Consider the following 238532-nt stretch of genomic DNA (forward strand, 5'->3'; position numbering starts at 1 on the left):
GGGAACCCTGGGCCTTCACATCATTGCCTCCAGAGATGGGCACACAGGGAAAGTAAACTACTTGTGATGACTGTTGGGCCAGACTGAAGAGTTATGCGTAAGTAATTCATCTGCGTTCTAAGGCTGACTCTGGTTTTCTAATACTATTCTGGAAAGAACTACTAAATGTTTTTTGGTTAGCAAAAGCCTTCATACATTGTTTCCTACCCTCTGCTACTAGAGGGCCAGAGCTAAGCCTGAAAGCAAACCCACCTTTACTATCTAATAGAATTACTAATACTGCATTACCATTTTACCGGTAGGGAGACTGAGGTTCAGTATGTTAACTATTGCTCAAGGTTACACAGCTTGGCAGAACTTTGACACCAAAGCCCAAAGCTTCAAATCAAAGGGCTTTGGTGATCACCTAGATCCCCTCCAGATGGGTAGTCATTGTGGACCCAAGCCTGGCCTTGTTCTCGAAGGTAGGGCGAGAGGAGGAGCTTCCACAATCTCCTAGACCCCCGCACTGCAGTACAGCACAGAGGGTTTCTGGTTGCCATGCTTGGGATGGGTGGTCTTCCAGGGTGAGAAATGGCCTAAGTTACAAAAAAGAAAAAAACTACTCTGTGGCTATTAAGTTCTTGGTGGCAACGTTCATAAATTTTGTTTTTTGTTGCTGTTGTTTCTTTCATGCAACACATTGTTTCTCTAAAAACCTCTGGGCTCACTAGCCAAGTCATGTGCTTTAATGAAACTGAAAATAAATGAGCTAATTCGTAATTTTTGGCCTGCTTTTGTCTTTCCTCTCTCTGGGACAACAACCTTGCTGATACGCTGGTGCAAACACATATACACAAAGGAGCCCTGCCAGCAGGTCCAGAGAGAACACGGCAGCCAACAGGGAAGGGGCAGGCTCCCCGACCTGGCACCCCGGGTGCTTCTGGGTCCTCTCCTGGAGGGAGGCAATGCTCCCATGAGTCACCAAACGGGCAAAGTAACTCTTCTGAGGCTATCATGACGTCCTCTGAGAAGCACTGTTACCCGGGTCCTAAAACTAAAGTTGTGTTTGAATCCCTGCTCTACTTCTTCTGGCCCAGTGAAGTCAAGAATATGGCCACACTCAAGGCTACTCTATACTTATTTACTTTGTTATTCATTTATATTTACACCTCTCGAGATTCGCAGCCTTGGAATGTCAAACTTCATGTCTAATTATGATGAAAATAACTTAGCTTGGGCACAATAATCACTAAACCAAAGTGATAACGTGTCCTTTTCTCTTCCACACTCCCTCGCATTATGCCCGCGGCGGCACACTATTACAGCAGCGGCTCCTGCTGTTGGCACAGGGCCCAGGCCCAGACCTTGGGTCTCAGAGCAGGCTCCCATTTGGGCGTGGCTGCTGAATGGTGGTGGGCATCTCTGTGCAATATGGGAACAATTCACCTACTTTGCAAAAACACTGCAATGCTAAAAGATAGCATGCAATAAGTGGTTCTTTTGGTTGAAGAAAAACCATTTGTATTCAATTTAAGAAACGAATCATCTAAGATTTTACCTTAAGAATTAGTCTAAAGAAGAACTGATTAAGTCTTTCTACTAAACATGGAAATATTATAAGGAAACAGAACCAAAAACATATTCAGTATTTTTATTTAAATTTTTAGCAATTTACATACCTCTCCACCCTTTCTTTTAAGTTAGTGTGACAATTTCCATAATAAACTACTAAAAGAGAAGCTTTGGTCAAAAATGGAATGAAATAGCAAAAACAAAAACCAAAAAAACAAACAAACAAAAACCAAAATACAAACAAAACCCAATCACTGCTGCTTTGAAAAATCCAACACTTTCACCAATTATATTCAAACAAAACCACACGAACAACATTTGCGCGATACGTGTCTTCAGTGTTTCCTTGCGGCTGGCTCTCCTCACCATCATGCAAATGGGGGAGCTGCCGGGGCAGTTTGTCAGTTTGTCATGCTGGATCTGGGCGGCTCACTCAGCTTCACATTATCCGGAGGCCCTGGATGGAAGACTCTAAGGTCTTGAAAATGGAGGGAAGAACACTAATGGTTACTGAGGACTGTGTATCCTGGCATTTCCCCCACAGCGCCACACTACTCCCCTTCCTCTCCTTGGCTGAGGTGCAGGCCCCTGTGCTCCCGGTACCGAGACACGCTCTCCCAGGACTCTGCCCAGAGTCTCTCCAGGACTGCTGGCCCTTCTAGGCCAGGTGTTCCCATCTCCACTACCCCAGCCCACAGGTTCTGGGCACACTTCTCTGTGATCCTGGGCACATACCTCCTTATCTGTGTCACTGGCCCTTACTGATGAGGGCCACCTGTGCACACGTCCCTTGCCTCTTCACCACACTCTAGATGCCCTAATGGCAGGTACTTCTATGTTTGTGTAGGCCACACAGCAGTTAGCCTGCTGTGCCACACAGCAGGTGCTCAAAGGTGGATGGATTGAAGAGAAAACTGCACTGGGACTTGGCAGCTCATACAAGTGCAAAAAGAGAGAAAAAGACATGGCCTGAGAGATCAAAGGATAAAGGGCATGCCTGTACCCACCCGGGTGGTGCTAACTTCAGATGCCCAGGACTTAAAGCATATGAAGATTAAAAAAAGGGGTGGGGAGGATACTTTTATTATTATTATTTAAAAAATATATTTCTTTATTGATTTCAGAGAGGAAGGGAGAGGGAGAGAGAGATAGAAACATCAATGATGACAGAGAATCATGGATCAGCTGCCTCCTGCACGCCCCCTACTGGGGATGGAGCCCACAACCCAGGCATATGCCCTTGACCGGAATAGAACCTGGGACCCTTCAGTCGGCATGCCAACGCTCTATCCACTGATCCAAACCAGTGAGGGCAGGGGAGGATACTTTTAGAGAAAGATAGTTTGTTTCTTCAGAATATTCTGGAGGCTTTTCCATATTATGTATTTGACTCAAGGAGGGGAAAAAACATCATGGGAATGTACAACGGCAAAATTCGATAAAGCTGGAGTATACAGAGTCCTTAGATTTGTCACTACGCCTTCCATCAGGCCTCCTGAATCTCTCTCTGTCCAGAGCCTCCTGGCCACAACCCCTGCCACAGCTGGAGTCCATATCCTCATCACCTGTTCACTGGACTCAAAAGCCTCTGCCCCAAGCTCTCGTTGCCTAGGCCACCCACGCCTTACAGCCTGGTGTGTTTCTACATCGGTTCTGGAATAGCTTTTAGTTGTCTGTAGACAAAGCCCAGCTTTCTCTCCCTGACCATGCCAAGTTCTTTTCTCTAGTTCCATCTTCTGCGTCTGTAGGACTCACACCACAGTCCACACCACTGGCAGTGCCTTGAATATAGTGTGCACCCCCTTTGCCCCCAACCATTCCTGAATCCCACTGCATCTAGGGATGCAGCTCTTCCCTGCAGTGCCGGCAGTCCATGCGTCCCCCTAAACTCCTCGATGTAAAAACAGAGGCACTGGCTTCTCTTTTGGAGCTCCGATTAATCCCCTGGCCCTCTGCTCTCTCCCACCAGACAAGCACTTCAGGGGCTCCTTCATCTCAATATCCTCAGTACCCAGCACCATGCCTGGCACCCAGAGGACACTTAGTAAATGTTTATTAGACTAATTAGGGTAAACCATACAAATATATCTATGTAGCTAAATTTAGATGGGTACCCAACACAGGGCCTGCTACACAAACAGCACTCAACTTTTCCTCAATGAATAGATGGACATCTAGAAAGAAGTATATATTCCAAATCATTGGGAAAGTGTGGTTTCCTGCTAATGACCTTTAGGTTTTAAAGACGACTTCAGTGTAATATCTTACATTTCTGATCTGCATTGGCTTTGATATTTTGTTTCAAAAAATGAGAAACATTTTTCTCATAGGAAGTTTTAACACAAACAGGATTTGTTCTGAAAGGCAGAAAATACCTTGAAATCCCAAATTGTCATGGCTCCATCGATGCCAGTAGTGCAAAATTTGCGACAATCTTGCTTGTCCACCTCATAAATAGATACTTGACTGAAAAAAAAACAAAAACAAGAGATTGTAAGGTATGCAGTAGAAGTGAGCCCCAACCTTCCTAATAGTATAAGGGCATTGCAAGGAAACTGTCTGTCAACTCCTGAATATCACGTTGTCTATTAATATTAGGCTGCAGCAATCTGACTCAGAAAATATGAAAATGCACCATATTTCCAGATGGCCAGAAGAAAAAAGACTGATGTGAGGGAAAGAGTAAGAACCCACATTAATTAGTGTGTGGAGAAACAAGACAATCCAGGCCACACAGCATGCAAACTGCCCAGTAGCAGGGTGTGGCCAGGACCACAGCCATGACTGAAACAGAAACTAATTTAAACAAACAAACAAACAAGCAAAGAGAGGCAGGATGAAGCATGACTGAAATCCAATCAAAACAAAAATCCCTGATGACTCTGACAACCAGGGCACGTGAGCCAAGAGCTCCCCGTCATTTAAAATGAACCCTTATAAACGTCAGCAAGTCAGACACCCCACAAAATCCCAACCTCGCAAAACAGGGGAACACAAACCAAACAACTTGTCTCAGCCTACTTATCTGAAAAACTTCCAAGAAAATCAATTCTGTAGCTCAGACAATATTTTCCTTTATCCTCTGAAATGACTAGAATATTACCTCTGGGGAAGGGGATGGCAAATGGTACATACTACCAGTGAGCTAAGAATGGATTTTACCATTTTAAATGGTTGGAAAAAACCCCAAAACTATTATTTCATGATGTGAAAATTATGTGAAATTAAAATTCCAGTGTCCATAACATTTTACTGAAATACAGCTATGCTCATTTATTTACGTATTGCCCATGGCAGCTTTTGTACCACAACAGAAGAGTTGAGTAGTTGTGACAGAGACCATATAGCCCCTAAGAGTCTAAAATATATACTATCTGATCCCTTACAGAAAAAGTTTGCTTAATATCTGCAAATAAAAGTAAACATGTCAATCTGCAAGGGTCTGTCATTTTTTTTAAACTAAAAGTCTCAAAGAAGCAAAGAGGGTTGCTTCTCTCCTGATACACAGTCTGCAGAGAAGCTTAAGAAAAATTCACAAGAAATAACTTTGAAAGTCATTCAAGACAGAGAAACTTGAAAAGTGTGAAGAAAGTTTTGCTGTGCCTTCAAGTTACACCTTTCAATAGAGCACAAACATTTTCAGCCTATTTTAAGCCCAGTGGTCCCTTTCACTCAACATGATGAAAAGCACAACTTAGCCCTGGCCAGTGTTGCTCAGTGGGTTGGGCTGCACTGTTCGTCCCCACCAGCTCACAATCCACAGCAGGATCTGCACTCCGCATGTGGGATGCCTTGTACCATCTACACCTTGAAGGACAGGATGACGAGGCGGGTGTAGTTCACTTTTAGGCCCTGGCTACAGGTAGCATTGAGGAACTCAGATCCAGGGGCCCCAGGGGGCTGGGTGGCACTTACGTGATGCTATTCTGGTGCAGAGTCTCCAAGGCTGTATTGCGGTCCTCAGTTGTGGCCCTCTTGTCCATGTTGCGGAAGCGTTCCATGGCAGACATGTTGCGTTGGATGCTCTGTTTTGGAATGTCTAGCTTGGAGACGAAAGTCAAGGAGCCGCGGTCATCATAGTTAAAGAGCATTGGGCAGCAGTCATGGCCCTGAAACAAGATATTAGTCAGGCCTGGAGGGTACACTATCTACCTACCAACCACTCAGAGAATGTTCACCACCGGCATCTCTTATTCCTAAAGGCTTGCTCTGTTTCTTTTCTTTTTTAAAATATATTTGATTTTTTACAGAGAGGAAGGGCGAGGGATAGAGAGTTAGAAACATCTATGAGAAAGAAACATTGATTAGCTGCCTCCTGCACACCCCACACTGGGTATGTGCCCGCAAACAAGGTACATGCCCTTGACCGGAATCGAACCTGGGACCCTTGAGTCCGCAGGATGACGCTGTAGCCATTGAGCCAAACCGGTTAGGGCTAGCTCTGTTTCTTTTAAAAGGCTGTTCTACTTTGTGCTAGTGCACAGTCACAGAGCACGCATTGCTCCTGTTCTGGAGAATTATATACAGTGTATTACAAGGAAAGATGAAGAGAAATACTCACAGCGGCTACAACGCTATTCTCTGAGACAAATGACACACTCAGGAGGGGCAGGAACTCTGTTTTCAGAGTTGAGACCCTGAACACAAGAACACTTGTTAAAAGGAGATACAAGGAACCACTCAGTTTCTTTATGGATACAGAAGATGACAAAGGACCCATTCTCACAGGGGCTTTGGCAGTATAAACAACCACTTATGTTTAAAGGAGCCCCATGACCTGGCCTTTCAGGAATCTCAAGCATGAAATGGCCCTGAGATAACCTGTAGAAACTGAGGCCTTCCGCTCTCTTTAGCCTATGCTCTACTCCCTTCTAAGTCTACCTACCCCACCCCCTCTCCAACTCATGACAAACTGGTCTACAGCTTGGTCCCCAGAAAGCCCTTGTTCTTTCCCATCTCTGCCTTTGCTCCCACACCCCTTTACCAAATGCTCTCTCTGCTCCTCTTGCTTATCCAAAGTCCACCCGTGTTTGAAGCTCAGCTCTGATTGATCACCTCCATGAAGCTTTCCTGGAGCACATCAGCCTAAAGTGGCTTCCCCTTTCTCTGATCTCCTAAAGTTCTTCGTGTCACTCACGACTGAACACCTTATTTTGCTATTTTCTCCTTGCCTGTGCTCACTAGGGGCTCCTAGAGGGCTGGGACCACTAACAGTTAGTAAAGCCTATTCTCTTTCCTCCACCTGGGTTAGGAGCTAGGGCTACTGTAAGTATCTATATATATGTATAGAAATCTTCCAGAAGGCTATATCATTTATAATAGGGAAGGACATTAAAAAACCCCATAAAGTTTAAAAATACAAAAATATCCTTTTTGAAATACCAATTTGTTGTCACCATGTGGCAGAGGGAGCCAGAGTCACCTGATGTGACTGACTGCCAGCATACAGATTAAGTCAGGAAACCTTTAAAGGTGCGTTACCTCTGGCTGCCAATGGGAAAGGATGCACTTAGGAAAGGATATTCTTCCTTTAACATATGAACAAATATGAATTCTGATGTCTAACAAGATGCCTAATGCTCTCTTTAGAGAGCTGAGCAGGCAAAAATGAGTCATTGTGATTTGAGTTCTTCCAGCATACACCAAAGGAACTGGCTTCAAGGTTTTAATATTACTGAACGAAGTCCCAAATTAATGGAGTCATTGTTCACTGACTACACAGAGCAAGAATACATCCTCTATTTAATTTAAGGCTGGTGTGTGACATTTACATGTTGTAAGGAACTCGTAGTAACAGACTAAACTGGCTATTTGAAGGAACTCTTATCAGTAGCAAACCAGGAAGGTTCTTCAAAGGAATCACTATCAGCACTTTCATTAAGAAGTGTTTCTGGAAGTGAAACTCTTTAAATTTTAACTCTTTAAAATTTCCCCAAGTGAACAATCTAAATGTGTGCCTGTGATTTAAAGGCTGCCTTGCAGTTCTCAGACAGATTTTTATGCATGCGTCCTACATAAGCACCCAGAGAAGGGCAGCCTTAGCCAACTGAGAAATCCCACCCCATGTCCTAACTCAAAACAGAAGGCAAATACTCACTGCACGCTTTTTGAGGCATCAGCAACGGACACAGTGCTGTCATGGCTGACCCAGGCCAGTCGACTCCCACTGGCGGAGAAGCTAACGCCATGCACCCAGCCACCAGTACCACTGCCACCAAACTCTGACATCAGCTGACCAAAAGGCATCTTGCTGCCCCAGGGGGTACTGGCTGGCTTTTCATCCACTTCTTTAATGTATGCAGAAAACACTCTGCAGTTTAAGGGGCAGGGGGAGAAGGAAAAAGTAAATGATAATATATGTATACTAAAGGCCTGGTGCACGAATTTGTGTACTGGTAGGGTCCCTCAGCCTGGCCTGCTCCCTCTTGCAATCCAGGACCCCTTGGGAATGTAGTAGTGGGGCCGAGGGCTGTACCACTCCAGCTCATCCCAGCCCCACTGTGCCTGCCCGGCCGCTGGGTAGCATGTTGCCATGGAGGTGGAAGAAGCTCACGCAGCTGTAGCTGCACTTGCCAGCTGTGAGCCCGGCGTCTGGTGCCCTTCTGTCAGCTGAGCGGCGCTCGCGCTGTGGGAGCGCACTGACCACCAGGGGGAAGCTCCTGTGTTTAGCGTCTGCCCCCTGGTGGTCAGTGTGTATCATAGCAACCGATCCACTGGTCGTTCGGTTACGTAGGCTTTTAAATATATAGACAGAAATAGGCTACAGTCTGAAGCTACTAGGTGTCTCAGAATGCAGAGTAAAATATGATGGGGCAAATTAACCTGCAGAAAACTCTTAAGACACAGAATGGTTCTAGGCTGCCTACAGGTCAATCCATAATCAACTAATGATCACAGAGTGCCGCTCTAGGAGTGCCGTTCTGAAATAATGGACACAGAAGCTCTTCCCTCCTGAAGTGTACCTTCTGGGGGAGGATTGTGCTGTCCCACACTCCCTTGCCCATGGGAGATCTGGCTAAATGAGCACAGCATTGTTTCTTGTCTACTTTACCCTCATTCTCAACACAGTATTCCAAGAAGCCCACACAGTCAAATGGTAGGAGAAAGGAAACTATTTGCCACCCTACAATAAACCCTAGCATGAACTCACTTAAGAAAGGGACATCTAAAGTGAAAGCTGAGGGAGGCCATGGGAAGAGCAGGCCGGCTTTCCCTAGCACTGTCAGGCAGAGGGCTGTGCTCACTGTACCCTCCAGGCCCACTGTCCAGCCTTTGTGGCAGGTATTGTCCGGGATGAAGGTGGGTCCTTTATAGCCTGCTATCATCAGTCTCTTTCTCTAATTCCTTGAGGTGGGAAACAAAAGGGATAAAGAACAGCTAGGAATCTATCCTTTTACTTCCTTTTGCCCTCCAATGCTGTACCTACTTTGTAAAGCTTCTCTTCAAAAACTCCTGAACCTAAAGACTCCCTAAATGACCTAGAATATTTCCCTCCAAAATGACAATGGCAGTAGCAGCTCTGGAAGAGTCAGGGCACCAGAGAGGGGAAGGGCACAGTGAGCTGTCTGTCAGTTAGATGATGTTCCTTAGCATCACTGTGCTTTAGATCAGCATCACAGTGGCTACTGCTTTAGTCATCTGAGTCCAGGAAAGAACGGGTGGTTCTCAGCTGCGCCAACTGCAGTGTGGGAACGGAACAGATCCATACCCAAAGGAGCACAAGCCAAAGCAAAGTTTATTTCTAGAATTATTATTAACAAAAGCATTGTAACCTATTTTCACAACCAGATTTTTAGTATGGCCTGATGATCCAGGTGGTATGATCAGTAACACTTAGCTCCACCCTCTAAGGGAGCTAAAATGACTCTGGGTAACATCACAAAAACAAAACTAAATATGAAAAATTCTAGAGAATATCTATGTATTTTTACTCTTACATTGGTTCTTTTTTTTTTTTTTTCAGTCTATAGTGAGTTTCTTTCTGGGCCAACAGTTCTTTTGAGTCCCGATTTCTATGTCCAACAGTTGTTTATGTGTACATTTACATTGGTTCTTAAGTACAAGAACCAATATTTTTCCAAAAAGTACCTTGACACTACTGAATCCCCCTCTCATAGTCAAACTGTCACACACATATTTACTAGTAAGAAAAAAATAAAAAGACCCAAAAAACAAACAAAAAAACACCCTTGGGTATTCTTTAAGCTCCCCCTCCCCACCATATTTTTATTTATTTCAGAAAGGAAGGGAGAGGGAGAGAGAGACAGTAATATCAATGATGAGAGAGAATCATTGATCAGCTGCCTCCTGCATGTCCCACACTAGGGATCGAGCTCACAAGCCGGGCATGTGCCCTGACCAGGAATTAAACCGTAACCTCCTGGTGCATAGGTCGACAGTCAAACACTGAGCCACACCAGCCAGGCTCCCTTGGGTATTCTTGGATATAAATCACTAGTTAGGTTTTCTGGAAATTCTCCACATACCCTATCAAAAAAAAGATGCATCCCATCTCCCAATCCACCGCATAGTCAACATAAAGCAACATTTATTTGCTTTCCTTCTAGCTAAAGGGAAAAAAAGCCTGTTGATAAAGAACAACTTTAAAAAAAGCAATTACTTGTACAATCCTTAAAGGAGTTTTCCAAGTAGCTGTGTTTCTTCTAGCCTCATACTAATAACAAAAAGCTTTAACTGAAAAGGAATAACACAATAATAGCTCAGCAGTACACTGTTCAGCTATGTTTTGTTGATCTTAGTTCACTCTGGAATTTGCAGTCTGCTGCCTGGGTATAAAATGAGAAGTGATACTGTAGTTGAGGGAGGGGGAGAGGAGAAGAACACTTCCCCCATTCCGAACCATGGGTGTTCTGCCTAAGGAAAACCTCCCTCTCCCCACCCTTTCATCTTCCTTCTCCCATACTTCAAAGTCCACTTCTTTCTCCTTTGTTGATTTATGCACTTGCTTTTTAGTCCCTTTTCTAGACCACAAGCTCCTTTCATCGGAATCCCTTATGGTACCTAGCATAGTACCTTACAAAAAGGGACCTTAAAAATATTTGTTGAAAGGTGACTGATGAACAACAACTCAAGTCTGTCTACCAATTCTCATTTGTTCCCACCTGCATTTGAAATCACATGATCCTGCTGCCAGCAAAACATTGTTGGGATGCCAATCCAAGCTGAGGACCGTGGAGCGAATTGGCTTTTTAATGTGCTTGCTTACCCACCTACAAAAGGAGAAAAACTATTTTAGTTTATCCATAAACCAAATGACTTACAAATATGTCCATCGAAAACATCAATGCATGGTTCTTATGTGGTGGCTACCAGGTTTCCTGCCAGAGAGAGGTTGCATTTCTAAAAGAAGAGAGGAGGAGAGAAAGAACCACAGATTGTCCTTTCCATTTTCCTGTCTTAGGTTTTGACATTCTCATCAGGTCAACTGGTTCTGAACTTCTCGGGCTACCAGGGGATTCTCTTTAGTAAGTATATTTATGGATGAACTCTGGTAGTGCCCCATGGAGTTTCAGATTATGTCTGACTTTAACCTTTGAAATAAAAATGGAGGTTTGAAATTACTTGAATTTTTATTATAAATATTCAGTGACTTGTTATTTCATTTTAGGTTAAGTTTGGGTTGTAAGATAGCTTAATTTCCTTTCCAAGTTTCCAATGCTAAGTAAGTTTCCTGAAGCTTCAAATTCTTTTTAACTTTTTTTCAGTGAAAATTTAATCATGAAATCAGCAGAAACTCTTATTGGAGATTAGACTCTAATTGTCTAGCTTCACTTAAAGAGTTTATTTATGTCTAAAATCAGTCATGATTCTGGCATAATTTCTGCCCTTAAACTGCTGCTTAAAAACCAATCATGCTCTGTTCAACATGAGAGGCTTGATATTGTGCCAAATGTCTTTCGTTGAAAGCTAATTGTTTTTCTATACAATCTTTTTCTTAGGAACCTGTCTGAAAAATTTCATTCTGAAAAATAGACAATATTCTACTTGTTTAATATAGTTATTTTAAATTAGAGGCTTAAAGGTTGTTTTAAAGTACTCATATCATACCAATAAAATATTGTTTTATAGCTGAGAAACTCCCCCGAACATACAGCTTGTTCAAATGACACTTTGTACTAGAGTAAAGCCCAATTTACCTATATCTGAGACTATTTTTTAATGAATAAAAATGTGAACAATCACTGACATCGAGGAATACCTAGAAAGAAAAATTGTTTCTTACATATGTATTATAGTGAGCATTCTAAATGTTTTTTAGCAGGCAACATTTTGTTAGCCTTAATTTTACACATGTTTGAAGGAAAAATGCATGTCTAAATGCATAATTCAATCTTGCTGCAAATTCAGACTTTCTTTTCAAAGAATAAAAATTTCGAGGTTTTACTAAATTACAAAGTGTAATATGATAATCCCTTCCTTTCACTGTTTCAGCAGAAAGCAAACAGTAGGAACACAAAGAGTAATGTGTACTCTGCTATTTGTAGTGCAAATACACACGGCCAGTTTCCTACTAAATGACAATTCCAGGTCGAAGAGTAGTTATTCCTTCCTGAATATATGTCAGGTAGAGCAGAGTTGTTTTCTTATCAAAATAAGAAGGAAGGAATAGTTAAAGTAAATTACTTAGCCATAAAATAAACCTCTGCATTTTGACTGGCTTAGCAACAAGTGATTTATAAAAAAAGTACAACAGGCTGATTATATATCCAAGATCCTGACCAATTTTTACTTCAATGGCTTAAACAAGTAAAGCATTATACCAAGGCATAGATTTGGTTAGCAAATAAACTTTAAAGAAAGGAGAACATTGTTATCTGTAAGAATCCTAGAAATTTAAGTGGATAGAGATAAGAGGAAAAATAATTATTTCCCAGGATACTGGGAATCTTTCAAATTTATAATTTATATATCAGAGTAAGAAAACAGCTATTTGGATAGTACAGAGTCAGAAGAATAGTAATAGCTTATAGATAGAACAAACAGGTTAGGAGATCAGGACATGGAAACCACAGCTCTAGATTAATGTGAGAAAGATGTGAGATTTGACTCAATGTGCACATAGGAATGAAAAACGTGCAGAGAATGGAAAATTCAGAGGAAAAAAACCTTCAGATGAAGAAAAACTGAAGCAATAGTTAAGCCTTAACCCAGTGTCTCAAGAAGTCACCAAGAACATAGTGTTTCAAATGTATGATTCAGAAGTAAAAAAAACTCAGATGTTGCTCACCAGTCATTTTCAGACTCAAAGTAACAAACAGAAATGAGTCTTGCTCCACTTCCCACAGCAAATTTGTTCTCTAGTGGGGACCACTTGACAAAAGTGGCTGCACGGTTAATTCTCAGGATCACCAGGGTTGGCTTCCAGACACCATCTTTCTGACTCCAGACATAGGCATTGCGGTCTGCCCCGCAAGTGACGATGCGGTCGCTCTTGGGGGCCCAGTCGATACCTGCAAGTGAGACGTGGCATCATCTCCTTTGCTTAAGCCAATGACAACTGACATGGCACAGGCAGGTGGCCATTGGTATGGTGGGGACAGATGTGGTCCTGATCACCACATCACAAAGGCAAGGATGTTTCTCCACAAAGTTCTGTAACTCGGGATCCTCCATGAGGCCAGGTAGAACAGAGCTGTTTTCATAATTGCAGAGGTTACAAAACTAAGCAGGGACATTCTTTCCACCCATTCACAGGTTTCTAAAGATATCTGGTCTGAAGTCCTTTATCTTCCCTCTTAAGATTTTTTGGCCTGAAAATCTTTATTTTTTATTTGTTTTTATTGTTAATCCTCACCTGAGGATATTTGCCCCCACCCCCCTATTAATTTTTAGAGAGTGGAAGGGAAGGGGAGAGACAGAGTCTTTATCTTTTGGAGATACAAACTGAAATATGAAATGATACAATGTCTGGGATGTGCCTCAAAATAGTACAGGAAGAGAGTTGAGAACAAGACAGTCTGTGTGTTGGTAACTGTTGAATCTGGGTGAGGAGTATACAAGGGGCTCATTACATTATTGTCTATTTTTGTTATCTGTTTAAAACTGTCCATTGTAAAATGTCTTTTGTGTGTGTGTGTGTGTTTTAAAAGATAGCAATTAAACAGTTAACACAAAAGAATAAACTCAGATAAAACACACCAGGACTCTGATATCCCTTTGATGTTTGCTATACTCTTTCTCTGCAGCACTGACTAGTCTTTTCTTCTAGAAAGCTTCAGAAGATGAATTTTATTTTTCTGTAGTTACTACCTTTCTGAGAAAATATGTTTGATCCTTGGTCTTCTGCCACAGAGTTATACTTAGATTTTTCCAACAACAGTTTTTTAAGACTTAAAAAAAATCATTTGAGCATTTGGACAGAAAACAGGCCCAAGTTCAAAGGATTCCAAAAAAGAAGCAGGGGAGAAAAAGGACACAACTAAATATTTCACTTTTTTGGCTATCTCTCTGGTCTTTCATCTTAGCCCTTTCTCATGTAAAAGTATTTCCTAATGCAAAATTTCCGATTTAAAATTTTTGAATGTTATTATTTTTAGCCCATAAGGCCACTGGCAAAGGGACTTAGAGAAAATAGGCCAAACCTAATAGAAATAACATTGTGGGAAAGCAATAGCAACAAAAATAGAAATTATGTCTTTGGTGCTGGTTCGGTAATATATAGTCGGTCAGATCAGGGTGCTCACTAGCATTATATACAAATCCTGGTAAAAGCAAAAAGGGATGGTCACAAGTTTTTGCTGTAGAACACAATGTAAAGAGTGCAGAAAATCAAAACATGTTATGTTTTTCTCTGATTTGGGGGAAGGAGATCTTTAAGCTAATCAGTATGTTAGGGGATTAGAAGCAAAATTTCAGGGTCCGAATTTAATAAAAAGTCACCATCAGTCCCCTGGCTGCCCACTTAAGTGCAAATACAACTGAGAGGAGAGGAAACCCAAGACTGCAGTGAGAAATTTTTAAATGAAAAGTTATGAAGAATAAATTGAAAAAAATTTTTTAATTAATTTCAGAGAGGAAGGGAAAGGGAGATATAGAAACATCAATGATGAGAATCATTGATCAGTTGCCTCCTGCATGCCCCACAGTGGGTATGGGAAAATAAGCACTCTCATACAAGGCTGGTGGGATGAAGGCTATCTGAGGATACCCAGCAAAGTTGAAGATGTATCTATTCCTGTGATACAACAAGTCTACCATATATGAATATCACACATGTACAAAGAGCTCTGCACAAGAATGCTCGATTTAGCACTTCAATGTAATAAGGAAAAACGGGCAACATAAATGTCCTTTGATGGAGGAAAGAGAAAATAAATGAGGTAGGAAATGCCAAACAGCTGTTAAAAGGAACAAACTTGACTTAGATTCACTAACATAGAACTCAGAAACAATGTGGAATGCAAAAGCAAGCTGCAAGAGATGTATGATATAATGTCATTTTGGCAGCCCCTGAAAAATACTAGCCAACAGTACTAGAGATTGCTTATGAATATATATATATACATGTATGTAAAAGTGTTAAAAATGGACTAGGACAACGTCATACTAAATTACAGACTGCCTTCTGAGGGACAGGAACAGAACTGGTGGTGAGAGGGGACTTTACCATTATCTAGAATAATATTCCTTGTTATTAAATATTTGATTCCTAAGCTTTCTGGCACAGGAAAAAAAGACATTTATCTTTCCTGTTGTTAACTCTGGGTGGTAGGTATACGGATGTTTGTTATATTACTCTTTGTCTTTTTCAGTATTTGGAATGTCTTCCTTGCCCCCAGAACAATATGCAGGAAACGTTTGGAAGACACTGCGCTCCCGCAGCAGTTGGAAATTCAGTTTGGCTTACGTTTTCACACAGCTGACATGCTGTCTAGTTTTCACTTTCACGTCTCATCTCCTAATCTAAGCTCCTCAGTCCTCATAGTAGGTTCAGTTTTCCATAACACTAGTTGAGTGTACCAACTGAGCTAAAACAAGCACTTAATAATTGAGATCAGTGTGGCTCAGTTGGTTGGAGCATCGTCCTGTACACTGAAAGGTGACAGGTTCAATTCCTAGTCAGGGCACATATGGATGCTTCTCTCTCGCATTGATCTTTCTCTCTCTCTCTCCCTCCCACCCTCTCTCTAAAATCAATAAAAAAAATTGAGATCACTATTATGCTATTTTCTGAAAATTTCTAAAGAAAACTCAGTAAATGCTACACAACTTTGAATATTATGGCTGACTTACTTTATTAGGCTCTTTATTTTAATGAAAGAGTGCTAAATTTGAAAATACTGTACTAAGTTCATGGTTATCTTCTTTTACCTGTGATGTGTCCATTGTGCTCCTTGAGTTCATGAGCTTTCACCCACTGGCTCCCGTTCTTTTTATAGATGTGGACTTCATGATTATTGGGGCTAAGGGCAATCTCTGGAGAAAAAAGTCAATAGTTAACACTTGAACTTGAAACTGTCACACAAAAAAGGGATATGTTACAGTTGGGATTTAAAAAGTAGAGTGAAGCCTGACCAGGATGGCTCAGTGGTTGAGCATCGACCTACGAACCAGGAGGTCTCAGTTCAATTCCCAGTCAAGGCACATGCCTGGGTTTTGGGCTCAAACCCCAATAGGGGGCATGCAGGAGGTAGCCAATCAATGATTCTCTCTCATCATTGATGTTTCTATCTCTTTCCCTCTTCCTTTCTCTCTGAAATCAATAAAAATATATTAAAAAGAAAGAAAAACTAAACTTAAACATTCACTTTATCAGAGACATATACAACTGTCAAAGATTCTAACCAGTAAGAAATAAATGATGTTGCTATACTTAGCTGATATATAGTTGACCCTTGAACAACACAGATTTGAACTGCGCAGGTCCAATTATATGTACTCCGCGCCCCCCCCCCCCCCCCCCCGCAATAAATACAGTGGCCCTCTGTATCCATGTGATTCACCCATGGACTCAATTGTCTGCTGATAGAAAACATTCTTTTCCATCTGCAGTTGGGAATCTGTGGATGTGGAGGGCAGACTGTATGCCACTTTATATAAGGGACTTTAGCATCCTTGAATTTTAGTATCCAAGGGAGATATTGAGGCCCTCGCATACGAAGGGTTAACTATAGTTATGTTTTTGGGGAGTCAAAACTTATACATGAATTTTCAACTGCATGGGGGAACAGGGGAAGGGTCAGTGCCCAAAACCTTGCATTGTTCAAGAGGCAATTATAATTTTAGCCTGAAGTAAGATATTTGACATTTTAGCTCACCTGTACAACATTATTAGTAATAAATATTTAATTTCTGTTAGACTTTCTGAAATGCTGAAAATAGTGCAGAGGCTCTTATTACTGCTATCATAGACCCATGTTGGAACCATCATGGTTTATAAAAAAACCCAAAAACTTGATTCTGCTGGTAAACTATATCAAAGTTTTCCTTTAAATAAAGCCATTATAAACCACAAAATAAAATTATGTTTTTAAGGGAAATCTCTTGTACCAATCCAAAATAATAAGAACATACATATCGCCCTAGCTCAGTGGTCGGCAAACTGCAGCTTGTGAGCCACATGCGGCTCTTTGGCCCCTTGAGTGTGGCTCTTCCACAAAATACCACATGCGGGCGCACACGTACAGTGCGATTGAAACTTCGTGGCCCATGCGCAGAAGTTGGTTTTCGGCTCTCAAAAGAAATTTCAATCGTTGTACTGTTGATATTTGGCTCTGTTGACTAATGAGTTTGCTGACCACTGCCCTAGCTGGTTTGGCTCAGTGGATAGAGAGCCGGCCTGTGGATTTAATAGTCCTGGGTTCGATTCTAGTCAAGGGCACATGTCTGGGTTGCAGGCTTGATCCCCAGTAGGGGGCATGCAGGAGGCAGCTGATCAATGATTCTCATCATTAATGTTTCTATTTCTCTCTCCCTCTCCCTTCTTCTCTGAAATCAATAAAAATATATTTTAAAAAATCCTAATTTTAATTTTTTTTTTAATTTTTTTTTTTATTGATTTTTTTACAGAGAGGAAGGGAGAGAGATAGAGAGTTAGAAACATCGATGGGAGAGAAACATCGATCAGCTGCCTCCTGCACACCCCCCACTGGGGATGTGCCCGCAACCAAGCTACATGCCCTTGACCGGAATCGAACCTGGGACCTTTCAGTCCGCAGGCCGACGCTCTATCCACTGAGCCAAACCGGTTTCGGCAAAAAAAATCCTAATTTTAATTTTAAGGAGTCAAATTTTTTAATGGATCAACTATAATGTGAAAAAACAAAATAAGTTTTAAAAAATCATCACATAGATATGAATATTCTTTTTTTTTTTTTCAGAGAGGAAGGGAGAAGGAGAGATAGAAACATCAATGAATGGTGAGAGAGAATCACTGATTGGCTGTCTCCTGCACGCCCCCTACTGGGGATCGAGCCCCAAACCTGGGCATGTGCCCTTGACCAGAATCGAACCCAGGACCCTTCAGTCCTCAGGCTGACGCTCTATCCACTGAGCCAAACCAGGTAGGGCTAAAATTAGGATCTTTGACCAAAATGTTAGGTCAATCTTTTAATAGTTTTCCCATCTATTATGTCACCTATCCTCAACTCCTTAGGAAAGCTACAACTGTTTTGCAGATAAATTGTGGAACTAGGTAAATATTTAGCTCTAAAATCGTAAGACTTTCAATGCTTTCTGGAAAAGCTATATATTTCTCTAAATTTCTAGGAACTTCAAAAGCCAAATCTAAGGTTAAACCTGAAAAATGTTATAAATTTCAAATTATAATTTGGCATAATAAAAAGTTTGACTTAATATATTGAATTTATAAAGTAGTTTAAATGAGTTCAATAACAATTTGCATTTTTATTAAAAACTAGAGGTCTGGTGCATGAAATTCATGCACTGAGGTGGGGGGGAGGTGGTCTCTCAGCCCGGCCTGCACCCTCTTGCAGTCTGGGACCCCTCGGGGGATGTCTGCCTGCTGGCAGAACGGGCCTAAGCTGGCAATCGGACATCCCTCTTGCAGTCCGGGACCTCTCGCTCCTTACCGCCCACCTGCTCGCTGCTCCTTAGTGCTCCCGCCACTGTTGCTGCACTCCCCAATTGTGAGCCCGGCTTCTGGCTGATCAGCGCTCCCCCTGTGGGTGCACACTCACCACCAGGGGGCAGCTCCTGTGTTGAGCGTCTGCCCCCTGGTGGTCAGTGTGCATCATAACAACTGGTCGTTCTGCCTTAACGGGTGCTTAGGCTTTTATTATATAGACTAGCGTTCCCGTTGCAGGAAAAATCCTGCAATAGGGTTTCCTGCTGCACTCTACCCCGCCCTGCCTGCTCTCCTCCCTTGTCCCCCGGCCCGCCTTCTCCGCCAGCCCGCCCCACTCTCCTCCCTTCTCCCCCGGCCCCGCCTCCGCTCCTCCCTTGTCCCCCGGTCCACCTTCTCCGCCAGCCCGCCCCGCTCTCCTTCCTTCTCCCCCAGCCCGCCTCTGCTCCTCCCTTGTCCACCGGCCCGCCTTCTCCGCCAGCCCGCCCTGCTCTCCTTCCTTCGCCCCCGGCCTCGCCTCCGCTCCTCCCTTCTCCTCCCCCCGGCTTGCTTGCTTCTCCGCAGCTTTGCTTCCTTCTGCAGCTCTTGGCTTCTTTCTATGCTGTCTTGATATGCAAATTAGCCACCATCTTTGGTGGGGTAATTTGCATACACATCCTGATTGGTTGGTGGGCGTGGCTGGGACATAGCGAAGGTGCGGTCAATTTGCATATTTGTCTTTTATTAGGTAGGATAATTGGAAATACTCCAAAAAATTATTTTTAGATAGGAAAGTGGAGACAGAAGATATAGGAAACTCAATTATGAAGCTTTGGATTCACCATCCTACATGATACATATTTTCAAATACTCAATATAGAGGCTCATATTTAGGTTTTCACCCAACAATAACCAAGAGTGTACTGTTTATGTACCAAGGATTTATTTAAAAATAAGAGTGAGCCCTGGTTGGTGTAACTCCTTCGACCCGAGCACCCAAGTGTCATGGGTTCGATTCCAGGTCAAGGGCATGCACCTGGGTTGCAGGTTCAATCACTGGCCCCGTTGGAGTGTGAGGGGGAGGCAACCAATCAATGTATCACTTTCACATCTCTCTCTTTCTTCCTTCCCCTGCCCTACCTTCCACTCTCTTTCTCAAAAAAAAAAAAAAAAAAAAAAATCAAGTAAAAAATATCCTCGGTAAAGATTCTCCCCCCCCCCCCTCTCTCTCTTTCTTTCTCTCTCTCTCTCTCTCACACACACACACACACACACACACACACACACACACGCAAAATAAGAGTGAACCATGTCTGAATGGCTTTTGAAAAGATAGTGAATTTATAGATTCAAAGAAATCTCTATAAAATTCTAGCTGGCTTCTTTGTAGGAATTAATAAGCTGATCCTAAAATTCATATGGAAACGCAAGGGACCCAGAAGAGCCAAAACAATCTTGAGAAAGAAGTACAAAATTGAAATTTACACTTCCCAGTTTTAGCATGTATTACACAAAGCTCTAGGAAGCAAGACAGTGTGGTCCTAGCACTAGAATAAACATAAAGCTCAATGGAACAAAATCGAGAGTCCAATAAATTTACATTCAATTGACTATTGACAAGGGTGCCAACATAATTGCATGCAGAGAGAAGAGTCTTCAACAAATGGTGCTGGGACAACTGGCTATCCACATGCAAGAGGATAAATGAAGCTGTACAAAAATTAACTCAAAATGGGTCCAAAACTTAAATATAAGTGCTAAAACTATGAGACTCTTAGGAAACATAGGTATACATCTTTGTGACCTCAAATTAGGCAATGGTTTATTAGCTATACAGCAAATACATAAGCAATAAAAGAAAAATAAATTGGAGATTTTAAAAATGAAAAACTATTGTGCTTTAAAGAACACCATCAAGCCGAAACCGGTTTGGCTCGGTGGATAGAGCGTCGGTCTGTGGACTGAAGGGTCCCAGGTTCGATTCCGGTCAAGGGCATGTACATTGGTTGCGGGCACGTCCCCAGTGGGGGATGTGCAGGAGGCAGCTGGTCGATGTTTCTCTCTCATTGACGTTTCTAACTCTCTATCCCTCTCCCTTCCTCTCTGTAAAAAATCAATAAAATATATTAAAAAAAAAAAAAGAAAAACAAAAAAAAAGAACACCATCAAAAAAGTGAAAAGACATCCTACAGAATGGGAGATTTTACAAATCATATACCTGATAAAGGCTTGTATCCAGATTATATAAAGAACTCTTACAACTCAACAATAATAAGAAAATCCAATTTAAAAAATGGGGAAAGGATCTGAATATACATTTCTCCGAAGGAGATATACAAAAAGCCAATAAGTGGGCATACTCCTTTCTACCCACTAGGATAATAGTGGGTATAGGGCTGTAATAAAAAACACAGATAATAACATGTGTTGATGAGGATGTAGAGAAAATGGAACCTTCATATACTGCTAATGAGAATATAAATTGGTGTGGCCACTTTGGAAAATCGTCTGGCAGTTTCTCAAAGTGTTCAACTACCATATGACCTGGCAATTCAACTCCTAGGTATACACTCAAGAGAAGTGAAAACATATGTCCACATAAAAACTTGTATGTGAATGTTCACAGCAGCAATAGTCACAACAGCTAAAAAGTGGAAACAAGCCAAATATCCACCAACAAATAAACTAAATGAGGTATGTCTATACAATATAAAAAGGAATGAAGCTGATACGTGCTACAAGATGGATAAACCTTGAAAACATTGTGCTCAGTGAAAGAAGCAGATGTAAAAAGCCACAAATTGTATGATTTCACTTATAAAAAAATATCCAGAATAGGCAAATCCATGGAGACAGAAAGTAGATTAGTAGTTGCATACAACTGGAAGTTTTGAGGAAAACTGGAAGTGACTGCTAATGGGTATAGAGCTTCTTTTTGGAGTGATGAAAATATTCTAAAATTAGATAGTGATGACTGTTGCATAACTCTGTGAATATACTAAAATCATTAAATTGTATACTTTAAAAGGATGAATTTTATGTTATGTGAACTCTATCTTAATAAAGCTATTATTTTTTAAAAAGAGTGAATATAATTCAATTTTTAAAATAACTCATGGGCCTAACACTACACTTCTGTTTCTAGGTTTTTTTTTGTTCATTCTCTTTGTCATATTATCTGTCACTCTGCTTGCTATACTATGCCTACTTCTAAGAGTCTTCTCCATGCCTTTCTAGTTTGCTAGAGCTAGAAACTCAAGCTTGTTTTGAATAATACTAGAGGTCCTGTGCACGAATTTGTACACAGGTGGGGTCCGGCCAGCCCGCCCTGATGGGGGCCATTGGGGCCAGGGCAGCAGGGGGGAGGGGATGCAGGAGGTTGGTCAAATGGCCCCATGCCTGATTAGGGTGGGGGTGGGACAATTGGGAGCAGGGCTGGCCAGGGGGAGGGGCCACGGGCAGTTGGAGGGAGCCAATTGGGGCCCTGATTGGGCCGGTTGGCCACCGCAGTGCATGTCATAGTGACCAGTTGTCCGGTCGCTTGGCTTTTATATATGTAGATAGTAAATACAAGTTAGTACTGCCCTTCGTACCTCAGGAATAAACCATATGTCTCTGAAACAGCTTATATCTAGGTTCTAGAATTCTGACTAAATGCTGGGTGAGTGTGGTATTATGGCACAACCATTCCAAACAATGGATTTTAATATGTCTTTGATATAAACTGTCCTCTAGTGCAACGATTGCCAACCTTTTGGACTTCACAGACCACCAGTTGGCGACCGCTGCTCTAGTGGTATAGTAAAAGAAGTGGACAAGGAGCCAGAAGGCTTGGGTGCTAGCAAGGGCATGCACCTGGGTTGCAGGTTCAATCACCGGCCCCGTCAGAGCATGAGGGGGAGGCAACCAATCAATGTATCTCTTTCACATATCTCTCTTTCTTCCTCCCCCTGCCATAACCTTAACTTGGTGTGTAACCACTGGAAAGTCCAAAACTTTAGGCCTCTATATCTGCAAACCGAAGGACTGACCCAGTTCCCTTCTGAACCTATATCTGTCCTTTTCACATGTGACAATGATATATATGATCACTAAAAATGCCTACATCTAAAAGTATCAAAGGTACCAAAATAAAGGCACAAAGTTAATAGCATACTTACGGGTACGATCCCTGTTCCAGGCATGACAGGTGATTGGCTCTAGTAAAAACTGATGCAGGGACATTATTACTAGTGGTTTCAAAGGATAGAAAGCTGCAAGGACAACAACAAAAAAAGCATTTAAAATGACAGGCAACCAATATTTAAATTGTCTGGGGATTTTGAAATGTTTGGGAATAAATAAAACATTATTCTCTCATTAAAAAAGAATCTCAATGTCAAAACTTAATCATTTAAACACAATTAGTATTGTAACCACTAATATACAATTTATTCTGTCAAGGGTCATCAAGGGACTTTAAAACCATGGGTTAAAGATTGTTGGGGTACAGGATATTCAGACAGTCTCAAGTGATCATCCTACAGATTACTTACTAATTACAAAGAGAAAAACATGCTTTTTCAACTAAAAAAAAATCTGGCAGTCACCACCTTAACTGAATGATCACACTTAGTATCATAAATAGTGAACCAATATAATCTGAGGACCTCCTGATGGGAGGCAACATGAAGTGCACATCATCTATATCATAAAAAGTCTGTGGTCGTCACGCCATCACACTGTAATGACCGATCAGCAGGAGGCTGAATGTGTGGGGTGGGCGGGGCGCCGTGCACAGCAGGGTGGGTGGAGACTTGACTCTGGAGGACTTGACCCAAGGCTCAGGCGGGTGTCTGGGTCCCGCCTCCCGCATCATCATCCACGGGACTCTTTCTGGGTCCCACCGAGCCGTGGGACTCTGGGTTCTGGGTCTTGCGTGATTTCACGCACTGGGCCCCTAGTCATTTATAAGTAGTGACCACTTAATGTATCATCCAGACCAGAATACTTTTAAGAGAGCAAAAAGGGCCCAGCCAGCGTCGCTCAGTGGTTGAGCATCTACCTATGAACTAGGAGGTCATGGTTCAATTCCAGGTCAGGGCAGATGCCTCGGTTTCGGGTTTCATCTCCAGTGTGGGGTGTGCAGGTGGCAGCCGATCAATGACTTTCTCATCATTGATGTTTTCATCTCTCTCTCTCCCTCTCTCTCTCTTCCTCTCTGAAATAAATAAAAATATATTTAAAAAAAGAGAGAGCAAAAAGGGGCACTATTAATAATTATGCTGTGATAACAGGTCACAGGACTATCCTGGAGTAACCTGGTAATATGGCCAACCTAGCTATAAAGTATTTATGCAAAGTATATTTACTCTAAATCTAATAAAGATCCAGACTCAATTTCCAGTTTATAGAAAATAAAAAGAATTATTAAAGAACATAAAAGGGAAATAAACAGTGAAAACCAGAGTGTGTGTCATATTATAAAACAACTGGTCTGGACTATTAAAAAAAGACAAGTTGGGGTGAGGACTATTTTAGATTAAAAGAGCTATGAAAATCAAAGTTGATATGTGAAACTTGATTGTAATCTGTATTTTTAAAATAGCCATAAAAGACATTTTGTATAATAGAGTAAATTTGAATTTGGGCTACATATTATGTAACAATACAGAATTATTTTCAATTTCTTAACTATAATGGTTTGCCCTCAGGTAGGATAATGTCCTAACTCTTAGATGATAAAGATGATGAAGTGTGATGATATTTTCTGTAACTTATTTTCAATCCTTCAGTACATGTAGATATATAAAGAGCAAATGTGGCAAAATGTTAACAACAGGTGAATCCAGGCTAAGAGTATGCAAATATTTGTTATATTACTTTTTAACTTTTTATTGTAACTAAATGAAAAGCAGGAATCTGTGAAATATCACTAAATTAAAAACCAAATAAAATTATCTATTTTATAGGCACCCAAATCTAGATCCACTGAAGCAGCAACCATTACCTGAAATACGAGAAATTTTTTCAAAAAACCACCCCATTTTATAATTTCTAAGAGGCACTCTCACAACACTCTGAAGTTTCAATACACTTTTAAGTACAAGTCAAATTAACCTAGGATGGAGACTGAAATGTGAAATAGGAATTCTGATGTAAGCAGAAAATAAATGCAAGGGCTAAGAAGGTTGTGAACAATCAAAGTTCAGCAGACAAAGCAGAAGTTAATTTCAGTGGAAAGCAGAAAAAATGTCTCTGCTAATTGTTGTAAAGGAACCCAAAGGTCAAAAAGAGATAAGTGTACCCTTAAATAAAACATTTGATATCTTGAACTGACAGAGAAATGTTAGTGTTTCACCTTTTATTCCGAGGGAGAAGATGGTTAGAACATTAATTTTTTACTTTTGCATGTTCTAGAAAGCAAATTGCAATTCACAAATACAGAAAAAGCCTCTAGTAGGAAATTAAAACAATTTTAAAAAATTCAAATGAGACTGCTAATTTTTTTTAAAAATAAATGTTCATCTCTCTCTCTCCCAATTTTTTATTTTTATTTTTTGATGGTCTTGTTTCCCACAAAGCTTAAAAAAAAAAAATGTTTAGCCCTGGCCAGATGATTGGAGCGCTGTCCAGTGTACCAAAAGGTTTCGGGTTCGGTTCCTGGTCAGGGCACAAATCTAGGTTGCAGGTTGGATCACTAGTTGGGGCACAGAGAGGCGACAACCAATCGATGCTTCTCTCTCTCATTCCCTGTTTCTAAAATCAATGAACATATCCTTGAGTGAGGATAAAACAAAACAAAACACCTTTCTGACTCACTGCATGATTCTCTTTATCTCTGTCATCAGCTGTGACCCATCACAACAGGTTTTACTCACAGTTACTTAAAATAACATGTAGTGTTACAAATATCTCCTGAATTAAAAGCACTTTAGTTTACAGCTACACTTTATAAGGTAATTTGTTAAGTAAATCAAAATTGGTCTTCAAATTAATAATTTAATGTGAAATCTATGTGCAACAAAAGCACATATTTCATGTATAGTTAAAAAAGAACAGTTGCAGACAAAGGCTTTCTCATTCTTCAATTCATTTTGAAAGTAATGTAGCAAAGCCTTCAAAAGAGGTAAACATTTACACAATGGCATAATTACTTCTAATATTGCATTTCTATTTTGATATTATTATTCAAGAGCCATTTTTGGACACACACTCAGACCTGTAATTCTTTTATAATCATGTGGCTATTTTAAGTCAGTAAGCCAAGAAAACAGCCATGTTTGTCAAATTTATAAGGCACTCAGTACACTCAGCCTGTATTCATGAAACTCAGTGAATGGAGAATAATAATAGCTTGAATCTTGTACCAAGAAAAAGATAACTCCTGTCATAGGGTGATAATTATAATTTCTAAACTGTGATTAGTATTTAAGTGAAATTTCAAAACCTTTGTCTTCATGAGGGTAGAGAGGAGAAAAAGGGACAGACAAGAAGGTGGTGACATTAAATTTAATAAGCTCCTACTGATGACCTTTTATTGTCTAGCTCTAAGATGATTTATAGTATAATATGATTCCAGGAATTCTCCCTCCCTTCAGACTCCTTTATTTATCACTTTGAGTAGAGTCATTCTGATGTTTGGTTAGCCATGGGCTCTGGAGCCAAGGGAACATGAGTTTGAATCCTGCTGTTGACACATACAAGCTATGAGACCTTAGTATCTTTAAATCTTATTTATTTTTTATCTGTAAAATGCACATATCACTGACATCCCAAGGCTGTTGGTAGGAGGATTAAATGAAATAACATGTGAAAGCATGTAGTACAGTACAAAGCCTAACTCAAAACAGATGCTCAATAAGTTAATTCCCTTTCTCCCGTGGACCCAAGGCTTTTGAACCATCCCAAGAAGTACACACCAGTTAGGATCCTCTGAACTTGGCCCTGGAGCTTGAAAGTATTTGTACAGTGGAAATTTCGTTCCCTGTTTAGAGTCAGTTTTCAAGATTATGATTCATCTAGTTTCTAATTGCTCTCATTACCCAACCCAGCAATACCAGGTACTCCAACAAGGTCACCACACCCTCCACACATTCAGAGACAGGTTCCAATTTCCGGCACCAGCCTCACCAGCTGAGCATTTTGAACTTCTTTATGCAGAATTTGTTTTAGCATAGGATTAGTCAACTAGATTGGAATACTGCCCCTCTCCCTCCAAGCAGGAGTTTTAATTTTTCCAAGGTGAAACCCCTCCTTAAATTGTGATAAGGAGATGAACTGACACCAGAAATTCTCTGAGTACTTTGTGATAGGAAGGAGCCAGTTACACCCACTTCCTAGCAGGGCAAAAACACCGTCTGCTTTCCTCTCTTTTGTTTTTATATACATAACCAAAAGGTTAGATAAAACTGATGAAAGAGGACAGAAGTAGGATAATTTAGGCGATGACTTGAGGTACATAAAAACAGGGTCTAAAGTTGCAGTATGAGAACAGATGGCTTCATAACCAGAGTCTAAGTCACAATTTAAGTGCCTACTAGGCTCCCGGCAGTGTAAGTACCAGGTTGGGGCCAGAAATATCAGTCAATTTGACACTTTTCTGGACCTCAAGTGAGGCGTGAGGGAGGTTAGGAGGAAGGGAAGATAAATATGCAAAGAATGCCCAGAAGCAGTAATAATAGCTAATATTTACTGAGCACCTACTCTGGGCCAGAAACTATTCTAAGCAATTTATATAAATAAACTCACTTGATTCGCCACAAAGCCCTAAGAATGTTGTTACTGCAGATGAGGAAACAGGGACTCCGAGAAGCAATCTTCCCACGGTCATCCAACCGAGTGGTGGTGCCGGGATTACAATTTTGACAGTCGGACTGGAGGGTGGGAATGTGACAGGTGCTGCTACATCAAAGGTTGCATGGAGCCAATATGTGCAATTCTGAGTTAGGGGACAGCGGCACTCAAGAGGGGGAATCTTAAGGAACCCGGGGAAAAGGTTTTCCTAGAATTTAGACGGGTCTCCAATAACTGAAGGACTGAGGGCTGCGCTAGATAGAAGCCAAATGTCCCACGAGCGCCCACCGTGTGCTAAAGAAAGAAACGAACGGTCCCTCGTGACACACCGATTGGAGGGAGATTATTCCACTTCCATTACAGTTTTACAGACTGTGATAAACGGCCACAATAAAGGTGCAAACAGGGCGATGGAAGCGCAGGGGAAGGAGCCGTTAACTCTGGCACTGGAGGACGCTCGGAGCGCGAACATTTCGGGAGGAACGATCTTTACGGAGGCCCACGAGCTCCGCAGGTCCCACGGAAAGCGGGGATCCCCCCGCCCCTCCGGAGGCCGGGCTGGGAGCCCTGGCCCGCCCTCCGGGCCCCGCGGCCTAAACCCTCGCCTCCTCGTCCCCGCGGGTTCAAGTGCGCTGCGAGGCCAGGTAAATGGAGGCTCCCAGGGTCAGAAGCGCGCTCCTACTGCCCCTTACCTGGGGTCGGGGCAGTCCGGACCGGCTCGGAGCGGAGAATTCGCGGACTCTGGTCAGTCGACGCGAACAGGCTCCGGCGGGCGCTGGCGGAGGACCGGGGCCCAGTGGGAGCGGCTGACAGTTACCGGAAACTGTCACAGCGCCTGCGCAGAGCGGCCGCGCGGGCAGCCCGCGCATGCGCAAGGCTCGGGCGTGAGGCTAGTTCCCAGGCGGGTGCGGCGGGGGAAGATGCCGCGTCTGAGGCTCGGCGTTGGCCCTTCTGAAGCGGAGTCACAAACCGGCTGGAATGTGGTGACGAAGAAGCGTAGGTGTCTTACTCCTTTCCTAGAAAATTCTTCATACTTGTGAACCGGAAGTGTGGATCCTTGGCTGTTTCACAGGAGCATTTGTCAGTAAATGAATTACTGAGAATTGGGGCCTTTCCAGCCACAGGGACTCTAGGAACGACTATGTTTTTCTCCCTTCAGAGAGCCTCCCCTCAGAGCCACTTTCCTCTGTGGAAAGCCCCCGAGTTCCGTCCTGGGTTAGAATCACTTGCTCCCTGCCCCCTAGATGGCGCCACAGGACGCGGGAGTTGGGGGAATTCCCAATTCCCCCATTGAAGACAGTGCTTCCTTTGCAGATGCTTCCTTAACTTGTGAAGGAAAAGGGGATTACTTGGCAGGCTTGGCAAGCTCAGTGACAGAAAGTGACCACACAGGATGGTCTACTAATAAATTCCTAACTGGGTAGGTCACGGTGGATAGTCATGTCCCAGTCCTATAGCTTCCTTAGCAAAGGTCCATCTTTAAGTGAGCCCTGCCCATTGTTCTTATGCAGCTAAGACAAATAACTTTGAAATGTCAGAGTAATTTTCTTCTTCAGACATCTGGAAAGCCCAACCTGCAGCACCAGAACACGAGACCACAAAACTCCCTGTTATTTTGTTGCCTGCACACCATATCTGTGTACTATAATTATCCTCTACCCATCCATGTAAAAGACGTCTGTGCTTTCCCATTTTGTTTTTAATCCAATCTTAGACGTTTCCCTCCTTTGCTTTCCCTGCTTTGATTTCTCCTGCTTCCTTGATGTACCACCGGTGGATTTCATGTAACCTTCCTTTGATTCTAAATGTATAAAATCAGCTGCAAAACGGCCATTCTCCAGAGCATTTTCTCAATTCGTCGAGATTCTGTTTCTAGGCATGTTTTCAAAATTTTGTCTCACATTCATATAAAAGTTTTCTATAGGTTTAGACATGCTTTTGTTGACATACAAATACCCTGAATTTCTAGCTGGACTTGTTGCCCTTGAACTCAGAAATGTAGGAGCAGCACTTCTTCCTCCGGGTCACTGCAAGTTGCTAACCTGCTACCTATTGTGTTCCTTTTAGTAGTTTATGAGTTTGACCCTAATGCTTGGTTGTAAGGAGATGTTCACAAAAGTGACTTGTCAGTTTCCCAATCTCAGAGTCTCAGTATGTTCTCTGGGATTAGTTAATTCAGTTGATCATGGAGCACTAATGCACTGGAAGTAACGGATTTTACTTTGTTCCATGGCTACAAAGTCTTTGGTTATAGAAAGATTGAGGACAGATTGAGAGTGGAACAAACATTTTAACTAATTACCCACTCCCAGAAACATCTTTGCAAAGGAAGGACAGCACATGGAAGCAAGGATTCCTATGTCTGCAAGTTAAATGAACCAATTGGAAGTATGAAGAGTTGGTACCCAGAGTCAAAATACCAACAGTGTTTTATTTAGAGCCCACCTCTTTACAAAGGATAGTTCTTTCTTTGAAGGAGTTTATAATTGGGTAGATGAAATTAACACAAATCAATGATATCAGATTCTTTGTAATACATGACAAGAAAAGAAATAGCCTCAGAACATTAATGAGACATTTAATTTTAATCTCTGGTTCTATCTTTTTTTTTTCTCACAGCAATGGTTTATTTTTTAATTCCAATTTACATTCCATATTATTTTATATTAGTTTCAGAGGTACAACATCGTGGTTAGACACTTATATTCTTTTTAAAAAAATAAATCTTTATTGTTCAGATTATTACAGTTGTTCCTCTCCCCCCCCCACCCCATAGCTCCTCTCTACCCGGTTCCCACCTCACCCTCTGCCCTTACCCACCCCCCCCCCCCCCGCCACTGTCCTCATCCATAGGTGTATGATTTTTGTCCAGTCTCTTCCCGCACCCCCACACTCCTTTCCCCCTGAGAATTGTCAGTCCACTCCCTTTCTATGCCCCTGATTCTATTATATTCACCAGTTTATTCTGTTCATCAGATTTTTTATTCACTTGATTTTTAGATTCACTTGTTGATAGATATGTATTTTTTGTTCATAATTTTTATCTTTACCTTTTTCTTCTTCTTCCTCTTCTTAAAGAATACCTTTCAGCATTTCGTATAATACTGGTTTGGTGGTGATGAACTCCTTTAGCTTTTTCTTTTCTGTGAAGCTCTTTATCTGACCTTCAATTCTGAATGATAGCTTTGCTGGGTAGAGTAATTTTGGTTGTAGGTTCTTGTTATTCATCACTTTGAATATTTCTTGCCACTCCCTTCTGGCCTGCATAGTTTCTGTTGAGAAATCAGCTGACATTTGTATGGGTGCTCCCTTGTAGGTAACTAACTGTTTTCTCTTGCTGCTTTTAATATTCTCTCTTTGTCTTTTGCTCTTGGCATTTTAATTATGATGTGTCTTGGTGTGGTCCTCGTTGGGTTCCTTTGGTTTGGGGTTCTGTGTGCTTCCTGGACTTGTAAGTCTATTTCTTTCACCAGGTTGGGGAAGTTTTATGTCACTATTTCTTCAAATAGGTTTTCAGTATCTTGCTCTCTCTCTTCTTCTGGGACTCCCATAATTCTTATGTTGGTACTCTTGAAGTTGTCCCAGAGGCTTCTTACACTATCTTCAACTTTTTGGATTCCTTTTGCTTTTCCGGAGGAGTGTTTTTTGCTTCTTGGTATTCCAAATCTTTGACTTGATTCTTGCAATCCTCTAGTCTGCTTTTAGGTCTCTGTATGATATTTTTTTATTTCAGTCAGTGTATGCTTAATTTCTAGTTGATCCCTTTTCATATCCTTGAAGGTCTCGTTTAATTTATCGGCCTTTTCTAAGAAATTCTTGAAAAACCTTATAACGTGGTTTTGAACTCTATATTCAGTCTTTTGCTTTCCTCCATTTCTTTCAATTGTGGCCTGCCTCTTTGTCTCCGCATTTTAGCTGCTTCCCTGAGTTGATGGATTTGCTTTGTGTGTTAGGTGTCCTAGCAGGGGCCCAGTGGCTCAGCCTCCCCAGTTACCTGTGGTGGACCCCTGTTGGTGCACCCCTTTGTGGGCTGTATGTGCAGTCTTGTTGTAGTTAAGCCTTGCTTGTTGTTGGTATCCCTGGGGGGAGTTGATCTCCAAGCCAGTTGGCTGTGAAGATCAGCAGTGTCTCCACTGGGAGGGCTTCTGTGCTCAGCTTGGATGGGGCGGAGTCTCAGGGTGGTGCAGACAAGCTTTGGTTTCCCTTCAGCCCCGCCCTAAGAGGGCCCTGTTCTCTGTGTCCCGCAACAATGGCTGCGTGCACCTCTGAGAGAAGGCTGCTCTCGAGTTTTTCCCGCTGCCAGACAGACCAGTTTCTCTCCGACTGGAGCTGGATATCAGTGCAGTCGGGAGGTTTTGTTTTTCTCCCGAACGAGAAGGCTAGCCACAGGGAGGGCTTCTGTGCTCAGCTAGGGTGGGGCGGAGTATCAGGGTGGCGCAGACAAGCTTTGATTTCCCGTCAGCCCCGCCCTAAGAGGGCCCTGTTCTCCGTGTCCCGCAACAATGGCTGCGTACCTCTGAGAGAAGGCTGCCCTCGAGCTTCACCTGCTGCCAGACAGTCTAGCCTCTCCCCGACCGGAGCTGGATATCAGTGCAGTTGGGAGGTTTTGTTTTCCTCCCTAATGAGAATGCCTGCCATGCGCCTCCTGCCCGCCCTCTCCGCGCGCCGCGAGCAAGCCAGCCGCGTATTCAGCTGCTCGCCCTTTCCGTGCTCACGGATCTCTGCACCTCCACAGCTCCTGAGGCTCAGCGTCCTTTTCTCTTTTTTTCTGGTTGTAGAACTTCCTCTCAGCCAGCTTTCTGGTGGTTCTGGACGATGTCCGCTCTGTTTTCCAGTTGTAGTTCCAAAATTGTTGTGGTAGGCAACAATTAGGTGTTCACCTTATGCCGCCATCTTGGTTTCTCTAGGGCTGGTGTTTTTAAATGTACCTGTAATTTGTTTTAATTGGGTATGGTAAGACAAATAGACATGGAAATGATTGTCATGAAGAAAGAAGTTTTTTGAAATTTATTTTTTATTTTTTAAAATATATTTTATTGATTTTTTACAGAGAGGAAGGGAGAGGGAGAGAGAGTTAGAAACATTGATGAGAGAGAAACATCAATCAGCTGCCTCCTGTACACTCCCTACTGGGGATGTGCCCGCAATCAAGGTACATGCCCTTGACTGGAATTGAACCTGGGACCCTTGAGTCCACAGGCCGACATTCTATCCACTGAGCCAAACCAGCCAGGACAAGAAAGAAGTTTTTATATTCACAACATCCCTAGAAACAGGAGACATAGCATGGCATGTGTATGGTAAATGGGAACATGGGCCCCTTCCCATGCTCCAACTCCCCCTCCCACCCTGTGGGAAATATAGTGAAGGCCATCTGTAAGTGGACTGAGAACCTGGCCAGCAACTTGGTCTAAGAAAGGCTAAAGAGAAAGTGCTTCTAGATGTGAGCCTGGATTGTAAACAGGTAGTGTTTTGAACTCACACAGGCACGTGCCCCTTCCCCTGCATGCCCTGTTTTTCTCTGTTTTCTGTACTGTATAAAACCTGTGTTGGGAAAGTCTGGGTGGTGGCAAAACAGTAGCACCCCCTCCTCACCGCCTGCCTCTTCTGTAAGCCCATCAGCAGGTTGGATGGCACTTAGTGGGACAACTTCACCAGTGGTAGCCAGTGCAACAGTAAACCTCACCAGTTGGCTGTCATCAGTGTGTGTACGTAAGTCCTAATAAACTCATATCTTTCACAGCCACTCCTCCAGGTTATTTCTTTGGAATCCACAAACAACTCACTGAGGTTTTCTGGGACCTCAGCACATTGCATATAACAGCATGCCTCTTAGGGCAACATGGCAAAGCACAGGGTTCATCAAGAGGCAGAAAGAATGAGGGGAAAACATGGGCATGAACCTTTACTGTGGTTTTTATGGGAAGGAATGGGTGAGACAGGTTATGCAGGTTTAGGATTTGGCTAGTTTGAATAATTTCAGTGGGCTCTTGTGACATAGAGGCTGTGGCCTTGTGTGAGTAGGGCAGGGGAATATTGACTCCTAGAGTATAAGAGCTAGATAGAAGAGGTGGCTCAGAGTATGAACTCTGGTTTGGGTTGGTCTGTGTATAAAAGCTGTTTGCTTCTCTAAGAACTGGCTAGCTTTGATAGAGGCAGTGTGTCCTTAGTCAGGGAGGCCCCAGATGCTGGAGCATCAAGAATATCCTTCTTATCTAATAAAAGAGTAATATGCAAATTGACTGTCACACCAAGACACAAGATGGCCGCCCCCATGTGGTCAAAGATAGCTGCCCCCCTGTGGACACAAGATGGCCACCACAAGATGGCCTACAGGGGAGGGCAGTTGTGGGAAGTTAGGGGTGACCAGGCCAGCAGAGGAGGGCAGTTGGGGGTGACCAGGCCGGCAGAGGAGGGCAGTTGGGGGAGACCAGGCCAGCAAGGGAGGGCAGTTGAGGGGGACCCAGGCCTGCAGGGGAGGGCAGTTGGGGGGGAACAGGCCTGCAGGGGAGAGCAGTTGGAGGGACCAGGCCTGAGTAAAGGGCAGTTGGGGGGGGACCAGGCCTGCAGTGGAGGACAGTTGGGGGGACCAGGCCTGCAGTGGAGGACATTTGGGGGGGACCCAGGCCTGCAGGGGAGGGCAGTTTTGGGCGATCAGGCCAGCAGGGAGGGCAGTTAGGGGTGACCAGGCCAGCAGAGGAGGGCAGTTGGGGGAGACCAGGTCAGCAGGGGAGGGCAGTTGGGGGGGACCAGGGCTGCAGAGGAGGGCAGTTGGGGGGAGCAGGCCTGCAGGGGAGAGCAGTTGGGGTGGACCAGGCCTGCAGGGGAGGGAAGTTGGGGGGGACCAGGCCTGCAGTGGAGGACAGTTGGGGGGACCCAGGCCTGCAGGGGAGGGCAGTTGGGAGCCAGCAGTCCTGGATTGTGAGAGGGATGTCCGACCACCTGTTTAGGCCCGATCCCACTGGGCCTAAACGGGCGGTCAGACATCCCTCAAGGGGTCCCAGATTGGAGAGGGTGCAGGCTGGGCTGAGGGACACCCCCCCCCCCATGCACGAATTTTGTGCACCGGGCCTCTAGTAGAAAATAAGAAAATATAATTAATACAGTATTTAGCATTTTTGAAAGCTAGCCCAAAACATTTAGCAAAGTCATTTAAATGGTCTTTGCTCCATTTCCTGAAACATGGTGCCCGTGCCCTGATTTCAATTATTGTGGATACTAACTAATAATATTTTTAAGACTATTGATTATATCATTTTAGACCTTTAGGCTATTCTGAAATTATATGTCCTTAGGCAAAAACAGCATATGTGATTAAGTGATGTCCATTTTTTAATAAATACTGGGTTAGAAACCTCACCTCATCTCATGCTACAAAGAATTTGTAGCTCTGTTTTTAACTGGTTTTGGGAAAGTCACTGAGTTGTTTACATCTCCTTCCTGCCACCCTCCTCAAGTGAATTCTGTGTGTGTGTGTGTGTGTGTGTGTGTGTGTGTGTGTGTGTGTGTGTACTACAGAGTTGACCATCCTCCAGGAAACAATGAAGAAGTCTTAAAACCTCATGGAATGCCCCTTGCATTTTTCCAGCTAGAGGCCTGCTGCTGTCAGCCCAGCCAAGCCTCCCTTGGAAGGTCAAGTGTTGAAGTCCCTTGGAATGCTAGAAGAAAATTTGGCAAAAGTCCAAGTGTCAAGGACAATAGGCTCTATGCCAAGTTATCTTGTTTAAACTTCATATTCCTATGAGACAGATGCTGTTATTATTCCCCATTTAATAGTTGAGAAAACAGGAGGTAAGCTAGGTTAAATTGCCCAAAGTCATACTGCTGGTGAATACTAAATCAAAATAATGTCAAAATAGAAGGAAACATATTCTTGTTTAAGAGTAGGTGGGACTTTTGAGCCATGCTTATCAGTAAAAACTGTAATGGGCTGCCTTTTTTTGGCTGGCAGGATTCAGGTAAAAATTGAATAACCATTTTTTTCAGAGATGTTATGGAGGGGATTCTCCAACTGCTTGAGAGTTGGATTGGACAGCCTCTCAATATCCCTTGATAATTTTAAGATTCTGTGAGTTGGTGTTCACACCAAAAAATTCACACACAGCATCTGGAGACTCTACCACCAGAGGGCAGTGTCTTCACACTTGGTCCATTTTCACAGAAGGAATCAAACCTGGTTTCCTCTGGAGCTGCTTAAGAGCACCACGTTTAGAACCATTACAAGGGTGATATGGGCCTATGTGAAGATGGAGCGGGAACTACCAAGGGGATATTACTATCCATTCTTCTATCAGCTTAAATAATGATTTCTGTCTGCCAATGAATTGGAGAGTTGTCAGACTGCTAATAGTCAAAGGGAAGACACCATTTCCAGAAAGCCGAGGAAAGGTGCGTTCTAGGGGCTGTGAACTGGCAAGGAGCCCTCATAGTGTTGCCCCTGCTACCCCTGCACTCTGAAGACTAGGAAAGTGAAGAGAGGAAAGGATTGAGTAGTGTTAGAAGGTGACAGCAGAAACCCTGTCATACTTGGAATGGTTGAAAGACCCAGGAATATTCAGCCTGGAGAAGAGAAAACCTGGAGGACTGTCTTCCATTAAGGTTGTTCTGCAGGGTCCTGGGTATCAAAACCAGGGTTAGCAAGGGGATACTGCCACGGGGCAGATCTCAGCTTGATTTAAGGAAGAACTTTCTGGTAAAGTCTGGAAGGACTACCTTGGGAGGCCACTCGTTCTCCATCATTCAGTCACAGTGTGTCTATTTTAGGCCTGATCTCTCTAGTTGCTGAGGAATATAGCAGTGAGTAAAACAAAACAATCTGCCCTTAGGGAGCTGACCTACCTGTGTCGGAACATATTCTAGAAGATGCTGAGGTGGATCATTTGGAAGCCTCATATATCAGCCAGGATGGATCTTACCATCCCTTCAGTGGATTCCATAACTTCCTGAACTTTATGAAACCTAGATTGGCTTCATATCTCTGAGACTACCCTCTCAAAATTTGCAAAGAACATCACTAAGACTGCATAGTTTTTATGGTTTCAATAGAAACAAGCCTGTGAATTATGATATAGGGACACAACAGAACTCTGATATATTGTAAAAATTGCCTTTGGATTTGGAAGTCTTAGAAAAATAAAAATTCTTCACTTAAAAACAACCTCCAGTCAGTCTACTTTTCATATTTCTTTTATTTAAGCTGCATTGGGACAAGACATTAACATTTTCCATGTGATGAATTATTTCTAGAGAACAGCCAGGTCACACAGATTTACATATTCCATCCTTGACATGAACATGTAGGATCTCAACTGAAACAGACCCACTGTTACTTTTTTCCAAGTGCTTACACATCTTGATACAGTCTTAGGGAAGCCATGCTAATTTTAATTCCTCTAATTATTGGTATTTATATCCCAAACCCACTTCCCTCCACAGCTATCTTTATTCTTTAGCACCTGTCTCTTTCTGGCTTGCACTTTCCTTTGCACAGCAAACATTCTCAGGAAGACCCAGTTTTCATTTTCATATATTTTTTCCTCTCAATGGTCTGCTGTTGAGATCTGTATCACCCTAGAGGACAAAAGAGAGAGAGGTTGAGAAAATCCTTGTGGGCCAGAGCTGAAGTTCTGACATCTTTGCCCCTTCTTGCTAGAAAAATGCCTGGGCTGGTTCTACACAGGCTTCCTTCCTCATAATGGACACCATTGGGTTATATCTGGCTCATTCTGTGTAAGGCTGTGGTGGTTTAGATAAACCTTCCTTGGGCTTAGCATGCTCAAGCAGGCCTGAATTCCACACAGGCCACTGAGAGGACCAGAGTGTGGTTCCCTGGAATACAATGCTCCCCATGAGCTTGCCTGTGTTGTCACATGAGGGGCCAAGGGGCTTGTTTTTCTGTTGTGATGTGTTTTCCCAAGAAAGAAAAACTCATTACATCCCACAAATGGATTTTAAAATTAACAAGATTTCCTTATGGAGATTGTGGGATACTTGCACTCAACAGGGCCTTTCGCAGCCTCACCCATGCCTATCCTGCTAGCTTCATCTCCCTCCCTGTCCATCACTCTTGCCTCATCATGAGCCCCTCTTCTCCAGTCATGATGTACCCTTGTGTGAATCCCACCTCTGCACTTTCACATGTGTTGAACCTTCTATCTGGAGTTCCCTTCTTTCATTCTCTACCTGGTGTGGCAGCAATTTATTCTTTTTATTTTTTATTATATATTTTTTTCATTTTCATTTATTTTGATATCAGAAACTAATACTCTTATAAAATATGCTGATCATGTCCATGGATGTTATACAGTCTCAATTGCTATAAAAATTTCTAAAAATGTCCTCTTAGTTTCTGTACTTCTGTTATCTTGGAAGGTAAACAGGCACCATCCTTGAGTGGCACTGCTCTAGATTCTTGTACAGGTTACATCCAGTGTGGAGCTGTTCCACCCAGCCACTCTAGGTTAAATCAGTCACTCATTCCCTGTGATCCCTTCCCAGGAGAGGCAAACACCACATCACAGTTTATTTGCTCACAGCCTTGTGTTGATGTGTGTGTCTACCTCTCCACTGGATTCTGAGCTCCACAAGGGAGGATGGTCTTTCCTACTCATCTCTATATTCCATAGTACAGGCCTAGCCCATATTCAGAGCTTGATAAATATTTGTGGGACTTAATATAATGCCATTTGGAAAACTAAACTCTGTGGGGTCTTGACTCAGTGTTGACTCATGAGCTAGTTTGCTTAAGACATGTCATGGCTACAGATGGCATATCTGCTCCTATGACCAACAGGGAAAATGGGATAAGAGAGTGAGGATGGATCAAGACATGGATAACAGACCCCAGGGCTCCCAGCCTTATAACCTCTGCATGCTGTTGGCACAGTGATGTGGAGAGAGACCAATCGGACTAGGGCCAGCAGACCCCAGGAATAAACAGTCACCAAGCCAAGGCAGGGGATATGCTTTCTGAGGTGTCTAATTCTGGAGGCTAACACTTAGCAGGTAGAAGGAGCTGAAATGCCTCCTGAGTCTGGATGGTGCAGGAAACCCATCTGGTATCTTCTTTTGGATCTACCTGCACGGTTGATGAGTTCTGGTCATTCCTCCCTTTGGAATAGGGGCTGCTCCCCAGTTCTGCAGGTACCTTTAATTTTGGGGTGAAGTATAAGGATGCCCATGATGAACACCCATTAAATTCTCAATTTAGAACCATAGCATAATAAAACGTTTATAAATTTGTCTCCTGTATTCTTTTTAATTGGTTTTGAATTAAGAAAAATAAGAAAGGGCTATTTTAAATTGTCTCTCTAAAATTCCACCTGCCCTCAGGCTCAAGAAATGGTACTACAATGATTATTATTTCCTTAATGCTAGTTATCGAAATTCAACCAGTATTGATGAGATCCTCAAGAAGAATGATACTGTGGGGGATGTGGAAGCTGAATACACGTTGCCTATAAGCTTGCAATTGTCCCTATGGTTGTCCAGTGAAAACAAGCTTGTACTCAGCACCTATTTTCCAGGCTTAGTATTAAGTAACATCAGACATGGAACCTGCTTTCAATGAGTTTTCACTCAGATGGGGACACATCATGACTACCAGCACCTGTGATATAGGTAAATAGCATCACAGCTGAGAGCTTTCAGATTCGAGAGAGAGAGTGTTGCAGCTAAAGGGACAGGGGAAGCTTTGGGGTTCCCATTGTGTGAGATTAGGGCATGACAGTGTGGAAGCCAGGAAACATAGAAGTCTGAAAAAGCAAAGCAGGAACAGAAGCAGGAAAGGTGAACTTGGAGCATGGCTGTCGAGAGTGGTATCTACACTCACCGGCTGTGAACTGGGACATGGAGAACATCACTCCTCAGAAAGGGTTTTGGAGGAGCCTGTCTTGGACACCTGGATGATCTCAACAGAGGTGATGCCTTTGCCGGCTACACGGTGTCTGGTGCGCAGCTTGTTCAGAGCAGTCTCTGCCATACCAGCCCGCTCCTCAGCATCATCCAGCTCATGTACTGTTTTCCTGTAGCGAGCAAAGGTCTGGTTGGCCTGCTCCTCCTGCAGCAAAGACACAGTGGAAAGTGGGATGTGAACCTGGCTTGTTCTGGTTAAATGTGTTCTGTTATCTGTTCCGCATTGTCATCTAAGAGTGTAATTGTTCTATAATGCTTTTACAAAACACAGCAGTCCTGGGTCAGGGTCATCCTCCAGCTTACCACGGACAACTATCTCAACACTTTTAGATAATTCTTTTTGGCCTTGACATCCATATTTCTAAATAAAATGTGCTCTGTTGCTGCTTTTATAATTTTTGGTTTTAGGCATTAGTTATTGGGGTCCCACTTGGAAGTTGTGGATTTAGTTCTTCCCCTAGCCCCCACCACACATTTCCCATCCCCTTGTCTTCCCAGTAAAGACGTAGTTGTTTTATTTAGACCATATTTACTATATGCCTGGCCTTTATTGAGCCTTTGGGGAATGGCTTTGAGTAGGTTAGTGGCTGATAAATTCAATATGGTGGCCCCAGAACTGGCAGCAAATGATAGCAGAGTCAAATATCTATGTCTTGGATGATGGTGGTAAGTGGACATGTGGTGTAGGATTGAGACTTGAAGCCACTATTTGCTAACCATCTGACTTTGACTTTAACATAAATATCCCATACTGGGCTGTTTACTCACTTGTGAAATGGACTAAAAATACCAGATTTCCTGCCTTGCATCAGGAGAATCAAATAAGGGTGGGTCCTTGTGTTTAACAGTATGACCAGGAAAGAGAGGTTATCCTGGCAGAGGCCACAGGGTCAGCAGAAGAAGGATAAAGGAAGCTAAGACCTTTCCTGATTTTAGAGCACACCCTTCAGTGGGTACTTCACCCAACACAGGTGTTCTTAGAGGATAAGTTTGGTTTTTACATATTCTTATTGCCAGTGTGTAGTGTCCAGTCCACTTCTCACATGATAGTGGGGGTGAAGTGCCATAGACATAAGACTCATGGGAGTCATCTTTTGGCCAATACTTTATTCCTTTCCTGCAGTTAATTCTAATCAAGGCTTGAGACCTGGGCTGGGAAGAAAGGGAGAATTAGGGATGTGTGGTGAGCACCTACCGCCTCTTCAATCTGCCGCTTGTAGACCTTCATCTTGTTCTGTAGCTTCTCCACCAGCTCCTGCATGCGCTGATTGGTCTTGTGGTCCTCCTCTGTCTGGAAGACCAGCTCTTTGAGGCGACGCTCATTCTTCCGTAGAGTCTTGACTGTCTCCACATGCCGTTTCTGCTCGCCATCCAGTTCTGTCTCTAGTTCCTTGATCTGAGGAAGGAGGAGAGGAATGTGGCTGAGGAAGTGTATGTTTTTGAACTTCAGAGCTCAGTGACCTTGGACAGGGATGTCATGGCTACAGTGTCCACTTCCTACCCAGAGGTGAACAGGTGAGCCCTGGATAGGAGGGGTCAGGCCCTTTGTAAACTGGTTACTTTTCCCAGAGCCTCAAGTTTCCTCCTCTGAGAAATGGGAGAGGCAGGGATCAGAAAAGGTGACCAAACCTCCTGGGCCCTTCCAGCTTCAACATTCCAGGAAGTAAAGGCTTATTTTAGGTAAGCAGTAAGAGAGGAATAATATTGGAAACTGAGCCTGGGAACAAAGAGGACGAATATATTGGAAACTGCTCTGCTTGGGGGCTAAGGAAATTCTGGGGGAAGATGACAGGGAGAGGAAGTGGAGAGGAGACCTTTGTATAAATAAATTAGAGCTGTTGCCTCAATATCCCTTTCTTTCCCAGCTCTGGAATAACCTCATCAAATGCTGGGCATGCTTTTGGGGAAAGGACCTCCTCCCTCCTCCAGCCTGGCCGTATCTGTCTCCTAGCCCAGCTCAGTGTTGCCCTCACCCTGGTTTCCAGCTTCATGATTGTGCGCTTCCCTCCTTTCAGAGCCAGCTGCTCAGCTTCCTCCATCTTGGCCTGCAAGTCTTTGATGGTGATCTCATAGTTCTTCTTGATCTTCTCCAGGTGCATGCAGTGGTCCTGCTCCTGCCGGAGCTCTTCTGCCATGCGGGCAGCCTGTGGGAGACCAGGAGAAGAGCATGAGCTGGGGCTGGGTCTGCATCCAGGCTCACGGTGCCTTTGAGAGGTGAGGAACCTTGTCTCCCAGTCTCTCGGAAGCCAAGTGATTGACTTGAGGAACCTCACTAACACACTGCGGGGGTTTGATGGAAGGGGGCTCCAGGCTCCCATGTCCTTCCAAGTGCAAGGGGAGCAGGCAGGGCCATGCACTCATAGCCAGGCCTTCCAGTCCTGTGGACTCCACCAGCCTGGTGCTCTCCAGCCAAACTCTTTGCTGTATCATCCAAGAGGGGCATAGCACAGAGGGTGGAAAAGCACAGATCTAGAGTAGGAAGGTGAAGTTCTGTACCCAGCCCCTGTGTGACCTTTGGTAAGTCGTTTTACCCACTCTTCTTACATTCATTACACAAATATTCATGGAGGACCTACTGTGTGCTATGTCTGGGTCTATGCTCTTGAGACATACCACCAAATTAGACCAACAATGTTCCTGAGCTCCTGGCATTTCCATCAAGTGTGAGAAAAGAAAATCTGTATTTTCTCAGCCCTAAAGTGGGATACATAGTATCTACACTCAAGGTCCATGTGAACACCCAAAGGGATACTGGGATAAAAATACTTGGCAGCACATCTTGCCAACATCCACCCCTGAGCCCCTGATCACAGCACCCATTTTCCTTCCACTAACCCTCCCTTCAAGGCTGGTTTGATGTTCCTCTTTGCCAAAAAGCCTGCCAAGATGAGTCCACATCGATGGCTCCTTTGATCTGTGCCCCCAGGCTGCACTCTCTAATCTCTCACATGATCATGTGTAGCTTGTAAGTGTTCCTCCAGACTCTGGTCTCCTCAGAGCTGGGACCATATCCCTCTGGCAGGGTGCCAGGACTCCATAGTGACTCGAGGAGAGGTGCTGGCCTTCCCTGCCTAGGGTAGCCGGGTCCTCAGCAGGTGGCCTGGCCTGGGGTGCCCCGCCCCCTCCCACCGGCAGCAGGCAGTGCACACACTTACGTCAGTCATGGCTTTCTTGGCCCTCTCATCAGCTGAGCGGAACTCACTGATGAGCTCCTCGTGCTCGTTGGAGATGCGCTGGACATCTGATTCCAACTTGCGCTTGACCACCAGGAGGCTTTGGTTCTGGAGGAGGAAATGAAAGAATTGCTGTGAGACAGGAGTCTGCACAGCCCTTTTGTTTCCAGGAAAGAAAATGACCCTCTCCTAGACATGCTTGTCAGACACCCTAATAGGAAATGGCTCTAGGACCCTGCTTGGAGTGAGGGTCTTTCCTCTGTATTCTTCTCTGGATTTTAGAGCAGAATTTGCCTCATGAGGAACCCAGGAATAACATCATTTAGGCCTGAGGAGGGTGGCAGCTCTAGAAAAATTCTGAACTCAGAGCTTGGAAAACCCAGTTCAAGGTTGGGTACTTCCACCTAGAGATGGATAAATTCCTTACCTCTAGGCGTTTGGCCTTCTAGTCTCCAAATGGGATAACCCCTATATGTCCCATGTACATTTTTTCTTTTGGTAAATTCACATGAGATGATGAGTAAGTAGTAAGCCATGCCAGTAAAGGACTGCACTGTGAACAGTAAGCAGTACTGGTGTTTCCATTAGTAGCAGACAGAACTCCCAATGTTGACCATGGTTAAACCACAAAAGTCTTTGGCCCATTTTTTTCTTCATTTATAAAAATGAAAGTCAAACTTTGGAATATTCTAGATCACTCCCAGTTCTGAAGTTCTAGCCTCAGCTACACTTGTTTAAAATTGGCTTAATACTTAGACTTTTCTGCGGAGTTTCTAAAAGTTTAGATTTCTGGGGTTCTATCATGGATCCACTGGATCAGAATCTCCAGGGGAGTCTCTGGGAGCCTGTCTTTAAAAGCTGTACACAACAGTGTACATGTGGTTAACACACTGTGCTGTGCATGAAACATGGCTAAGATGGTACATTTTATGATTATGATTATTATTATTACCATAACAACAACAACAAAGTTCTGCTGGTGAGTTTCGAGGACTTGAGGAATGAGGACATTAGCTGCCTCTGAATTCTGAGGGGAGCTCACAGGTCTGGGCACCATTCTGGACTTGCCCTGGCATCCTGAGTATGAGTTTCCATGGCACTTCCCAGGGAGCCACCATCCTACCTGGACGTTGACCTCGTTGTGTCGCTCTGTGATCTCCACCACCTCTTGTTCCAGCAGCTTGCGGGAGCGCTCGCTGCCCTCCAAGGCTGAGCGCACCTCCTCCAGCTCCGTTTGCAGCAGGCTCAGCCGCCTCTCCTGCAGGTTGTACTGCTCCCGTAGCTCCTCGTGCTGCCTGGCATCCTCATCCATCTGGACCTGCAGATCCTGGGGGACAAGAAGACACAATCTGAGCTCATCTCTTTGAGCTGGCCAGGACTAAGGGTGCTCTGATCTTCACAGACCTGACTCAGGAGGGAGCTGGGGTGGAAATGGGGAAATGGAGTCACAGCCTGGTGTTTACAGCAGGGCCTCTCAAGAGGCCTTCCTCAATGAGCTTTGACAGTTATACCCCCACTGGCTAATCCCTCTCTTGCCCTGTCTTGTTATTTCTCCATAGCACTTACCATTTTTTTATACTACAGTTTTATTTATTTGTTGCTTATTGTCTACATGCAGAGATATTTGTTGTTTCATCCATTCTCCTACCCCTAGCACTTAATACAGAGCCTGGACAAAGCAGGTCTCCAATAAACACATGTTGAATGCATGGATCCAGCTATACATGCTTTAAAGACCAACCTGATGATGAAGAGTGATAAAGGAGGACTTCAACTCTATTTGTGTTTATTTCTTAAGGTGGGTGAGTAGTGGATACATGGGTGTTTATATTCTTTATTTTTCTATGTCTGAAATAATTTATAATAAGTAAAAAAAGGTTTTAAAAATTAAGACAGGTCCAACTTCCTGTTTCCCTCCTTTCCCCTCTTATTCCAGTGGTCCTGGATATGGACGATGGTAGTTGGGACCTCTTATTTATTTATTTTAATAATTTCAGAGAGGCAGGGAGAGGGGAAGAGAAATAGAAACATTAATGATGAGAAAGAATCATTGATTGGCTGCCTCTTGCACTCCCCACACTGGGGATCGAGCCCTCAACCCGGGCATGTATCCTGACTGGAAATCGAACCTGGGACCCTTCAGTCCGCAGGCCGATGCTCTATCCATGGAGCCGTACCAGCTGGGCGGGACCTCTCATTTATAGTCTCCAAGTCTACTGCTCCCTGGAATGCCAGCCACCCCATGTTCTCACTCTCTTGTCTTTATCCTAGCTGAAGACATGCATGAAGTTAGTTTTCTGTAAGCCTGTAGGCTTGGGGTTGGCTTGCTTTGTGATTAGTTCTTTCCCCTCCCAGGTCACTACCTTGAGTTGCTGTTGTAGCCTTTTCAGGGTCTTCACAAGTTCACTGTTGTTCTTGTTGGCATGGTCCAGCTGGATTTCCATTTCATTCAGGTCAGTCTCCATCTTCTTCTTCAGGCGAAGTGCCTCTGCCCGACCCTTGGCTTCTGCCTCCAGGCTGGTCTGCAAAGACTCAATGGCCCGCTGGTGGTTCTTCCTACAAGGCCAAGCAGAGAAGGCCTTGACGTACTGGACAAGCACATTCAGTCTGTGCTAAACCTCCCTAGATAAGAGACTTCTGAGCATCAACATGAGTATAGCCACCATGTTAAGAAATTAAATTCTCTTTCCTTAAAGTATTTAAGTGAGGGAGCTTTGGAAAAAGGAATGGAAGGTGAAAGTTTAACACATGTCTTTTGTGATATTGATTCATTTAACATGAAAAACAGTCCTGCAAGAAAACTGAGGTTCCAAGATGGTGAAAAACATGCCAAAAGTCATCCATTTAGCCCACAATGAATTGCATTCAAACCTAGATGCTGAGGTCCAGTTTTATTTATTACAAAATAGGAGTTTTTATTATACAAGTTAGATATATACTTATCTTCAAAACAATTCATTGATTGCTCTTAATATATATATTAATTATATTGTAATCAACAAAATAAACATTTCCATAAAGCCCTCATATAAGCTGTATTAATCTCCTTTTATAGGAGGGGACCAGAGGAATTAATTTAAATGTTAAAAAAATGTTTCATTGAGGCAAATAAATGATTAGCATGTAAAGATCCTGTCCACATTATGCTCACCTCTGCTTCCCCCCTGAACACCCACTATGTGCAGGCATGTTGCTGGATTTGCAGCACTTTAAGGTGTATTCAATTTGCAGATATGGGCAAGGATATCATGACATTCTCAAAAGTGAACAAAATCGGAACTCATTTTGGCTTAAAAATAAATACAAGCAAAAACGTTGGAAAAAAATTAAAGATCTAAATAAATGGAAAGACATTTATGTTTACGGATTTAATATTGTTAAAGTGGGATTAAATGCAATCTAGTCACAAACAACCACACATTGTATGATTCCATTTATATGAAATGTTCAGAATAGGCAAATTAAAAACAAACAAACAGAAAGTAGATTAGTTGTTGCCTAGGGCTGGGGCTGGTGGTAGTGGTGGGGGTGAAATGGGGTTTGACTACTAAAGTAAATGGTATTTCTTTGGGGGTGTGATTAAATTGTAGTGATAGTTGCACAACTAAAAACCATTGAATTTTCCCCTTAACAAGGGTAAATTGTATGGTATGTGAATTATATCTTAATAAAGCTGTTGCGCACACACACACACACACACACACACACACACACACACACACAGTGGCATAGCTAGAAATTTAGGGTGAGGGTCAGGTTTAGCCTACTGGCTATAGAGTCATTAGCTTCTCTTCACAACATGCTTTCATATCTATAATTTAATTTAATCTTTTCCACATCTCAGAGAGAGGTGATTAGGAAGCTGTCATCTTCTCATCTGTTAGCTGGGAGAATTGCATCACAGGTAGTTTTTTCTAATTCTTTATTGTGGCAAAATATACATCAGATGAAATTTACTATCTAACCATTTTTAAGCATACAGTTCAGTGGTATTAAATACATTCATGATGTTGTGCTACCATCTATCTCCATAACTCTTTTCATATTATAAAAAACTCTATACCCATTAAATAATAACCCCCATTTCTTCCTTCCCCACAGTCCCTTGCAAATACCATTCTACTTTCTGTCTCTATAATTTTGAGTACTCTAAATACTTCATAGAAGTAGAATCATACAATATTTGTCCTTTTATAACTGGCTTATTTCACTTAGCATAATGTTCTCAAGGTTTATCTATGTTTTATCATGTGTCAGAACTTCCTTCCTTTTTAAGGTTAAATAATTTTCCATTGTATGTATATATCACATTTTGTTTATCCATTTGTCAATGGACATTTGGATTATTTCCATGTTTTAGCTATTAAGAATAATGCTGCTATGAATACAGATATACAAATATCTCTTTTAGAACCTGCTTCAAATTCTTTTGGGTATATATCCAGAAGTGAAAATGCTAGATTATATAGTAATTCTATTTAAAAATTTTTGAGGACTCTCCATACTGTTTTCCATAGCAGCTGTACCATTTTATATTCCCACAACAGTGTAAAAGGGTTTCAAATTCTCTACATCATCATCAACACTTGCTATTTTCTGTTTTTTTTAAATAGTTGCCCTTGTATTGGGTGTGAAGTAGTGTCTAATTACAGTTTTGACTTGCACTTCCCTAATAAATAGTGATATGGAGCATCTTTTCATACGTTTATTGGCCATTTGTATATCTTCTTTGGAGAAATGTCTATTCAAGTCTTTTGTCCATTTTTTGATTGGATTATTATTTCATGGGGTTTTGTGATGAATCATTGAAGTAAGACATTTCAAAGTGTTTGTTAACCACAGAGTACCCCATCTGTATGAAGTACTACCATTATTACCATTCAACAGATGTGGAAACTGAGGTTCAGAGAGGTTAATCTAATTTGCCCAAGATCACATGACTAGTAGGTGGCAGAGACCCAGATTTCTGAACTCTGCTCCATCATACTATCAGTCAGCCTTTCATCCTGTCAGCCCCATACCTCGTAGCTTCAAATTCTTCCTCTTTCTCATGAATTCTCCGGTCAATGTCAGCTTTAACCTGAGCCAGTTCCAGCTGAATTCGAATCACCTTGCTTTCTTCAACCTGCCAGGAATGTAAATGTCAGTCTTTCTGTCTAAGCAGGTTTGCAGACCCTTGCCAAGTGTTCAGCCCCCAAAGAGACAGCCACGAGGTTACCTCCAGGGAAGACTCAGCTTCCTCTAGGGCCACTTGGAGTTCGTCCTTCTCAATCTCTAATTTTTTCTTCAACTTCTGCAGCTCATGCACACTCCGTCCTCCCTCGCCCAGCTGATCAATCAGTTCTTTTATCTCCTCTGAGAAAAATAATATTCTTGTTAATAAGGTGCCTGAGGACTACCAGCTTCCCAGGATCATGGCATGTGGCATAGATATTCCTCCACTGGGGCCAGAAGCAGGCACTCCTAGCCTCATTGTATCAAAAGAGAAGCAATACACTCCAAGTCATGGATTTGTGGAGCATCAGGGCTTGAGTGGATCCAAGCTCCTCTTTTTATAGATGAGGGTCTGAAGCCCAGAGAAGAGTAAGCAAGCACAGAGTAGCTTTAGGGCCAGTGCCCAGAACTCTAGGGGCTGTCAGTTCTATATGCAAGGCCTTCCCTTCTGGAGACACCCCCCCCCCCCCAAAGCACCCCCCAGGCCTCAAATTCCAGCCCGAAACTCTTATATGTAAGGAATAAGTATACATATGTATATTACTTACATGACAGATGTAAGGGCTAAAATAAAATCTACTGAGCCTTTATTTGTGCCAGCTCTTCTACTAAGTGAAGACTTGACACATTTTATTGTATTTCATTAGCACAACAACCTTACAAGGAAGGCAGTATTATTTCCCTATCTTATAGATGAGGAAATGGAGACACAGATAGTTAAAGTAACTCACTTGCCTGAAGTTATATTACTGAGTGCTCGAGTGCTTCTACAAAACTCTTGCCCGACAGTCAACAAACATTTATTGTGCACCTACTGTGTGCCAGTTGCTTAAACCCATGATGTGCCTGGGAGAAAGAGGGCTCTGGCTGTGTCTTTGTCCCTGCAGGCCCACCTGCCTGCCCTTGACTCACCCTGCAGGGTCTTGTTCTCCTTCTTCACTGACTCAAGGTGCTCGATGGACTCCTCGTAGGCGGTCTTGATCTTGAAGCTCTCTGTCATGTACATGCGGCACTCCTTCTGTGAGCTGTCCACCTCCACCTGCAGCTCCTCGCACTTCTGCTGCCACTCAGCCAGCATCTTGTCAAAGACCCGTTGCTTCTTGTCCAGGGCGGCAGCTGCAGCATTGGCCTAGGGAGAGATGGGGATGGTCTCTGACTTTCCTGCCCCTTTCCCCTCCTGCTGCCCCCTCCCTTCCTTTCCTCTCCTTCCCCAGTGACTCTGGTGACCACAGACTTCTTGGGGATTGGGATATAATTCAACATTTATGGCACAAGCACAGGCTTAGGGAGTCAGGAAAGAGCTACATTCTAGTTCTAAAACTTCTGCTACTAGATGTGTGACCTTGGGCAGTCTACCTGACTTCCTAGGCTAGAATTTTCTCAAATGTAAAATGAGGAATCTGGGCCACAACATCCTTCCCAGATTTATGACATTCACCCAATTCCCCATAATGTATTTCTCTATAATGTATTAATATATGTTATACATCCATTGTCCAACTCAGACATGGGCTTGGTATTATTTTTCTGTGAATCAAAGCTGATTATTCTTAGACATTATTTTTTCATAGATTTTCATCTTTTTCATAACTCTCTGGTAACTATATATTTGCTGCTGTGCAATACCAGATTTTGTAAATTTCTGCGTTATTTCCTAATTTGGGAGTAGCAAAACCTTTTTGGGTTTTAGGACGATTTTCTGAAGCCTTTCTCATGGATGTGACCTTCTGCCCTCACAGCTGGCATGAAGCAATGGTCCTGTCTAGACCACGACCAGGTTGATATGGAAAGGCAGTGGATCTTATTTAATTCGGCTGAAGACTGGCAAATCAGCCTGAACCCCAAAGATGCAAAGAGGAATATTTAGCCACACAAACTCTGTGGGACATGGTTTTTATGAGAGAATAGGGAACAGGGATAATATGTTACATGGCTTCCTGGGACTAAGTTTTATCCTTGTCATGGGTCTATTTAAATAGTGGCTCATTGAGTGTTAAGATCTAGAATTATGAGTATATATAAACACATATTCAAGCAGGAGCCTGTTTTCAGTGGGCCTGTATATAGACCCTGTGTTTCATCCTCATCGGCCACTGTTTCTTCCTGTTCACCCCAGACATATGACAGTCTCATCCCGCTCTCTGTGGGCCCTTAGACCTGGCAAATAGGCAGCCTTTGAGCCTTTGACCTTCTGACCTTTTCCAAGTCAATGGTGAGGTCCTCGACTTCTGCCTGGAGTCTCTGTTTATTCTTTTCAAGGGAGGCAGCCCGGGCCTGGGCGGCTTCAGCTGTCTCTTCCGCTTCCTGGAGCCTGGCAGCCAGTTTCCTCCTACGGATGAGGGCAAGAGGGGTTATCAAGGAATCATAGGAGCCCACAGGCAGGGGGCCCGGGAGTGTGGTGCTGAGCTCTAGGGTGACATGGACAAGATGAAGCAATCACTTCCATTCTTTAATTCAACAAGTATTTGTTTCTATTCTGTGCCAAGTATTGTTCTAGGCATTAGGGAAGCAGCAGTAAACAAAACGGACTAAGATCTCTGCCCTCATGGAAGGTCTGTTCTAGGCGGGACAGACAATATACAACATATAGACATAGCACTACGGAGAAAATAAAGCAGGGAAGGGGACACATGAGCAAAGGCCTCAGAGAGGGTGGGTGAGGGCCCCGTGGGTGTCTGGGGTGGAAATTCCAGGCAGAGAAAGGTGAGGGATGAGATTTAGGTTTAGCTGGGAGTGAGAGCAGGCAGTTGCTGGCTGCTCCTGGATAGCTCACAGTAGAAAATAGAAAAGGGCTGGGGGCAGGAGGTGGGAGTTACAGGAAGGCAATTTAGGCTCAATCTTTGAAGATCTTTAGATAAAAGATTTGTGTCAGCTGGAAGGCACAGTGGTTACTGCTATCCTGTCACCACAAATTCCAGTGAGTGGAAGGCACAGTAAGGAGGCACAGGGCTCACATGCAGGGCTTCCCTGGGTGGGCGGGCCCATGGCACCCAAGCAGCCTCTGATGCAAGAGGCCAGTTCAGAGCCACATCTATGTGTCCCCTTTTATTTCCTCAGGCCCTTCAAGCAGAGTGTCCACTTCTCTAGTTTGTGAATGAGGACTCGAGGACATTTACCACAGAGCTGGGGAAAGGCAGAGTGGAAACCTTAGCCACGGGGTGTGGTCTGTGTACTGCCAGCATCACAGAGAGGCTCCACCCCAGACACACCAGGCCTGTGGAGGCTTCCTAAGCACTTCAGAGGCAGAGGAGCCGCCTGGAGGGGGAGCCCCTGCTCCTGACTTCCCTGTCTGACCTAGCACTTAAGGCGGAGGATGAGGTAAGAGAGCCCTTGATGATGGAACCTGAAAGCTGGCGGTGAGTGGGTTCCCCTGTCTAGACACTCATCCCTCCTTTAGAGGAACCTGCAAACTGCCTTCTTCTGGTCTCAGCTGTGGCTGATGGTGGTGAGATCCCTAGGGCCCACCCACCCGCTTGGCCTTCCCGGCTCTCCTGCCATAGTTGAGCTCACTTGGTCTCCTCCAGCTCCTCAGTCCTTTGGATGGCATCAGTCTCATACTTGGTCCTCCAGGTGGTCACCTCGGTGTTGAGTTTGGACACTAGGCGCTGCAGCTCTGTCTTGCCTCCCTGCTCCTCCTCCAGCTGTTCCTTCAGCAAGTCCAGGTCGTGCTTGGTGTTGGCGAGACTCACCACAGCTGTGCTGCGAGACTGTGGAGACCACACGAGCCTGTCAGAGGCCCGCTGGTCTCTCCACGGCCCAACAGTGCAGCAAGTAAAGGGGAAAAAATACCACCAGGGTTTATTTTCCTTTTTTTTTTTCCAATTACTGTCCACAAGATACATATTTTCACTTAGTCATAGTTAACTTTTTTACTTATTAGTGGGTCAAATATTTTTCATGCTCCTTCTACATTTTCATAAGCTATAACTTTCTTCAAGGAGGCTACTCTGTCATCCACACCCCAGCCCCAAACGAACCTTGGACTCCTCATCCAGCTGCCTCTTGTAATCGTCCACCTGTGATGTCAGCGATGTCTTTATCCTCAGGATTTGATTGAGTCGGCTCTGGGATTCTTCATATTCACGGCTCAGCTCACTATTTTCAGCTGGGTGAGAACGAAATGGGAGAAGTATTGGATGAAGAACTGGCTCTTCAGCCAGATCCTGAGCTCCCTCGGGGCATTGCTCCCAAAGCCGCGACTGCGTTGGAATGGGGAGCACAGTGACCACCGCACCAGCCACCCAAATTAAGTCATCCCAGGGATGGAGCAAGTGCCCAAGAGCTGCCAGCCTCCAAGTGACTTGCCTGGGGCAAAGGGCTTTATTCAAATAACAAAGCCCTGACCCTTGGCAGGAGATACAGCAAAGGAGTTTGGAGAAGACAGCGGGGCAGAGTGTTTACTTTGTAAACTGTATTTGTCACGGTCCCAGAACCTACTACATTCCTGTCACGTGTGGACTGATTGCTGGACCGGAGGACAGAAGGAAATGCATGAATCAGAGGAAGACCAGGCTTCTGGTTCTGCTCTGTAAGTCATTAGTTTTGTCACCTCATCTCACTGAGCTTCACTTTTTTCACCTGTCAAATGGGGATATTGATTTTAAAAAGTATTACAGGACGTGGGAATAAGGTCAAAGGATGCCTGCAGGTTCTCTGGTGTCACACTGGAGCTTGTCTAACCCAAGGGGTGTTAACTTCTCTCAGGGAGTGCAACTTTGTTTGACTTACTGTTTACTCCGGTTAGAGCCCAGCCTCTGCAAAGTTAGGTGTTAAACTGGATAGTAATAAGTTCCAAATTATTCAAGTCTTAGAGATGCAAAGGATTTCTTCTGATAGAAAAACAAAAACAGCCCTGGCTGGTGTGGCTTAATTGGTTGAGTCTTGTCCTGTGCACTTAACAGTTGTCTGTTCATTCCTGGTCAGGGCACTGGATTGTGGGCTTGATCCCGGGTAGGGGGTGCACAGGAGGCAGCTGGTTGATGTAGCACTTCTATATCAATGTTTCTCTCTCCCTCTCCCTTCCTCTCTGTCTAAAAATCAACTTTAAAAATCTTAAAAAAGAAAATAAGAAAAACCAAAACCAAACTCAGAGGTTGCAGTGCTGTTGTCCTGTAGGACAGTAACCAGTTTTGTATCTAACTTAGCAGATTTCCTTGAGCACTCCTTTTCCCACTGACTATGTAAATCTCACCCCGCATGTTCTTCAAAGGCAGCTTTACCATTTTTCTGGTTCCCTGATTAGGACACATGTTCACTTTATGTTAGTATGTGGGTCATGTTTTAAAATGTTTAAAAAGTGTCAGTATGACTGCCCCCCCTGCTGATCTCACAGGGTGAGAGAACTAATATGAAAATACTTTGAATAGTGTTCTCCATTTTACACTATAAAAATGTGACTTGGGACATTCCGAGGGTAAAATAAAATCTCCTTGTCTCATCACAGGGGATGCGAATTTTCCAAAGCCAAGAAAGCTCTGAGGAGAGGACCTAGGTACTCTTTCAGTTTCCCTGCGAATCCTCTTCCATTCCATATACTGTTTTTTAGGAAGCTGCAGGGAAGAATGAGCTCACCTTGGAGGCGTGTCCTGATGGCATTGATTTCTGCCTGGTTTCTCTCCAGCTCAGCCACTTTGGCGTTGGCTTCTGCTAAGCTGTCTTCCAGCTTTCGGACATGGGCCTCGGCATTCATCTGCCCAGGAACAGTGCATTCAGTGGGGGAAATGCGGCCAGGCTGCATGTACTAGGGGAACCCAGGCCAGGCCTTCCCTTCCTTCCACCTGGGTTCCCCTAGTGTAGGCTCCCAGGTTTCCAACTCCTTGAGGATCTCTCTATATAAAAGCCTAATATGCAAATTATCCCCTTGGGAGTTTGACCAGGAGACCGGGAGTTTGATCACTCACTATGATGTGTGCTGACCACCAGGGGGTGGCACAGAATGAAGGAAGGCCCCGGCAGCAGCTGGCAGCCGGGAAAGAGAGGCCCCGGCCGGCAGCCAGAAGGGTCCGATTGGCCCTGATCGCTGGCCAGGCCTAGGGACCCTACCCATGCATGAATTTCATGCACTGGGCCTCTAGTATAGTCATATTAATGTAATGATGAGCTTAATAGCACACATTTATTGCCAGGGACTTTTGTAGCCTTCACAAAAGTGCTTTGAGGCAGGGATTATTATTATCCCCATTTTCTATATGAGGAAACTGAGGCATAGTTATGTAGCTTGGCCAAGGTTATATACACAGTTGGTGGGGTCTGTGAAAGGTTCACCTCGGTTTCCTTCACAACATCTAGAACAGGTGGGGAGCCTTTTTTCTGCCAAGGGCCATTTGGATATTTATAATATTACTAGAGGCCCGGTGCATGAAATTTGTGCACTTGGGGGGGGGGTCCCTCAGTCTAGCCTGCACTCTCTCGCAGTCTGGGAGCCCCGGGGGGAGTGGGCCTAAGCCGTCAGTCGGACATCCTTAGTGCTGCTGCGGAGGCAGCAGAGGCTCCCGCCACCGCCGCTGTGCTCACCAGCATGAGCCTGGCTTCTGGCTGAGTGTCTGCCCCCTGCGTTGAGTGTCTGCCCCCTGGTGGTCAGTGCATGTCATAGAGACCGGTTGTTCTGCTGTTCGGTTGATTTGCATATTAGCCTTTTATTATATAGGATTTGCTTATTATAACTCACTTAATATAAATTTATGTTGCTATGAAAAATGCTCTTAGATTTATTGAATTTTGAGTGCCACCTCTGGTTGTCTTGGAAGGGCTAGACCAAATGATTTCATGGGCCTTATATGGCCCGTGGGCCAGACATTCCCCACCTCTGATCTAGACCTTGACTCAAGCCTGCTGGGGGCTCAGGGAATATTTGTGTAAGAGCTAATGCCGGGGCACCTCCCATGGTTCTGGGAGGGGACTTTCCTCACCTTGGACTTCTGCACATTCTCCATGCTGGCATTGAGGTCGTCGATCTCGGCCTTCATGACCTGCTTGTCCTTCTCCAGCTTGGACTTGACCCTCTGCAGGTTCTCCACGTGCTCTGTCAACTCAGCCATGGAATCTGTGTGTTTCTTGCGCAGGGTGGAGGCCGTTGCCTCACTCTGCAAGGCTGCCTCCTCCAGCTCCCGCCGCAGTTTCAGCAGCTCGGCCTCCCGCTTGCGATTCTGCTCAATCTGGGGGTAGAGGAGAAGCAGGGCTTAGCAGGACTGGCTGGCATTGGTCTCCTTGGGGTGGACACTGCTCACCTGCTCAGTGGTCCTTTGATATTCCTGTACCCCACTAATGAGATGCCCTGATTGAAATATGAATCCTAAGCCTCTGGGTGGGTTGCCTATAGGGTTTGTTTAGATAGTGTTGTGTGTTGAATTATGTTTCCCTCAAAGATATGTTTAAATCTTAACCCTGATACTTGATTTGACCTTATTTGGGAATAGGGTCTTTGTAGATGTACGCAAGTTAAAATGTCATATTGGATTAGGATGGGCCCTAATCTCTAATTACTGGTTGTCTTTATAAGAGGAGGGAAATTTGGACCAGAGAGACACACAAGATAAAGGCCATGAGAGAGGCAGAGTGGACCATTAGCAAGAAACAGCTATTAGCAAGAAACAGCAAAGATTGTCTGCCAATCATGAGGAGCTAGGAGAGAGGCCTGGAACAGATTCTTTCTCAGAGCCTTCAGAAGGAACCCACCAGGCAGCCCCTATCTATAGCTCTTGCTCTAATGGCCCCCTGTTATTCTCTTAACTCCCTGCAGTGCTAGAGATAGTCCCTTTGTTAATGCCCCTCATTCAAACCATCTGGGATGATTTTGTTTTCTGCCAGGATCCAACCCCAGCTGGACACCTGCTTCAGTTCAGCTCCACAAGGAGCAGACTGTGGCCAGAATGATGAAGCCACAGGACATGGAGTCCGGGGGCCACCGGAAAGGATATCCAGCCTTCCAGTGATAAGAGATGCCATTCATGCTCTCTGCTCTGGTCCAGGGTCCACATTTGCAAGAGTGCTGACTTCATGAAATTATGAGAGTATCATGTGGCTTCTGGTAGTCTCCATGATGCCTGCATGTGAGTTAGAGGAAGACACATTCCACCCTAGGAGGCATGGCTCAGATTCCAGCCCCCATTCACCTCTCAGTGGGGTGCTCTTGGAGTGTGTAACCTGGTCTATATTTTCTGTATTGTGGTGCTTTGACATCTGGGGCTTTGCTGACTCCAAAAAGATGGCCTCTCTCAGGTTTAGCTAATTCCTAGAGATAGCAAACAACTCAATTTCAATCACAACCAACCAATCTAGAGTCTCCCCACCCCCCAATTCCTTCTTTCATGTGGCTCTCACACTCTCAGCTACTATCCACTTACCAGAATTACCCATGGCCAAGTACTAGACAACTAGGGATGGCCCCTATGCCCCAGAGCCCTCCAAAATGATCCGAACTAGCCAATCTAAGCCTGCTCCCGTGCCTTCCTCAGAAACCATAACAAAGGCTCTAGCTCACAATTCCCCTTCCCTCTGCCCCCTGAATGACCCTGGTGCTTCCATGTGTGGCTCTGCCTGGCATGCCCCCTCCTTTAGGGAACTGTAGCAAACTACAGTTGACCCTTGAACAATGCAGGTTTGAACTATGTGGGTCTATTGAACTGTGGTCAATTGAAAAAAAAAAAGTGTGTATAAATATACCCATGCGGTTCAAATCTGTGTTGTTCAAGGGTCACTGTACCTCTTCAATGGCAATCTTCTCCTCATCTTTTGGCCTTACTGTACCTCAAAGTTTTTTTTATTTATTAATACACTGTATTTTATTTTTTAATTTACTTTATTTTTTAATTTCTTTATTGGTTATGGTATCACATAATTGTCCTCATCCCCCTATTCCCATCCCGAACCCCTCCCCACGTATGCTCCTACCCCCCTGTTGTCCATGACAACTGGTTAGGCTTATATGGATGCATACAAGTCCTTTGGTTGATCTCTCCCCCTTTCCCCCACCCTCCCCTGCCTTCCCTCTGAGGTTTGACAGTCTGGTTGATGCTTCCCTGTCGCGGGGTCTGTTTTTTGTTCTTCAGCTTATGTTGTTCATTATTTCCCTTAGATGCGAATACACTGTATTTTAGAATACCCGCCCTCTGCATGCAATCCAAATCCTGCTTCTATTAGTGCCACTAAGGAGCCCCAGAAGGAAGTGGACCGAATCAGCCTCTCTCTTGCCTACTTTTTTTTAATTTTAATTTTTATTACTAATCAGTTTCTCTTCATGGTAGCCCCAGGAATTCAGCAAAAACTAGGTGGTCTTTATCCCACTGTTTATCATCCACTGTTTATCATCCCTATAGGCAGGCAGGATTGGGGTTCCCAGGTTCCCCGAGGATGGTACCTGAGCAGATGTGGCTCCCCCAGCCTCTTCCAGCCTGTCGCTGAGGTCTTCAAGGTCCCGGGACAGGTCACTGCGTTGTTTCTCCACCTGGGGTGAGAGTGAATGACACTGACTGAAGCCATCCATGAGTCCCTCTTTCCACATGGTGTTTGTGAGGCCAGAGCCTGCACTTGGGGAGCTCTGCACTCTGCCTGCCACCACACATGCTCAGTGAAGGATGCTGTCTGTCCTTCTCCTTGCACTGGGTGGGCCTTATTGCCCATCCTGCCCGCCCCCCCACCCCCAGCCCAGTTTGGCTGAATCTGGAGTTTAGGCGTCTTATGATTTATTTCCCATCATCTTTATTGCTTCATTTCCTGTAGGATCCCTGCCCTCAACCCTCCCTCCACTCTTTGCTCTTCCTTTTACACCTTAGTTCCTGTGCAGGTAGGTGCTATTTCATTGCCTTGGCCTGAAATTCCTCCCTGCCTCAGCCTGTTGAATTCAGTCTTTGAATTCCTAAGCTAATGTTGCCTCTACAACCTGTCCCAGGCAGAGCTAGCCTTCTCTCCTTGGTTTCATACCACAAGCAGCATCTTTGCATCTTACATGATATTTAATGTCCACGTGTTACACAGTGCCTGGCACACAGTAGGTGCTCAAGAAACAATGAGGCCTTTCAACTGGAAACCTGTCCTCCTCTCTGTTTCTGCTTATGGTTGGATTGTAGCTGGCATTTGGCCCTTTGACTCAAGAAAGGTAAGAGAAGTATGTCGTTTACCTTGGCTCTCATTGCTCTCTCAGCTTCCAGTTCTTCCTCTAGTTCCTCGATTCGGGCCTAGCAGAAAAGTAAGCAGAAGAAGAGGGTTGAGGGGGATTATCTTAATTCTGTGGGAAACTTACCCAGTTAGCGTTTTAGAATGGAGGTAATGGGGAAGAGTATTATGCTAAGGAAAATAAGCCAGTCAGAGAAAGACAAATACCATATGATCTCACTTATATGTGGAACCTAATGAACAACAACAAAATAAATCTATATATGTAAAAGCCTAAGCGACCATTATGACTGAACGACCGGTCGCTATGACCTGCACTGACTACCAGCTCAATGCAAGAGCTGCCTCCTGGTGGTCAGTGTGCTCCCACAACCAACCTCCTGTGGCCGGCCAACTCCCCTCCCCTATCCCCCCCACCCCGCTGGCCCACCCCAATCGGCTCTGATCGGGGCAGAGCCAGCCAGCCAACCTCCCATAGCCCCTCCCCTGGGTTGGCCTCCCATGGTCCCTACCCCCGACTTGCCTGGCCCCAATTGGGGCAGGCCAGCTGGCCAACCCCCTACGGTCCCTCCCTCTGGCCAGCATGCCCTGATGGCCCTGATCGGGACTGGGCGAGATAGCCCAGATGGCCCGATCGCCAGCCAGACCGAGGGACCCCACCCGTGCATGAATTTGTGCACCAGGCCTCTAGTAAATAAATACATAAATAAGGAGGTAATGGACGGGAGCTAAATGTCAAAAGCAGAGGGGACCAATGGCCCTGAGGCAGGAGGGAGGCTGGGATATGTGAGTGCCCTCACAGAGCTAGCATGGCTGGCCAGCATGGTTGTGGTGGTGGTGGGGAGAGTGGATGATGAGGTCAGTGAGGAAGCAGGGGCTAGATTGTAGAGGGCATTTTAACCACTGTAAGGACTTTGAATTTAACCCTCAGTGAGGCGAACATGTGTCGCCTCCAAGGACTCTGTGGCAATCTTGCTCCTCAGGAAAACTTAGTAGCCAATCAGCTGCTGTGAGAAAAGGGTGCAGGGAAGTGCATCTTAAAAGGCAGGTTCAGTCTTCTCAGTCCTGGACATACCTGGTGTTCTTTTAGTTTCCGTTGCAGTGTGGAATTCAGAGACTGCTCATCCTCATACTTAGAGTTGACAGAATTGATTTCCATATCCCTCCTGCAAAAGAAGGTTTGACCTCCTGAGGAAAAGCTCTGAGGGTAGACCAGTAAGCTGACCAGAGAATAGAGACTGGGCTGCCAGACGAGGCCTTAAACCTGCTGAAAAATACGTGCTCCCAACCCCCTGGCCTTCGGGGATGACAGCCCAGAAGGACTCACTCTACAGAATCTATTCCACTGGCTTTTCATTCACTTACTCTTTCACTCATGCATTTATTAATTTAATATATGTTTATTGAGTACCTACTATGTACCAGACATCATTTGGGGTTCTAGGGACACATCAATGAACAAGCCAGACAGAAATGACTGCTCTGGTGAACTTTAAATTCTAGGGGCTACAGAATCACGTTAATGCTTTGCCTTTTTAGAGAAAATTTCCTCCAAAAGCTTTAAACAAAAGGCTGTCTCCTTCTGATGTGTGAGTTCTATGTGTCAGGAAGCCACATATGAAAACTAAGATGATAGAACGAGTAGATGAGGAGGATGGGCAAGGCCACATGCACCTTCTGGGTGTGCCACAGAAGAAATGTGCTGAGATGCAGATTTTGCTGCATATGCCCCTCATAGCAGTCTGAGGTACTTTAAAACTGCCTTAGAAACATATACTTCAAAGATGTAATGTCCAAATTCTACTCCTTTTTCCTTATCTTTTTTTCCTTTTTTCCCCCCTTTTTCCTTATCTTACTCCTTATCTCCATTACCTCAGCCTTTTACTTAGTTCAAGCTTATGCCTGGACTATTGCAGTAGCCTTCCAATTAGTTTTTTCCTACTCTATCTTTCCTCCATGTTATTGCCAGAGTGATATTGATAAATTACTCTCTCAACTTGTGATCTTTGAGAGCCCAGTTTATACGTTTCTATAAACTTTCTGCCCTCAGATACATGTATTGCTTAATACAAGTCTCATTTTCATCATCCAACAGGCCATGTCTGATGCTGGGAGCTCCCTGTAGACAGGGCAGCACCTACTCCTTTCTCCCTATAGCCTCCATGGTGGGCACACGGCCTGGTACATAGGAGGTGCTGGTGACAGGCATGGATACATGTGAATCCCTCAGCACAGTGCCTGGAGCCTGGGACCATCTAGAAAGTGGTAGATATTGCTAATATTATTACGAAGACATGAATGACTGCATTGGCGTACTTTTTCACCACCTCCTCAAGATCTAGCTTGGATCGCTCCATCTCATTGAGATTGTCAATGGTCATCTTCAGGTCACTCTCAGCTTTCCGACGAGCCTTTTCCACCTCTGCCCGGATTTTCTTTTCTTGTTCCCAGTTATCCTCCAGCTGTAGAGAAAGTAGAGGAGGGGTGAGTCTCAGTCCAGAACACAATAAGAAACCAGACTGGGCCTGGTTCCTTAGCTGTGGCATCAGAAGAGCCCTCACTTCCCTGGGTGCTTTAAAACTGGGGGATGTGTCAGTCCAGTGCCAAAAATGTATCTGAGGACCCTGTCCTTGAGTGTAGAATTGGCCAGCTGTGGGCATTACCTCATGGATCTGGGTGTTGAGCTTGCTGTTGCTCTTTGTCAGGTGGTTCACCTTGTCCTCCTCAGCTTGCAGATCATCGAGGGTTTTCTGGAAGGAAAGATACACATGTGTGTTCCACAATGTACGCAGGAGCAGCTGGTCAGACCTGGTTTTCTGCCATCACTTCTGAGCTGAGTTGAGTTGACTGCCGTGAATAGCTACTGAGTGCCTGCACCTGGGTGCTAGGTGAGGCCGGGGCAGACCTGAGCACCCGTCAGCAGCAGGTAAGCCCTCGGGTCAGTAGGGGGGCTCTGGTTCTCCACAGGCATGTGGGAATCTGTGGGGGGCTTTTGGTTGTCACAATTATTGGGGGCCACACTGTCACTTAGTGTGTAGTTCCAGGGATGCTGGACCTCTTTGCCTTGCTCTGGACAATCTGGCACCATGAAGAATAAGTCTGTTGTCCACATGCTTGATGTCCCACCCAGACTCTCATGTAAATAAAACAACCATTTATCCTTTTCTGAACCTAGAACCCACCACAACTCTACATATAACTCAAATACTTTTTTAATTTAGTATACACTGCATTTTAAAAGAATGATCTACCATGAACATTGAGAGATGATTTATGAAAATCTCCCCGGGAGTTATTCAGCGTTTTGTTGAATTGCAGCAGTGATAGCCGCCACACTTTGCTATCTGGGTCGCCAACACACCCTCTGGTGCCCATCTGTAGCCGTTGTAGACAGGCCCAGGCAGACAGCCCACTGCTCACAATATCTGCTAGTCCATCTGCTTTACCTTTTACACATGGACAGCTCTATTATTTATTATAAATTACTTTCCATTTATTTCTCCTTTATATTGAAGAGTGCTCTATTGATATTTTTATTTCAGGATAGTAAGAGAGCCTTCCAAAATAGTCAGTCCTCATTATTTGTGGATTATCTACCTGCCAAGTTACCTACTTGCTAAAATTATTTGTAATCCCCAAATCAATACTCATGGTGCTTTCATGGTCACCCACAGATATGAGTGGAATGGTGAAAAATTTGAGTCACCTGGGGTTTTTCAGCTGAGATCAAATGAGATGATGCCTTGCATTCTTGTTTCATCTCATACTGCAAACCAGTGTCCTTTTCACAGTCTATTTAGTGTCACGTTTTTATATTTTTGTTGGTGATTTCACTGTTTAAAATGGTACCCACACACAGTGCTGTCTAGTGTTCCTAAGCACAAGAAAGCTTTGATGTTTCTTACAGAGGAAATTGTGTATTAGATAAGCTTCATTCAGGCATGAGATAGAGTGCTGTTGACCAAGGGTTCAATGTTAAGGAATCAACAATATGTACTAAAAAGGCACTTTTAAACACATTTAATTAAATTAACATAATTGATCATAATCATATGTATTATGTATTGATTGGTTGACAAAATATTATGATCAAAGGCTTACAGAAACCTAACCCTAAATTTCCCCTAGGAGCAGAGTTTTAGTTTTTGCTATTTCAGTGTGTGTGATGATTTTATAGAACATAACTACCTTGAATAATGAGAATTGGCTGTATTTGTTATAAAAAGTGGCTCTGGGTATTTGATATAGTTGAGTCACAGTCGAAGGGGAGGTATTTTCAGAGGCAGCTCAGGGGACATGCTGTGGATTCAGGTTTTAACAGACACAGGGATGAAGGTCCATTGTCTGGTTCTGAGCTTCAACTCACTCTTTGCACCTTTGTTTCCAGAGCTAGGAGGTGCCCTGTGCTGGAGGCTGGTGAGAGCTGGCTCTGTATTTATTAGCTTGAGCCTGTAATAATTGGGTGGGTCTGCCTGGGACCTCAAGACCTCATGTCTGTTGTTGCAGCAATGCATCAGAATTCACTGGTACTTTAGAACTCAAGGACCCTTCCCTATGCCCCACCTCATTTTATGACTCTGGGGATCACACCTCCCAGTGTGCCTGGGGCCATCCTGACTTTTGTCTGTTGTCCCCATTTTACTCTGAAAGCTGTCCTAGTTTGGGTGATAAATTATATGGTTGTCCTACTTATAACAGACCTAGAAGGAAGGCATCAAGATGTGACCATGCTCACTTCACTGATGAGGGAATTGAGATTTAGGGAGATTCTGTGAGTTTCCTGAGGGTCCCTAGCTAAAAGGTGACAAATCTGAGGTCTGCCTGCTCTGCCAAGGGGAGAAGTGGGCAGTGCTCACCTGGTGCAGCTCCTCCAGGGCCCTCTTCTCTTTCTGGAGCTTGGCGATGGAGTCTTCTCTGAGTGAGAGGTCCCCAGTCAGGGTGCGGACCTTGTGATCTAGGGCCTGGAAACCCGGGTGTGAGAGAGACAGATCTTTAAGGCTGGGAACACCTCTGGTGGGAGGAGAGGAGGCACTTGTTTTGAGAGAGGGTCCTTTATTTGGCTGTACTCTAGAGTCACCTGGGAGCCTGAGAAATACCATACCCAGGTCACACCTCAGTCACCCAAGTCAGAATCTTGGGGATAAGGGAAGCAGTGAGAACCACCAATTCGGGCCTTTGCTACTCAAAGCCTGGTCCTTGGATATTAGCTGTGGCATTGGCCGAAAATGTGTTGGAAACATAGATCCTGGTCCCTGCCAGACTGCCAGCCCAGAATCTGCATCTTATCAGGATCCTGATGGTTTGGGTGCACATCAGAGCTGCAGAGGCGTGGGTTTGGTCATGTCTACCTTTCCCTGCTCATGGACCCCGTACACCTACAAGGTACGAAGGGGGTCTTGGGGCCAAGGGCCAACAAGATGGTATCAGGAGCCAGGGGCTCCCCCTGGAGCCACTTGGAGGGGCATCAATTGCTTGTTTGAGCAGCTATAAGTGGCCCCACTCTTCTGATAGGGTTGCCTCTTCTGGGAAGGGAGGAAGAGTGGACATGATGCTGCAGGACATTCTGTGAGGGGCCAGGGATGCTGAGGCTAAGTGGGCAGCAGGCTAATGCAGATGCCTGGAATCCCAGGCTTGAGGAGAACCAGTCAGGTCTGAGTCTGGATGGCACCGTGATGGGAAGAGCGCTTAGTCCCCTTAGGCAGCAGCTCTAACAGAACTTTCTGTAACAATGGACGTGTGTTCTCAGTTTGTTTTGTCCAACACGGTAGCACTGGCTACATGTGGCTATTGAGCACTCAAAATGGGGCTAGGTTGACTGAGGAACCATATTTTAAATTGCATTTAATTAAGTTAACATAACTCCATTTGGTCCAGCTGGGTGGCTCAGTTGGTTGGAGTGTCATCCTGTACACAAACAGGTTGCGTATTCGATTCCCAGTTAGGGTACATTCCTAGGTTGCAGGTTCAATCTCTGGTTGGGGTGTGTGTCAGAGGCAACTGATCAATATTTCTCTCTCGCATTAATGTTTACTTTTTTCTCTCTCTCCTTTCCTCCTTCTCTAAAATCAATAAATATATCCTCATGTGAGGCTTTAAAAAAATATCCCCATGTAGTTGGTGGGTAGGCTCCTGGTATGGCCCCTTCAGGGTGAGCGAGCTGGGATTCCTTGACCCTGAGAGGAGCGTGGTTGTGCGCAAGGCCACCTCACCTGCTTCTCCTTCTCTGTCTTAGCCAGGGTGGTCTCAAGGCCCTCCAGGTCACGCTTCAGGTCACTAAGCTCCCCCTCCAGCTTTCGCTTGGTGGCACTCAGGGAGGCAGCTGTGCCCTCCTCTTCTTCCAGCCGCTCCCTCATGTCCCCGATCTGGCTCTCCAGCTCCATTTTGGTCTTCATCATCTGGGTCAGGCGCTCCTCCGCATCCATTAGGTTATCTTGTTCCTAATGGAAAAAAGAGCCCCAGTCAAAATTAGGGGTCCAGGCACCCACAGGGGACCAAGATGGTGGGCAGTCCTCGGGCTGACAGGACGTCTCCCCACCGCCCCCCCCCCCAAATGTGTTCTGAGGTTGGACAGGGGCTGGGCTAGCTCCAAGCTCCTTTGCGATGTGCACAACAAAGTGTAGTCTAGGAATGTGGGCCCCAGATCAGTTGTAGCACCTGAGAGTTAGTCCGGATGCTAAATCTCAGGCCCCAGGTGAGACCTGCTACATCTGAATCTGCATTTTAATGAGATCCCAGGTGATCAGATGCACCATAAGGTTTTATCAGAGGTGAAGCTGTCAAAAGTCACACAGGCAATAAGTGGAAGAGGAGGGACAACCTGGGGATCCACTGGGGTCTCCCCAAGATGGGGTCAGTGGTATAAGACAACAACTGGTCACAGAGGCAGAAGATTGGCCCAGTGGGGTGACTTTTATTCATGACATAACTTTACTGAAATTCAGATCTTTGTCTGCAAAATAAGGGAAACAACACCATGAGGCGTAAAGCGATGGAGCTCATGAGGTGCTTCTGTAAATGGAAGATTCTTTTATTACTGTGGTCTCACTCAGGCCCAGTGTTCCCAAACATAAAATAAGGTTCGAGGCTTGAGAAACTCTTTAGGGATGTTAAGATGATGTGAAGAAACTATGCTAAGCAGGAAGGACCCAAGATAGAATTGAACCCTTCGCAGTTGTGGGTTTTCTACTGATGAGCTTGGGACCTTGATGAAGTCTCTAATTGTTGGTCAAAGTGAGTTTTCTACCCTGTAAGATACATGGGAAAATTGGGTATCTTAAGGGGTGTTTTTGAGGGTCAAATCAGAGAAGGATCCTTGGTAAACCAGGAGGGTCACAGCAGTGACTGCAGTCATTAATTTGGAATTCAGGGAGGGGGGCATTGAGTCAGGCACCCATGGAAACTAGGTCATTTGTTCTTCCTGCTGTGCTTGCACTTGACAGGCAAGGAACAGTAGGCAAAGAGGGCAAGTTCCCAAGGTCCTACAGCAGACCCAGGCTCACTTTGGGGGCTTCTCCCACCACATCTTGTCTGGACAACCCTCGCAGGGCCAGCATATCTGTGTGTGCTGAGGGCAAGTAAGACTTTGATAGAGACATTTTGGTATTTGGGTCAAGGATGACATTACAATGAAGAAAAGAGAAGGCTGGAGGCACACAACTCTCAGGAAGCTTATCCTCCCCTCCGTCTAGGGCCTGACTCATGGCAACCCTCGAGGTCTGGACAGTTGCCAAAGCCCCAGCTCCTGTCCCTCCCTCAGGGCCCCACGTACGGCCTGCAGTTGGATTTTGAGGTCGTTCTTCTCCTGGCTGAGTGTGGCCACCTTCTCCTCCATATCCTTGACCTTGGTTAGCAGCTCTTGTGTCTTGGACATGGCATTCCTCAGCTCCTCCTCTTTGGCCTTCATCTCTTCCTCTTGCCGGGCCACATTCAGGAGTGGCTTGACCTGAGTAATATCATAGAGTGTTAGGGAGATGGGCTTTGCCAGGGGACTGAGAGACGGAATATATGGCTGGGTCTCATATTCCCACTGGGGTGGAAAGCAACTCTTGCTGCAGCTGTGAGGAAGAGCCCTTTTCCATAGAGACCAAAGCATGTCTGGCCTCTACAGAGAAGGCCCATCCTTCTTAAGATCAATCCTCAGGGTGCTCTTTGATCCCAGGAGACACAAAGTTAGATGGTCTTCAGTATCTAGCTGCACCCAGTGTTTACACCAGTTTTGTAAATTGTGTGTGCTTGGAGCCCTGGCTATATCCACAACTTGGCACCCCCTTGCTTTTCTTCCTTATTGTGTGCTCTATCTATCTATCTATCTATCTATCTATCTATCTATCTATCATCTATCTATCTATCTATCTATCTATCTATCTATCTATCATCTATCTATTCTCTCCCTATCTCCATCTCTCTGTTTTATTTTGTTTTTATCTTTTTATGTCTCTCTGTCTCTCTTGTGTCTGCTCTCCAAAGTGGCAAAGTTCACATAACCAGGTTATGTAGGCACTATGACTTGCAGCTGTCACACTTTTTTTCAGTGAAAATATGTTTTTCTCTGCTGACTCATCCTACCTGGCTTAGTTAAATAAGATTAGCATTTAGTCAATATACTAAGAGTAAAGGATTTTTATTTTGTAGTATGTTTTTACTCATTGGAATAGCACTTTTCCCTGAATGTTTAATTAGTAAAGTTTTACTTTATAGTAAAGAACAGGGAAGCTTCCAGTCTCTGTCTCCTTGTCATCTGTGATCACTGTGTCCTGTTGAAAGACCCTAAGAGCTGTTGGTCTGGGACTTCCTAAATGGTAATCTGTACACAAAGATGACAGGTGAGATGGATTCCAGCAATGCATCGAAACCCTTTGATTTTTATTGTTACATAGTTTCTTTAAAATAATTATCTATACTAATAAAGGGTAATATGCAAATTGGTCACGACGCCCTTACAGTAACAACTGAATAGCAGGCTGTGGGGGGTGACCAGGCCGGCAGGGGGATTAGCGAGGGATGACCAAATGACTGACCAGCAGGCTGCGTGGGGCGACCAGTCCAGCAGGGAGGTTAGCGAGGGACAACCAAACGACTGACCAACAGGCTGAGTGGGGCAACCAGGCCAGCAGGGGGGGGGCAGTGAGGGGCCACCAGGTCGGCAGAGGAGGACAGTGATGGGCAATTAGGCCGGCAGGGGTGGGGGCAGTGAGGGGTGGCCAGGCCGGTGGGGAGAAGCCAATTGGGGGCGACCAGACCAGCAGGGGGGCAGTTGGGGGCGACCAGGCTGGCGGGGGGGGGGGGGCAGTTAGGGGCAACCAAGCCAGCAGAGAGGGGCAGTTAGGGGCAATCAGGCTGGCAGGCAGAGGCAGTTAGGGGCGATCAGGCAGGCAGGCAGGTGAGCAGTTAGGAGCCAGCAATCTTGGATTGTGAGAAGGATGTCCCCCGAGGTGTTCCAGATTAGAGAGGGTGCAGGCTGGGCTAAGGGGACTTCCCCCCAGCCGTGCATGAATTTTGTGCACTGGGCGTCTAGTTAATAACGTAATTTTGAAAAAAAAATTTAAAAATGAAAAAGAACTTGTCAAATTCATAATTTTATGGATGCTATTTGCTTAGGATGAGATTAGAGCAGGTTAAGGAAATGAAGTTTCCTTTTAAAATAACTTTTCAAGATAAAAACAGTGAGTTGATATAAAGGAAAAAGCTCAGTCATTGAACAGGTGGGAACGTGTCAGTGATGATGAACTTTGAGAATGCTCATCTAGGACCCTCTGCAATGGCCTGTGTGTGGGCACATTTGGGAATGCGGAACTTACTATTCTGCATTCAGAATTTGTGGTCAGCACCAATTGTTTGAAAGCACCTTTTCTACAGGAGGGAAAAGAAGCGTCTGTGTGTGCTATGGGGGGCTCTCAGCCACCCGAGATGACCTGGAACCTGGCCTAATTCTCCACAAGGCTGCCCCTTGAGACCAGCATTCTCCTGTCTGCTGAGTGTGGCAGCCCCGCACCTGGCTCCTCTGGTGCCCAGTGGTGTGTTCCCTCTCCATGGGGGCCCCAGGTGTGATGTCATAACCTGGTGTGATTCAACCTGCATGCAGTAGGATGGTTCATGGTCTCCTGCATTGGCTGAGGATGGCCTGGCTGCTTGGGGCACCAGCAGCCTCATCACCTGGCTGACTCACACTGCCCTCACTGCTCTCTTGGATGAATCTGGGAAATGAGATGTCAGATCTCATGATTTCCTGAGGCCACCCCGGTTCTGAAGCCAAGGACTTCACTAAGGGAGTTGAAGATGTCTCAACCCCAGGGGTGGGGCACTGATAACCAAGCCCACTTTCTGCAGCAGAGTGCGGGGCTCCTCTCCACTCTAAGTGTATTTTATTTTTAGGGATGAGATGAAAGGTGGGAAGACACTATGATTTTTCTGAGGGAGAAATTAGCTCCTGTCTGGAAGGAGGCTAGACTCCTCTGTCTCCAAGGCACTCTCATTTTTAGACTGTCCCTGCAGCATCCATGGCTTTCCACCCCCAAGAGGCACCTCTTTCTAACTAGAACTGAGGCCCCCGGCCCACAGATAGCAGCAATTCCGGCTGGCCTAGCCCTCAGCCCTCACCTTGTTGTAGAGCTTCCACCAGCCCCAGAAACGCAGCTCTAAGAACTTGCGAGTGTTCCGCTGGATGACTTTCAGGCCAATTCTGCAAAAGAGAATTCAGGGTTGCATGGGTTAACATGCAGGTGTCAGGACCTGGCCTCCCAGATGGAACTATTCCTGTCAGACAGCATAAGGCTGAGACAGACTACTCATTTCTTCCTGCATTTTTCTTCCTTTTCCTCACCAGAAATCACCGATTGGTCTCTAACCCCATATATCAGCAGTCTTTAAAATCCACCTTTTCTTGTCCCTTGCACTTTAATTTGACTGACTTTTACCAGTGACTTCCTGTTGCATCAAAGTCTTGGGCTGGCTTGGGTTGCCATCCGATCACTTAGCTCCTAATCAATGTCCCTGCCTTTAGCTGGGGTCATAGAGGGCCTGATGCTGGATATCCGGAGTTCATTACTGTTATTATTTATCCATTGCTATTATTATTACTAATTCTATGACCACAAATTGCCAGTCACAAGTCAAGCAGGGCAGCCTGAGATATTTTCTAATTACTGTTTTAGGGAGTTGACTAAAAAACAGGATTCTGAGGGCAGGGATTTGGAATGAGGATTTCTGGGATCTAATCCTGACTCTGCATGAACCTGGCCCAGTTCCTTAACCCCTCTGACCTCAGTTTCCACATCTATAAAATGGCGGTACTGGCCCTCCCACTTCCCTCTTACAGCATCATCATCATATGGAGCAAGTAAGGGGATGGCTGTGAAGTAGCTTATACACTGTAGGGAGAAGGGTTTATGTTAGGTGGTCCCTGTTATGAGTTCAATTGTGTCTCTTTCAAAAGGTATGTTGAAGTCCTAATCCCCAGTGCCTGTGAATATGACCTTATCTGGAAATAGGTCTTAGCAGATGTAAAATTACTGGCGGTCAGATGAGTTATACTGGAATAGAGTGGGACCCTAATCCAAGACAACTGCATCCTTATAAAAAGGAGGAAGATTTGAAGACAGACACAGAGAAGAAGGCCATATGAAGACAGAGGCAGAGATTGGAATGAGGCCAACAAATGCCTGGGGCTACCAGGACTGAAAGAGGCAAGAAAGATTCCTCCTCTAGAGCCTTCAGAGGGAGCATGGACTTCCAACACCTTGATTTCAGACTGTTGACCTCCACAACTATGAGAAAATAAGTTTCTGTTGTTTTAAGACACCCAGTGTGTGGGGCTTTGTTATGGCAGCCTTGGGAGACTAATATAGCCCCCAACAGGGTTCTATGGTCCAGCAAAGACATTGGCACCTCACTGCACTGTGTCACTAATGGAGCTGACCACTGTGTGTGTGGTGGGGCTCCTGGGCATTTTGTAAGGATGGGTGTGGCTTCAGTGGTCCTGCCCCATTGGTGTTCGTGCATGCTACCTTCGTTCCAGCATCTTCTTGAACTCAACCCTCATGAGGAAACCCCGGAGCCGACACTGTAACATCGTCATGATCTTGGCTAGACGTTCATCTCGCATGTCCTCAAGCTTGGCCAGGATGCCTGCTCGGAAGAATACCTAGAGGAAAGACACACTTATCTGAAAATAGCCCAGCTGTCACCAACAGCAGCAACTTGGGAGTGGAGGTTAAAATCAAAGCACCAGAGATTCAGAAGGGTCTTTATAAGAGTTAAGAGACACAGTCTGGTGCTGGTATTTGAGGCCCCTCAGAATCATCTGGCCCCAGCCTGGACATCTCCAATAGCAGGGCAAGTTCCTCTTGCCCTTGGATTCTCCTATAGGCTCCAGCCCTGGTCTTGCACTTACTAGCTGGGTCACATTGGACATGTCTCCTCACATCTTATGGCCTCAGTTCCTTATCTGTGAAGTTGATCCCTCCCTTAGATGGTTGTTATAAGGATTAAATAACAGGCAGAAAAGTCCCCTTGTAACTATGAAGCTCTGAGTAAGGTGTGAGATCCTTATAATCCCCACTGCTGTGATTGCTTGGAAGCCAGGGTGTCAAGGGGCCTCTTTTTTTTTTTTTTTTTTTTTACCACCATGCAAAGCAGCCTGGATAGTCATGATCCCATGGAAATCTGGGAGTGGGAAGAGGGGATAGTGATCAGCTGGGGGTGGGGGGTGGGAGGTTGACTTTCCAGAAAGGAGACAGAGTTGTACTAAGGCTGCACAATTTCAGGCATCCAGCTCTTGTGTGTCAGTGAGACTCATCCCCAGGAAAACTAGCAAAATGCAAACTTTGGTCACAAGATAACATTCACCCTTCCCCTCACGGCACCTTTAGGACCTCTGATAAAACAGGTGTTGGCAAGGATGTGGATCAAGGAAAAGGTGTGTTGGTTCAATAGTTTTGGAAAATGGTTTGGCATTCTCTCACTCTACAATAGGCAACTGTCCTCCTCAGCATATATCTCAACCCTGGCTGTACCTGGAGGCTTTGGAAAGATGTGGATGCCTGGGTATAGGTGATTTCAAACAATTTCTGGGGTAGGGCTCAGGCATTGGTGTTTTTAAACCCCCCCAGATAATTGTAATGTGCAGTCAAGGTTGAGAATTTGTTCTAGAGAAAAATCCTACATATTGACCCATGGATAAGGATGTATACAGTAGTATTGAAAAGATAGTTGTAGTGTGACCACCTGAGGCAGTATGACATGGCAGTGACAGTGACTGGGTGTCGAGTACCAACTAACAAGGATGAATCTTAGAAACATGATTAAGTGATAAAAGCATGCCACAGAAAAATATATCAACTATGATACGTTCATGGAGCTCAAACCAGGCAAAACTTGGGGCCATATGTGTATGTTATAAAACTATTTTTATAAAGGCAATGGGATGGTTAACTTTCAGGACAAGCATTACTCATAGGGGTGGGGAAGAAGGAGAGGAAAGAGATACAAAGATTAAGTTCTGGGTTTTGAAGTGGGCTTATGAGTGATCGCTTTATTAGTAACATCTTTTTGTCCTTTCAATAGGACATGATAGAAACTTCTAGAAGGACAGAAGGAGCCAGTCTTTTGGCCTCAGCCTTCTTTGGATGTCCATGTGACTTTGGCCAAGTCACTCTTCTTTGGGGGGGACCATGGTCTCTTTTCCCTCCCAATGGGAGTGTAGGACCCTAAGTCCTCCCAGATCTGAGAGTCCGTGATTCTATATGTGGGGGGAGGGGGTAGAGCCCCCCAACAAAATCCTTTATGTGGATGCTATGGACACTGACAGGAAAATAATAGAAAAGAATACTCCCTTCTGTCCGTCCCCCGCCCCCCGCCAAAAAAGAACACCCAGGGAACTAAACATCATAGGGTAAAATATTTGATATTTCAAAATTAATTGGCACTGAAGTTTGGTCTTTGAGGGGCAGTGGAGCATGTGGCTGGAAAGTGGGGCCCACATGGGCCAAATTGGGGACAAAGTCATAGTTTATAGGCAGAATCACCCTGTTCTCTGTTCTGCCCCAGCCACCAGAGCCTGCCTGGCCCTCAGAGCAAAGCTGTTCACAGCAGCCCTGGGCCTTTACCTGGACCTGAGGTGCCCAGTGCAACCCTTGAACAATAGCAAGATGCAATCTGTTTGCTCATATGGTAGCTGCCATAGTGGTGATGTCATCCCCGTTTTTCTAGGTCACATGACCTGCAGTCATAGGGCCTGAGGCCTGCGCTATCCTGCCTAGTTCTATGACATTGGACATGTCACCTCGCCCCACCCTCAGGCTTTCTTATGTTTTCCACCTGTTAAAGGTGGGGTGGGGGAAGGAGCTTGTCTTCGAGGTTCTCTCCAGCTCAAGTATTTAATGATTCTGTAACAAAACCTGGAGTGTTCCTGTAAGTAAAATTAGTTACCCCTAGCACATATTAATTGGGAAGGAGGCCAAAGCTAACAGTTCTGGTAGATGCTAGAGTAGTGTTACAATTCTGCTAATACCCATTGCTGCAAAGCAAGCTCCAGGGAGCTTAGGACACCTGTTCTGTTTATTGGTTTAACCCTAGAGCTGAGAATCATGGCTGGTACACAGGACATTCCATGAGAATTTGCTGAGTGACCAGATGTGTTGACTGCACATGCATGCTGGAGCCTTCACGTGCATTGAGCCACACCAGGCCTGTGGAAAAGCTGTACCCATGAAACCGGAGAGGCAAGTGACCTGCTCCAGGCTACACAAGAGGCAGGCTATGAGCCTGACCCTCTTGACTGTGAAGCCAGTGCTCCTCCCATGTCACGCTGGCTGTCACGTTGGGGTGCAGTCTGACCAGGTAGCTATAGATGGACACTGTGCACTGTCAACCTGGCTGGCCTTAACAATCCTGACAGTACTCTGTGAGACCAGGAAGTGAGACCAACAAAGGACAGCCCAGGTCCCGTGAGTCGGGATCAGGTGGCTGCCCCATCTGAGTCAACCCAGAATTATCTGCCAGCTCAGGGCTGGGGCTGTTGGTGTGCGTGGGCTAGGATTATGGTGTTTAACCTAAAGACCCAAACCACACTTGTACTGCCATGCTCTGGTCAAATCCAGGACCTTGATTCTGATGGGCTCCTTTTATTTTTAGAAATCGGGGGTCACACAATCCTAAGAAATATCCTACCATTTATTGAGTAGCATTCTGTCTGATTTCATGTATGTTACTTTTAGTCACCCCAAAGTCCCATGAAGCTGACCTTATGAGCCCTGCTTTTTCAAAGGAGGAAACTGAGGGTCTCATTAGCCAAGAGGCTTGTATAAGACAGGCAACTGGCCAGTGGTGGAGCTGGAATTCACACCTTGAAGCTCACCTTCTTAAAAAAGGCGGAGTGTTATAGGGAGGGTGCACCACCGGAAGACCCTACCTTGGTATGTCCAATTTTGTATTCATTTACATCCAGGTCAATGGACCCAAGCAGCAGCTCTGAGGCCTTCTTGTTGTCTACGAATCCCTGAGGAATCACGTTGGGGTTCAGCACTTGGTACCTGTCAGGAGAGGGTAACAACAGTCATGCAGTCAGTGTCACCTCCAATCTGGCAGCATGAAAGCTTGTCCATGCAGTTATCCCTTGATCTATGGCATGGCCCTTGAGTCAGGGGATAGATTTCTTTTACAGATGCCACAGCAGGTAGATAGATGTGCCTGACAGGAGACTTTGGGGACTAAATGTCAGTATGGGTTGAGGTTTCAGGGGGGAGGTGTTTGTAGAAATGAAGACACCAAACTTTTTCTTTTCTTCCAGGCATAGGAGAACTGCTTATTTTTCCTGACCTGCAAGCAGCCCCTTTTGTAATCTTGGATAAGTTCTCCCCCAATTAGGGACTTCAGATGACTTGGACAAGATGACCTCAGATGACCCTTCTTACTCCATCAATCTGTGGTCACATGTTCTAGCAAGAAGAGAGGGAGTAGAAGTAAAATAATCCAAAGATGGGGTCTTGGTTTGGGTTTAGACCCTGAGACCAGGATTCAAGTGCAAGTAGTTAATTGGGAAGTGGCAGAGTTGGGAAGTGGGGTGGGAAGCAAATAAAAGGCATGCTATCAAGCCAGTTATTACAGCAGGCAACTGGATCTTAATCCTGCTGGGGACACTAGGAGCATTGGTGAGTTGGAACCTGCTCCTGCTGGCTCATAAGAGTGAATAGTGTGCATCTCTTCCCAACTCCACATTCAGTGGTGCCACATTGATAGCTTGAAATCAGCTGTGGTGGGAGTATTTACACCATGGAAACAGGCAGACACTACAAATCAGGATTTCTGTTTAAAAAACAACAAAAAACTTGGAGAGCCCATTGTTAAACATTTACCAGCATGTTGCTATCTGATCTGACAGCCAATATAGGACACACCTCAGAATTACCCCATCAGAAGGGTGAGAGGGCTGAAATATTTATACACCAATGGCCCTTACTCATTGGTTGGAAGGCTGCCCCTAGGGAGGCATTAATTCCTGATACTTTCAGCCTGCCAAGTAGCAAAGTAGGCCTCATAAGCCAGAGAAAGCCCTCAGCAAAGAAATGCAGGTGATGGCAGTTGAAACTTGGGCCAATGTATACTGAAGTAGGAATAGTGAGGCACCATATGTCTTCATACCCATAGTGTCTGTGACAATGGGATTATATTTGTCAATAGTCAATCCCTGGAAATTGTCAAAGTTTCTGGAACATACCACTCACCTCTGTTTGAACTCTGGGTATTGCAGCCTGTTTGGGAAGCCCTTCCTGCAAATACGGATACCTTCCAGGACTCCATTGCAAGCCAGCTGGTGCATGATTAGGTGGGCATCCACCACGCCTGCCAAGAGGGAGGGCACAGGATGGGGAGTCACTACTCTATGGTGGGACAGGCCACTTGCCACTTAAGAAGACTGAAATGAGTATCCACATCATCAACCCCAGTCTCCTCCTATCACTGCCCAGAGGTCCCTGTTCCCCACAATTCAGCAAAGTCCCAAAGGCTCTCTTGAGTGTGACTTCTGTCTGGGTGGACACCACTCTGCTGTACAAAGCAGCTAGAACACAATTTTTGGATTATCCATTGTTGGGGATTCTTTCATGCCCCATTTAGCCCCAATTATTCCTGGTTATTGAACTTAATTTGGAGCAGACACCAAATTCACAGATCCTGAGAACTTTCAGCAGGGATACACATCCCCATGATATACCTGATTGCTTGTACTCATTGGGTACAATACAGCGGACAAAATGAGGGGCAGTGCTATGGAGGGTGGTCATCAGCTTGTTCAATTGCTCCTGGGGATGGAGGAAAAATTAAAATGAAGAGTGAGTAAATTTGGCACTGGTGTTGCAGGACACCTACACTCAGGAGAGGTATTTATTTAGTTTAATTAATTAAATTAAAATTAAAATCCAGTTCTTTCAATCACAGCATCCACTTTCAAGTACTCACTAGCTACATATGGATAATGGCTACCATATTGGACATCATATTGGAAAGAAGAGAACATTTCTGTCATTGTGTAATGTGCTGTTGGTTAGCAGTGTTCTCGGAGGTCCAGTGACTTGCCTAAGGTGACATGATTTACAAGAAGCAGGGCCTCTTCTGATTCAGCACTGGGTCATTTACTCCTTTTACTACCAAGAAAATCTTGGTAGTAAAAGGAGCCACAGTGCCTGTGTGTGGACCAAACCCTGTCCATTGTTAACCTCCCTACTAAACAATTCCTCCTCCTCTGCTTGGATCCTCCAGTGAGGTGACCCATTCTGCCTTAGGACAGCTGATTCTTGGGAAATATTAAAATCTTTCTCTGTGTAACATCTCCTCATTGGCTGCACTTCTGCACTTTAGAACATGTTTCCAGTAATGCCCAAACTTTGTGGGAGAAGTCATGCTAACTAACTGTAGGGCACAAGAGCTGCTTAGCCATTGATATCTCCACTTGTTATGTTGGGCAAGTCCCATTATTCTCTGGGTTTCAGTCTGAAACTATACTGGACCTCTCTGAGGCTCTTTTCTGCTCTACTGTCCTGTGGTTCTGTGACCCCTTCAGAAGGAAACAGACTCCTCAAATGCAAGAGGCAACCATAGTCATAGAAATGAAATAATCCTGTCCTTGGTTGTGAGGTGGCAACCATACCACCATACCATTGAAAGGGGGGGAGTGTAGGTGCACTGAATGTAAGGTGGACTCTGGGGCAGCCCCTACTTACCCTGTAGAAGTTGGAGACTGTCATGAAGGAGGAACCTCTCTTCTGCTTCTTACTTCCAGCTGAGAAAGAGAGACAATACGTTTCACATCAGCACCCAGTATGGGAGGCTGTCTCAAGAATATGCATTCTCTGGCTTTAAAAATTTTTTGGGACTAGTTAAGGTGGGGTCCTCCCATCAGAAAAATGAGATCTACAAGGGAGTGGGCCAATGGCTGACTGTGACATAATTGACAAAAGAAGTACTGTGTTCCATGGAGAGTGTGTAGCCCTTGGTGGTTTAGGGCTGGCACAAGGGGACAAACTATTCCCATCACCTGGGGAAGAGGAAGAGCACACAATCTGAAGAATTGCATGTTGGTGGTGAAAACATCTCTGAGTCAAAGGAGATTTGCAGTTCTTGCCCCACTGAGTGACAGCCCAATTGGGCAGCTATCACCCAGAATGTTCCCCTATGGGCCACACAACCTGGACTGGGCTGGAGGTAAGGCTGGGCTTGTCATTTGCCTCAGACAAAGGCAAGCAGGGAGCAGAAAATAAGCACAGAGCTTCTGGGCATCAACTTTTCCAAAGCAGTATTGTTCCACCTACAGGTGATATGGACTGGATGATTGATTCAGTTGATGGAAGCTCTCAGGTTGCATCTGCATCCCTCTATGGTAGTATCCTCCATGGCCTACCTTAAGCAACATGCCATCCATCCATCCATCCATCCACCCACCCACCCGTCCGTTCATCCATCCATCCATCCATCCATCCATCCATCCATCCATCCATCCAGAGTTGAATGAAAAAGTTTTTTTTTTCCTTTCCTTTTGGTCACAAAGGGGCATAAACATAGGGAGACTGGACACAACAAGGGTTCAGCCATACCTGGGGCCTCCTCTTCTTTGAAGAGAAGGGCCAGGATTGCCATTGTCGATTTCTGGAACAAGCCCACCACTGTTTCATTCAGGGGGTCTTTGTTCTTCTCTAGCCAGCCTGTGATGTTGTAACCCACCTGGAAAGGGGAAAATTCCAGTAATTATATTTCTACCTATAACTCTACCTACTCTCAGTTCCCAAGACCAATCTCCCATCTCCTGGTACTTCCATTCTTGTCCCAATGACTCCCTGGAGTCTTGGGATATCCCACATAGAGGTCCCATCATCTGCTTTCTTGGGCATTTGCAGTTTACCTGTCTAGGGCACCCAACCTCTGGCCTTTGCCTACAAACCAGGACTCCCAGCTGCTCTGTGCTGGGCTGTGACCTTATCTTGCATGTCTTGCTTTGCTGGCCACATTGAGCCTTCCTGACCACTGGATCTTCTTCTACTCAGGTGATAGGATATTACTGTCAGTGACTGGCCTCCCTGTGAGGGCATTTGGTCTGTCCTTGCTGAGGAGCACATATACCCTGGGCCCGTGGTCGGCAAACTGCGGCTTGCGAGCCACATGCAGCTCTTTGGCCCCTTGAGTGTGGCTCTTCCACAAAATACCACGGCCTGGCTGAGTCTATTTTGAAGAATTGGCGTTAGAAGAAGTTGAAGTTTAAAAAATTTGACTCTCAAATTTCAATCGTTGTACTGTTGATATTTGGCTCTGTTGACTAATAAGTTTGCCGAACACTGCCCTGAGCCATTGCCTGGTGGAATGGGGGGCGGGAGGCTTCACTTATTCATTTCTGGGGGCTCCATTGTGTCCAGGTCATTGGAAATCCATGAATTTCTATTTTCCATTTGCCATGTGGCACCAGCAACAGAGGCAAAGAGGAAGGAGGCTTTCAGATCCTTCCATTGAGTACTGAGAAACAAGGGAGCAGACGAGAACCCCAAAGTTTGGGTTTCTTATGTCCTATAGAGCATAGATGTTTGTCATCTCCAGGCTTTATTTTAGAGCCTTCTTGGAAGTGCAGAGTCCCCATTTGACTTTGAATATTGCTTCTCATTTCAGTGTGGGAGATGGGTGGAACACTGCAATTCAGCCTCAAGCCTGCTGTTTGCTCTAGATATTGGCACCATTCATTTTGTGAGTAATTGACATTGTTATGGTTAATGAGATTATAAACTCTTGGTCCCAATGCCCAATCCAACAGCAGCTTTCCTGGTGGCTCTGGTGCTAAGGCTACTGTTTCCTGCAATTAAACCCAAGGAGGGTCAACAAACTCTAGTGGTAACAAGAACATTGGCATTTATGGCAATACTTAAATCCCAAGGGAGCCAAAGATTCTTATAAACTGGGTGGACAAATGTTGTCTCCCCTATGAATTATTCAAATAGAACCTGAGTCCTGCTTGCACTTAGTTTCCCCCTTCTCTGAGGACTGGTTTGTCATGAGTGGAAAGCCACTTCAGAGATGTTACCTTGTTGGTTTGGCAGCCACAGGCTGTCAGAGGGATGAGTTAATCATTTAGGAAATGATTAATGGGCTCATGGAATTTTTAAAAAAGTGTTCTCATTTCTGACCAAGACTGAAGTTCACCTGTCAAACCAATCATACATAATGGTGTGGCCCTGGCAGTTCTGAGGGTAAAAAACTGTTGGTCACTCCCTAGTAGGCATCCTAGGCTGGATATCTTTTGAATTCTCAGATGAAGTGATGAAGTGTGAACTAGAGTTTATGTCAGTGAACTGGTCACCCTGTTTTATCATGGGTGTACTAGTTGGAGGCAGGAAGCCTCAGGGAGGGTGTGTCAGGACCTATAATAGGAAGAAGAAACAGCAGCCAGTAGGTGGCCACAGGATAATACTCACAGTGCCTGCATAGTGGACGAGCTCAAAGTGGGCCTCAGGCCCTTTGCCCTTTCCTCCCTTGGGTTTGAGGAAGTTGTTGGACTTGCCCAGGTGGTTGTCATATAGGGCTGCCTTGAATGTGGCATCGGTGGCCTTGGGGAACACACACTGCTCCTCCAAGATGGAGAAGATGCCCATGGGCTAGAAGAGAAGAGGAATGGACAGTGTTAGAGGAGGCCACAGAATCACAAAGGGGACACTTTGGTGTTGGCCTGGGGTTGGTGGGAGGGGTGCCTCACACACCCTGTGGCCAGGAAGCAGAGCTCTGGGAATGATGCCTGGCACTTCATGGTCTGGTCTTCGAATGCCATGGCCATTTAAACTTGAAAGAGGCTAGAATTCATGTAGTCCAGGAGAAGAGAAGACAAGTCTGAAGGAAGCAGGTAGCTCCCCAGAGTTAACCCCATCCATACAGTGGTGCTAGGTAGTTTGGCCCTCAGAAAAAGGGTGAAATCAGTAACACCTGACCTCTCTGTGTTTAATTTATCTGCTTTTATTTACTCCTCCTCAATGACATTCCTGACTACCCACGGGCCTCATGTTGTTCTAGGTCTCTGCTTACACAAAAAAGGGGTGCTCATAAATGTTATTGGTGCCTTAATATCCCCCATGCTATGGGAAGTCTGGATTTTTAAAGAAGACTTCTGGAAGAGGGCAATGCTTAACCCCAAAGCTCAAGCGTGAGAACATTCTAGGCTCTGTGACAGCTGGACAGGGAGATATTTGCAGGTGTTGGGGGTGGATGAATCATGCATGCAGCCTGATTTTGGAGACTCTGTTTTCCTGGAGGGTTAAAGCTGAGCCCACATCGGAGACCCCTGGTTATCTTTAAAAATATATATTTTTATTGATTTCAGAGCAGAAGGGAGAGGGAGATAGAAACATCAATGATGATAAAGAATTGATCATTGCTGCCTCCTGCATGCCCCCCACTGGGGATTGAGCCTGCAACCAAGGCATGTGCCCTGACCAGGAATTGAACCATGACCTCCTGGTTCATAGATTGACGCTCAACCACTGAGCCACACTGACTGGGCACCGCTGGCTATCTTGATGATAGATTCTCTATGGTGGGCTTAAGGATGAGCCTAAGAGACAAGATAAGTTCTTTCTTTTTTAATTTTTTAACTTTTCACTTTGATATAATTTTAGGCTTGCAAAAATAATGTAAAGCATTTCTATATACCCTTCATCCAACTTCTCCAAATGTTAACATTTGGAGTTACTCTGTACAATAATGAAAACCATGAAATTAACATTGGTGTAATACTACGAACAGACTTTGTTCAAATTTCATCTATTTCATTAATGTCCTTTTTCTATCCCTTTTCCGAATTTAATCAAACAATATCTATTCTTGAACTAGGCCATTTGCTAAACCACCAAAATCCCTATCGTGTGATTACAGGAGAGACTATTAGATTGCCTGGGTTAGAGCCCAACTTCTCCACTCATAGGTGGTATGACCTTGAACAAGTGACTTCCCTTCTCTGTGCCTCAATGTTCCCCTATGTGAAATGGTTATAATAATTTATTCCCCACATATGGTAGCTTGTGATGATCCAATGAGTTAAGGCATGCAACAGCCCAACTAACCATGGTTACTATAGTCACTGATATACCCATTTTGTTAGAGGTCAGAATCAAGCATGTCAAACTTGCAGGTCAGACCAACCAAAGTCATCAGCAGTATTGCTGACTGCCCTGAATCCAGGTTCTGTCTCCCTGCAGACCACAGTGAAATTTCCTCCTGATGTGAACTCTGGTCCTGGTCTCTCTCTAAGCCACTCCTTTGAGGAGCAGGTTACCTTTTCCAGGAGGTCGATGCAGGCCTGCAGGTCGAGGCCAAAGTCTATGAAGACCCATTCGATGCCTTCCCTCTTGTACTCCTCCTGCTCCAGCACAAACATGTGGTGGTTGAAGAACTGTTGCAGCTTCTCGTTGGTGAAGTTGATGCACAGCTGCTCGAAGCTGTTGAACTGTGTCAGGAGGACAAAAAAGAGGGGTCTCAGCCCAGACCCTGACAGAGCCTTTCCCAGGACCAAATGATAAGTCATAAGCAGAGCTAAAATCTGCCAAGGGCCAATCCATGTTGGGCACTGTCCCAAGTGCCTTAACACGGATCACCTTGTCAGTGGCTCCATCAGCCTTGTGAGAAGCCCTTCTCCCTTACCCTCCCTACAAAGAATGAAACAGCTTGAGCATGTGCCCCTGGCCACACAGTACTGCCAGGACCAAAACATAGGCAGTCAGACTCTGGCCTGTGTAGTTAACAAAAATGTTTGTGGAAAGAACCATTTTCTTTCCAGGGATGGAAATTATTTGAGATGTTTTTATAGATCTGATCCCTGTTCTGCCTTTGGACAGTTCTCTCTCTGGTAGTTTATCTCATTCCTCATCTGTAGAATGAAGGGATTTGAGGAATTTATAAGCATTTTTTAAAAAAGCCAGAGACTACTTTCTCTGAATGAAACCCTATGCTGAAGCCTCATATGAAAAACAAGTTTAAGTAGAGGTGCCATTGAAATCACAGAGCAATATGCATGCATCAGACGCTGGGCTAAGCTGCATCTGCTCAAAAACCTTACAAGGCAAGAATGGTTGGTGTTCCCATTTATAGACAGGGAAACAGAGGCACACAGTTTGGAAATGGCCAAGCTGAGATTTGATTTCTGTTTGTTCATTGCACACACTCTGCTATTGGCACAGGGTGTCCTCTTTCTTCCCTAGTCCATTCCTGATGACTGTCAATGGCTGGCCAGGACTCTAGGGAGCACAGTTTAGACACTCTAAGACTCTTTCTACCTATGAAATTAGCTTATTCTATTGTAGACAGCAGCCAGATTACCCTTTTAGAACCTGAAAGAAATTGGGCTAAACTGTTTTTAAAAAAAATCCATCTGTGGCTAGTAGAAATCTTAGAATAATAGGATAGCAGAGCTGAAATGAGCCTTAGAGATCATCTCCTCCAGCCTGTTCATTTTAGAGTTGAGAAAACTGAGCCTCAGAGAGGGGTAGACACTCTCCTAAAGCAACACAAGTTGATGGACAATCTGAGTTCAGAATCAGTCTACTGACCCTTAAACATGCGGCTTCCAATTATAGAGGCAAAATCTTCCTGACCCATAATACTAGTCTTATGATGACAATTGAGTCTCATTTCTGTGGGCAAGAAGTGGGAGGCCACTAATGTGTTGGTAAATCAGCTCTCTCGTTCTCTCTCTCTCTCTCTCTCTCTCTCTCTCTCTCTCTCTCTAAAAAAACAACAAACACACACACACACACACACAAAAACAAAACAAAAAAAAAAAACACACACACACACACAAAACACACCACACACAAGCAAACCTGATTTGTAGTGTTGGCCAATTTCCATGGTATAAATATACCAGGGCCATATATCAACATGATGTCAACTGGCTCACAAAATTCCAGAAAATTTAATAATCAGCCCTTGTGAGCCAGTACAGGCTGGCTCCAGCACACCTCTCATTCTATCCATTATCATTCTTTATGACTAGGCAAATGAAGACGAACCATTCTGGAGGCCAAAAGTTGGAGACCCAGGAGCAAACTGAAATTGACCCATTCCAGGTCCAAGGTGAGATGGTGGTGAAAAGAAGCTTATAAAGGGAGGATGGCCACCCCAAAGCAGAAATAAAAGGCAAAGCCAGGCACACCTCAAAGATCTCAAAGCCGGCAATGTCCAGCACCCCGATGAAAAACTGCCTCTGCATCTTGGTGTCCAAGGTCTTGTTGATCCTGACCACCAACCACTTGAACATCTTGTCGTAGACAGCCTTGCCCAGCGCCCCGATGGAGTTGTTGCATTGTTCCAGGTTCTGGCCCTTTTGCACAAACTCGTTGCCTACTTTGACCCGAGGCCTGGTGATGCCCTTCTGGAGTTCCCCGGAATTAAGACCCATGAGATGGGCGACTTTGTCAGCCACTGAGCAGGGATGGAAAAAAAACACACCAACACAGGTGAGTGAAAGAAGGATGGTGCCATGACATGGAGAAACTTAATATGGTCTATTTTGTGATAGGAGATGAGGGGAGGGTGGAGGAGACCGATGTTGCCAATGAGAAAACAGAGGTCTGAGGTGGTTTCCACAATCCCTCAAGGTCAAGTGGCAAAGCAGAGTATAGAAACCAAAATCATGTCTCCGATTCTCTGTCATTTCTCTCTGAGAATATAATTGCCTTGACATACAAGGAACATTCTTGGTTTACAGCATGTCTCTGAAATGGCATGAATCCCTGGAGAGCAGCGAACCCTGCCGCTGGCTGCCTCCTGTCTGAGTGGCCCCAGTTCAACACCTACCCTCGGTGGTGTCCACTTCAGCTTGCTCCTCTCTGGGCTTCTGCTTGAACTTCATGTTGCCAAAGTGCATGATGCCCCCAGTCAGCTTATAAACGCTAAGCTTCTCCTCGGCGCTGAAGCCCAACACATCAAAGGCAACCTGCAAGGCCACAGGGAGGAGAAAGCCGAGAACCTCCTGGTTTCTCATTCCAGAATGAAGGCCACAACTCTGCCACCCTTGGACTCTAGAGGTCAGGCACACCCTGCTCAGAGAGGCCTGTTTTTCTTCAAGGAGCCCAGACTATTTGTTTAACCTCTCTGGCCTCTGCAAAATGGAACGTCCAGCAGGACTGAAAACAGAAAACGAATGGGTGGAGTACATGGCCCCCTGAAGCCCCTATGGAATTCAGGTTTAATACTGCAAAGAGAAACTGCTTGCTATGACAGGCTTGGGGGGAATGCTAACTGCATCCCAGAAATCTCCAGGGAAGCATCTGGGTTGCTGCCTGACAATTCTTAGGGGGACCTCCATCCCAATTCTGATGGTAGTGCATGCAGGCTCCCAAAATTTCTGTCTTGGTTCTCTTTGTCTTTCCCGAGCCACACCCGCCCACTTACATCTGTGATCAGCAGCTCCTCCCCGTCGTCCATGTTTTCTACCGAGGTGACGCCCTGGCTTATCCAGTTGTACTCCTTAGGGTTGGGGACCAGCAGCAAAGTCTCTGCCAAGAGCAGAAAAGTAAATTAACAGCTTGGTGACACTTGCTTTCTTCTCTTTCATTTGTAACCAATATCTCCAAATGCCTCTCATGTGCCGGGCATGAGGGGTGACAGAGCTGAATAAGAGATGATCCCTTTCCTCTGGAATCACCTTCAGAGTCATGGAGGGACTTGAACAGGGTCACATGAGGAGCTTGAGAGTGGAAAGTGTATCTCAGGGACTTGGTTGGGTCCTTTGTCACTTGACCCTGTTTCTGGCACCTAGTGTGCACTCAGTAGATATTTTTGGAATAAGTGAATTCATATTTTTCACCTTCCTCTTTCCTGCAAAGAGCAGGTCAGACTCTAAGGCAGAAGGTAACACATGATTGCAGTGGGCAGTAATAATCACTTCATATTGGGACGTTGTTGTTTTCACAAATATCTTTACTTTTATTTTTCTTCAAATGTGTGTCCCTGTTGGTCTTTGTTTTTTCACTTTTGGAAGAGACATGAGTGCAAGAAACACTTGTCCTTTCTTTCATCTTTACTTTCAAGAGAAACTACAGCTCAAGAATGAAGATAGGCATCAGGGCATGGCGGAGAGTGTGGTAAACAGGAGAGCCTAAGCTCCATCCAAAGGGGCCATCACCATTCAACCTTCCTGATTAGTCCCACAAAAGAGAGCAGGCCCATGGCTACCAGATCTTCTGCTATTCCAGGAAAACTAGGAAATTGGGTTTTTATGTGAAGTCTCCCAAAATCAAAATGCCATCCATTAATTAAAAGTGCACTGTATTGAACAAATAAAGCCCACCTGGGGGTGGGGGTGGTGTCCAGTGCCTTAGTCTCTGGCTGGGTCAGGAGGTGTGTATATGGAAGATTGAGTCTTCATTCCTCTCCTCCCCCTGCTTTTACATCCTGTGCAGGTCTACCAAGGACAGTTGAGGCTGTTGGTGCCTGCCCAAGGGCATCCAGCTGAGTGGATGAGTGCATTCTGCCTGCTGAGCAGTGCACTTAATGTCAGCTGTGCCCCCCCCCCCCCCCCCCCCCCCCCGCCCAGAGAATAGCCTGTTGTTATTGCACAGACAAGCACTGGCAGGGCTAACTGTGGTCTTTGGCTGACCTCTCTGCTGCTGTCTGAGTGTCGAGCCCAGAGGCAGCAGGTCTAAGACACAAGAAGTCTAAAGCTCCACATCTCAGCCATGAGTTTCAAAGCCCCATCTGTGAAATGAGTTAAGCCTCATAAGGCTGTTGTGAAGATGAGATGTGAGTGGAATCTTAAGAAAATTTCCTGTAATCTACTCACATAATTTTAAAGTAAAGGGATTTGGGCAGAACCGTGGGCTCCGCACATGGAAATTTGTTTCGTTATTGAAAAAAAGGGAAACGTGAGTTAAGGAGAAGGCAGACAGACATAAAGATCTTTACCAATAAGGTCAGGCTTCTTGTTAGAGAGAATCTGGTAGAAAATGTGGTAGCCCCTCTCAGCTGATTGCTGTGAGATGACCCGAGATTTCTCTAAGAGATCTGGAAAAGAATAAGCAAAATGCCTGTAAGTTTCCCCCACTTCTGCCTGGAGTGCAGGGTTCCTCTCCATAAAGCCCAGTGCCATCGCCAGTCATGGGCTCATTCTTCCCTCTCCCCCAGACACACAACACAGCCTCAGGGGGCCTGACTGCTGGTGGAGGCCAGACAGGCTGGGCATGAGGCAGGCTACGCTCAGGAGGGCCCCACACTTGATGTAATGTTCCGGGAAGAACCTTCCGAAAGGGCCTGACTCACAGCTCTCGATGTCAGCTCCAGCCAGTTTGCCTGTAGTTCCAAAGTGGATCCGGATGAACTTGCCCTGAGCAGGGAGGGGAGAGGCGGATTGTGAGGGAGGGTGTAGTTCTAGAGCAACACGTGGCCCAGGTTTGGCCGCAGCCACTCAGTGACAGCCCCCTGAATTCAGAGGGTACTTGGGGAATGTAACTGGGCCAGACGTGGCTGTGGTCTGAGTTGTGGATGTCCCATGCAGATGGGCAGAGGAGGTGGATGGGTTTTGGAGCTCCATCTTGGGTCTGTGGGGTAGCCTGTAGATTTGGGGTGGGGATTCACAGCCTCCAGATATTGCAAATCTCTGGCTCCTCTGTCTGACTTCATAGCCCCAACATCACTGTGTTCCCAAGTTTCTGCGTTCAAGCCCCTTGATTTGTGTACTGATATGGGCTCTGTTTGATATAGACCCTGACTGATAAAAGTCTCTGAGAAGATGATGTGACTTGCTTAATCCCATTGGTGTGTTTAAACCAGCCCCAATTTACTTACCTGGAATGGGGTGAGGATACCTGTCCCACCACCCCCAGGGCCCACAGTTGCCGCTGCTCACACTTACAAAGCGAGAGGAGTTGTTGTTCCTGGTGGTCTTGGCGTTCCCAAAAGCCTCCAGCACGGGGTTGGCCTGGATGATTTGATCCTCCAAGGACCCCTGCCCCGGAGAGAAACACCAGGTGGGTTGGCCTGTCCTGGGGCTACTGCCTGAGGACTCAGGGCTTTCACATGACAGTGGCTTGTGTGTCAGGAATCAGGATGGAAACAGGTTTGGGAGGCTGGGAAATTGGGGTTGGAGGGGACCTGGAAGGAGGGCCACTGCCTGATGGCTACCCCCTGCAGCCCCTGATATTGGAGGGGCACTGGCAGATGCTAGGCCTTGAATCTTTGCTGTTGTTTCCTCACTGCTCTTGGTGGAGAGACCCCTGAGTGACCTGAGCACCCTTCCCTGGCATCTCTGGTGTCTCTCTCTCAACCTTCCTTTTCTTGTCAGCTTTTGACAGCCACCACTGACACAGCTAATGCTCTTTGTGCCCCAGGGCCTGTGTGTAAGATGTGGCCTAGGCAGCAGAATCCATCCTGTGTGAGGAGACCCGGGTCTGCAGCCACCTTCTCCCTGTGTGACCCCACCCAAGTCTCTTCTCTCCAAGCCTCAGTCTTCTTATCTGTAAAATGGGCCTAACCCCCAGAGCAGGCACTATGTGTGACAGCCTGCCCAGGCCACCCTTACCTTGCCATCCGAGGACTGTTTGCCAGTTCCTCCAATATTGGCAAAGTACTGGATGACTTTCTTCGTGTTCTCAGTCTTGCCAGCACCAGATTCTCCACTGTGGGTGGAAACGGGAGCAGACAAGTGAAGCACATAGAGGGGAGTAGCAGCAGAGAAGTAGAGCAATAAAAGGTGCAGGCTGAGCGTGATCACATTTCACACTTTAGCTGTGACAGACAGGTGGGGGGCTTAGGGACACGGAGGCTCCCCTTGCTAGTCCTGCTAAGCCTACTTGCTGTCTACAGATTTCTATACAAGGTCCCACCAGTTAATTTAAGAAGGCTTAATTACACGTATAAGACACAGACCTAATTATATATATATATTTACGGAGGGACAGAAGGGACACTTACGTGATTAGCATAGACTGATTTTCACGATCTGCAGGGAAGAAAACAGCAATTGGAAGATGTAATTAAGGAAACTTAGAAACTTAGACATTTGGCATCATCTTTGCCACCCACCCTGCATCCCACCCGACTTGGAGAGTGGCCATAGAAGCCAGGTGAGTCGGAAAACCCAGCATCCTGTGGGGTCCATGGTGACATGCCTGCCTCTGCATCAAACATCCTCGCAGAAAGGGCCAAGAATTGACCAGCCACCCTGGTGCTTCTACCAGCACCATCCCCAAAAGCTATCCAGTCATAAAAAATAATAAAGAGAAATGATAATAAAAATTACTTCTGGGTCTCTGTACTGTATGGCAGAGACCATACAACGAATGGTTAAATTTTGACTTGAGTTCTGGGCAAGTTACTTAACTTGGCAACCTGGCTTTTGTGATGCTTAAATGAGATAGGGCGTGAAGTAGGGCTGGTGCTTAGCAGATGCCCAGTGCACTCACTGAGCACTGGTACCTAGTGTTAATATCACATACGGTTGCAGCTCAACATTTAGCAAAGAACTTCAACAAGTGGTTCAGGTTGAGCTTGGGTAGCATGTGGCTCTAATGCATCTGGAGCAACAATAGCAAAGAGTATCTCACCCACCACAAGAGCCCCAACAGGCCCCACCCCACGCACCCATGAGCATGTCATGGTAGGCATTGTCCGAGATGGAGAAGAGGTGGGGTGGCATCTCTGTGCGTTTCTTGCCCTTGTACATGTTGGCCACCCGGGACCCGTAGATGGGCAGCCACCGGTAGGGGTTGACTGTCACGCAGAATAAGCCCGAGTAGGTCTGGTGGGAGGGAAGGAAGATGGTTAGTTGGCCCTTCCCTCTACTGCCCCCTTCTCTCTGAGCCCCAGCCTGTCATAGAGCAGCCTGGCTGGAGGTCCTCTCTGGGGGCAAAATCTATGCCTGAGTCTTTATTCAGTAAGCAAAACAAGTTTTCTCTTTAATATATATTTGTTTTCTTTTCTTTTGGTTTAATTATTTGAATAGATAACACAGGCACTGTATGGACAAATATGCAGCAAAACGTTCTCCCAACTGCTTAGTGCCCACCTCCTCTTCCCACAAGTACTTTCTAATACCCACTCCCAAGGTTTCTGATGCATATAAAGACAGATGTCTCACATTCTTATGTCCCACCTTGTTTTTAAAACTGAAGATAGTATTTTACAATATTGTTTTATATCTTGCTTTCTACACTTAATATATCTCGTAGAATTTTCCATGAGAGTCCACAGTGAGATTTCTGGGGTATTTTACAGCCATGGAGTGCTCACTGTGTGGGTTTGATCTATTTATTTTTATTTTATTTCAAAATTAAATTTATTGGGATGACATTGGTTAATATGATCATACAGGTTTCAGGTGTGGGTTTCTATGTTACAAGATCTGTATATTGCACTGTGTGCCTACCACCTAAAGTCAAATCTCCCATCACCATATATTAGGTCCCCATCACCCCCAACCACTTCCCTCTAGCAAACACCATACTGCTGAGACATCAGCTTCTTTTTTCATCCCAAGGCAATTTTGTAAGAAAATCATCCCGTTAAAAAAAATTAGAAAAACCAATGAGATAGTAAAATAAATGAACTGAAAGGAGAATAAGTGAGGGCAAGCAATAGCCAAATCCATGACTACCCATCCATGGCTTCCAAACTTTTTCTTCTCTTTGCTGGACACTCATATTGACCTGATGTCCCCACTCTGTGCCTCTTTACAGTTCAACTTTAAGACCTTCCACTTTGGTCCAAGTGGGAATACTGCTCCCCCCAGCCCCCCCAACCCCCGCCCACCTACCAACCCCAGTTTCTCCTTAGCATAGCTGTGATATGTTGAATTTTAAAAGGAATCTTATTAAGAGTTGAAAGTATGATGCACAGTGTCTCATCCTAGGACTCCAGCCATTGAATCACTCTTTCAAGCACGATCTCAGTGTGTGTGTGTGTGTGTGTGTGTGTGTGTGTGTGTGTGTGTAGGGGGGTGGGGGGGTGGGGAGGAGGGAGGATGGCAGATATTAGCCTGCAAATCTGTTTTGGTCATAATGAAAAAGAGAGGTTCCCCACCCTCTCTCACAGGAGGGACCTGAGAGGGAAGCTTTTGGGGTTGTGGAGTCCTTGCCTGTCAGTGTTGTTCAACCAGCACCTGAGGTACCTTAAAAGGAGACTCCTTGCCCTGACCCTCCACAGAGCCTATGACATGGCCACCCATGGAGAGCAAGGGCTTGGCATCAGAGTGACTCTGATCTAAGCCCCAGCCCTGAGCTTAGCCATCAAGTCCACACAGACATCCCCAGCCCAAACTCCAGGCTCAGTCAAGGAGAATGTGGTTCTTTCCAGACCTGAGGTCCAATGATGCCATCACTAGTCTCCAGGCCCAGCAAATATCCCCAAGAGCTTTCTAGAGATCTTTCAGCATGGCCTGGGGATTTGAATCTGGACTAAAGTAGTGTTGAAGTAGGTTGAGAGAAGGAAGCATGCAGCAGCCATCTTGGTTGTCACCACAAATCCTGAGGGGCCTCTGACCTTGAAGGCAGGTCCCACCTCACCTGTTCCTACCAGATATGCATCTTTCTGTTTTAGTAAAGACATCTAAAGGGGCAAATACCAAAACTCCCTTACATCTCATGTTTCAGGAAATCATACTTCTGTTTTAGGAGTTCCAAGATGGTCAAGGGACTGATGGTAACCCACTTTGCACATCCTAGCATAGTGCACAATGTTTGTAGAATGAATGCTTGGATGGATGGATAGAAAGAAGGAAGAAAAAGGAGAAAGAAAGGAAAAAGGAAAGAAGGAAGATAAACGCATGGTTGGCTAGATAGACAGGGAGGGACTTCTAATCAAGTCATATAAAGTCACTAGGGGGAAAACAATGTTTTTATTGGAGAGTTTGCAAGGGTGGGGTCGGGAAGAAGACTTTAGGGTGACAGCTTCAGCAAAAGGTATTTCAACTGCCTGTGGAGATGGTGCCCATCACTGAGGTGTTGAAAGCTTGGAGTGGAAGTCCTACTGTGTCAAAAACATGGTCCCTGTGCCCTCATCTGAGTCATAATGTACATTGGTTGCTGGGAAATGTAGGGTAGTTGCTCCCTCCCGTCAGGAGGGGGGCAGAAGATCTGCAGTGCCCACTTCCTTCTCACCCCAGCCCCAGGCACTCACATAGATCCTCATGTTGGTGTAGCGTTGGCGCAGATTGTCCAGGACACTGGCCTCATTCAAGAAGGTCATGTCCGCCATGTCGCTGGCCTGGTAGAATTTGGGCGGGTTCATCTGCTGGACATCATCCTTCTTCACAGTGACAGTCTGCGGGGAGATGTCAAGACATAGCAGCACATGAATTAAGGACCAGTACTGTCACAGCCACAGCAGCATCTGGCACAGTTACCGCACACAGATGGGTGTCCTGGAAGGAGCTGCAGTCAGGAGTCCAGTGGGCCGAATTCCTGGTCCAACCATGCCCCACTCTGCAACTTGGGGTGGGGAGGGACTTCTGAGGCGATATGAGCCCTAACTGCCTCCCATCTGAAGTAGGGATGACAATAGCCCCCATGGCTGGTTTCTGGAAGAATTTATATGAACGTAAATGGGATCATGGAGAAATACCATGTAAGCTATGGATTTCCCTCCCTACATTCACAGCATCTCAGGCCTATGCTTCTCTTCCCACCAAATCCATCCTGGCAGCTGATCAGAGCTTTCTCATTGATCCCAGGGACACATTGCAATTGCAGAGATGTGACTCTTGCTCTCTGCCTTGGGAATTAGTGAGGGTGTCTAAATAGCAATGAACTTTTTCATAATAAAAAGACATTCCCCTTGAAAGTAAGCAAGCAAACAAGATAAAGAAAAAGAAGACAACAATGAGTGTTTTGCAGTAGCTGTACAGCATTAAGAATCGAAGCTCCTGTGCATGGTAGGCAATTCCTGTCCCCCTTCTGCACCCCAGTTTTTCATCAGTAGATGAAAACTAGCACCCACCTCTTAAGTTTTATCATCTGGGACCAGAAAAAAAAAATCTTTGAGTTGCCTATATCCTGAGATGTGAGGCTTGAACATACACTTTAATTTTTGGGACTTTTAATAATTTATGAGTCCAATAGGCAGGTAATTTGAAATCTTGACAGTTTTGGGAAGTCCACCCAATGATGATCACCACCCTTAGTAAGTCAAGCTGGGTCCAAAGTGGGGCCTTTGGGCCCCCACTCTTATGGTTCATCATTTCTTACAACACTGCCATGCTCTGCCCTTCTGAAAAGTGGGTTCCTTTTGAGAATTAGGCTTGATTTTCATGTTCAAATCCACTTTAATTTGGGTACAGCCTCATCTCTCTCTTGTCACTTCCCTGGAAAGAGGCTATGAAGTAAAGCTCAGCTATTGCAAAATCTCATCAAGGAAGGCCTCTGGCTTTATGCATGAAATTAACTAAGGACTGGCCTCACATTTCTCTTTTGCAGCCCACCATGGAGAGATGGCATGGTGACGTAAAGGGGACACAGGTGTTTGAGCCAGATGCTCTAGCTTTGAATCTGAGTTCATCATTGTGACTATGGGCAAAGGGTAAAGTCTACTTGATCCTACTGCAAACTAGGACCAATAAATCATATAATAAGGTTATTGAAAGGATTAAATAAAATATTCAGTGCCTCACCAGGAGTCTATAGCAGATAGGGATTTAATAAAACAAACTTTCTATTCACCTTCTCAAGCCATCCCTCACAGTCAGTGTGGACTAGCAGAGACTGGGAAAACATCTATATGAGGGGAAAAAAACTCTGATTTGTACCATTTGTTAATTCCTCTGGTGAAAATACTTCCACCATGCCTGACATCAAGCTACCAAAGGTTTAACAACTGGCTGCAAACCCTGAATGTTTAACATCGAGTCCTCACAAGCCAGGACAAGCCAGCTCAAGCACACCACCACCAGGCAGCAAGGGGCTCAGGAGCTGAAGAGCTCTCCCAGGTTGGCCAGAGTGGTCCGAGCCCTGTCTCACATTCCTCGTGCCATCATGGGCCCATAGTGCAACCACTGACGGGTAGGATGCTCACTCTCACTCTTAGGAACAGATTCCACATGAGAGCTGTTTGGGACTTTAAAGATGAGCAGCTCTCATGATAATCTTATACACATTTCTGTTTCAGAGCATATAAAGTACTTTCCCATGTCCTATCACGTTGGAATCTCTATTGTGAGAGAACCAAAGCTCAGAGAGGAAAAGTGTCTTTCTCAGGGCCACACAGCTTGAGTATCGTTGAGTCTGAACTTGAACCCAGCACCTGGGACTCAGAGGCATCTGCTCTTCTTGCCACTCTGACTCTTGAGCAGAAGCATGGACAACAGAGCCTGAGTGTCTGCCACTTCCAAAGCTCGGTTTCATCCTGGAGATTCCTCTCCACTCACCTGGTTGGTGACCGTCTTCACGGTGACTTGGTCGCCCTGTTCAGACTGGATCTCTCCAGCGACGAAGCCTTCCTTCTCGTCTTTGACCCAGCAGGACCTCTTGATATCATAGGGCTTGCTCATGGCTTCGATCCTCTCCTTTTCAGGAGGTGCCAGGAAGGGCATCGGGTCCACATCGTCCCCGCATTCGCCTTTGTATCCACCAGGCATTGCGGCTTGGCTGAGGGAGGAGCAAGAAGGAACCAAGGATGGGAACCAGGACTTCCGTAGGTGCTGTAGGGGAGAGAAAGCAAGAACAGCTTGTCAAGACTTACGTATGGGCTAAGGCGAATGCCTGAGAGAGGCAGGGGGTCCTAATAACTTAAAATAAGCTAGTAACTCCTCGGAGTTGTGTACCCCCCAACCACAAAGCATTTCTGCATCTTTTATTGATATACCCCTCACATTAAGGCCCTGAGGTCAGGCTGGATCATTTTATGGAGAAGAAGACAAGGACCAGGAGAGGTTAAAGCAAGGACTTTAACCATGAAATAGCACCGGAATACAATTACCACTTGTTTTTCACCTTCCCTTAAGGCAGTGGTTCTCAACCTTCCTAATGCCGCGACCCTTTAATACAGTTCCTCATGTTGTGGTGACCCCCAACCATAAAATTATTTTCGTTGCTACTTCATAACTGTAATTTTGCTACTGTTATGAATCGTAATGTAAATATCTGTGTTTTCCGATGGTCTTAGGTGACCCCTGACAGCGGTTCTCAACCTGTGGGTCTCAACTCCTTTCACAGGGGTCGCCTAAGACCATTGGAAAACACAGATATTTACATTACGATTCATAACAGTAGCAAAATTACAGTTATGAAATAGCAACGAAAATAATTTTATGGTTGGGGGTCACCACAACATGAGGAACTGTATTAAAGGGTCGCGGCATTAGGAAGGTTGAGAACCACTGCCTTAAGGGATGAACAGAGGCCACAAGCCATGGTAATACTAGAATTACAGTGGCTTGTCCCCAGCAGAAATCACAGCTCTTCTCCTTTTATTTTAGTGTGGTTGCAGGCATCTCAAAATAGTGTTTACCCTCTTCTCAAACTTCGAAATTACGTACTTATTAGACCCTCAGTTGGAGGTTTTTTGTTAAACCTGCTAACAAAGAAGTACACTTTTAATTACTATATCACAAATTGACTTTTAACATTTCGATAGCTGTATTTTAATACCATCGGTTTTCTTTGTGTCTCTATGACTCCGCCGTCACCAACCTTTTGGACCTCATGGACCACCAGTGGTCGTGGACCACCGGTTGGCGACCGCTGCAGTCTATGTAGTTTATTTTATTCATTTAAAAACACTAATCTGATCAGAGGTCCGTAGGCTTTACTAGACCCGGATACAAATAATTGCCCAGGTTCACTGATTATCTTTCTCAAGATGAGGCCAGCCTGGGCTTCTTAACCCAGAAGTTTCACCAGACCACAAGGAAGGAGGAGAACCGGGGACTCACAGGGGCAGGGAGGGAAGTCAGGGCATCCCAGGTTGTCTTGGGAGTGAAGAAACTTCTTGAAGTTTTGGGGAAGGTGTGTTCTGAGCCCCTTTGCCAGCAGTGCTATTCTAGAGGCCACGGGGCCAGGCTTTACCTTTAAACAACTCAGGGGGACCTGGAGGATCTCACTGCTGTGCCCCTGGCCCCTGCTGGAATTGGGCTGCCCTTGGGAGAGCGCCAGCTTTTCCTGGGAGGGGTCCTGGGAAAAGAGGCTGAGCCAGGACAGGCAAGCAGAGGAGGCAAAGCCAGACACGTTCTCCTCTTCCCCCTCCCTGTGGGGTCCAGCTTAGAGTTCTGGCTGGCGCCTGGGTTCCCCAGCCCTGGAGTTGGTCCATTTCATAGAAACTACAAATGACAAGAGGACAGTGGGGGTCTTGTGTCATCTGGTGATATCTGTAGTCCCATTGGATAAAATGGTTTAAATTCAGTTAATAAAATATATAGGGTCATCAAGAAAACAAATGGCATTAAACTATAATTGACAAAATATTAAACATGCATATGATGGTAATACATATGCTTCTTTACTAGCACATCAAATAACACAATCTAACAGCAGCTCTAATAACCACTGTTCTGAAGCAACAATGGAAATTAACAACATTTTGAGCTTTTTGCAGTATTTGTAACAGGATATGAAAATATCAGTGACTTCCATTGCTGGCAAAGTTACAGGTACTGCTAATAAGAATGTGACTTGTTGCCCGTGTTGAAAGAGGAGGACATTTTACATTTCGGTGAAAGGCAGGGAACATCACGATGGGATTGTTTTCCCATGGAAGATCCCGAGCCTAGGGTAAAAGTCCTGTCCTGAGTCCTGTCCCGAGGAGCACTGGGCTGGGAGTCCTTGGTTCCTGCCAATAGCTTTGAGCAGTCTTCACCCGGCATCCAGGAGACTGTGTCTCACTCAGCTGCACCACAAGTCACCTTGGAGCTCAGTGGCCTTCTTGGGCCTCTCCCACCCCCTTTACAGAAGATATGATTGCTCAACATAAACCTCCTTTTGTCATTTGTTGTCCCTGCCAGCTCAGTTGCATTGTTTTTTTTTTTTTTTTTTCTGTCTCATTTTCCTGGTTCTGTTTGACATAGATGGAAGTCAACAGGAAGATGAGACCAAAATCCACAGGAACAGAAAATGCAAGTATCAGCCAGGTCGGATTAAAAAGCATTAGACTTGTCATTAAAACAAAACAACTGCTTCTGAGAGCTGGGTTCCTTTTTAATTGTTCTAGTCGGGGAGGAAGGGCCCGGAATTCTCCTTGGTTTATTCCAACATGGCTGCTTGTACTTCTTTAATGGTAGTTTTGCTGTGAACCACCAGCTAAGGTGTTATTGCTGTTGTCCTGGCCTGGTGGCCTGGGGCACAGACTCCTGGGACCAGGCGTCCCCGAGGGCTGTACAGGCCTCTGACACCAGGTTCCGCCCCTCTCAGTGGCCACCAGCCTCCTTCTCAGGTATGACCCTAACTCTAAGAACCCCCTGCATCCAAATCACTCCTGTACGCCCCTCTCCCCCAAAGGCTCTTTCCAGGAATCTTGGATAAACAAGACCCATTTTTAAAATTCAAGAACCACAACACATATAAACATTGAGCTCATTGAATGCAACAGCTAAAAGGGTCTTCAGGGGAAGAGATGCAGTACAAAGTACGGGAAAGACAGGGCTGGGATTGAAACCAGCATGGACCCAGCACCCCTCCATGCCTCCCCGCTTCCCCAAGGATGGTGCAGGGAAGTAAGGCTGATCTGGGTTTGAACCCCAGATGCTCCTGCCTCATTGTGGAATGCAGCACACGTCCCACAGGCCCAGGTCCCTCGGAACATTGAGTGAGATGCCCACTCTGCAGCCCCTGGGTCAGGCATGTGCTTAAGAAATGCTCACCCCCTGCTCCTGCTTGCTCATCTCTCTTCATTACATCTACTTACCTCAAGCGGCTCCTCCAGGAACCCCCGCCCCCTCCCCTTCTCCCGCCACATCCCCTATGGTACCCACCTGAGACCACACTGGAAGAGACTGGGTGCCCAGCAGAGCCTGGCCATTCCTTTTTATACCTGCCCAACAGGTCTGAGCCAGCAAAACCTTAAAAAAGAAAAGAAGCCCTCAGGGCTCCAGTGGGTCAGCTGGCCTCACCTTCCAGGGCATGACTGGACTTTCCCAGGTCCCTCAGGGGGGATCAGTGAATGCCCTTATTCTAGGACATTTGCCTTCCTCCCATTGCCCCTCTGGGGAAACTGATGACCTCAGCCCAGGGGTGCAGGCTGTGGGCAGAAATAGAACAGCCAGCTAATGAGTTTTCCTCTTAAAGCTGTAATTGCCCTCATAGAGGGGGCTAACTAAGGAGGAAGACCCAGGTAGACTCATCCAAAGCCTTTGGCATGGATGAGCCCAGAGAGCCAATTGGTGATTACTTTGCCCCTTTCACATGCTCAGGCTGGAAGGCCCGGGTAAGCTTGGACTTCACTCATCTAGTCACGACCGTGGCCCTCCTGCAGCCCACCATGGCCCGCAGAGGTCACGTGGCATCATGGTGCAGTGTCAGCTCTGAGTCCTAAAGCCGGCTTTGTTTTGTTGTATTTTATTTATTTATTTTCATTTCAAACAAATTTATGTCCTTGCTTCATGAAAAACAACACTCTAGCAGCAGTGCAGCCAGTATACAATCACAATGCTGCAGAACATTTAAGCATGAGCTTTTAAAAAATTGCAGGGCACACAATGGGATGGCAAACTTATGAGAGTTCAACAATGCAGGAATCATGTGTGGTTCCCACCATGGGGTTATTATTAGCTGAGCAGGACATTCATGGTGTTAATTATAACTGAATGGAGACATTTTGAGCTAAGACTGGATATTTTCATGTACTTGTTTTGGTAAACTGCAACTAACTTCAAAAATCCCAGTAGCCCCCTAAATCAACATTCGGTGCTTCTGGTTTAGATTGTTAAGGAAACTTATGTTAAGTTAGTGACACTGATCTGAATTGTAAATCGAGCTTTGAATTCAAAATGCTTCCCTTGCATTTTGTGGCCTTGAGGAAGTCCTTGCCCTCTCTGGGCTTGCCTTTCCCATCTGTAAAATGGGATGAAAGGACTGATTCCTTTGTGCCCTTATCAAGCTGGGGGATGGCCTCTGGGTCTGCAGGGAGAAACTGCTTGGGGGACTTTCTTCCTGGCACCTGCCATCATTCCTATCTCCACCTCCAGGTCCTTAATTCACTTTTTTTTTAAATTGAGAAAAAACATAACAAAATTAACAATTTTAAGCACATAACTCAATGGCATTTAGTATAATCACAATGTTGTGCAACTACCACCTCTATCTAGTTTCAAAAGACTTTCATCAGCCCCAAAGGAAACCTACTATCCATTAAACAGTTTCTTCCCTCACCCCTGGCAACCAAAAATCTGTTTTCTGTCTCTATGATTTTACCTATTCTTGGAATTTCATATGAATGGAATCATACAACATCTGACCTTTTATGCCTGGCTCTTTCATTTAGTATAATGTTTCCAAAATTCATCCATGTTGTAGCTGTAAATGGGAACAATAGTGGTACTTACCAAATAGGCTAGTTAGGCATTACATGAGTTCATATATGTAAAGTGCCTAGCATCTATTAGATGATCAATAAATATTTGTTGAATGACTGAAAGCCAGAGCTCTGTGATGGGAACAATGACTCCAAGCACACTACTCTGTTCAGGTGGTAGTTGAGATGGAAATTATTCTTGGTATCTACATCCAGAAACCCCTGGACTTGGCATTCATACACAGAGGGCTGGGCTCTGCCCCCAAATAGCTGGCTTAGGAAATAGGCCTGCTGGACTTTATGTGTATGTCAATCTGTCTCTGCCCCCCGCTCCCCCGCTTCTTCCTTCCTTGCCCCAGTTCCTTGAATTCTATACCCAGTTCTTTATAAGACCCTAGCAAAGATTTTCAATTAACTAGAAACTTTCTCTACCTTTGAGGGTTTTGCAGTGTTGCCTCGAGGCCCCTGGTGGGGAAACACTGTGCTGAGTGCTATAATGGGAGATGGACTGGGGCGGGTGGAGGTAAAGGTGGAGGGGTGGCGCCATAATCAATCCGGTCCTCTCGGTTCCTCCTGCCAGCCTGAGGACCCCCACACTCAGTGCCTTTGGAGAGTCCGCAAGTACCAGGCCCAGGCCCAGAACCTTGGATGGAACCGAGTTCTCAGTCAAGTTACCCTGCCCAGACTCAGGGCCAGGAAACCAAAGCTACAGATTGCTGTGTGCCAGGCCCTGAGCTCGAACCAGCTGCCCTTCCCATGAAGCAGAGCGCCAGCTGTGAAAGGACCACAGGGCGGCTCCCCAGCCCGGGGGAGCTCCTGCTGCTGGACGCCCCGCCCTTCACTGGGCAGCCACAGGGCAGGCCCCGCACCAGGTCCCACTACTTGTGAGGCTCGTCAGGATGGTGAGGGCTATGTGTGGGGGACTTGGTCTTCTCTCCTTGCTTAAAATGCTAAGCATGGCCTTGTCTAATTGGATACTAAGTGTTGGCTTCTAGAACATTCTTAGAACTCAGAAATCTCCCAAGTGGAAGTTCCTTGGTTTTGAGTCTCTGTTCTGACCTTGGGCAAGTCCCTTAAACTCCTTGAGCCTCATTTCCCCCCACTATAAAATGGTAATAACAACAACAATAACAACCACTAACCCCACAGAATTGAACTGATCAAGTGAGATTATGGACTTGAAAATACTTTTTAAAGTTTTGACTAGTCACCATCAACTAATGATATCAAGTATCTTTTCACATGCTTATTTGCCACCCACATATCCTCCTTGGTGAAATGTCTGTTCAGTTTTTTGGGCCCATTTAAAAAAAATCATCAGGTACTTTGTTTTCTTATTAATTTTTGAGAGTTCCTTATATATCCTAGATACAAGCTATTGTTAGAGATGTACTTTGTAAATATTTTCTCCTAGTCCGTGGCTTGTCTTGAAAATGCTCTTAAGTGGTAATATGCTGACTACATGTTAAGGGTCTCCCCAAGTGACTCAGCACGGAGACCCCAAGAAATTTCACCTCCATCTACGTGTGCTTATCTCCTGGGCTGCTTCCCTGGCCCATTCTGGGCTCCTCTGAGCGAGGCCTAAGGTTGGAGCTGTGAGTTCTGATAACTTGGCTCAGGGCTGGTGGTGGGAGGGGAGGGAACATAATCTGAAAATATTTCTCAGGCCTGGGTGTCCCTCAGCTGGTTTCTGCAGGTGTCTGCAGGGTCGTGTCCTCAGAGCCTGATCCTGGGGCCCCCAGGGGAGCATCTCATTGCTGCCTCTGACCGTCCAGCTCCACATTGCACATAGTTTGGATGTGTGGGTTATTGTTAGGCTGCTGGACGGATCAGGCTGGACCCAGGCCTCCAGGTCATTCAGGCTCTGGAACCCTCTGACCTGAAGAAGTGCATCTGAGACAAGCCTGGCTTCTGGCCTCTGCCTCCACCTTGTGCCCGGAGCAGCCCCTCACCAGGCACTCCCACCCCAGGCTCCTGCTTCAGCTCCTTGGGGGAGCTTTTCAGAAGCCCAAGGTGGTCCTTCCTTCCTCTCTCTCCCCTCTCTCTCGGAGCTGGCTTTCCATGGAAGGGAGCAGAAGGGGAAATTCGGCAGGAAACTGCTATTGAGGGGGTCAAACAAATTGTGAGAATGAAAAGTCGGAAACAACCTAAATGTCCATCCATGGCTCATAAAGTGAAATGTAAATAAAGGCAAACAAAGCTACATGGATATTTTTAAAACTAGAAATTCACATTCCTTGATGTGGAGCAAGGCCTATAGCACACTGTTGGGTTTTAAAAAATGGCCCCTTTGTGACAGATGCACCAAGAGCTTCTCTGAAAGGATGTTCATCCAGGCGACCATGCCCAGTAGGTCTGGTGGTGGGATTTTAGGTGATTTTTTTGGTTAAATCCCTTTTTTAAAGATATCACTATTGCCTGAAGCTTTTTTTTTTAATTTTTAATCCTCATCCAAGGATATGCTTTATTGTGTTTTTGTTTGTTTGTTTTAGAGAGAGAGAGAGAGAGAGAGAGAGAGGAAGGAGAGGGAGAAAGAGAGAAGGAAACATTGATGTGAGAGAAACATCGATCAGTTGCCTCCTGACAAGGGATTGAACCCACAACTTGGGTATGTGCCCTGACCGGGAATCAAACCATGACCTTTGGTGTATGGGGCGATGCGCCAACCAACTGAGCAACACCAGCCAGAGCCTGACGTTTTTTCAATGAGAAGAACCATTTTTAGGTCCTGAAATCATTTTTTTTTTTTTTTTTTTTTAGGAAAAAAGGAAACAAATGTACGTTGAATGTGTCCCAGGAGGCTCCCTTCAGTTTTTCACCCCAGGGTGGTGGGTGGAGGGGTCCTTCCTGGCATGTTCTGGAAGCTGCATTCCCAGCTGTTGTTTACCGCCTTGGAGGAAGGAGGGATCAGTGCCCTCCCAGGAGTGTTTTGGGATGAAGTCTTGGCAGGTGAAAGACAGTTCACAGTGTGCTCCTTGAAGACCAAACATGGACACGGAGCCTGAGCCCAGAAATAGCCGCTTCCTCCAGGGACCCTTGGAATTCTGCAGGGTCACCTCAAGGGCGGAGAGCCTGAGCAGCCGCTGGCGGAAGCTTCCTCAGAGGCTCTGAAATGGAGATGGGGACGGGGACAGGCTCCTCTGAACACATGCTCTGGAATTGGGCCAGAGGCAAGGTGAGACCTAGACAAGGAGTTCGCCAAACTCAGCCCAGTTTGAAGTCTCAGATTCCAAGCAAACTTGGAGATTTCCTAATTAATCATGAATTCTATGGGGTCTCAGAAATATTGTGGTGAAGACTGCTGAAGGATTTCTCCAGCCGCATTTCTTTCTTTTTCATACTGCATTTAGATGTATATCTCAATTTGATATTACTTGGCACTAAAGTGCAGTTTTTTATTTTATTTTGAAAATATCTACAAATCTTTCCAACTTGCATCTCTTCCTCCCCAGCATCATTCCTCTTGACCAAGAAATACTTACTCTTATTTTTCCAAAGGAGAGAGTCTCTTTACTTTCAGTGAATCAATCTCCCAAGGACAAATAAAGCCCAGTGTTTGAAGAGTTCAGGTGGATTCAAACCCCAACTCAGCGGGGTAATCTTTCATTCATTTATCCATCCCATCCTTCCATCAATCATACATTATCCATTCATACATCTGTCCATTCATCTGCCTATCATCCACTCATCCATCCCTTCATCATCCATCACCTATTCTTCCATCTGGTTGTCCATCCAGTCATCCACCATCATCGCCTATCCATTCATTCATTCACCCATCCCCATCCATAAAGCACATATTTATGATGCTCCCTCTGGGGTCAGGGAGCCAGCTGGAGTGAACCTTGACCTTATTCTTGTGTACTCTATGAAGACAGCACGTCCCCCCAAGGAGCCATTGCAGAAAGGGGAGCATCATAATGGACACACAGTGTTATCTTTGAATACCCACCTCTCTTCCTTATCTGGGATAATAACATCTATTTCACCAGGTTGGTACACAAGTGAGCTGTGAACAGTGGACAAAAAGGCCCTGTGTGATGATTAGAGCCTAGGTGCCCAATGACAGCTGTGAGTTCCGAGTTCCTTGGCAGCAGGAACCCTGCCTGGTTCACTCCTGAACCTCGCAGAGGCCAGCAGAGATTAGGTGCCCAGTAGCTTCTCCTGGTTAGAGCCTTGTCCATGGCCCAGCTCCTGAGGTCACATGGTATCAGGAGAAAGCCAGACATGACTGTGGATTCTGGGTACAATTTGTGATTCTGCTGTTCAGAGGTCCAACGAGGAGAACATTCTATAGACCGCTCCCACATCCCCAGAACAAAAGCTCTTAAGATAACCAGATGGAAGAAAACCTCGGGAGTGATGGGAGTGAACTGGCCCACAAAACAGAATGACACTTTTGGGATATAACTCCTGCATTGAGGGGTTCGGGTTCTGATTTTACCAGAGAGCCCCCAGACCTGGTAAATAATCAGCCTTCAGTTTCCCTTGCTGTCCTTTCACCTGCCTTTTTTCCCCCCTTAATATCTCTTTTCCTCCTCATCTCCTGGTTCTTGGCTAAGAGTCTAAAATTAGCTCCTTAAGGGTCAGCAACTGGGAAGTTCAAGTCCCCCAGATCCCAGGGACTTTCTGACACGTGTGAGCACACACAGACAGACACACACAAACACACAGACACACAGACCCACACCACCACAAACTCCCACACACAGAGGCCAAAGGTTGACAGCTGTATTTGCCAGGAGCCAGTGGATTCCCAAAGACTTAGCTCAAGCATGAAACCTTCCTTGAATCCCCTGAGGAACTGTGAAATCAACTCTCTGATTCTGGGGTTCTTTAAAAAAAACACCTTTTAACATTAATTATATAACAAATAGGCACCTATAATAATAAAACCATAATATGCAAATCGACTAAATGGCCAAACAATGGAACGACTGTCCAGACGACCTTCCGGATGACCTTCCGGACGAAGCCGGCAGGGCTGCAAGGGCCGAGGCAACCGGGGCTGTGAAGGCCTACTCTTGCACGAATTTCGTGCATCGGGCCTCTAGTTTATAAATAACCAGGGATGTACCAAGTTGGGGGGTGGTGGGAGCAGTTGGTCAGGGATATGGGCAATGAGGGAGTGCATTGATTGTAGGAAATTAAAAAAAAAAGAAAGAAAACTGAGCAGAAATTTGTCTGCTTTTTAAACGTCCTGCACTGGCCATTATAAATGATAGCAATGACAAATACTGGCCCCTGCCAGGGGGACCACTCCACCTACCCTATACCTTGTGCTTGCCACTGTAAATACAGTAGTAATGATGCTACAAAAACAACGCAAACATGCTCTTGTTTTATAGACAGTAATCGAAGGAAGGGAATCCTGATACACGCTATACAACATGGATTGAGGTCATTATACAACGTGAAATAAGCCAGTCACAAAAGGTCACATTTTGTATGATTTCACTTATATGAGGTACATGGAGTCGTCAAATTCATAGAGACAGAAAGTAGTGGTGGGTTCCAGGAGCTGGGGGATGTGGGGGTGGGGAGTTAGTGTTTAGTGGGCACAGAGTAGGTTTTACAAGATGAAAGAGTTCTGTAGATGGGTGGTGATGCTGGTTGCACAATAATATGAATGCACTTAATGCCACTGAACTGTACACTCAAAAAATGGTAAATTTTATGTGTATTTTACCACATAGAAAAAAAGTCAGGCGTGATCCCAGCACAGGGATTGAGTAGAGCATTGAGGCAAAAACGGGGCCACACAGACCTGGCCTTTCCCCATCATGCAACATTGGGCAAGTCATATCGATGTTGGCAGCCTCCGTTTCCCACTCTGTGAAATGGGATTGGTAATTCCTACCACAGCATCAGAGGAGTCAAAGTGGCCTAAACAAACCAGGCAACAAACCCATCCATGTGATTCAAGCACAGGAATTTAATGTAAGAGTTTGTGGGAAAGGTATGTAGGGAAGTGCTGCTGGGCCAGTGGCCCCCAGGGATCAGCTGGAGCAGAGGTTGGGAAGGCGAGGAGCAGCGCTCAGTGGAGGGTAGGGCTGATGGAGGAGCAGATGGGAGAGGGGAGGCCAACATCAGGATCCCAGTCTGGGTGGACAGTGTGGCCCTTACGTGCGACTGGGGCGTAGGAGTAGCGGAGAAATGCAGCGACTTCCATCTGAGGACTCGGAGTCCATCCAAAGTGCTTTTCCATGACCTTTATGTGGCAGCTGTGGCTGTGGTGGTGAGCTGGTTAGATTTATTCACAGGACACTGGCTGGATGCTTGGTTTGGGAAGGGCGTGAGTACTGCCCACCTAGGAACATCCTGGGTGATGGGGGAGGGTCACCGCAACACAGCGGGGGCAAGGGGGGCCTGGCTGTGGTGCCAGCATGCCCTCTATGCATTCAACAAATGTGACGAGCAAGGACTCCTCCTGGGAGTAGAGCAGGAACAAACCCCTGCCCTCTCGGAGCCTACGTTCTCTGCCGCTGGGGGTGGGGCAGTGGGAGTTGGAAAATATGCAAGTAAATGTACTGCCTTTCACATGTTAACAAGTGCTGCTGGGGACAACAATAACATGAAGAAACTCAGATGGGAATACAGGATTGGGGTGAAGTTCCGTTTTAGATGGGGTGGCCAGGAATTATCTCTAAAAGCGGAGACTGAAGGGAGAGGGAGGCCCAGGGAAGCGCAGGTGCACAGGCCCTGAGGCCGGTGTGCGCCTGATGTGCGTGAGGCCAGGGAAGAGGCCGAGGCGGCTGGAGCAGGTGAGTGGCGGGAGTGAGATAGAAAGGAACAGAACTGGGGAGAGGCAGAGCAGGAAGGGCCTCATAGGGGATGATGGGGATGTTGGGGAGCACTGGGGAGTGTGAGCAGCAAAGTGGTATAACGGCCCAGTGGTCGGCAAACTGCGGCTCGCGAGCCACATGCGGCTCTTTGGCCCCTTGAGCGTGGCTCTTCCACAAAATACCACGGCCTGGGCGAGTCTATTTTGAAGAAGTGGCATTAGAAGAAGTTTAAGTTTAAAAAATTTGGCTCTCAAAAGAGATTTCAATCGTTGTCCTGTTGATATTTGGCTCTGTTGACTAATGAGTTTGCCGACCACTGGTATAACCTGACTTAAGTGTTTCAAGGAGCCTCCAGCTGGATGTGGGGAAAATCCTGAAGGGGCACGAGCTAAAGCAGGGCTAGCTAGCTGTGACAGGTGAGAGGATGCTGTTGGGCCTGGGTCCCAGGTGGAGGTGGAGAGGTGTGGCCAGAACAGGGCGGCCTGGGGTAACCCCTCCAGAGCCTCGGATCCTGCAGAGGTCAGGTCTCCATGAGTCATCCTGAAACCCCCTCTTCTGACGCCACCACTCACCGCCCACCTCGGTTTGAAAACGTAGCATCCGTTTATGCGTCTCTTTCGTTGTCACCCACCACCACCTCCAATGGTCACTGCGTCCTGCACAGCTCTGAACCCACTGGTCTTTGCTGAACCCCACCTCGTCCTTCAGGCACCTGGGCGTGAGGGTGCTATCCCGAACTCAACGCTTCACCCACTCAGAGCCCGACTTCTTCACACCCCTCACCTGCTATAGCCAGAGCGTCCTGGGGTCACGCCCTCCTCCCTCCTCTCAGTAATCCACACCGATGGCCACCTCCTGCCTGCTCCTCCTCCGTGCAGCCCTCCCCGGGAAGGACTTCCCCTCCACCTCCCCAAGGCTACACTAAATATCCCAAGATGACAAAATGCTGATTTTGTTGGGTGTGGTTGTGGTATTTTGGTTCTAGTTTTTAAAATCTTTCTATTTGTGGGTGAAATAATATGATGTCTGAGATTTCCTTTAAAACATACCAACAAAAAACAGTAAGTGCAAGGTGAAAAAGGTGGGGGGAGAAGAAAGAAGACGGTGTTAGTAGTTGTTGGACCGTGGCGACCAGTACTGAGATTCGTTGGTGTCTTTCTCTCTACTTTCATGGACTTGGGACTTGGCCCTAATAAAAAAGTAAACAGGCGCACCACCAGCTGAGGCCTGTGGCTCCCTGCTGCCCTCAGGACAGGTGCAGACGCTCTCAGAGGCTGAGTGAGGAGGCGTGCAGCTCACCAGCACTGTTCAGAATTTCTGGCGTATCTACCTCTGTATATAAAATGCCAGCGACCGGAGCGCTATAACCACCGGAATGACCACCAGAATGACTGATTGCTATGATGCCCACTGCAGCCATCGAACCCGAAGATCGTGGGTGGGGCTGGTGGCCAACCTCCTGCAGCCCCTCCCCCGACCCGACCCCACCCCAGCTGGGCCCCCCACCCCAATTAGGGGCAGGTCCAGCAGGCCAACCGCCTGTGGCCCCTCCCCCTGGTTGGCCCCACCACCCAGATCGGCCCACGGCCCCTCCCCCCAGCCAGCTCCCATCCTGATCAGCCTCCCCACTCTGATCAGGGGGCAGGGCCGGCCAGCCAACCACCCATGGCCCCTCTCCTTGGCCGCTGGCCCCCAATCAGTCCCCCCTCCCACCCCATTTGGGAGCAGGGCCGGCCGGCCCACCACCTACAGCCCCTCCCCACAGCCAGCCCCACCCCTGATCAGCCCCCCCACCCCAATTGGGGATGGGGCCCACTGGCCAATCGCTGGCACCCCTCCCCCCCTGGCCAGCCCGGCCCTGTTTGGGCCCCAATCGGAGAGGGCTAGCCAGCCAACCTCCTGCCATCTCCTCCTCCCAACAGGCCCGGCTCTGATCTGCCCCGATCAGGGCCAGGCCGCTGGACCCCACCCATACACGATTTTGTGCACTGGGCCTCTAGGATGATAATAAAAAGCAAACAGACTTGTAGTCAATTTTGTCATCGGTTTAAATCTCCCTACAGACAGTGCCCTCCCCTTACTGCCTGGACCAGAGTGGACAGCTCCCACTGTCCCCTCCTCTGCCCACCAGCCTATCTTTGCCCTGGCACCTGACTCCATCTGGCAATCTGAAGGGCCTCTGTTTCCAGGGGAACATGCAATGCCTTTTCCTATGCTCTTCCCTCTGCCTGGAGTATCCTCCTCAGTGCTAATCCTGCTTTTCCTGAGGACTTGGCCCTGGTATCACCTCCTCCAGGAAGCCCTCCCTGACCGCCCCACCCTGTGCTATTGCTGTCCTGTTTCCACTCTGCTGAGAGGGCCCATCTCTGCTCCTGAAGGGAGTGCGAGGACCAGGTCATCTCGTTCACTGTTGCATGTCAGGGCCTGGCACACAGTGGGAACTCAATACATATTTGTTGAATAAATACAGGAAATTTTGTTTTTATTTCCATTTCAATACGAAGGAGACCTATTCTCACCACCACCCAACTGTCTTGCCTGCCTTAAGAATAAGCTTTTATTAACTGTTCAACAGCAGTTTTAAGCTTAATACTCCATTTTAGGATGAAGCCTCTCAATTAGCCAGATCCCAGAGGCCCAGAATGCAAACCCTTCCTGGAGGGAGATCCCTCGCCCCTCACCCCTCGCCCCTCACCCCTCGCCCCTCGCCTTGATAGTCCATCTGAATGTCTCAAAAGGCTGCAGCTGCAGAGCCTGAAGGTACGTGGTGCCTCTGAGGCTCTGGCTTGGGGACATGAGAATCACCTGCGGACCTGGGCCTCCCCCTGGACCAACTCAGCCTCTGGGCTTGGCCCAGGTGCAGGTGTTTGGAGCTCCCCACGTGACTCCAGTGGTCGTCCAGGGCTAAGGACTATTGGCTGGTCAGACACCAGCCCTTTAGGGAAGGGCCAAATGCCTGAAAACTCTTGCACCTTCCAGGGGCATTAAAGGCTGACCCTAGCGCTGGAGGCCATGGCTCCCTGACCGGTGAGTGAGAATCGGGGTGGCCTGTTCCTGTGCGTGAGGGTGTGTGTGTATGTGGCGGCGGGGCGGGGGAGGGTTGAGGAAGGGGGGGCTCCTGGTGTGGCTGTGTCCTCCCCTAGCTCTCCATCTGGTATTGACCGGACACCTTGCCTTGTTTGGGCAGTGACCACAGAGCTGTCTGGGGGCCGGGTGAGGCTCCCGAAAGCCAGGTCTGTTAGGAGTGGGGGCTCCCAGACGGCCTGGGCCTGGTCTCTCCTGTTGAACTCTGCCTCAGTTTACAGAAACTGTGCTCAGTGGCCCTCGGCTTGTCTCCAGGATGGGTAAGGAGGGTGTAGTACACGCTGGGTGTCTCCGTTTGCCCTGCAGAACCCAGTTGGAGGGTGTGTGGAGCTGTGTGACCACACAGCAGCCTGTGGATCTGGGCGCCCCGTGCCTTGGCTGGGTTCCCGCTCCCTGAACTATGCCTCCGGCCATTCTCACCTGTGCGGCTTGTCCACTGGATTCTGCGCCCTCCACAAAGCCTGGCCCCCTGCCTCCTTCCTTGCTGTGACACCGGCCTCCCCTCTGGGCCAGCATGAGCCTGGAGAGAGGCCTGGCTGCGTGCCCCCTGCATCAGACGTGTTGTGTGGATCTATCTTATCCATGTTGGTAAAACCCTTTGGGGAGCCAAAGAATGCCAAGGGGGCCCCGTTCCTGGGGCCTGCTACTCCTCCCCTTCCTGGGGAACCCCTCTCCCCCTGCCCAGCCAGCTTGCTGACCTGTGCACCTTGGAGCAGAGTTCTGCTCCATTTTCCCTGGGGAATAAGCCTCACTCACTCCAACTCCATGTGTAGTTGATTTAGCTTAGAACAAACCCTACTTCGTTTGAAGAAGTGACCGTTAGTGATGTAGGTCTGAACATACTAACATCAAAGGATGTCCACAGTATAGCTGTAGTGAGAAACGTGTCCCCAAACCATGCATCAAGCGCCTCTTCTGTAGCCAGCCCCCGCACAGGAGCAGAGCGGCTGGGGTGTGTGGCAGGTGCTGTGAGGTTACTTGGAGGAGGAGGGGGGTTGTTGGGAGTTAATGCTCAACACGCTTATGAAGAGCTTAATTTTCTTAAGCTGCGTGTGTTAATGTTAAATCAGGAAAATACTGCTCTAGGAAAGCCAACTCTTGGATGCTGAGCTATGTCTTAATTTAACAGTTCTTAGTTCATGAAAGATGCTGAAAGTCAAAGATTGGCTGGACCTGGAAAAACAGAAGGAAAACAACATGGCCCGTGATGCCCCGGCCAGAGTGAGTGACTCAGGGCCATTAGCAGGGTCTGGCCAGGGGCCCTGGCCTGGGCCTCTCCCGCCGGACACCAGGGCAGGGCTCTCAGTGAGTGGGAACCAGCAGAGCCGGCGTGAGCCTGTGTGTGTGCGTGCGCATGCGTGCGTGTGCAATAAAGCCCCTCAGTTGGTGATGTTTGTGTAAAGGACCAGTTGGGCTTTTTCTGGATCAAACTCAGAGAAGCCACTGGTAAAGGATGACGGTGGCCTGCTCTCCTGGGTGCTACAAATAGCAACGCGAGAGGAAGGAAGCACTCTGAGCTGTGACTAGAGAAGCCTGTGAAAGCCAGGTTTGTTTTGCAGCTGGCTTTGCAGACTGTTGCCCAATGAGGTGGTTTGGCCAAGCCTGTGGCTTTCAAACTGCTCCTTCAGGACGCCTCAGGGAGCGGGGAGGACCCTGTCCCATCTGAAGTGAGCTCTCTCTGCTTATGCCATCAGGGGCCTTCCATTTGGTATTGGATTTGAAGGAAGGTGGTTGCTCTCTAAACCCCAGGATCCACTTCCAAGGTTCCTTTATGGCTATATTTTGGGGGTGTGGCAGAAGGCTGAATGGTTCCCATGGCAACAGTTCTAGAACTAGACAACTACCTTGTGTCTCCTCAGAAGCAAAAGTACTTTCTCCCCTGGTACCAAACCAGCCTCTTATGCACAAGCAGGCCGTCTCATGAACTGAGCTGGTTGGGCCGCTTACCGTGGGTGGAACAGTAATGAGGTGGCAGCACGCAGCCGAGTGTTTCCCAGGTGGCCTCTAGTGTTTCCATTGCCTAAAGCGTGTGCTTCCCTAGCTTCCCTCACCCCATGTGTTAAGTGTCACTCATGGTGGTGACTTGGTGTTCTCCTAATCAGATCTTGTTACAGCTTGTTGGTGGCAACGCTTAGTGATCCCAAGCATGGACACATGAGTCAGCTCTAGACCCAAGTCCTGGTTCTGATATGTATAACAGCTGTGGGAACTCTGGGTCTCGGTGGGCAATGATGTCGGAAAGAGCTTCCCCACCTGCAAAATGGAGGTCACTCTACCTTACTATTAATGTTGCTTCATTTAACCCTAAATGCCTAATATTCTTGTCACGTAGTCAACGTGTCTTGGTCATTGCTTCCTGAAATAGGCCCATAATAATAGCTTATCCCAGACTTATAAAATACCTTAAGACTTACCTCTTAAGATATGGGATATATTCTATAGCTTCTCATTTAAATATAAATCTCAGAATCCAATTGATAGTCATCTTTTTTAAAAAATTCTTTATTGTTGAAAGTATTACATGCTAGAGGCCTGGCACATGAAATTAGTGCACTCAGGAGGGGGGTGTCCCTCAGTCCGGCCTGTGCCCTCTCGCAGTCCAGGAGCCCTTGGGGGATGTCCAACTAATGGCTTAGGCCCGCTCCCCATGGGACCATCAGTCAGACATCCTTAGTGCCACTGCAGAGGTTGGAGAAGCTCTTGTCACTGCTGCTGTGCTCGCCAGCTGTGAGCTGGCTTTTGGCTGAGCAGCGCTCCCCCTGTGGGAGTGCACTGACCACCAGGGGGCAGCTCCTGTTGAGCGTCTGCCCCCTGGTGGTCAGTGTGTGTCATAGTGACTGGTCGTTCTGCCATTAGGTCGATTTGCATATTAGCCTTTTATGCCTGTGGGATAGGGCTGAAACTGGCTCTCTGACATCCCCTGAGGGGTCCTGGATTGTGAGAGGGTGCATGTCAGGCCAAAGGACACCACTGGTGCATAATCGAGGCCAGAGAGGGATGTGGGAGGTTGGCCAGCTGGGGAGAGACTGCGGGAGGGCTCCAGGGCATGTCCAACCCATCTCACTCAGTCCCTATCAGTCGGACCCCAGCAGCAAGCTAACCTACCGGTCAGAGAGTCTTCCCCCTGGTGGTCAGTGCACGTCATAGTGAACAGTTGAGTGGCCTTAGCCTATCATTAGCATATTATGCTTTGATTGGTTGAATGGACAACCAGATGACCAGACACTTAGCATATTAGGCTTTTATTATATAGGATGTTCCTTTTTTTTTCTCCCATTGACCTCTTCTAGCCTGCCCCTGCCCCCCACCCCAGGCCTCCACTACCTTAATTGTCTGTCTGTGGGTTATGCATATATGCATACAAGTTCTTTGGTTGATCTCTTCCCACCCACCCACCCCTGCCTTCCCTCTGAGATTCAACAGTCTGTTCATGCTTCTATATCTCTGGATCTATTTTGTTCAACTGTTTATTTTGTTCATTAGATTCCACATATGAGTGAGATCATGTGATACTTGTCTTTCTCTGACTGGCTTATTTCACTTAGCATATGACTCTCCAGGTCCCTCCATGCTGTCCCAAAGGGTAAGAGATCCTTCTCTTTTACAGCTGCATATTATTCGGTGGTATAAATGTACCACAGCTTTTTATCCACTCAGCTACTGATGGGCACTTAGGCTGTTTCCAGATCTTAGCAATTGAAAATTGTGCTGCTATGAACATAGCGGTGCATACATTGTTTCTGATTGGTTTTGGGGGTCCCTTAGCATATATTCCTAAAAGTGGGATCACTGGGTCAAATGGCAGTTACATATTTAATTTTTTTGAGGAAACTCCATATTTTTCATTATGGTTGCACCAGTCTGCATTCCCACCAGCAGTGTACTAGGGTTCCCTTTTGTCCACATCCTTGGCCAACAATTGTTGTTTGTTGTTTTATTGATGATAGCCATTCTGACAGGTGTGAGGTGCTATTTCATTCTGATTTTAATTTGCATTTCTCTGATGATTAATGAGGTTGAGCATATTTTCATATGTCTATTGGCCATCTGCATGTCCTCTTTGGAGAAGTGTCTACTGTTTTTTGGTATTGAGTTGTATGAGCTCTTTATAAATTTATGCCTTATCAGATGAATCATTGGTGAATGTATTTTAACATTCAGTGAGTTGTCTTTTCATTTTGTTGATGTTTTCTTTTGCTGTGCAAAAACTTTTAGTTTGATATAGTTATATTTGTTTATTTTTTATTTTATTTTCCTTTCCTGAGAAGATATATCAGAAAAACAATTACTAAGAGAAATATCTGAGATTATACTGCCTATTTTTTCTTATAGGAATTTTATAGTTTCAAGTCTTATATGTAAGTCTTTAATTCATTTTGAGTTTATTCTTGTACATAGGGTAAGAAGGTGGTCAAGTTTCATTTTTTTGCATTTATGTGTCCAGTTTTTCCAACACCATTTATTTTTATTTATTTATTTATTTATTTATTTATTTATTTATTTATTTTTAAATATATTCTATTGATTCTTTACAGAGAGGAAGGGAGAGGGATAGAGAGCTAGAAACATTGATGAGAAACATCAATCATCTGCCTCCGGCACACTCACCACCGGGTATGTGCCTGCAACCAAGGTACATGCCCTTGACTGGAATCGAACCTGGGACCCTTGAGTCCGCAGGCCGATGCTCTATCCACTGAGCCAAACCAGTTAGGGCCCAACACCATTTATTAATTATAATTAGACTGTCTTTATATGTGCTTGCCTCTTTTTGAAAATATTAATTCACCATATAGCTGTGGGTTTATTTCTGTTCTGTTCCATTGATCTATATGTCTGCTCTTATGCCATTACTATGCTGTTTTGATTACTATGGCCTTGTAGCATAGTGTGATATCAGGTAGTGTGATTCCTCCAACTTTGTTTTTCCTCAAGATTTCTGTGGCTATTCAGGGTCTTTTGTGGAGAAACCAGAAGTATCTTAATACATTTTAGCTTCCTTCTAATTAATACTTAAAAAAGTATTCAACCTAAAACTCATTTATCTATAAAAGTTAGACCATTTCCCCAGGACGCTCAATGCTGTCAAGTCTGTGAGTTTTGCTTGATATAAAGAGAAAAGGGTTGTTTTCAATTTCATTCTCCCTTAATCTGGTGTCCAAGTAAAACTCTTGGGACTGGATCAAGACTTGAAGGACACATGGACTGATTCCCTAACCGTTAAAATAGTCAGGGATGTCTGGGCATGGGCTCTCCCTTCAAGTCCCCAGTCTCTCTTGGATCCCCACATTGGAAGGCTCAGGCCTGCTCCTCAGGAACTAGTCAGCACCAATGAAGTTGTGCTCAGACTCGGGGCAATGGGATGCTGAGAATCCTGGCCTGCCCAGGGTGTACATGACCTTCATTTACTTTGGGAGGAAGATTGACTATTTTTCTGGGTGTGGTATAGTAGGAGTAAGAGGAGGAGGTAAAACCAGCTGATACTATTTACTAGCTGTGTGATCTTAACTTCTCTGGCTTGTTGCATCTGTAAAAGTGAAATCAGATGCTTTACACATGTTCTAAAAGCTGAATGTGGTGACAGCCTGACTGCCTAGCTCTTAAGTGCCCCAGGTCTTCCTTTTAAACACTAGATGAGGTGGCAACAGTGGACAGCCATCAGCCTGGAGCTGAAGAAGGCCAAGAAATATGAGCAGGCCTGAAAGAGAGGAAATACTACCAACCTCTCCTTGGACCCAGCTTCTGAAAAACTGACCAAAGGGTTACATCTGGAACATAGCAATTAGAACAGCTGTGTATAAAATACAGCCTTAGTTTCTCTGGCTGGAAAATGTTTAATGGATTCAGAACTTGCAAGCTCTAATTGATGGTCTTTAGGGAAAAGAGATCTTGGCTTGAACTAAACTGATGTTGTCAGAAAGCTATGGGTTGTTATTTTTGTTTCTGTGAGTCTGGGATCTATGTTCTAATGGAGAGAAACGCTGCTTCTAATTGAAAACTCACTTGCTACCGCTCAGCTCTAAGTAGGAAATGAGGGGTCATAAAGGTTATATCTCAGTAGAGGCATCTAGTCACTCAGCCTGTAAAATCTTCTCTAGGATTTGAATGCTACCCTCCGTCTTCCCTTCTCCATCCACCCAAACTCACTAAATGCAGATCTTGGTTTGACTTCCAGGCCAATACTGTTTTTGTGAATCCTTTCCAGAGTGCCCTGACTAGGAGGTTTCCTTTCTTAGAACTCCAGTAGCTTTTCTACATGACTTTAATGATCCACCCCTTGTCCCGCCTTAACTATCCATGTGCATCAATGCACCCTGTGAGGTTTAGGGCTTTTAGAGACCAGAGGTTGATTGAATCTGGGCAAGTGGATTTGATGATGTGTTACCGGCTATTGTATAGAGGTACTGTAATCATTCTTTGAATTGCCATAGGATTCTGAAGCGTGTCTCTCCGTAGCTTCATTTGTCTAGAATAGTCCCTAAGATTCACCCCACCAAAGAAAGATGAAACTATGAAACTAAAGAGTTGTTTTTTTATCCTACACTAGAGACCCGGTGCACGGATTCATGCACCAGGAGGGTCCCTCAGCATGGCCTGCACCCTCTCGCAATCCAGAACCCCTCGGGGGATGTCAGACTGCCATTTTCAGCCCGATCCCTGCAGACCCTCCCTTTCCCCCTCCCTTCTGAGATTCATCAGTCTGTTCCATATTTCCATGCCTGTGCGTTGAGCATCTGCCCCCTGGTGGTCAGTGGGCGTCATAGCTACCAGTCGAATGGTTGAATGGTCGAACAGTTGAACAGTCGAATGGTTGTTTAGGCTTTTATATATATATAGACTAGCATGACTTTAAAAAAAGTATAGTTCACATGTCACAGAATTCACTTTTTTAAAGTATATAATCAGTAGTTTTTAGTATATTCATAAGGTTGTGCCACCATTACCACTATCTAATTTCAGAACATATTCATCACCTCAAATAGAAATCCTAAACCCGTTAAGCAGTCACTCTTTAGTCCTCCTTCCCCCTCTCTTCTGGTAGTCACAAATCTACTTTGTCTCTATAGATTTACCTATTCTGAATATTTCATATAAATGGAATCATTCAATATGTGGCCTTTTGTGTCTGGCTTCTTTCACTCACAGCATAATGTTTTCAAGGTTCATTCATGTTGTAGCATGTATCATTACTTCATTTCTTTTGTGGCTGAATGACATTTCATTGTATGGATGTACCACTTTTTGTTTATTCATTCATTAGTTGGTGGACATTTGGGTTGTTTCCACTTTTTGGCTATCTATATATATAAAAGGCTAATATGCTAAGTGTCCCTTCGACCGTCCAACCAGTCGTTATGACACACACTGACCACCAGGGGGAAGACGCTCAATGCAGAAGCTGCCGTGACATGCACTGGCCATTTACAGAGAAACGGCACCATGGACCTGGCATTGACAAAGCAACACTTGGCTTCCCCCAAGTGGGACGCAGACCCTGCCACCACCCCAGAGCGACAGCCCACCAAACCGCAGCTGACACTGCCAAGACCCCATAGTGCAAAATGTGGCCCACAGCCCAGCCCAACCCTAAAACGGTTGCTGTGGGTGCTGGGTAATGACGTCACATAGCAACGCCCCACTTCCTCTCCCTAGTGACTAGCCTCCTTGGAGTTTCTTCAGCCCAGGAAAACGACTTGCTTTATAGCCAGGTGCAAACATTTTACACTTTAACCAAATGTCTGTGAAGCATTTTCCCATGCCTTATCTCATTTGATCCTCACAGAAGTCCTGGAGTAGGTAGATAGGAAACTCGGTAGAATCCTATTTTCTTTTCATTAGCCGGAAAATGGAGATTTAGAAAGCTTAGAAACTTGACCCGACTGAAAAGAAGTAAGAAATGGTGGGCCTTGAAAATGACTTCAGGTTTTCTCACTGCGCAGAATACTAGGTGTACTGGTTAATAATTCAGATTTTGTAATAAAAGAAAACACAATAATTTCAAGAGAAACATCAAAAGTGCTTTATTCAAAGTAATGTCCATCACTAGCTACACATTTCCCCCATCTTGCAGGTAATTTGTGAATACCATCCCAATAGAACTTTTCTTGTTTTGAGGCAAACCATTCAGAGACCCAATTTTCCACTTCTTCGTATGCTTTGAAGTGCTGCTCAGAAAGTGCGTGTGCCATAGATCGGAACAAGTGGTAATCTGAAGGAGCAAGGTCTGATGAATACAGTGGGTGGGTTAATACTTCCCAGGCAAGATCTTTTAAGGTGTCTTTAACTGTCTTTGAAGTATGTGATGGTGCATCATCATGAAGCAAAATTACTTTGCCATGTCTTCTGGCACATGCTCGTCATTTTATGATCAAAGCATGGTTCAAATTGATTATTTGTTGTTGGTAGCGATCAGTATTAATGGTTTCACCTGGTTTTAGAAGCTCATAATACACCACACCTTCCTGATCCCACCAAACGCAGAGCATTGTCTTCTTTCCGAAGCCATTTGGCCTTGCAGTTGATGTTGATGGTTGACCTGGATCAACCCATGATTTTGTGCATTTGGGATTCTCAAAATAAGTCCACTTTTCATCACCAGTCACAATTCGATGCCAAAAGACTTTGTTTTGTGCCATTGAAACAACATTTTACTGATGACTTTTCAGTTTTCCATTTGTCTTTCATTCAGTTGATGTGGCACCCATTTTCCTTCCTTTAAAATCTTTCCCTTTGCTTATAAATGATCAGAAATTATTTGCTGAGCAACGTTTAATCTTTCTGCAAGTTGTTTTTGAGTTTGACATGCATCTTCATCCAATAATGCTTCTAATAGTTGGTCTTCAAACTTTTTCAGTTAACCTGGATGTTCTTTGTCTTTCACATAAAAATAATCACTTTTAAAGCATTTAAACCAGCGTTCACAAATATTTTGAGTTGGAGCATGTTCACCATAAGCTTCCTGAAGTATGCAATAACTTTTTCTTCAAAACAAAGTTATGAATTAAAACTTCCCGCAAATGCTTTTTTTTTGCATGAAATTCGACATTTTTAAGTGTAAAAATATCCATGATGTTAACACCTTCAGCAAATTTGACATATGAAGTTTTTTAAAAAAAATATTTTATTGATTTTTTACAGAGAGGAAGGGAGAGGGATAGAAAGTTAGAAACATCGATGAGAGCGAAACATCAATCAGCTGCCTCCTGCACACCTCCCACTGGGGATGTGCCTGCAACCAAGGTACATGCCCTTGACCGGAATCGAACCTGGGACCTTTCAGTCTGAAGGCCGACACTCTATCCACTGAGCCAAACCGGTCAGGGCGACATATGAAGTTTTGAAGCTTGCTGTCAATACAACAAAATAGCATGCATATCAAGTCACATATATATCAACATATGTGTAACTCCATCTATTGAAAAAAAATCTGCATTAGTAACTGGTACACCCAGTATAGTCAAACACTGCTGCAGTTAAATATTTTACCCTTCGTTCTCCCTGTGTGATCTACAATAATAATCTGGTTTGTGTTGATATTTACTGCTGTGTTGCTGACAGTTACTTGGAAGAGAAGTTGGGGTGCTTCACTGGGCTGGAAAAAGTTTAGGTAAATCAGAAAGCAGGTCTAATTAATCAAGTTTATTCTATATATATAAAAGGCTAAGTTGACTTGCGCATGCATGATACATATAAAGCTCTCGCTGGTGCCAATTGCATGCGTGTTTCCATCTGTCATTGTCGATTGTGAATTTGGTTGACACTTCCATTATAGAGAAAGGGCGAATAGCGATATTAAAATATTTCTTCTAATTTCCTTTCAATGTACACGAATCCATGCACTGGGCCATTAGTTCTGAATAATGCTACTGTAAACATTCATATACAGGTTTTTATATGGACATGTTTTAAATTCTCTTGAGTATATATCTAGGAGTGGAATTGCTGCGTCATATGGTAACTCTATGTTGAACTCTTTGAGGAACTGCCTGTGGTAAGCTGAATAATGGCCCCCCAAATGTCTCTGTCTCCTAGAACCTGTGCATTTTACCTTATATGACAAAAGGGTCTTTGTAGATGGTAACTAAGAAAAAGATCCTGAAATGGGGAGGTTATCCAGGGTCATTTAGATGGGCCCAATGTAATCACATCAACCCTTATAACAGGAAGGATAAAGGACAAGTCAGAGCAGGTGATATGACAGAAGCAGAAGGTAGTGTGCTGCACTTTGAAAATTGAGGGAAAGGTCACAAGTCAAGGAACACAGGTGGCTCCACTAGAAGCTGAAAAAGGCAAGGATTCTCAACTCAGAGCCCCCAGGAGGCACCAGCCCTTACAACACCTTGACTTTAGTCCAGTGAAACTGATTATGAACTTCTGACCTCCAGATCTATAAGGGAATAGGTATGTGTTGTTCTGAGCCACTAAATGTGTGGTAATTTTTTACAGTAGCAACTGGAAACAAATAGGCTGCCAGACTGTTTTATCAAACAGCTGACATTCTTATAAGACTTGCTATTGTCCATTTTTGGATTATAGCCATCTACTAGTAGTGGGTGCAAAGGCCAATGTTGTTGTATTTTGATATATTTTCTAATGACTAATTATGATGAACATTTTTTGTATGAGCTTATTGGCTATTTGTATATCTTTATTGGAGAAATGTTTATTTAAACCCATTGCCCATTTTAAAAATTCAAGTAATTTGTCATTTTATTGTCAAATTGTAAGAGTTCTATATATATTGTGGGTACTAGATTGTTATCAGATATGATTTGGCAAATATTTTCTCCCATTCTATGTGTTGTCTTTTCACTTCTTGATAGCAACCTAAAAGAACAAAGTTTTAAATTTCGACAGGCGGGGATACTCACCACTATACTAACGAGTACGAGTCATAAGTTTTAAATTTTGAAACAGTCCAATATATTTACTTTTTTTCCTTTGGTTGCTTGTGCATTAAGTATTATATCTAATAATCCATTGCCTAATCTAAGATCATAAAGAGTTACCCTGTGTTTTCTTCTAAGAGTTTTATAGTCTTGCCCTGGCTGGTTTGCTCAGTGGTTAAAGTGTCGGTCCGTGGACTGAAGGGTCCCGGGTTCGATTCTGGTCAAGGGCACATACCTCAGTTGCAGGCTCTATTCGTCAGCCCCAGTCGGGATGCATGAGGGAGGCAACCAATCAATGTGTCTCTCTCTCATGATGTTTCTCTCTCTCCATCTTTCTCCTTCCTCTCCCTTCCACTCTGAAAAATCAATGGAAAAAAAAAAAAATCCTTGGGTGAGGATTAGCAACAAAAACAAACAAAAAGAATTTTATAGTTTTAGCTCTTATTTCAGGTTATTTATCTATTTTGAGTTAAATTTTGTAAATGGTGAGTAGAGGTCCAATTTTATAGTTTTGTATGTGGATGTCCAGTTAGCCCAGCATCATTCGTTGAAAAGACTATTTTCTCTCCATTAGCCCTTGTCAAACATCAGTTGACCAAAATTGTAGGGCTTATTTGTGGACTATGAATTCTCTTCCTTCAATCTGTGTTTATCTTTATCCCAGCACAACATAGACTTGATTACTGTAGCTTTGTAGTAGGTTTTGAAATTGGGAAGTGTGAGTCTTCCAAATTTATTCTTCTTTTTCAAGATTATTTTGGCTAGTTGGGATCTTTTGCATTTCCATATGAATTTGAGAATAGGTTTGTCAATTTAATAAAGGAAGCTTATATTTTAATGGAGATTGCATTAATTCTGTAGATTGATTTATGGATTATTGCCATTTTAAACAATGTTAAGTCTCCCAATTCATGAATGTTGGATGTTTTTCATTTTATTAGGTCCTCTCTAAATTAAAAAAAATTTTTTTTAAATTGATTTCAGAGCGGATGGGAAAGGGAAAGAGAGAAACATCAATGATGAGAGAGAATCATTGATCAGCTGCCTCCTGCACACGCCCTACTGAGGATTGAGCCTGCAATCTGGGCATGTGCCCTTTACTGGAATCAAACCCTAGACCCTTCAGTCCACAGGCCGATGCTCTATCCATTGAGCCAAACCGGCTAGGACAGGTCCTTTCTAAATTTATTGTTTTCAGCATATGTATTACACTTTTGCTAAATGGATTCCTAAATATTTTATTTTTTGGATGGTATTATAAATGAAAATGTTTTCTCAAATTCAATTTTGGATGGTTTATTGCTAATTGTATTTCTATACAATTGATTTTTGTATATTAATCCTGCAAACTAGCTGAACCTTATTAGCTCTCATTTTTGTGTGTGTAGATTTCCTTAGGATTTTCTATATCTAAGATCATGCCATCTGCAAATAGAGATGGTTTTCTTTCTTTCCAATCTGAATGCTTCTTATTTTTTTCTTGCCTAATTAACCTATCTAGAACTTTCTGTACTATGCTGAACAAAAGTGATAAGAATGTACATTCTTGTCTTGTTCCTGTTCTTAGGGGAAAGCTTTCAGTTTTTTACCATCAAATATGATGCTAGCTATGTGGTTTTTTTTTTTTTTTTGTAGATGCCTTTATCAGGTTAAGAAAGTCCCCTTTTATTATAAGTTTATTGAATGTTTCTTTTTATCATGGAAATGTGAATTTTGTCAAATGCTTTTCCAATATTTGTTGAGATGATTTTATTAATTTTATCCCTCTATATTGATTTTATTAATATTGTATACTAATTTTGACTTTCATATGTCGAACCACCCTTGTATTCCTGGGTTAAATGCCAATTGGTCATGATGTGTAATCCTGTTCATATGTTGATGCATTTTGTTTCCTAGAATTTGTTAAGGACTTTTGCATACATATTCACGAGGGATATTGTCTTGAAGCATCCATCTTATATAAAAATGCTGTTTGAAATTTAAACCCTGCTTGCTTAAATAATAAGGAAAATAAGACTACTCCCACTTCAGAGAGGCCATTAAACCTTCCCCGGACAAAATTATCAGTGCTGGCACCAGGCCAAGCCTTTGGTTGAGGTCTCAAGGCCCCAGCACATAGGGGCTCTTTAAGAACTTGCAAAAGGGGCCGGAAACACCCCGTATTTGGGAGACAAAGAAGGTAAAAACATATAAATAGGGAAAGTTCCTCCATGTTGGGGCCCAGAATTTGAGAGACATTTTCCTCTGGACCCGCACGTAATAAATGTAACTCCATCTCTCTAAGGGTTGCTTGGTTCTTCTCTGGTTTTCTATAACAGTCTGTCCCCCCTTTTTTTGTATTGTCTTTGTCTGGTTTGGTATCAAGGTAATACTAGACTTATAGAATGAGCTAGAAAGTTTCCTCCTACTCCTGAAACTAATATAATATTGAATGTCAATTGTAATCAGAAAAAAAATTTCCCTCCTCTTTTATTTTTGGAAGAATTTGTAAAGAATTACTGCCCGGCCCTAGCTGGTTTGGCTTAGTGGATAAAGTGTCAGCCCACGGACTGAAGGGTCCCAGGTTCGATTCAGATCAATGGGACGTACCTCAGTTGCAGGTTCAATTCCCAGCTCTGGTTGGGACGCATGCGGAAGGCAAGCAAATCGATGTGTCCCTCTCACATTGATGTTTCTCTCTCTGTCTCTTCCCCTTCCTTCCACTCTCTATAAAAAAAATTAAATATGTTTTAAAAAGAAATAAGCCATATATATATATATATATATATATATATATATATATATATATATAATTTTTTATTATATATATATAATTTTTTTAAAGGAATTGCTGCCTGGCTGGTGTGGCTCAATGGTTGAGCATTGACCCATGAACTAAGAGTTCGATTCCTGGTCAGGGCACATGGTGGGGTTGCGACTCAATCCCGAGTAGGGGCATGCAGGAGGTAGCTGATCAGTGATTCTCTCTCATCATTGATGTTTTTATTTCTCTCTCTTCCTTTCTCTGAAATCAATGAAACCATATTGGAAAAAAAGAGAACTGCTATTAATTTTTCTTTAAATGTCTGGGAAAATTTACCAGTGAAACCATTCAGGCCTTGGCTTTTCTTTTAAAAATTCAATCTCTTGTTATAGGTTTATTAATATTTTCTATTTATTTTTTGAGTCATTTTTGGTAGTTTGTGTGTTTCTAGGAATTTGTCCTTTCTTAGATTATTTAATTTGTTGGCATACTTCATCTAGTCTCTAATCCTTTTTGTTTCTGTAAGCTTAGTAGTAATGCCCCCACTTTCATTCCTATTTTAATACCTTTAGTCTTCTCTTTTTCTGTGTTAGCCTAGGTAAATATTCGTCATTTTTGTTGATCGTTGGAACTAATTTTTGGTTTCATTGATTTCCCCCTCTATTTTTCCATTCTCTGTTTCGTTTATTTCTACTCTAGAATTTAATATTTCCTTTCTTCTCCTTGTTTTGGGTTTACTTTGCTCTTATTTTTCTAGTTTTTTTTAAGGTATAATGTTAGATTATGACTTTGAGATATTTCTACTTTTCTAATATATGCATTTATGGCTTTATGTTTCCCTCTAAGCTCTGCTTAAGCTTCATCTCATGTTTTGGTATGCTGTGTTTTTGTTTCATTCATCTCTAAGTATTTTCTAATTTCCCTTATGATTTCTTCTTTGAACCATTAGTTATTTAGGAGTGTGTTATTTAATTTCTACAAATTTGTGAATTTCCAAAATTTTCTTCTCTTATTAGTTTCTAATTTTATTCCATTGTGTTTGAAAAACATACTTTGCATGCATATGCCTCTATTCCTCCACTACTGTCAATCTTCATTTGTGTTAAATGGGTATTTTCTAGTTTAGTATTTTAATTTCCTTGTTTCTTTTACTATATACTTTTTTAAAAAAAGACATCAACTTCTGCAGGGGAGGGCAGTTAGTGGTGACCGGGCCGGCAGAGGAGGGAAGTTGGGGGCAAACAGGCTGGCAGGGGAGCAGTTAGGCATCAATCAGGCTGGCAGTGGAGTGGTTAGGGGGTGATCAGGCTGGCAGGCAGAAGTGGTTAGGGGCAATCAGAAAGGCAGGCAGGCGAGCAGTTGGGAGCCAGCAGTCCTGGATTGTGAGAGGGATGTCCAACTGCCCGTTTAGGCCCGATTCCACTGGGATCGGGCCTAAACAGGCAGTCGGACATCCCTGGAGGGGTCCCAGATTGGAGAGGGTACAGGCTGGGCTGAGGGACACCCCCCCCTCCATGCACGAATTTTGTGCACCGGGCCTCTAGTTATAAATAACTAGAGGCCCGGTGCACAAATTCATGCACAGGTAGGGTCTGGCCGGCCTGCCCCAAGGGCCGGGAGGTTGGATGGGGGTGGGAGGGCCTTAGCAAGGAAACAGAAACCACCAGGAGGGTCTGCAAACAGGCCCTGAGCTCCCTCTGGCCAGGCGGACTCAGAGTGTCTCTGTGTGTACATTAGACACAGCCCGGCACTCGCCTTTGTCTGTTGGTCAAATCCAATTGCATTGAAAAACTTGTTCCCCTTCTTCTCTTTGGGCCCTTACAACAAATACAGGCCAATTGGAAGACGTGGGCTCCAGCGACAGAGCCAGGCCCCACAATCACCCAGAATTTAGGCCCAAGACAACTGGGAAGCAATCTCCACAGAACAGAACACACTGTTTTAGAGTCTTTATTCTCCCCTAAAATGTGCCCAGCTGCTCCTCTTTAGCCGGGATAGTCTGAACTAAGGAACCAAAGACCAAGTTTCCTTTGAGGTGGGATCCACCAGAGCCGGCTGGTGGCAAGGCCCACACAGGCGCTGCCTTCCTCCCAAGCTTGGTGTGCTCTGAGACGGTCCGTTTCTGGTGGTGCTGGGCCCTGGGCTGCTGGTCGGGTGGGTGGCAGGTCCACAGGGTTTCTCTCTGCCGTCCTCCTGGCCTCCCTAGCAGTACCCTCTGGCCCGGTGCGCCAGGAGGCTGTTGCTAGAGCCGGGACTCGGAGAGCGAAGGAGCTGGCCTGCCCCGAGAGGGACCTGCAGGTGGCCAGGCTGCGCCCCCGACCCCGCTTCTCAGTCTCGCTCAGGTGGATCAGGCCAAAGCCTGCTGCTGCCCAAGACTGGCCATGTGGGGAGGGTTGCAGCAGGGAGAGGGGCACCCTGACCTGTCAGCCTTGGTGACGATCATCTCGGTGCCCAGCTGATTAAATTCATCCCACAGAGCCTTCATTTCAAGCTGCACACTCACGCTGGCCACCTTCACGTTCTTTTTTACCGGCGCCTTGGCGGCGGCTGCGCAACTGACCCTGGGGCCCTCGGGCTCGGCAGTGGCGCTGGTGGTGGCCCCTGCGTCCAGCGCTTCGTAGCCACCGGTCATTCCGGTTGTTCTGCCATAAGGGTCGCTGGGCTTTTATTATATAGACTAGCGGCCCATTGCAGGAATATTCCTGCAAGAATAGGGCTTCCTGCAGCCTGAGTGAAGCTCCCACCCATCTCCGCTGCCTCGCTCCTTCCTGTCTCCGCTGCCTCGCTCCCTCCCTCCCGTCTCTGCTGCCTCGCTCACTCCCTTCTCCCCTGCCTGCTTCCCTCTTTTCTCCGCCACCCTGCTTGCTTCTCTGCAGCTTTGCTCCCTTCTGCAGTGCTTGGCTTCCTTCTCCACTGTCTTCAGTCTTCGCTCTGAGCCTGGATATGCAAGTTAACCGCCATCTTGGTTGGGTTAATTTGCATATCGCTCTTGATTGGCTGGTGGGAATGGCTTGTGGGTGTAGCAGAGTGATGGTTAATTTGCATATTACTCTTTTATTAGATGGGATGCTGCAGTGAACATAGGGATGCATACATCTTCAAATTAGTGTTTTAGATTTCTTTAGCTACATACCCACAAGTGCAATTGTTGGGTCACAAGGTAGTTCTATTTTTAACTTTTTAAGGAACTGCCATACTGTTTCCTCTAGTGGCTGTACTATTTTACAATCCCATCAACAATGCATAAGGTTTCCCTTTTCCTTCACATCCTTGCCAATACTTGTTTGTTGATTTATTGATAATGCCATTCTGACAGGTATGAGGTGATATTTCATTGTGGTTTTAGTATGCATTTCTTTGAAGATTAGTGATATTGAGCATCTTTTCATATGTCTATTGGCCTTCTGTATGTCCTCTTTGGAGAAGTGTCTATTCAGGTCCTATGTGCATTTAAAAAAAAAAATGGATTGTTGTGGTTTTTTTTTTTTGGTGTTGTATGAGTTCTTTATAAACTTTGGATATTAACCCTTTATAAGATGTATCATTGGCGAATATGTTCTCCCATTCAGTGGGTTGTCTTTTCACTTTGTTGATGGTTTCCTTTGCTGTACAAAAACTTTTAGTTTGATATAGTTCCATTTGTTTATTTTTTTTCTTTGGTTTCCCTTGCCTGAAGAGACATATCCATAAAAACTATTGCTAAGAGTAAAGTCAAAGTGTTTACTGCCTATATTTTTTTTCTAGGAGTTTTATATTTTCAGGTCTTATATTTAAGTCTTTAATCCAGTTTGAGTTTATTTTTGTATATGGTATAAAAAAGTGGTCTAGTTTCATTTTTTTTTGCATGTATGTGTCCAATTTTCCCAAAACCACTTATCAAAGAGACTGTTTTTACCCCATTGTATATTCTTTGTCATAGGTTAGTTGACTATAATAGTGTGGGTTTATTTTTGGGCTTTCTATTCTGTTCCATTAATTTGTTTTTATGCTGGTACCATGCTGCTTTGATTGCTATAGCCTTGTAGTATAGTTTGATATCAGGTAGTGGATACCTCCAGCTTTGCCCTTTTTTCTCAAGAATGATTGGCTATTTGGGGTCATTTGTGGTTCCATATAAATTTTAGGGCTTTTTGTGAAAAATGCCATTAGTATTTTGATAGGGATTGCATTAAATCTATAGATTGTTTTAGGTAGAATGGACATTTTAGTGATGTTAAGTCTTCCAATCCAGGGGCATGGTATATTTTTCATTTATTTGTATCAACTTCAGTTTCTTTCTTAAATGTCTTATAGTTTTCTGAATATAGTACGTTTACCTCTTTGATTAAATTTATTCCTTGGTAACTTATTATTTTTTGATGCAATTTTATCTTTTTTTGGTTGTTAATTTTTTTTTTTTAATCCTCATCTGAGGATATTTTTATCCCATTGAGTTTTCAGAGAGTGTGGAAGAGAGGGAAAGACAGAAACATTGATGTGAGAGAAACACATTGATTGGTTGCCTCCTGCAAGAGCCCCAACCAGGGCCCGGGCCGAGGAGGACCTTGCAACCAAAGTAGGTGCTCTTTTTTAATTAATTAATTAATTAATTTTTATATTTTGTTTAAATTTCTTTATTGATTAAGGTATCACATATTTGTCCTCATCCCCCCTTCCCATCCCACACCCCTCCCCACGCTTGCCCTCACCCCCCTGTTGTCCTTAACCACTGGTTAGGCTCATATGCATGCATACAAGTCCTTTGGTTGATCTCTCCCCTTTATCCCCACCCTCCTCTACCCTCCCTCTAAGGCCCAGCAGTCTGATCCATGCCTCCTTGTTTCTGGGTCTGTTCTTGTTCATCAGTCTATGTTGTTTATCATTTCCCCTAGATGAGTGAGATCATGTGCTACTAGAAATACACTTATAAGAACCAAAAATGAGACAAGCAATAATGGTTATGCTGAAAGGCAAATGAATAAGTCTGTAGTGAGTTTCTTTCTGGGCCAACAGTTCTTTTGAGACCCAATTTCAATGTCAAACAGTTCCTTATGTGTACATGTCAGCAATGATATTTCAGTTCTGGATGGTGGACAAATGGTGGTAATGCAGTTCCGACCCTCTCTGGTTTGGTCCTGGGCAACCTGCAGTGACGCACAGCTGCTAACTGCTAGTATGGCAAGGCGACGTAAGCGTCTTCTATCTCTAGACTGCTTCTCTTCTGTCTTCATGGCTGGAGTAGTCCTGTCGATTCCTCTCTGTTGCCGGAATCCACATGGTCTTGGAATTGTTTTCTGAAAATATACAAACATATTCTCGACCAAAAGTTAATAAAGGGATATTTTCTATAAAATTGACTTGGGATCCTTTTTCATTTTTTGCCCAAATGATTTTCCTCTGGCTTGTTTTGACACCTTGTGTGTTTTTCATGATGTCTTGCTTTTAGCCTTACAATTAATTTTCTAAAGTACAAATTTTCTAGATGTAATTTACTTACAGGGTATTTTTCCTTACATGATATTCTTCTACTATTCCCCCCTTTTTTGATTTAAATATTAGGAGGCTTTTGAAAATTTTATAATGTAGTCTTGATAGCTTTTAAATTTTAATTTTTAGCACTATAATATTACTGCTTTAGGTTCATTACATGTTATGCAATTTTATCATGAGATGAACTACCAATAAAAATTTAGTTAACACTTTAGGAACTGCTTTTTGTCCAGTACAATTAATTTTTCTAGAATATTCGCTTGTTTCAATTAGCCAATTTAAATTAGCCTGAAAACTTGACTACTATATTACTCTAACAACAATATTATTTTACCCTGTAAATATTAGTGGAAAGGATTATTTGCCTTCTTGAGTAGGCCCTGAGCATTCCTGGTGGTAGGCTGGATTTAGATATCATAAACCCACTTCCCCACACCATGGGTACAAGACAACTCAAACAATTCTTGTTGTAGTGAGAGGGCAGCTGCTGTCGGCCAAGTCTCTGTCGGTCACCTGGGTCCTGATCTGAGCTGGGCATGGGAAGCACGAAGCAGCCATGGGGGCAGGAGACCTCCCTCAGAAGGGGCTAGGGTTCAGGCCCCTGCAATGTTGGGGGGGGGGGCGGTGAGGGTCTGTGCCCCACCTCTGTTGATCCCCAAATTCTCTCCTGATGGCCGCTCTGCGACTGTGCCTGTCTTAGGTTGTTCCTTCCTTGAGGAATCTTACCCGTCTCTGGCTAACCAGCCATCCTCCGGGGCCAAGCAGGGTGACGTGAGGTTCAGTTTTGTCTCCTTGGTAGCCTATGCCCCCGTGGCCTCCATGCCCAGCACCTGCCTTGGGATCCCCTCGCCTGTTGGCGGGGCCCCAGCACTGATCATATATTTTGGGGAACCCAGGTTTCTTCTCCAGGGAGGGTCCAGATCGCCCCACTGGGCGACAGACAGATCCATGGTACCAGTCATCACGAGGCTTCAACCTCAACATGAACAGAAAGCTTAGGCAACAGCTGTAAGCAATTGGATTGTGAGAAGAGGGTCCCTCTTGGCCAAAAGGGCAAGAGGGACCAATGAATGCTCAGGTGCCTTCCCAGGAGGCCCTTTACACAATAGAAGAGATTAAATCCTTACATGTCCTTTTGAAATTGCTGCCAGACATTCAAAGAATTAGTTTGTAAGTTTGCTTGGGATAATTGTATATTATGCTGTTGTAATTCTAAAATATCAAGAGATGTGTTACCTTTGTCTCAAAGCACCAAAAAGATGATTTTTTTTATTGATCCCCAAGGGTGGGAGGTACTATTATAAGTAATGGGGGTAATCCAAATTTGGGAAAAATTTTAACGATATTGTAGAATAATATCATGTAAGGATATTCTTTGCTCTAGGCCATGGCAATTCCCTTTCAAACTGGCTGTCCATTCCTTTTTGTATAGACAAGGTCTTAGTTACATTTTCTGCCCCTCTCCCGGGGGCAAGTAGTGATAGTAGTGACACCCTTTCTTTGGTGTCCCAAAGTAGGTGCTCTTGACCAGAATCAAACCTGGGACCCTTCAGTCTGCAGGCAGACACTAACCACTGAACCAAACCAGCTAGGGCTTTGATGCAATTTTAAATGGGATTTAAAAAAATTTCTCTTACTGATGTATAAAAATGCAACCAATTTCTTAATATTAATTTTGTATCTTGCTTTGCTGAATTCATTGATTAATTTTAATAATTTTTGGTGGAATCTTGCTTACATTTATTCCTATGTGTGTGTATGTGTGTGTGTGTGTGTGTGTGTGTGTGTGTGTGTGTGTGTATATATATTTTTTTTTAATATATTGATTTTTTACAGAGAAGAAGGGAGAGGGAGAGAGAGTTAGAAACATCGATGAGAGAGAAACATCTATCAGCTGCCTCCTGCACACCCCCTACTGGGGATGTGCCTGCAACCAAGGTACATGCCCTTGACCGGAATCGAACCTGGGACCCTTGAGTCTGCAGGCCAATGCTCTATCCACTGAGGCAAACCAGTTAGGGCTCCTACGTATATTTTTTGATGTAACTGTAAATGGGATTGTTTTCTTAATTTTTTTTTTTACACACACATCAGTTTATTGGAGACTTAATCACATACAAGTTTATTGTGTTTATGTACATCATTTAACTTAATCCCCACAATAGCTCTGAGAGAAGAGTGTTATACCCATCTCATAAATAGGAAGCGGAGGGTTAAAGATTTGTACTCAGAGATATCTGAGAGTGAATTTAATGCTTGTTTTAAAATTTTTTATTTTTAATTATAGTTTATATTCAGTATTTTGTAGTAGTTTCAGGTGTATAGCATAGTGGTTAGACAGTCAGATACTTTGCAAAGTGACCCCCCCCCCCCAATATTTCAAATACCAACATGGTACCCTACATAATATTACAATATTATTGACTATATTCCCTTTGCTGCACTTTATATCCTGTGACTATTTTGTAATTACCAATTTGTACTTTTTAATTTCTTTATCTTTTCCACCCAGTTCCCTGAACCTCTAACTCCCAACCCTCTGGTAAACATCAATCTGTTCTCTGTGTCTTATTTTTTATTTTTATCCTCACCCAAGGATATTTTTCCATTGATTGTTAGAGAGAGTGGAAGAGAGAGGGAAAGACAGAAAGAAATACTGATGTGAGAGAAACACATTGATTGGTTGCCTCCTGCATGAGCTCCGACCAGGGCCCAGGCCAGAGAGGACCCTGCAACCGAGGTTATGTGCCCTTGACTGGAATCGAACCCGGGACCCTTCAGTCCACAGGCAGACAAACTGACTAGCACAATTTTTAAAAAAAATTTTGTTGATTTGAGAAGGATAGGTATTAATTCTCTTTGCTTTGTAAAACCCACCTATGAAGCCATCTAGCCCAGTAGTTTTGTTTGTTGGGAGTTGTTACTAATTTGATTTTTGTTACCAGTTATTGGTCTGTTTAGACTTTTTGTTTATATCTGATTCAGTCTTGGGAGATTATGCATTTCTAGGAATCTATGCATTTCTTACAGGTTGTCCAATTTGTTGGCATGTAATTTTTCATAGTATTTCCTGGCGAGTCTTAGTACTTTTTTGGTGTTGGTTGATACTTCTCTTTCATTTCTGATTTTATTTAGTTGGGTCTTCTGTTTTTCTTGATGAGTCTGGGTCAAGGCTTTGTAAGTTTTGTTTATATTTTCAAAGAACCAGCTCTTGGTTTTATTGATTATTTTCTATTATTTTTTAAGTCTCTATTTTATTTCCACTCTTATAATTATTATTTTCTTCCTTCTACTTGCTTTGGGCTTTATTCTTTTTATTCTAGCTTCTTAGGTGTAAGGTTAGATTGTTTATTTAAGATTTTGGTTGTTTTATCATGTAGGCTTGTATTGCTCTGAATTTCCTTAGAATTTCTTTGGCTGTGTCCCATAGATTTTGGGTTGTGCTTCATAATTTTTTTCTTGTAATTAATTTGTATTTCCATACCATTGTAATTGGAGAAGATACTTGATATGATTTCAATCTTCTTAAATTTATTGAGATATTTTGTGACATAAGATGTGATCTGTCCTGGATAATGTTCTATGTGCACTTGAAAAGAATGTATATTTTGATTCTTTGGGGTGAAATAACAATATCAATTAATTTCATTTGGTCTAATGTGTCATTTAAAGCCACTGTTTCCTTGTTTATTTTCTGTCTGGATGATTTATCCATTGATGTCAATGGGGTGGTACAGTCTCCTACTATTATTGTCTTCCTTTCTGTCTGTCAATATTTGCTTTGCATATTTAGGTGCTTCTAAATTGGGTGTGTAGATGTTTGCAAGAGTTGTATCCTCTTGGTGAATGGGTCCCTTTACTATGAAATTCCCTTCTTTTTCTCTTGTTACAACTTTTGTTTTAAAGTCTATTTTGTCTGATATAACTATTGCTATCCCAGCTCTTATCATTTTCATGAAATATCTTTTTCCCTCCCTTTACTTTCAGATTGTGTGTGTCTTTTGATCTGAACTGAATCTCTTAGAGATAGCATATGTAGGGGTCTTGTTTTTTTAAAAAATATATATTTTATTGATTTTTTTACAGAGAGGGAGAGGAATAGAAAGTTAGAAACATCGATGAGAGAGAAACATCAATCAGCTGCCTCCTACACACCTCCCACTGGGGTTGTGCCTGCAACCAAGGTACATGCCCCGGACCAGAATCAAACCTGGGACCTCTCAGTCCGCAGGCCGACGCTCTATCCACTGAGCCAAACCGGTTAGGGGAAGGGGTCTTGTTTTCTTATCCATTCAGCCACGCTTTTGATTGGAATAATTAGTACATTTACATTTAAAGGAATAATTGATAGGTATGTAGTTATTGCCATTTTATTTTATTTTTTTCTGATTGTTTTTGTAGTTCTCTGTTCATTTCTTATTCTCTTGTTCTCTTGCGTGTTGATGTCTTTCTATAGTTTTGTGTTTTGATTCCTTTGCTTTTGTTTTTTGTATATCTTATAGATTTTTGGTTTTTGGTTATCATGTGCTTGCTTCATATATACCAATCTATGTTGATAGTAGTCAAATTTTTAAAAATATATTTTTATTGATTTCGGAGAGGAAGGGAGAGGGAGAGAGAGACAGAAAAATCAATGATGGAAAGAATCATTGCTTGGCTGCTTCCTGTATGTCCCACACTGGGGATCCCTGGAGATCAAGCCTGCAAGCCGGGCATGTATATTGACTGGGAATTGAACCGTGACCTCCTGGTTCATATGTTGATGCTCAACCAATGAGCCATGCTCGCCAGGCAATAGCAGTCAATTTTAAATTGATGGTCTCTGAAATCCAGACACATTCTAAGCTCACTACAATATTTACTCACCCCTTTCACATTTATGCTTTTGTCGTTATGTTTGACCTCTTTTGTGTGTGTGTTTTGTGTGTAACTTAAACTTATTGTTGTAATTACACACAATCTTTCTATTTTTGTCTTTTAACCTTTGTACTAACTTTATAGTTGTTTGATCCACTGCTTTTACGGTTTTCCTTAGTGAGATTTTTTCTATATATTTTTGTTCATATTTTGTTCTCCTTTTCTATTTAAAAAAGTCCCTTTAACATTTCTGGTAACACTGATTTAGTGGTAATGAAGTCCTTTAACTTTTTCTTGTCTGGAAAACTTGTTATCTCTCCTTCAATTCTAAATGATAGCCTTACTGTGTAGAGTAATTTTGATTGTAGGTTTTTTCTTTCATCACTGAATATTTTTCTGCCATTCTCTTGTTGCCTGAAAAGTTTCTGTTGAAAAATCAGCCAATAACTTTATATGAGCTCCCTTGTACATAACTAACTTCTTTCCTCTTGCTACTTTTAAGATTCTCTTTTTGTCTTTAACTTTTGACATTTAAATTATGATGTATCTTGGTGTGGGCCTCTTTGGGTTTATCTTGTTTGGGACTCTCTGTGCTTTCTGAACTTGTATATATATCTATTTCCTTTGACTGGTTAGTGAAGTTTTCAGTCATTATTTCTTCAAATATGTTTTTAATCCCTTTCTCCCTACCATTTCCTTCTGAGACCACTTTGATGCAAATGTTGGTACACTTGATGTTGCCCCAGTGGTCCCTTAATTGCATTAAAAATTTAGCATAGTCTATTTTGTCTGGCATAAATATTCCTATGCCAGCTTTTTTGTTGTTTCCATTGTTATGAAGTATTGTTTTACATCCCTTTACTTTCAGTCTGTGTATGTCTTTTGACCTGAAGTGAGTCTCTTAGAGACAGCATATGTAAGGGTCTTGTTTTGTTATTCATTCAGTCTCTGCATAACTTTTGGTTGGAGCATTTAATCCACTTGCATTTAAAATAATTGTTGATAGATAAGTATTTATTGCCATTTTATTCACATTTTTAATCTTTTTTCTTCTTTGAAAAGAAGACCCTTTAACATTTCTTGTAATACTGGTTTGGTGGTGATGAACTCCTTTAGCTTTTTTTTGTCTGGGAAGCACTTTATCTGTCCTATAATTATAAATGATAGCTTTGCTGGGTAATTTCAATTGTAGGTCCTTGCTTTTTATCATTTATATTTCTTGCTGATACATTCTGGCCTGCAAAGTTTCTGTTGAGAAATCAGCTAATAGTTATCTACAAGGGAGCTCCCATAAGACTAACTGTTCTTGAGATTTAGATATTTTTCTTGAATAAACTCTTTTTGGTTTAAATAAGACAAATTGCTGCAAGCCTTTGGTTAGTTTCTAGAGTTCTGAAAGAGTTGATTCTGACTGTTTATCAGCTTTCTTGTTGCTTTTATAGAGGACAGAATTTTTGCAGGTCTATATTATGCCATTTTTTTTGCTGTTATTTACAAGCATGTCTTTACTGCATAAAATAAAATGGTGCTGGGGATCTAAATGATGTTAGGAATTACCTCTCATGCAGGGTGTATGCATATGTGAGATCTATGAGACCACCAGATGTTCTTTCCTCCCATAATAGTATAGACCAGCATGAAGATTGGGACATGCTGTCCAAGCCAGCCTGTTCTAATCAGATAGATGGCTAGACTAGATGACTTTCATGGTTCCTTTTTGCAGAGACTCTGACCTGAATGTTTATCTTCTTGCAGATCAGTCTCATTTTGCAAGAAATAATCAATGGTACAAATGCCTCAGATCCAGACCCATGTTCCAGGCCATCCAGGAAGCCAGGCATTGCCAAACAGATTTCTTTTATTTACAGGTTCATAGCTGGAAATGAGCTCCAGTGGCCTATTTGTTTTTTTGGCAGTGGCAAAATGCCCACACAATATAAGAAAAGGCTAGTTCATTCAAAAGTGAGACTAAATGTCTCCTCTACAATGTCCTTAAGAACTTAAGATTAGCCTCATGTATTTGGGACCAATGCTCTAGTCCCTGTGTCGCCCAGAAAAGCACACGCTGAGGAGTTCGTGTTGCATGGTTGGAAGCTCCCAGATTCCTGCCTCAATATAAATACAATGCTTTCTGGTGAAAAACTCAATTGGGCCTCTCAGGATTATGACAAATTAAGTTCAGCCCAATGTTAGCAATTTCAGGTTCAGAGACGGCAGAAACAAACAGTACGATTAGACCTCCAAAGACTTCAGATATTGGGGTTAACAAACACAGGATATAAAATAAGTATATTTTACTTTTTAAAATTTATCTTTATTGTTGAAAGTATTACAAATGTCCCCTTTGCTTTTTTTGATTTTCCCATTGACCCCCCTCTACCCTGCACACACCCCTCCCAGACCTTCACCACTCTATCATCTGTGTCCATGGGCTATGCATATAAATTCACTGGTTAATCACTCCTCACCCACTTCCCAATCCCCTGCCTTCCCTCTGAAATTCATCAGTCTGTTCCATGCTTCTCTGTCTCTGGATCTGTTTTTGTTCATCAGTTTATGTTGTTCATTAAATTCCACATATGAGTGAGATCATGTGATACTTACCTTTCTCTGACTGGATTATTTCACTTAGCATGATGCTCTCCAGCTCCATCCATGCTGTTGCAAATGGTGAGAGTTTTCTTTTTTACAGCCGCATAATATTCCATTGTTTAAATATACCACAGCTTTTTAATCCCCTCATCTGCTGATGGGCAATTGGGCTGTTTCCAAATCTTGGCTATTGTAAATTGTGCTGCTGTGAACATAGGGGTGCATATATTCTTTGTAGTTGGTGTTTCTTGTTTCTTAGGATATATTCCTAGAAGTGGGATCACTGGGCCACAACAAGAACCTGTACCATACCCTTGTGAAAAACATGAAACAAATGTCCATTCTTTTCCAGCACCAAGACAGAGAGGCTCTCTCAAGGTACCTGCTGGGCCCTGTATTACCTCACCAATGGCTGCAACAAGTGCAGAAGCCAACTGGTTGACATGGAGATCCTGCCCAGGCCAGTTGAGCACTTGGAATGTGTCCCAGGTCCTGTCTGTCTCTATATGGGCCTTCAGGTTAGAGTTTGTCATTTCACTTTAGCAATTTCTGTCCTTTCCCACCCCCAGGTCTTCCACAGTCATCTCTAATCCTTTATCTGGAACAAAGCTTGTCATCTGCATTTCCCTGGTCCCTGCTACTCTGTAGCCACACATTTGAATCCATTTTGATCCAAAATTCTAGTGGGTATTAAAAAATGTACTTTTTCTCAATCTGATAACTAGAAATTATAGAATAGCACCAAATTAGAACTGCTTACAATCCCTCTAACCAGTGAACTATTCTTTTGTGGCCTTTCCTTCTAGTGGTCTATGTTGTAGACATAAACAAGTTGGCTTATACAGTGTGTGTGTATTAATGTTAAGCTCATTGTAACATTTGAGTGTCTTACTCAAATCTAAAAGAAAATTCCCTCTTATTCCCTCCCTCGTTTGTTCCCTAAGACCCCTGCAGATATAGTTGAAAAGTAAGTGAAATCAATATCAAGTACTTTCCTATGTTATGGAACATTTCACTTATATGATATACTTGTTGAAACTGTAGTTTAAAATGTGGGTGCCTTTTTTACTTCTATGCTTAATACTGCATATTATACAATCTTAGTGGTTGTTTATTCTAAAATTAGCATAGTATCCCTCAGATGTCAAGGTGGGTTTGGGGATAGTAGTTGGGGCATGGATGGTGTGAAGAGAATACAAGAAGTTGCTTATTCTGGGGGGCTGGGCCCAAAATGTGGGTCCTCTACAATGTCCTTAAGAACTTAAGATTAGCCTCATGTATTTGGGACCAATGCTCTAGTCCCTGTGTCGCCCAGAAAAGCACACGCTGAGGCTATGATTTGCTTGTAGCACTATCTCCACCTCTCACGTGAATAGCAGACATGTAACATAATAGGATAGGAACATTCTAGAACTGTTGATGGGCTGCCACTACAGTGCAGAGAAACCAAAATAAATCCACATTCAGCCCTCCTAGGACAGCTGTCTTGAGCCCAAATGTAAACCCATTCTGGGGACCTTTAGTGTTATTGAGAGGAGGTTTGTGAATATACCAACAAATGCCATCGGGATCTCATTAGCTTCAATTAAATAGACACTAAATTCAATAGACATTATTATATTATAAACTCTACAATTTATCAGTTTTCCCAATGTAAGGCTATAAAAGGGACGGCATAATTTCTTGATAAATGTATCTTTTTACTTTCTATTCCACTTGAGCCAGAACTATTGTGAGGCTGGCAATACATTTAAGCTATAATAATACCGTGGATGTGCTGAATTAATAAAAGTCATGGATGTAATAATTGTTCACAGGCTTCCAGAGAGCCATCAGCATAGCATGACTAATGTTTGGGAGGGCACAGATCTTGGTGTGTTTGTCACCTTCCACTCTGATAAACTTGCACCATTTTGTTACACTTCTAGCCTTGTTCTTCCACACCCTCTCTCCCCCCATTGTGGGGAAAATTGTCACGGGACCAGATCACCGCCACTGATGCAGGCATGCTGTTCCAGCTCCTGATATACCCAAAGTCTTCCATCCACAAGACAGCCCGGGGCCCTGGTTTGTGCAAGAAGACCCAGGGAAAATACCCCAAACTGAAAGGCTGAAGAGAGAGGCTGGCCACTGCAGCCTGGTAAGTAATGGGGCTTATTAAGGGAAACGTACATACAAAGTGTGTTTTGGGCAGCTGCAAGATGAAATTGGTTCCTGCCAAGCATCATAGAGATCCAAGGGATTGTCATGGATACTACCAGGTAGAGAAAATATCTTGACATGCTTCACCAGGTCAGGACAACAACAGCTTATTCCAGGAACTGGCACACAGGAGGAGGCCAGGGAGAGGTGCTGATTTATGTTTGTCTGATCATAACTGCTATTCATTCTGTCTCTAAGGAGGGTCTGTGAAAAGCAACCTCTGCTCTGGCCCAGGTCCAGCTTTGGGACGGAGAGCGATCATATCATAAAACAGTCTCCTTCACATCCACCCCCTTGGGACTGGCTCTTACAATCTCACTTGTCCCTCTCTGCCGCCAGGTGCTCCGAGTGGTCAGCAAGGGGCTTCAGTAGCAGGGAAGTAGCTTGCTTAGTCGCCAATTGACCATATTGGAGACACAATCTGCTTCAACAGTACAGACAGAGACAGAAAAGAGAAAAATTAAAAGAAGCAGTCCAGGTATTAGTAACATTTCCCCCCATCATGACTTCTAGGCCCAAAACCAGTGATTTAGTAGCTCACCTAGGCTTGGGGTCAGATCACTTAAAGCATTTGAGTTTTCATTATGTGCTAACAGAGAAGCAATATTAGCAGACTTATCTTACCTAATAATAGACAAACATGTAAATTGACCGTACCTCCGCTATGCCACCAGCCAATCAGGAGTGATATGCAAATTAACCCAACAAAGATGGAGGTTAGTTTGCATACTCAGCCACTGAATGACAGGGGCGGGACGCTTGTGTCATCACCATGGCGACGACACAGGCGTTCTGCCTTACCCCCGGTCTCTCAGGGCCTCTGGCAGCGTGGGAAAAAGGGGCCGGAGTGGAAAGAGGTGGCTCCGGGGCCTGAGCAGAAAGGCGGTGCCAGCAGCCAGGGAAAGGAAAGCCCATTCTAGCACGAATCTTCGTGCATCGGGCTTCTAGTATGGTATAAAAACACAACATTCAGTTTGGATGTGGCACAGGAACACTAGAAATAAATCTAAGATCAGAAAGCTAAATATTTAGTAGGGTCATAATTTTATTTGTACCATAATCTTAGATGTTAACATGGCTGCAGCCATGGAAATCTGGCCAAGGGAAGTGATTTTTTTTCTGGTGTGAGCCAGGTAGGTAAGGGGAAGTATAGGTTAGGCCAGGGCCCTTACCTTCTCTCCTCTTTTAATGTTGCATGAACTGGTCTACATATAGCATGTTTCCATGGGTCCCACCAGAGACTGAGCAGTTCTTCCCATGCAGGAGCATGAAGCACCTGACCCATCCCAGTGGGAAGTCCCTTTACAGATTCCAGTAAGTGTCTCCGTTAGGATTTGGTGCCTTGATAGTGTGTTGGCCCATGGCAAACATCGGGTCTATTGCTACATCCTTTGTTTTCTACACCTTTTCCCTGCTGGGTGCCTCTGGCTGAGTTCCCAGCCTGACATGTGGAGCAGTGCGCCCCACAGGGTCGTTATTAAATGTATTAATGTTTGGGAAAGCACGTCTGTCCACCCGGCCCAAGTAGGTTTTCCACTTCATAACTTTGCTGTTTGAGGACACCCTTTTCCATTGTACCAACCCAGTTGCCTGTGTGTTATATAGGAATGGAATCTGCATTCAGTAACTCTATTGACCAGTCACTATATTTTAAAGGCAGCACTATGATGTCCACTCTTCTGGTGTACCCAGTCTACAGGGTCAACTGACAGGTCAGTTGCTAATGCATGTATTTTTGCCAAGTCATCTGCCTCCTGGAGGTACAGACACCTTCTGGACAGGGACATGGAAAACAAGGTCTGCCTCAGACTCTTGCAAGTGAGTCCAAATACATTTCTACATCTACCGTCTCCATAAATGCTTGTTCATAATTATTCACTCCTCTGTGTCTACTGTCTAAGCCATAACCCAACTGGCAGTATACAGGATCAGTGGCCAAGGTTCAGGTATGATCACCAACCAGCCAGCTCTTAAAGCAGCCCAGGTCGTGTCAGTGGATGGTTGGGCTGAAACTGCCATCCGGGTAGCTGGGTTACCCCAGCTGAGCCGTTGGTGTACCAGGTCCCAGCTGGAAGTTTTCCTATTCTTTTTGCAGGTTGCAGCGGTTGACACAGGGATGGGAGCAGCAGTATTTGGAGGGTAGTACGCTTATGCTGTAGGAATACTCGCCATTTGGTCAGCATAGGAGTCTGAGCTGTGGCAGATGCAGGTCAGTGAACATGTTGTCAGTCCAGTTCTTTTTTTTTTTTTTTAAATATATTTTATTGATTTTTTACAGAGAGGAAGAGAGAGTTAGAAACATCGATCAGCTGCCTCCTGCACACCCCCCACTGGGGATGTGCCCGCCAGCAAGGTACATGCCCTTGACCGGAATCGAACCTGGGACCTTTCAGTCCGCAGGCCGACGCTCTATCCACTGAGCCAAACCGGTTTCGGCATCAGTCCAGTTCTTGATGGGAAGGGAAGTTCTTCTGTAACTGGCTGCTCTTTGGTAAGAGGCTCCGCCTGTGTTAGCGCTATCTATACACGGCCAGGAATTGCAGTTCTAGTGAGTGTAACTGATTTCTGCCCCCTTCCACAATAGGGAACAAAATCCAAGGGATAGTCTCTTTTTTTGCCATAATGCCCAGCCCATGCCTTCCTGGGTGACTGAAATATCTGATTCAAATGTCAACCCCACCTGGGGAATTCCAAGGGCTTTAATCTATTTGACCAGCATTTTCACAGGCAGCCTGTTTGGCTCCCCAGCCCCATATATGGCCCTTTTAAACCAGGTGATAGAATGGCTGAAGGTATTATGCTGAATGGGGTATAAATATTCACCAGTACCCCCAAATTCCCACAGAAGCCGGTACCTCTTTCGCATTTTGTGGTAATGATAGGCTTGTAGTTTGTCTGTGACCGACTCAGGGACAATGTGGGTCTTACCTGAACATATGACTCCCAAGAACGTTAGTGTGGTGCCTGGACCTTGAATTTCCTGCCCATCCTCACTGTTGTAGGTGGTTCAGCGAGGCCGCAAGGTGTTCTGCAGCAGAGGCAAATCTTCATAGGTTAACATGTCCTCAATGTAATGAGCCCACAATCAGAGGCTGGGAGGGAAAACAAGTCCCAAGCCACCATCCCTTGGCATGTGGTGGGGCTATGTAAATAGCCTTAAGGTATACCCCAAGTGGGAAACATTTTCTCAGTTTGTCACTGTGAAGGCAATAGCCTTAGCCTATTTTCTGGCAGGGGAGAGCGTCAACCCTTCCAGAAAATGTACACCGAACAGCAAGAGTGTACTGATAACCCATACTGAGTGGCAGTTGAATGAAGTCCAGCTTAAATGCCCTTTGGTACATGAAAGAATGCCAAAACTGAGAAAATGAGGTTTGCCAGGGCCCTGGAAGAAGCAAGCAGCCGTCTTGGGGTTCTCAGGCCCTGTCTATTCATTTAAGGTACAACCATTGTTTACCCATCTTAGTTTCCCTGATCCAGGAGCAGACCGCGGCCACGTTACAAGGACGTCTGGACAGCAAAAGTCTGGCAGTGAGGGGTTGTTTGTACAGAAGGAGAATAGGCTTCATTTTGTTGCTGATGCCTTTTCATGAAAGTGAACTAGAGCATTCTGAATACAAAAGGCTAACTTTTCCTATGGAAAGGATTCAGTTTTCTTAAGTAATCAAAGGCCTGATTAAGACCACATAAAACCCAGGAAGTTATTCTGATAGAATCTTTGTTTTCTAGGCAGAAAACTTTTTACAATATCTTATCAGGAGCAGACCCACAGTCCAAAAAACTTCATCCTTTTAACAGAAAGAGGAACAAACTCTAAATCTGCACCAGCTTACTTTTGATATTTAAACCATTTACAAAATTAAATCCATTTTTAATCTTAGCCAGCTTGATCACACATTAAAAATGTTCCCCAAAGTTTTCTTTTCACAAACCTTCTACAATTATTGCTAAAGGTTTCATCTAAAAACCTTTTTATTTGACACAAGTCTATATTTAATTTATTAGTTCTGAACAATTTTGGTTAGGTTATGCACAAAAACTTCATGAGATTTTTTTTTTCTGATAGCTCTATAGACAAGTCCAAATTATAGGAATACTTCAATGAAATATTAACACAGTATTAATGATTTCTAGTTGCTCTGCTAATGTTTCCTTTCTCCTTTCCACTTTTCTCTCAAAGAACAGTGAAAAAACTTTAAATATTGTGTGATATTTTTGTCTTTATAGGAGGAAAAGTTATCTTAAACTGCTTTAGAGGATTCCATGAAGAGTAAGTTTTTCTTTTTTGATATATCTGACTTTGTTATTTCTCCTTCTGAGGAAAAGAACAGCTTTTAGCTTGGTTTCCTGATTACTTAACTAAAATCTCACAGCAAAAGCTTTGTATGTAATATGGTGAAAATAAGGGAAGTGCTGAATGTCAGCACTAAGTACTATGAGTTGATGAAGAATGTTAATAATGGGTGATGAATATGATACTATCATATAGTAGTTTCATTATGTTTCCTGATACTGACACCTATGTATCCTTAAGTATATTTTATTTATACTATATCTCAATTGAAAAAGGACTTGAAGTTTTAAATTGTCTTGACACATTAAAATACTATATAATAAAAGGCTAATATGCAAATCGACTGAACAGTGGAACAATCAGTCGCTATGACACACACTGACCACCAGGGGAGTGCCGCTCAGCCAGAAGCTGGACTCACGGCTGGCGGGCACAGCAGCGCTGGTGCTAAGGATGTCCGACTGCCGGAGCGGGCTTAAGCCATCAGTCAGACATCACTTGAGGGCTCCCTGACTGCAAGAGGGCGCAGGCCAGGCTTAGGGACCGCCCCTCCCCCCCCCCCCCCCCCCCCCGCCACCAAGTGCAAGAGTTTCGTGCACCAGACAGACCTCTAGTATTTTATAATGTTAGCAGTCCATTATTTTATGATTAACTCCTGCTTTGAAACACTAGAAAGAAGGGGAGAGAAAAGGAATGTTCTCACTTATTCATATCCCATATTGAAGAAGTAAAAGACTGTACCAACAGAGTGAAGCTATGAAAAAAGAGATCTAACAGTAACCTGAAATAGCACTAATTAAAATTGGAACTCTGTATACAGGGGAATTGTTAAATTTTATGCCCACTGAAATAGCAAAATAATTATACCTTAGTTACAAAAATAAAGAATGCCTTATTTTTATCATATTTTACAACATCCTATAAAAAAGATGAATAGCTGCAATAAAATGCATTAGGCAAATGTGGCTCTAGTACTTGCTTCGAATGCCAGCTGGATCTGTAATTACATTTTTGGGGAGATGAAGACTTGAATGGTTTCATAGAATGTGGTATGTAATATTACCTGCCAGCAGTGCTATTTATAGACACTCTTAATTAACAAGGATGTGTCAATATATTTAATCTATAATTTTAAAGTATATTAATAAAACACATTAAAGATTTATATCCTTAAATATAAAATAACTTTTTATTAAGTAGTAGGATATCTATCCTTATATTAGATATCCTTATGAAAGGAGATAGATATACAACATCTAAACTCACCCAATGATACGTTTTTATTTTTTTTAGAGAGAGGAAGGCAGAGAGAAACATCGATCAGTTGCCTCTTGTACACACCACAACAAGAGATGGAACCTGCAGCCTTTTGGTGTATGGGACAACGCTCCAACCAACTGAGCCACGCAGCCAGGCACTTTATACATCATTTTTTAATGTAAGATTTGATTTTTATCACATTGCCTTTAACCAAAAATAGAAGCCAGTTCCTGAGAAATAAATCACAGGTTAGAGGTTAGAGAAGAGTTTTAAAAATAGTTTAATCAGTAGTTCTGTTCTTTCTCTTATTAGCATAGATACTGAACAAATTTACTTGCCATTTAAATCTATAATTGAGAGACAAGAAAGCATTTTGGCAGGTGAAAAAGGACAATCAATTGAAAATTAGACGCAAGAGAAATCCCTTCAAAGCCAACATGCTAAATTTTCATATCGTTCAAGATTGTGAGTCTCAGATCTGCGTTAAAGGCCAAAAGATGATACTGATTTGCAACTGCCAAGCTATGTCTAAGGAAGTCACTTTTAAAGGAGAATGACAGTGAAAGCAATTTTAGGGGTCACCCTCCTCTGGTGTATTTGAAAAGGGAAGTGGGTTAGTCTCACACTCTCCAGTTATCCCCATAACCGCTCCCCACCACCCCCTCTGCTGTCAGCTCTGTGCACTGTCCCCTTGACAGACAGAGTTCAAAGGAAAGCCAAGCTGGCTGTCCTGGACACTGTGCCGTGTCGGCCAGCTGACCTCAGCGGAAGGGGAAGTTGACGATGCTGCCCCTTCTCTCTCACCTGAACTTTATTCTCAACATATTGAAACCTCCACTTTACTGAAAAATCAGGAATATCTACAATGTATTGTGTGTAGGAGGGAGGCGATATTGAAACCTCCACTTTACTGAAAAATCAGGAATATCTACAATGTATTGTGTGTAGGAGGGAGGCGATATCTTTAAAACTGTATGCTAAATGTGACATTTTTGGGAGTGAAAAGGAAAAGCAATTATGGAAAACTCCCCTTCCTAGCTTTTACCTTTCTGACAGAGGGAACTTCTGTTCCTCATCTTTCCTGTGCAAGTCGCCACCCCGCTTCAAGAGGTTCTGGTTCCTGAACCTCCAGAGGAACTTCCGGCCTGGGAATCTGGCTTTCTCCTCAAGCCCTGTAAGTCACCCACCCCCCTAATTTGATTCCTGAGTATAGAATAATACCACCACCTCAGTGGGAGTCAGCAGGAGACTGTAGCTAGGAAGTGGCCTGGTGCTCAGGACCCCCTACCCCTGTGAGATGTGCTTTCTTAGCCTTTCAAAAAAAAAAAAATTTACACTCACACACAGTTCTCAGTTCTCATAAGGTGAATGTAACACGTTTTTCCATAAATGAAACATTTTCCCAATGAGTACAGTAAATCATATTGTTAAACTCAGTAAGGTCAGTTCTCTTTGTTCAAACTTCTTTTCTCCAGACAATGCTCCGAGCATTGGTTTTCAGTGCCACTTGGGACCCCTGGAGGTTCATCAGGCCAAGCTGTTGTAAGGTAAGCACTGAGATGTTATTGCCCTTGCTACTGTCATTCTTTTACGAGTGCACAGTGAAATTCTCCAGAGCCTCTCTTGCCATCATCATCCTGACAGCGAATGGAATATATGCTTGTGGACCCTGTGTCTTCTAAAATCTTCCAAAGTAAGCTCTTTGGGGTCCTTTTTTTACACTCTTAAAAGTTAATAAGGTCCTGAGACCTAACTTTTGACAACCCCTCAAAACCATAGATTGGTCCACCCCCGACAGACGCTCTTCAGGTACATCACAAACACTGGGAGTTTTACAGTTACAGCTCGTCCTTGCCTTGAGCATATTGAATACCTGGCCGGATGTCCTTCCCCATAAAACGTTCTAAACAGAGGCTAGCAGTGCAGTTTCCCTTTAGCCCAGAACTGGGATTTTTATTTTCTCCTACCTCCAAAGTTGCGATTTTCTTCCCCCAGGAGGCATCTATATCTAAACATTGTGTGTAGTTTCAGAATAAATAAACATACATATATTATATAGAAAGTCTTATTGTTAAAACTGATCATTCTTAGATTTTATATATAGGTAATCGAGGAATTTCTGTAGATGTTATGCCATTTCTGTAATAGATAAGCATTTACACTCTACAAAACGATAGCAGGTCTAAGGACATATATAGCCCTTTAATTTACTAGAGAAGAAAAGTTAAACCAAAGAAAGCTGTTTTTAAAAATTCCAGAATGAGCTTTAACAGGTTAACGACTAAGAAACTATCAGAGCTGTCATTTGCTGTGAAGTTTGAGAGCAAACAACCAGTCACCACTGACCATTCAATTATAGCTTAATAGTCAGTGCAAACTTTTGCTTTTTAGTTTTGAATTTTTATTGGATTCCTTGTCTTTTATCTACCTTAAAAACAGCAGGAAGGGAAAAAAGCCGAACTTATCAATAGGCTAAAATTTGTCTGTAAAGTTGATTTCTGGTATTTCTATTCTATATGGCTTCTGTGGGTCCTATTACTTACTTAGAAAGCACTTCTCTTCTTAACTACAGGACCTACCTATTATTTTATCCCAGATCCCCAGAGGCAAAGCATAGCTTAAGAACTCATAAAACCCAGCTTCTTACTCACATGCTCTTTACCACTTTGAAAGTTACTTCCTCATGCCAGATATACTGCTAAATGTGGTTCACAACCAAAAAAATAATAGGTCAATTACAAAAAGACTTAGGGTATTTATCTGTTGTTTTTCTTAGGACATAACATCTATAAAGGAAAAAAAGATCATGAATATTAGAAATAAACATTTAAAACTACAAAAAATGTTACCCAGATAAATGTAAAATACTTTTCATGTTACCCTCAAATACCTTGCTTTAGTTAAAAGTCATTATCCCTGCAGTGCAATAGATCCAAAGAACACAAAACTGATCGTCCAATATTGTTCACATGATATAGCTAGAAACATATCTAAGTCTCTTAAATCATGTCTGCGTGCCCAATGAGAGGGAGGGAATGACAGAGAGTGAGTTAGTTTTAGGAGTAGGAAAACAGTGAAGCAATTGGCTAGCTATGCTTTTTAGATCTAGTCTTTGAAGTTCCAAGATAATAAACAAAACAGACTAGACAGAGCCTATTCTCTAAGCTGAGTAAGAGAACAAAATAATCCCAATGTTACAACAAAGAAAATAGCTGCTGAAGTTAGATATTATTTATTCCTCTTACAGCAGCATTAGGTAATGAAAGTTTATATAGATGAATAAACCATTCATTTTGGAAAGAAAAGCATACATTACATCAAAATCTAACACAGAAAAATACAGGTCTTTCATATCCTTAGGGAACATATTTTTCCTAACTGCATGTTAACTGCTAGGCTTTATGGTCTTTTTCAATGAGGTTGTCTTTTCTAAATAGCACCATTAGTGGGAACCTAAGAAGTCCTAAAACAATCTCTGTTTCCTATAGATTAATGTCATATTAGTAAATCTCAGAGAATACAAGTTATTTGGCCCATTCACTCAATGCTATTAATACAGGCCCCAATTAATCCAAATATGTGTATTTTCCCTACTTACTCCCATTTTCCAGTCTCTGCCTTTGCTCATGCCATTCTTAGTACCTATAATCTCTTTCACAATCATCTTTTCACACCGTGGTTCTGGGGTTGCCTGTTGCTAAAACCCAGTTTAGAGACTACCCTAAGGTTTGTCTTAAAAAAAAAAATTTTTTTTTTATGGATTCCAGAGATGGAGAGAGAGAGAGAAACATCAATGATGAAAGAGAATCATTGATTGGCTGCCTCCTGTACATCCCTTACTGGGGATTGAACCTGTAACCCAGGCATATGCGCTTGACGGGAATCGAACCTGGAATCCTTCAGTCCGCAGGCCAACACTCTGCGCTGAGCCAATCCGGCTAGGGCAGTTTTGTCCTTTTAGATCAGAATAGTACAGCAGTGAATAGGTGGGGATCCTGGAGTCAGACATCTTGATCAACTAGGAATAGTTATGGGCAAGTGAATCTTTCTTTACACAGTTTCCTCTCTAGTAAGTGAGATTGGAGAAACTACCACAGGGTTATTGTGAGGGAGGCATCGATCGGACTGTCGGGCCTCAGAGGGAGGGTTGGGGAGGGTGGGGGTAAAGGGGAGAGATCAACCAAAGGACTTGTGTGCAAGCATATGAGCCTAACCAGCGGTTAAGGGCAACAGGGGTGTGGGGGCATGTGTGGGGAGGGGTGTGGGATGGGGATGGGGGGATGAGGACAAATATGTGACACCTTAATCAATAAATAAATAAAAAATAACGTATGCAAAGCAGTAGGCTGCTGACTGACTCGTGCACAGTGGGCCCGCTGTCATGTTCTAAAAGTGAAAACAATTGCGTCCTCTCCTGGCTCCAATTGCACTTTCTGTTCTTCTTTACCAATCTCTCTCCACCTTGGGTTAACATACACTCACATTATGTCTTCTCTAAGGACAGGATAAAAAAACGCTCATTTTTTATCTTCTATAGCCTTTGTATACTATAATAATGGGAAAGCTAGCATTTATTAAACACAAAGCACATGCCAGAAAAGTGAGCTTTTTATATGCATCATCTCGTTTAATTTCCATAACCACCCTATGTAGCAAGTAACATGAGTCACCCCCACTTTACCGTTGAAGAAATGGGTTTAGAGAGGTTAAGGAACTTGCTAAATGTTCCATAGTTCATGGGGATTTTCTGATTCTACATCCCAAACTCTTAACAACCATGTTACACTGAATGACCATAATAGTCACTGTAAAGATGCGGTGGGCACATCATAAATAACCACTACCTTGGAGAGTCATGTCTGACAGTTTTTCCTGTGAAGAGTGAAATTAACAATGGAGTTTAAAGAATTGTGTCATGGAGTCACAGAGGGGGCCTGGAGTATAGCTAATCCATACTGCTGCTGTATAGAGCGTGGCCCATGGACCAGCAGCTCAGCACCCCTGGAGGCCAGCTGGAAATGCAGAATAACCTTGGGCCCCACCCCAGAGACTCTGAATCACTATCTGCATCTGAGTAAGATCTCAGTTTAAGAATCATTTTTTTTTTAAGAATCATTTTTTTTTTTTTTTTGTAGAGGCCTCAATTCTCCATGAATTGAAGAATAGAAAAAGGAAAATTAGACTCAGGAGAATTTTCTTTCTAAAGGTAAGTGTTAAGAGATCATGGAATAAAATATGGAAGGAATGTGTAAGAGTGCCTTTCCAATAAGTTATTTTTAAATGATAAGTGCTAGTCTAAGAAACCTCAACTAGGAAAAAAGGGTCTTAGTTCCCGAGTATATGGAAGATTATAATTAGTTGTAGAACATAAGTTTTCTGAAAGTAGAGTCTTTATCTCATTTATTGTTGTATTCTCAAAGCAAAGAAGAGAACCTTGTACATAGTAGGGACACAACAGATATACCTATGTTGAATGAATAAATGTATGCGCTATCTCATTTATTGTTGTATTCTCAAAGCAAAGAAGAGAACCTTGTACATAGTAGGGACACAACAGATATACCTATGTTGAATAAATAAATGTATGCGCTTAAGATTCTCAGGGCAATTCAAGTACAGTATAGGTATCCTCTAAAAAGTAGAATTGGGGACAGGAACCACTTCTAGGTTCTCAAACTTTAGAGAAGTGATTTGTCTTATGTGTTCTAATATGAAAGAGATTTCCTGCCATTAAGGAGGACACAAAAAGGTGAAGAGAACATAATGTTAATACCGAAATATGCCTTATATAAGAGACAATTATGTATTACATAATGGAAAGAAAAATGATCTTTTCTTTATATGTTCCATTTTCTTGTTTTAGTAAACTCCTGGGCTTAATAAAATCCGAATTTTGTTCTTCGAACATTGCCTCAGAAGTTTGCTAGGGACAAGATGATTAATTCGGGACCGATTTCTGGACACCAGGGAGCACAGCTCAACAGGCCAATAACAAAGCCAGATTTCTTAACACTTACTTTTAGCTCAGTTTAAGAGAACAGCTGCTTTCATTCCAGTATCTACTCATCATGATGAACCAACTCTTGCAGTGCGTCAGATCCTCTTTCGGCATTAAGCTTCAAGGCCAGAGACACACTCCTGACAATATTGGGAAGTAAAACAGTAAATCTGTGTCTGGTCAAGTCACAGACAGGCTTTGTCTCATTGATTACTGGATAACCAAGATTTCTTTACCAGCCTTAAGTATCGATAATATCGGATTCATTTACCAATTTCACTGTCAGAATGTTACAAAGGCTGCTGAGGTTTAACTCCCTTGCATTCACGAAAGAAGGAGTAACCTATCCTGAAGTGTTGGAACAAAAATGTTCCATTGTAAATAGAAATTTTGAAATGCTTTTAGCTAAAGAACTGAAATTAAAGCAGGACAACTTTTATCATAGTCCCACAAAGCCACCTATAATTCATGACTATAGCAAATTTTTATTATTTCTTTGGGTTTCTTATAGATACAACTTTCTTTCTAAGGAAGGTAAGATAATTCTAGAATTTTTTGGTTAGTTTTACCATTACGACAAAAGTAAAATATATAAGAAAAAGAAAAGTTATTTTGTAAGAATTTAATGCTAGCAGGGACAAGGTTCCTCACAAACGTTCCGGGCCGTGTCCTGGTGGTGCCTACCTCTGAAAGCCATCTGCTTGCCGCTCAGATGACTCTCGTGGGTGACCCCAGGGCTGTATTTCCTTGACAAGGAAAAGTGAAAATATCTGCAGGGGAATGAAACAGTATTTCAATCTACCAACCAAAGTAATTCCAAAGGGTTGATGGATGACAGATAAAAAATGTCAAGTGTTCCCAAAATTAAATAGTTCAGTCATAAGTCATTCAACTCAGGCAAGAGCAAAAACAACAGTGCTTGTCCTAACAGCCACCAAAAAGAAAGGACACATTCCAGCCGCAGCGACAATATTGCTTTCTCCGGCAATCCCTAACAGCGACACGTTTGAGAGCACAGGGAGGACAAAATAGAAATATCTGTCTTTCATGGGTGGAACCCCATGACATATTTCCAAAGAGAGAGCTCATGCGGAGAGGAAAACCAGGCCAAAGCATAAAACCAGAACTGCATCTTTCAACAGAAAATTCCCTGACATACCTATTAACGATTAGAGCACCGAGCACAGCAGCCGCCTTTGGCTGAAATAGACGAAGTCATTGCAAAGGCAGGGGGGTGGGATTTTCTTCGCATGATGCACACACCAAGAAAACAAAAGACCTTACAGAGGCCCAAGGTAATAGATGTCAGTTTCATCATCCAGATCTGAGTCCCTGTGCACATGGACCAAAAGCTGCTGGAGGCTACGGACTTAAAAGTCCAAGATGTCACATAACCTTTTGTCTGTTCTTTTTTCGGAACTAGCGTTTTGATTGAAAAATAATACTGTCACTGGCATATTCCTCTAAAGTGTTGTGTGTTTGTGTGAATATATATTTGATCTGTTTTTCTCCACAGATGAAAGCATACTTTATATATGCATAGGCACTGTTCTGAACCTGATCTCTTTTTGCTAAAAATATACTTTGAAAATATTTCTCTGTTAACTCACAAACATCGGCCTCACCGGAAAGGACTAAATAGTATTACATTGCTTGAAGTCCCATAATTGATCCCACCAGCCATTAACAGTAAAAATGCTTTTACAATGAAACACAAGGCAGGGGCCCTCTTTCTGGGGCTGTACCTATATGAACATATCTTTGGATAATTTTGTAATACTGAATTTCTGGTCAAAATGTGTGTTCCTAATTTTGATAGAACTCAAATTTGTTAGCTAATCCACCATTAAAACTTTGAGGATGTCTTTTTATACCCTCACCCACAATATATGTGGATCTTTGGTGAATCTGATAGGTGAAATGGCATTTCATTTTTGTTTTAATTTTCAAACCATTAATATCCATTTTTAGTGCCATTTATATTTAAATGTGAATTAGGATTGTTTATCTTTCATTGATTTGTAGAAGCTCATTATATTCCACATTTCATCAAATCTAAGACATCATTAATTGTAACAAAAAAAATCTGTCCTTTAAGTTAAGAAACAGTGCTTTTTTTTAATCAACTATAATTTTTAATTTGAATATCTTAAATAATCCTTTTACACTTAAGTCGGCAGATGTTTTTGTCATGTTTCACTCTCTAACATATAGACAGGAACTAAACCACATTTCTCCAATGTCTGACTCTTCAGAATCCTTGCAACAGAGTCCTCCGTGTTCATGGTTTTCCATATAACGGTGTCTTCTGTGCAATCAGAGGGCTGGTATTGAAGTATTTCTTTTAATCAGTTCCTCAAAGAACTAAAAGCCTCCAGGGCTGGGCTAGTAAGCTGACATTTAATGTTGTTGACATTAAATAGAGCTAGCCTGCTCTGGACTCCAGCTGCAGGCATGTTGCTAAAGGAGTCTCATACCCCAACCTCCCCTCCCCTCCTCTCCCTTCCCCTTCTCCTCTCACAGCCTTCTGTTTCTATAGATGACACTTGGAAGCTTCTGGACACCCTCATTCCAGAGATGCTGAAATGAGGTGAAGACGTGAATACAATGAACACAATTCTCAACAAGAAAACGGGACTTTGCATTAGGGGTTGTAAATATCTTTCTCAGGCTGGTACTTTATTTTGACTAATATTTTTATCATCGAGAACGTTTACATTTTCATGTGGTCAAATGTATCATTTTTTAAATGTATGGAGTATGCATTTTGTGCCTGGAGCTTCCCCATAATAATATTATAGAAAAAAAGTCCATACTTCCCAAGGAACAGTTTGTTGTTTGTTTTACTTTTAAATTTGTTATCTTATAGGACATAGGGTATGTGTATGTTGTGTGTTCAGTAGAATGTCTGAGGTAGAATTTCAGCTTTTTCTCAACTACACAGGTTTTCCACTATCATCATATACTACTAAATTTTCACATCTGTGTTGGTTTATTTTATAATTTAGCTTCCTTTCTTTTATACACTGATCTATGTATATTCTCAGAAAGTGTAATACAATGATCTCCTGTAGTGAAACTTGATGAAATATAAATCTTACAGTAATATAAGTGGGCTTTCAATTCTCCTTTTTCTTAAGTTTTCTGCCTTTTCTGAGTGTTTTTCTCGTTAGTTGAAGTTACAATCACTTTATTCTCTTTGTCACAATATTGAATTTACATGATTTAGAGCGTTGCAGTCTCTAGAACACCAATTTACTGTCTAAAAACAATGAACTCATTATACTTATTAAAATATCATTCTGTTTCTAAACTTTCAAATACATAAGTCCTGTTCATTTATATTGTTAAATTTATATCTCACTATCTTACTAGTTTATTGCTGTTGTGAATAGGTTTTATCTAACATTTTCTAACTAGTTATAATTAACATATAAAGAAGCTGTCAATTTTGTAAACATGCTGATTACTCCAAATTCTTCTTAGTTTTAATATTTTTTCCAGATCATTCTGTCTCCAAAGCCTATACTCTATTACACTCTTCTGCACCCACATCAAATGCCTGCTCTCATAGGTGTTTCCTCCTGGAATCTCTCTTCTCCAGTCTTCTCCAGGTGAGCTTTAATTTAAGTAGCCACCCGGCTGTGCATTCCCTTTCATTGCCTATCTCTGGCCTTCTGTATTACACCTGTTTGCTCTTGTTTATAGGTGGTCTGCAACTTTAAACATTACATGTCTTGTATTCCCAGCACCTAGTAAAGTGTGCAGTCTATTGAATGTGATCAATAAATACCTGCAAATGAAACAAAACAAAAAAACTACCACAAAGAATAGAAATTCATTTTTAAGAGTCCTGGGTTCTATATATTTGCATTTTATTAGTGGTTAGTACACTTCCCTGCACATAATAAATACTCAATAAAGGTGAACTACTGGCTCACTACACTCCTTATACTTTTAAATATGCCGGTGCATATAGATGCTACTTCTTTTAAAATAATCCTTGAAGTTGTAAGGTTTCTCTTGGACTTCTCTCTAGCCCATGGTCATGCAAAGACAAGCAACAGTTATGCACAGGAATGTATTCAGAGGCTAAAGCTACTTTTCCTCAGACCCAACAAACGTAGGGTTTTGGCATCCCACACCACATGAAAATGAAATAGAATTGAAAAGTCAAAACACAGTTGGACATATGAACAATGGGAAATCATTGACCATATGAGTATCATACTTTTGAGGTCCAACATGATGACCACCACTGTTGCTAGTAAGAAAACATCTTAAAATAAATGCCTGGATAACAAGAGGGGAAAAGGAGAATTGACATCTGCATTTACCCAGAATTCTACACTTCTCTTGATTTCACAATCATTCTGTTTCTACCTTTAAAACAACACAAGTAAGAACAGTTATTATCCCGACTTTACTTACAATGTTATTTAAACACTCTGAGACAAAATTATTTTTGCAAAATGATGAGGCCAACAAGTAACATAACTGGCACTAGGAGTCAAGTTTTCTGAATCACAATCCAATATTCTGACATATTTGAATATTGCTGTACTTGCAACCAATTTTTTATTCACAATTGCTTGTTTTATGATCTGAGGGTATGCTTGTTTTATGATCTGAGGGTATATTTGTTAAACAGTACTACCACCTGCTGGTAAGTTTTCCAATAATTTACATTATAGCAAATCCTAAAATGGCAAAATAACAATAATAATAAATTGGTTATTTTTTTTTATCTACTACATTCTCTAGAACATCCTGTTGTATCCTTTATAAAGTAGTCAAATGAATCTTGTAAGATTAAATGTCCAAACATTTTGTTTCTCAAGAATTTATAATCACATTAATTTTCTAGAATGTGTATATTTGGAATAACATTTTACTGAACTTTTATACAATATAACATCAAATTTGGTGCCTACCAATAATATAAAACAGTAATCCCCAATTTTGTGTGCACAGAGGACTCATCTGATGAGGTTACTTAAAACCAGACATTTCTAGGTGTCAAGATTAATTTTGTGTGTCAGCTCGAGTGGGCCATGGAGTACCCAGATAAACATTGTTCCTAGGTGTGTCTGTGAGGTTGTTCCCAGGTGACGTTAGCATTTGAATCAGAAGACTCAGTAGACTGGCCTCCCAGAAATGGTTGGGCATCACTAAGCCACGGAGGACCTGAACAGAACAAAAGGCTGGAGGAGGAGGAATTCCCTCCCTGCTTTCCTGCTTCACTGATTGAGCTGGGACACCTCATCTCATTTTCTCATTTTTCCTGTTTTAGAACTGGGATTCACACCAGAGGCTCCCCTACTTCTCAAGCATAGAAACGCTTACTGAATTATACCATTGGCTTTCCTGGGCCTCCAGCTTATGGATCCTGAGACTTCTCAGCCTCCATAATAATGTGACCAATTCCTATTGGATACATACATGAGCACACACACATTTTTTTCTCTCCTTATTAGGTAACAAGAGATACATGATTTTATAGTATAGTATTTTAGTACTGTCAATTTAACATCATAGTATTGAGGCAGGATAGAAAGAATTAGGGAAAACCCCTGACAAGTGGAATGAGGAAGTAGGAGTGGACATCACCAGGCCAATAAACCTCTAGGTCCTTTCATCAGAGCCCCCACCTCCACGCATGATCATGATCGTAGGGAAAACAGCTCTGGCAGGAAACCCCTGCAGTGGTCACAGAAGTCAACAACAACAAGGACTGGCGAACACCGGATCAATCCAAGATGGAGGAAAAATTGACCAGAGACTGACCCCAAAGCTCATTATACCATCATTATAATGAAAACTGACACCACACATAGAAGGAAGGTCAAGGGATGCAAATGCCATTACACTCCTGGGAAGACCATATTAGGGACAAGACCCCTCCCAACTAGAAAGCAGTCAGAATTTGGCACCACAAAATTCAGAAACAAAGCATCCTTGGAAACACATGAAACCCCAAGAACTGACTGACCCCACAAGCAACTCACCAGATCGCTCACATCCACCTGGATGTATACTTTCACTGTCACAGTGGTGCCCTGTGAGACTTGTAACCAGGGGGGCAGCAGGTGACTCAGCCTCTGATCTTGTTGCCAGGAACCTGAGTCCCAGCCTGCTTTTCTTTACCCGAATAAAACTTGCTTTCACTCTCACACTTGTTCTTGAATTCTTTCCTGTTTGAATCAAGAGCCCCAGCATGAAGTTATGGGATATCATGGAGAAGAGTAAACATAACTTAAGGACTTCAACTCTTCTGGGGAAGAATGTAGTGCATTTTTGTTGGATGATTGGCAGAATTATGACCACGTTGTTTTGGTGATGAAGTGTGGTTTAAGATGTGGATGGGTACCAAGTTGACAAGAGGTGAACTTGTGATGGTTAATTTTCTGTCAACTTGAGTGAGCCATGGGTGTTTAGGTTAACATTATTTCTGGGAGTGGCTGTGAGAATGTTTCCAGATGAAACCAGCAGTCAGTAAAGTAGAGTTCCTGCCCCAGTGTGGGTGGGCATCATCCAATCTGTTGAACAAAAAGTAGGGGAAGGAGGAATTGGCCCCATTTCCTACCTCACTGATTGAGCTGGGACATTGCATCTCATCTAATCTAATCTCTGCTCCTCAGACTGGGATTTACAGCATCAGCTGCTCTGGTTCTCAGGCCTTCAGACTCCAACTAAATTATACCACAAGCGTTCCTGGTTCTCTAGCTTGCAGGTGGTATATTGGAGGCAGAAAAGTCCCACATAGTTATGTAAGCAAATTTCTCATAAATTTCCACATATATACATACATTCCCTCCCCTCACCCCCACTTACATATCATATTTGTTTTGTTTCTCTGGAGTACCTCAACACACTAGATTTCTCTCCCGAACATTCTCATTATATCATTCCCGATACATTCAAGAAAAAAAAGTGTTATTTTTAATGAGCACCCCAAGTGATTCTCATGATGAAGAAAGCTGCAAAGCTCTGACTTTGCAGAAGATTTATCCTGTCTCTACCCATAGTTGGTTCTGATCAAGGTCAAAGAACCTTTCTAAAACAGTTCTTGAGAAGAGAAATATGGGGACTGTAGAATCCAAAAACTAGATATTCTCTAAGAAATTTCCACTGTGGACATCATCTTTCCAAAATAAAAACATTTGAAAAAATTGATCTGTGAAGACAAACCCATATGTGGTAACTGAATTTTCACAAATGTGATAGTTAGAAAAACTTGTTTTGGTAGTCAGCAATGTTGTACTTCCAATTAATTATCCCACTGTACCACGAAAGAATTGTCAAAAAATTAACTTTACAAAATAAAGGAAAAGAAGGAAAAAAAATTGTCAATATCAGTGAGATTAGAAAGTAAGAAAGTAATTTTGAACTAGATGTTTTGTCATAATCCTTTACTTACTCAGAGTCTAATTGAACAATGTCACAGCAGAAAGATAAAAATCAGGAGAAACTTAAGAGATTCTTGGCTGTAACTGCATTCGCTTGCGGCCGCCAGATGCTGAAGTCTAATTACAAAATTAGTGAAAAATAAGCCTTATTTGGGGAGCGTTGGGCACGTAAATAAACGACATTAGAAGGAAATAGAGGCTGGTTTAGGACACACTGACCTGAGACAAACCATTAGCTGCCTTACAGACCCATTCTCCATCCCATCATTCGCTTGTAAAACCAATGCTGGCATCCGACAAGTGAAACCGTTTATGGCTCATTAAAATAAAGGACGAGAATGAAGAAGCGCAATGAATCCTGCTCCCCAATGCTTTATCCTCAGACTCACCAGCGTTTAGTATCACATGGAGAGCTAAATGTTCCATGTGGCAAACAGATTGTCCGGGAATGGCCTGCTTAGAACTGAGGTAGCTGGTCAGCAATCAGCTTTGCCAGCTCATGTGCAAGAGTTTTTCATTCATAGGCATGCCTTCATCTGGTCATTAATAAGTCTTCCCCCTCATCCTCCCTTACGTTGCACATCTCCAGCTGATGTATGACTTCAAAGCTGCCCTTCAGTCTAGCCAGGTTTTACCTATGAAAGAATGTGAAACCGGATCTGAAAGTCTCACACAGCAGTCATTTTTCCTGGTGACTGAACTGCTCTGGCCAAAGTGACAACAGAGCGTAGCCTGCTTTGAAACCTGGCTGTGTTCCAACTAGAACATCCAACTGCCGTCTGAACGGGTGTGGTTCCTTGGGTGCATACCACCAAACTCAGAGGAGTTAATTTTATTGATTGGTTCTAAGTACTAAAATGTAAAACAACCCCACAAAACAACAACAACAACACACCACTCCATTTGAACCACAGAAGAAAAGCAAGCTCTGTTCTAAACCCAGTGAATAAGTCTGCATTGTAACAAGAGCCCCACATGGTTTGAATGCACATTAAAGTTTAAGAACCACAGTGTTAGGATAAAAGTCCAACTCCTTCCATGGTTCACAAGGCCCTTCATGAAGTCGCCTCACTTACTTTTCCTGCTTCTCTTAACAATCCCCACCCGTCCAGCCTATAAAGATGCCCTGAGGTCTCTTCCAACTAGATTTTCCGATGTCTGTGCTTTTCCTGAACCCTCTTTCCCACACCACACCCAGCCACTCACAATGTTACACTTTGTTCTCTGTCAAGGATAGTTCTTCATCCCTCTCTTGTTTCTTTCATCTATAAATAATTTCTACTTCTTAGTACAGAGGAAGACTTTACACTCCAAGTGAACATTTGCATTTTAAAAATGCTGTTGTTCTCCATATAGCTGCTATGTAGATACTAGGAGATCAGTGTCAATAAACCAAGTAGGTAATTATAGAAGCCTGGACAGAGATTGTGCAGTGAAGGTGGGGAGGATAGAATACATTTGAATGATATTAAAGAGGCAAGGTTGATGAAACGGGTTATGAACTGAACTGTAACCTCATTGGCTGAAATTTTAATACCTTACTATCTCATTATATCCAACCCATCGTTGAAGAAATTATAAAAATAGAGTATCATCTTCGCTGGCCAGTGCTAACAAGGAGGACATGCTCAGGTAGAGCATGAAAACTGTGAAGCCCGAAAGCCAGGTGAGTTCTAGTGCAGCGTCTCGTAGGCACTCCTGTAGCTGGAGATGCATTCAGGCCCGAAGGCCCAGCTCAGGGAGCTGAATATAACAGTGGCCAAGGAAATTGGAGTTAATGGGGGTCAGAAAGCTATTATGACCTTTGTTCTCAGTCCTCAACTGAAATCTGTCTTAAAAAAAAAACCAAGTCTGTAAGTACTTGGAAAAAGGTTCAGTGGGAAGCACATTGTCTCTAATGCTCAGAGAAGAATTCTGCCTAAGCCAACTCGAAAAAACTGTACCAAAAAAAAAAAAAAAGCCTTAAGCTGGGTTGGCTCAGTGGATAGAGCGTCAGCCTGCAAACTGAAGGGTCCCGGGTTCAATTCCGGTCAAGGGCACATGCCTGGGTTTTGGGCTCAATCCCCAGTAGGGGACGTGCAGGAGGCAGCTGATCAATGATTCTCTCTCATCGATGTTTCCATCTCTCTCACCCTCTCTCTTACTCTCTGAAATCAATAAAAATATATTTTTAAAAATAGGGCAAAAGTGTCCCAGAAACCACACTCTGACAGCTGTGCACATGTGATCCGGGAGGACTTAGTCTCCCCAAGGGAACCTGTGGGCAAGAGAATCCAGGTGAATACAGAGGTTTATGAGATAAAGTGCTGCAGAACCACGTGATGTGGAACACAAGGCTGAAACTTTTTCTGGTGTTTATAAGAAGCTCGTTGGCAAGGTTGTTAATTTTAAATTCCTAGAGTTTTAGTTGTAAACAAAAATGACTAAATAAAATACCATTCACCAAAAATTTTTTTAAAAAAAAGTAAATTTCATCGTCTAATTTCAAAGCCATCCTGGAAATGAGAGGAGCTTCTCCCAGGGTAATGAGTAAAGTCCCGACGAGCTAAAGCGTAGTCAACCTATATGGGCTCTTCTTCCTGAAGGCACCACCACGGTCTGGGTCTGGTTACCTGACCTCCTTATTACCTAAGAGAGAGACTCGCAAATGTTTTGATTAGCGTGTACCTCATTATGCTTTTTTGTTTTTATATTGTCAAGAAAATATCATAACACCTCCTTAATACCATGTACATTCAGCACAGATCAAAAGCAAACTTTGGAGATAAGGACCAAGCTCTAAAGTAAGGTGACTTCAGACCTACCCTAAAATGAAAACCAAGTCCTAAGAGATCAGCGAGGAAGAAATAACTTGAAGATTGACTATACAAATAAGAGGGGCTTGAGAAACACCCTGGACTTCCCAGAGAGTCTCTCTAACAAAGCATAAAATCAAACCTACACAAGTCCAATGTGATCAGTTAGTAACGTAACTCCTTGATAAAACACAATTCAGAGGTTGTACAATGTTTTTTTAAATAATGTGCAACATGAAAAAGTACTAGATATATAAAAACTAAAATATTGTTATGCATATTAAAGTAAAAAGCAATCAATAGAAACCAACCCTAAAATGGTCAAATTGGTGAATTTAGCAGACAAAAATTTAACACAGATATTATAAATATGTTCAAAGAACTAAAGGGAAACTGTTACAGTGGATGAACAGATAAGGAATATGAGCTGAAAAGTGAAAATTATAAAACTAGCAAGGAAAATTCTATTCTGTCCATGAATGATTAAATATGACAGGAATTTCACTTCCTCCAGTAGAAAACTCAACAAAATAGATTACACAACTGATTTCAGATATTGTGTAACAGACAGGAAGTAACTATTATCCCTTAGAAAAGGGAAACAAAGTAGGCCACGTAATTGCCAGAGGCGTTTCTTTATCACACCACAGAGAGGGGCAACCCTATCAATCTGTCATTTTTTGAGTATAATCATAAAAGTGTAATATGGTAATTAGACCAGATGTCCTTCCAGACGACCTTCTGGATGAAGCCGGGGCTGCGAGGGAAGCCCGGGTTCCGGGTGCCAGAGGAAGGAAGGCCTACTGTTGCACGAATTTCGTGCTTCGGGCCTCTAGTACATACAGAAAAGAGGATGCAGGGAGACAAGAACAACTAGATTCAGTAGGGCAGAGTAGTGGGATAAAGGAAGCTGCAGAGACAGACAGACATACAGAATGGGTCCTTCAAATATTTGGCTGATACTGATCTGCATATGTATGAGAGAAATTACCCAAGACGAGAAAAGAAAAACTATGGGAAGCAGTAGGTCAGACAATTCCTACAATTCACAAGGGCTAGGGATAACTTATGATTCCATTAGCCAGGGTTTAAAGACTCTATGATGCATTGGATAGTCCACAGATGGGTATGAACTTATGGGTGGGGCTCTCTTGAAGTAGGCCCACTAAATAATCTTAAAATCAAGCCTCAAGAGTCTAAAATTAATATGACACTAACTCCAACATTCTTTAAAGGAATACAATTCAATTCAGCCCTCAAAAATACCAGCAACCAAAATAACCAGACAAGCAAGGAAGCAGGAAATACTATCTGTACCGATAGAGAAATCATCCAGAGAAGCAGACCATAAAGTGGCAGAAGTTATTGATGTAGCAATAAAGAGGTTTAAAAGGCTATGGTAAAGATTATAAATATTCAAGTATGTCAAGGAAAACTGGACATAAATTAGGGAAATGGAAGATAACATGCAAATCAAACTCTAGAGATGAAGAATACAGTATTTGAAATAAAAATATAATACCTGAGATTAAGAAAAGATTATAAGATAGTGAAGAAAGTATCAGTGAATAAAGAAAATAAAGATAGGAGGTAAAACTGTTCTTATTCTCAAATGACATGTTTGTCTACATAGAAAATCCTAAGAAAGCCACTGAAATTAACGAATAAATTTAAGCAAGGTTTATGGGATATAAGATAAATACTAGTATACTATATATTAGCTACAAAATTAGGAAATAATTTTAAAAATCCAAAAGATAAGATGCAAAAGCATAAAAATATTAGGAATAAATTTAATGGAAAATATCTAAGAACTGTACACTACAACACTACAAAACACTATTCAGATAAATTAAAGATCTTAATAAATAGGGAAATAAAAATGTTTGTTGATTGGAAGACTAAGTTTTGTTAAGATGTCAAGTCTCCTCAGATTAATTATGGATTTAATGCAGTCCTAAACTAAATCCCAGAAAACATACACATATAGATCAATGGAGCAGAATTGAGAGTTCAGAAATAGATATATCAGTACATGAATGTCTGGTCAATTGTTTTTTGACATTGGTACCAAATAATCCAAAAGGGAAAGTTTTTCAACAAACTGTGCTGAAATAACTAGATATTCATTAAAAAACCCCCAAACCTTGGCTTCTACCTCAAATTTCATAGCAAACACAAACCTTAATTTGAATTGGATAGAGACCAAACAAAGTTGAAACCATAAAAATTTTGGAATCAGATACTTGGATCAGTGGTACCAAAGACTTCTTAAACAAGATAAAAAAAAATCACTAACTATAAAATACAAAAAAAGGTCAATTTGATTTCATCAAGATAAAAACCTTCAACTCTTCAAAAACACCATTAAGAAAGCCATGTTGAACTAGGAAAAAAAATATTTATAAGCTATATTTCAAAAGGATTTTGCATCCAGAATACATAAAGTACCCTTACAACTCAAAAATAGAAAAACAACCCAACTATTTAAAATGGGCAAAAGACTTATGTAGACTCTTCACCAAATATATATATATATATATATATATATATATATATATATATATATATATATAATATATATATCTATACACACACACACACATATATATATGTATATATGAATACAAATGGATATGAAAGGTGTTCAACACTACTAGTCATCAGGAAAATATAAATTAAAACCTCAATGATATGCCACGAAATATCACCAGAAAGGCTAAAATTATTAATACTGATCATATCGAGTTTTGGAGAGAATGTAAAGCAACTCTGAAATTTCAAACTTTGCTCTTGGGGATGTAGAATTAATAAACCACTTTGAAAAGTCACTTGCTGGTTTCTTTTTAAATATATATTTATATGACCCAGAAATACCATTCATAGCTACTTATTCAAAATAAATAAAAACATGACCACACCAAGAGCTATACACAAATAGAGAAAGAGCGGGTGAATAGATAAATGAACTGTGAAATTCAGATAAATACTAGTCAGTAATAAAACCAAACAAGACATTAAACTATGACACATGCAAAAACATGGATGAGTTAAAAACTATGCTAGGAAAAAGAAGCCAGCTATGAAACAGCATATACTGTATAACTCCAGTTATATGAAGTTCCAGAACTGACAGTATTAGATTAGTGGCTGCATAATGGTGGGGGTGGGGAGGAGGACTGACTGCAAAGGGGATTGTGGGAACTTGCAGGAGGTGATGGAAATGATGGTCTTGATGATGGTTACAGAGGTTATATACATTAAAAACAACAACACATACAATGCAATTACTCAATAAAGTTTGTTTGAAATAAACTCTTCTTATTTTACTGCAAATCAGTGAAAACCTGTACAAATGGCACCAGCCTTCTTGGCCAACTTGGGGAGGCATCCATTTGCAAAAAGGTAAAATTAAATGATTAGTCAGAAAGAGCAGTTATTTTGTTGAGTAGCTACACTTTTCCTTTCAATATGTTATTTCACTTAGATTGCTCTGATGTAGGAATTTACTAATTCCTAATAAATTAACAATACTATTAAAAAAGAAAAGAAATATTAGCCGTGTTGATCATACGGCTTGCATTGATACCCAATGAGCTGATCTCATAGTCAGCAAGGCCACTGCTATGGTCTGAAAGTTTGTGCCCCCAAATTCTTGTGTTGAAAGCCTAACCTCCAATGTGATGGTAGTAGGAGGTGATTAGGTCATAAGGGGAGGGCCCTTATGAATGGAATTAGTGCCCTTAAAAAGGCCAAAGAAAGCTTCCTTGCCCCTTCCGCCCTGGGAGCAAGGCGGGCCCTCACCTGACACGATATCTGCTGCTGCCATAACCTTGGACCTCCCAGCCTCCAGAATTGTGAGAAGCGTTTGTTATAAGCCACCCAGTTTATGGTATTTTTGTTGTAGCGGCCAGGATGGACAGAAACAGCCACAGACCTGCTAATCACTTGGTTTCCGGTTAGGTGAATCTTAGCCATCTTCATTTTGCCAGCTGTCAGTGAAACTGATGCTTGGAAACACACTGATTTAGAGCAGCAACAAGCAACAGTTCTAAAATAAATACATCTTTTTAAGGTTTGACCAGAGGGTAAAATCTCTTTATAGATTATACATATTATAGTGTCTCTTTACAGATTATACATATTATAGTTTAAAATAGTACATTCTTGACCATTGTATTTTTAGGAGCATCATTTAAAGTACCCCTATATTTTCATTAGAATAGCAAAATATAAACTAAGTATTTTAATAACTCATGTTCCCAGAGTGCATTTTAAATATGTATTCCTAGGCAAATTTGAAATAAAAAATTACATCACAAATAAGAATAATGATGCATTTTAAGGAAAAAAATCGCATTATTCTTATTTATTTATTTATTCAACAACTATTTGTTGAATACCTACAATGTTCTAGGCACTATTGTGGATGCCTGGGATTTATCAATGAAAAAGACAGATAAAGATCTCTATCTACATGGAATGTAAATTCCAACAAGGAGAGGAAGAAGTGAAGAATAAACACGAGTGGTGAGCTACCTAATGTCAGAGGTTAATAAGTGCCTTGGGGGGAAAATGAAAGAAAAAGTAAACCAGAGTGAGAGCCAGCCTGCCAGACCTGGGAGTGTGAAATCCTCACCCCCAATCATGAGTGTATGTATTTCCCAGCACACCAATATTTTAATGAAACGATTTATGGTGCAAAACAGACCCTATGTTAAGAATGCAAGATTGATAGTGCTCTCTGGCCCAATGTTTCATATAGAAGAAATGTTCCTTTGAATTGCCCATTTTTTGGAATTCCAGTTCGAATTAAGTTGCATTGATTTCTTCATAACGTAAGTAGTTATAAGAACAGCTCAATTAAGAAGTTATAGGACATCTTTAACTTTTATTTTTTGGTGCATCTTTTTTTTAGGTAAAACAGTTGAGTTAAAATTTAACCACCATTTATTTCTCTGCTCAAGAAACCAGAAAATTATAAGATATTTCCAGTACAAGGTTAAAAGTAAAATCTTAACCTTGTACTGGGAATATTATTACAATTTATAATCATGATTTATGAGTACACATCTTCTGATTTATGACTTATCTGACAGCACATTAGTTAATTATGGGCAATTTAGAATGCTCAATAGGTATAGAAATCTAATACCTTAAAACAGCACTCAGTAATTTTTTTATCACAAAACTGAGTAGACTTTGAAGTAGCTCAGGCAAAGCTATCCCTGCTTCAAGGTTAGGAGTGGCTCATTGACCCAGAACAGCCAAGACCAGCGTGTGTATGCATGCTCCCTGGTATAATATTGTGTGTCCAAAGTCAGCTTCAGCTGCCAGACAAGAGGCCCATTCCCTCGGCGAAGAAGAAGCGGTTGTGACTAAAAGTGAGGATTCAGTAGAATGCTCCCACTGTAAACTTAGGGCCAGAGGGCACCTGACAGACAGACTGCAGAGGAAAAACAAACCATGCCTCCGCATTTTCTGCTCTCCACAGCCCAGAGCAGTCAGATGGTTCCAAGGTAGCTTTAGCACCAGTGATTAAAAAGCCAAAACCAAACCAAAACAAAAAACACCCCAAATTTAGAGTTGTCACAATGCGTGAAAAGACAGTAGTCTTATAAAAATTTTTTTAAAAAATATTTTATTCATTTTCTACAGAGAGGAAGAGAGGGGGATAGAGAGCTAGAAACATCGATGGGAGAGAAACATCCATCAGCTGCCTCTTGCACACCTCCTACTGGGGATGTGCCTGCAACCAAGGTACATGCCCTTGACTGGAATCGAACCTGGGACCCTTGAGTCCGCAGGCCGACGCTCTATCCACTGAGCCAAACCGGTTTCGGCGTCTTATAAAAATTTTTTTATTAAACTTCCCAAAATTTAATAATAGAAACATTGGGGAGAACAAAACTATTAGATAGAATCCACAGGACATAAAAAAAGCTAGAAGCTTGGCATCTCCACAAATAACCAGCTGAAAACGTGGCCTCCTCCCCCGCTTTGCTGCACCCACACCCGCCCCACTCCCTCCAGGTCTTCATGCTTGTTTACTTAGTTTTAAATTTTCCCTCTTTGCACCTGTAATTAATAACAGGAATGGGAGTGAAGAGGCCACCAGGGGAGCAGAAGACGGAAGTGTAACAGGGCAGAAAGTTTGTGTAGCTGGCAAACTCAGGGTGTGCCTTTTAGAGTAATTAACAAAATGACATCCTTTTTGAGATCTTGGTCACAGGACACACCCATGTTCATCACTCTTCTGTCACTTTAACTTCACAGTAAATGCATGTGAGATTAACTTGTCAACTCAAGTTAAAAATCTAAGTGCTTTTGTCAAAATCATGAATTTTAATTATCTTCATGTTCAAGACTCCTTTAAAGATATATGATGTACTCTTGGCTGACTGGCAAAGGCATTCATTGCCCACAACGTACGAAAAGCTTAAGATCTATCTTACCCTCTACCCCCTGTGTCCAGCTTAGCAAGGAACTGCTGATGTACAAATTTAGTTCTTTAGAATTAATTGTACAGGGCAGGAAACCTAGAATGGAAACAAGACTAGAAGTTGGTTGGGTGGATGAAGACAAGAGAAATGTCTCCTTTTCCACCTCCCCAAGCTAGAGATGGCTACTAAGGGAGGGTACACATTTTGTTCAAATGCGGGCTGCTGGTAGCTTTGGGTATCACTACAAATGGAATTAATAGAATCTCTCTCATTGTTTCCATGGAAATTTGTACCTCTACAGAGTACTTCTCTTTTGCCTCCAAGTTAGTTCTTATTTCTTCTACTAAACTCTAAGCAGCTTAACCTCAAGGATAATATTAAATCACCCTTGGGGCTCTTGCCATCAACATTGCTTTGCACATGGAAATCAGTAAATAAGTGCCCATTGAACAAAAATGCTTAGTTATGTGACCCAGACCCAAGTAGTCCTCCAATCATCAAGTGTTCCCATACTGCGTTTAAAAGGCTGATGCTAATACCAGTTGTTTCATTATAAAAAAGTAGTTTTAGCATCCTGCCTTAATATCATTAGACACCAAACTTACAGCACTTAAATGTTCTAAAACTCCATGAAACATATAAGACTCTCTTGACTTAAGTACATGGTCTGCAGAGGTCATACTAAAATTGTATTGATCACTAGTAGTACCCTAAGTGTATTCTTCTCAAATGTGCATGCATATTCCTTCTTTTAAAAGACTTACACATGAAGAGACACAGACAAGCTTTATGTTTAATTAGTCGCTTCATTTTACTGAAGGCGAATTTAAAATACAGAGATTAGAAATTGAATTATATGGGCTTCTACTCTATGTAAACAAAATCCCAGTCACTGGAATGAACTGCATCAGGCATATAAAGGCATATATTCTCTTTAGTTGAAACAGGTCTTCCTACTTACCCAACATCAGGAGAATGTTTAAATGACAATCCAAAGTTTCAAGCTTTTATTTTTTAAAAATTTATTTATTGATTAAGGTATTACATATGAGTCCTTATCCCCCCATTGCCCCCAACCCCCCCACTCATGCCCTCAACCCCTGTTACCTGTGTCCATTGGTTAGGCTTATATGCATGCATACAAGTCCTTTGGCTGATCTCTCCCCCTTACCTTCCCTCTGAGGTTTGATGGTCTGATCGATGCTTCTCTGTCTCTGGATCTGTTTTTGTTCATCAGTTTATGTTGTTCATTATATTCCACAAATGAGTGAGATCAAGTGATATTTATCTTTCTCTGACTGGCTTATTTCACTTAGCATAATGCTCTCCAGTTCCATCCATGCTGTTGCAAATGGTAAGAATTCCTTCTTTTTTTACAGCAGCATAGGATTCCATTGTGTAGATGTACCACAGGTTTTTAATCCACTCATCTGCTGATGGGCACCTAGGCTGTTTCCAAATCTTAGCTATGGTGAATTGTGCTGCTATGAACATAGGGGTGCATATATTCTTTCTGATTGGTATTTCTAGTTTCTTGGGATATATTCCTAGAAGTGGGATCACTGGGTCAAATGGGAGTTCCATTTTTAGTTTTTTGAGGAAACGCCATACTGTTCTCCACAGTGGCTGCACCAGTCTGCATTCCCACCAGCAGTGCACGAGGGTTCCTTTTTCTCCGCATCCTCACCAGCACTTGTCGTTTGTTGATTTGTTGATGATAGCCATTCTGACAGGTGTGAGATGGTACCGCATTGTCGTTTTGATTTGCATCTCTTGGATGATTAGTGACTTTGAGCATGTTTTCATGTGCCTCTTGGCCTTCCTTCTGTCTTCTTTCGAAAAGTATCTATTAATTCCGTTGCCCATTTTTTAATTGGGTTATCTTCCTTTTGTTAAGTTGTATGAGTTCCCTGTATATGTTGGAGATTAAACTCTTATCGGTGATAACATTGGCAAATATGTTCTCCCATGCAGTAAGCTTTCTTGTTGTTTTGTTGATGGTTTATTTTGCTGTGCAAAAGCTTTTTATTTTGATGTACTCCCATTTGTTTATTTTTTCCTTAGTTTCCATTGCCGTAGGAGCAGTATCAGTGAAGAAATTGCTTCAGCATATGTCTGAGATTTTGCTGCCTGTGGATTCCTCTAGTATTTTTATGGTTTCCCGTCTTATGTTTAAGTCCTTTAACCATTTTGCGTTTATTTTTGTGTATGGTGTAAGTTGGTGGTCTAGTTTAATTTTTTTGCATGTATCTGTCCAATTTTCCCAACACCATTTATTGAAGAGACTGTCTTGACTCCATTGTATGTTCTTGACTCCTTTGTCAAATATTAATTGAGCACAGTGGTTTGAGTCGATTTTTGGGTTCTGATTGATGCTTCTCTCTGAACCTGTTTTTGTTCATCAGTTTATGTTGTTCATTATATTCTACAAATGAGTGAGATCATGTGATATTTATCTTTCTCTGACTGCCTTATTTTGCTTAGCATAATGCTCTCCATTGGTCTATATGTCTGTTCTTGTGCCAATACTAGGCTGTTTTGAGAACAGTGGCTTTGTAATACAGCTTGATATCTGGTATTGAGATCCCTCCTACTTTGTTCTTCTTTCTCAGGATTGCTATAGCTATTTGGGGTCTTTTTTTATTCCAGATGAATTTTTGGAGAGTTCATTCTAGGTCTGTGAAATATGCTTTTGGTATTTTAATGAGGAGTGCATTGAATCTATAGATTGCTTTGGGTTGTATGGACTTTTTAATGATGTTGATTCTACCAATCCATGAACATGGTATGTTCTTTCATTTGTCTTCCTCTATCTGTTTTTTCAGTGTCCTGTGGTTTTCCAAGTACAGGTCTTTTACCTCCTTAGTTAAGTTTATTCCTAGGTATCTGAACATAGATGCCAAAATCCTCAACAAAATTTTAGCAAATTGGATCCAGCATTACATCAGAAAGATCATACACCATGACCAAGTAGGATTTATCTGGGGGATGCAAGGATGGTACAATACCCGCAAATCAATAAACGTGATACATCACATAAACAAATTGAGAGATAAAAATCACATAGTCATATCAATTGATGCAGAAAAAGCATTTGACAAAATCCAACACCCTTTCTTGATAAAAACCCTCAGCAAAATGGGAATAGAAGGATCATACCTCAACATAATAAAAGCCCTACATGACAAACCCACAGCCAATATCATACTCAATGGGCAAAAACTAAAACTATTTCACCTAAGAACAGGAATGAGACAAGGATGCACACTTTCACCACTCCTGTTCAACATAGTACTGGAAGTGCTAGCCATTGCAATCAGACAAGAAGAAGAAATAAAAGATATCCAAATGGGAAAAGAAGATGTAAAACTGTCATTATCCGCAGATGACATGATACTGGACATAGAAAACCCTAAAGACTCCATCAAAAAATTATTAGACTTAATAAATGAATTCGGCAATGTAGCAGGATACAAAATTAATGCCAAGAAATCTATGGCATTTTTATACACCAATAGTGAATTTATGGAAAGAGAGATTAAAAAAACAATCCCATTTACCATCACACCAAAAAAATTGAGAAACTAAGTTTTTAAAGAAAAACACTTTCTTTTAAAAATCATTTTGCTAGGAGGTTCATTTTCTATTTCCATTCTCCTCTTGCCAATGTTTGGCCCTGTCTTTTCATTAATCAATGATGAATTTAAATGGTTTTGGTAAATGCAATCTACCAGGAAAACAAGTGACTTTATAAGTCAATTCAATAGAATCGAGAGAGAGAGAGAGAGAGAGAGAGACAGAGAGAGAGAGAGAGAGAGAGAGAGAGAGAGAGAGAGAGAGAGAGAGAGAGAGAGAGAGAGAGAGAGAGAGGCGTAATGTGAGAAAGCAGTGATGGTAATCTTTGCTTTCAGAATCCAGAATCCAGTTAACAAGTTGCTACTGGCTATGGCTCATATAAAGTGGAGAATGGGAAGACATTTTAATACATAACTGGCACAAAGATAGGTTTTCAAAAATTGAAAAGTTAAAACCAACAGCAGACACATTTTTAGGAGAATCAGGTCTAGAACAGGGTCTCTTCGGGATCACTGTCAGTTACAGTTTTATTTACTATTTGCATGTACAGACAGACAGAGTAGATGTCTCTGGACAGTGAAATATCAAACGGGTGAGGGGAGTGCTGTAAAGGCTATAGGGACTGACAGAAATGCCCCAGGGGAGGTCAAGTTAAGGTGTATGGTAATGTATTTAGAGGGAAGGGACTCCACTATAAAGCCCATCATCAATCATAATCCAGGATAGGGCATTTCTATGGTTCCTGACACCTGAACCCAACACAGAACTGTGGTCATAAAAGTTATGAAGGAGGCACACTTGGAAGGAAAAGAACAAGGACTGTCACAGCCCCTGGCCTGTGCCTTATACAATGCTTTAAAGAAAGGAACTATTTTTATAAGCTGTCATAGAATTATAGACTTTTCCCCTAAAGCAATAACTATTGAAAAAATGTTGAAATACCAAAGTTCTACATATAGATATTTTTGTTGGTATTCTCATAACGTATTAAGGAAATCCATGCATTTTGGCGCTTCAACTTATTTCCTGAGACTAACAGCAAGGACAATGACCAAGACTTCCCTCAACAGTCCTCTGGTGTCTGACAGAGACAGAGCCCACATCTAGATGGAAATGATTCATTTAGTTCACCCAAATGCTGGAAATACATAAAGGAACCTTTAGAGGTTGTTGAACCTTTTCTTTGGTTAACTGTCTGTAAAAGTTTAAAATAAATGTTGATGTTTGTGATGGAAGTCCTTTATTTCTCCTTATACACTTTTTTGTATATTTAAAAATGTAGTAAGAAAAATATTTCCCCTTAAGAGTCACCTTTCCTCCATCAACCAAATAAAGAGAAAACATGTCTGGCCTATTTGAGATAAGCCAGGGTGCATCCCTGCTGTTTCAGGGTAATTTAATTATGCAATGATTCATCGGGTTCTTATTCAGTCAGAGAATTATAAAAATGAAATCAACACTGTGGATAAGTTATGGCAAGGGGCAGGATTTGGAAAGTTATCTTGCTGTCTTCCCTCCTGGCCCCGAAGCCTAGCATTCTGCATGTTGTCAGGAATCACTCACCAGTGAGAATGATGAATTTTCAAGACGAGGTGATGCAACACTGGAATGCACTCAGTTTACCTCTGCCTGTTGGCATCCTTCTGTGTCTGCTTATGGTTTTTATGACTGAGAAGGTTATTATTTATTTTTTCAGAGAAGGTTATTTTAAAGTCAGAAGACAGTTTTAGAAATGCTATGGCCTGGAAATGCATGAAGTCATTCTCAGATTACTCCATGAGGTAGACACCAGTAATCATCTTGATTGGGTCCTGGCTGAGGCACAAATTTTAAGTAACTCTCCTAAAGCGATGCACCAGACAGGTCCAGAGCCAAGTCTGAAACCCAAGACTCTGACTCCACAACCTCTGCCATGAAGAAACCCTGCCTGTGCGAACATTGGCTCTCGGTGGGCAAAACAGCGGAAGCACTGTGGCAGCCTGAGGCCCACAAGCTAGCCTGAGACGGGCAGGGAAAACTTGTGATTTAAGGGAGCTCCTTGATTTTAGCTCAAACCTGTACACATATGCCTTGCTTGACTTCCCTCCTCAATCCTGAAACAATAAAGGAACACAGAAATGAATACACTTGTAAGAGTGGAGAGATTGGGAAGTGGTCATTCGGGAACTAGAAACGAATCATTTTCTGGAAGTCTGAAAGTACAGCATTTTTTGAAAATGTCTTTTTGTTCAACATTGTTTTGTTATAATGTTAAAGAAATGCTGTAGGAACTTAACGTGTTTACCTCCATGAGCCTAGGGGACAATTGGTTTCATTACGTGTCATTTCACTAAACTCATAGAACCTACAGACGACATTGAGGGAGGACTCACTGTACATGGGAATCTGTTCATGAGAAAGAAAGACCAGGAGGAAACCAAGATGCTGGTGAAAGCCGAACTCCCCAGTAGAACCCTGGAACCCACTGAGCTCAGTGACAGAGGATAGGTGTGAAAGGAGCAAAATAAAATAGGAGTCTCTCTATAGAGAAATACAAACACCATATGGTTTCATTTATGTGTGGAATCTAAAGAATAAAACAAATGAACCAAAACCCCAGAAACACAGTAGTAGATATGGAGAACAACTGATGGCTGCCAGAATGGAGGGGGAGGGGGGGAGGAGCTTCGTGAAAAAGGTGAAGGGATAAGAAGTACAAATTGGTAGTTACAGAACAAACTCGTGAATGTAAAGTACAGCGCAGGGAATCCTATCTAATAAAAGGGTAGTATGCAAATTAACCCTCACTCCGTCACAAAGATGGTGGCGCCCATAGCCACAAAATGGCTGCGCCCAGTCCTCTCAGCCCCGCCAGAGTCCCCCAGTCCCAGGGGGGCGGCCGCTGAGAGCGGGCAGTGTGAGTGTTCTGCGCCCGGCCATGGATGGGCCTCTGGGCCGCGGGCACAGAGCAGCCAGGCCCCGCAGAGAGCTACTGGTGCACGGATTCGTGCACAGGGCTACTAGTATTGCAGTAACTATGTATGGTGCGAGGTGGTACTAGACTTATCAGGGGATTACTGTCTTATATAAATGTCTAACCACTATGGTGTGCACCTGAAACTAATATAAAATAATATTGTATGTCAACTGTAATGTAAAAATTAAAAAAAGGAGTTTCTCTATAGAGTGAACACACGACCAAACATGCCTTCCACCCCCGCCACCAACACATGCACACACAGTGCTTACCTCTCCCCACCATAAAACGCACTTAACCTTTTCTAAACAAACTACAAAGAGCTGCTTAGAGAAAGCCACAGTTCCTGTGTGGGTGTGGGTATCCCAGCAGTCCTCATTCTAGAACTGAGAGAACTCCTAATTCCCTAGGCAGTGCTCTGCCTCCAACCACAGAGCTCATCAGTCAACAAGGCTGACTCAACGGGAAAAAAAGGAGAGACAGGGAGATCCCAACCAGCCTTCTCATTCAGGGGAGGCTACTAGGAGAGAAAAGCACATGTTCACAGACAACAGAAGAAACCCATAGAAAGTACTTGGTATAATCAGTTTTTTTATTCTTAAATTTGAGCAAACAATCACTGATTACTGGCCATAGGAAGATCATCAGCAGCAAAGAAAAACACACACGAGGTTAACAGATAAAACTGATCTTTTAAATATGTTTTTATTGGTTTTTAAAAAAGTTTTTTAGAATATAAAGATGTTTATTTAAATTTCATCATACTGTTATAAGCTATTACTGGGAACAGTCATAAGTATAATTTTGTTCCTTTAAAACACATGACCGTTTTTGAGGACACAGAAAGAGGCCCTGAGGTCTGGCACTTTTTGGCAATATTATTTGCATGAAAAGTCATGATGCCGAGATGTAGCTGATCTTCCACAAAGAAGAGGGAAAATGTTCTCATTGTTGAGAGTTCTTATTGAAGCTATTAATGTTTAAATGTAGGAATTACATCTCTTAGCACCAGAGAAAGTGACATATGTTTAAAAAGCCCCGAAGAGGATAACCAGCAAATGCAATAATGGACATGAGACGCTGCATCTCCTGTCTCATCCTGATCCGACCCTGGTCTCTGGACAGGAGGTGTGAACTCCGGGGGGGGGGGGGGGGGGTATGGTGGCTAAAAATGAGCAGCAGGTTGTCCAGAGGCAGCCAAGCAAAGGCAGAGTCGCCGAGACAGTCCACACTCCCAGGGACTGTAGTATCTTGATAGTATCGGCAGCCTGTTACTGTCAAGGCCCCAGCCTACGATGCCAACTATGACCCAGCAGGTGAGGGTCCCAGGGCGAGCACAGTGATGGGCTTGCTGGCCGTGGCCTTGGACGGGGCAGGGGACGGGGCTGGTGCTGGGGCTGTGGTTGATGCAGCTTTTGTGCTCAGAACTTCATCCTGGGGCCACAAAACTTGTTTAAGCCACTTCCTGCAGTCTCCAGGTGAGGTCCTAACAAGGAGGTCGGTCACAGCTCTGTCACTCGCCATGTTTTGTTTAACAGTCTGCCTTCACCATGCAACCCTGCCCAGTTTCCATTCTTTGAGTCAAAGCGGAGCGATATCTGTGCATCCGTCGCAAACTCCCAGGATGCGCTGGTGCGTGCATCGGTTCCTGCTTACACATCATGCTGCCCTGTAGGGAGGGAGGGCCGCTGGTTGCAATAATCTCTGCTTTAATGTCAAGCAGGATCTTCTTGAGCTCTTCCATTACGTATTTCAGAGTGTCTCTCTGTTGATTCCAGGCCTGTGTGGCATTCATCTCCAGGACACTGATGAGTTTGACCTTCTGGCTGCTACAGGTACAATGAAGAACTGTGTTTCCATTGACCTGGCCTTGACTTTCACACCATGGTTGTCCATTAGGAGTGACGGTGAATTTATAGCCGAGAGAAGAGAGCACGGCGTGGAGCAGCCGGTTCCCAAAGTAGAAGCAAGAGCAAGAAGACGGGGCTGAGTCCTACAGACCTCTCCATCTCGACCCAAAGCAGGAATGCACACGCCAGCCGTGAGCCGGCTGCGCCCGCCCCTCGCCACGCCTGGGCTGCGGGTCGGGATGTCCTCTGGTAGATGAATAAACTGTGGTACATCCAGACAATGGAATGTTACTCAACGCTACACACACACACACACACACACACACACACACACACACACACACACACACACACAGTGAGCTATCAAGCCCTGGAAATTACATGGATGAATCTTAAATGCATATTACTAAGTAAAAGAAGCCAATATGAAGGCATACACTGTATGACTCCAACTATATGACATTCTAGAAAAGGCAAAACTATGGGGACAATAAAAAGACCAGTGGTTGCCAAGGGTCAGGAAGCGTGCACTGGGGTGGGTGTAGGGTCTGGGGGAGGATGAAGGAGCAGAGCACAGAGGGTTTTGGGGTTGTGAAAATATGTTGTATGACATTATAATGATGGATGAATGTAATTTAATATTTTTTCCAAACCCATACAATGTGCAGCACCAAGAGGGAACCTTAAGGTACACTACGAACTTTGGGCAATGATGATGTGTCAATGTAAGTTTGTCCTTGGTTTAAAAAAAAAGAAGAGGTATCATTGCGGTAAGTGATGTTGATAATGGGGGAAGACTAGGCAGTGGGTATATGGGAAATCTCTGCATTGCCCTCTCAATTTTTTGATAAACCAAAGCTCCTCTAAAAAATAGTCTTAAAAGTAACATTTCTAGGAAACAGAAAAAGTTATGAAAAGAGACTAAGGAATGGTAACTCAAGTATAAGAATAATAGAAAGAATGAGTCTTATGTACCTCAATTTTATGGATCACACATGCTTAAACCTTGCCTTGTGATATGTTGGGTTTAAAAGTTCCCTAATATGTGGTCAAACATTGGAGCAAATAATCAAATATAACCCTTCTCTAAGTATCTTTAAAATAATAGAAATTCCTTTTTGTCCTCAGTGGTTTAAAAGTGGCTCTACTTTCTTGGGTAAACACCACAGAGACTCTTATCCTGTATGTGTGTAAGCCTGTTGTTCAAATTTCTACCATTTGGTTTAAAAATCTGGAAAAAAAAATGTTTTGCCGATATTTTGCTAAATTCACCCTAAAACACCGTATCAATTCACCGTTGCCTTGTAAATTGGCCCCCAAACACAGAGGGCGGGAAGTGGCTGAAGAAAGAGGCAGACCACTCCAGATTGGTAGGTGGCAGTTCTGATAAGCAAGGGAACTTAGTATGAGACCAGTACATCTCCACGCCCACCTGCCAGAACCTTAGAAATACTATATATGTGGAGGCCTTACCTGGGTTCAGTCCAGATGGTCTCCACACCTTACTCTCTCCAGGTTACATCCTTGAAACAGCTTGGGCGATGGGAACTGTTGGCGGAACGTAATTTGCGAGGAGAGGGGAGGAGTGAGGAGCCTTGGATGGCCCCAGTCCAGCTCTAGGGTCATCTGGCGGTCAGTCCCCTCAACATTTCCTCCAACACATACTTGCTGTTCCTAAAGCTGCCTTGCTGGCAGTTTAGATGGAAAACTCCCCCTTTATTTCCCAGGTTTCAATCAGAGGGCATCTCCTTCTGTCAACTGGAAACGGCATCCGTGACCTGCTGGTTGTACATTTGTGATCCTTCACAGAAGTGCAGTTTTGTCCATTGCGCACATGTCCCGGGTGAAATTATTCCAGACACCTGTTTACTGGCTACTGACGACCTTATATAGGAACACAGTTTGTTTTAGTAACACAGTGGCCCAGGAAGGGAGGCAGGAGAGCGGGGTTTTGGCTCCAGCGTGGCACCTGTGTGTGACAACTTGGACAAGACACCCAACTCCTTAAATCTTTGCTTCCTCAACAGTAAAATGAGAGTATTGACTCAATATTCTTCCTAATTTAGTCTAAAAGCCATGGAAATATTTTCAACATGAAGGGTGAAACATGATCTTCTTTGGTATATGTCTGGGTATAACAATGTAATTAGCTTGTGCTCCACCATTCACATAAAACAAATTCTTAGGCACTGTGACGAAAGAATGTCTGTTCTGCCTCATTGCAGCTGGAAGTCCTCATATTTTAGAAGGGAAACTGCAAAGCCTTTCTTGCTTCTCAAGTTAGCTAGCCTCCTGGACTTTTTCCCCCACTAAGACTTGCGATCCAACACCTTATCTTTTGGAGGAAAAGAGAACATATTACATGAAGGTGAGAATTAGCCTCACTTAAGAACCTCTTTTGAATGCTTTGGGCTATAATTTGGAAATTTTTTCCCCTTTTCATTCTTCCACTTAAAATTTTAAAAACCATGTCAACCGGTTAGTTTTTTTATTCACAAAAACAACAATAAAAGTATTAAAACAGTGATAGTTTGAGATTATACTCTCAAACTTTAAAATGCCAGGACAACAAATTCCAGAATGTTAAAGCCTATTACTAGTAATTTTAACTATTAGGAATACATATGTTCATTTAAAAAAAAATCCTCACCCAAGGATATTTTTTCATTGGTTTTTAGAGAGAGTGGAAGAGAGAGGGAAAGAGAGAAATATCGATGTGAGAGAAACACATCAATTGGTTGCTTCCTGCATGTGCCCTGACCAGCGCCCGGGCTGGGGAAGAGCCTGCAATCGAGGTACCTGCCCTTGGCCAGAATCGAACCCGGGACCCTATGGTCTGCAGGCTGATGCTCTATCCACTGAGCCAAACCAGCTAGGGCATATGTTCACTCTTATCCATTTTTTTTTGTCAGTTGATTTGGTTTAATTGTAAATAAAACTCCTCAAGTTTTAGAACCAGACTGAAGTTCACTTTATTTTTTCAAAGATTAGACAGTAGATCCAAACATCCTATATAATAAAAGCCTAATATGCAAATTGCTCAACCGGGAGTTTGACTGCTCGCTATGATGTACGCTGACCACCAAGGGCGGCGTGGAACATGGTGGGCGTCGGTGACGCGGTGCTGGCAGTGGGTGGCAGTGGAGGTGCTGCTGGCCCCGACCAGAGTGGGACCAGGGTGAGATGGTGGAGCAGGTGAGCAGGCGGCGCCAGGCCAAGGTGGGTGTGAGCAGGAGCCTGATTGCCCTCCTGATCAATTGCCCTGCAAATGGGTAGCAGTGGCAAGGGGGTACTTGGCTCCCAGGCACTGAGGGAGACTGGTGGGGGTGGGGAGGGCCCAGCCCCATTGATCACCCCACAGGTGGGATGGTGGAGCAGGTGAGGGGGTGTGCTAGGCCACGGCAGGGGACCAGGCAGGGCTGAAGGGCTTTGAGGCTGGGGGTGTGAGCTGGGTCTGCGAGCTTGGAGGCGCAAGCTGGGGCCCGATCCTCACAAGCCACCCTGAGGGACCCCACCAGTGCACGAATTCGTGCACCGGGCCTCTAGTTTCCAATAAAAGCAACCTTAACAACAGTTCAGGTTAGAGACCCAGGAACATTGCACACTCAACAAGAAGTAACACCAGAAAGAGCAAAAGAGAAAACGCTTCTATTATGACAAACCTATGTTCTTGAATGAGTCACAGCTTCTCTAACCCTCATTTTTTTCTCATCTGTCAAATGGGAATATCATTAAATTCTATGCACACAGAGTTGGGGGGATAAAATGTGAACTCGAAACTACTAGTGAGAAGGCCAACCCCTATTTTGTAAAACTGCTATTTGAAATTCTCTGCTTTTTAGGTGGTCCCTTGTTCTGTGAGTCAACTCTATTATTTTTAGATGGGCCCTTATTCTGTAAATTAACTTGGCTTTGTGGCTTACTTGAATAATGAGGAAGATAAGCTTGGCTGTCTGACCTTGCACGCCTCTTTGCTGCTGTCCCTAGATACCCCACCCCCATGCCAGGTGTCTCTTAGTTATCTGTGCTCAAGGTTACAGGCTTCCAGCGAGATATCTACCAAGCATGCACAGGGCTCTTTTGAAAACTTGCAAAAGGGAGGAAGCGCCAAACAAAAACATTAGAAAAATATAAAAAGAGAAAGCTTCCTCCATGTCTTTGCTCCGAATTTGAGAAATCTTTCTCTGAGCCCGCCGGCGTAATAAGCAGTGTGACTCCATTCCTCTGGGCGTTGCTTACTTTTCCTCCGGTCTTCTGTAACATTAGAATTGGTTATACTCTATAGAAATGTAAGGGTTGTAGTGAAAGCATGCAATTAAGGGCTGGGATGAGAATAAATGACATAGTTTTGCTCCTAATTACAGAGCAAATCATCGTTCCATCTGGGGCTCAGATTCCTCTGGAAAAGAGGGGCTACACCAAACAATATGTGATTTCTCTGTCAACTATAGCATTTTCTGACTGAATAACTGCACGCTGGGTAAATAAGTTAATAAGCGTGTGAGCCTGGCTGAAGCGACTGTCCTGGTCTCACATAACCTGCCAGGGGCAGCACTAATCCAGTGCGTTTCCCACCCCGCATTCCAGGACCTCCCAAAGGAATCAATGAACACCTATCGAGGGAGGGCCTGCAACATGCCAAACATGCTAAGCTCTGAATTAAAAACATACACAGAGTATGTAAAAGTGGCTTATCTCTTCCATTGCTCTCTCTTCAATAGAAACTTTCAAAATAAAAACAAAACTCTTTGAGGAACAAACATCACAAAGTACATTTCAGTGCACCAATATCTGAGGCGTTTACAAAAGGAATCTCCAGTGTTTCATTAGTTAGCGCAGCTCTTTTCTTGCCTTTTTCACCTGAACCATAGTTTCAACATGATATGTATGTCTCCGTTGCCCCAAGTCTCCAGGATACGAGACACACACTCTTCTTGCACAATAATTTAAATAGTCCATGCAAAACTCATTACTTGAAAGTAATCTCCACTTTATAGCAATTTACAGAAAATATGGCAATATGTTCATCCTCTCTAATAAAATGGTAATATGCAAATTAACCATCACTCCGCTACATAAGCCACACCCACCACCCAAGCCACGCCCACCAGCCAATCAGGGCGAGTATGCAAATTAACCCCAATCCAAGATGGCTACAGCCACAGAGAGCAAGGTTTCCCAGGTAACAGAGGAAGCCAAGCTTTCCATAGCCGTTGCAGGCCTAAGCCTCCACTCAAGCTACAAAGTTTCAATTATAGAAGGTAAACAAATTCAAACAAATGGCGGCAGAATGGAGCTTGAGAGAGCAGGCCAGGGTTGCCGGCGGCAACAGGAGAAGCAAAGCTTTCCGCACACCCTGGCGGGGCTCACCCACTTAAGGCTACAAAGTTTCAATTGTAGAAGGTGAATTAACTGCCATAGAAATGGCTGCCACCCCAGAGGGAACAGCAGGCTTGGCTCCACTCCAGGCTACAAAGTTTCAATTGTAGAAGGAAAATAAATTCCAGATACCAGGGCCTCCTCTTGGGTCGCCAGGGTGCATGGCTGGCCTGCAAACCACCACAGGCCCCTCGCTCAGGCTGCTCCATGCCCCAAGGGAACCCGACCCTGATCCGGGACATCCTTCAGGGCAAACCAGCTGGCCCCCACCCCTGTACCAGGCCTCTATCCTATCTAATAAAAGAGTAATATACAGATTGATCATCACTGCAACACACAATATAGCTGCCCCCATGTGGTCAAAGATCCTGCCCCCATGTGGACACAAGATGGCCACCACAAGATGGCCAGCAGGAGAGGGCAGTTGGGAGGCACCCGGCCTGCAAGGGAGGGCAGTTGAGAGGGACCAGGTTTGCAAGGGAGGGCAGTTGGAGGTGATCAACCCTGCAGGAGAGGGCAGTTAGGGGTGACCAGGCTGGCAGAGGAGGGAAGTTGGGGGGCAAACAGGCTGGCAGGGGAGCAGTTAAGCATCAACCAGGCTGGCAGCGGAGTGGTTAGGGGGTGATCAGGCTGGCAGGCAGAAGCGGTTAGGGGCAATCAGGAAGGCAGGCAGGCGAGCAGTTGGGAGCCAGCAGTCCTGGATTGTGAGAGGGATGTCCGACTGCCCGTTTAGGATCGGGCCTAAACGGGCAGTCGGACATCCCTCTAGGAGTCCCAGATTGGAGAGGGTACAGGCTTGGCTGAGGGACAACCCCCCGCCGTGCACGAATTTCGTGCACCGGGCTTCTAGTATATACATAATTATCTATTCATATGAATTTACATAAATCCCTATTCATGTGTTTAATTTGCTTTAAGAAACTGTAAAGGGAAAATGAAAGTAACATGTACTCAGAGACACATTTTAGTGTCCATTGATGATGAAGATGGCATTTTCATAACTACCATATTATGAAAAGACTAAGGAAGGAAGAACAAAGGTCAGAGTGATTTCTCTGAGGGAAGAAATAGTCTTGGGATTTTGATTTCAAGGGAAACCCCTTTGCTGCCCAGAAATATTTTCTGAATGTTCGCAAATATTCATCATCCTTCCTGAATAGCACAAAACCTTCCATCCTCAAAGTGCCAAAGTCCCAGGAAGAGGTAAAACACCTGCTTCTATTTGTGAGTTACTATTAGCAGCTAAGAAAGGCAGGTTTGTGAACACGAAGCAGAGAGCTCAGCTCGCCCAGGCCCCGGGGCCAGAGGAGGGCAGAGATGGACACCTTCCCAGGTAGAGCAGAATCAGGAAGCAGAGACGAGAGAGCACCTTGGTCTGCTTCCAATATTAGCTCATGACCATGCTTGTAGTATCCCTGTTTAAGCAGATATTAAAATGTACCTTAAACTGGCAACGAAGGATCGTCAGAATTTGCATATCTGTTTAGAATCCGTAAACTGAGAATTTTTCATTTTTATGTGTTCATTTTGATGCTGGAAGCAAGAAAAATTTGTTTTGCTAATTGCAAAGCCAAAAAGTATCCTTTGCAGTGAAACCTCCACTTGGAAGGCATTTTCGGGGAATGATGTTTCAGTTCCTCAGGGTAGCGTCTGTCAGAGGTTTTGGAAGCCTATTAAGTCTGAAAGATCACCCCCAACCCCGCCCCACCCGAGCATGGATGGCTCACGTTTGAGCACCATGACTAAGCAGGAAAACCTACAAAGGAAACAACTTCATGCTGGAGCTGACTTAGCCATTTCCAGTCAGCCCGAATCTATTAGCACAAGTAGGCCTTCAAGAAATGCTCAGCGTATGATTGTGCAGGGAACTTAGAGAGCCTTTACAGAAATGGGGTCTCTCTCTGAGCACGAAGCTAAAGGGAAATGTCTCCTTGCAGACAACAAGTTAGCACCCTAAAGCTTTCTGGGCCATCCTTCAAGCCCTAGGGCACTGATTCTCAGTGTTTTCTGATATTCAACCACTGCCATCGGAACCACATGAGATAATTTGATAAAAATACCAATGGTCAAATTTATGCCTTCACAAAGAACACAAATAAGTAGTTTAAGATCCACTTAGGAACTTATATCAAGTAGCACTAGTATATGCTTCTTGTTAGCTAAATGTAGTAGGCATGCTAATTCAAAAAGTAACTTTTACTTATAAATTTACATTTTTATAAACAATAAGTAATGAGTCTTCATTTTTCAAAACTTGACTCAGTTTTTCTATATTTGAGGGTACTGGGCCTTTAAGCTTCTCAGTTACCAAATAAACAATATCCCCTCAAAGCTTGGGGGAACTTTAAGGCCTTGATGGGGCCTGGTTAGGGAGACACTGCAGCCCGCTGAACAGATGGCAGCTGGGAGGGTAAGTTTGCATCTCGCTATCTCCTCTGAAAAGGAAATTGGGTGAGGTAACTTCCCAGGTTAAATTTACTGGGAAACTCTCTGATTTCTAATTAAGCATTCACAATCTCTCAATGTACCTAGATTTAGTACAATGAACACAAAAGATACATGTCTTTCCACAAGCAAGAAGGAAAACCAGGGAAAAACACGAAGCACCTGTCATGAAAACGGACTCCTAAAGGACTGTTGGAAATACCTCCATAAGAGATCTAGTATTTTCATTTTCTTCAAACGGTTTCTAGATGATAGGATCCATGTTTAGAAATGAAATCTGAGATACACCAGAGTGTAAGCTCGACAAAGGCAGGGACTTTCTTTACTTTTCTGTAAACGAAGACGTATGTGGAAGATAACTAAGAAAACCTAAGAGCTGAGCCGCTGAGTATTAAGCCAGGTTGAGCCTTATTCCCATAGTGTGCCCCAAGGGGGCGCCAAAGAGCCTCTAGCGCAGGTGTTCTGTGCCAAGCATCCACCTAAGCTCCTACGGATCTTTCCAGCCCCCTGGGCCAGAGCATTTGAACATGTTATTTCTCTTAGACAAGCTTTATCTCTATTTATATTCAAAAGTGCCCTCTAAACGTTAGCTTTTATTTTAACTTCTGCTATGACGGGATGATTGGAAGCCACTGTAGCATGTGACAGATAAATTAACCCGTTAAACTTGAATAAAAACCTGTTGGCCACTATGACCCAAGCATCTTAGTATGAATCTTAAAGTACATTGGATTGCTTGCTCATACACGATTTAGCTTTCCGGCATACCCCACAAAACAATAAACTGAATTGCTCAGATTGTCTGGGGGTCGGGGGAGACCTTCATTTTCACATTAATGGGGAACATTTGGCTTACTGGAGATACTTCTGGTTCTTTATGGTAAGCCACGCCATATGCATAGGGAAAGGTAGTTATTTGATATCTTTATGATTAAAAGCAATGCAACTAGTTCATTAAAAAAACTGCTTTAATTTGGGTAGAAGTCAAAGAAAGGGGAGCCGAAGTTCTGATATACCCCATTTAAGATGAATGTCTTCTGTCAGGAGGAGCCCTGCCCTGTCGGATTAGGCTTTGAGAAGTACTGACAGGTGACACTGTGCTAAGCGTTTTATAAACACTACACGAAGTTCTCTCATAAGTAACAGAAGAGATGTTATCTCCTTTCTCCAGCTGGAGAAACAGGAGCAATCTGATGTATCCCAGGTGATCTCTAAGTCCCCTCAGGCAAGATACCTGCTTGACTGAGCCACTCCTGTAGTTTCTTACTGGCCTGTGTCTGGGGGACTGGAGCATGGATTCTGCCCTTCGCCTCAGCCGAGGCATCGGAGTTCTATGAAAACACAGCGAGTGTGGTTGCATCCAGGCATCCCAGTTCTTTGGAAAGGTCCCCAGATGACTTTGCTGTGTAGACAGACTGAAAACCAGGGAGTGAAGGACCGCCTGTTTACAAAGAGGGCAGACTAACTCTTAAACCCATCTTCACAAGTAGCAGTTGAGGAGTTAATTAGCACAAGTAATCAAAATATTCAGACCTAGATATAATTGCTTACTTAGTTTTGGTAGTAGGCAAAATCCTCCCAGAGCCTTTTAAAATATGAATTATCAGACTTTTTTTTTTTTAAAAAAAATTATCTTTATTGTTTAAAGTATTACATATTCCCCTCCACCCCCCATCGGACCTCTCCACCTCGCACCAGCCCCTCCCAGGCCTTCACCACACAACTGTCTGTGTCCATGGGCTATGCATACGTGCATATAAGTTCCCCGGTTAATCTCTCTCCACCCTCCAACCCCTGCCTTCCCCCTGAGATTGCTCAGCCGGTTCCATGCTTCTGTGTCTCTGGATCTATTTTGTTCATCAGTTCACTCTTTTGTTCATCAGTTTATTTTGCTCATTAGATGCCACAGATGAGATCATGTGGTACCTACCTTTCTCTATCAGACAACTTCATAGTAGAGATATTTATTGGGCGAAGACAAGTTCGTAGAACTACAAAACGAAGAAAACTGAACTAAGGCAGTTAGTTGTTTTCAACCCTGTGGCATATTAGACTCACTTTGGGACAGTTTTTAAGGAGGCTGATGCCAGGATTCACCACAGATCAATTAAATCAGACTCTTCCAGGACAGGCTGGGATATGGGGACGTTTTGGAAACACTCTGGTGATTTTAATGTGTAACTGTGGTTAAGACCCACTGTCCTAAGCCTGAAAAGGGAGGTTCAACCTGTTACTTGGTAATTATCAGGCAATGCTTTAACCTGTGTAGGAATCACCTGGGAATGCTGTTAAACTGCAGGGTCTGGCTCGGTAGTCCTGGGGTGGGGTTTGAGAATCTGCATTTGCCACGGGCACGATGGTGATGATGTGAGGGGCACATTGAGTAGCAAGGCTTCAGGGCCTGGTCCTCGGACTTGGCTGCACCTCGGAATCTCCTGGGTCCACGGGAGATTCAGATTTCATTGGTGTGGGGTGTGGTTTTAAAAATTCCCCAAGTGATTGTAATTTGCATCAAAATTTGAGGAGAGAGAGAGAACCAATAAACCTGAATGAGGAGGAATTAGAAGAGTACCATGTGCAGGGGATGAGCTGCATCGACAATCAGGTTTCGTGGCCTAGAGACAGTATCAGAAAGGTCTGGCTTTTTATTTTTTCTAGAAGATTTGGAAGCTATGCCACCACTGGGTCTGCGTTCCATTGTGGTAGCAACCAGGTGGCACTAAGTAGGGCCCGCCCCTGTAGAAGGTGCATGCACTTCCCCATGTGCCCGGCCTACCTGTCCCAGGCCATTTACTTGTGTTACCTGTCTCGCCCTGAGAGCAATCGCGTTCAAGAGCTCTGGGCTACGCAATGCCTACTGCACCTTGACCCCAGGTCACTTGGTGCAACTGGCAACACCCCATCAGAGCTGCCTTTCCTCAAGAGTGACTGTCCATGCGATGAATAACTAGCCTCCTCAACAGAATTTGTAGACATTGCCCTGGTGCATGTAGTAAAGAGACGTCTTTGCCCACAGCTGACATTTAGGAATATTGGTGGGGGAGCCCCTACACCAGAGTGGCCATTCCAACTCCCAGCTCCAGGCACTCCCCCTCTGTGTGGGAGGACCACAGGAACCACCTGACGAGGTAATGAGACTCAGATCACAGACATAGAGCACCTATCAAAGTGCCCGGCTCAGAGTAAGTGCCCAGTCTGTGTCAAGCTGCCATCATTACCCATTTTGTACGTATGCCCTTCGCCTGTTCCTAGGAGCTGGGACCAGAGCACACTGGGCAGCAATTTTGGACAAGCAGACGCTACCCTCCTTCAAGAGACTGTAACCTTGGAACACAATTTCCTATCCTATTAAAGCAGCAGCCAGAAATTTCCTATCCTGTTAAAGAAGAAGCCAGGACATGTTTTGTGTATTAACCCAAACCATCCAACCACCAAACAAATAAGTCCTCCCAGAAAGAATTAAAATGAAAGGCTCTGGATTTAAAAAGCTCTAAACCATCTGGGGAGAATTTGTCATCTGCATCCCCTAATTGTGTCCAGCCCCTCATATCTGCACTGATCACGTCGTGTGCCCTTTGTTTTGTCTCTCACTCCACCGACTTCCTTCGGAAACAACTCTCTCCTCTGTAGACAATGCCCAGTGGGGAGGCTCACAGCTAGGTAATCAATAAAGCAGTGCTGAAAGAACGAACAAATAAACCCACACGTACTCATCCCAGAGGACTCTTGCTAGCTAAGGCTTGCTTGTATCATATTTATGTGGTAAAGTACTTCAAGACCCGTGGTGCTGTCTGTTGGTGACAGATAGCTTTTGTTGGATGATGTTACTATAAATAAACCTCTGCACCTGGACTTACAATGTTCCGCATTCCAATTAGCTCACATAGAATTTGTGTACAATCCAAATTTTAATAATGATAATAGAATGATTGATTTCTTCCAGAAATGTGCTTCGCTATTTTGCAAGTTAATATAGACTGAAGTAATTTAACACCTTGCCTTCCTAAGTATCTTTCATTTATATCTTTATTAATTCATTCAATAGAGAAGTTTTTTAAAGGGTCAAGAGGAGATGCTAAACCAATTTTGAGAAGCTTCGACCAACCAAGCTGATCTAAACAATGTACTATTTAGCAAATTTGTACTCATAGAGTTTATTCCAACATCTAAAATAAAAATCTATGAAATGCATTTCAAAAGACAAAGCAATGAGCTCTCCTTCATTTGTTCTTGAAAACAAACTCACCTATCTCAAACAATGCAGTCAATCTAAAATGTCTCTAAGTAATCTAGACATTCCATAGAGATAATTTTTTAAAATGCTCACAACACCCTTATGCCTTATCCAATCATTGGGTTTTTTATGGTTATCAAAGAAAAAGAAAGTGAGGTAATCGTTATGCATTCATAATTGTGTTTGCATTTTCTAAGATATATTTCTCTTTAATTTATATAGGGCATCCTTGATCGAACAACTACAATGATTCATTTTCTCTTCTATAGAACCCATTTAGCACTTGAGGGCCATCAGTCACACTCTGTATTTGTGTTGCTTGGTTATGAGAAAATTCTGAGGCTCAATTTTTAGCCATAGGCAACCTGTAAATCGGTTTTCAGAAAAGTGTAACCTTAAATTACGGTTTTCAGAAAAGTGTAACCTGTAGTATCTAGAAGAGGAAGGGGTAGATAACTTTTGTCATCTCATCCAAGTCCATTTCCTGTACGAACCTAGAGCTCTCTCAGAAAGGCTTCAGGGCTGCTGCAGAGAGAGCGGGACACGGACCAGGGCCCTGCCAGACTGCCCTCTCACTGCAGGACACTGCGCCGGTCTGTCGGGAGGTGTAGTACCCTCTTGGAGTTTCTTGCACTCCTACATGTCTTGCTGGGTGTGCCACGTCTTCAAGGCCCTGAACACTTCCACCCAGGCCATTTCGCAGTGTTATTTATGCAGTTGGTAACCTTGAGAAATGAAATTTGCCCCAATTGTCAAAGTAATTAAGAATGGAGCCAGGTCTGTTATTTCAATGCTTTCAATTACACAATGCATCACAATAGCCCCTGAGAGGAAGGGAAAGGGAGAGAGAGAGAGAAACATTGATGAGAAAGAACCATTGATTGGCTGTCTCCTGCACACCCCTACTGGGGATCGAGCCTGCACACTGGGGAGGTGCCCAGATCAGGAATTGAACTGGTGACCTTTTGGTGCAGGGGACAATGCTCAACCAACTCAGCCACATCAGCCATTTCTTTTTTTTAAATGGCCCCAACCATTTAAATTTTTTTTTTACAAGAAATCTATGTTTACATTAGCATGTGGTACACACACACACACACACACTGTGTTATATATAAACATGCTGTCTACCTTCAGGAATGAATTGCTGAAATCCAATATTGGCTTCATGGGATACAGCGTATTTAAATTTTGCAAGATTGTACAAAAGAATAAAGCACTTACTTATTGGCATACAAACAATACAACCTAAAGGGACCAATATATGGGTAGCGGCTAACAATTTACACCCACGTTCTTCATTTGTGTTTCATGTTTTTTATTTTAGGGTTTTAATTTCTTGGGGAAAAAATCCACATTTCCAACAATTCATAAATCATCACATTTTTAGCTGGGGCTGCCAAACCATCTATTTTGAAAGCACAATATTCATTTTCCAGAAGCCCAGTTCAAAGCTGCATGTATTCAATATATGTTAACAATGAGTACTTGCGTATTAACTATAGGTTCTAAGACACATCACCTTTCATTTCTTGCATTTACTGTCTGGAGGGACAATTTAACAAGGAAGCAGCTGCAAGAACAATGAACAAATCCAAAGCCAAGTGACTTTTAGAGTTGAGAAGTAAAATACACTGTGCAGCTAACAATTATATTAAGAAATGACAGGTGTGTTCCAAGTTGACTATTTTCTGCAATGAAAAACACAAAAAGCTAACCTTACAATAAATAAAAAGCTCTACTAACAATAAACTACAGGACATATTTTCCCTGCCTACCCCACTTTCCTGGAAACAGATTAATAGGAGCTAATTGGAATTTAAAATAGACTTATTTTATCCTCTTAATGGCATCCCACTTATCTCTTTCCCCCTTTTCTTCATATAAACATGACTGCAAGTTAAAAAAAATACAACCCCAAAGAGCAAGCACATTAGTTTTCTATTACTCTATTATAACAAGGATACACTTTGTGGCTTAAAACAAGAGAAATGCATTTGCTCACGGTTCTGGAGGTCAGAGGTCCAGGCATGAAATCAAGGTGTCAGCCGCATTGCGTTCTTACCTGGGGCTCTGAGGGAAATCTGCTTCCAAACTCACTCAGGTTGGTTGTTGAATTCAGTTCCTTGTGATTGTGCAACTGGGTCCCTGTTTCCTTGCTGGCTGCCCCATCCTCAGCCTCAGACGCCCCTCAGCCGCGTTGAGGCCTCCTCCCTGGACGCCCTCCCACATCCTGAATCCCATTTGCCTGGAGGAGCCCAGTCCCTTTTAAGAGCTCACCTGATTGGCTCAAGACCACAAAGGCCCTCTCCTTATCTAAAGGTGATTTGAGATCTAACCCCCTACAGCTGCACTGAGGTTAGGGTTAATTGGGAGAAGGTGTGTAGACCACAGTGGGAACCCTGACAGCCATTTCAGAATTCTGTTTCCAGAAGCACGCAAATCCGGATTATAATCTCTCCAACGGCAATTCATAGGCTATTTTATTGGACCACCGTTTTGGATTTGTCTCTCTTCTAAAAATAAACTTCCTTGGTAAGAGGTCTGCTTGTTCAGGCTTAATAGATAAAAGCAACATGGAAATAAGAATTCTAAAAGCCAATTGCAATTATTTTAAAAATCTATTTCTATCACACCTAAGTAATTGATATATCTTGTGGTAGCCTGATGATTATTCAGTTCTTTTTAATCAAGGTTAAACAGTGACAATAATGCTCAATGAAGTAGAAGAGGCATTAACGATGTGGGAATACTGATATATAGTTATTTGACAATGAAAATGATAGTTTTCGTATTATCAGCCATTCTCCTGAAGTAGTTAGAAAACCATCCGAAAATAAGTAAGACTGGATTGAAGATTGTGGCACAGGAACAGCCGTGAGCACCAGGAATATCCCATTAGCTTTGCTAATGTAAAACAGAGGACTGTTTTATAGATTGTAAAACGTATCCTTTTTTTTGCCCTCCCCCCTTCCACTACAGAAAGTACAGGTCCATGTGTTAAGTAACCTGGTTCTCCTCAAACTGTCTTGAACCACCTGTGCAATTTTAGAATCAGAGTGTCTGTGGGCCTCACTAGCCGAATCTGTGAAATAAAACCATGTTAGAATTTTACAGCTGCAATGGACCTTTGAAATCATGATCTTTGAAATTCTACCCAGCCCTAAAGTCATCATTACCCAAATATTAACTTTTAAAGAGGGAAACTATCCCACCTTATTAGAGCAATGTGGTATTTGAATGGATATAACAGGGTACTTACTGGGTTTCCTGGTTAGAATATGTTATCACTTTCAATTTTAGATTAAGTGTCTGCAGATGTGTTAGCATTTCAATAAATGAAGTGTCTGGATCCTGGCTCCTAACCCCCTTGCAGTTCCATACACTATACCCGTGGTCGGCAAACTGTGGCTCGCGAGCCACGTGCGGCTCTTTGGCCCCTTGAGTGTGGCTCTTTCACAAAATACCACGGCCTGGGGGAGTCTATTTTGAAGAAGTGGCATTAGAAGAAGTTTAAGTTTAAAAAATTTGGCTCTCAAAAGAAATTTCAATCGTTGTCCTGTTGATATTTGGCTCTGTTGACTAATGAGTTTGCCGACCACTGCACTATACTATCCTTTTGTTCATGTTTTCAAGTTCTCTATATACATCAGTTAATAGAATCTTATTATCCTACAAAATTATAGACACTTCCAAATTCGAAGTCTAATGTATTAAAATCAATTCAGTTTTCCTATAATAATAAGGCCTTGACATCCTGCTTTTGCATAATCTGCAAAAAGAGAAGGGAGAAGGCAGAATTCCCAATTATGTTACTCTGCACTTTAATACTGAATTGACATCCTGAATCTTAATTCAATTCACATTAACTGGGAGGTCATGGTATATCAGGTTTTGTACCATGATATACTGGTACAAAAAGCTGCCCAAAAATCTTTTTATCCTGACCACATAGCACAATATTTAGAACTTACTAGGTTCTCACAATAGATTCCCAGAATGAGTGTAGACAATGCACAGGTCCTGCTTTCAAGGAACTTACAATCCACTGGGAAAGATGGATTTTAGCCCAGGGAGACCCATTTCAGTCTTTGAACCTGCAGAACTGTAAGATAATAAGTGTGTGTTGTTTTAAGCCACTAAGTTTGTGGTAATCTGGCATGGTGGCCACAGGAAGCTAGGCAGGGTCACAGACTTGGTTTCAGCTCCGAAAAGCTTCGTGGTGGCGGCATTTCATGAAAAATGAAGGGCCTGGAGCTGTGAAGGGACACGGGTGCTGTTAGTCAAATCGTTGCTACTCAGTGTGGTCCCTTCTGAGCAGCACTGGTGGGAGCGGGTTCGACCCAGACCTCCTGAGCCAGAGTCAGCATTTTAGCAAGATCCCCAAGTGATTTGCATTCATATTGAAGTTTGAAAAGCACTACATTAAATTTATTAAAAACTACTTTAAAATGTGGAGAAATCTTTGATTCTTCTTTTTCACACACAAGGTTGCTGAAAAGAAAAAACTGAAACACACCCACAAGAAGACCTGTGAGGTGGCTGTCTGTTACCACTGACAAGACAAACATTCCGACTGCTCCTGAATCATGAACGCCCTTCAGCAAAATCTATGTACCCCTGCCTGCAAAGGATTTTCCTCCTTTGAAAATTCTCAGAATTATAAATGGCAACATTTATAACTTATATAATATATTCTACCTTTAAATAAGTATTAGAATGCCTGGAATAGTACTCAAAGAGCTGTGTTGTGGGGGACACAATAATTTCATTCACATAATACATTTTCTTTAATTACTTTAATATAAAAGACAGCAATGTTCCATAGTTCACATAATACTTAAAAAAAGTTTTAAAACCCTCTACTAAGTATTTAACGAAAATAAATTTATCGAAGGATAGCAATGACTACAAAATTAATACTACCAAATCGTTACTGGTACCTATATAAGTGGAGGGTAGGTGGAGAAAATATCAAACAAAAATATGGACATTTGAAAACTACATTTTATCCAGCCTTTAACTTTTTGCTAAATCTTATGCATATTAGAAGATATATTCGATATTTTTGTAAAGATAGTCAGCTAAGGTAATATCTCAAAGATTTAAAAACAGCCCTCCAGTAATTACATGACATTGCAAATCATCCCATCTGTTTACAAAAATTAAAACAATGACCCAACGAGTCTTGCTAGGAAAAGACTCAATTAAAAAAAGAGAACATTAACAGAGAATTAGTGATGGTGACCAGAATAAGAAAATTAGCATAAACATGAAGGATATATAATTACCCAACCTAATTCCGTCTGGTTAGATGAATGCAACTCAGTCAGTAAACTGACTGCATTATGAGGGGAAGGGGTTCCATGAATCAGAGACCTGCTTTTAAATCTCAGATAAGAATCTTATTTCAATCAATTTGTAAAGTAAAAGCACTGAGTCCACATTAAAGTCTTCACATATGTGATACAATAATACAAAAGTCAAACTACTGTCAATACAGCTTGTTTTTGCAGGGCACCATATAAGAAAACTTCACGAGTGTGCACTCTTGAGCTATGATCAATGTATACAGTATAGACAAAACAGGCACCTCTATTATAATTTTTTAAAAATAAATAAGAGCACATGAAGAAGAAAAAAAGAAGATAAGCAGCACCTGAAGCCTTTGACATTTGTAACTAAATGCTGGTACCCAAATGTTAGACCATTTTTACTAAGTTTTACTAAGAGGCGCAAAAAAGGAGCCAATATTTGACTTAACGTTTTAATTCTAGTAGAGACAAGAGCTTGTCCGGTCACAGCCCTGTCGCCTGATGGTGGGTGGCACACCAGTCCTTCCAAGGTCCTAGACTTTGGAGAGCAGACCCGACTCTGGAGCACTCGCCTTAATGAGATTCTGGACTTCCTTGAATTTTGGATGGTCCTTATCAGCCACCAGCTGTAGCAGAACAGCCTCGCTGGTAGTCACTATGATCCCAGTTCGAGCAAGACGCTTTAAAAAGAAGAAAGATAAAGACAAATGAAGACAGAAGCATGAGCATAAACACCAGGTTAAAACAGCAAAAAGGATGCTGGGACACAGTAATTAGTATTCTCTATGAAATCCAAGGTCCTTAGCTATACTATCAAATTCAGTGACGGGGACAGACTTCTAACTAACCACACCACAAACCCACTGTGATTATTCTCGATATTGGTACTATGGGCTAGAAACAAGTAAAAGAAAACAGCCAATGTTTTTCCAAGGATAGATGGGAAATCAAGGCTAATGGCTGTAAAACAATGATTCTCATTTACCTTTTCTGTCCACAAACATGTGATGTATAGCATGTGTGTCCTCCCACTAAGTAAGAAACAACATGTGGTGGAAGAGCCTCAGGTTTCGTTTAAGAATGTGCCCCTTGCCCTAGCTGGTTTGGCTCAGTGGATAGAGCGTTGGCCTGGGGACTGAAGGGTCCCGGGTTCAATTCCAGTCAAGGGCACATGCACGGGTTGTGGGCTCGATCTCCAGTGGGGAGTGTGCAGGAGGCAGCCAATCAATGATTCTCTCTCATCATTGATGTTTTAATCTCTCCCTCCTTCTCCCTTCCTCTCTGAAATCAACAAAAATATATTAAAAAAAAAAAAAAGAATGTGCCCCTGGATGACAATGGACCCACCACCTCTGCCACCATCGTTAACATGTTGGAAACACATTAACTACAGCATAAAAGTTAAGATTGTATAATTTCACTGACAGGTCAAAGAGTTCTTGCCAAATTGCTCCAGTGGAATCATGGTAAAGAACTAAGGACAGAAATGTAAGGAGGGGAAAGAGGGAGAGAGTGGAAGAAGGGGGAAGAGAAAAGAGGGAGGGAGGGAGGAAGGCAAACAGGGGAAAGTGGAGGGAATGACAGGGGAGAAGGGGGAAGGGAAAAGGGAGGTAAGAAGAGAATTCTGAAGTAGAGATTCATTTTTTGGATGTATTTGTTATCCGAAACCCTAGGCAAACAAACAAACAAAAAACTAAACAAACAGCAAAACAATGGACCAACTGTTATCCCCAGAAACATCTGATATAAGAACCATGGAAGATGAGGTGGTGAGAAAAATTTCTAGGCATGTCAGAGGAAAAGGCCCAGGTCAGTCTCTCATTGGAAAGGAGTTGCTCATTAGATTCCACATATGAGCGACTCCTGGGAATCTAATGAACATAAATTGATGAACAAAAATAGATTTGAAGACACAGAAGCACCGAACAGACTGTCAAACCTCAGAGGGAAGGCAGGAGAGGGTGGGGGGTGGGGAGAGATCAACCAACAAACTTGTTATGAATATATGAATATGCATGTATTCACAATCCAGGAACACAGACAGTAGGGTGGTGAAGGCCTGGGCTGGGGGGCGGGGGCAGGCTGGGAGAGGTCAATGGGGGGGGGGGGCGTAAAGAGGACATACGTAATATTTTCAACAATAAAGATTAAATATAATAATCGACAATAATAAAAGTGTAATATGCTAATTGGACCGGATAACCTTCCCAACTAAGCTGAGGTGGCGGGGACTGAGGCAGAGGCGGCTGCCGTGGCGGGCGGGGGCCAAGGCAGAGGCGGTGGGGGACCAAGCCCCTTGCACAGATTTGGTGCATCAGGCCTCTAGTGATAAATAAATGAAAGAAGGAAGGAAGGGAGGGAGGAAGGAAGGAAGGGAGGGAGGGAGGGAGGGAGGGAGGGAGGGAGGGAGGGAGGGAGGGAGGGAGGAAGGAAGGAGTCGCTTGAATAGCCAGACAGCCCTGTGTAGCGAAAGTAAATCCTCCTTCAGATGGCGATGGATCCGCAGGCCCTACCTTCCCACTGGCACACTCCTGCTCTTTACCCCCAAAGATGTAGGAGGAAGTATAGCCACAGCCTGCTTATGAGAGAACAGGTTTGGGCCTCGAGAGCCAGGACAGAGGGCGTGCGGAGCAGAGGACCAGAACTCTCAGGACACGAAAAGACAGCAGGGAAGAATGGAGGAAAGAGGAAGCACAAAGCAAGGTGCTGGTGCCCCTCATGTTGGGATAAATACCAGAAGGTGAGTTACCTCCGAGTATTTTCAACACTTCTGGAAATTACTTTCCTCCTCCTTGCTTTTCAGTCCACTAACATCTCAAAACCTGCAGAAATCTCCAAGGACTGTGTGCCTGCTTCAGACAGAAGGGCAGGGAGTAAATGTAGGACTTAGCTGCAGCCCAGCTGTATGTCCAGGCATTCAAACCCCGCTGGTGCCCTCACCCGCTGGCCGTCCTGCCTGTCTTACTGCTCACTGTTGCATCAGTGGACTTTCAAATTCAGCCTGAATCTGAATCACACACATTCAATGTCAGTGGAGGTGCTTTAGAAAATCCAAAATGCCAACCAAAGTGAGCTGTCACTCATCCTTCTAGTTCCTCAGTGAGGCAGGAAGGACAGAAAGCTGTTCCCAGGTCCAAGGAAGAAATCTGCTGACCCGGGAAGAAGCCAGCTTTCCCGAGTGCTCTGCTCACCCGAGCCTGGTCCCCTCAATAGCCTTCAGAGATGCTGAGAGTCGGTCACAGTGGTGGGGTAGGCCGGGAGGCTCCAGGCACAGAAACACACTAAAACCTGTACGATATTACAAGACTGACATATGGCCACTACTGATTGGATTCAAAAATAATCAAGCCAAGAACCTGTGCAGGGGACGGTGTGACTGGTAGACCTGCGCACGGTACCTGCCCAACCCCAACCTGAAAGCAGGGAGGGAGCCACAGCAGCTCTTCCAGACCCTGGCAGGCTCCTCTCACCACCCCGAGCTACAGGACACCTACAGTGCTGGCCCCAAACCCACTTTCGTTCCTGGCTTTAGAAGGGCAATGAAAACCCCAGCTGTTTTGACTACACACGGGTACGTGATAATAGGTTTCCGACGTGCTTCCCTTACACTTGCAATATCAGTCCAACCAGGCCAAAGGAGAGGAATGATTAAGTCTGACCCACAAACCGAAAAATGCAAGAGCACAAACCCATGATGGCTTTAAGAGAGGACAGGGGTGTGGGGGGTGTGGGAAGCAAATCCATTAAATTTCCAAGCAACACTAACGACTCCCCAGAAGCACAAGGACATCAACTTCAAGAGAGTGCTTTATTCTATTTTATTCTGCACTTACTCTACCAGTATTAGTTGAAAGCAACAATGCCTGCTAGATGGTAGGCGCTCAAAGAGTTTTGCTGAGTAAAGCTCACAGCACAGATCCTGGCACAGAAATTCCAGTAATGGTAACTATAAACTTTATTGGTATCATGACCTTGACAGGCAATATGGGTGGTCTCAGGAATTATCTTCAGAAGTTGTTTTCTAAAGGAACCAAGAAGAAGGGGAGCTGGCAGATTGCTATTTACTAACTTTCGGGTCATAAAATAGAAGAGAAAATGTAACATTTCTCTCAATAATTTAGGGACAAACTAAAACAGTTCCACAGCGAATTCAGACTAAGCAGAAAACGGAAATGTGGGATGGCTCCCCTATTACCGTCTGACCTGATTCTGTTTTCCCTTTCAACCTCAACACTTTAACTCAATGCTGGTTGCTTCAGGCTCTTCCGAATCCACCCTAGACTATATTCTCTTCTTCCCTCCTAAGAACTTCTCAGGACTAGTCCCTTCTGGGTCTTGCAAGCTAATACATGCTTATACATTTCTGATAAGACTAAACTCATGAAGACAACAAATAATAACAATAAAAATAAAAGCAGTAGCTATCATTTGTGATTACAACTACCAATACATTATCTTATTTAATCCTCCCCAAATCCTCCCATGTAGTGAATATTACTTCCATTTCACTAGTGAGCAATCTGAGGCATAGATATTAGATAACTTGTCTAAGGACACAAATTTACAAAATGCCAGAACCTGCATTCACACCCTTATTAACCCTCCACGGTGTGGACCCCTAGTCACTGAGATCACAGGCTACCTCTCAAGGAATGAGGTTCCGATGATAAAAAGCTAAGTTTTCATTTTGAGTCTTGTGAGAAGACAGAATTGCCAACAATAACAATCTTCTGTAATAAATGCTGTAATAAAGACATGTCTAAAAAACTTACATGACTGTAGAACAAACGTCCTTGAACTATCTTTATAAACAAAGAAGATTTGTGTTCCTTGTATGCTTTTAGTTTTCACTTCCTTGGAAACACTTCAAGTTCTAGACCTCAGCACTACCAGAAAGATAAATTATCCACAGAGGAGCAGAGCTGCTTGCTGGGACAGCGAGGATCTGGCAGTGGAAGTGATAAACTCCATTATTAAAATCTGAAATGTGGAAGTTGATTAACTCCTGGTTGTAAAAACAGCTTAAAGATCTTTGCTGAGATGGGAAAAAGCAACACTTAGTACCTTAAGTACCAGAGAACCCAACAGTCCAAATGGACTTAAAAATATTTAAACGAAACTAATAAAACAGTTTCCACCCATAATCCCAAAACAGGACTCACCGCGGCAGGAACAAAACAGAGAAGGGATGGCTAACCAGGGCCTTAAACAAATGCTGCTCCCCACCTGCTCCCCACCAGCCCTCCCCACTGACTCTTCTGCTTTCCACCTCGGATTCTTCCTCATCTCCCCCACCTCACCATCCCAGGGAACACTGCAGGCTGAAAAGATGACAGCCATCCTACAGAGAAAGTGGTTCATAGGCCATCCGTTAAAGAACTCAGCAACTCAATCTACATGTACATTACTCTAAAATCATTATAGGATTAGAATTAAACACACACACACATACACACACACACACACACACACACACACACACACACACACACAGAATGAATCTCCACAATATGGAGTGAATATTTCAAAGGACTATGATGCACATCTTGACACTCTAGTCAGAGAACCACGATACACTGCAGTGAGTGGTATGCACAGTCAGTGACATACCTCCTAGTCCCAGAAATTCAAGTCTGAGGAAACCTCACATGAGGCTGAACCAGGCTTAGGCCCATTATGCCCTCGGTTTGGCTAGATCTCGGTTGAGTTAAACCTAGGTGAGCTGTTTTTAATCGGCAAATCTCTAAATGGTTCAGGTTCGGCTTACTGGAATTTCTCTCAGTTCATGCTTAAATCTCTAGCAAAGTTATGACAAAAGACATCAAGGAGCTCTTGGCGTCACTAGTCATCTAGGTCTAAGGAGGCAGCGGCTATAAAACAGGCTATGGGGGTGAGATCTCAAAGGTCTCTGGAAACCAATGAGTCTGGTCCTGTCTGACCACGCTCAAATTGAAGAGGTAAATCCTGCATTGCTGTCAAATATTCAATGCTCTTCACACTTATTTGGAAAACTTGGTGACTTATTTTACTGCAGGACAATTACCTCAAGAGCAAACATCCTGTCCATCATGCTTCTCGATGAGGTGGCGTCAGCAACGATATGAACCTCAATACCTCGGCCGACGAGCTCCAGGGCTGTTTGTTGGATGCACACGTGAGTCTAGGAGGAAAGTAAGAAATCATATGTGACAACGTGGTAAATGTAAAGTCTTTTGCAACCACATGATTAGGCAGGAAGAGCACGGCAGGTCTCATGACCTTGTCCTAACCTAGTTTTGCTTCTAACCTGCTAGGTAACCGTGAGCATAAACAGCATCTCTGGTTTAGTTTCCTCTTTGTAACGTCAGGGACTGGATTACTTCAACGTTCCTCATACTGGGATCCTTGACCATATTCTTAGAGCTCTGTGAGGCTTTGTTAAAAGGTTTTCCTCTCTGTCACTTGGATGACCTTCCAACAGCTGACTGCTACCACCCAGTTTTGATGCCACTCACAATTGGGTTTATTTCTGAATTCACACTAAGTGCCCAATACAAAGAATGAGTCTGCAATACTGCAGACTGAGAAAGTAATGGGAAAACTGAGTTGTTACAAGGCGCCCTGGAGTAAAGGTAGGCCAGGTTAAAAATAACTCGTGACACAGGCAAAAAATACCCAGTGTCCCAGCAAATGTATTATACAGGTTCCATCTTTCCAAGTACTAACTTGTAACAAATCGTTAACGGAAAACATAAAGTAAAAACATGCTCCAACAACAGCTGGATTATACAACGAATGAAAGCAGATTCTAATAATGCCATGATGCCAGCCTTATCTTTATACGACAAGAGAATTTTGGAGAATTATCAACTGACAGCTCAGCTCACTGCAATTAGCACTGGAGGACTGCTCAAAGATCATCTTCATTAGGCACGAGGTCTAATAATGATGAACGAGCAAAAAAAAGTGCAAAAGTCAGCAACAGCATTTGGTGTGACATTTATACAAAAAGGCTTCCTCTATATTGTCTTAAGATATTTAAACGTACATCGAAACCTGAGACTGCATCTTTCTACTGTTAAAACCTACCACTATAAAACCTACTCTCAAAACATCGTAAGTACATTAAATTAATATTTTCTGGATTTCATTGTTTTTAAAGTAACTTTAAATATAGTTCAATAGTTGTTGAAAAGCTATGAGTAAACTCTTATATTCTATTTATACATGTCCAAGAAAAACAAATCAAACAAAAAATCATTTTAATCAGCATTAGGAATCCATGAGTATTTTTTTCCTTTAAAAAGGTACATATACATGTTTGAAATGTGAATGACAATGAACTACATGACTTCTAAGGTTTTTCTAGAGCAAAATTATGACCCAAGGTGAAATCCTACAACACAAAAATAATGCCTTTAGTGAAAATGTGTTTTAAAAGTAGTGGTTAAAAGTAAAAGCCCAAGAATTTATCAACCTAGATTGCAATCCAGCTCCATCCCTTAATGTTATACAGCATCTGTGTTTTAGTTTCCTCATCTATAATATGGGAAGTACTTAGCTTAGAGGGTTGCTATGAGAGTTTAATGAATTAACATATAAAGTGTTTAGATTAGTGCCATGCAAACAGTCAACACTTAATAAATGGTGGCTATTTTTCATCAGGTTTACCACCTACATGGTATTCTATATACAAAAATGCATTCTGGAATCAAGTTTTCTACAAATGAGATCCAAAACATAACAAAAGGTACTTACTTCTACTCCAAATAACACAACACTCCTGACTCCAGGAATCTCTGCTAATGCCGCTTCTACTTCTGGTAACACCATTGAAAACTTGGTCTTTGGAAGTACCAGTTTTACACCTGTTAAATCGATTTCTTGAACAGTGCTTCCAAGACCTTTAGGGTACTGCTCTGTTACAATAACTGGAATTCCTAAAATCCGGGCCCCTTGCAACTGAAAAGAAACCACACAAACAAACAAAACCCCCCCACAAAGATAATTAGTAATATATATATATATATATATATATATATATATATATATATATATATATATATATATCATGCTTTAGTAAATTGGAAAAAAATAAGCAAACGTACCAATCTTTGTCCCACACTAATAATATCCCCAAAATACTTGATGGCTGGTCGGAACCTTTCCTGCATATCACAGCAGAAAAACACGGTGCTTGAAGGTGTAAGATTTCCCAGGGTAGTGAGCTGAGGAAAAAAAGAAAAACTCATTATCCGATGACATTTATTTTCCGTGGAGGTCAATAAAAGAAGAAAATGTTTCTACTGTTTGATCCACTAGGTCAATCTCTTCAACTATTATCCAAAAGAAATGATCTAAACTACAGAAAAAAAAAATTATCCACAAAGATTTTCAGTGAACAGCTTTTAATAGTGAAAATTAGCAATAAACCCGGTCAATAATACAGCAATGATTTCACAAATTTTAACATTCAGATGACAAAACATATTTTAGCCAATTAAAATAGCATCCTATCTAATAAAGAGGGAATATGCTAATTGACCGTCACACCCTCACAAGATGACAGCGCCCACATGGCAGCGCCCAGTCCCCTCAGCCCCACCTCATCCAACCTCAGTCCCCCAGTCAGACATCCTCCGAGGGGTCCCAGATTGGAGAGGGTGCAGGCTGGGCTGAGGGACACCCCCTCCCCCCGTGCACCGGGCCTCTAGTATGTATATATTTCAAAAATTTGTACCACCTAAGAAGAAATGCTTATAATATAATGTTATTTTTAAAAACAGAGCACAGTTCAATAGTATTTCAATAATGTTAAAATGTGAATAGGAAGTAGAAGCAGGCCTTGCTGGGTAACTCACTTAGAGTGCTGTCCCCATAAACTTGATGTCTGCTTTTAAAAACATATTTATCAAAATCAGAGGCATCGGGTTCGATCGCTGGCCAGGGCATGTATGCATAAATAAGTGGAGCAACAAATTGAAGTTTCTCTGTCTCTAAAATCAACAAATAAGGTATTTTTAAAAAGTAGAAGTAAATATATAAAAATAAGAAGTGGTTATATATATATATAGGGTGTCCTCAAAAATGTACACACACACTTTGAATAATTATAAAGGCAGTGTTTATTAAAATACATTTTCAAAATTGAGCTATCAGCTGTTAAAGTATCTATATATTTTTTTGGGAACACCCTGTAGTTAGGGGCATTAGTAATATTTTCTCTTTATACATTTTTCAGATTTTCCAAGTGCTATTTAAAAACATATTCTGAATGCTATTTAAAAGAATGTATTACTTTTGTAATAAAAACAAACATTACAACAGTAAATAACTTAAAGTTGATGATGGCATTGCTTTCAAGTACAAAGTAAAATTGAAAATAACTTGTAATAGAGACTATGGAACATAAAACTAAAAAAAGCAGACAGATACAAATCCAGAATTATTGCCTATCATCAAAACAGAAATATTATGATGCTCTTATTAAGAACTAGCTGTACCCGGCCACGCGTTGCTGTGGCTCAGCCTGTTGCTGCAGGAGCCCAGAGAAGCGCTGAACGCATAATAATCTGGCCACTCAGTGTATATCCTAGTGGGATCGGGCCTAAACGGGCGGTCGGACATCCCTCTCACAATCCAGGACTGCTGGCTCCCAACTGCCCTCCCCTGCAGGCCTGGTACCCCCAAATGCCCTCCCCTGCAGGCCTGGTCCCCCAACTGACCTCCCCTGCAGTCCTGGTCCCCCCAAACTGCCCTCTCCTGCTGACCTGGTCTCCCCCAACTGCCCTCCTCTGCTGGCCCATTCACCCCTAACTGCCCTCCCTGCTGGCCTGATCGCTCACAACTCCCCTCCCCTACAGGCCTGGTCCCCCACAACTGCCCTACCCTGCAGGCCTGGTCCCCCCAACTGCCCTACCCTGCAGGCCTGGTCCCCCAGCTGCCCTCCCCTGCAGTCCTGGTCCCCCCATACTGCCCTCTCCTGCTGACCTGGTCTCCCCCAACTGCCCTCCTCTGCTGGCCCGGTCACCTCTAACTGCCCTCCCTGCTGGCTTGATCGCCTACAACTGCCCTCCCCTACAGGCCTGGTCCCCCCCAACTGCTCTACCCTGCAGGCCTGGTTCCCCCGCAAATGTCCTCCACTGCAGGCCTGGTCCTCTCCCCCCACCCCAAGTGCCCTCCACTGAAGGCCTGGTCCCCCCCAAACCACACTGTTGACAAAGGCAGGACCACTGGACTAGAGGTTTAGTATAGCGTGTGGTGCTTTTACGTCCAACAGATGGCGCTGTTTTTCAAAAAAAGCATGTTTTTACCTGTCACAGGTGTGACATCTATATAAATAGTAGGTATAAGGTATATACAAACACGCACATATTTGAATGCAACGTTGTGTCAAAATTTCAAAGCAATCGGTGAAGAACTTTCGGAAATTTAATATTTTGAACAAACGAACATTTACATTTTTATTTATATAGATAATTTACAAGTTCACAAAAAGGCAATGAAATGATGCCAACCACATCACCAATGTTAAATGGACAGACATCAATTTGATGTCTGCGTTTTAAAACATATTTATCAAAATCAGAGGCTTCAATGACAAGATGAAAACTGGGTATCAGGTTACCAGGCTTTGCATTGCCGTAGTTGGTCTAGTCTAACTTGGGCCCAATGTGAGTCTACGAAGAAGGGAAAACCACTACTGAATATGGGAATTTAACCAACTGGATTCTTAAAAGTCCATGGTGCTTTTCTTCCCACCTTCTCAAATTACAGAGAGCCATGTAAAGCATTCGGTCTGGTCCTGAATGAACTCACACCACTATTCTTCTAGCCACCCCGCTAATTAACCTGTTTTGCTTTCTCTAAAACCACTCCCCGATGATAATTACTAATAATCTTCTACAGGAACCTGTGTCTCCATTACACAGCGGTGGCTGCACCAGTGCCTGGCCCTAGAGGCCTTACTGCCTCAGCACACAGCAGGAAACAGGTTACTACAGGAATTCAGTGAGTCAGTAAAAGGAATCTTTTATCCTTAATAGTATGTCTGCTCTAATCAGTTTTCACTTTATTCCTCCATGCCCTGGTCTGAGGGATTCTGGTGCTTTAATCTCCCTCTGGTGTTAACCACATAAACATGCACTGATTAGCTACATGCCATCCAACACCAAGTTCACGTCAGAGCAAGTGACACCCTGTAATTCAAACACAATGTACAGGGTTTCCCACTTTGCCAATAAAGTATATTAAAATAAATATTCAAGCATCTTATATACTAGAGGCCTGGTGCACAGATTTGTGCATCAGTGGGGTCCCTCAGCCTGGCCTGTGCCCTCTCACAATCCGGGACCCCTGGGGGGATGTCGGACTGCTGGTTTCGAAGCGGCAGATGGCCAGGGAGGAGCCCGAGCCCAGGCTGGGCGCCGTGCCGCTCCGGCTCATCCTGGCCCTGCTTGCGCCTACCACCGTCGCTGCCACACGGTAAGCTTGCCGAGCGTCGCTCCCATTGTGGGAGTGCACTGACCACCAGGGGGCAGCTCCTTTGTTGAGTGTCTGACCCCTGGTGGTCAGTGTGTGTTATAGCGACCAGTCAACCAGTTGTTTGGTCGTTTGGTCATTTGGCCTCTTAGGCTTGTATATATATGACTAGAGGCCTGGAGCACAAAATTCGTGCACGGTGGGGGGGGGGGGAGTTCCCTCAGCCCAGCCTGCACCCTCTCCAATCCACAGGACCCCTTGGGGTATGTCTGACTGTCAGTTCAGGCCCAGTGCACAAAATTTGTGCACGGGGGGGGGGGGGGGGTTCCTCTCAGCCCAGCCTGCACCCTCTCATAATCCGAGACTGCTGGCTCCTAACTGCTCACCTGCCTGCCTGCCTGATTGTCCCTAACTGCCCCCCCTGCTGGCCTGGTCACTCCCAACTGCCCCCCACTCCCTGCTGGCCTGGTCGCCTACTGCCTCCCCCACCGGCCTGGTTGCCCCTAATTGCCCCCCTCTGCCGGCCTGGTTGCCTCTAACTGCCCCCCCTGCTGGCCTTGTCGCCCCACGCAGCCTGCTGTTCAGTCGTCGTCCGGTTGTTTTGGTCGTGATGGCCCCTGGCTTTTTATATATTAGGATTCTATGGGATTAAACACTATGTATAGGGTTTTCCTAGTTTTAATTAAATACTCAAGCATCTTAAATTATATACTAGGTTCGTGGTCAGCAAACTGTGGCTCGTGAGCCACATGAGGCTCTTTGGCCCCTTAAGTGTGGCTCTTCCACAAAATACCATGGCCTGGGCGAGTCTATTTTGAAGAAGTGGCGTTAGAAGAAGTTTAAGTTTAAAAAATTTGACTCTCAAAAGAAATTTCAATTGTTGTACTGTTGATATTTGGCTCTGTTGACTAATGAGTTTGCCGACCACTGTACTAGGTGTACCGGTTAATAATGCGGATTTTTTTTTCAATAGATGGAGTTACACATATGTTGATATATATGCAATTTGATATGCATGCTATTTTGTTGTATTGTCAACAAATTTCAAAACTTTATATGTCAAATTTGCTGAAGGTGTTAACATCATAGATATTTTTACACTTAAAAATGTCGAATTTCGTGCCCAAAAAAAGAGCATTTGTGGGAAGTTTTAATTCATTACTTTATTTTGAAGAAAAGTGCTGCTAAATACTTTGGGAAGCTTATGGTGAACATGCTCCATCTCAAGATACTTGTGAACCCTGGTTTAAATGCTTTAAAAGTTATGATTTCTATGTGAAAGACAAAGACATCCAGGTCAACCAAAAAAGTTTGAAGACCAAAAATTACAAGCATTATTGGATGAAGATGCATGTCAAACTCAAAAACAACTTGCAGAAAGATTAAATGTTGCTCAGCAAACAATTTCCGATCATTTACAAACAATGGGAAAGATTTTAAAGAAAGGAAAATGGGTGCCACATCAACTGAACGAAAGACAAATGGAAAACCGAAAAGTCATTGGTAAAACGTTGCTTCAACAGCACGAAAGAAAGTCTTTTTTGCATTGAATTGTGACTGGCAATGAAAAGTGGATTTATTTTGAGAATCCCAAATGCACAAAATCATGGGTTGATCCAGGTCAACCATCAACATCAACTGCAAGGCCAAATCGCTTTGGAAAGAAGACAGTGCTCTGCGTTTGGTGGGATCAGGAAGGTGTGGTGTATTATGAGCTTCTAAAACCAGGTGAAACCGTTAATACTGATCGCTACCAACAACAAATAATCAATTTGAACCACGCTTTGATCGTGAAACGACCAGAATGTGCCAGAAGACACGGCAAAGTAATTTTGCTTCACGATGACGCACCATCACATACTTCAAAACCAGTTAAAGACACGTTAAAAGATCTTGCCTGGGAAGTATTAACCCACCCGCTGTATTCACCAGACCTTGCTCCTTCAGATTACCACTTGTTCCGATGGATGGCACACGCACTTTCTGAGCAGCACTTGAAAACATACAAAGAAATGGAAAATTGGGTCTCTGAATGGTTTGCCTCAAAACAAGAAAAGTTCTGTTGGGACGATATCCACAAATTACCTGAAAGGTGGGAAAATGTGTAGCTAGCGATGGTCATTACTTTGAATAAAGCACATTTGATGTTTCTTTTGAAATTATCATGTTTTCTTTGATTATAAAATCTGCATTATTAACCAGTACACCTAGTATGCTACCTTTGGCTGCTTTCTTACATACATTTTTAATGAAAGTATTATGCCGCCATTTTGGTAATTTTTTTCAAAAGCTGTGACTATAATATGTATATGAGTACTTAGGACAGCGGTCCCCAACTGGTGGTTGACCTATGAACCAGGAGGTCACAGGAGGTCAAGGTTGGCGATTGTTGACTTAGGGGACCACTTTTATAAGAATCATTCTTTATGTCTATGTATTTTAAACTCTCAGTAAACATTAAATCTTGGTTACAAAGGCTCACAATCTATATTATTTTCTTCTTATAAATTTGAATCGTGGGTCCCTAGTCATTCACAATGTGTTTAGGGCACACTATGAAAAGAAGTTTACCATCAACTGGCCTGTTTTATATGATAGTAATAGAACTCAGCCAAGCTCAACACTCTCCGACAGGGGGAAACCAGCGAGCGTGCAAAATAAAGCTCCTGGCCAGCTGCTTCTATGCCGGATGGCCAGGTGTTAACATACAGTTTATACCTGCTTAGACCTCCAGCTCTCAGATCTCAGACTCGACTGACTAACTCAAGTTTGGCTGTCTGGATTCTAAACTCATAGATGGTTATAAACAGCAAATGAGAAAGCAAACTGCTGGAGATAGGCAAACTGATAGCTGCAAGAAATGACAGCTGACCGAGAGAAGCGTCAATGCACAATACGAGCAGATCAAAACGCAACTTGTCCCACAATCTAGACCTCTAGTGAAGGAATAACAAGCCGTATAAAACTTATAAACTGGAATGATATCATGTTATCACACACATTAAGAAAATGTTAAATTATATAACATTTTGGGACTATAATATAAAATGGTCAAAATATTTAAAAATATTTTGGATACTTGAAGAAATAAAACCTTACCTACCCGGAAACCCTAAATATTCAGAGTTGTGATCTCCTGGGGTTCCTATTACCTGGTGCTTCCCTGTACCTCATTTCAGTGGTGAGGTATCCTGTTCTGGGCAGGGGACCACATCAGATGTATGTCACATTAGACACAGGTTGAGGAGGTCAGAAAATGCAGCCCTAAAATCCTCACTGCCCTGAAAAACCTTTCTAGTTCAGGAACTCATCATCTATAAACGTTCAGTAAACAACGAAAGAAACCAGAGAGATAAGGTGGCAAGGCACATTTTTTTTTTATGCAGAGATGACTGGTTATAATTTAGTGAACAAAAAATGCCTAGATAGTCTCCTCTCAAGGAGTTGGGAGTTTAACTCCCAACACCCCCTTGAATGTGGCCTGCACTTAGTAATTTACTTTCTCAGAATAGAGCATAGGGAAGAGGGTAACTTTATAGTGGAAAAACCTGGCTAACACACGCCTCAAATAGATTAAGATGAAGGTAACCCCCTGTGTGGCGTGGCTCAGTGGTTGAGCGTTGACCTATGAACCAGGAGGTCACAGTTTGATTCCCAGCCAGGGCACATGCCCAGATTGAGGGCTTGATCCCCAGTGTGGGGCATGAGGAGGCAGCCAATCAATGATTGTCTCTCATCATTGATGTTTCTATCTCTCTCTCCCCCTCTCCCTTCCTTTCTGAAATCAATAAAAATATATTTAAAAAAATACAATTTTTTAAACCAATGATGTTATGTTGATGGTATGTAGCTTTCATATAATGTGAGAATGACCTTCACAATCTTCCTCTCAAAATCCCACAACTCCAGTCTAAGCATGAGAAAAAAATCAGATGAATTCAACTTGAGGTACATTCTATCAAATTATTTGGCCAAGACTCCTCAAAACTGTCAAGATCATCAAAAACAACGGGTGTCTGGGAGACTGTCAGAGCCCAGAGGAGCCTACGGAGACTTGGCAACTAAATGTAATTAGTACCCTGGATGGGATCCTGGAACAGAAAAAGGGCATTAGGGAAAAGCTAGTGAAATCTGAATAAAGGGTGGGGCTCAGCTAATAATAATGTCCTAACGCTGGTTCCTTAGTTGTGACAAACTTACGCCTCAGTAATGGGGGGAAGCTAGATACAGGTCTACAGAAACTCTCTGTGCTATCTTTGCTATAAATCTAACACTATTCTAAAGTAAAAAGTTTGTTTTTTAAAAAAAAAGGTCTCCCTAGGGCCTAGGCTATGGTAGTTAGGGGGAAAGATGCTATTTTATGAATAACTTCCATACTTTACAAGCCAAGAAAAGAGGCTTTGAGGCTACAAATAAAACAAATCAAACCAATCCAACCCATATCCAACCAACCCCCCCCCAACCCCCCAAATCCACATAAATTCCAAAAGCTGTTGTTAAATTACACATTGACTCTATAATTCAGGGACTTCTTACTTTGACTCATGAATTTCTCTTAAAGCCAACTAAAAATACGGCTCATATGCCCAGCTGGAGTGGAGCGTTGACCTATGAACCAAGAGGTCATGCTTTGATTCCCGGTCAGAGCACATGCCCAGGTTGTGGGCTTGATCCCCAGTGGAGGACATGCAGGAGGCAGCTGATCAATTATTTTCTCTCATCATTGATGTTTCTCTCTCTCTCCCTCTTTGAAATCAATAAAAATATTAAAAAGTGAATAAATAAAAATATTGTTCTTAGTCAAACATTTACATGTTGCAACCACAAGATAGCAAAATAAAAGTGGATTTGACCAAATGCCGTCACAGTAAAAGTGTAGCAATTACAGATGAATGCACATTCAAGAAGCATGAAGAAATCATATATAAAAATGTGTATATACATGCCCTCACATTTCTACATATATCCCTACAACATATACATTCAATAAATCAGATTTCAATACACACATTTAAATACAAAGAGCTGATCACAACCAATGGCTTCCTCAAGCTAGAATTTAAGAGATCATTTTCTAGTATAAATTTTTTGTCCACGTTCTTAAGAACTGTCATAGCTGGGATTTAACCTGTGATTTCATATACAAAAGGCTCTTCATCCCCAAGTCCCATTATTACCATTATCATGACAGTATCTACCCTCCTTCACTAGCACACGTGCACTGACTGTTTTCTAACAACGGCTTGTTCGCCGGCTAGGAATCTGCCCCTCCCTGGGGTCCGGTCCCCCTGGTTACTCAGGACGGGCACACACAGGGTGTCTGACTGGCCTTCCTCAGTGATGAACTGTTGCACCAGTTCTGTTCTCTCCATAAAGTACCACATGGCGAATGTTATATGTTGAATTGTGTCCCCCAAAATTCATACATTGAATCCCTAACCCCAGTATCTCAGAAAGTGACTTTATTTGGATTGGAAATACGATTAGTTACGACGAGGTATTATTCCTGGAGTAGGGTGGGTGCCTAGTCCAACATGACTGGCGTCCTTCTAAAAAGGGAGAAATTTGGACAGAGAGGCCTTGTGAACCTGAAGGCAGAGATCAGGGTGATGTGTCCATAGCCAAGCAAGGCCAAAGACTGCCAACAAATCAGCAAAAGCCAGGAGAGAGGCATGGCGCAGACTCCCCTTCACGGCCTTGAAGGCAACCCTGACCTCTAGCCTCCAGAACTGCGAGAAACAAACTGTTGTATAAGCCACTAAAGTCTGGGGTAACTTTGTCACAGCAGCCCCCTAGCAAAGTACTACAGTGAGTGCAAGTCATATCTTCAGGAATGAGTCAAGTTTGGAATTGTAAATGTGGTGTTTTAAAACATTTGGTAGTCTTTCATAGTCTCAAAATAGGCTTGATCTGCTTGGGAGAGAGTCCGGAAGAGGGCATGGGGCCTCATTATTTCACCAGCGGGGTTTCCAAGGCATCGGGGTACCGAGGCTACAGCAGGACCTCGCTCCCACACGGACTCGCTCCGACAGAGGCCTGTGTGATGTGACTCCCGGTTACAGGCTCCCTACACAGCACACCCTGTGGATTAAATCTGAGTCCAGATCTCAGTTTCTCTCATTTCAATTCCATGAAATTAGGCAAATCCATTGCCATCTCCAAATCTGTAACAAAGCAAGAAAAATAGTATCTACCTCATATGGCCAGTTCAAGGATTACATGAGCTTCATGTAATCAATCAATAACTGTCTTAGGCTATTGTGAGGTCCCTCTTTTAGAAAACACACTACACTCTGAAATTCAGCACATTTAAAAACCTTTTTCTGTAATGAGGTTAAAAATATCACTTGTTATTAAGCTCCCTTAAGAAATACACACACACACACACACACACACACACACACACACACACACACATATTGCCTAACTTGTTGTGTTAACATAGTCTGCAGAATTAAGTAAGTGATTCGTAAAGTGGATTTCCCAATGTCACCAAAAGACTTACCATTACATGTTCTGTTTCTGGCAAAACAGGTTTCGGGCTTTTTAATACAGGCTGCAAAAGAATTATTTCTACCTGCTCCTCCTACATGCTTCCGTGGTAAACGTTCCCGAATCAAAAATCACACCTTCAGACTAGCCAGGCCAGGGGGAGCAGACTCCTTTCCCTCTGCTTTACAGACCTGCCTTCACTCCCTTCCCGTGAGGTCTGCGCTCTCTTCTAGCTATAAAATGTCCACGGCCCTGTTTAGGATAACAGTAGTAATTAATAAACTCCCAAGAAAGTGAAAGCTGGAGCTGACTCCCTTTCCAATTAACCATCTCGGGAAAAGGTCAGAATAACCTTCCCAGGGAAGCTTATCGCCTGCCCACAGGAAGCGGTCAGAGCCTTCCCTGCTGGTGCTGAAGCAAATCCTCTCACTGGCGTCCTTCTCACAATGCCCACTTCTTCCTCTCCTCTGCTGGCTCTGCCTTCCCTGGCGACAGGCTGGGAAACACACTGGTGGTGGTATGAGAGCAAATTCATGTGAGTTTCCAGAGAGGAATGCTTCTGTTAGTTAAAACTTGGGAAACACATTTTGGAAAATTAAAACTTCTAAGTAAAAAAAACGACCTAAATTCCCACTGCATAATCCTGTCATTTACATTTCTTCCCCCAAGTCTCAAAATGCCTCGGACTTGAAACATATTGACAATGTTAAAGACACATAAACCATGCTTGAAACAAGAGCTGTCTCCCACTACCTGTGACAGAATATTTCAGGAAGGACGGCACTAAAGCCTAATATTGGCAATGGGGGTCTTAAAGATCAAATAGTCTGCAGAATTAAGTAAATGATTCGTAAAGTGGATTTCCCAATGTCACCAAAAGACTTACCATTACATGTTCTGTTTCTGGCAAAACAGGTTTTGGGCTTTTTAATACAGGCTGCAAAAGAATTATTTCTACCTGCTCACCATAAAACCGCTCACCAAACACGGGTGCTGACAGTGTGGCACAAGCAACGGCAGTCAGAACAAGCAGGAAAGCAAACTCAAACCCCTATGTAAATGGAGAAAACATTCTAGAATAAATAGTGTATGAGACAGGGCCACGGAGGCTCGAAGGCCTATGTCTGGAGAAATAACAAGTCACATTAGTTAAGCAGTGACCTACATACGGCCAAAGTTATGCTCTTTGTCCCTGCCTCTGGGAGAAGGAAGGGGCCTACCCGCCCAGTAGCACGGCTACCTTGAGGCGTCCTAAGTGACAGGCATCTATTCCAAAGAACAACAAACAGCATCAAAACAAACGATATCACACGCTCAAGTCTGTGGCTTGTTTTCTATTCTGCTTTATATTTTCATTAAGCATAAAAAGAGAACAAGAATGCTATGGCCAGTGATACGGGAGGACCCTCGCATGCTTTGCTATTTTCAGCATTACCATGAACCTTGAGCAAGTCCCTGTATGTTCTGCTCTTCGGCAAAATGAAAAGAGTTAGATTAGGTAAGGAACAATAATTGGGCTTTACTCATGTCTACATTCACTGTGCCAGACAGTTACAGCTACCGCTCAAATGTTTGCGGAATGAACTCTACGGTCTCATCCAGCATCAAATGTCCATGTCTCTAGGATTATACTGCTGTCTTCCAAAAGATACATAAAATGGTTAAGAAAAGAAATACCTTAATTTTTCTTCTAAGCGTACACACACACACACACACACACACACACACACACACCTCATATAGATAGAAATAGGTATCAGAATAGGTACATGAATATATGAGGGAAGTGTGTGCACATGTATGTATGTGAATATCCCTCCACATTCTCTATTTTCAAGGCACCTCTCTGAAGAAATCAAAATATTATGATTACTAAAAGAAGATAATATAAGTCTTTAATTACTTAAAAACGTATAAAATATTTTGTAACAGATACTAAAGAATTCTTGGGCTATTTAGTGAAAAATCTTTTTTCAAAGGATAAAATAGAGTAGTGCTATTATCAATATTTTAAACATAACCACAAAAAATTCATATGTTACCTCCTATACCAGGCAAAATATTTCAAAAGCCACAAGTGATCTGAATTATATAATGCCTTTGGATAAAGTACAAGACATTTCAAGTATACACATATAAGAATGCTTAATTAAAAAGAGTTGTCAGCCCTGACCGGTGTTATACAATGGTTAGAGTGTCGGCCCACACACCAAATGGTCTCAGGTTCGATTCCTGGTCAAGGGCATGTTCCTGGGTTGCAAGTTCGATCCCTGGCTCCAGTTGGGGAATGTGCAGTGTGGGAGGCAACCCATGGATGTGTCTCTCTCACACTGATGTTTCTTACTCTCTCTCTCCCTCCCACTGTCCCTAGAAATCAATGGAAAACTTATCCTCTGGTATTAAACCTTACAGATGGGGGGAGGCCCTAGTTTGGCATAACATCTTATTAGGTAACAGCCCACCCTCCGTTCCAACTACTATAGGAAATCATCACAAAGAAGTCTGCATCCTCAGAGCAGCTCCAAGACCTCCTGTTAGAATCTGGATTCTCGCCTTCGTTAATGGATTTGTCAAAGGTGCATCCAACTTCTTAGGTATTTTGGCAGCAATAATCTAAATAGACAAGGAAGGCTGCAGAGAGGGGTCAGCCATGAAAATGCTTTTTAAAAAAATTTTATATTTTAATTTTTTAAAATTTCTTTTTCAGTTACAGTTGTGACATACAATATTATATTAGTTTCAGGGTACAACGTAGGGATTAGACATCCCCTGTGACTGTTTTTTTTTTAAATGCCATGGAAACTCTGGAAGATACAGAAATGGGGAGTAGTTAACACCTACAATCACAAGCCTCCAAATTCTCCATGTGGACAGCAGCACGTGGGAGACCACCTGCCTGGCTCCAGGCTCTGCAGGAGCGGACAGTGCCTCTCCAAGCCTTTGTCCTCTGAGCACAGGAACTTGAGGCAGCTTCACGCACCTGCTTAGGAAGCTTCTGGCATAGGTGCTGGGGTGACAGGAAGCAAGACCAAGTTCACAGCCGACTACAGCAGGGAAAGACAACTGGAGAAGGATCCGCAGAGAATGACACTTGAATATTAAAAAATGCCTTCTGCCCTGGAGTCCCACATTTCAGCTTGGTCTTCGGAAGACATGGCTTACCAGTTTCTCCACTAAAGGAAAAATGTTGATGGTGTAGTACTAAAAGATAACCTCACATTTTTCTTTTCAAAAATACAAATCGTTCAGTGAATCCTCTGAGCATATAAAAAGGACAGGAGAGCCGAAACCGGTTTGGCTCAGTGGATAGAGCGAAGGCCTGTGGACTGAAGGGTCCCAGGTTCGATTCCGGTCAAGGGCATGTACCTTGGTTGTGGGCACATCCCCAGTAGGGGGTGTGCAGGAGGCAGCTGATAGATGTTTCTCTCTCATCGATGTTTCTAACTCTCTATCCCTCTCTCTACCTCTCTGTAAAAAATCAATGAAATATTAAAAAAAAAAAAAAAAAAGGACAGGAGGCTGACCCGCTTGTATGAGTGTGGCTTAAAAAAAAAAAAAGCAAAAACACGTAAAAGCTATAAAATAACCCTCAAGTATAATAACTTTCTGAGTCATCATGACCAGGAAATCATGGTCTTGCTGAAGTTGACATTTAAGAGGGTCAATCCGACATTTTTAATGTAGGCGGTGCATGTGTAACCGACAGATTCAGCTGAGTTACTAGGAAGAGGTTAAGCACAGGGCTATTTCCCGTAAGGTGGGGGCAGGCTTCAGGTCAGGGGGCTGCAAGCTGGGGCAGAGGAGGGGGACAGGTCTGACCCCTAAAGTTTTGTGTTTCCTCACGTGGTGAACGCAACTCCGGGGAACAAACCCTAAGGCCAATACTCCCTTACAATTTCTCCCCCAGCCCCGCTCCCCGTTTTGCATCACCCCCACATAAAAACCCAGCCGCCACCGCCCAGCCCTGGGGTTCCGCCGGAGGCTGGGGCTCGCTCCCGGCACACAAAGCGGCGGCGGGCGGCCGAGGACCACACACGTGGGGGCGACCGCGCGCGCCGCCACCCGCGGGGAGGCCCCCGCCCCCGCCCGACCGAGGACAGCCGGTGACCGTCACCTCTGCACCGGCACCCTCTCCGGGGCGTCCCCGACGCTGGCGAGAGCGGCCGGCCCTTCCCCGGCGGCGGGGCGCGCAGGGCCGGGCTGCCGCGCGGCGCGGGGCACCTGAGGAGCGCGGCGGGGACCGGGCGCGCGGGGACCGGGCGCGGCGGCCGCAGGACCCACCTGGATCTGCAGCGGCACGAGGCGCACCTTGCAGCGCTCGCTCACCGCGAAGCCCTTGGGCAGGTCCACGTACTGGCCCCACTCCTCCGCGAAGAGCTGCACCACGAATTTGCGGTGCATGTCGAGCTGGTCGCCGTACAGGCTGAGGAACTTCTGGATGAGCAGCTCGTAGCCGGCGCCGTGGGGCACGGGCGAGGGCCGCGCGAAGACCGAGAAGCAGAAGAGCACGGGGACCGTGCCCGACGGCGTCCCCGCGCCCCCGCCGCCGCCGTTGGGGAGCGCCGGGACCGCCGCCTCCGCCGCCATGTTCCCCGAGCGTCTGTCCGCTCCCAGGCCGCCGAGGCGCAGACACGGCCGGCCGCCGCGCCCCGCCTCCCCGCGCCGCCCGCCCGCCCGCTGCTCGGGAGGCGAAGGGGCGGGTCCAGGCGGCCGCGGCCGGCGCGCCCTCCTCCCCGCGCGGTGCGGGGCGGACCGCCGCCGAGGGCAGGGCGCCGGGGTCGGGGTGCGCGCGGGAGCGAGCGCCTGCGCCCGCCGCCGGGACCGCCCCCTCCAACCCGCGGTGGCTGCCAGGCGCAGCTCGGGGAGGAGATTTGGGGCACCCCTTCCACCCCACTGCGCCCACTTTTGAACGAGAGGTGTTTTCCGGAGCTCTGGAGTTGTGCTTTGGGGCACCGGGCTGCCCGGCTGGACCTGCTGCCTTACCTGTTGGCCTGGTGTAGAGACAGGCAGCCCTCGGAGACAGCACAGTCATCTTAGACCAGAGGGCAGATGGGGGGTCTAAGAGCAGCGGAGTTTAAAATGCTAATTTGGGGGCACCACAGGCTCAGAATTTCATGGTGTGTTTGTGTTTTTTTTCTTCAGTCCCATGGAACACAGTATCTCTAATAATGGATTTGAGACCTTGACCTCCCTTTATCTCAACCCACTTTCCGGGAGAACTCGGATTGGGAATTGCAAAATATAAACAGTTTTAAGAGTAAAAATTAGGACTTCATATTGGAACGGAGGGTTGGTTTTTAAGCGAGTTAAAGCGATCACCTTCAAACAAAATCATTCTCTGCCTCATTAACGCTGCACGGCACTCTCTAATTTACTAGAATTAGAAAAGCATACACTATGAACAAAGTTTCCTTAACACCAGGCCGTGCGAAGATAGGCTCATGAGTCTAAACAAAAAATTAGATTTTAGGTAGGAGGGGCTTTTTGTTCTTATATGGTAAAGTGATAACTTTTTAAGGCTGGGCCTCTCAACAGGCGGTGCTGACATTTGGAATGGATACTTCTTTTTCCTGGGGACCTGTATTATGTGTTTGTAGGATGTTTTGTAGCATCCGTGGCCTGTATCCACTAGATGCCAGTAGCACCCCGCTCCTCTCTAGTCTTGACTGTCAAAACTGTTTCCAGATAATGACAAATATCCCCCAGGGGCAAATTTGCCCCCTGTTGAGAGCCACTGCTTTAAAGTCATGCTATGGCCATCATTTGGCTTTTGGCTCATTTGTACCCAAGCTACTGAAAATGCTGTTTTCTGACTTCTCATCAACTTGGAGAGATTCCAATTTAAAACTTGTCTGAACCCATCAGACCCAAAATGATATTTTTGCGGATATCACTCCATTGCAAGGTCTTTCGTATGCAGATGTGCAAATCTGTGCTAGTAAGAGAAAGGTATTTTAGGCTGTCTGATTACAAGAGGTATCTATTCTGGGTTGCTAATTATAAAAGTGTTCCTTCCAATCCTATCTAATAAAAGAGTAATATGCAAATTGACCATACCTCTGCTATACCCACAAGGCATGCCCACCAGCCAAGCAGGAGCAAGTATGCAAATTAACCCAACCAAGATGGCTGCGGCCATGGAGAGAGCAGGAGACTTGAGTTGCCCCGGCGATGGAGGAAGCCAAGCTTTCCGCCCACTCTGGCCTACCTTGGCCTCAGCTCAAGGCTACAAAGTTTCAATTATAGAAGATAAATAAATCCAAACAAAAATGGCAGCAGCCACGGAGCTGGAGAGAGCAGGAGGCTTGAGTTGCCCCCAGCGATGGAGGAAGCCAAGCTTCCCGCCTGCCTTGGCCTGCCTTGGCCTCCTCTCAAGGCTACAAAGTTTCAATTATAGAAGATAAATAAATCCCAGATACCAGGGCCTCTGCTTGGGTCGCCGGGGGGCGTGACCGGCCTGTAAACCACCACAGGCCCCTCACCCAGGCCGCCCCATGCCCCAAGGGAACCCCCACCCTGATCCGGGACACCCTTCAGGGCAAACCAGCCGGCCCCCACCTGTGCACCAGACCTCTATCCTATATAATAAATGAATAATATGCAAATTGACCATCACTCCAACACACAAGATGGCTGCCCTCATGTGGTCAAAGATGACTGCCCCCATGTGGACACAAGATGGACACCACAAGATGGCCAGCAGGAAAGGGCAGTTGGGAGGGACCAGGCCTGCAAGGGAGGGTAGTTGTGGGTGATCAGGCCAGCAGGGGAGGGCAGTTAGGGGTGACCAGGCCAGCAGAGGAGGGAAGTTGGGGGCGACTGGGCCTGCAGGGTAGGGCAGTTAGGGGTGACCAGGCCTGCAGGGGAGGGCAGTTAGGGGTGACCAGGCCTGCAGGGGAGGGCAGTTAGGGGCAAACAGGCTGGCAGGGGAGCAGTTAGGCATTAATCAGGCTGGCAGGGAGTGGTTAGGAGGTGATCAGGCTGGCAGGCAGAAGCGGTTAGGGGCAATCAGGAAGGCAGGAAGGTGAGCAGTTGGGAGCCAGCAGTCCTAGATTGTGAGAGGGCAGTCGGACATCCCTTGAGGGGTCCCAGATTGGAGAGGGTGCAGGCTGGGCTGAGGGACACCCCCTCCCATGCATGAATTTTGTGCACCAGGCCTCTCGTCTACTAATAAGAGCCGATGGTCAGAACCCTCTCATCCACACGACTGCTACCTACCACCCAAGACCAAAGCATTGTCATCCCTCATCTGCCTATAACACTGTCCTCATAAATGGTGCCCATTCTTTGATTTTTAGACCCCTAAGATCCATTTACCACATGGCAATCAGAGTCGTACTTAAAAAACCCCCACACATAATTCCAGAATGTATCACATTTCTGTTCAAAATTCTCTAGTACTCAGAAAAGACCTCAAAAAAAAAAAATCCAGATGTTGGAATTGAAAGAATTTTAGAGCAGTTATTATACATATACTTAAGAACATAAGGTGTGGTCATAAGAATGAACAGATGGAGAATATCAGCAGAGAGGTGAAAATGACAAAAAGTTAAATGTAAGTTTTAAAATGAAAAAGTATAATACTTGGAATAAAAAATTCACTATAGTCTAAACATCAGAAGAAATGATTAGTGAAATTATCACAACCTCCAGAATACTTCCATGCACATAGTAGGCTCTTTACAATTATTTGGTGAAGAGTTGTTACAGTGAATATATCTTTAAGCTTACTGTACTGAAAAATCAAAGATATATTCAGTCAAAGATAATATTTTTTCGGTGAGTGCTTCGTCTACATTGTAGATTAATCCTGGGATAGCTATTATTAGAGGATTACTGGATTTATCAGCAGGCTCCACACAAGACTTTTTTTACTCCATTTATGTTTTCTGGAAATTTTGTGATAAGGAAAGCAAAGAAAATCACTTCTCAAAATAACTTATACTCTTCACCATGGGGAATTCTGACCATTTTCTGCAAAAGAAAAGAAGGTGTCAAAATGTTCTTTTATACATAGATGGAATGTGGTACAATTAAATGATTTGAGGAGCTGCCAGATAAATTTTAGAACCGGAAGATTATCTAATAGAGACATATAGCACAAAATGATTGCTAAGATTTATTATTTTATTATAACATCACCAAAGATCTTATAGTTGATTGCTGGCATATCCAACTGTGACTATCACCCAAATGTGATTCAAACTCACATTAATATAAAATTGAATTGTTTGAATTTTTCATCTAGTCATTTGATGAATAATACACACTAAGAGTTCTGTGGTGAACAAGAAAGATAATGCTCTTACAGAGTTTCTTGCTCTTTTCTTTTTTAAATCCTCACCTGAGGATATTTTTTTCCATTGATCTTTAGAGAGAGAGAGAGAGTGAAAGGGAGGAAGGAGCGGGGGAGAGAGAGAAACATTGATGTGAGAGAGACACATTGACTGGTTACCTCCCACACGAACCTGACCAGGGCCCAGGAATAGAACCTGCAACCAAGATATGCACCCTTGACCGGAAATTGAACCTGAGACCCTTCAGTCTGTGAGCCGATGCTCTAACCACTGGGAAACTGGCCAGAGCAAGAGCTCCTTGCTCTTATGGAGCTTACTGTCTACTGTGGATTTGTAGACAATAAACATGCAAACAAATAAATGAATGAGATAACCCTACTTGGTGAAAAGGCTAAGAAGAAAAAAAAAGTCCTAGAACACAGCTGGGAATGGTAGGATGCAGGATCTTTTAAATAAATTGTCAGTGAGCTACTTTCTTAGGAGAAAACATTTAAGCTGTGATCTCAGTCGGTAAGAGAAGTACTCCAGACAGGGAAGAACAAGTCCAAAGGCTCCTAGAATGTAACAAGCCTAGTACATTTGAGGAATGGTGGGTTGGAACATAGTGAATTGTATGAGATGAAATCAGAGATGTGAGCAATGGCTATAACCACATAAAGAATTTGGTTTTGTTCCTAGTAAAATGTTTTAACCAGTGAAATAACATGAACTTATTTATGATTTAAAAACACGCTTCTTACTAGTTTGTAGAGAATTGAATGGAGGAGGTCAAAAGTAGCAGCAAGGAAAAAAACAAAAGTAGAAGCAAGGAGACCTGCTTGGTTGGCTCTTACCCAGGTAAGAGGTGGTGGCAGATTGCTCTGGAACAGTAGTTCTCAGCCAGGGGCGATTTTGCCCTGGGGCATATTTGGCAATGCCTGAAGACATTTTTAGATGTCACAATTGGGAACGGGGATGGTACTGGCACCTACTAGGTAGAGGCCTAGAATGGTGCAAGCACCCAACAATGCATAGGACAGCCCCCCACAATGAAGAATGAATGATTCAGCCCCAAACTGCAATAGAGCCAATGTTGAAAAACCCAGTTCTAAGCTATTGGTACTTGTAAATGGAATGAGCGGATGAATGCGCTATTATTTTGGAGGTAAAAGCAAGAGAACGTTTTATAGATTAGATGTGGGAGATAGGAAAAGTCTTTGTGCTTGAGTATCTGGCAAGGCCGTGGTGCCATGACTGTGATGAAGAAGACTAGGAGAATAACATGTTGGGGATGAAAACCAAGAATTCAATTTTGGCCATGTGAAGTTTGAGATGCTTATTAGGTACCAAAAGTAGGTGGTGAGTAGGTAGTTGCATATATGTATCTGGACCTCATACGAGAGGAAACTCATGAAATAAATATAAGAGACATCAGCACCAAGAAGGTATTTAAACCATGGGAACAAATTAGAACACCTGGAGGGAGACCATAGCTTGAGTGGAAAAAAAGGGCTTATGACAAAGAGTTGAGCAAAGGTGATGAAGGTAGGAATGGGATTGATAAGGAATAGATACTGAGACAGGAATAAAACCTGCACACTGGAATCATGGGTGTTAACAAAAAAAAAGTATCACTATTATATTGACCCAAATGAAATTGCCTGTCACAGAAATATCATATATCAACCTCATAGAAAGAAAGAATGGCCAACTATGTCAAATAATGCTGAGAGATCAAGCATGGTGAGATGAGCCTAGAGAATATGGTGACATAAAGGCTCTTGGTGACTTTGACAAGGGCAGTTCCAGTGGAATAGATGGGATAAAAGTGTAGTTTTCTTGAGATCAAAAAGAAAATTGGTAGTAAGAAATGAGTCAGTTAATTCCTTAGATAAAGAGGGACAGGATTTAGAAGAGTTTCTTTAAAAATAGAAAATGCTAGAAATGTTAGATTATGTTCTACACTGTTGAGAATTAACCGGAAGAAAGGGACAGATTTATGGTACAGTGGAGAGAGGATAATTGAAGAAGTACAGACTTTGAAAAGGATGGAATCAGAGCACAGAAGGGGGTTAGGGCTTCTTGTAGGATCAGGAACAGTTGTTCTGTTGAGAATGAAAGGCAGAGAATTTGCGTAAACATACAGGTAGATTAATAACTTTAAAATAAGAAAAGGAGGAAGCTGTCTAATTTTATTTTCTTTTTTATTGGATGTAACTCTATACTATGTTTAAATGCCTATTATCTTTAATTCCTGGTATATGTTATTATATATTGCCATATATATAACTATATAAGGCAGTCATAATTTGGGCCTGGTATGGTAATCCTAATTGTCTTGAATTATTTTCTTTTAAAAAAACATACTTTAAGAGCTGCATTTCTATTTTAGTTACATTCACCTTGCCATAACCATCTTTTGTAGATAGAAAGGCGTTTATAATTTATTATATTTTGCATTTCAGAATTTCCATGCATCTCATCAGGAAGTTTCTGTCCAATGCTGAGTCTGGTTCATTTTTCAGTAAAGGGACTGCAGAAAGGAAAAAGCAAAATTGTAAACTCTTTCCCCAAACCAGAACTGCCATTGTCTCCAAAATTTATGTTGCCATTCAGTATTCATCTATTTCATAAGTTTATTTATGAAGTGTACACACTACACGAAGGCAGAGACTTTGTCCACCTCTTCCATCAAAGTACTCCCAAAAGCACAGTGCCTGTCAAGGAATATAAACTCCATAAATACTTGAGCAGCCCCGGCCTGGCGGTGTGGCTTGGTTGGTTGGAGCATCATCCTGTGCACTGAAAGGTGGCAGCTGGTTCGATCACTGCTCTGGGTGCTTATGGGAGGCAACCAATCGATGTTTCTCTCACATCAATGTTGCTCTGTCTCTCTTCCTCACCTCCTCCCTCCCTTCTGTCCTCTCTAAAGTCAATAAAAAGCATATCCTCTGGTGAGAAAAAAAATGAATACTCGAACAAATCAATAAATGATTAAATTTGATTTGTCTTTCTTTTTAACATTTAAAAAAATTCTCTGAGTAATTTGAAGTCATTTCTCACTCCCTCCTCAAAGATGTAATAACATACAGTCATCCTTCAGTATCCATGGGGATTGATTCAGGACCTGAACAGATACCGAAATCCCTGGAAGCTAAAGTCCCATATATAAAATGCATGATATATGTATATCACCTAAGCACATCTTCTCATATACTTCAAATCATCTCTAGATTACTTGCGATACTATATACAATGTAAATGCTATGCAAATAGTTGTTATACTGTATTGTGTTTAGGGAATAATGACAAGAAAAAAAATGTTCAGTACCTATGCAACCATCAGTGTAGGCCTAACTATATAGTAGAAATTAGCAACAACTAACACTTGTCCAAATATTTTTGACTCAGTTCTTTGAATTCATGAATGTGGAACCCACAGATACGGACGGCCGAGCATAGTTACATCTTAGTGTGCTCCAAGGTCATTGCATTTAAATTAGTGACCATCTGAATCAGTTGTACATATTGCATCAATGACAGATACTTTTACTGGTTAGAAATAGAATGCCTGACAGACAGTTTGCATTTGCATGTAACTACAAGCTGAGGAGGGTAGTGGTTGACGTGGGGATGGTAACTCAACAACGTCCTAGTGGAAGGTTGGTGTCTTTCCAGTTCTCTCACCATTTCCCTCATGGTCCCGGGATAGGCCCTGTAATTCCAAGCATCACACAACTGTATTCAGGGGCTGGAAGCAAGGAAAGCACAAGGGAGAGACATTTTTTCTCTGCTACCCTTGTCATTATTGAAGAGAAAAAATACTTTCCCAGAACCCTCCTGGGCAAACTTCTCCTGGCACATCGTTGCCCAGAAGTGGGTCACAGGCCGGAAGTGGGTACTAAGGAAGAAGAAGGAAATGGCTCCTGGTGGCCCACGCAGAATGAGGGCTACAAACTACCACGGGGTCAGCCAAACGCACATTCCACCTCGGGCTTTGCTAAGCGAAGGCCGTTTGCTAGGTTACCCCGGTTTCCACTCCATTACTCTACTCACAATTTTGGGGTGTTGGTCAACACATGAGCATCGTGACTGAAGCAGATGGGGAGGGCTTGTGCTCACTCCATCCAGGTCCTACATGTCTGGCTGCTCTACAAGGCCTCCTCTGTGGCCACTTTGTACTATCAATTCTTTCATCTCCATTAAATTTTAAAATCTAGCGATGAAGAATTAAAATGATTTCTCATAACCTCCTTTCTGGAGCTGAAACTTGGCAAAAAGAGGGTTTCTATAATTGATATTGTTTGATGCCAGCCTCTACTTTCATAGGCAGGATTTTCCTCCAGTTTAAGTTTATTAAAATTGAAATAATAAATTGTATTATCTCCTATCACTTTTCTTTTCAGGAAAACCTCCAAATAGGATACCCTCCAACATTGTGCTACTGGACTTTTAAGATTTACAGAGTAAAGAAAATATTTGGGGCGAAAACAAATAAAACAAAAAAACTAATGCAGCGTTTTGCACAGAAACCTTTTCCTTTTCCTTAGCTTTATTTAAATCAATTGTCTACTTCATCCTTCATGTCTCTGAATAAATTAGTGCTTTGGCCTCACCTTTTTGGATACTATTCATTGAATACGTACTGCTCGTCAAGTCTCAGACTAAGCACGTCACATGTTTCGTTTAATTGGATTCAACAATATGCCAACGAGGCAATGTCTTCTTCCTCCCCTCGCCATCCCATCCCCATCCCACAGTTCACCAAGAAAGCTGAGGCCCAGAGCAGTGAGATGGCTGCTCGGGGTCCTGTAACTTGTAACTGCAGAGTAGGGACTCAGTAGGGGGTCAATGTACCTGACTCCACAGGCTCGTTATAACTAGAGTGGACCACCCTCTCTGGCATGAGTCTCTGACCATGCTTTGGGAAGCGGATTTTAGCTCCAGATACTGTTCCGTGGCTTTGACAAATACCTCACACACCCTTGCAGGTGACTTTGCTGTCCTGAGTCTAAGTAGGACGTCTTCGTAACGAAGGGTTTGGAGGGTGGCTGCTGCTAAGGCTACGGGGTCCCTTCTCCCTGTTCCATCTGACGGAAAGATCTGTTGGCAGAAGGTGGCCTGCTCCCGGCATGTTCTTTTACCCACATCCCTTGTCAGAATAAGCTTCTATCTGGAATCCCCTTCTGTACTCAGACACAAATTCCCCCCCAAAATATACAGTTACTGGTTCTTGAGTTTCCCAGTTCTCAGTATTTCAGAGGGTGAGCTTCTGGCCATTTTCCCAAAATACTTAACAACAAGCACTTTTATACTACTTAGTGTTTTACAAGCACAGGTCTGAGTGTATGTATTACTTTCCTGTGCCTGCTGTAACAAATTACCACAAACTGGGCGACTTAAAATAATAGTTTATTCTCTCACAGTTCTACAGGCCAGAAATCCGAAACCAGTATCCCTATGCTGAAACGAGGACGTCAGCAGGACATACTTCCTCTGCAGACTCTAGAGGCGACTGTGCTCTTTGCCTCTTTAAGCTTCTGGTGGCTAATGGCATTCCTTGGCTTGTGGCGACATCGTTCCAATCTCTGCCTCTATCTTCGTATCACCTCTTTCTATGTCTGTCTGTGGTCAAATCACCCTCTCCCTCCCTATCATATGGATGCATATGGTTGCATTTAGGGTCTAACTGGATAATCTCCCCATCTCAAGATCCTTAATCACATCTGCAAAGACACTTTTTAAAATATATATATATATATATGTATATGTATATATATATATATAATATATTTATTGATTTTTTACAGAGAGGAAGGGAGAGGGATAGAGAGTTAGAAACATCAATGAGAGTGAAAGAGAAACATCTATCAGCTGCCTCCTGCACACCCCCTACTGGGGATGTGCCTGCAACCAAGGTACATGCCCTTGACCGGAATCGAACCCAGGACCCCTCAGTTCGCAGGCCGACGCTCTATCCACTGAGCCAAACCGGTCAGGGCTGCAAAGACACTTTTTATCATTTAAGGTAACATTTACAAGATCCAGGGATTAGGATCAGGTATCTTTGGGAGCTGTTATCCAGCCAACTACCGTATTTGACAGTAGAACTAACTTAATCACATGGCTACGAAAATAAATATTGTTACTCTCCCCATTTATTAATGGAAAAACTGAGGCAGAGAGGTTATACAACTTCTCCAAGATCATATAGTTATTAAGTGGCAGTGTCTGGATTTGAACCCAGGAAATTTGTGACCTTAAAAACTAGCTGCCACTGTAAGTAAATGCAAAAAAAAAAAAAAATCCTATAGAAGCATTTCCCAGATGGAATGTGCCAAGATAGAAGTCAGATGAAAAGAGGTTCCACTTTTTAAAGGCAGTGCTCCTAGGTTATGGAATTTCCCCACTTTCTTATCTTTGGCAGGACTCCTTGTTCCATCGTGTACTTCATCATCTTATACATACACAGTCCCTGCCAGAGCAGGGCTCTTAGAGCAATGTGAGAGAAGTGTGCTGTATAAACCGTGTGTAGTAGAGGTATTTGCTGAATGAATGGACTTTTAACCAATCCATCAAAGGAACGCCACGTTTGAGTTGGCAGGAAGTAGCAAAAAGCTAGATACATCTTATAATTTTTTAATGTTGAAGATAGACCCTTCTAGAATAGCTTGCTAGATTCCTGTACCCTCAATGCCTCAGCCTAGTTAATGTTTCCTCTGCAACCCCTAGGTCCCAGGAAAGGGTTTTCTAGACTGAACATCCTATGGTATCAATGTTTTTCTTTGGTTTTTAGAGAGAGTGGGAAAGGGGCGAGAGAGAGAGAGAGAGAGAGAGAGAGAGAGAGAGAGAGAGAGAGAGAAACATTGATGTGAGAGAGACACATTGGTTCATTGTCTTTAGCTGCAGGGAAGGTGAACTTCCTGCACATGCCCCGACCAGGGCCAGGGGACGAACCTGCAACCCAGCCATGTGCACTTGACCAGGATTTGAACCTGGGAGCCTTCAATGTGTGGGCCGATGCTCTGCCACTGAGCCTCACCAGCCAGGGCTCTCTCTGTAGTTTTAATTTTGCTTTCATGAATTAACTAGGAGGTTAAACATTTTTCAGATTTTTGTTTGGACATTTACATTTCATCTTATCATAACATAGAATTTTTATTTTAATTCTTTGCCATTTGTGTTTATCTGTTACTTGTTGACTTGCAGAGTTCTATATGTATATTCTCAAAACTGAATTCATTTAAAAATATCAGGATCCCAAATGTCATTGCCTATTTTGTGGCCTGATGTATTGTTTAATAAAGACAAAAATCAAATCAATATTTGGTAACTCTGGTGGGAAATTATAATCATTTTCAAGTTGTTTTTATTGTGATTAATACATGTGGTTCACTAAAAAGATTTGCGGCACAAATGTATATTCCACCCAGATGAGAGAAATATAAGCCATTGCACCTCCTAGAGTTCCCCTTCCCTGCAGCTAAAGACAACAGAATCGAAGCATGCTGCCAACTGCAAGGATTTTCGTATTGCTCATCCAGGCTTAAATATCTGCTAATTTAGATAATGGCTGCAGTCCATCAGTTAATAGTATTTACAACAAAAACATATGGCCAGTAGTTGGAAGGCCAGTCATTAGCTAATGTGAGTCATTTCCAGATGATAGAGAGATAATTTATATCGTCATTAGGAATTCTATTTGAGTAGTATGGCATCTGCCAGGGTTGACCTTAAGAGTAGACATTAGTAGCTACTTACGTGTTGATAATTAAGGGACTCAGAAAAAGACTACTCGCTCATCACAAATGATGGGGTTCAGACTGAAGCAAGCACTAGAGCTTGAGGGAAGTAGGGGAGAGATGTGAGAAAAAGATGGAACAAGTGAGAAAATACTAGGAGGACAGAGATTGAGCAAATTAAAGTCTACACTCATCAGAATAGATGCTAGGCTATGCTGTAGAATAAGTAATCCCTCTTCACAATGGTTTAACCCAACACCATTTTTCTTGCTTACAGTACCTGTTCAGCATGGGTCAGAGAGGGCTCTGCCTGATGCAGCGACTCACGAGGTAGAAGCTTCTGTGACATCAAAGCTTCCTCCCCAAACTGATATGCATTTCTGATCACACTTGTTTGTCCACAGCAAATCCCGTGGCCACCCATAACTTCAAAGGAACTGGCGTACCTCCCATCGATATGCCTGGAAAGGAGTGAACTGGAAATATCTGGTAAACAACATATTAGTGTAACAGGAACAGGAACCATGATAAGGCTGGACACAGTAGGAGGTTAGTTCAGGAAGGTAAGAATGGCTGAAAACTGCTTTTCCTGCAAATCTTACCAATGAGCAGGAAAAGGAGGCCTCTTGTCATTTCATTCACCCTGAACTAGGCCTAGGGTGATGCCTGGAAAAGACAGAACCAAGGAGCGTCCAGTACTCAGTACTTTGCCAAATTAATATGAAGTTGAAACCCTATGCGGCATATATACACAGGCACTAGAATCTGACACAGTTTACTCTTATCCCAGGCATTTATGCCAGTTTCTAGATCTGCAAAATAGAATCCCCCCGTGAGCTGGCTAAATTTAAACTCCAGGACTCCTGTAGCAAATGCACGGCTCTTCTACTTCCACCTCATTTTCTTCCTGTCGGTGTGGTCTGCAGTCCCTGAGCTCATTTGGTCTAAAGTCTAGGATCTGTGCTTCTGCATCTGGTTTGTTTGGTCCCAAGGGAGTCTTACAGAAGGCAGAGCTATAAAAAGAAAGGGGAATTTAAAAAAATAAGAATTAAAGACTTTCCTGTCACAACTGTTATTGTGACTGATGGTACAATTGGCTAAAAATGAAATAATAAATGAAAGAGTATAGGGGTAACTTATAACACATAGATTATACTTCAAAAAGAATAACACCAGAAAATCTATATATATATATATATAAAAGGCTAATATGCAAATCATCCCCTCGGGAGTTTGACCGAGAGACTGGGAGTTTGATCGCTTGCTATGACGTGCACTAATCACCAGAGGGTGGTGTGGAACGAAGGAAGGCCCTGGCCAGCAGCCAGAAGGCCCCGATCGGCCCTGATCGGAGGCCAGGCCTAGGGGCCCTACCTGTGCACGAATTTCGTGCACCAGGCCTGTAGTAGTGAAATAACCTTGGAAGAAGTACCGAATGCCAAACACCAAAGGGAATAAGCAACTGAAAAGAACAAAGCCTGGGAACTTATAAAAGGAAGTCTGTCCAGCAGGCTCGCTCACCCTTGCTGTCAAACAGGATCTGTGCCCAGCAGCTGGGTAGCATCTGGGAATTTGTTAGAAATGCAGAACTTGGATCCTGAACTTCCCAGAGTCCAAGTCTGCGTTTTAACTACATCATCTGGTGATTCATGTGTGTGTTCATGTTAGCACTCACCTAGATTGTAATGATTACAAGTTATTGAAAAATAGAAAAACGTGATTATTTATATGTTCTTATATTAAGAAAGCAGCACCTAAGAGTGTCTGACAAGCTACTTGGTTATTGGTGACCATTTATTATTAAAACCAAACTACCCCTTTTATACTGGAGACATTTATTTTGCTGCATAAAATATTATTGCTGAGGTTAAGTTTATGTGGATGGCAAAACGATAAATATAAAATTTGAAAAAATAACTGAGGAATGTCTTAACCATTTATGTATTTACACATACAAAATCAACGGAAAAAATATCCTTGGGTGAGGATTAATAACAACAACAACAACAAAGTGTAACCTTTATCATGTAAGTGTCTTTATATAATAAAGGGTACTTCGACATAGAGAAGTTAGTGTACCCAAGGTCACAAAACCTTTTTTTGTTAATCCTCACCAGAGGATATTTTTTCCATTGATTTTTAGAGAGAGTGGGAGGGAGAGAAACATCAATATGAGAGAGACAGCTAAAAATTTCCCGAAACTGATGAAAGACTTTGATTCATAGATTGAAGAAACTCAAATTGCAATCAAGACAAAATTTAAGTTAGAGGCAAATAAATGGGAATATGGTTAAAGAAGTTACAAAAGTAAAAAGGAACAAAAATAGGCAGAATATATATATATATAAAGCAAGTATCAAGATTATAGGTTTTTAACTTAAATACTATTGTTTCAACTTACATTAAATGTAAATGTGCTAAGTGCTAGGACTGGGATTTTTCAGGACCTCTCAGATGCCTTCATGCTATTCTGCTGTCTCTGCAGGAGCTGATTATTCCTGGTTTACCCTGACTCCTGGAATGAAATTTTCGGAGTCCTAAAGCATTGTGAGTTCCTATGGGTTCCCACCACTGGTGGGCCCTGGAGTGTAACTTTTGTCCCCCATCTTCAAAATTCTTTCCATGGTGTTGCTCAGCTTCCTGGCTACCACCTCTGGGCAGACCAAAGACCTCTGAGCCAAACAAGCCCCAAAGGAATACTCATTTCTCTGCATTTCTGTCAGCACTCAATTTTCTGCATTTCTGTCTTCTCATTCAATAATTCTTTACTGCCTTGTTAGGATACTGATCAAATATAACATAATTTTATAACATAAATTATGCAGATTTTCTAGTTGTTATCAGTGGGAAGAGGGGGTCTTAACAACTAATTTGCTACCATTAGTAAAAGTAATTCCCCTTTTATTATTTTTTAAACTTATTAAACATAAGGGTTTTAATAAAAACAGCACACAAATCATATTAAACATCAGTGAATCTCCAAATTCAATCATTAATATTATATCTTTTATTTGTAAGTCAAGGATTAATGTATTTATTATATACATTGCCCCAATGCCCAATTCCATCAATATTCAAATGGGCTTATGTTTTATGCAAGCATGCTTAACATCAACTTCCTTTAGTTTAGCTGATTCTAAGGAAAAACACAATAATTATGGGTATAATCTAGGGATAAGGAGCAAGTGGATTTCACATATCTATAACCTGGAAGATACAAAGTAATAGGAGGACCATGAAGCTGAAAGGAAGACAGAAATGAAGCTAATATACAGAAGACCAGTTCCACTTTGAATTTTCCAGGATCTACTACGGCTCTCTGAAGCTAGAATAGCTGACAGTTCTCCTAGCATGCAAATTATGTTGAATTGGGGGCTCATGTGACTATTTCTCCCATCTCAGTTTCATAGGTTTATGCTTGGTTATTCTTAATGATGAAAACAAGGCCAGATGGCATGGCTAGTTAACAGGCTCTAAGAGACAGCTACCAGAACTTAAACGGGAGTTAGTCTTAAATAACTTGAAAGCTCCCAATTGCTCTTAGTGTGGATGAAAAATGTGTAGTCAGTTGTCAGGAGACGGACTCAGTTACTTTATTTTAATCCCTCAAACTTTGCTTAAGGCAGTTCTGTTCAGAAATTGCTTATGGAGTAGGGAAAAATTTGCTGGTAAAGACCAAGTCCCTGATGACAGTTGAAAAATGAATATGAATTAGCAAGGTAGAGAAGGGCATAGGAAAAGGGTAATCAATGCAGGGAGATATTGAGGAGATATATTTTAAGATCTTATCATGTGAGAAGCTAAGGAGAAATTTCTGCCTCTAATCAGACAAAAGTTTCTGACCTGATTCAGAATGAATGGATAATGATGCAGTTTACTACGATCAGAAGAAATACAGTATGTCAACATCCTGAGGTACATCAATATTTAAGAAATGACTTGGAAAAGAGGGCAAAGGACTTTGAGATCATTAATATTGAGAGCATCTCCCATCTGTGACGTGTGCTCACCTTGGCCCCCTGAGCAGGCCAGAAGAGAACCCAGAGAAAATAATATCTGATAAGTCAAGAGATTTTCGAGTTTCAAGAAGAAGTAAGTTCTCAAAGATGTTAAATAAAGGCTGTGAATCTAAACAGAGAATACTGAAAAGCCATTAGATTTAACATTATGTTGATGATTAAGGAATTTTAGAGACATTAGTACGGCATCCAAAACAAGATTTGAGTGAGTGAACATGCAAAGGAAGTGGAAATAACAAGGGCATAGCAGACTTTCAAGAATCTTGGCTATTGTGAGATGGGGTGATAGCTCTAAAGGGATGCAAGGTTGAGGAAAGGGTTTTTTTCTTTGTTTGTTTTATGTTGTTCCCCTTCCTCCAAGAAGAAATAAAGTTAGAGATCTAGAAAGACCCGGACGTCTGGTAGGATAAATAGAGGAGAAAAAATGTATAGTTGATGGAGAAAATACCAAGTGAGAAAGAGCAGTCTTGATGGAAAGTAATGGGAAGTAGTTGGCCATAAAATAGAAAGGCATTTTTAACCCTTTGCACTCACTTGCTTTTTTCTCGATTCCTTTATTCTAATGCTAACCGTGTGGAGTCACACTCGACATCCGAGTGCAAAAGGTTTTAACATCTGAGGGCAGGCAAAGGTTGCTTAATGAAGATATAGATGGGAATATGTTTTGGAAGTTTAGCTGTGCAGATGATTTATGATCAGACCCTAAACTATGCAAGACATATTGATGAGTTGCAATCTCAAAACTCAGTTGAAGTTGATTTTAATGAAAATGTTATAATTAAGAAAAACAAGATGATTTGTAATAGTCATCTACATAATGAAGACTCAAATAAGAAATTGAATTGCAAACAAATCCACCAAGAAGATTTTATTTTATTTCATTTTTCTAAAATTTTAAATAATACACTTTCATTGATTTCAGAGAGAGGAAGGGAGAGGGAGAGAGAGAATCTTAGATTAGTTGACATGCATGCCCCTTACTGGGGATCGAGCCTGCAACCTGGGCATGTGCCCTGACTAGAAACTAACCCCTGACCTCCTGGCTCATGGGTCAACGCTCAACTACTGAGCTACACTGGCCAGGCCCAAGGAGAATTTAAAAGAATCTTGTACACAAGACTGAGTTCGAACGAAGATTACAGGCTGGAAGGGAGTTGCTGGTGTTCCACAAAGGCTATATTCTCACCAGTAAGACTACTCTTAAACATCCAGGACATCCTGTCCATCAACCAAAGGCAGTGCCAGCAGCCAGCATAAGATGAATATTTGAGATGGCAGAAGTCAAAGAGGAAGACATGCCTAAAAATATGATGCAAAGTAAGAGATGAGAAAAGGGTTTTTGAAGCATTCACTGCAATTCATTGTACCTAGTAATCTTGTCTACTTGTGTTAGCCTTTAGGATTTAAATAGAGATCACACATCCTTATTTTCCGGGTTTGTGCCTGCTGCCGCAGCAATATTTCCTGTTTAGTGTTTGTCATACGGTGATCCCAGACTTAGGCACACCTGGTTGAACATTAAAACTAAGAAAGGTCATGCTGGAGTTGAGTGAATATGTCAAGTTGGGACAGCTACAAATTTTTAAAATCAGATTGCCATGTCCATTGGTGTTTGCCCCAAGCCACTGCAGCCAATGCATTTTGCTTTAATCTAATTTGACCTTGATGTGCTTGATGTGATGAGCTTAGCTGTTCAGACTACAGTAAATTAGCTAAGGCTGAACTCTTGACCTGATGATAAAAATCTAATCACAGGAAAAACGCCTAAGAGGCTCATGAACCCCTCAGACTGTAAACATTCTCCCAGGCTCCCAGAGGCTCCAGTGCCCTAGAAAGAAGTTATTTGCAGCCACAAGTGATTAGGAAGGATTCTATCAGCATTTTCCCCCACCCTACTCCCCTCTTAATCCTGGAAAACGAACTTACGTTTTGAATATTATTTCTTGAATATAAAATCAATGCAAAGTGCTCTGTAGGCAGATTGGGTTTTATACTTTAGCTCAGTGGTTCTCCACATTTGGCATTAGGAACTCCTGGAGGGCTTGTTAGAACTGGGACTGCTGGGCCCTGCCCCCAGCGTTGGTTTCAGGAGGTCTGGAGTGGAGCCCGAGAACTGCCTTTCTAACAAATTCCCAGGTGGTGCTGCCTCTGCTGGTCCAGAACCCGCCGGAGACCACTGCCTTGCTACAGGTAGCTGCTCAAAACACCCTCTTCCTTGTGTGGTATCTGAGAAGCCCCCATGCCTTCTCCCCCCGCCACACCGCTTCCTCGAATCAATGAAAATTCAAGTCTGCACAGAAATCTCAGATCACTCCTGATTAACCAGGCGCTTTCAAGAGACTCTGGCCCCTAAGGGGTTCTTGTGAGAATGAAGTGAGAACATAGTAAGTTACATGGCTACCAAGGTGCCTGATCAAAACCCCGCCAAGTCCGCTGGTTACCAAGGCAAATGCCTAAAGGAGGCAGACGAATGGGAGTACGTGACAGCATCTCCCCTCTGTGACACGTGCTCACCTTGGCCCCCTGGTGGGCCAGAGAGAACTCATCTGAGTCCCTGAAGCAACATCCCTTTCCTATCCTCATACGACGGCAATTTTAACCATAATTGGCACTTTTAGAGATTACTTAACAAAATCACACACACGAGAAACCATTGCTCTACTTAGCAGTTCTGGGCTTACTTTGAGAAACTGAGGAAAGCGATGGACATGTTTCCCAGGTAAATGCCTATGATTTGTGGGGGCAGCAGTTAGAGACCTTCCAAGGGATCCATGTTCTCCAAATTCAGAACCTCGTGCTCTGCGTGCTCAGGCTGACCCCTTCCTGATGAAAGAGCAGTTAGTTCCATGATTCTGTCAGAGGAAGGCTACTTCCGAGAGGACTTCAGCATCAGGACGGGGCAGGCTCCTACTGACCTGCCATGGTCGCTGTCTTCGCCTCAACTTCTGCCTGTCCTTGAACTTGGCATCTGTATTACCTTTAGCTGTTGCGACAAAGGACCACAAACTTCGTGCCTTTAAACAACACACACTTAGGATCCCACGGCGCGGGAGGTCAGGAATCCCAACATCGGGGTCAGCTGAGCTGCATTCCCGCTGCAGGCTGACGGGGACTGGCTTCCTGTTCCAGCCTCCGGAGGCCGCTTGCTGTCTTTGGCCTGTGCCACCTGCCTCCGTCCTCAAAGCCAGCAGCCCACCTTCTTCATAGCTCCCTGCTTCCCTCTTCATAACTCTGGCTTTTGTTCATCTCCTGCTTTCCTCTTTCTCTCTGTAAGGGCTCCTGTATTTCATTGAGATAACCTCCCATCTCAGTATTTTTAACTTAATTATATTGGTAAAGTCCCTTCGGTATTTAAGGGAACACAGTCACAGGTTCTGGGAAGTAGAACATAAGGTGTGTGGGTACATTATTCTATCTACCACAATGTCCATTTTACTATTTTTATCTCTCTAACACACACGAATGATCATTTTGGCTGATGGTCATTAATTTTGACATCAGTCAAATGAAATGAATAGTAACTGTGGCTGTCAGTTAAGCACCTTAAACTTACTTTTAACATTTTGTAGCACTCTAATGGCCGTGAATTGTGAAAAACTTCTAAAATAGATATTTATACCCACACTAGAGGCCCGGTGCACAAATTCGGGCACGGATGGGGTCTGGCTGACCTGCCCTGATGGGGGCCGACTGGGGGCTGGGCTGGCTGGGGGGAGGGGCCATGGGAGGTTGGCTGGTAGGCTCCACTCCAGATCAGGGTGGGGGACCGGTTGGGGGTGGGGCTGGCCAGGGTGAGAGTTGGCCACCACAGTGCATGTCATAGCAACCGGTTGTTCTGGTTGTTCCGGTCATTCCATCATTCTGGTCACTTGGCTTTTATAGATATAGATATATAGATATAGATATAGATATAGATATAGATATAGATAGATATAGATGATAATAATATTGCTTCCATTCCTCTAAAGTAAAGCTTGCACACTATGGAAACGTGGTCAAAGGACCCTATATTCTGGGACCAACTGAAAAAAGATAGAAAAAGAACAAATTAGTTCACCTTAAAAGAAATAGAAAGACACGGTTTTACAGAAATATTGTAAAAAATAAAGTGCTATGGTTTTTTAGTTGACTCCATGTTTAATATGAGTTTTTAAGATAATGCCATTTTAACCTGAATTAACAGTAGTTTAATGTTTAGGAAATAAGATAACATTCATTCACTCAAAAGAGATTGTTTTTAAAGCATCTATGTGCCAGGTACTGTGCTAGACAATAGAAATACTTTCCACTTTGTACTGTTACTATGTCCTCATTAAAAAAAAAATAGGTTAATGTAACATGGATAAAAAAATGACATTATTGTTATAGAAAAAGGCCCAACCTTTAAACTCAATAAAATCTTTGTGCAACAGTTTTTCCCCTGAATTATTGTATCTGATCACACAGATTTATTAGCAAAAAACTCATTTAAAATTATTTATCGCTGTCTAGGTGATGATATTAAGGTTTTAAACTAGCTGCTTTTCAAAATGTTCATTCGAACATCACCAGCTGTAACATTTGAAAAATGTTTATTTTTTTCTTTTAATTTTGCTTATATTCCACCTGAACATTTCTCATAACTACAATCATGTATAGAATTTACATTCTATTATTATTTTTAACTAAACTTAGTATGTTGCAACTTTAAACCACAATAAGAGTAATAAATAGGTGTTATAAAAATGTTAAGAATTATTATGTAGATAATACTCTAAATTGTCTCACCCTTTTCCACAGACTCAAATCCCTGTTTCATTATTTATATTTCAGATACACATATTATTGAAATCCTGAACTGATACATACGTGGGCAGATGCTATTTACGTTAAAAGTTTTATGACTAACGTCATTCCTCTCCTTCAGCAAAGTAAGCATCGGAGAAGGTGGGAAAACATGAGTGAATGTATCAGACCACAGGCTCACGAGTCCTCAGTCATTTTGGTCACTACACGCTGGCATCTGCTGACTTTCCCATCCTCCCCTCAGCAATGGCACTCAGTAGCAGCTGAGTCTTCCTCCTCCCCAATGCCAAAGCTTTTTGTTCCAGTTCTTTCACTACAAGGACGCCCCTCTAAAAGGCTTGGAGGAATACTTGGCTGTGTACCCAAGCCCTGCTGGCAAAAGAAGAATTCTCTCACGTTATCTCAGACCCTTTTTGCTTAGGCGTGCAATAGGCAGTTCCTACCCACACTGAACCATGTTGGATAAAGGGCTCCTTGAAGTCATGCTGCCTCCCAGGTCTTTACTTGAACTGGGGTTCAGACCCCCCCCCCCCACCCCCTCCGCCCCCATCAGGTTTCTATGAAGGTTTCTATTGTTTTTCTCTTTCCTGGTATTTGGTCTCAGACATCAGCCAGGGCACAGAGCCCATTCTATGGGAGTCATACCAAACCTAACTCTTTGGTGTTTGCCCTCCACCCACCTTCCAGTCTGGAAAACTTGGATATTACCTTCAGAAAGAATAAACAGCGTCTGACTGAAGTTGCAGCATACACTTCTGAAGCTCAGAAGCTGAGCACTGACTTTGTTCTGTGTTCTTCAATAACTAACAGGCCAACTCTGAGGTAATGGATGCCTCTTGCTCCAGCTGGTTGAGAGGGTAGTGAGGAAGGGAGAGGGGTGAAAGGGTGGTTACTGGGATAACTAGGAGGTGGATACAATGCAGCCTTGGTCTCAAACTCACAAGGACAAGGACAGGACACATGTGAGAGTGAATATTTGGAGGGGAAGCTCTTAAATTATGTGGAATTTCTAAAATTAGATGAATTGTGGGGTGAAAATGGCTCTCCTTGAGAGGAATAGCATTAAAGAGTTAAATTCAGGCTAGAATAGAAACTCAGGTGAGAGAGACAAAAAGTGCCAATTAATTAACCATTTTTAAAATGTATGTGTAATTTTATTTATTATAATTTTCTTTTTCTTTTTTTTTGTTGTTACTCAACCGAGGATATTTTTTCCATTGATTTTCAGAGAATGGACTATGCGGGGGTGGGGGGAGAAATATCGATGTTTCGATGTGAGAGAGACACATCTATTGGCTGATTCCCCACAATGCCCCCAACTGGGGCCTGGGATCCAACCTGCAACCCAGTACATGCTTGACTGGAATCAGACCTGCAACCCCTTCACTGCACAGGCCAATGCTCCAACCACTGAGCAGCACTGGCCAGGTCTGTGATTTCTTTTTTTTTTATATGAGTTAAGTTTAAAATTTTGTAAATGCTATGAGAAATGAAATGTGCTGGGGAAGAAAAGAATCACTCACATTTGTACAGCCTGTTCTCTTCCAGTCACATGGTGCTTGCAAAATTTTACCTTAGGACAAAGTAAAACAAAACACAAACCCAGAGAACATGTCCTCATCATACTCTCCCCTTGTTATTGAAGATTTTCTATTGTAAACCTCAGATGTTGCCAAATAGTATGAGAGGGAGTTTTCTTTCTCTCTTTTTCTTAAGTTGATATTTTTATATTGTTACTAAAGAATTACTCGTGTTTTTGCTAGAAAATGATTCATTTGACTACAAAACCCCATTTGATCTAAATGTCTTTTCATGTTTTCATATAGCCCACAATTAGGTCAAGTATGTCTTCTTTTTGGATTTAAAGAGGCTAGGAATTTATTTTAATGCAAATAATAAACAATGGATCAATCATAGATGTTTAAAAGTTTAATAGTTGGTTGGCTTATCAATCATCAAAATATTTGAGTAATGTCGGATTAACAGGCGTAGTTTTTTTAAATGGAAGATTTATTTATTTTTATTTTTAAAAATTTTATGGAATTTATTGGGGTGACATTGGTTAATAAAATTATATAGGTTTCAGGTGTACAGTTCAATTATATGTTATCTGTACATTGAACAGGAGTAATTTTGATTATTATCTGTGACATAAACTGATTAGTTCCTATTTCTCCCTTATTCATTTCCTTGATAACATAAAAAAAATTGCTCTTTTTGTTTGTAAACTCAGTCTGGTAGAAATTTATTCATTATATTATTGCTCTTTTGGCATAAGCTTTCAGGTACCATCTTCAATATTTTAGCTTGTTTGCATGAGAATACTACAGCCCTTAATATATATGGAGAATTTAATTTTTCACTATATCATTGACAATTTATAAAACAGAAAATGGCAATTTTTTGACTCAGATGTCCACTTCAGATAATAGTATGTTCAAGAAATAGCACAAAAAAGAGCTACGGTGGAAAAGACAGTGAATGAGTTACCTATTTCCTTTCCCAAATCTGGAAATGTGCTTTCACTGTCTTTTCCTTATTCAGAATTTTGGTTTCTTGATTTAATTTGACATTTAATCCATGTACACGATTCAACTCAAATCCTTCTAGAGATAGAAGCATTGCTGTATGGTTACCATCTGTGTGCTCTGTCCTATTTCAACAGGGAGGCGACAGGGTTGAAAGTGTGAATGCGTTATCCAGTCAAAATACCTGACCTTGTGGACAGTGCTGGCTCCTCCTCCTCAGATTACTGTAGAAAGCCGTAATCACCTTAGTCCCCAGCCTCTCTCAAGAGACAACGGGCTCTCGAGGCCAGGGTGCATAGCAATCATTTGTGCAGCTTTTAATATTCAGATTCTCAAGTGCTTCCTAGCTCTACTGAATCAGAAACTCTGGATGTAAGACCTGAGAGCTTGCATTTTTAACAACTCTCCCAGGATTCTGAACTCTGGCTATGTATTACAGCCTGTTTTTCAAATTCTCATTCTTTAACTATCCCTGCTGCCCAGACTTTCCTCTGGACTCTCTTGGAACCCAGGTATGTATATACCAAATTCCCTATAAATCCTTAGTGTCTTATCCAGGCATCCTCAAACTGCGGCCCATGGGCCACATGCGGGTGTTTTTGCCGTTTTGTTTTTTTATTTCAAAATAAGATATGTGCAGTGTGCATAGGAATTTGTTTATAGTTTTTTTTAAACTATAGTCCAGCCCTCCAATGGTCTGAGGGACAGTGAACTGGCCCCCTGTTTAAAAAGTTTGAGGACCCCTGACCAAACCCATCTGCCGATATCTGCCTTATTGGAAACCTGGCTCTCCCTCGAGGGGACCATTTCCCCTTTGGTCCACTAAAGCAGTGGCTGGAAACTCTCCTGTACCCCAAATATTGTGGTCAAGAGGTTGTGCACCTGTACCTCATGGTCCCTTCTGTATTATGCTTCCTTGTCCTGTGATCTTGCTTTAACATCCTCATATCTTGGTGCCTCCACCTCAACCTCTGAATACTTTAAGGGCTTACAGCTTCCTTCTCTTTCCAGTTCATGTCATCAGTCAATATCAATCTCCAATTGATTTCTCAGTTATTCTCCACTACATCACAACTTTTCCTGTCTTCCATTCCTCACCCACCCACTACATTCAGCTGATGGCTCTCCTCATACTTGAGAACCTATAAGTCACCAGAGGGGAATACTGGCTTCATGCACTGGTGGGGTCCCTCAGCCTGTCCTGCAGGGATTGGGCTGAAAACCACTCTCTGACATCCCCCAAGGGGTCCCAGATTGTGAGAGGGTGCAGGCCAGGCTGAGGGACCCTACCTATGCACTATTGGGGCCTGGGAGGGACCGCAGGAAGGCTCCAGGGCGTGTCCCGCCCATCTCGCTCAGTCCCAATAGGCTGGACCCCAGCAGCAAGCTAACCTACTAGTCGGAGCGTCTGCCCCCTGGTGGTCAGTGTGCATCATAGTGACTGGTCCCTTTTCTCTTTTGCATTTAACCTCTCCTCGCTACTAGATTATTTTCCTCAGCAAATAAATAGGCTCTGTAATTTTCCATACTTAAAAATACTTCCCTTTTCTATAACTAAACAAGATGATTTTAAAGTTTGTGTGGAAAAATAAAAAGGCAAAAATATCTAAGATAACTTTGAAAAAGGAAGAGCTATGAGGTTAAAACTATAAACTCTCAGCAATTTAAGCCTTGTAATTGGCTCATGAATAGACAGATAGACCAATGGAAAATGATCCAAAGGTTAAAACAAGGACAATAATTTAGTAAACAATAAAAGTGACATCAGAGTACAAAGATAACATTTTAAATAAATGGTCTTGAGATAACAAAATTACCACCAGGGAAGATACAGTTAAATTAATACTGCACATAACATATGAGGATAACCTCTAGATACATGAAATATTTTAATGTAAAAAAATCCCCATAAGAACACTGAAAGAAAATATAAACCAATTTCTTTATAGTACCAAAGAGGCTAAACTTTCCAGCTTAAATAAAAATTCACAAACCAAAGAGGAAAGATAAAAATATTTGACTACATAAAAGAAGGAAAGGAAGGAAAAGAAAATTTGAAAAGTTAGAATGGAAGAGAGAGAGGAGACAGAGAAAGCAGGTGGAAAAAAGGAGGGGAGAGAAAGGGAAAGGAGGAGAGGAGAGGAAGGAGAGAAGAGAAGAAGAGAAGAAAAATTCTGCTTGGGAAAAAAACGTACAAAATAAATCTGTATACTTGTGGTTTTGTGGTTGTTGTGTTTTTTTTTTTTTATCACTACTCCAATTTTATCTCTCGCCTGCACCACAATAATAGTATATCAGTCAGGGTTCTCCAAAGAAACAGAATCAATAAGATTATTTATCTTTAAAAGGAACTGGCTCATACGATTGAAAGGACTGGCAAGTCAGAAATCTCTAGGGTAAGCTATGAAATACACATCTATGCAATACAGTCACAGCAACATCTGGACTAATGTTTGCCCAAACAACTAGACACACCATAGCCTACACATAAAACTCACCAAAACGAGTAATTCTAATTAGTTTCTTATTTCCACATTAACCTCATTTCCCAATCTGATTCCCACACAACACTTGGCATAATCCTTCTAATCGAGTCTCTTCCATGATTAAACTATTTGCATCGCTGCTCATTGCACTTGAAATAAAATCCAAACACTTTGCCTACAGGTCCATCTTCCAGCCGAATTTTCTCCTCTGCATTTACTACGCTCCAGCCACTTGGAGTACTGGCCTCCTCTCTGTTCACCCAGCATGCCAAATTCTTCCCTATGCTAGGGCCTCTGCATATACTTCTCAGATGTGATACGGATTTGTGAAGGAATAAGTAACAAATAATCCCCTCCTGTGGAAGGTAGCTCACTTTGTTAAGAGTCATTCTCGTGGTTCCAGCTTGAAGCAAACACTGGGGCCTGGTGCTTCCAGACTGAGGTAAGTACAGTTGTGCTAATTAC

General features: G+C 43.3%; 3 protein-coding genes and 3 long non-coding RNA genes across 9 annotated transcripts; 3 read left to right on the forward strand and 3 right to left on the reverse strand.

Annotated features, from left to right (window-relative positions):
* Window positions 1–1619: 1619 nt before the first annotated feature.
* ARPC1A (actin related protein 2/3 complex subunit 1A) lies at window positions 1620–28177 on the reverse strand. The gene is made up of 10 exons (XM_079787021.1): window positions 28045–28177; window positions 22738–22830; window positions 15886–15990; window positions 12803–13025; window positions 10677–10784; window positions 7652–7864; window positions 6116–6191; window positions 5470–5663; window positions 3930–4020; window positions 1620–2032 (listed from the first exon to the last, which is right to left on the reverse strand). Exons 2-10 carry the CDS (start codon window positions 22799–22801, stop codon window positions 1994–1996), a joined length of 1113 nt encoding a protein of 370 aa, XP_079643147.1. The 5' UTR covers window positions 22802–22830; window positions 28045–28177; the 3' UTR covers window positions 1620–1993.
* Window positions 28178–28223: 46 nt separating this feature from the next.
* On the forward strand, window positions 28224–51743 carry LOC307108837. Its single transcript, XR_013814349.1, has 5 exons — window positions 28224–28348; window positions 41359–41479; window positions 44093–44236; window positions 50710–50970; window positions 51591–51743. It is a non-coding gene; the product is annotated as an uncharacterized lncRNA (long non-coding RNA).
* MYH16 (myosin heavy chain 16) lies at window positions 36658–93233 on the reverse strand. The gene is made up of 43 exons (XM_079787049.1): window positions 92627–93233; window positions 90385–90528; window positions 87853–88009; window positions 87184–87211; window positions 86792–86888; window positions 86126–86218; window positions 85534–85597; window positions 85180–85278; window positions 83668–83771; window positions 83071–83209; window positions 82427–82695; window positions 80552–80722; window positions 78705–78884; window positions 76845–76971; window positions 75975–76033; window positions 74969–75056; window positions 74481–74598; window positions 73169–73289; window positions 69765–69901; window positions 68359–68440; window positions 65531–65704; window positions 63972–64199; window positions 62619–62723; window positions 60426–60512; window positions 60079–60224; window positions 58838–58928; window positions 57768–57824; window positions 57008–57094; window positions 54561–54806; window positions 53224–53341; window positions 51630–51757; window positions 51163–51359; window positions 49849–49981; window positions 48565–48781; window positions 47657–47793; window positions 47460–47563; window positions 44802–44994; window positions 43562–43765; window positions 42421–42546; window positions 41239–41409; window positions 40461–40661; window positions 39183–39410; window positions 36658–36922 (listed from the first exon to the last, which is right to left on the reverse strand). The coding sequence occupies exons 1-42, from the start codon at window positions 92834–92836 to the stop codon at window positions 39210–39212; spliced, it is 5838 nt and encodes a 1945-aa protein (XP_079643175.1). The 5' UTR covers window positions 92837–93233; the 3' UTR covers window positions 36658–36922; window positions 39183–39209.
* On the forward strand, window positions 51899–136250 carry LOC307108842. 4 transcript variants are annotated; one of them, XR_013814350.1, is made up of 5 exons: window positions 51899–52180; window positions 55459–55700; window positions 60491–60688; window positions 134476–134641; window positions 136052–136250. It is a non-coding gene; the product is annotated as an uncharacterized lncRNA (long non-coding RNA). The 4 variants fall into 4 exon arrangements; XR_013814351.1 differs by lacking the exons at window positions 134476–134641; window positions 136052–136250 and adding exons at window positions 77905–77979; window positions 82268–82560; XR_013814352.1 differs by lacking the exons at window positions 134476–134641; window positions 136052–136250 and adding an exon at window positions 82268–82560.
* Window positions 136251–140552: 4302 nt separating this feature from the next.
* LOC307114544 lies at window positions 140553–143426 on the forward strand. The gene is made up of 4 exons (XR_013815021.1): window positions 140553–140595; window positions 141913–142057; window positions 142936–143053; window positions 143355–143426. It is a non-coding gene; the product is annotated as an uncharacterized lncRNA (long non-coding RNA).
* Window positions 143427–189714: 46288 nt separating this feature from the next.
* On the reverse strand, window positions 189715–212880 carry ISOC1 (isochorismatase domain containing 1). The gene is made up of 5 exons (XM_079759657.1): window positions 212513–212880; window positions 198367–198486; window positions 198017–198220; window positions 196323–196439; window positions 189715–190959 (listed from the first exon to the last, which is right to left on the reverse strand). Exons 1-5 carry the CDS (start codon window positions 212816–212818, stop codon window positions 190813–190815), a joined length of 894 nt encoding a protein of 297 aa, XP_079615783.1. The 5' UTR covers window positions 212819–212880; the 3' UTR covers window positions 189715–190812.
* Between the last annotated feature and the right edge of the window lie 25652 nt (window positions 212881–238532).

Source organism: Cnephaeus nilssonii (genome assembly GCF_951640355.1).
Source record: "Cnephaeus nilssonii genome assembly, chromosome: 2".
Lineage (NCBI taxonomy): Eukaryota > Metazoa > Chordata > Mammalia > Chiroptera > Vespertilionidae > Cnephaeus > Cnephaeus nilssonii.

What these genes read in the sequence shown, in the direction of transcription:
- ARPC1A (XM_079787021.1), bottom strand. Translation starts at nt 22,801, where the DNA reads ATGTCCCTGCATCAGTTTTTACTAGAGCCAATCACCTGTCATGCCTGG. An exon ending in CTGGAACAGGGATCGTACCC is followed by an intron (nt 15,991 to 22,737) that starts GTAAGTATGCTA and finishes TTTTTTCTCCAG; the next exon opens with AGATTGCCCTTAGCCCCAAT. An exon ending in TGACAATTTGGGATTTCAAG is followed by an intron (nt 2,033 to 3,929) that starts GTATTTTCTGCC and finishes TCCATTTTCAAG; the next exon opens with ACCTTAGAGTCTTCCATCCA.
- MYH16 (XM_079787049.1), bottom strand. Translation starts at nt 92,836, where the DNA reads ATGCCTGGTGGATACAAAGGCGAATGCGGGGACGATGTGGACCCGATG. An exon ending in CTACCATGACATGCTCATGG is followed by an intron (nt 87,212 to 87,852) that starts GTGCGTGGGGTG and finishes TCTTCCCTGCAG; the next exon opens with ATCGTGAAAATCAGTCTATG. An exon ending in GGCTACAACAGCAACTCAAG is followed by an intron (nt 43,766 to 44,801) that starts GTAGTGACCTGG and finishes CTTGTCCCCCAG; the next exon opens with GATCTGCAGGTCCAGATGGA.
- ISOC1 (XM_079759657.1), bottom strand. Translation starts at nt 212,818, where the DNA reads ATGGCGGCGGAGGCGGCGGTCCCGGCGCTCCCCAACGGCGGCGGCGGG. An exon ending in TCGTGCCGCTGCAGATCCAG is followed by an intron (nt 198,487 to 212,512) that starts GTGGGTCCTGCG and finishes TTTTTTCCTCAG; the next exon opens with CTCACTACCCTGGGAAATCT. An exon ending in ACAGGATGTTTGCTCTTGAG is followed by an intron (nt 190,960 to 196,322) that starts GTAATTGTCCTG and finishes TTCTTTTTAAAG; the next exon opens with CGTCTTGCTCGAACTGGGAT.